This window comes from Camelus ferus, chromosome 23 (genome assembly GCF_009834535.1).
Source record: "Camelus ferus isolate YT-003-E chromosome 23, BCGSAC_Cfer_1.0, whole genome shotgun sequence".
Taxonomy (NCBI): Eukaryota; Metazoa; Chordata; class Mammalia; order Artiodactyla; family Camelidae; genus Camelus; species Camelus ferus.
This window is the reverse complement of record NC_045718.1, coordinates 16,997,574-17,261,850: the sequence shown is the minus strand read 5'-3', so window position 1 is coordinate 17,261,850 and position 264,277 is coordinate 16,997,574. Positions and strand designations below refer to the sequence as shown.

At 44.8% G+C, this 264,277-nt stretch overlaps 9 protein-coding genes, 1 long non-coding RNA gene, 2 other non-coding genes and 1 pseudogene across 24 annotated transcripts; 5 read left to right on the top strand and 8 right to left on the bottom strand.

The window, feature by feature from the left end:
* Window positions 1–26,194: 26,194 nt before the first annotated feature.
* C4BPA (complement component 4 binding protein alpha) lies at window positions 26,195–55,925 on the bottom strand. Of its 2 annotated transcripts, none has more exons than XM_032467082.1 (12): window positions 55,756–55,925; window positions 47,910–48,079; window positions 46,798–46,983; window positions 46,002–46,101; window positions 41,932–42,017; window positions 41,581–41,772; window positions 35,003–35,185; window positions 33,312–33,512; window positions 31,136–31,324; window positions 27,686–27,856; window positions 27,028–27,203; window positions 26,195–26,495 (listed from the first exon to the last, which is right to left on the bottom strand). In XM_032467082.1, the coding sequence occupies exons 2-12, from the start codon at window positions 48,025–48,027 to the stop codon at window positions 26,325–26,327; spliced, it is 1,773 nt and encodes a 590-aa protein (XP_032322973.1). In that variant the 5' UTR covers window positions 48,028–48,079; window positions 55,756–55,925; the 3' UTR covers window positions 26,195–26,324. The 2 variants fall into 2 exon arrangements, with proteins under 2 accessions (XP_032322973.1, XP_014422033.1); XM_014566547.2 differs by having other exon boundaries at window positions 47,910–48,076; window positions 55,756–55,924.
* Window positions 55,926–60,161: 4,236 nt separating this feature from the next.
* On the bottom strand, window positions 60,162–66,742 carry C4BPB (complement component 4 binding protein beta). 2 transcript variants are annotated; one of them, XM_014566557.2, is made up of 6 exons: window positions 66,354–66,742; window positions 65,634–65,804; window positions 64,269–64,445; window positions 62,133–62,226; window positions 61,080–61,206; window positions 60,162–60,380 (listed from the first exon to the last, which is right to left on the bottom strand). In XM_014566557.2, the coding sequence occupies exons 1-6, from the start codon at window positions 66,409–66,411 to the stop codon at window positions 60,228–60,230; spliced, it is 780 nt and encodes a 259-aa protein (XP_014422043.1). In that variant the 5' UTR covers window positions 66,412–66,742; the 3' UTR covers window positions 60,162–60,227. The 2 variants fall into 2 exon arrangements, with proteins under 2 accessions (XP_014422043.1, XP_006193413.2); XM_006193351.3 differs by having other exon boundaries at window positions 65,634–65,807; window positions 66,354–66,739.
* Window positions 66,743–72,650: 5,908 nt separating this feature from the next.
* LOC106730793 lies at window positions 72,651–73,251 on the bottom strand (annotated as a pseudogene).
* Window positions 73,252–73,397: 146 nt separating this feature from the next.
* PFKFB2 (6-phosphofructo-2-kinase/fructose-2,6-biphosphatase 2) lies at window positions 73,398–99,972 on the bottom strand. Of its 9 annotated transcripts, none has more exons than XM_032467075.1 (17): window positions 99,415–99,972; window positions 98,738–99,006; window positions 98,144–98,481; window positions 96,951–97,061; window positions 91,248–91,373; window positions 90,199–90,295; window positions 89,705–89,771; window positions 89,493–89,567; window positions 89,071–89,127; window positions 88,030–88,154; window positions 86,076–86,283; window positions 85,500–85,646; window positions 84,673–84,777; window positions 83,786–83,915; window positions 82,816–82,878; window positions 82,493–82,557; window positions 73,398–75,474 (listed from the first exon to the last, which is right to left on the bottom strand). In XM_032467075.1, the coding sequence occupies exons 4-17, from the start codon at window positions 97,036–97,038 to the stop codon at window positions 75,412–75,414; spliced, it is 1,416 nt and encodes a 471-aa protein (XP_032322966.1). In that variant the 5' UTR covers window positions 97,039–97,061; window positions 98,144–98,481; window positions 98,738–99,006; window positions 99,415–99,972; the 3' UTR covers window positions 73,398–75,411. The 9 variants fall into 9 exon arrangements, with proteins under 9 accessions (XP_032322966.1, XP_032322959.1, XP_032322961.1 ...); XM_032467068.1 differs by lacking the exon at window positions 73,398–75,474 and adding an exon at window positions 76,603–81,880; XM_032467070.1 differs by lacking the exon at window positions 73,398–75,474 and adding an exon at window positions 76,603–81,880 and having other exon boundaries at window positions 98,256–98,481.
* Window positions 99,973–100,057: 85 nt separating this feature from the next.
* Window positions 100,058–136,711, top strand: C23H1orf116 (chromosome 23 C1orf116 homolog). Its single transcript, XM_032467067.1, is given in 5 exon segments — window positions 100,058–100,389; window positions 130,462–130,647; window positions 132,490–132,667; window positions 133,911–134,350; window positions 134,352–136,711. Coding segments are annotated over 5 exon segments (2,082 nt in total). The 5' UTR covers window positions 100,058–100,209; the 3' UTR covers window positions 135,450–136,711.
* Window positions 116,905–116,976, bottom strand: TRNAS-AGA. The gene has a single exon. It is a non-coding gene; the product is annotated as a tRNA-Ser (tRNA).
* A 12,059-nt stretch (window positions 136,712–148,770) lies between the features above and the next one.
* On the top strand, window positions 148,771–148,842 carry TRNAA-CGC. Its single transcript has one exon. It is a non-coding gene; the product is annotated as a tRNA-Ala (tRNA).
* A 27,953-nt stretch (window positions 148,843–176,795) lies between these two features.
* On the top strand, window positions 176,796–188,616 carry FCAMR (Fc fragment of IgA and IgM receptor). Its single transcript, XM_006182312.3, is given in 8 exon segments — window positions 176,796–177,267; window positions 179,725–179,785; window positions 181,190–181,307; window positions 184,044–184,387; window positions 185,347–186,103; window positions 186,738–186,856; window positions 187,494–187,610; window positions 187,613–188,616. Coding segments are annotated over 8 exon segments (1,620 nt in total). The 5' UTR covers window positions 176,796–177,228; the 3' UTR covers window positions 187,678–188,616.
* Window positions 188,617–198,268: 9,652 nt separating this feature from the next.
* On the top strand, window positions 198,269–215,551 carry PIGR (polymeric immunoglobulin receptor). Of its 2 annotated transcripts, XM_032467066.1 has the most exons (13): window positions 198,305–198,423; window positions 199,005–199,111; window positions 199,996–200,109; window positions 205,414–205,512; window positions 206,383–206,727; window positions 207,642–208,295; window positions 209,463–209,795; window positions 210,348–210,671; window positions 211,587–211,761; window positions 212,157–212,278; window positions 212,904–213,035; window positions 213,158–213,216; window positions 214,259–215,551. In XM_032467066.1, exons 4-13 carry the CDS (start codon window positions 205,467–205,469, stop codon window positions 214,352–214,354), a joined length of 2,286 nt encoding a protein of 761 aa, XP_032322957.1. In that variant the 5' UTR covers window positions 198,305–198,423; window positions 199,005–199,111; window positions 199,996–200,109; window positions 205,414–205,466; the 3' UTR covers window positions 214,355–215,551. The 2 variants fall into 2 exon arrangements, with proteins under 2 accessions (XP_006182326.2, XP_032322957.1); XM_006182264.3 differs by lacking the exons at window positions 199,005–199,111; window positions 199,996–200,109 and having other exon boundaries at window positions 198,269–198,423.
* LOC116659416 lies at window positions 209,948–218,898 on the bottom strand. The gene is made up of 3 exons (XR_004314796.1): window positions 218,706–218,898; window positions 212,435–212,508; window positions 209,948–210,077 (listed from the first exon to the last, which is right to left on the bottom strand). It is a non-coding gene; the product is annotated as an uncharacterized LOC116659416 (long non-coding RNA).
* Window positions 218,899–220,910: 2,012 nt separating this feature from the next.
* Window positions 220,911–237,372, top strand: FCMR (Fc fragment of IgM receptor). 2 transcript variants are annotated; one of them, XM_032467063.1, is made up of 8 exons: window positions 220,913–221,084; window positions 227,657–227,992; window positions 228,739–228,870; window positions 229,831–230,053; window positions 231,466–231,602; window positions 231,962–232,120; window positions 232,327–232,385; window positions 234,683–237,372. In XM_032467063.1, exons 1-8 carry the CDS (start codon window positions 221,048–221,050, stop codon window positions 234,857–234,859), a joined length of 1,260 nt encoding a protein of 419 aa, XP_032322954.1. In that variant the 5' UTR covers window positions 220,913–221,047; the 3' UTR covers window positions 234,860–237,372. The 2 variants fall into 2 exon arrangements, with proteins under 2 accessions (XP_032322955.1, XP_032322954.1); XM_032467064.1 differs by lacking the exon at window positions 227,657–227,992 and having other exon boundaries at window positions 220,911–221,084.
* IL24 (interleukin 24) lies at window positions 236,775–240,696 on the bottom strand. Its single transcript, XM_032467065.1, has 5 exons — window positions 240,418–240,696; window positions 239,316–239,378; window positions 238,295–238,453; window positions 237,754–237,828; window positions 236,775–236,858 (listed from the first exon to the last, which is right to left on the bottom strand). The coding sequence occupies exons 1-5, from the start codon at window positions 240,586–240,588 to the stop codon at window positions 236,775–236,777; spliced, it is 552 nt and encodes a 183-aa protein (XP_032322956.1). The 5' UTR covers window positions 240,589–240,696.
* An 18,999-nt stretch (window positions 240,697–259,695) lies between these two features.
* IL20 (interleukin 20) lies at window positions 259,696–263,141 on the bottom strand. Its single transcript, XM_006182315.2, has 5 exons — window positions 262,752–263,141; window positions 262,402–262,467; window positions 262,139–262,291; window positions 261,384–261,458; window positions 259,696–260,315 (listed from the first exon to the last, which is right to left on the bottom strand). Exons 1-5 carry the CDS (start codon window positions 262,980–262,982, stop codon window positions 260,238–260,240), a joined length of 603 nt encoding a protein of 200 aa, XP_006182377.2. The 5' UTR covers window positions 262,983–263,141; the 3' UTR covers window positions 259,696–260,237.
* Between the last annotated feature and the right edge of the window lie 1,136 nt (window positions 263,142–264,277).

Below are 264,277 nucleotides of genomic sequence, written 5' to 3'. Positions count from 1 at the left end.
GGGAACTGTATCCAATACCTTATAATAGCCTATTATGAAAAATAATATGAAAAGGAATATATGTATGTATAACTGAATCACTATGCTCTACACCAGAAATTAACACAGCATTACAAACAGACTACATTTCAATTAAAAAAAAAAAAAAAAGCTGCCCAGAACATTGCCCACAGACAGAAAAAAAGTTCAAGTTCGGTCAGAGGCTGGATATAACACCAATATCCCTCACTCCAACTCAGTCTATAGGAGAATTTGATCATAGACAGAAGGACATAGATCTTTTTTAAAAAGCAAGGCTACCATTTAGTAATCAAAAGAAAATGATTGCTTAGAGGCTGGATTATCTGAATTAAATTAGACTAAAAGACGTGACACTTCCTGTGGACATATTCATCCACTTGGAGTGGATGGAGCAGATCTCAGTGGAGGGGTTATTGACGAGAAACTGCATGGAGCAGGCGCCCCTGGCAGGGTGGAACCCCGTATTATAGTAGAATCGACAGAGTGGTGACCACCCACGAGGGAAATCGGAACCAGCACTGGTGGGTAGTGGTCAGTGAGTAACAACAGGAAAGAAAAACAGCCAAGGAAAACAGTGACACAGGGAAAGTCACCCAGAACCCTCTGTGTGCATCCCCCGCTCTGTCCTGACGGCCATAGTACAGTTCCTGATAGGCCGTGGTTGGAAGCAACGCAAGAGGGAGAGAGAAGGGGTGGGAGGAAAGCAACTTTATGGAGCCAAAAGTTAAAAATATTTGGCCGACTCTTTTCTAGGATCATACTTTCAATCCTCTGTCTCTTCATCTTTTTTTCCCCTGTAATTCATCTGTTTTTAGAGACAAAAGGTATGCATTTTTCTTGAATCATCTACTTGGTCTCTAAGGTACAGCCCCCAGCAGACACGCCGTGACTTCTTGCTGTAGAATGTGGATGCCACAGCTCCACGTCTCTCACTCAACCCGCCCTTGGACAGCCTCCCATCCCGCTTGACGGAGGTGGAATGCGTTCAGTGTAACCCCACTGAATTAATGCCTCCGATTATCCCTGTCTGTAACCATACTCCTGTACGTCAGGCTTAGCGCACATGAACGCATTTCTCTTATTTCCCTTCTCTGTCTTCCTTTTGGACCTTGTCCCTCCGTTATACCCTGTCATTAACTTTCTTAAGTTTAAAACACTCTATGGCCTGAAATCGATTTTTCTTCTTCCTTTTGATATAAAACTCTTCAAGTGTTGCTTTTATTTTTCTTTGTAGACCTAGAATGGAACTGCTTAATCCTAAAAAGGGTGTCTATTTTCCTGATAATGATGCCATTTTCAGGTGATCTTGAAATTCTTTTTTTTTTTTTCTTTTCAGTCTCCCTTTCCCATTTCACTGCCTACAATTCACAATACAAAGTCACTAACCCCATACAGTGGTCACTGAGTTGGTTATTAATTCATGCTTATTTATATCTAGTTATTAGTCACATCAGTTGTCTCATGAACTGTTGAAATAACTTTGTAAGAAGTTTCCTTCCTCCCTTCTGTCTCAAGGAATCATCTTCTAGGCAGGAAGCTAAAGTAATCTTTCTATATTGCATATCCGATCATATTCTTTCTCCTTTTTAAATTAATGATTCTCTGTAACCTAGGGTAAATTCCAAACTTCACACTTATAAAAGAACTTTATTGTGGCATCTTTCCAATTTTATTTTCTGACATGTCCCGCCTGCAAGTTTCACGTTGCTCATTCTATCCTTGTCAGACCTCTTATACATCCATATGCACATCACAGCGCTCTGTGCTCACCGCCTTCTCTTAATGGGACATCTGCTTTGCCCCACCGCCTGCCAGGGTAACTGACAAACCGCCACATATCCATGGGCACATCTGCGAAGCCTGCTTTTCACTTTTTAGAATGCATTAAGTGTTTTCTACTATATATGTCGTGTCACAATAGTTATTCAGTATAATCGTGGCAAGACCAGAGCACACCTGAGGAGGGTTCACCACCTTTCAACTGCACTAGGTACTGGATCTCACCAGGGTGGTGGCTGGACCGTTCTTAGAGCCATGAGTTTTCTGAGCATCCTGGACAGGAGTTTGACATGTTGTGCTTTAATAACTGATACCAGCTTATATTGGTTTTATTTTCATTTCAGTCCAATACTTACTTAGGAAAATGAGGTAAATAATAATAAGAAGAAAATGCATACTTAAATTATGTTAAAATTTATAACACAGGATTCATGAATCATAATTAGCATTCTCATCATCACCATAGCTAACGTTTATTGTTTACAATATATTACACGCTGTGATAAGTACCTTATATCCATTTCATTTCATCCTCAAACTATTTAATTCTACTCTCACTACCTTGTTTTAAGTTACCTCCCACCCACTCCTACCATTTCCAATCACCTTTACCCATTACGCTTCCTCTTCTTTCCCAAAGTAACTTTCACCTTCTAACGTGCTGCACTGTTTTCTTGTTCACTGTGCTTACTGTTCATTTCTGTCTTTTCTTTCCAAAATATAAATTCCACAAGGCAACAACCTTTGTCTATTTTTTATCCCATAAAAGTACAGTATAGGTCTATAAATATTTGTTTGTTTAGTAGCCACAACTTTATGAGGTAAATAATAGTTTTTAAATCCTCATTTTATGAATAAGGAAATTGAGACACAAAGAGTTTAGGACACATAGAAGGTAGATGGAGGACCCACGATTTGAATCGACAGTAGATTCCAGATTCTGCATTGAGAACATCACACTGAATGTAGCATAACAATTTATTTGAAATTCCAGTATCGTTCATTTAAAAATTATCATCAGTCATGCTCACAAAGGCTAGTGGTCAATTTTGGGAACACAGTCATCAAATGGTATTTGAAATATTTTTAGGGTTTTTTTTATTTGTGGCTCTCATGTTCCGAAAGTGTTTTGTCTTTAACATTGTTCATATTCTTCCTTCAGTTTTATTTATTTATTTGCATTATTATTGTTGCTTTCCAAACCAGGGGGTTTCTTTGGAAGTATATATAGGATGCTTAAATTTATATAATAAATTAAATCACTTTTTCCAGGCAATGATAATGTTACATCATGTGTTCTATGGTTTCAATATTCTAACTGCCAAATACAAGGGATTTTCAGCCAGCTGGTTCTTTCTGATGGTTGGCGTCACTGCTTTGAGTTGCATGTATTCACATCTCACAAAAATCCCCGGAGACGTGACACAGCCAGCAAGGGCTGGGAACCTCATTTTTTCCTAGGTAATGTCAGTATATAGATGAGCAGGAATAAGATTAATTTGCATTTTCTTTACTAAAGAAAAACACATTTCTCCTATCTCGCCCCTACTCTCAATACTTCACTACAACACTCCTTCACTTCTGAAACTTCCACACACCAAGCAATGCTGCAACACCGGCTGGATGTCCTACAATGCAACTCGATTCTGACTCTGTCCTCCTGGAGGTAGTATCAGGTCTCATAGTCCTACTAGACTCAGTCTTATTGGCTTCCCCCAACCCTTAGACACCAATCTTCAGACCAATTGGCCATAAATCTAGGGTTCCCTTGACTCCCTCCTCAGTTTCAATTAATTTGCTAGAGTGGCTCACAAAACTCAGGAAAACATTTTACTTACTAGATTACCAGTTTATTATAAAAGGACGTAACTCAGGAACAGCCAGATGGAAAAGATGCACAGGGCATGACATGGGGGAAGGGGCACAGGGCTTCCATGCCCTCTCCCTGCATCTCCATGTATTCACCAACACAGACACGCTCTGATCTCCAACATTTGCGGCTTTTTATGGTGGCTTCATTACATAGGCATGCTTGATTAAGTGACTGGCCATTGTGATGGAACTCAATCTCCAGCCTCCCCTCCCCCTTGGAAGTCAGGGAATGGAGCTAACATTTCAAACCACGTAATCACAAGTTTGGTTCCCCTGGCAACCAGGCCCCATTCTTAGAGAATTTCCAAAAGTCCACCCCACTAACATAAACTCAGATGTGATTGAAAGAGGCTTTTTATAAATAACAAGACTGCCATTTCACCTTTATGGCTCTAAAACCATTTCAGGCATCTGAAGGCAATTGAGCAAATATTGTAGCAAAAGATGCTCCCATCGCTCTTTCTTCGTTTTTAAGTTTTTATTTTTATTTTTATTTTTTGCAGGGGGAGGTAATTAGGTTTACTTATTAATTTTTTTCATGGAGGTTCCCTCTCCCATTGCTCTTATCATTAAGGAAATTCCAAGGGTTTGGGGAGCTGTGAGCCAAGAACTGTGGCTAAAGACCAAAATATGTATTTGCTATAAATCATAATATTGCAATGATGCCATATACTTGAGCAGGAACGAGATTGATTTGCATTTTTCTACAGAGATGTTCAACATGAGGTTTTATGCAATGATTTTTATTTTCAAAAACATTGTGCTGAAATATTATTTGATTATTAAGTTTTTGATGCCCCTTTAAATATTATGCCAAAGATGAGTGCCTCAGTGGCTCGACCAGTGGTCCCAGCCCGTGGCTCTGGGTACTGCAAGATCAGAAGTAGTTGTGTCAACTATTTGGACTCACCACCGTGGCATTTTGCAAATGCACAAGGAGAGGAAATGAGTTTACTGACTTGGTTCCTCCCCTTCAGGTTCTGAGTGACTGAATGAGCATGTTTCATACTTCTCTTGGGCCTTGTGGAGAACGTTCTGAAGGTCTTCCAGAAAGATCTTATCAGGTATTTATAAGAAGCTGAGGTTTTGGTGGTGTTCACTGGTTTGGTGAAGTGTCGATGATGAAAACAGTACTTTATATAAAATGGGTGCTTTCTGAGCGAGAGGATAAAGATGATGTAGAAAAAAAACACACACTGTGCTGGCAAATCGGTATCTAATTACTGCCTGCATTGTGGATAACTGTAAGGAATTATTTATTCCAGGATCCGTTAATATATTTTGTCTGATCCGGTTCAGTAAACACAAATGTGGAGAGCACTGAAGAGAGCTTTTAAAAAGTCAATTTTGAGAGGTGAAAGGTGACATTATGCAAATGGCAGGGTGGCCCCTGGGAGCTGGCTGAACTCTGCCTGGAAAAGCAGAAGTTTGGTTTTAAGTTAGAAGTCTACCACTTTGGAAAGTGCATCTCTAGGGGTACCTCAAAGTTGGCACGAATGCCAACGTCCAAGAATTAAAGCATAAAATGCAGACCAAAGCTTACTCTCAATATCATGGCATGCGTTTGGATGCTATAGGAAACAAAATTAGACATTATACCCGAAACAGTTTAATAGTTATTGTAAATATCTTATGAATATTTAATTTTCCAAATTTTTCAAGTTTGGTATTCTCATGCAGAAACAAGAATTTGTCGGTGCTGCCAGCAGCTGCTTCCTGTGGTTACAAAATTGTTTCTTCGTGACACTTCGTAGATCCTCACCTTCAACTGTCATCAGAAGAAGCACAAGATATTTGGGAGCTGCTTCATTTTTCCTTAATTTCTCCTTTTCTGCATATATCTTATAATAAGTGATTATATTCAGCTTGATGATCATTTATCATGAATGTTACATATGATTTAGAAGGTTCCCCATTTTATCACGTTTGGAGTGGCCAGAGCTGACATTCTCCTGTCCACTCTGCTTTTCTGAGCCCCTTACAGTACTTGCTCTTAGAAATCTAGTGGCCTAAATGAAATGAAATAACTCGATACAGCTATTAAAAGTCATTTTGTTTAACACCATGAGTACCACTATATCAAGTTTTATAAAAATTATCACTTTGATGCAATCTAATCTATCATTCTGCCTTGTGTAATTATTAATAATATTAGATGTTTGTTGGATGAAAAATTATGTTTTCCCTAGAGTTATCTATATAATGACCTCTCAGTATTTATATCAATTGTCAAACTATTTCTCTACTTATTTGAATATTTAAAATAGTTTTTTGTTTATACAATCAATAGCTTTAATAGTCATCATTAATCACAGGGCGTATTTATAATAATACATGGATTTTATATATATATATCTCCTTCAAATGGCTGACAGTCATTTGAATCAATAGAATCTTAATATAAAACACATAAGGAGACTTTTTCACCCGGAGGTACATCTAGAATACCTACCTATATTTAAATGTTCAGTAGTGACTATAAATCCAAACAACATAATTTTTACACATTACCATCACTGTTACTCTGATTAGATGTGATTAGATACGGCTTTCAGGGATGCCAGAAATTACAATAGACATTCAGCTATTTGGCCTTTCAAATGACAAAGTACTGAGGCTACTAGTTCCACCTCTGGTAGCTATACCACTAAAATGGTATGGCAGGGCTGGAGGGGGAGTTGTTCTATTATGAGATCTAGTGCGATGGTTTTCCACATGGGGGGATGCATCGGCAGGGACAGGCGCATGCATTCCTGGCCTAGGTGCGTGTGTCACAAGTGGTGGTGAACGGAAGGATGTCAACTGTACACACATCACCAGAGACCCATTTGCCCCACCCTGCCACCAACTCAGCATTTTGGAAGTGCGCCCTTTTGCTTGGGTTATCCCTAGATAGGTTCTGGGTAAGCAGTCATCAAATATGGTTTACCATGATCCTCTTTACTTTGGTAGAAATTTTTTAAAAAATAGCGTTAGCTAAGACCCCCTTGATTGGAAATGCCCCCAGTATTATTCAGGACCATTCGGTGATGTTTAGGAGCAGATGTTAGGTTCCACGTGGATGACCATTAACTTCCTCCACCTTCTCCACCAGACTGAACACTGAAAACACCATCTCTTCTAATCGTCCCAAGAACCCACATTATTCATAAAAGATAGAAATTGCATCGTAAGCCTTAAAATGACTTTAGATGACTCTGTCATAGAAGTTCTGAAGTTTGGAATAAGAACAGTCCAGGGAAGGCAGGGAGGGCTGTAAAAAGCAGAGCCTGGGAGAGAGGGAAACATCTCCAGTAGAACCTCTACCAATTAGCCCTCAAGGGCTGCTGCCTCCCGGAGGGAGGAGGCCTGATCCTCTCTTGGTGCCCCATTGTGAATAGGCTGTGCCACAAACTAGACCTGGTAAATGGCATGAAAAAGGAAACAGATTCATAGCAAAACATCTGAGCCCTCTTCTTTGGAGGACCTGGAGCAGTGATCTAACAGGCCAGTGATGGAATTTCAGGTCTCAGGAGGCAAGAGCTAAGGCAGAGAACCCTGATCTCCAGAGATCAGGGATCTCATTATTAGAGACCCCACAGGGATTTGGGTGGCAATAAATAGCATATGACCAAGGGACTCTGGAATGCCTAATTATGCTTGCCAAATACGCCTCACCTTCCCTGTCATCACTCTATCCCCATCTCTACTCCCTTGGCCTGGCTTCCAAACTCAGAGATATAAGGTCAGGAAATGCCCACAGTGAGGACCTGGCCTCCTAGTTCCTTGAACTCTGTATCTCCTGTGATAATCTCCTCACTCTGTGACACACAGCATCCTCTCCAATGGCCACCCTAGACTTGGTCATTACTCACAACTGTTTTGCCTAAAGAATAGAAAATTCAGGTACGCCATGCTGTGACGACACTTTTGTCTTTCCAGTTTGTTCATTTTGAATAGTTTCCTGCTATTAAAATCCTCTTTTTTTCCCCCAACATCACCAGCCCCTCTTCAGACCAAGAGTCAGTGGCACACATTCCAATCTTTTATCAGTATATTAAACTCTTTTCCCATGGTCCTTTCATCACGTCCATTTAACAAAACCCAAAGCTTAAATGACTCAGACCTCAGTTCTACGCCATCAGAGCTCTGGGGGGAAGAAATATATAAAAATTAAACAGATTGGTACCACTATAAATTTATGACACCAACTTCACCTGGACCACAACTCAGATCCTCTGGAAATTGTAACTCCCTTCAGTAAGATTTCTACAACATTTTTAATCTTTCTCTAAGTTTCTTAAAATACAAACCTCCCTACTTCTTCCTGTTCTTTGAGGAGGTGCAGTTACTTTTTTTTTTTTAGGTTTTTTTAGGGTTTTTAAAATTGTATATATAAGTTTTTATTGCTGTATAGTCAGTTTATAATGTTGCATCAATTTCTGGTGCACAGCACAATGCTTCAGCCACACATGAACAGACATGTATTCATTTTCATACTTCAGTGGGAAAACAGAAGCTGTAATAAAGGACGCTTTATATACAACCAGACAGCATCCCCACCCATTCTTTCCTTTTATCCGCAGTAAAATGGAGACGTCCATTCTCCAATCTGACGTTTCTTCATCTGAGCCCTGGCCCTCATCTTCTGTGGCTTTATCAGGAAACGCGGGCCACTTTCCCACCCCAGCCTCCTTTATGCCACCTCCATCTGTTGTAGCCAATTCATCTCTTAACCGGACGTCAGCTAACCTGCTTTAGCTACTGCCTTCTCTTTGTCTTTACTTTAGCAGCCAAATATAATTTTTGTTAGTCTTTGAAATTTTAATAACGTTTTAATTTAATAATAATAAAATATAAAATAATAAAAATAATAAATAAAAATAATAACAAAATTTAATAATAATCCGTTACTATTATTATAAGTATAAAAAATAGATTATTATGTTATATATAATCTACATATTATACATGCTCACATTATATGAATATAAAATGTCAAATAAATTCTTTCTCTTCCTAACCATCCCCCAAATACATACCCCAGAGATAATCACTATAAGAGTGTGTGTAAATGTATGTAATATAAATATATATATATATATACACACACATCTGTATAAAAATTTCTTATGCAAATAGGAGCCTAGGATGCATGTTGTCCTACAACATGTTTTTTTCATTTTATACATTTTGGAAATCTTTCCACATGAGTGCATAAAAATACACCTATTCTTTTTAATAGATACATTTAATTTTAATGTTTTTTTAATATTCACTGCTCTATCTTTAGTGCCTAGGACATTGCCTGGCACATAGCAGGCACTCTGAATATTTGATGAATAAGTGAATGAGTAAATTACATTTTTATAAGCACAGTATATTTGAAACCAGTCCTTTATTGATAAACATTTGGATTATTTTCAGTTTATTGCTTTTACAAATAATCTTGACCTGAACAGCAGTTCATACCTTTCCTGTTGAGTTTTCTGGTCCATAAATCTTCCTGACTCCCTCTGCCTCTGCTTCTCTATCTGTTTTTGTGAAAATAGTCTCTGCTTCCTTTGTGATCAGCCAAGAAATTGCCCTTGATTGACATCCATAAAAAACCCCAAAAGAATAAGCCTATATACATTATAGAACTTGCTAGAAATTTCTATATTCCCAGTAAGGTCATTAGTGTAGTTCACCAACGTTTCTGATCTTCTCTTTCCAGATACATAGAAGGGTTGTTCTTCCCTGGTGCCTTTAAAGGTCCCATAAAGTGACTTGCTTCCTCCTCCAGTAAAATGTGCATTCTTAAAGAGCCAGCATGATTGTTCCATTCCTTCCCTCTGCAGCAGATGCTTCTTTTGCATGGGCCCCCAGGCAAAGCCCACTGGGCCAACTCAAGATGGGTATGTGTGATAGCAAGAAATAAACCTTGTTTGTAAAGCCCTTGAGATTTGAGATTTATTTGTTACGTAAGCCAACCTACCTCCTCCCAACCTCCCTGTGGTCCAGAGAAGGACCACATCAAGTTCTTACAGCTTTGTTTCGTTTAAGAATGTTTAAATTAAGTAATAATTAAAATACAATATTATATTAGTTTCAGGTGTGCAACATAGTGATTTGATATTTGTATACATTATGAAATGATTAATAAAATCAGTTACATCTGTTAACACACAGATTTGTCAGAATGTTATTGATTGTATTCCCTAAGTGTACAGTTCAACCCTGTGACATATTTATCTTATAGAAGTTTGTATTTCTCAATTTTCTTTACCTATTTTGTCTAAGGCAAAGAAGGGGCAAATTTCTTTCATCAGCCAGCAAGTTAGCCTGGGCTTATTCACATGGTGGTGGATGGGGGGGATCCTAATGCACAAAGTGATTTGCAAGGCTCTGCTTGCATCATATTTGCTACTTTTTGACCCATTGGACAAAGCAAATGACAAAGCAGCCCACAAGGGATGAGTAAAGCTTCTACAATGGAAGGGATTATTAAAGATGTAGTTACAAGACCAGGAAGCATCTGTGGACATTTTTTGCCATCTGCCATAAGAGGGGAGTCTCCAACCCAGTCTCCTCTGAATAGCTTTCTGATTGGAGGTGGTGAATCCACTCAATTACTCATCCCACTCCCCCCAGGACCCTTCAGAAGCCTGAGCTCCTTCCTACACCATCTCTAGTTCCCCAAATCTGCACTGGTGTCTATAGTACAAAATGGCTGTTCTGTATGGCTTGAGATAAAAGTCTGTCACTTTTGTACACAATTGTAGAAATAGTTTCTAAATCAGAACTCAATATTTTAAGGTTTGGTAACTTACCATTACTATGTGAATCTTCAAGAGCTGGAGGAATTAGAGAATTGAGTTATTTTAATCTCGATTACTCCTTAACTTCCAGTACTAGCATTCCTGTAATATTTCATATCCTACCCATAGATTAAGATCCTCCTGTCTTGTATTTGGCATTGCATTCTCTGCATGTTTCTTCTTTACAGCTTCCCAATTCTCAGGTATACTTTAAAAGGTCAAATACATCCCCAGGATTATGAAAACATAAATATATATATTTTATTTTAATATTTGTTAACATCTGTATCGTGGAAAATCTAGAATTACATTATATAATATGGTAGCCATTAGCCATATGTTGTTTTGAGCACTTCAAATAGGGCTAGTTCAAATTTAGATGTACTGTAAATAAAAATATGCATAACACACTTTGAAGATACGGTATGATGAAAAGAATGTTATCTATTACACTAATAACTTTTATATTGATTACATGTTGAAGTGAGAACATTTTGCAAATTTGGGTTTAATAAATGTATTATTAAAATTAATTTCATGTGTTTATTTTTAACTTTTTAAAATTTAACTATTGAAAAATGACAGATTAGCCACCAATTTTACCTAACTGACTTTTATAGGAAGTGTGACTCAGCAGCTAAGTACACAGTCTTTACCAGAACACATGGAACATTTAGCAAGTGCCACATTCTAAGCCATAAAGCATGTAACAATAAAATTGATAAATCTATGGCAGATTGGCCAGGAAGAAAAAAGAGAGAAGACACAAACTAACAATAGCCAGAGTGAGCATCACTACAGATTCTACAGCTATTCAAAGGAGAATAGGAAGTCACAACTGTAGAAATTAGTAAGGTAAAAAAATGCTGTATTTTGTGTCAGTGTGGCAGGAAAAGAACTCTCCCACACAGTGAAGTATATTGATACTGCAGCTTCTTTCTTGAGCATATATCCAAGTGAAAGCCTCAAGCAATTTTCTCCTTGTTTCTTTCTCGCTCCAGTTTTACAGTCTCCAGAAACAATTTACGTAACTCCCAGGGCGGCCACTTTTGAGTCCTGGGAGCTTGGGACACCCTATAAGAGATTTTGCCTTTCAAGACTATCTTGTAATCCTCAGTGTCTATCTGGAAAAGAAAATCAAAAGGGTGATTTCAGAAAGTGTCCCCATCCTGGTAAATGGTGTGCTCCTTTAGGAAGTCTTGTGGAAGAAGGAAGATTGGAAAATGAAGTATAACCAGGAATGACTGATGGGCAGGAAATCCCAGAAAAGTACTTAGGATCTTAGCAAGATGTTTCCCTGAGATCTGAATCCATATCTGTTCTTAAGTAATAATCAGCGTCAGTTTAAGCAGAGAGGGGGTATAAGCAGCAAGGGTATCTCCCCAAATATCTGGAAGAGCAACTAGCATGTTAATTCTGCTGACCAACCAGAAATGGAGCAAAAGCGCATCGTGTATTGGAGAAAGTACCGAAGCCTAGAGTTCTGGTCAGTAAGATTCTCCTGTTCACATACCTGGGACGGCCTGTTCGAAAATAGATGCATTAAAGAAAACAGCACACAGCGAAGTGATCTATTGGAGAAAATGGGCTATTTGGGGTCAATGAAGGACCTTCAGTAATAAAGCTTAGAGTCAGCAGGGAAGGAGTCTTTTTTTAAACTGAAGTTACTAAAGAAACATTTGTGATAAAGAGACATTGTTCTGTGAAAACTGGTAAGGATTGTGCAAATCCAAAATCCCCAAGCACCTCCTTACACACCAACCCCAAGAGTACTCTGCGTTTTTGAATCTTTTATAGGAAAGAATCTTAGAAAATGTTTTTTAATTACTTAGATAACAAAATAAGATTTAGTCTATATTAAAGTCATTGTATCAAATTTCATAAAACCTTATTGGAGAATTTAACTTAAAAATTTAATACATTGTTAACTACAGATAATTTTTAAAAAGAGATTTTAGGGAAGACATCTTACTGGGACAAGAAAAGTCTTCAGAATTTTGTGTCTTTTGTAAATAAAAGCTTAAAACTGTATAGCAACCCTAGGGTTTTCTCATTGAAACTTTCTTCTGGCTTTTCTCATTGAAAACTGCTGCTCAGAGAGCATTCTCCCATCTTGCCTTGTGTTCCCACATCTCTACTTATGCAGTTTTTCCCTACCATTCCCTTGATCCTCCTTCCCATCTAACGCAATTCCCAGCTTCCCTGTTCTTTTTGATGTTCTTGAACCCAATTTAAGTGGAGAAAGGGGATCCTCACACCTCCAACAAGAGATTCTTCAGACACAAGCTGGGTGTCCTACAATTCAATTCCATTCTGACACTGTCTAGCCAGAAATAGTGTCTGATCCCACAAGTTAAGCCTTACCAGACTGCTGCCCCGGATACCCACTTCAGATGTCAGTCACAAGCCCAGGTTATCACCTCTGCTTCTGACTGATCGACTATAGACTGGAAGTTCCAACAACCTCCTCCTTGAACTTCACGAAGCCACAAGTTCTAACCAACTGGCTTCAAAATAAAGATACTTTCGGATCCTTCGTAGAAATTAATGCAGATTAAAAATCATACAAGAAAAAGGGAGCTTTCTATAAATTAAAAGACACTTAAGAAACATATCAGCCAATTGCAGCATGTAGACCTTATTTGGATTCTATTTGGAACAAATAAACCCTTACAAAAAAAAAAATTATAAGGCAATGAGGAAAATTGGAAGACTAACTAAAATATTTGATATTATAGAATTATTATTGAATTTTAGATATGATAAGGGTTTGTGGTTATGTTTTTTTAAAGGCTTATCTTTTAAAAGTAATACTGAAATATTTAGCAATGAAATAATGTGTCTAAGGTTGCCTTCTAAATAACTTTGAGTGGGCAATATGGGTGTGGATATGGATAAAACAAGAATGGCCAGGAGTTGATAATTGCTGAAGCTGGGTAATAATAAGTATATGGAGCTTTGTATATGTTTTAAATTATCTAAAGGGAAAAAGAAGAAGTCATACTGTCTAATAAAAATTCACCTTTAATGCATAGATATTCATTTATATAAAGCATAATAAAATGCTCAGGTCACATTTCCCATGGAGTCCTACAGGTACTGTCAAATCTTTTCATTCTTATTTCATTTATGAAAATTACCAACTGCAAAAAATAAAACTTTACATTTATGAAATACCTTACTGTTTACAGATAACTTTTGTACACATAACTTATGACTTTAGACTCTAGTTAATTTTCTCAGAATTAGTGATAACAATTACAGTGTCACTCCTGCTTAATAGATGGTAAATGTATGACAATCAGCCAAAAACAAAAATATCACTGAGGATAATAAACTAATGTAAAAATAAAGAAATCATAAGCACATGTGAGTTCCTATTCATATATAGGAAAGTTACTTGCAATTCATTCTTTTTTTTTCATTGAGGCATAATTGACCTACATTATGTTAGTTCCAGAGGTACAACATATTTGATGTTTTTTTACATTTCAAAATGATCACCATGATAAATCTAGCTACCATCTGTCACCGTGCAAAGTTATTACAGTATTATTGGCTATATTTTCCCTGTGTGTTTCATCCCCACAATTCATTATCCATTTACTAGAGCAAAGCCCCAGAAATTTATACCAGATAGCAGTTTTTTTTCTAGTAATGGTAATAGTATAAACCTTAAAGTATTAAAACCTTTGGAAAATATTTTAGAATTCAACTTTTCCATTTCTATAATGGAAATGAATAAATAATTTATTAAACCGTTGATAAAGCAATTTGTTCACTGTCCATAAAAATTAGTATTAATAAAACAAGTATGATACCTCCCACAACGTAGTGTAAATTATTTCAATCTGATCATACGTTTAAATTTCTCATACAGAATGAATACATTTGCAATTGATTAGTCTAAACTACCTTCTGTGTTAATTGACACTTCTCTACTGCTTTCCCGGGGCCCTGAGAACCAGCAACTACTGTTCTCACCCCATAGGCTGGAGGGGCACAGGAGCAAGGCTGGAACCCCAAAGAGATGAACTTCAAGGAGGCGGCACAGAACTTGGGACTTGCTCCCTGGCTTAAGGCTTATGGCAAATGTTGACAACCTTGCACGAACAAAAGCTCCAAGTTCTCAGATTTCACCAGAAAAATGTCTAGAAGAGAGTGCACCAGCAGAAACACTCTCCAAACTAGGGTTCAGCTGCACAACAGTCAGCAAAACCTTAGGGTAACATATAGATCAGTACTGAGCTTTGAGTCACGAAGAAGCTGAGCAGAAGAGGGCAGAATTAGGGCTTCCGGAATCAACTGAATCAAAGGCAACAAGAAACCTCAATTTTATCAAGATCGGATGCCAGGAGCAAGCAGCCTTGTGGAACTCTGAGAGTACCAAGCAGTGTAACCCTAATCTTTTTGTGGTGGGAGTGGGGAAATTGCCATCTAGGAATGTAAATAATTTCTGAGTAACATGATAAACAGGGTTTGTTTGTTTGTTTGTATTTTTGGTTTTTTTAAGCACTTTGGTTCGGAGTGGGAGGTTTCGACAAACCATCCTCAACGTAAAACCTGAGTTAGATCAGGATGAACATTAAGTCCAGGGGAGTTTGGAAATTAATGAGAGAGGAAGCCATTCCTGAGAAGCACTCCCTGTTGGAAGAGTTGCGACTTTCATTATGAGTTTGAACTGCCCACAGTTGGATGAAATTTTAAAACAAACAAAACAAAAACTGATGGAGGGGAGAGGGCATAGCTGATGGTAGAGTGCTTGCTTAGCATGCCCAAGGTCCTGGCTTCAATCTCCAGTCCCTTCATTATAAATAAATAAATAAATAAATAAATAAATAAATAAATAAATAAATAAATAAATAACCTAATTACTACTCCCTCCCCCAAAAAATATTAAAGAAAAAAAAAGCTGATGGAGAAAGTTAAATTTTCTTCCCAAAGTTCTAAAGACTAGTGGGGAAAGTGAAGTTTGAAAAGACTCAGAAATACAAACAGGCCTGGAAAAAATGACTCAGACAATATCTGAAGGGGAGATTCCTTCTTGTTATTCCTGATTGAGGTAAGACACCTAATAGGTCACCCTCTGGTGCCGTTCTATCCGTCAGAAGAGGGGAAAGTGGAGCCTGGAGCGCTGAGACAGCATGCACCATGCACTGACATGGTCGGGAGTGGTGAAATATACAGAGGGGGAGGTTCTGGAAGACTTGAAGAATATTTGGAATATATTCTATACCAAGAGATACTTCCAGTCCTGTGTCACATCTCTGACAAAAGCGGCAAAAGACAATTGTGTACAGGCATAATTTTTACCTTTCATGGGAAGTAATACTTGAAGTTACGTTGATGTTTATTAACAGAAGACAGTGAATCTGGGGGGATATCTGAAGTTGACCTTCCTGCCAAGTTCAGCTGCAGACTGTTATAAGAGTTCAAAATCTGAAGTGATGGCTCTCACTAACTGGGTAAATGATGGTGAAATACTGAGTATAGCATACTCAAATTGCAGCCTCCCAGAGAGGAAGGAAAGCAACTAAATGCACAGTAAATTTGCTTTAATTTAGAAGGAGAATCCAAGATAATACTGAATATTAGTTAGAAAAAAATTCACTAGAAGACAATTTTGAATTATCTATCCTATTAATCACCTACAATGTTCTAAGCACTTTACATAAATATTCTACTTAATCTTACGACAATCTTAAGATCTTTTTATCCTCTTCTCAAAAAATATTAAGTAACACTTGCCAAAAAATTTATAAACAGTAAGTGGCTGGGCCAGGATCTGAACCAGGTATGTGCTATGCACTATAACCTAGTACTTTTTAAATGATGTAAAATAGATAACTAGGTAGGCACAGTGAAGGTATGAAAATGGGGTTAAAGTCTAGAAAGCACTCTCTCCCTCCTCCAATCATGAAAGGGCGTAATCATGAGCTAATAAATAAATGAGTATGGACATTGATACAACCCACAGCCCTTATTCAAATGTTTATATTCATGAGTGAATTTCAATTCTATATAATTTTATCACATATGTAGGCTTGTGTATCCACCACCACAGTCAAGATACAGAACAGAACTGTAAGAATACAGAATAAGAATGCCCTCAGCTCCCAAGGAGCTGATCTAGTGGAATAATCTGGAGAACAATAAACATAAAATCTAATACCCTGGCTATTGTTTCCCGCCCTGGTGAAAATCAGTGAGCCGATAGAGGGAGCCAAAACAGCACAGATGAAACATCTGATCACTGGGACTTAGACGCTGTGTCCTGCAAAACTGGTGGCTTAGTAACCTTAGGGACATCAGGTGTAGCTGTAGGAAGGCCAAAAGTGGCAGGCAATAAAAGCATTGAAAAGATGAATTCTACACGGAGGAAAATTGCAGTTTCTCCAGTATCTGAATGCCTTATTGGAAAAATGTTCTAAGAAAATGGGAAAACCTGCCATTACCGCCCCAGATCACTAGGGTATGAAAGATCACCTCCTTTGCAATTTTTTATTTGATTTATATTAAAATATGTGATACATGAAAAGTACAATTAAGTACAGAGCTAGCTGACTTTTTATATATTGACTCACACGCATGTCACACCATCCAGATGAAGTAACCAAATGTTACCAGAGCCTTCATAGCCCTGCTTATGCCCCGTTCCCAAGAGGGATTGCTCTTCTGACTTTGAACACTGTGGATTACTTTTGCTTGTTTCTGTATATTGCATAAATGAAATAAAGCTGTATGTACTATTCTGTGCCTGGCATCTTTCATTAAATGTTTTATGTTTTGAAATTCATCCATATAATCATACATTCCATTGTTGTGGCATAGTTCATCATGTGATATATTGCAATTAATTTATTCCCTCTCCTGCACATAGCACTTTGGTAGTTTCCAGTTTGGGGCTATTGCAGACAGCACTGCTACCAACATTCTAATATGTGTCCATTGTTGGACAGATGTGTGCGTTTCTGAGGGTTAAAACCTAGGAGTGGGATTGCTAGATCACAGAGTATGCATGTGTTCAGCTTTGGGAGTTACTGCCAAAGAATTTTCCAAGGCAGTTGGACAAATTTACACTTTCACCAGCAATTTTTCAAAGTTATGGCTGCAACACATCCTTGTTAACACTTGGTATTTTGTCATTTTAGCAATTCTGGGTATGGGGCAAAATGACACTGTGGTTTTCACTTTAATTTCCCTGATGACTAAATTAAGTTGATCATCTTTTCATATGTCATCGGCCAGCTGAATATCCCTTTTCGTGAAGGCTCATAGGGTCCATTCTTGTAATGGGTTCATTATACTTTTCTGATTGATTTGTAAGAGTTTCTTACACATTTTGGGTATAAGTTCTTAACTGGACGTACATATGACAAATGTCACTTCCCAGCCTGTGTCCTGCCCTCTCACTCCCTTAACCGCGTCTGTGTTGCTGTGCGAGGGCCGCCGTAACGCAGCACCACAGACTGGGTGGCTTAAACAACAGAGAGTCATTTTCTCGCAGTTCTGGAGACTGAAAATCTGAGATCAAAATGATAGTAGGTTTGGTTTCTTACAAGACCTGGAAAGGAGAATCCGTCCCGGGTCTCCCCGTGGCCTGCAGATGGCCTCCTTCTGGCTGTGTCTCCCCCGGTCACCGCCCTACACTCACGTGTCTGATACCTCTCCGTGTGTCCAGATCGCCTCTTCTGATAAGGATACCAGTCATGTTGAATTAGGTGCTGCCCTAAAGGTCTCATTTTTTAAAACTGAAGTATATTTTATTTACAATATTGTGCTAGTTTCAGTTGAACAGCAAAGTAATTCAGTTATATATATTTTTTCAGAGTATTTTCTATGATATGTTATTACAAGATATTGAACACTGTTCCCTGTGTTATGCAATAAATCCCTTTCACTTATCTATTTTATGGAAAGTAGTTTGTATCTGTTAATTCCATACCCCTAATTTATCTCTCCCCCACTCACTTCCCCCTTTGGTAACTATAAGTTTGTTTTCTATGTCTGTGAGTCTGTTTCTGTTTTGTATAGAGATTAATTTGTACTTTTTTAAGATTCCATATATAAGTGATATAATATGATATTTGTATCTCTCTGTCTGACTTACTTTACTCGTATGAGAATCTCTGGGTCCATCCATGTTGCTGTAAAGGACAGTATTTCATTCTTTTTATGGCTGAGTAATATTCCATGATATACATGTGTGTGTATATATATATATATATATATATATATATATATATATATATCACATCTTCTTAAACCAACTATCTGTTGATGGACGTTTGGGTTATTTCCATGTCTTGGCTATTGTAAATAGTGCTGCTATGAACATTGGGGTTCGTGTATCTTTTTGAACTAGAATTTCATCTTAAAGACCTCACTTTAACTTAATCACCTTTTAAAAGACCTTATCTCCAAACACAGTTAAATTCTGAGGTACTAGAGTAATTCACACTTGAACATATGAATTTGGGGGGACACAATTCAGCTCAATTCAGTAGATTTTTTTGAGACATAATTGACATCTCACAAAATTCATCATTTTAAAGTCTACAGTTCATAAAGTTGTGCAACCATCATCATTGTGTAATTCCAGAATATTTTCATCACCCCGAAAAGAAACCCCATACCCTTTAGCCATCACTATTCACTCCCTGTCTCCCCTACTCCCTGACAACTACTAGCCTACTTTTTGTCTCTGTAGAGTTGCCTGTTCTGGACATTTCACATAAATTAAATCATGCAGTATGTAGTCTTTTGTGTCTGGCTTCTTTCCTTTAGTGTAATATTGCCAAGGTTCGTCCACGTTGGAGCATATGTCAGAGCTTCATTCCTTTTTATGGCTGAATAGTATGCCATGTATGGATAGACCACATTTTGTTTATCCATTCATCAGTTGCGTTGTTTCCACTTTGGGGCTCTTATGAATAACGCTGCTATGAATATTCACGTACACATGTTTTTGAAGATATGCTCTTGGGCACATAGCCGGAAGTGAACGTCCGCACCCTATAAGAGCTCTTACTTTTTGAGGAATTGCCAAACTTTACATTCCTACCAGCAGTGTATGAGTGTTCCAATTTCTCCACATCCTCCCCAACACTTGTAATTTTCCACTAAAAAAATTATAGTCATTCCAGTGGGTGGGAAGTGATTTGTGGGAAGACTAGTAACACTGAGAATCTTTTTATGTGCTGATTACCATTTGTACCTCATCTTTGGGGAAACTTAATGATGTCTTTAAATAAACAGAAATATTTGTTTTGATATTGGACAACATAACTTTTTTATAAAACTTTTTACTTTGCTGTGTATCTGAAGTTTGCCTACTTTAGGATCATAAAGATGTTCTTCCACACACATTACTTATTTATTTTTACCTTTCACATGCAGATCTGTAATCCACTTTGGATTTATTTTGGGTAAATGTAAGGTAGAAGCCAAGATACAATTTTTCCACATAGCCCTACAATTAACCTAGGCAATATGCATTGAAAAAAACATCTTTTCCCACCACACTGAAGAGTTAAATTTTTCCGGTTAAGGTAAATATAAATTATATATAGATTTCTGAATTGTCTATTCAGCTACATAGTTAGCTTGATTCTATTTCTACCAGTGCCACTGTCTTAATTTATATAGCTTTATAATCCCTCTTAAAATCTAGTAGTATTTGTCTTCCAGCTTTGTTCTGTTTCAAGATTATCTTGGCTATTCTTGACTTTTTTATGACTCTGGTGCTCTCCTTATAAACCCAGAAAATAAAGAGATTACATATAATATTTTCAGAGACAGAAAAAATGATATTGAATCCATGATGAAAGAACAGGGTAATACTTAAAAGGAACATATAGGAAACAAGAACAAGTTATTGGAAATTAAAATTTTTTTTACTGAACTTTTGATCCACTGCTTTAGTATCAAAGAGCATCTCATTTAATTCTTTATTTGTGTTATAATATTCACCATGCACTGAGAACCCCTAAGGAAAATACAAATACGAACTTATAGTAGAGGAAGGAAAAACATTCCACATAAAACAGGGAGATGAATGCAATTGCTCTACTTTCTAGGGATAGGAGGATTATTTCAAAAAAGAAAGTAAATACTCAATGTTGACGCTGTAATCCCATTTTACATGGTAAAAATTCAAGTTAATAAAGAAGCAGACAGGAGACTGGAGGATCCTTCTTAGAAGAAATTGGACAGCAGCAGAGAAGACACCAGTAAACCCTGATATTTTGGGATTCCTCTGAATTTGTTAGCATAACATTAGCTGCTGAAACAAAGGCAGGAGTTTATATCTTTTCATGGAACAGTCCAGAGGCAGAGCATATTCAGGATTGTCAGGAGCTCTGTCCAAAGAGGTCATCCAGGGATCAGGTCCCTTCCTCTTTGTTGCTACAACATCTCCAAGGGTATTGTCCTCATCAGCATGGTGAAAGCCAGCTCACCAGCATCCTGTCAGCATTTCAGCCCTCATAGAGTGAAAGAGGAAATGGGAAAAGTGACTGGGAAGCTGCACCCATGGGGAGGTTGGTCAAGGGAGGCTCTTGCTGGGGAGCCATTCACCCTGTGAATACTTAAATGGGTGAAAAGTAGTTCTATTACTTAAAGTGGGTATGGGAAATACATACTAGGAAACAATTAATGGCCTCTTCTATGGCCCAGAACAAGAAAAAAAAAAAAAAAATAGCTCACCTCCTAATCTCCTCCTGCACATAGAACTTAAATCAGCTTCTCTGGGCTTACCTTTGAAAATTAACATAAGACCTAGAATCATCATCAACAGAAATCTGCAGTGAATAGAATTTCCAAAGAAACTATTATTAATATCCTCTGGGGTATTTGAGTAGCCTGCACATCCATAAAGAACAGAATATTTTTTTTAATGATGGGAACATTTTATAAAATTAATAAAATCATTAAAGTACAAATATAAGGAAATATCCTCAGAGAACAGAGGGGAAGAGCAAGTCAGAGTTGATGGTATAAGAAATAGGAGAAAATTTAGAAAATTATAGAATTGACAAAAAGTTCCTAAATCTGACCAGTAGGATATCCATAAATTAAAAAGAAAAAAATAAAGAAGAGAAAATCACTGAAGAAACTACACCAACAAAATGTCTCTGGATAAAAGAATATGTGTTTCCTTGTGGAAGAATAGAGATAAGGAAAAATCCTGTACAATCAGTAGTACAAGTGGCTTCTGACTTCTCCATTACCATATTGGAAACTATCATACAAAGAAGATATGCTTTACAAGTTTGAAAAGAAAATTATTTTTAACCCAGTTTTTAAAATTCAGCAGAAATACCAATCAAGTGTTCAGATAGACAGTTTCAAACTTGCAGGAGCTCAATATTTTACTTTCTATATATCATCTCCTAGGTAGCTCCAGTAAAATGAGAAAATAAATCAAGAAATAGGAGGATCTGAATCCAAGAAGCAAAGACAGGGCAGGAAAACTAGGATAAAGATTTAAGAGCATCCACTTCTGTTGAAGTCTGTAACAGTCACTGTCAAATTCCAGTCAATATCACTAGGGCCCTACTATTTCAGCACACTCTGCGCAATTTCCAAAAACCAGTATCTACTCTGTTTTCCCCAAGCTTTCCCTGAGCCATTGAAGACTACTCTGACAGCTTGCACAGCAGGTCAAAAGTACCAAGTAATTTACACCTCCCAGAAGCAGACTTAATATCCATGAGTGATGGAAGATGGTGTATCAGTACCCCAGCTCCCTTGCCCTCTGAAAGGGAAAACTCTCAGGTGTATGACATTCCCTCATAGTTTCCCTCATAATTTCCCTCATGGGTTTAGATTCCAGTCACCCATAGAGACAAGTGACCTGACAAAGCACCTCTTATTGGCTGCCTTCCCTTCTCTGTCTAACTCAATTTCTTAAATACCCATAAAAATATGTTGAGCTCATATGTAACAATCCACCTACTATTTTGGAATATATAACACTCTTAAAACACCAGTTATCTAATTATCCAACACAGATATGACCTCACAAATGCAGAATGCAAAGGTATAAAACACAAAATATGACAGGTTTTCATTCTGCTCTCAAAAAAAATTTATTCTAATGTAAATGAACAGTGCTTAAGAAATAAAATTGATTCAAATAGCACTTAACAAAGTAAATAAGCAAGAAAGTAATGTTTAAAATTATTATTTAATTATTGAAGACTCTTCTTTTTTCTCTTTTTATTGAAATATAGTTTATTTACAATGTTGTATTAGTTTCTGCTGTACAGCATAGTGATTCATTTATATTCAGATTTTCATATTCTTTTTCATTATAGGTTATTACAAGATATTGAATACAGTTCCCTGTGCTATGAAGTAGGATAATGGTGTTTCTGTATTTTATATATAGTAGTTTGTATCTGCTAATCTGAAACTCCTAATTTATCCCTCCCCCTACATTTTGCCATTGGTAACCATAAATTTGCTTTCTATGTCTGTGAGTCTGTTTCTATTTTGTAAATAAGTTCATTTGTATCATTCTTTAGATTCCACATATAAGTGATATCATGTGATACTTGGCTTTCTCTGTCTGAATTACTTTACTCAATATCATAATCTCTAGGTCCATCTGTATTGCTGCAAATGACATTATTTCATTCTTTTTTATAGTTAAGTAATATTCCATTGTATATATGCACCACATCTACTTTTTCAATCATCTGTCAGTGGACATTTAGGTTGCTTCCATGTTTTAGCTGTTGTAAATAGTGCTGCTATGAACATTGGGGTAAATAGTGCTGCTATGAATATTGGAGTGTATCTTTTCAAGTCAGAGATTTTCCAGATATATGCCCAAGGGTGGGATTACTGGGTCATATGGTAACTTTATTTTCAGTTTTTTAAGGAATATCCATACTGTTTTCCATAGTGGCTGCACCAAATTACATTCCCACTAACAGTGTAGGAGTGTTCCCTTTTCTCCCCACCCTCTCCAGCATTTATTGTTTGTGGACTTTTTAATGATGGCCATTCTGGCCAGTGTGAGTTGATACCTTGTTGTAATTTTGATTTTCATTTCTCCAATAACTAGCGATGTTGAGCATCTTTTCACATGCCTGTTGGCAATCTGTAGAACTTATTTGGAGAAATGCCTATTTAGGACTTTTGTCTATTTTTTTATTGGATTATTTGGTTTTTTTTTTTTTACATCAACTATATGAACTGTATGATCTATATATTCTGGAAACTAAGTCTTTGTCAGTTGCATCATTTGCAAATATTTCCTCCCAGTCCAATCTGTAGGTTACCTTTTTGTTTTGTTTATGGTTTCCTTTGCTGTGCAAAAGCTTGTAAGTTTGGTTGGGTCCCGTTTGTTTATTTCTGATTTTATTTCTATTGCCTTGGGAGACTGACCTAGGAAAACATTTCTATGATTTACATCAGAGAATGTTTGATTGAAGACTTTTCTGAGTGAGGGTTGGTAGCAAGTGGTGACAGTTGGTGGTGGGGGAGACACAGTCACTCTTGCTGGTGGGAGAAGGTGAGTGAGAATTAGTGAGGGCCAGTGAGTGAAACAGTTAGTGCCTGATAGCTGTCCATACCTAACTCTAAGGAACTGGTCCACATCCTCTCCTCCGGGCAATGCAGACCTTGGAAGTGAATATAAGGAACCACTGCAGGAAGCCACAGACGTAAAATGGACATCTGTTGGGTTTCTTTTGCTTACAGTTATAGAGCTCCTGCTAACCTGACTATGTTGATAATTCATTTTCTGTTTCTGTTTTGTTTTTTCATGTGATAAATTTGCCCACCTCCTGATAAGGCAATGCCAATTATTTTTCTATATGTTCTAAAAGTTATTTTTAATATTTATCATAAAGTTACCCATGTTCATTTTCTTCCTCTTCCACCAACAGTCAATGAGCTTCAGGTAGAACCAGTTCCCCTCTTGTAAGTTCTTCTGATGAGGCTTCTCTAGGCTCCTTAGTCTCACCTACATTCTTGACGGTCTCTTCCACTTTCATTCCTTATGTTTTCATTGAATAAAATGGAGACATGACACTGAAAGTGCACAAGACACTTAAACAATGAGAGCAGAAAGGTGATCCTATTGAGAAATGTCTGAAGCACCACAGGAGTTCATGCTACAGCCTCATGCCCTAAGCCAAAAAGGGAAACTCAAGATTTGCTATAATGGATTTTTTACGTATTTGTAAATTTCACATAAGTCATTTTGTAGGCAGGATTAGCAAATACTCAATTTGTGAAAATTCAGATAACAAGAGCTACCATCTTAGGTACAATGTCCAATGGGAGTGGAAAAGCTGAATAATTAACTCTAAGAAAGGAAAGGGAATCGTGCTAGAGCCAACTAAAAGCAAGTGATACAGGGATCTGATAAAGAGAAATGAGACACTTAAACAGAGATAGAAAGTAATAGACAAGAAAAGCATGTCCACGGAGCCATACAGGAAAGGCAACTGTAGAAGAAGACATCTGTGCTCCACCCATACTCCTACCCTGGAGGGTACTGGAGACAATCCCATGGTCCCACCGGCCCCCACCATCTCCGTCCTCAGGAATGTACTCTGCTGGCCCACAGTGTGGGTCAGAAGTCCTGGGAGACAATGCTGCTAGAAGCCTGCCCCAATGAGGGGAGGGGTTGGTGGATAAATATCTCAGGTGCTAATCCTCAAGAGTACATTCTGAGTTGTGTTCCACACACCTTCAGAGGGCAGTCAGCAGAGCTGATCTCCTGTTGGCAGCAATAATAGTCCCTTCAATCATGTTCCCTCTTGAGGCTGTCCTCTCGTCCACATCTTATTACCCACTAGCTCCCAGTGAATTCCTGGGGTCACCTCCCAAGGAAACTATATCCTCATAAATCTTTGACTCAGGGACACTAAAATAAACATCAGCCAAAAGGAATTCCTAGTAGCAGGAGTGGATTATGGTTTTGAAGACCATGGATAGATACTTTCCATGTTAAATAGGTTTCTCTAGCAGTTCAAGCCTCTCTTGTATCTAAGGTTTAGTGGAAGCCTGATACACACCATTGCCTCATGGGAGTCCTTGGGGACATTAAACAAAAGAGGCCAATGTTCCCCACAGAGTTCTGTGTACAAAAGAGAGACAATGAAAGGATCTGAGATATGAATGTGAGAGAGATTTCAGAGGATGCCAGAGCTGGAAAATGTGGTGAGTGGAAGGAATAGAAGCCTCCAGAATACCCCCAAGACAAACGTGATCAATATGGGGTTTCTCCTCCCTTGGGGGTAGCTGCTTGAGCCATTCTACTTTACTATTAAGGAAAATGACAACCAATCAGATCAAAGACTTGGGAGCTCACAGGGGGCTGCCGGCTGGGTTTCCACTCATCAGGCTTTCAGAGTTTGTTCCTAAAGATGGAAGGAGATCAGATGAGACATAGACCCACTTCCTGGGAGGCAAAAGTCAGGAGGTGAGGATTAGTGAGGCCAAGTGCATGCAGGTTAGAAAAGGGCACGACTGCTACAAATGGGGGCCAGTGGACAAGGTTATTTGAGTATGTTGATATTTAATCTAAATCCTGACCACTGAGTGATTTGTGTGTGTAGAACTGTGGAGTAAAGGCAATCCAGGGAAACGTACTGGTGTGAACCCAAGTCCGTATGCCCAAGGTCCCTACACTAAAAAAAAAAAAAAATTCTGTCAACTTTATGTAATAAGTTTGACTAGGACCCTCACTTGATGAGGTTCTAAATGACCATGAAGACAAATTGCTGTGATATATGAAGATTTATTACAATGCATTTTAGTGCCAAAGAGATGGTAAAGTTGATACACTGAAGTGATTCATATTGGATTAAAGGCAGCAAGGCACATTTTTCCTCCCTCTTTTGGGAAGAATTATACTGATGACTCCTGAGTCTTCTTCTCCTTGTCTCTCTGAAGCTTCAGTATTTCAATCTCCAGGGAGAGTTTATACACCTCCAGGGCCAATTTCACCTCCTCTGGATTTGGGAGGCACTGCATGAGATCCCTGGCTACAAGTACCTGCTCACAGCCTTCAGGGTACACCTATGGGAGAAACAGATGGTGAGGTGCTTGAAAGGCTTCTCTCCTAATCGTGAAGGGGGCGGAGGATTCATGCTGACAAAGGCAGGACTACAGGGTCAGGACCAAGACCCACCGCATGACTGGTGGGTGAGCAGTAAAACCTGAAAACACCGTGGGCCCCACCATCATCTTCCTCAGAGAGACACAGCTCTGCTCTGAGACAGCGTCCCAGAAAGCCCCTGCGGGGACAGAGGCAATTTCTGCTGACCATCCAGAAATGGAACAACAGTGTATCATATAGTCTAGGAAAGTAAAGTTAGGAGTCAGTACCCCAGGTCTCTGAGACCCTCCACTCCCAGGGGGCTCTGTTTTCCCTGTTATCAAGTGAGAGCAGAAGACTTGCCACTCTTATCTGACCAGAGGGCTTCAAGGCAAAAATGAGAGTTCCTTTGAAAGACTCAGAAATGAATCCTGGCAAGCAGGACATGCTTTGGGGGAGGCACCCTTTTTAGGGTTTGATAGCTCAGAAACTTCCTTGAATTGTACTGCTTACCCACTCACACTTGGGCACCTCCGGGTACCAGGTTCTGTTCTCTGAGCAAGTGATACTTTCGGAACCAACCAAACCATAGCGGGGGTCACACTGGACCTTGACACTTTCAGGCTCAGTATATCGATCCTTATCCACAGATAACATTCCATGTTCTATCTCTGGTTTCCAACACAGAGCTAGAAAGGAAACATAATTTTAAGCAATCTGCAAATCTAAGAAAAAAGGATATGAGAGACTAAGGTATTAAGAATAAACTAGACTTAAGTGCTGCTGATTGCTTTGCCTTTTCTTTTGAGAATAAAAATAATATTCATTATTCCACATTTCCATGAAAATTTTGCTACAGATCACAGTTACACTCAGATAAAATGGACCACTTCTAGAATATTTCTGGAAATATATAGGAAACTAGGAATAGGGGCTGCCTCAAAGAGGCTGAATTTTGCACCTGGGAGAAAAAAAGTAGGGAAGATTAATGTTTCTGTGTGCCCTCTGAACTTTTTGTTTCAGGTACCATCCGAATATAGTAAGTATTTTAAGTAAATCAAGTCAAGTCAAATGTTTCTTTTCCCATCTCTGGCAGGTAGAAACTGTGCTCTGAACCCTTTCATGAAGTTCCCCCTACTTAGCTGTGCGCTGCGGAGGGAGCTGGAGTTACCTTTACATTGAGGGACTGCAGGGGACCAGACTGCAGCACTGCAGGTGAGTTTGCTCGCTCCAACCAGAGTGTACCCTTCATCACATTCATATACAACATCATCTTTGAAACTGAAGTATGCACTGACTAATTTATAGCGTCCGTGGGCAATGACAGGAGGAGAATCACAACCTTGAGGTGAGACATAAAAGTGAGAGAGCGTGAGGGTGTAGAATGCGTGTAATAACACTCCCCAGAATCTGTGTGGTTCACATGAGGCTCCCTTCTGTCCCCCTGTCTTCTCTGCCCACAGGATCCCTGAGCCAAACCCAAGACCTGTGCTGCCCTCCTGTAGCCCTGAAGCTGGGGAACCGTAGAAACGCCAACGAATGACAAGCACTTAGGATTTGCTTCATTTTATCTACAAGTTCACTAAACTGCACTGTTCAGGAGCCATTTGGGCTGAAGTCCCAGGGTACTAGTGGTCCACTGCACTGATTTCAGGCTAAATGCAGACAGGTACATCTGGGAGAAATTGCAAGGATGCAAAATAAATCCAGTCTCTGACTCATTGCTCTCAATCAAATCTGTCCATCCATCCCCCCAAAAATATACTTACTGCATTTTAAAATATTTTTTAAAAGAGCTGATAGAATGATTAAAAATGATGACTTGCATGTTGAAATAATAGACTTGACACAGTGCTGAGCATCTCTCTGAAAGGGAACACTGACAGGATCCACAAACGGTGCATGAGAAATTTAAATAAATTAATTTAATTTAATTCGCAGGAATGTCAGGGAAAATATGCTGATGGGCCATAGTATCTCTAAGGACAATCCTAAGATGCCTCCTAGAGGCAGGGCAAACAGATGCCCACAGTAAGTGAGATTCAAACGCTGGAGTTGCCATGCCAAGTGGTAGAAGAAGGGGTTAAATGACTCAGAAAAGTGAGCATCTGGAGTGGATACGCCATACACATGTTAGAAACCCCACCAGATGATTCTGTTACCTGGGACAGCCTGAGGATACATTAACAAGGTCATAAGGAATTTCCCAATGAAAGGAGCACATATATCAAAGGCCAGAGCTGATGACAGGAAGGCCATTAAAGAACAACTTTCACACTTAGCAGTAGTAGTCTGAGAGGTGCTAATACTCTTTAAAGGTAAGTACTATAATCATCATGATAAGTGGCAAGTTAGAGAGACAGTTAGAGGTGCCTGAGAGTTTTGGAGGTGGTTCATGGAACGGGACACTCATCAGGGTAAAGAGACACCACCCCATCTGTACCATCAAAAGAAACTGAGGGTGGATGATCAGGAGACTGATGGCATTTGGTCCAATAAGAAGTTACAATCCCTTGCTCAGTGCCTGGACCTGTGCCAGTCGTCAGGTCTGGAGATCACTGACTGAAGAAAAAGACAGTTTCCAGGAGTAGATGCTACAACACCTTGGGAAGTACGCTCAGTACCGAGTGCCACAGTCCCAGAGGACCTATGTCTATTTTTGGAGGTAACTGTGCAGCAGTGAAAGCCACACAGTAATGCAAGTACTGTTGGACAGAGAGCTTGACTTGACACAGCTACCTGGAACCAGCATGGCCTCCCTATTACACCATCTGGTGGCCTGTGTCCATTACCTTTGAAAGTATAAATAGAGTAGACAAAATTGGTAGTTGGCACAACCCCCATTTTTGGTCCTTGGCCTGTGGGGTAAGAGCTGTCATATCCATGAAGGCCAAGAAGAAGCCATTGATATTACCTATACCCCTCCCCCTTGAGGCATAGGGGGTAAATTCCTTAAAATATCATGTACCAGGAGGTAGGAGAAAGGGAGAAATGAGTGCCACTCTTAAAGAACTAAAGGTGCAGGAGTGATCATCATACCCCCATGTGCTTACCAGTGTGTCTACGACAAAAATTGGGATTCTGGAGAATTACAGTGGACTGCTGAAAATCCAGCAGGTTTAGCTCCTATTGTAACCACTGTGCTAGATGTGATATCTTTGCTAGAGCAGATTAGTAAGTCTTCAGATAAATGAGGTTGTTGATTCAACAGAGGCCTTCTTTTCCATCCTTATCAGAAAAGATGGTCACAAATAGTTTGCACACTCATGAAAGGGTCAAAATCTTATATGTGCATGTGTAACCCTTGGTTGTAATAACTTACCTGTCCCTGTCATAATAGAGTCTGAAGACATCATGACCATGTGGACATACACAGAATATCACATTGATCCAGCATATCTATGGCATCATGTTAATTCCACTGAACAAGCAAAAAGTCACTAGCTTAATGATGTTTCAGAATATAAAAGGTAGAGAAGGATGAAAAGAAGCACGTTCAGAAAGGCAGGTTCAAACAGATTTGGACAGATCTGATACTGCAGTTTAAGGCATATGGACCAGAAGGAAGGGAAGAAAAGAGAATAAATGCCAAGAAACAAAAGGAAATAATTGGAAACTCTAGCTTCTCTATTAGATGTGGCCTGTTTTCACTGATTGAGAAAAAGAAAGGACACCAGGAGGGTCAAAAGAATGGGAACGAGCGTTTTTTCATTTTTCCAACTGAATGATGCTGCAGTAAAGGACTTTCACTGCAAATTGATTTGCTACATTCAAATTACACACACAATGTTAGGGGTAAAAAAGTAGAACACATAAAAAACACCAACATCAAACAAAGCATCAGCTTTACACATTTCCTAAACTCTAAATTCTAAAAGCAAATTATGAAAAAAGCATGGTAGAGAACAAACCATGGTATTTTTCTCTTTCTCAACAGAAGGCACGACAGTTAACAATACTTACCTCCCTGAGATGTTCATTGTTCTAACCCACCAGCCCAAGTCTCTTTGACCTAATTTGAAACTTTCCCTTAATAATGTCCATCATTTTGAATGTTCATAGTAGCATTATTTACAATAGCCAAGATATGGAAGGAACCATAAGTGTCAATCAACAGATGAATGCATAAATAAGTTGTGATATATATGAAGTTTTGCCATTTGCAACAACCTGGATGGATCTGGAGAGTATTATGGTTAGTGAAAAAGTCAAACAGAAAGACAAATACTCTATGTTTTCTCTTATACGTAGGATCTAAAAAAATAAAACAAATTAATGAGTATAACAAAGCAGAAAAAGACTCACAGATACAGAGAACGAACTAGTGGTTACCAGTTGGGAAGCTGGGAGGAGCAAGATAAGAGTAGGGGATTAAGAGATACAACCGAGTATGTATAAAGGAAATAAGCTACAGGAATGTACAGTACAACACACAGAATATAGCCGATTGTGTAACTGTGAATGGAGTATCACCTTATGGCCTTTAAAAATTATGAATCTCTAGCTTGTACATCTGAAACTGATATAATATTGCACATCAACTATACTTCAATTGAAAAATAATAATCATCATTTTGATGTGAAGAAACATCTAAAATAGCATGATTCCATAAGCTCTTACTTGGCTCACATGCTGGTGTCTTGGGATTCCATGTGCCCTCCCCTGTGCATCTAGCACTAAATGTACGTTTCCCATGACATGTATATGAAACCGAATCTCCAAAGAAATAGACACAGCCATTGTTGAAGCCACTTGGTCTGCGATGAGTGATTGTGATATCCTTCAGGTCTGGTATTGGGCAACATACCTCTAAAAAATATGAAAGAAGGCTAATGATTAGTAAAATCACCATGAGAAGGCTCCTATGGCTAAAAACCTAAATTCTACTTTTAGAAGATCTCACGAGACACTGAAGAGAGGCTGGGAAAACAGACACATTGAGTCTGCTCTCCCTGGCCCGGATTTGCTGCAAGTACTCCAACTCGGTCATTTCCTCCAACTAAATATTTTCATTAGGATCCTTCCAAAATAAGAAGTTGGATTAGCCTGAATGAGAATGTAAATCTTTCAAAATTGTTTTAGAGCAATGAGAAATAACATCCATCTGCTTATGGCTTCACTAGGGTTACCTCATTATTAAGCTCTCCAATAACTTACACTTCTTCAGTCACAGGAGGAAGAAGATGCACAAAAGTCTGTAGCTGCCTGACACCTAACGCATAAAAATAGATTTAAATTATTGCTTAAGGCCAGGATTTTTCTTTTTTGATGCCCAATTTAAGAGAACTAGCTATTCAAATTCTTTCATTTTTAATACAATAAGAGCTAATACAGGGATATAATTTTTATTCATTAGTAGAAATATTTTCAGATAGAACTTGATAGCATTGGATATAAGTGGAAACATCAGAACAGAATAAAATACTCTTCTCCATACCTGTATCTTGACCAGCATGACAACGGGGTCTTTCAGTCACACTCAAATATTCTCAGCACTCATTTGCTTATGAATTATAATAAAAATACCCAACATTCATGTGGTTTCCAAACAGTAACAATAATTTTTATGTAATGCTTTACATTATAGGAAATACTTTTAAATAGTTAAGTCATGATTCTAAATTCCTATTTAGTCAGATTTTATGATAACTTGGATAAATACTATTTTACTTCTGCCTTTGAAGTGGTTGAAAAGTTCCTTACTAAATAATTAAATCAATAAGACCATAGTGGGTAAAAATAAATATAATTTAAAAGTAGGTGTTTAAACATGTATAAACATTCATTTATACAGAAAAAAATTAAGGTATTAATTGCATGTCATTGTTTTTAGTCATTAAAGAGGATTCTCAAAGGTTTATACTAATCAATACTTTGTCATTTAAGTGGTGGCAATAATTTTTGTTAAACATATTTTTAATTCAGTCATATTGTTAAAACCTTTTATTCTATTTCTCCAAAATGAGTCTGAACAACTGCAATTAAACCTTAAGTCCTAATGTGAAATGAATATTCTCTCATTAGGTAGATCTAAACCACCATTTTTAATTATTTGTGCATTTCACATGTTTTTCAAATTCTAATCTAGGGGATAAAGTTCCCTGTATTCTGGGCCTCCGTGTCTTCACCTCTAAAATGGCAAGGTTCTGATAGATGCGTAGAAAAATGCACGTTGTCAATTCCACTGAGGCCCATAAAATGGCAACCACATGTGTCTCAACCCTTCACTTATTCTCTCAAGTGAGACTGGAGGAAAGGTCTCCTTTCCATCCTACTGGGGCAAGAATACCGGGGCAGAGGGTGAGTCTGCCGTCCGGAGGCAGGTCAACAAGACCCAGCTCTTTCAGAGCAACAGTCCCACTGGCTCAAGAGACATGAGACACAAGTCACCCTGCGGCTGGTTGAGTTCACGACTGTTTCATAGACTTTCCTGCTACCAAGCACCCCAAAGTCTACACTGGGAGGGAAAGGGCTGTGACGAACGGTCTGACTCTAGCAATAAGTGAGCTGTATTCACCATTCTACCTTTATCAGTAATGAAGCTCATACTTAATCTGCATAATCTTTGACTTCCGTGCCTGTGTCTCATTTGATTCTGAACTGGAATAAGATCATAATTTCTCAGCTCCTCAAACTCCCAAGACCTTTCTGGTCCATTCTGGAAAGTTCACTATTGTGTTCAATTAATATAATTTAAAATTTATCTTGAGGAAAAAACTATATTCATTTAAGGTGGAAAATCCTAACACATAGTGGAGATTTAATATACAAAAAGATTTTGAAAACAGAAACTCACCCTCACATCCTTTGCTCGGGGTCCACATCAAATCTTCCTGACAAGTCACCGTTGTAGGCTCATTTGCTGCGGGTTTATAACCAGGTTGGCAGGAATACCTCAACGTCGTCCCAACCTCATACACCTTCTCTTCTGCTCGCATATAGGAGATATATCCTTCCCAGGTGGAATGAGGGATGTCTGGTAAGCCAATGCAACTATCTGGTCATAACAGAAGAACAAGGGAAAAGGACACTTTTACTAGGGATGCACCAGTGATCAGTGAACCTTTCCTATCAAAGGGTGTCATGTGTTCAATCAGCCAGGAGCCAGCCTGCCGTGGCTGACGAGTCAGCCACACCAGGAAACACATGGACATGTGTACACACGTGCACTGCACCAGAGAGGTTCTCACTGACGGCACTAACAAGTGGCTCCTCTGCTGTGCCAACTGTTCAAGTGTTCATTCTTCTTCCTCTTCATTGATTTTAGAACGTTTAGTCTCTAAATCGAAGCATTGGGCTTGCAAGGTAGATATGGCTGGAGAACTGTTGCAGGCAAACAAATCTAACTGCCTTGTTTCTTGATTGATGGGAGAAAATAAACAAGTCACTCCTCTTATTCAGATAAAGTTCAGATTCAGGAACTGAATTTAAGGATTTGGCAAGAATAAACCAAAGACCAAGTGACTTTTGAGCTTAAATCTTGCGTCTTGTCCTCTTTACTCTTTCCTGATGCTACTGGTTCACACGATATGGAAATATAAAACATCTGCCAAGTGGGATGTTTATTACGTTTTCTCTTCAAACATTTAAGATGGCATATAGGGTAAGGTTCTTTTTTAACAGTTTTACTGAGATACAAGTCACATAACATACAATTCACCCATTTAAAATACATAATCCACTGGTTTTTAGTATATTCGCAGAGTTGTACAACCATCACCATTCTCCAATTTTAGGATATTTTTGTATCAACCTGAGAAGAAACTCTGTACTCATTAGCAGTCACTCCCTAGTCTCACCTTCTCCCAGGCCCTGGAAAGCACTAAAATACTTTCTCTCTATATAGATATGCCTATTCTGGGACATTTTAAATAACCTCTGTGAATAGATTTCTTATCGATAAAATGAGGGAAACAATAGGGCCCACAATTCTGGGGAGAATTCATTAAATTGATTCTTATTATGTACCTAGACTAGCACCAAGTTATCATTATTACTACTAAGATAATTTTTAATGATCCACATGAGTTTATAATGTTAGAATGTCAGAATCATAGTCTATACAATACTTCTGTGCAAGTTAGAAAAAAAGGCATTTTTCCCTCAGGACACTTTGCTACTTAGCTTTCAAAGCAATTATTGTAATATAATGATTTTGTTAGAACAAAACAATTTTCTGTCAACTGCAAGAAAAATGTTGAAATAAACATACGAATCCACAATGTCTACAATGCTAATTTCTCTCTTTAGGTTGGAGTATGCACAACCTTCACAACTGCACATGGCAGCCGTTTGCGGTGTCATGTAACCTTGCACAGTGTAATGAAATCACTCTTCTTTCTAGCAAGAAAAAAATAAAGGGATTGATGTCAACTTAAATTTCTACTGTGATTTCAAGTGGCCTCGGGCACAGGAGCATGCTGCCACCAGCGTTTCTGGATATCGTTAAATGCCAAATATTGAAATTCCTTCATGGTCCACACTTACTGAGTTCACAGATGGGAGGAGGAGGATTCCAGTTGTTATCTTCTTCACAATAGATTAAACTGCTGCCTTTGAGGATGAAACCTTTATTGCAGCCAAATACAATAGACTGTTTATGAGTATAGGTGGGTCCAAATCCGGTGATTATTTTCCCATTTGTAACTGCTGGCCGAGAACAAGTGACTTCTAAAGACTCATAAGAAAAGACAAATGGAAATGTTAGCTATCTTGGTTGTGGTGGTGGTTTCACAGGTGTAGACATCTACCAAAACTCATCAAAGTGCACATCTGAAATAGGTGTCGTTTACTGTACTGGAACCAGACCACAATAAAGGTGTGAAAAAAACACAAATGGATTATATACATATGTATTTTTTTTAATTTCAACTTTAATTTCATTCTTTCTCTTTTTTTTTTTATTTCAACTTTTAAAAGTAAAATGAGATCCCATCATGTTGGTTCAATTGTGAGATGCTTATGAGTGGCTCTAACTTCCTTTCTCAAGAAAAATTCACTGTATATAATCCAGGGAAAAAAAATATCTCAAAGTCCTCAAATCCTCCCCTTATAATGACTGACTCTCCTGGATGATTTTGGTGGTGAGTCAGTGGCCAGTGGTCATGATGAAGAAGCAGCCAGGGCAAGAGATATCTGCACCATCACAAGCAAAAAACAAGCTTCCTCTGCCTCCCATCCCCACATCAGTCAGTCATCAAACCCTGACAGTCCTGCCATGTTAGTTCTTCTTTGATTCCTCAACTACTCCCTGGGCCAACTGCCGTGGCTACAGTTGAAGCTACCTTCACTACTTGGCTGGATAGTTGCAACAGGTGACTACGAGTTAAGTTTTATCCCACTTTAAATTGTTGTCCATTCTGCAGCCAGAGTTATCTTTCTAAGATGCAGCACATTTGCTCCCCTAGTTAAACCCTTTCAAGGTCCCCACTTCACCTTCACTCTGAACTCCTGAGAGTTCTTCAGGCATTTGGAACTGTTTGCAGTATCATGCTCGTCTATCCCCTGGTTTGACTGTACCCTGTGAGGACTCAGAATAGTAAGTGATACTCTATAGGTGCTTAGTAGCAAAGGAAGATGCCTTAGATTAGCAAGCTAGCAAAGCCACAATATTTCTTCTGGCTCAATTATTTTTGCTTTGTCCTGTTGAACTTCTGGTGTCTAGTAGGTTTCACTTGCCCTGTAGGCATATGTGATTGACGTGAAAAGTGCTAATCAGTATTCCCAGTTCTGCTTCCTGCACAGACAAAAGATGATATTCCTCAGTTCCCTTAGGGTAGGGAGGGTCTACATGTTACTAGTTTTGGACAAAAGGCTGCAATGCAAAGTGGTATGTCATCACTTTCAGGCCAAAGCTCTTAAAGAAGGGAGATAATTTGCTTTTCTCTCTTCCTCTTCTAAAGAGATTGTGAAAGCACATTTTGATATCAAGACGCCACAAGATCAAGGCAACCTGGATTGCTGAGATGGTTGCTAAATTAACACTTAGACTATAGCTGCCCTAGAGAGTTTCCTGGGCATGCAGCAAACTCAATATAAAAGAGAATCAACTTTAAATTTGCCTGTGGGTTACCCCTCCACCCCAGCCCATGCCCACTCCAACTCCAGCCATCCCACCAGGGTGGCCCTGGTGCAGAGCACCCTCCCACCCATACCCACTCCAGCTTCAGCGGTACCACAAAGGCAGCCCCAATGCAGTGTGTGATAGGACCACCCTCTGCAGCCCGTGCTCATTCTGTTTTGCCTAATTCATAGACACAAACATGGTAAGTCAGACAAAATTAAGAGACAGAGGAATATGTTCCAAGCAAAGGAACAAGAAAAAGCCCTATTTTAAACAACCCTAATGACATGCAGATAAGTAATTTACCTGATAAAAAGTTAAAAATAATTATCATAAAGATGCTTACTAAACTCAGGAGAAGAATGAAGGAACACAGTGAAAACTTCAACAAAGAGTCAGAAAATACATGAAAGAACCAATTAGAGCTGAAGAATACAATAAATAAAATAAAATTAATAATACCCTAGAAGAAATCAATAGCAGATTAGGTGATACACAAGAATGGATAAGTAATCTGGAAGACAGAATAGTAAAAATCACCCAATCAGAATAGCAAAAAGAGGAAAAAATTAATTTTTAATGAGGCTTGTTTAAAAGCAACATCAAGCAAACTAATATTTTCATTCATGGAGCCCCAGAAGGAGAATAGAGAAAGAAAGGGGCAGAAAAATCATTTGAAGAAATAATGGCTGAAAATTTCTCTAACCTGGGAAAGGAAACAGATAGTCAGGTCCAGGGAGTATAGAGAACCCCAAACAAGATGAACCACACCAAGATATATCATAATTAAAATGGCAAAAGTTAAAGATAGAGAGTTTTAAAGGCAGCAAGAGAAAAACAACCAGTCACATACTGGTTGGGAACCCCCCAGTAAAGCTACCAGATAATTTTTCAGCAGAAATTTTGCAGGCCAAAAGGGAGCAGCATGATAAATTTAAAATGCTGAAGGAGGAGGGAGGAACTTACAAGCAATAATACTCCTCAGAGTTGGAGAGAAAAAGAGTTTTACAGACAAGGAAAATCTAAAGGAGTTCATTACTAGTAAACCTGCCTTACAAGAAATGTTCAAGGGTCTTTTGTAAACAGAAAAGAAAAGGCCATACTAGAAATAAGAAAATATATGAAAGAAAAAATTTCACCGTTAAAGGCAAATATATAGCAAAGGCAGCGGATCAACCACTTAAAAAACTAGTATAGAAGCTAAAAGACAAAGGTCACAAAAATCAACCATAGCTATAATAAGTAGTTTAAGGGATACAAAAAATAAAAATATGTAAACTCTGATTCAAAAACATAGAATGGGGGGCATTAAAAATGTAATGCTTTTAGAATTCATTTGAACTTAAGTGGCTATCAGTTTAAAATAAACTGATACATATAACAAATGTTGATATATATAAAAATCATGGTAACTATAAATCAAAAACCTATAGTAAGTATGCAAACATTAAAGAGAAAGGAACCCAAACACATAACACTAGAGAAAATCATCAAATCACAAAGGAAAAGACTAAGAGAAGAAGAAAGGAATAAAAAAAGAACTAGAAAACAATGAACAAAATAGCAGTAAGTACATTCTTATCCATAACTACTTGAAATGTAAATGGACTAAATGTTCCAATAGGGAAGTTGAAAGGATTAAAAAAAAATTTTTTTTGTATACTGCCTAAAAGAGACTCACTTTACAGCTAAACACACACACAGACTGAAGGTGAAGAGATGGGAAAAGATATTCCAGGCAAATGAAAACAAAAGGAAAGCTGGGCTAGCAATACTCATATCAGACCAAACAGACTTTAAAACAAAGACTGTAACAAAATGCTCTAAAGAAGTGTATTACCTAATAATAAAGGGGTCAATCCAAGAAGAGAATATAACACTTATAAATATCTATGCACCCAACATAGAAGCACCTAAATATGTAAAACAAATGTTCACAAACACAAATGGAGAAATTGATACAACAGTGTAAACTCACTATACTTCAATAAAAATTTGTATATTAAAAAAGTACAAAGGGAGAAATTGACAGTAACACAATAATAGTAGGGGACTTTAACATCTCACTTACAGCAATGGATAGACCATCCCAAATGGAACATTAATCAGGAAATACTGATTTTAAATTACACATTAGATCAGATAGTTTTAATAGATATACACAAAACATTCTATCTAAAAACTGCAGAATGCATGTTCTTCTCAAGTGCACATGGAATATTCTCCAGAATACATCACATGTTAGACCACAAAACAAGGTTTCAATAAATTTAACAAAACTGAAGTATTTTTCAACCACAACAATATGAAATTAGAAATTAATTATAAGCAAGAAAAAAATGGAAAAATATATAAACACATGGAGACTAAACAACATGCTAAACATGCTACATTGGATCAATGAAGAAATCAAAAAATACCTTGAGAGAAATAAAAATGGAAACACAACTTTTCAAAATCTACGGGTTGCAACAAAAGCAATTCTAAGAGGGCAGTTCACAGCAATACTAGACCTACCTCAAGAAACAAGTAAAATCTCAAACAAATAATCAAACTTTACACCTAAGGAACCAAAAGAACTAGAACAAACAAATTATAAAGTTAGTAGGAGGAAGGAAATAATAAAAATCAGAGTGAAAATAAATAAAATAGAGACTATAAAAAACAATAGGAAAAAAATTAATGAAGCTAAGAGCTTGTTAGTTTGAAATGATAAACAAAATTGATAAATGTTTAACCAAGTTCCTCAGGAAAAAAAGAGAGAGGGCCCAAATAAATAAAATCAGAAATGAAAGAGAAGTTACAACTAGTATCACAGAAACACAAACAATTTTAAGAGACTAATATGAATAATTATATACCAACAAATTGGACAACCTAGAAGAAATGAGTAAGTTCCTAAAAACACATAATCTTCCAAGACTGACTCAAGAAGAAATAGATAATATGAACAATCTAATTACTAGTAATGAAACTGAATCAGTAATAAAAAAAAAAAAACAACTTCCCAACAAATAAAAGTCCAAGACCAGATGTGAATTCTATCCTTCTCAAACTATTCCAAAAAGTTGAAAAGGAGGAAATGCTTCCAAATTCATTCTACGTGGCCAACATTACCACTGATACCAAAACCAGGCAAAGACACTTCCAAAAAAATACAGGTCAATATTCCTAATGAACATAGGAGGCAAAAATCCTTAACAAAATATTAGCAAGTCAAATTCAACAATACAGTGAAACAATCACACACCATGATCAAGTGGGACTTATTCCAGGGATGAAAGAATGGTTCAATATCCAAAAAATCAATCAACATGGTACACCACATTAAAAAACAAAGTATAAAAATCATATGATCATCTCAGTAGACCCAGAAAAAGTATTTGACAAAATTCAACATCTATTTATGATAAAAACTCTCAACAAAGTGGGCATAGGGGAAACATGCCTCAACATAATAAAGGCCATATATGACAAACCCACAGCTAATATTATATTCAACAATGAAAAGCTGAAACCTGTTCCTCTAAGACGCCCACTCTCATCATTTTTAATCTCCATGATGTTGGAAGTCCTAGCCCACAGCATTCATAGAACAAAAAGAAATAAAAGGCACCCCAGTTGGAAGAGAAGAAGTAAAACTGTCCTTATTTACAGACAGCATGATACTGTACATAGAAAACCCTAAAGACGCCACAAAGAAAACTATTAGAATTAACAAACTAATTCAGTCAAGTTGCAGAATACAAAATTAACATACAGAGACCTATTGCATTTCTATACACTAATTGTAGACTAACAGAAAGAGAAATTAAGAAAACGATCCCATTTATAACTGCACCAAAAAAGAATAAAATATATTGGAATAAATTTAGCCAAGGAGGTGAACAACCTGTACTCTGAAAACTACAAGACACTGATAAAAGAAATCAAAGATGATGCCAAAAAGTGGAAACATATAATGTATTCATGGGTTGGAAAAATTATCATTGTTAAAATGTCCATACTACCCAAAGCAACCTACAGATTTAATGCAATCCCAATCAAAATACTTGTGGCACTTTCCACAAAACTAGAACAAATAATCCTAAAGTTTATATGGAACCACAAAAGACCTCAAATAGCCAAAGCAATCTTGAGAATAAAAGAACAAGGCAAAAGTCGTCACAGTCCCTGATTTCAAACTATACTGCAAAACTTTAGTAATCAAAACAATATGGCACTGGCACAAAAACAGACACACAGATAATCGGAACAGAATTGAGAGTCCAGAAATAAACCCTTATATGGTCAATTATTCTAGGATAAAAGAGGCAAGTGTATACAACGGGGAAAAGACATATAACGGAATATTACTCAGCCATAAAAAAGAACAAAATCTTGCCATTTGTGATAACATGGATGGACCTAGAGGGTATTATGCTAAGTGAAGTGTCAGCAGAGACAGTATCATATGATTTTAATTATGTGTGAAATCTAAAAAACAAAACAAGCAGAAAGACTCATAGATACAGAGAACAAATTGATAGTTGCCAAAAGGAAGGGAAGCAGGGGGTGGGCAAAACAGGTAAAGGAAATTAAGAGGTACAAACTTGCAGTTATAAAATAAATACATTTCAAGGATGTAATGTACAGCATAGAGAATATAGTCACATTGTAATAACTTTGTATGGTGACAGATGGTAACCAAACTTATGATGATCATTTTATACTGTATAAAGATATCAAATCACTATGTATAATACCTGAAACTAATATAATACTGTGAGTCAATTATATTTTAATTTAAAAAAAAGTTTTACTTCGCAAAGCCAGAGAGATGTCAGTGCTGTTTTTTACTAAATACTGGTAGAGCATTCAGTAAGTATCAGTTTGTCAAATAAAGGACTGTGTCATTGCAATAGATATTTTGTCTTTGAATCATTTCATTTCCCCCAGTACATTTACCTTCCTTTGTCTTCCAAACAAAGATTTCAAACCAAAATTCCTCATCATGACTTACTTTTACAGGTAGGAGGGCTTGGACTCCAGACACCTATTGTTTCATTTTCCACTGAGCAAGAAATGGAGGCTTGGCCCAACACTGAGAAGTCGGGGTCACAGTGGTAGGTGACAGAAGAGCCGTATGCGTAATTTTCCTCTCCACCATTGTGCTTCCCATGGCTGATGTCTGGAGGAGGCTCACACTTGATAACTGAGAGGAGTGAGCAAAGAGGAAGAAATAATCAGGGAAGGCATCCTCACAAATCTAACATTCACGATGCAAATTCTAACGGCAGCCAAGACACATAGGAGTTTTATTACCTAACATGGTTTTGACTGATAGTCAAGTCAGACAAAAATCTTTACTTACTTTCACATTTGGGGAGAGGATCACTCCAACCAACTCCTTTATCTTGGATCTCACAGTAACTAGTAGCTGAGCCAAGTAAGACATATCTGAATAAAATATGATCAAAGACTTTAATGGAATTCATGTACTATAAATTAAATTGAATAAAGGGGTCTGAACAAACGGACTTGTTATTCAGTATTAAAAATGAAGAAATAATGTTTTCTCAGATGACACTTCGCATTGAAAACTCCATTTGGTAAAATTCCATCACTGCAATGAGATGTGTATATTTGTTCGTTTGTTCTTTTATTCTGTAATCTATTATTGGACATCTACTAGATGTCAGGCATGAAGTTCATCCAGAGCTCAAGCAGGACAGTGTAGGGTAAAAGACTCATTTGAATGTGTTCTGTAGATTTTTGGGAGATGACAGTACCAGCTAGATTACTGGCCCCAAACTCTCTTGCCCTCTGGTTGGCCGCCCCCTTCTGATTTCTAGATGCTTGCTCTTTACCGTACACAATTAACTTCCTCTTCATGACCCCCATTTCTATAGCTCTTGACAAGTCCTAAGCTTTCTTCAATTTGTCTTACTGCTCCATATGAATTATGGTAACAGAAAAAAAGAAAGCATTGTTAGTATAATTTCAAATTGTGCTATTATCAAGCAATAAACCTACAAAGTGATTGAATACTAATGTAAATGTTACCTTCAGCAATCTAAGAGGCCCTGAAATTTATTGAATAATAACATAAAGAAAAATAAAATTTTAACAAGAAGAATTAAGCATCTCTTTATTTTGAAATTTCTTGAAAATGTAATTTTCTAACCTAGCCAGGAAACCAAGTGAAAAGTATTGTTTCTGGTTATTCCAATAGGAACATTTTGGTGTTCCAACAGCATGTTAGTTCTGAATCTTCTCACTTTCCCTCTTGGGAGCCATACACAATAAGGGAAACAAGATAAACATGAGAAAATCAAACAAAATGAAACAATAATAAAAAAAATTTAGAGAAAAAAATGTTAGCTATAGATGAAAAGCCAAAGAGAATCCATATATACTTAGCTGGACAATCTGGAGAAGGAACAAAAAACACAACAAAATAAAACTGCTTTTAAATGTATTTCAGGTGAATGTTAGAAATAAAATAATACCTTAATTTGCATTTTAAAATTGCACATCACACAGCAACAAAAAATTGAACCAAATGGTCCATATCAAAACAACTAAGAGTAGGATTACTTGATTTCAAAGATTAAAGAATAGTGTCTTTGGACAGTCAAAGATTAAATCCCATAAAAGAGTCAGAAATCCTTATTGGCATCAGGTTTACTTTCCTGACTAGGGTGATTAATCCTGATTATCCGTAAGAAATTGGATCGCTCAAAAGCAACAATGGTGATAATATGCATGTCTGGGAGGCAAGAGGTTCCCTGGGGCATCTCTTTTTACTACTTTCATGCCCTCTAATTAAAGTCAACACAGTCTATACAGGCAGGACTGCAAACAGCCCAGACTCTGCAAGAATATCGGTTCAAGTGATCCCATTAGGCAAAGAACCACAATCAGATGAAGTGGTTGCTGAGGGCAAAGGGAACAGGCAATGAATGACTAATAGAAGCAGGTTGTTATAAATACCAACCACGACCATGTGACCAGTTGTAGAACTAAGGACCAGAATCGTTATAAATACTTCTACTTATTTTCATATGAATAGATTTGCTTTGAATTACATTATTTTCTCTTTACCTTTTTCATCCCTCTACCATCGAAATAAGATGTGTTAATAGTAGTTTACTTTATATCTCAGTGTTTAAATTGCAGGATATTAAAGGGGAAGTATGACTTAGCGCAAAGAGCATCGTCTTTTGGGGAGAGTTAGCATGCTTTCACATGTTGTGAGTTGTATGCTGCATTAGGTAAGCTGGAAGCATAATTTTGCTACTGGTTTTATCTGGAAGTTAAGCTAAGTATGGTTAAAACAACTGCATATAAATTGGGAGTTTGAGATTTACAGATAGTAACTACTACATATAAAATAGATAAACAACAATTTTTCTATGTATAGCACAGGAAATTATTTATATTCAATATCTTGTGGTAAATCTAATGAAAATGAATATGAAACAAATACATGTATGTACACATGTGACAGAAACATTATGCTGTACACCAGAAATTGACACTGTAAACAGACTATACTTTAATTTTTAAAAAGTGCATATGAACACCAAATTTGACAAGGGATGGACTATGATAGATTTGTGTTGTGTCAGCGTCACTAAGCTGAAAATGCTTTTCCTGGAATTTTCTCTTCCATTAATGCCAAGTTAGAATGGCCCAGAAGAGATGGCGGATGTGAATCAGTAGCCGAATTCTTTCTATGCTTGAAAGGTCAGAACAGAGCACAAGATGTGACCTTAGTTTACACATATTGCTGCCTCTCTGTTCTGTCACCTTGTTGGCAGAGGGCACAGCTGGAACTACAGCGAACGCAGCTCCTAGAGGACATGCCCTTCACATACTCCAGCTTCTGATCCAAGTTCATGAGCACTGTGGTCAAGGGCAACAACTTCTCCTACAACACGTTCCCAACTTTTAGGTTGAAGGCTACGAGGCAGTGAAAGAACAATGTGAATTCCAGTCCAGACCTGTGGGTATACCCTAGTCTGTACTGTGACTTCCAATCTGTGCTCCCCTCACCCATGCAGGTCTCATTTTGGTTTTACATCACCCACCTCACACCCAACCTCCTTTTTTCACTGTCTGCCCTGCTGACCTCAGGCCAAGTAGGAAACAGAGAAGAAACAGCCTCCTATATATACTGTTTAACCAGCGGCCACCATTGTATCAAGTTAGGTCCTTGTAAATAAATCCCTGATTAAATAATTATATTTCTCTGGGTGAGTCCTGGAGTAATATAATGGACATAAGTAGACAGGAAAGATAATGGAAAGTAAGAGGTAAAACAATCACTATCTGCAATGCTATGATTGCAAACTGGGGAATCCCAAGAGAATTCACCTGAAAGATTATTATAAATAATAAAAGAATTCAGAAAGTTAGCTTAAATATAAATTTAACATGCAGAAATCAATAGTGTACACATATACATAATGTTAGAATATATAATGAAAAGATGATCCATTTAAAATAGCAAAAATAATATACCCAGGTTTAAATACTTCAAGAAATGCAAAAATCTGTGTGAGGAAAACTTTGAAACACTCCTGAAGAAACAATAGAAAACACTACAATGAACAGGGCAGAATATACCATCCCCAAAGTATGCCACTTCCAGCATCAGGATTATTTTGAGCTAAAGGCACTTGAAAGGCAGCAGATGCAACTTTAAGGGCACTCTGACACACCCCTCCTCTTTCCTTCCTGAAAGCAGAGGAGCAAAATCCCATGCGAAAGATGCCTTTTCTACACCAGGAGGAAAGAATGTTTTTGTCACCAGAGATGAGGTGTTGAGGCCAAGAGAAATCTGTACCAAAAGGCCTTGTTAAAAATAATGCTTATCTTCCTTTAGCGTCAAATTTTCAAGTACATGTACTCTTTGACCCAGGAATGTCACTCTGGGAATTTACCCTACAGATATAACTATGTGTACAAGATAAAGCATTAGAGCACGGTTCAGAACAGCGAAAGATTCATGGTTCCATCAAAGAGATTCTTAATCCATGATACATCACACCATAAAATCCTATGCAGTTGTAAAAGGGAATTAATGAGAGAGAACCTCTCTAAGCACAAACATAGAAATATCTCCTGGATATATTAGTAAGTAAAAAAATAAAGCAAGATTCAAAACTCCTTTTGTAATTGGAAAGGTACAAAATAAAAATATGTATTAATTTCTTAGCTTGTATTTGTATAAAAGGTACATGAATAGCCAGTAAAAGTGGATCCCTGCTTAAGGACAAAAAGGAACGGGGTAGATGGCAATAGAACGGAAATGAGAATTCTCAGTGTATACATTTTTTTTTACATCATTTTTACTTTTGAACATATGAACACATAAGCTAGTTTTAAAAATTAATTTAAAAGGAAAGTGTTCCTTCTAGATTGGCTCACACTCACCCTTTTAAACAGCTGAATTCTATTTCTGATCCGTAAGAGTAATCTGTCTTAACTGTCACTAGCCCGTTAAGTAATTCTCCTGGGTTTCCGCATCGTCTCTCTGAGAGAAATATTAAAATGATGGTTAGTGATTTCACATATTCTTAGATATTCTTAGAAAAGAGGGCCGACTGATCACTGTAGTCATGGAATCTACGACCCAGGATTCAACACCAGGCAGCTAAACGCCATTCTACGTCTCCAGCATGTACTTTGAACTTAAGCCACTCAAAACTGCACATGTCCTTGGTCACAAAAGGAACAACAACAAAAAGGTATAGATTGTACGTGTATACCTTTACTTCTAGAAAAATATCACAGAATTTATTCTCAACAAGAGTGAACCATAGCATCTTCTTTGAAACACAGCAGATATTTTGGGTGAGGTTTCTTTGAAAACCACATTGCTATTTTCTAGCAACATAATTTTTTATAATTTTGTAAAGAGTGAATCTAGTTTTCAATGCATTAAAATTCAATTTGTAGTTCACATCTGGAAAAAAGTACTTATCGAATAGATGTAAAGGATAGACTTATTACTCAATGCAACTAGGTAGCTCCCATCTTTTGTTTTATTCATTTTTTTGCTTATGTTTTTCAAAAAGTGGCACACATGTACACTGAAACCAGTAACTGACAAACTGGATTGTTTCTTAGTGATGAAAAACACCCATTTGCATTCATAAAGCTTAGTGCCTGAGATAACTTTGCAAAGAAGGAAAAAGCACAAATAAGAAAAATAAACGTTCATACTTACTGACACAGAAGACCTTGTAGTTCCAGTCACCTGATGAGGTACAGGTAAGACCATAAGATCTTGAAGAGGTCCTAGTGTAGCCAGGGCGGCAGCTGTATTTCAGAAAAGTTCCAGTTTCAAACTCTGTCTCATTCAACTGATTTATCAGAGAAGCAAACTGTAAATTGGGTGGAGTACCACACTTGCCTGGACACCAAAATGACAAAAGCGCCAAAAGTTATAGCCTGGGACACAGCATCTTAAAGTTTGAGTAGCATTATGTTAGGACAGGAACCATTCTTTTCTTCTCTAATCTAGAAAAATAGTAACTCCTATGATCCCCATTGTTCAATGAATCCAGTGAGTGATTAATAATACATGTTTGTTAATTACTGACAATGACAATAATAATGATAAATGATATGATAAAAGGCAGAAATTTTTTCTTAAAAGGATGGTAGATTTCATCAACCTATCAGATTCCCCATATCTGCTGACTCAGATGTATCTGTGCAAATCCAGAAGTGCTACAATTTTCCTCAACAGTAACGTATTATTTCATTTGAAGTAACATTATGTAACGTTGGTTGCCTCAGGGAACGGAAACTGGGTGGCTGAAAGATGGATAAGAATAACATTTCTAATTGGTACTGTTTTGTACCGTTTGGATGTTGGGTGATAGGAAGGAAGAGACACGGACCCCTAGAAGCATAAAAATATTAATCCTGCCTTGCTTGCAAGAATGAAATATCGGGCCGATCTCCTTTCAGGAGCCACAGTAGAAGTATATACGTCCCCTTTCATTCTGGATCAACCCACAGACAGTGAAGTTTGTTCAATCAAGCTGATAGATAATTTAGATTCGTTTCAAGTCATGGTTGGAGACAGGTTGTTTTGGAACTTCCTGGAGAATAAATTTTAGAGGGAAGAATCTACAGAGCTGCCACTTCTATAGGTAAAAAGCAATTTCCCCCTACATTCCAAATAATTCCAAATCCCAAATAAATTCCGATTTCCTGGTCAAAAAAAAACTCTTTGTTGCTGAAGCAGGGGTTTCTGTTAGTCTTGAAAGTGAACAAGAGGATGATTTTGAATATTTGCTGACAATCTGAACCTGTCTCCCCATTACTCACCGAGAACAGTGGCCAACAGAGCAGCAATCAACATCACCTGGAACAGAGCTGGGTCAGAGACCCCCCACAGCCTAGAGAAGCGCCAGGATGCCATGGCCCCCTTTCTGTGAAGGATCATAATCGGAGCTCTTCAGGGGTGTATGGCCTGATGCTTCTCCGACACGTTTCTGCTGAGAAAACTCAATTTAATAAACAATCATTGACTTCCTACTTGTCATAAAGCACTGGAATGAATGCTAGGAGCTCCATGTCTTCAAGAAATTATAGCCTAGAGTGGAAGAAAAGACATGCGCACAGTTCTCACCACACAAAGCAGTGAGTGTTAGCCTCTGCGGAAGCGCTCTGCTCTCAAGAGAAATCAATTCCATGGAGAGATGGGAGGTGGCAGAACCTGAGTTAGGTATGCTGTGAAAGTTAAGAAGCGGACACAGGGCCAACTGAGGGGGTGGTAGATAATACTCATACAGTTGGAAGGCAAGGTAATGGAGATGAGGAGATGGTTGTTAAGTAGCAGGGCAGCTCACAGATGTGTCTGAATGGGATGTAAGGGCCAAGTTGAGGAATTTATGGACATTACTGGTTGGGGAATAAAGAGCCATTGTGTTTTGTTTTGGATTCTAGTTTTAGCTGGTTTGTTTTTAACATGTCCTTAGGGTGACACATTATTGTGCTTTAAGGTCACCATAGCAGATGTATATCTGACAGATTGAAGTGAACAGAGAGAAGAAACAGTGAGACTGATTAAGAAGACTGTTGATGGGCAAGGTGAGCCACAGAAGTGATCTGACCAAGGAAACGGCAGATGAGTTAGGCAAGAGGCAACAAATGTAAAACAAAACAAAACAAAAAAGCAGGGAAATGATGAGACAGAGAAAGGGAGTTGGATCACTATGTACAACACTGGGGGTTCTTCATGACAACTATCCACAGAGGAAATAAACCATCAAGCAATTTAAAGCTCTGAGGGAAAAAAAAAAAAACATGGTTTTATATAGAGATACAGATATATGTAGGTATATAGAGATATGTAAAGAAAAAGAAGGATTTATGTGACAAATGTCCTTTCATTATTTAATCAGACTATCTGAAGACTTGTTTAAAGCAAAATCATGAAGGACATTTATCTCTTCACCACACTCCTGTTCCCGTTGCAAAAAAAAAAAAAAAAAAAAAAAAAAACACACACACAAAAAAGAATATATCTTAAATTTACATTAGAAACAGTCTTCGTCCTCAAAAGAATATATGAAATTAACTCCCAATAAAATTTTGAATTTCACCTTTTATTCCGATATTTCTGTTAGAGCCAGAGGATGCCACACTCCCCATGTGTCTGTAATTCATACTAATTGCATAGCCATTTAGATAAAGGCAGCCCCCTCAATATTTCCCTCTAAGATGTTCCTGTCGCACATTTAGGGGGAAGAAAGTTCATAACGGCCCTTCACACTACGTGGAGGGGCCTAACCTCTTCACTGAGTAATGACTATCTAATCTTCTCCTTCCGAACTCAGTTCTAATGTTCAGTCCTCCCCCTGCTGTCAGTTGTGGACAACTCCACCCCACACAGTCCTATCTTGTGAGCTCTCTACATGGCCACTAGGACAATTCTGCCAGAAAATAAATTCAACTTGTTGAACAATTTATCAAATGTCTTGGTTACTAAAACAATACGTTTGCGGAATTTGTACTGAATGAATTGAGGTGGCCTAAAGAGGGTGAGAGGAGCCAGGACCATCATTCTGAGCCCCTTTCTTTCTTGCTTCCTCCTCTCTGCCCCGCACCTCCCTCCTGATGCCTAGTCTCTACTCCTTCTGCCCTAGCAACTGGAAGAAACTGGAGACAGCTGGGGGTAGGGCAAGTTCCATATGATGAAAACAGCCCACTAAGTCTTCTGTGAAATTTACAAAATATGATAAATTTCTCCCATCCAGTAAAACCTGTTATAGACTATAAAAACCATAGGAGTCAGTTTCTTTCACTTTTGATATCAGTAGATGTTTTGTTTATTGAATTTCAGTGAAATTAAAGAAAGAGATTTAAAAAATACCACCATGTTAGCAAAATAGAATTCGACTATAAAAAAATCAAGAGGGTAATAGTACACGGGGAAGGTATAGCTCTGTGGCAGAGTGCATCCTTAGCATGCATGAGGTCATGGGTTCAGTCCCAGCACCTCCAGTTATAGTAAAAAAAATTATAATAATAAATCAATAAATAAACCTAATTCCCTCCCTCCCAACAAGAGGGTAATAGTACAAAGTGAAAATTTCCCCTGTGAATTGTTGCAGTTGTCATGATATTCACAAGAAAAATACATACATTGAACAGGATCAGAAAAATATTCATGAGCATATTCATAAAAGCATAGCCTTAGATTAAATCCTTAGCATCAGGAAATTGAGCAAAAATACTTAAAATGCTGCTACAAAGAACATGCTCCTTAGTTATGTTCAAAAAGAACTTTTATAACCATTGAATATATTCAAATTGAATTATTTCTTAGAACGATGTTAAGTAAATTGATAATTTGATAAATTCAGCAAATTGACTTCAGTGAACTGATCCTTCAGGAGCTGGCATTTACTAAACTGGCTTCGGATGACTAACTTTTTAGTATTTTGGTCTGATCCCTCATAATCCAGCCAGTCCAGATAACCTGGATCCCTGACAGCTCCAAACACTTTCTGACCCCCTGTACTTGCCCACATCATCTTCCCTCTCACCCTTTCCCCTTTAATTCCTGCTCATTCTAGCAGCCCCTTCTCCAATGCTCCCTCTTAGCCTCCAGGCCAGTCTCCAAGTTCCAGTTACACTTGAGTGTTTATAACGCTGATTCTCACTTGGTTTCACTGACATCTGAAGTCTGTCTTCGCCACTGGGCCACAAGGTCCTTGAAGTCAGAAGGCGGGTTTGTGTTCATCCCTGCCCTACGTAGTACCCAGCACTGTGCCTCACACAAAGTGCTCAGTTAAATATTTGTTGAATTCACATTCAAAAGCACCTAATGCTCTACTATGTTTTAAAGAAAAAATATGACTGTTCCATGTCCATATCTACTCTTACAGTGTTTTGTCAAGGCCAGATCTGGGCTGATTTTAAAAGCAAGGCACACCTGCTATCTTAACGAGACCAGACCCGTGAGCTTTTACTCTAGTCTGTTCCTCTAGAACCTGAAGTCATCATAACCTCAACCATACAACATAGCACAATAAAGAGAGAAGGAATAAACGAAAATCACAGATTATCACAGGAGCTAATAGGCAGTTACACATACAGACCCTACACTATTTTGAGAGATTTACATCACACAGGCTTGCACCAGGGCTGCAGACACAGTGTGGGGGACACAGCAGGACAGTATGCGGCCAGGCCCTGGGGTCAGACTCAACCCATGTGGGTTCATTCGTGGTTCCACCACATGGGAACTGTGTGTCCATGGGCAAGACGCTCAGCCCTCTAAGCGCCACTAAGCTTCAATTTCCTTTTTCACAAAATAAAAATAACTATTCACGTCTCCCAGAAGAGCTGAGAAGGGTTTTGGTCTGGTGCACGGTCAGCAAGTAGTAAATATTTATAAGAAATGTCAGCGAAGAGAGTGGCAGAATTGGTGTTGGAATGCGATTCTGACAGAACCAGAACTCCTTGAGCAAAAGCATCACCACAATAATGCTATAAAATTATAATGACTGTAACAACGGATGGCTGCAATACCAGGGGACTTTAAGCCCAGGTGCAGAGGAAAGCACGCTGGACTTGGGCCAGAAGCCATCGGTCTGGTCTTCACTGTGGCCCATGGTCATAGTGAGACCCAGTGCCACACACAGAGCAGTGACACTCTCTGTGACAAGCCACGGGGGGCCGGTCCTGGGCTTCTTCCTCCCTTACCTTCACTGTCTTCCTGGGGGAAACTCATCTACCCCAAGACTTTGACCATCACCCACAGACCTCTGGGCCCAACTGCCTCCTGTAGGTGCAAAAACTTACATGCTCTATAAAGTCAACTGTTAATAAGAAATCTAACTCTGCCCTATTACTTCCCATATGTCAGTTTTGAGCCGTTTAGGCTTGCCTTCTTTACTCTTCTTGCGAACTCGTAAAATCCCAGTGCTGAGCCTTAGGACTGCGGACCTTTCTGAAAGTCCATGAAAGCAATCCCAGCAAAATAAGGAGGAAATGCTTTCTCTTCCCCGACAGCTACAGAAAAGCAGGCAGATCCCTGCATCACGACATTGACTTGCAAACGTTCTGTCTAACAAAGGTGATTGTTTCTTTGCCACGTGAACAGAGCCTTTAACCCTGAAAAAGTCTGTAATTCTGGCTGGTTATCTCAGGGAATTACTTTTTGTTTTGGATACTATCTAAATTAACATTTCTGGTTTTGAAAGTTATAAGTACTTGTGAATTTTCTTTGCAAATCCAAAAAGAAAGTATTACACTTTTCCCTTGCAATCCTGGACTTAAACTGAAACTTTTGACTCTTGGATTTGTCTTTTTTTAATTTTAGCTTTATTGAGGTACAAGTGTGTATATGGTAAGACACTTAAAGTGTATATCATGGTGATTTGACAAACATACACTCTAAGAAACGACTTCCATCCCCCATCTAAATAATTAACACATCTATCACCTCACATGTTTATCTTTTTTCCCCAGCTTCATTGAAAAATAATTGATATACATCATTGTATAAGTGTAAGGCATACAGCAGGGTGGCTTGATTTATATATATTGTGAAATGATTACCATAATGGGTCCAGTTAGCAACCATCTTCTCATGCAGATACAATAAAAAGAAAGAAAAAAAAAATTTCTTTGTAATGAGGACTCTCAGGATTAACTCTCAACAACTTTCCTGTATATCATGCAGCAGTGTCAGCAGTAGTCATTGTGTTGTAAATTAGAGCCCCAGCACTTACTTATCTCATAACTGGAAGTTTGTACCTTTTGACCACCTTTCTCCAATTCCTCCTCCCTCCCCCTCCTCTGTAATCACAAATCTAATCTCTTTTTCTATGAGTTTCATTTTTTTGTTTTATTTTTAAGATTCCACATGTAAGTGTACGTTTTTTTCTGGAAATAACATTGAAGTTCTACTCTCTTAGCAAATCACAATTATCCAGTACAGTGTTATCAATTATAGTCACCATGTTTTACATTAAATCCTCAAATTTTCTTCATCTTACAGCTGAAAGCTTATACCCTTTTTATCAAACTCTCCTTATTTCTCCCGTGTTCCCAGGCCCTGGCAACCACTTCTTAGATTTCTGATTTAAACACACAAAAAAATTTTTTTTAATTTTTTATAATAAATCCCAGGGTTCAGATCAGTATTTCCCACTGCTTCATTTGCATCTCCCAGGTACCTTGAATCCAACGTATCCCAAACTAGATGCACTGTCTTCCTTCCAAGGCTGCTTGACCTTTGCTTTCTGTCTCAGCCAAGGGAATAATCTCCACCCAGTCTCCTAGACTAGAAACCTGACTCATCCTAGCCTCCGCTTTCTCGCCACCTTCCATATGCAGAGTCACCAAGCCTTGTCACATTGTCCGCAGCAACACTAGACTCTGTCATTCTCTCCTACGCCCACTTCCATAGCCCAGGCTTAGGTTCTCATAGTTCCCTTCACTCCCACCCTACACCACTGCAAAAGCCGCCAAACAGCTGTAAGCCAGCTTCTACACGGATGCTGTTACAATTCCCAAAAAGCGATTTCCTTAAAAACTCCCCTGGTCCCCAGTTCTCTAAGTCCCAACACTCCCTCTACTTCTGCTCACTTAAAACACTGTGCTTCAACCTCGTGCAAGTGCTTACCTTTCCCAAAACACATCCTGGAACTTTCTAAACACCTGCAAGCATTTGTAGAAGATGACTTTTGGGCAAGAAAGCTGCTACCTCTAATTCCTCCCTGATCAAATCCAGATCAAAGGCCACCTCCTTGGTGAAGAATTGCCCAACCCCACCAAGAAATGTCAGTCCCTTCCATGGTCCCCGAGTACTTCACTGACATTTTCACTGTAACACCACATTGTATTGTAACTATTCACCTCTGCCTCCTGAAATAGATTGCCAGGCCCTTAAAGACAGAGACAAAGTTGTTTATTCAACTTTCCAGTTTCTAACATAATATTAACTGGTATATAATAGTTATCCAGTAAATGGGAAGTAAATGAAACTGAACTTTGTTTTATCTTCAGGATGAGAATGACTACATACCTACTGTGGACCAAATGAAATAATCTGAAGTGTTTCGTAAATTTTGAAGAGATGATTCAGTGATTTGACTTCCCTTACTGGTTCTTGGGACGTGTGGTGACTCAGTGGGCCATGTGTAGCATTTACAGTTCATCCTCACGACTCACTGCGGTCCCTCAGCAGAACCTGCCTGGGACTCAGCCGACCACAGAATATGGAGGTGGAGGCTAGGACTTGTGAGCCGAGGAGCCCTGGATTTGAGCCCCAACAATCCTAGTCTATTTCTGTGATCTTGAAGCAGCTCCTCGGACCTCAGTTTCTCATCCCGAAAATGATGACATTAAACTTGAATCATCTTTCTAGTTCCTACAAAGTCTAGAATTCTGTAACTGCCCACTGAAAAGCTAAGACTTCCCTAGGGAATGCCTTCATATTTCAATAACATCAATTCCTGTAGAACTGAAACCAACTCAAGTCAACTATAGTCAACATGGAGAGTCTCTTGTGGAAAACAGCATGAGCACGTGCCAAGGCTGTACAGTTTGAGAGGCTCTGGGAAAATCCTCAGCCTCCCAATTTCTCCTCCTATTAGAGATTACTTTTTAAGTTAGCGTATTTATGTTGTCTAAACTCCCTTTTTAAAACTTCAGATACCTCTGGAAAGGATAATATTTTCCTCCAGCCTCAGGTGGAGTGTCTCCTGGCTTACACCTGCATTCTCAATCACATCATTTTCAGACTCCAGAAAGAACTTGCTTCCGAGTTGTTCCCTTCCTTCCTAAAATCTCTTTGTCTCTGTATCAGCTGCTTCCTTCTGTGCCCATATTATATTCAACATAATATAACTTAATACAAACCTTCTTTGGTGCCTCTTCCTCTTCCAGGCACTCTACTTTGTATTTATCTTTACTACTACGTTTAGGGAGTCAGCAAACAGAAGAGTGGTTGAAAAACTGAAATGCAAACCAGAGTAGCAGTACTACATTCTGCCCAACCAAGGGAGAAGGGGATTTCAACAAATAAGGCTAATCAGTATTGCCAGATTCAAAAAGGGAGGGAGGGAAAAGAGGTGAGGATGAGTAAGGCTTCTTCTAGCGTCAGAGACTAACTGCAGGCTCATCCATGTTCTCCTTACTATCAGATTTAAAGGTCTTTGCTGTTGATGGTGGAGGAGATGTGGAGGGGATGTGGAGGGGTTAACAGCATCTCCAAAGAGAACTGCACCAATTTTCAGAATGTAGACTGTGAAAACCAGGTCCCTTGTCACTCCCTTTGGGATGTCTGGCTTACCTCCTGCCTCAACTCCCCTATGTAGAAAGATGGTGAAAAAAAATCAACAAACCAACACACCTGACTTTTAAATGCAATAACAAGAGTAACTTCTTCTTTTCTGCTTCAGTTTATTTTATTACTATGCATTATTATTTCCCCATTTACATTTCCCCATTATATATAGAAAACTGAGGCTCAATAGGGGTTAAAAGTACTTTTCAAGGTACACTGCCCCCCCCCCCAGTGCAGTACTCTGGCATAGATTTCTGCTGAAAACACTCCCAAGTTTTTGTCTCTGACTTATCCTTCTAATCTTGCACCCCTTAAAAGGCCAAACCACCAGCCTTTCCCCCAAGGTATCCCAAATAATCCACTGACCTGCAGGTAGCTGAGGAAGAAGACGACGACTCTATCACGGTGCCTTGGGTAGTTTCTTAAGGAAGAAATCTGCTTTGATCTGTCTTAGTTCCTCAGATAAGAGTTTACCAGAATACCCTGAAGGTGGCGAGTGATTGCTTCACCAAAAAGTCCTTGAGTTACAGCCATGTGGTTGGCTGTTCAGGGATAGCCAAAGAGGAATGGATGGGCAGAGACTCTGCTGGCCCAGTGAATGATTAACAGCATAAATAAAACAGAATTGTTTATCTAATCTCCTTCGTGGTCACTAGCCCTCTTTCTTGATAACATGTCGCAATCTTTTTTCTCCTCTGCCAACCATTTCCCCTAAGTGGAAAGATAATATAAATTTGATGCCAGAATTCTTTTTTTTTTTTTTCCCTTTTTACAAACAAAAGAGGGTTATACAAGATGCAATCCAGCTAACCCGGAAACCTTGGGTACTTCAGGGTTCAGACTAGGTCCACAAAACTGATGCTAGGTCCAGCAGGATTTCCTGGGGCTCAGGGACTGGTGACCTGGCCCCGTCCTGGTCTCCATCTCACCCCAAGAAAGCTCAGAAGGTGAGGAGTTTAACATATTTACTGTGTTCCAGCTATGTGCTGAGTTGCTTGGAACATGATCAGTACTCAGTAAATGTTAACTACGACCACCACCACTACTACACACTAGACACCAAATGACCTCCAGAAGCTGGTCTACCATTGAGTGCTGCTCAGAAGGATGCAATGAAGGCGCAGACTGGTTATCACAAGAAGGACCACAAACCCTGACGTTATCCAGTTAAGCCCTTAGTCCTCAGGATTCAGGTTTGTGTGTTCAGGGGATTGCTATTAAAGAGCAATTCTTCCTGATAACGTCACTTTTTTTCTGTAATAAACACCAGAAGTCTGATAAAATTTTCAGGAGAGAGGGAGTTGAACCACAGAAGAAGTTTTAACAGAATATATGAGATTTGACTGGGGCTTTGAATGATGAGCGGAAATTATTAGATGAAAATAAGTAAGATGTTAGAGGTAAAGAGAACATAGAGCAAGTCACAAAGGTGAGAGTGATTTGCTGATTTGACAAGAATGACCATAAAAGAGAATCCCAAATTACGCAGTCTCGAGGACCAACTTGGAACAAATACAATATTTAAAGTTGCGTCTTCAAAATACCATTTCCTAATGTGTTGGAGTCCTTTTCTTTACTTTCCACAGTGAATGTTCCAAATTTTTCTCCCCAGGTCACCAAATTGTCTTACTCTCAGCAGATAATCTTGCCTCCTACTTTACTAAGAAATCATTCTGCATTAGCTTCTATTCGCCTCAAATTTTCTTCCCTATCCACTCCTGTTTCAGAAGAGTTTTGTTCATTTTTTTCCTTTATTTTCAATGTGACTTTCATCCTGAAATGTTCCCTCAATCTTGCCGAAACCTCAAATTCAACTTTCGTTCTGTCGTAAGATGCTGAACAGCTCAAAAGAATCTCCTCTGTCTCCTGCCTGCCCGTCCTCTATGGCCACTCCCCACCGCTCTCATTGTGGTCCTCGGTTTGGCTCCTTCCCACCCTTACTGACACACCTTGTTGAAGCATGCTGTCTCCTAAAAGTTCTTTAACTCATGTCTTGTGGTTTCTCAGCAGCCTCTAGTGCTGCTAATCATGTCCTTCCTGAAACTCTCTTCCCCTTTGACTTCCGTTACCCTAAACTTTCCTGATTTCTCTGTTCTGTAATTGCTTTCTTAGTGGTTGTTACCACAGCTTCCCCTTTTCACCCCTAAATATAGATACATCCTAGGTTCTTCCTTTTAAAGATGTTTCTCTTCACATCTTTATGTTATCTGATCTCATGGCTTTAACTATTTCTTATAAGAAGACTACCCCATAACTACATCTTTGTCTCTCATTACTCTCCTAAACTCAGACTTGACTTTTTTTATTGCCCATTGGACATCTTTTTTTTTCTTTTCTTTTCTTTTTTTTTCCCATTGGACATCTTATAACACCTTTATACTTAGCAAAGGAGAACTTGTCATTTCTTCCCAGAAGCTTTACCTTCTGAGCCCAAAATTTATCCAGACTCCCAGAAATGGAATTTCAGACTCACTTTTAAACCCTTCCTCCCCCTCATCCTCCAACATTCAATCAGTTGACACGTTCTTTTGATTTTGCAATGTCTCTCATGTCTGCTGTTTCTTTTCTGTCTCTAATGTCATCATGGCCTCTCAGGGAGGCTATGGCTGTTGCCCTTCTGTTGGTTTCTCTGACTCATTTCTTTTCCTACTGCATCTATCACTACATACCTCTGTGAGAGAGATCTATGTTCTGTCCTCGTCACTTCCTTGCGTGAAAGTATTCCGTCTCTACTCACTGCCTACCAAATAAAGTTTAAATTCTCTAATGTGCCTTTTTAAATCCTCCATAAACTGGCTCTAACATATCTTTCCAGCCTTCTCTCTCATCACTTCCCATGTGTTATCCAGGTAATCCAGGCTATGTGCTATTCCCTCAACATGCTCTCGATCCTTCCTGCCTCTTTGCAGCACCTTTTAAAAAAATTAATATTAAAAATTTAATTTGAAACGTTAAGGAAGTTGAAGAAAATAAACATCTGTAATTTCACCATCCTAAGACAGCTGCTTCCATCTGTGCCTACTATTGCCTGGTTCTTTTCTCTAAGAGGAAAGGTTTTACACAAATTCAATCATAAGTACTTGTTCTGTATTCTATTTGTACTTAAGATTATATTTTTAAAACTTTCTGTTCGTAATTATCACTGTAAAAGACTGCATTATGTTTGATGTATCACAATTAATTAAAATTTTCATAAGCTTGAACATTTCAAATGCTCTTGTTAGTATAGAAATATAGGCAATAATATAATGAACAGCTTAAAATTAAAAATCATTTTGGTCAAGTTAGATTAATCCCAGGAGTGGATTCAGTTGGTTAAATAGCCTGTGGCTCTCATTTGCAACAATGTGGATGGACCTAGAGGTATTATGCTTAGTGAAATAAGTCAGACAGAGAAAGACAAATACTCTGTTATCACTTATATGTGGAATCTAAAAAAAAATATAAAACAAATGAATGTATATCACAAACTAGACCCACAGGTCTAGAGAACAAACTAGTGGTTTATCAGTGGGGTGAGGGGAGGAGCGAGAGGCAAGATAGGGGTCAGGGATTAAGAAACACAACTATTATGTATAAAATAAATAAGCAACAAGGATATATTGTACAGCACGGGGAAATATAGTCATTGTTTTGTTACAACTTTAAATGGTGTATCATTTGTTAAAAAATTGAATCACTATGTTGCACACCTGAAACTAATATAATATTGTAAGTCAATTATACTTCAATTTAAAAAAAAGCTCATGACTTTCTACTACATTTCTCAAATCGTCTTTCCACTTAGAATGTCCTTCTCCTTCATCTTTGTCTCTACATCCTACTAACTTTCAAAGGCCCCAGTAACTGTGTCATCTTCCTTGACCATTGCCCTGCCTCCTCCTCCCAAGGCAGAAGTCAGCCTCCTCCCACATGGGCTCTCGTAGCACACTTTTCCTGAAAGCTGTTTACTTCATTGCTGAATTAATGATATCTGTATATGTGTCTTGGGTCTATTCATGGGCTACTTGAGAGGCCATTTCTTGCTCCCCCTTGTAACTCCACCTGGAGATATTCCACTATCTCAAGCTCTCTTGTGTGTTTTGTTTGCATTTTACCCAGAGTTCCTATGTGTTCTGAGTAAAGGTCAGCATGCAAGATGGGAGAAGCTCAGCATAAAATTTTGACAGGGAAACCTTACGATGGTTATTTCTTTCACCCTCTAAAAAAGAATAAGAAAATTTATTCACATGTGTTGCAGGGTCTCAAATTGACTATGCAGCGCTGAGTTTCATCCGAAAGGCGGTAAAGCAGTATTACTTGCAGAAGATTTGGAAACCTGGCTTTATAAACAGGATTGTGGGGGATACCCAGGAGACAGTTTGGGTTCTAATTATACTTTTGTCTCGATTGGTCATTTTAAGGATATAACTGTTCTGAGACTATTTTTCCAAAATGAGAGGTTAATTTTTGCCTCATAAGTTTTGGGTAATTTGGGGTTAATTTTTGCATCATTCACGTCTCATATCAAAATGTGAGGCACATACTTTAGCTGTGATCTGAGCTTCCCATCCTCCTTACAGACAGGAAATTAAACCTTCCTCTTCCCATTAATGTGTTGCTAATGCTGGTCTTAGACAACCCCCACACTTAGTCATTCCACATTCTGAGTGCAACACACACACACACACACACACACACACACACACACACACACACATCCCATGCATCGTACAATTGCAGTTGGTTACCATGAAGTTACATTTCAGCCCAAAGAGCGAAAAATCTAAAACTTCCAAACCAAGAGGAAATTTTATTTACAGGTGTCTTTCTATTACCCAGTCTGCTTAGCTATGATGTTAGGGCAACATTTTTGCCTTCAACATTTTTGCCTTAGCTTTCATTATTTCCAGAGAATATTTTATTTCCTCCATGGTTAAGTTATGTTTCTTAAACTTTTGCATAATGTTCTCTATAGTTTGGCGAAGATCCTCCGTCTCCTGAAAGGCAAGCTGAAGAAAGAACATTTTCTTAAGTTATAATTTAAGAACTGAGACCAAGCTCTACACTCTAAAGCTAATGAGTAGTGTTTAGGTCCCCAAGTAGGGGCTCAGAACCAGGCCGTCTTAAGTAGGGATCTGAGTCTTCAGCGTGATGAATCATTTAAATCTGCACGATGGCTTGGGGCTGCCTGGGGTGCCCTCCAGGATGCTGCCAAGTGTCCCTCTCCTCCCTCTGGGCACAGGGATACATTATATATATATTAAGCCTTGAAATTTGGTGTGTCTTTGAAGAGGACACTGTCCCTGGGGTCTTTTTTATTTTCTGAAAACAAAATTTAGTGGCTTAAATTTACTTATTATCCTAGTAATAAATATAGACCAAAAGGTGAGTGTCAGTGAAAATGGACCTGTTCAGTAGTTTTGTTTCTTTTTTTTTTTTTTTTTGTCTCAAACATTTTGAGACTTTTTGCACCAAGTCTAAGACATGAGTTTGTGTGCCTTGTTCTCTAAATGGTGATGGTGGAGAATGGGAACTTGCATATATAAGAAACATGAGCGCATAATTTATGAGCCCCATTCCACAGTCAGGTCAAGACCAAACCATTCAAAACCATCCCAAATTGAGCAGCTATTTCCTGAGCATGTAGGAGCGACACCAGGCCATGGAGGTACAGCTGTGAGGCAGACAGACAAGCGCCCACTACTTACAAACTCCTTCTCAAACTGCTCCTGTGCAGTTAGCTTGGTGGCTTCTTGGATCACCTCACAGACCGGAAGTGCGCTGCTCCAGTCCCCGTCAATGCACTGTTGGCTCTGTGTGCCCACCAGGCAGTACCTGAACAGAAATTAGAATGGCAACATTTACCCTTTCCACCTCTGAATTGGGCAACTAAACCTGGTTTTGTGTAACTGTATTTCAGTATTTCCTGCTGTAATAGCATCTACTTCCCCACCCCAGAGCCTTAATGCATGCTTAAGTTATCTCAATATTACAAAGCAGTCACAAAATAAAACCACTCTTCTGGGAGTGGGGAGGACCTGAGTGATGAGTCAGCCCATAAGACTCGGAGGAGAAAACAATTCTAAACGCGTGTTTTCACACACACAGTTTAAGGGAGAATTGGGGGAGAGAGGAGTCTCTTCACCAATCAGTAACTAAAAAAGCATCTGTCATCCATGCTCTAAAAAGGAGTAGAAAGCTAGAGACAGCCTTCAAATAAATCTGGGTGAATTGGCTAAAAAAAAGAGCCTCAGCTTTTAATCAAAAAAAAGAACAGAGTAGAGAGCAAAACCCATTGGAGGTAAATAATGAGATTGAAATGCCAGTGAGGCCACAGGACTCCGAGTTAATAAGATTAGGCAAAGGAAGGAAGAGGCTAGGAGTTCTGTAAGGGGGTCACCAGGCAGTCTAAATTAAGGTTAGACTTTAATTAGGATGTCTTAAAGATCTTTACTCTAAATAATTCTATTTCTGCACTTCCGATATTCTGGGTGGGTTTCCTTTTTTTCCTGAGAAAAACATACATTTTAAATATTTTATCTTGTCTTAGCTAAGAGAAAAAAAGTAATACTTCAATTAGGATAAGTAAGAGGATAGGTCTGCCTTCTAGGGACTGAGGAGAGCTGGCAGTGGACTAAAGCAGGCCTCAAAATCAGAATGCACTAGGTAATTACGGGACTAGGTTAAGACAAACTTGGGTCATTCTCAAAACAATGCTATCAGTCAATGGGCGAGGTCTTGGATTTGAAAGGCTTACTTACCCTTCTTCACAGTAATAAGTAATAGTAGATCCTGGGGTGAAATCCACTCCTTCAAAATAGCCATGAGTTATATTCTCAGGAGAGTTACAGTTTCCTGAGAGACGGGAGTACAGAAATGACAGTTGTCAAGTCCAGTAATGTGCAATTAACAACCCAGCCCGCTAAGTGCAACTATTTATTCCAGCACTGCCAGAATCTGGGACATGTTCTCCATCCATTTCCTTATGATCAAAATCACATTTGTCGATGGGAAAGACTGTCTCCCCTGGCTCTTTCTCTGAGTCACTGGCAATTTGAGAGTACTTTCTGATTGGCAGGAGCTTGAGGAAAGAAACTTTAAGTTGTAGAGATGCTAATTGTCAGTGCACAAGAAAAGAAAAATTAGACTACAGGTGGAGGTGGAAGAAGTAACTCCCTGAGACAGTAGATAAATAGTGTGGACTCTAATGGAGGTTGACTACCCCTGCGGGAAAGTTGTACGATAGGAGAGCTTCTGGGGGAAAAAAAAAACAAAGAAAGAAGAAGAACAGCACTTGGGGGAAAGATAATGAGTCTGTAAAATTGTGGAAAGAAACTTGGACAAAGTACTAGATGCGTGAGTTTGGGTTTCAGCCCTTCCACTAACCACACAGCACTAAGGAAGCCATTTCATCCTTCCCTGCTTCCTTCTTAATCTATAAAATGAGCAGACTAAATAGTATTATCTCTAATGTCCCTCTCAGCCCTGAGATTGTATGTGTCTAAACGTACCGATGAAGATTAAAGGCTAAATTAAGAATAATTATGTAGGTGTATATACATTGAAACATTAAGGTGTTCAAAGCAAATAGGTCACTAAAAACAGCAAAACATAAAAGAGCATGTATAGCATAATAATACTTTTGTAAAACACAGTCATACAGTGACATAAATGCACAGGAAAAAAAAGTCTGAAAATTACAAATCAAAGTAGTATTATCCCTGGGTAGTAGGTTTGTAGGTAATAAAATGTTCTCTTCTTTTATTGTCTGTATTTTTCTACAACAAAGATGTGTTACTTGAGCTGTTAATAAACAAGTTTTAGAAGATCAAAACCTGAGTTCAAAAGTCATGGGGAAGAAAGGAAAAAGACTTTCAGTGAGTTGATTAAGAAATTTCAGTTGAGACAGGGTTCTCCTGGTGACTTTCAGGAGCACAGTTTTGAACTAAAGGAGATGATAATGGATCTTGGATTTAAACAGAAAAGAATCTGCTTTATTCAGGGACCTAGGAAGCTTCCCCTAGAACTGAGCAAATTTCTTCTGTATGTCACAGGGAACCATATTCAATACCTTGTAATGACCTTTAATGAAAAAGAATATGAAAATGAATATATGTATATACATACACATGACTGGGACATCATGCTGTACACCAGAAATGGACACATTGTAACTGACTATTCATCAATTTAAAAAATAAATTAAAATTAAAAAAAATAAATAAATATAAATAAGTAAATAAATAAATATAAATAAGTAAATAAATAAAGAGCAGGGGGAAGAGCCATACATACTGACCAGGAAAAGATCCCTATGTATGTTGTTATATGGGAAAAAAAGCTATTTTAAAAAATATAGCCAAGTCCCATTTTTGTAGGATATATGTGTGTTGGTATCTATGTGTGTGCATTGATTTAAAATATCTGTGTAAACATAAGAAAACGTCATTAAATAAGCACATCCAGGTAACTACCTCTGAGAGGCATGAATTATAGTGATGAAAGGAGATAATTTCAACTCTTATTTCATATAATTTTGCAACGATGAGTTATGGTCTTTTTTCCTGTTTTTGTGTAACTTTCCCCCTCCAAAAAAAAACTTTGTCATTTAATATTGAAATTTTTTTTTTTTTTTAATTGTAGAATGTTCCAAACTACCCCAGGCTGGACCTAGCAGTCAGGAATTCTACTTGAGGAGACAGTAAAGGATTTGTTTATTGTTTGGATGCTGTTCATGTCATGAATTGAGGCTTGGCTCTTTCTTGGCTGCTTGCAAGATCCCAAACCCTTCCCAGATATAAAAAAAAGAGGACGGCATTGCAGGAATGTGGCAAATACCTAGGCTTTCCCTGAGGATCAGTACCTTAGCGGTTTACACCTTTTTCTTTTATACTTACTGCTTTTGCAGATAGGAAAGGGAGGCACCCAGGTATGGTTCTCCAGGCACCGGCTCCAACTGCTGCCCTTGAGGATGTAATCCTCATTGCACTTAAATGTGACTGTGTCATTCACATCCACAGGCTGCAAGACACTGAACTTGCCATTCTCCAGGAAAGGGTCAGGACAGTGGCCCCCTGAAGAAGAAAGCAGGCAGAGATTTGAAAGAGCTAAGCTGAAGCTCACCACGACAAAGGCTAGACCTCTTCCAGCTTCACTGAGAAAACTAAAAATTAGAACTAAAACGGCATCTTTTACTATATACTGGTATGTGGTACCAAATCCTAGAAAAGAAGGATGAGAAAAAACTGGGTTGCCCTGAGTGTGGTAGAAAAAGTCTGTCACAAGAGTGACAACTGGCATTTGAATTTACTAAAATCAAGCACGTGTAACTGGAAATTACCAATAGCTTGTTCATCATTCTGTTATGTTAAGCACTGCTCAAAATTCTTGAACCTACATTTGAGACAAGTGTTTCCTTCCCTTTCATCCAGTCAAATATGTACATTACTCATCATTTTTTGCTTTGTTTTCTTTTGTTTTCCCCAGGGGGAAAAACAGGAGAATATAGAGGGATGTAAATTTGGTCATATGAAGAAAGGATACACATATAGGTGTTTACTCCAGGTATAAGAACTTCACACTCTAGGAAATAAAGGAGAACTAATCCAGCTATTCCAAAAAACAGTTATTAATAGAGAGATGGTGAACTAATTAGTCTCTGTTTCTACAGACACCACAAATAAGTGTTGTGAACTTGAACAAATCATTTAGACCTCAGTTACCACCTTTGTAAATTGAGAACATAAATTTTCTCCCAGTTCAAAAGTTACACAATGGATGAAATAAAATGATGTGATATATTTACTTCAAGATAATAATAATGTAAAGGAGAATTGTACATGAGAAGAGTCATATGTTAGTCATTATTGAAGCTGGGTGATGAGTATATATGCATTCATTTTACCCTCCTGTCTTTTGTATATGTTTAAAATTTTCCATAACATAAAAATTTTAAATCAGTATAATTTTAAACAAATTATAGCCCCCCCCCCCAAAAAAAAAGTAGGTTTTAATATGTAGAAGAAATTCTTTCCTTCTTGCAGGGGTGATTGAGTCTATTAATTTCAACTAAATAAATACTGACCCGGAGCTGATTATATACCTTCTGAGAAAAGTTCCACCACTACAGTGCTTTAAAAAGGATTCCTAGAAGTTGAAACTTTTTTTCTTATTAAGTCTTAACATGGCCCACTTGGAGGTATGATGTGAGTGAATACAGGAGGGTGACAAGATGGACAAAGAAGCAGGAAGATCAAACTTACACTGGCACTGGGGAGAAGTGGCATTCCACCCTTTAGAGGCATTACAAAAAATGGTTTTCTCTCCTACCAGGTGATAACCCCTGATACACAAGTAAGTCCGCAGAATTTGTTCTCCGTCCTCCTTTGAAACAGATATGCTATTGTCCACTGCAGGAATTTCTGAACAGCTCTCTGCTGGAAGGAAAAAGAAAACAGATTCACTTGACATATGTGCTGTGAGGAAGCAATTATTGGATTTCCCCCATCCAAGTGTCCTGTTGCTGGATTACTAATTCTGACTCCTTGTGCTCTTCCATGTCTGGGTACATCCACATCTCTCCCGTCTCAAGGAGACCCAAAGTTTTGTTTTCAAAAGGATAACAGGAATTTTACTCAAATTCAGCCATAAATTATCCACTCCTAAAAAAAATCCTCTTTCCAAATAGTATTCCTGGATTTTATCATAGATAAGATGGCTCAAGATTTTGAAATTGGTACTTGTTTTGCACCCAGAACAGAAAGGGAAGGTAAACAGGTAAAAACCATAGAGCAAAATCATCATTAAATATTTACAAGCCCCTACTGAGTACAGAATGTTAAGTCAAGTAATTTGAGGATTTTTAAAGAAAGTAAATATATTTCTTAAATTTAAATTTCACTAAAACCATAGGCAGAATGCCTCATAAACCACAAGCTGACATCAAGTGTCTTACAAACTGAGCTTAAGAAAAGCATACGTACCATCTGAGGCAGAAATCGTCCACACAGCCATGAGACAGCACATAAACCAAAAAAGCATTATGTGATCAGTTGTTTGACCCAGGTTGGAAATAATCCAGCCCAGGCACCTGGTTTGGATCAAAATAGGTCTTCTAACACCACTTTGTATCAGATCAACCAGTCTGTTCCTAGAGAAGGAGTTTGACTTCCCTTCCCTGAAAGGAAAAAAGAAAAAATTCTGCAACAAGAAGTTGGTATAAGGCCTGGATTTTGCAAAAACACAAAGGGGTAGTAAAAGTGTTGCCAGTTTTAAATCTCAGTTTCAGAAACTGCCCAGGCTCTGTTTATGCAAATCCAGTTGACCAGTGTCTCTGAACTGCAGGCTGGTCCTTAATCAACAGACGTGGGCCGAATGGTCTTGCCATGACCTTCACTTCTGTCAACATTTTCCCATGTTTACAGTCCACCTTCTGCAACCCTCTCCAGCATTGTGGGTGGAGGTGGTGGGGCAACTGGGGAAGGGGTGTATCCCTGGTGCTTTCCCAAGTGAAACCAACTCTGGGTGCTACCTCCTCCCCCTTTCTCAAATGCCAGATGCCTTAAGGCTGTAAGCAGCACTGAAGACTGAAACCTCAAGGAAGTCAACTTAGCTTCTCTGACCTTCCAGAGTAGATAGCTTCTCAGAAAGGAGCTGGTCCTGGTTGATTCCTAACCTGAGAAGGACTCCAAAGTCCTGCAGCAACACAATGTCTTCATTTGCCAGGTCTGCACCAGGCTTCCCGTTCTGTGGGTCTTCTGGGCAGGATTTGACCGGAGTCGAGTCAACCAAATGAACTAAGAGAGAGAGATAAGGGGAATGCTTTGGTCTCGGGAACTGTAGCATGTAAAATTGCTCTTGGGTTCTCATAGCTTCTTGTTCATGATGATTACAGCAATTAGCCGGTTGTCTGTGCTCCAGTTATGAAATTGGGGTAAAATTCCTACAAAATGTTAGTTTTTAATAAAATAATAAAAACGAAGCATCATAATAAATATAAAGCGTAGGACACAGCAAGATCTCAAACGTTATTCTCAACCCCATCCATCATCATTATTTTGTAACAGTTTGTTCACATCTGTCTCCCACATTAGACTGTGTTTAAAAACAGAATTCAAATTCATGACTTAGGCAGCATCCAGCTGGTAAATGGAAGGGCGCTCTGAGCAGCTGTACAAAATGGAGAATTTTCATAGGAGAGTGGGGCAAGGAAGTTATTAGCAAAAGGAAAAAGGAAGAATTGTTTCAGGGTAGTCACCTTCTTTGGGGGGAAGGAGGAGAGTTTAATCATACAGATTACCACATTAGTGCTGACCGGAAAATTCCAGACTAGCTGATTAAGATTATATATATGTATATTCCTGGTTGAAGGTCGAAATTGTAATTAGGTCAAGTATTAAACTTCAATTGGTATCAGGAACTTTGGCACAAATGACATCATTTGGGACTTGTGGTTCTCTTTTTAAAAAATTTTTTTTTTGTTTTGCTTTTTTTGGGGGGGGGGAGTAATTAGGTTTGTTTATCTATCTATTCATTTATTTATTTGATGGAAGCACTGGGGGATTGAACCCAGGACCTCATGCATGCCAAGTGTGCACTCTGCCACTGAGCTATATCCTACTCCTCGCTTATGGTTCTCTCTTTAACAATTGTTAACAAGTCTAGAACAGGAATTGTGCCTCTTCTGTGTTTTGCATCCCCTTCCTCTGCATTCCATAATGCAGAGCAGCAGCATCTGCTAAATGAACAGAAGCAATGCAGGGGGAATGAAAAGAACACAGTTACCCAGAAACTCTACCACAGCCCCTCACATCCATACTGATAATTTATCACTTATTACATACCGCCTTCATGGTTTTTCCATATCTTTGGTCAACTAATAGGTGAGCCCACTATAAGTGCAAGCATCTTTTAAAAGATAATTTTCTAAAAGTTAACAAAGTGACTTTCATATAAATATAAAATACATACATGTCAAAGTTTACTCAACTCATTAATTAAGGAGGGAACCATGAAGATGCTACAATGAATTTAAAGAAGAATTGAGGAACAGATTTATGTAGTCAGTCAGTCAAAGGCATTCTAAAATGACTTTTCTAATAGATGCGAAACTGGTTATTTACAGGGCAACAAACTAATATTTGGAATCAGCTTTTCCAATTGATGGAAATTAATGCAATCTCTACTGAACAAAATTCATTTGCTTTGCTATGATCAGGAATCATTTGCAATGTTCTCATAAAAGCATCGTTTGCATTCCTATCTATTTTCTACAAATTAACCTCTACCCTTATAGAGATGTAAAAAAGCCTAGTTAATAGAAAGTCAATCAAAATTACACACCCTTATGGAATCAATAATCCCTGGAGAATGTCTGTTAGACAATATTCATTAATCCATTAAGAAACTTCTCCAGTGATCTCTTTTTAGCTAGTTCCAAGTTTTGAGTAACTTTTCTTAACATACCACATATTCTATTTCTTCAGGAATAAGATGTTCCCCAGTATCCAATGTGTATAATGTTTATACAATAAATGATAAAGAAGTGAAAGAAAATTTTGTTTATTCTTATCTAAACATGGGCATAAAATAGAGCATTATTACAGGAAATAATTGTAAATAAGGCTTCATCTCAATGGCTTATTTCAGATTCAGAATTATTAGGACTTTAGAAAGGTACTATATTGCTTATAATATTGTCTTACTAATATTTCTCCATGAAATGTAAAAATATTTACACTAAGTAGGATGTATAAATACTATAAATGTCCTCACAAAGTTCAGGTCAGGTTTTGTGGTCAAATATTAAAAGAAAAATTTGTTTCCAAAGCGTATTGAATTTTGTAATTCCATATAAGGGATTACGTTTTATTACGAGAGTCCAAGTTTGAATAAATTAATAAATGAGAATTAACAGACTCTACTTGACCTTTGAACAATTTGATGTAATCCAGACCTTTTTCTGGAGAACTGGGGTAATAAAGCATGTGCAGACATCATACTCAGACAGGTTTGATTGCTTCTCAAAGGAATGGCAGCTAATAATTAGTGGAAGAGATCAGGAGGTGAGGGTGGAGTAGAAACACAAAAAGTCAGCAATGCTGAGGATGGGGGGAAGAGTTTGGGGGAGTTAGGCAAGGGGAGTACACCCTGTATTGTGAGTGTGAGATTTTAAGACAATTGTGTAAAGGTGATTTTAAGAAGTTCCACAGTATGTTATGAATGGAGTCCCTTTGGTCTTTGTCAAGATAGTTCAGAAAAGATGAAAATTGCTTCTCCAATTAATTTTTCATCTCAAGTTGATGTTTCTTGAATGCCTCACGAAGAAAAACCTGGGCCAAAAAAGTAACCTTTATGCAGACTACCTGAGCATAGAACTAATATAAAATTTTTAAAGGTCAATCATGAAAGATTGTAGAATAAGCTTTGCTTGCGAGTCAGGACAGATGTGCATGACAGCAAGATCAGACTTGATGAATGACAAATAGTGTGTCATTAGGTGATGACAGCGTGACTCTACACTAACTGCTGCTCAACTTGTTATAGCCCCTCAGACTTGTTACAAAGACTCACCTACTGAAACAGATTGCTATTCACTCCCCAAATCCGTGTCATCCCTCTGCTTTAGTAATTAAACCCCAATTTTAGCTGAAACAAAGTTACTTTGAATTTTTTTTTTATTCATTTTCAGCCTGTCTTGCAACTACATATAGCCATTGGACTAAGGCTTGGCCAATGAACTAGAAGTATTGTGTGCAGCATCTGGAACATATCCTCAAAGGAAGTCGGTGTTCTGCTCCCTTTTGCTGACTGTGGAATGTGGGCATGACTCCAGTAGCTTGAGTAGCTCTATTGTACTATGAGGTAGAACCCAACACGTTTTGAGGATGCTGAATTAACATGACAGAAGGGGAGGGAGCATATAGCTCCAGTGGTAGAGCACATGCTTCGTGGGCATGAGGTCCTGGATTCAATCCCCAGCACCTCCACTAAAAATAAATAAACCTAATTACCTCCCCCTGCCCCCCAAAATAATAATAGCCCAATAATAAGTAAACTAAGTAAAAAAATTTTTAAAAAACATGACAGAAGGACCTGCGTCCTTGATTACTGAGGAAGCCCCATGCCAGTCCTTAACTGCTTATCCCCACACTTCATTGTATGTGAGAGTAACCTTCTGTCATATGTAAAATGCTGTTAGTTTGGGTTTGCTGACACCTTCAACTGAAACCAACTCTAATCTGAAACACTGGTGGATGAAAAAAAATAAGGGTCAACTGGTGCTTGAGTGAAATGACCCAGGAATTTAAATTTGGAAAAGAATGTTTTATAGGCCTTATTAAATTGGGCCCAGAGACTGTTTTCCATTCCATGCACAAATTCTGAAAAGGCAGTGGATGAGAGAGAAAACCTAGGAAGTGAAAACTGAATGTAAACAGAAAGGTAAGTGGATGACTGATGAAGAAAACCCAAAATGGATAAACAAGCTATTCTCTGAAAGTAGGCTGCACATTTGGTGATGGGACTTAATACTGTTTGAAGCAAGGCCACATTACATCTGGAATGCTCTTCCTCAAAGTTCCTATGCTTCTGAAATTATTTCATTTAATTGCAAGGAGAAACTCACCTCTAGAATCTGACCTAGTTTTCAAATTAAAGCATCAGATATACAATCAAAAAGGGTATTTAAGTGTTTGGGGGGAATTCAGAAGGGAGTTATTCTGCCTGCAATGACTGAAATAATGGACCTGGCACCGGCTTACTGATGATAGCAGAAGAAAGACTTTGTGCCTTGAAGTTTTTAAGAAAAAGAACATATTTCTCTCCATGATTAGTGATGTTATTTTATTACAATCCATTCAAATTCTTAAGTATTCCACAAGGACCAGTTAAAAAAAAAAGTGAACATTTCAGAATCTCATATAGTCCCCTCCTCTGCTTAAAAAAGTTAATATCAAATAGATATCTCTTGATCTGTTTCATGCTGAAGGAAAGAAAGGGAGAAGGGGTGGGTGAGTACATGTGGAGATTATCATCCACCTCCTGGTTTCCTATCCTGAGGGTCCAGGAATGGATTTCAGGAGGTCATGACTCCCTAAACTGTATGCACAACTTGTGTGTGTGTACCTTTTTCTGGGGATAGACTCCTTAGCTTTTGTTAAATTCTCAGATGAGTTCAAGACAATGCATGTGGGTTGGATGATACAGAATACTCTGAGACCATACAAAATGGGAACAGGTTACTGCCAAACTGCCACAGGAAGTGCCGGGGGGTGTCACCAATGAGGACAAGCTAGTGAATCCAAAGGCTGGCCCTCCCCGTGGTGAGTCCCCAGTAAAGACACTGGAGAGGTTCAAGACATGATGTAACAATTACGGCTACAGAAATTAAGCAAACCATGACCATTACCCAACAGTCATTTTCTAATCCTGACCATCTTGAAGTTTCCAGCTACATGTAAAAGTAGTACGTTAGGTGTTTGTTGGGTCCTCACCATCACAGGTCTTATGCCTTGACAGAAACTCCATCAGTACTGAGGTGAGTTACTCAATAAGGGTGTTCATTCACCTATTTATTTGTAAAATAGGGAGAATGATCCCAGACACTCCCAGTCTTCTACAAGTGGCGGCCTGATTGCTGAATAAGATAACATTTTAAAAAGCGCTTGGAGATCTTTCCCAGGAAATTACACCCTTGACACCCTCGTCGTTGTAACTCGTCCAGATATATTGCTAAAGCTCAGTGTGTTTAGCACCACTTCTCACTTCAAAGGGGGAGAATTCACAAATCATTGCCATGCCATCAGAGCCCTTGGACTTACAGAACTGATAACTGCTTTACTGTTATGAACATTTCGTTTTATGTCTGTTGCTAATTACCCTAGAGAGTGTTCCAAGTTCCTTTACCATAAACACCTACATAACTATTATCTAATAGTGGTTTTGGTCAAGGTCATTCACAGGGGGAAGGCATTCCCAGCAGGGAAGGATGGGTTACAGGTGTGCTGTTAACTGTCTCCTTTCCAATAATAAATTCTAGAAAGAGGACAGAGTCTTTGTTTCAGTCATTACATGGCAACCAATAAGTCATCATTAAGTATTCATTAAATAAATTAATACAGCTCTAGAAGGTTGATAATGTACGGCAGTAATGATCCCACTGGTACCATTTGGAAATGCTGAGGGAACTTGATAAACGCAGGACTCACCAGTTTAAAACCACCAGTTGGAAATATACACACAATCTAATAATTTGAGAATAATTTTTCAGGGGTCTGGGTTTTTTTTTATTCTGTAATGTTTCCAAGACTGTGCCCATTAAATGCAAACAAAAAAGGAAGAAGTCTTGGCAGAACAGGAGAAGTGATGCACACTTGGTGATCGGATCGATTGAAATATTATCCATGGCATAGAGCCGCCCACGCTCTAGCTGTTTCTGTGGCTTGGGCTTCATTGGCCTTCCACTGCTCTGCTACGTCATCACTAATGGGTCATCTGGATTGGCAGCACTTAACGAAGCCTGGATCGACAGCAGAACCAACCGTGCGGATCTGCAGCGCTGGGGACGACTTACCTTTCGAAATATCTAAACATATTCTTCCCAACTTGTCTACGTTAGGATGAAACAATTTGGTCATGAAACATGCTTTAGGGGCTGCCATTGGTATTCTTCTGGAAGGAATAATTCAGGTTTAAAAGTCCCTCCCTAAAAGGGGAAATCCTGGAGGCCAGCAGTGACCACATGAAAATAACAGGCGTTGCTCTCATCTGGTTCTGCGTCAGCTTCGGGAACTGGTTCTGCCAGCAAATGCTGGGTCTCCTTGATAATCCTGCGGGGCAGCCCGGCCATCTTGTCAGATCCCGAGTTCGGCCTCTGGTCTTGTCTCCTGAGAATCATTTTAAAGAAGCTGGTTTCAAACACATTTTGCACGATGTTACTGTTTTGTGTATGTATAAAGTACCCCATATTATTTTGTGTGTGTGATTTTAAAAATTAGCCTCATTTCTTAATTAAAAATAACCTTTATTGTATTTATTACAAAAGCAATACATATTACTCACAAATTTTAGCATGACTTTATTTACCCAGGAGATAAACTTTTCTCTGGAGAATTGTATCTCTTGGTTTATACTTATAATAAAAATCAATGAAAAAAAAGGCCTTCAAAAGAAAGCCACTGTGCCCTAACATAGTTATTATCCTTTTACAGAAGATGGATGCCTACATTCTGGCAATTTAATTTAAGGTAATACTATGGGTGTTAAACTTAAATACTCAAACTACCTAAATTTCTACCAAAAAAAAAAAAAACAAAAACAAAAAAAAACCTGACAACACAAATTACCTTACATTCTGATTAAATACATGCAGACACCAAAACGGGGACTTAAAAATACCTTACGTGGATGAATAAATAACTAAATAAAAACATTATTGGATCAACAAAAGACAGTGCATTCAGATGCAAAAAGAAATCCACGTCACAAGAACAAGATCCGTACAGTACAGCGTGCTGTGAGCAGCCAGATGACAGCTACCTGCTACAGAGCAAAGTCAGGAGCCTTTCGAAGGCAGCTTTGTGCTGCGCGTTTGAAACAAGCTCCCGTGTGCCGGGCGCTGAACTGCCTGCAGCCGGGCGCTGAACTGCCTGCAGCCCAGCGCATCACATCTCAGGTAACAGAGCCCTGTACTGGCCACAGTATAAGAGAACCATTTGGGAAGAGCTGCATTTCATTTACATTTCTGGCTGTTCATCCTCTTGCCCAGCAAGTGGGAGTCTGAATGAAAAGGGAAAAAACATATACAAAGCTAAAAAACTTATTCTTAAAAAAAAAAAAAAGGATTTTGCTTTGGGGCTTCCATGCCCTCCTTCTGGAGCAGTGACATGGGAAAATCACATCTCTTGCCTTTGACAATCATTGATCTAGGAAATAACTACCTGGCTTATCTTTAAGGGAAATCACATGACCAGTGCATTGAGGCCTTGGTTCCCCCACCTCCCCGCTCCCCTAAGGCTTTACATGAGAGCTCAGCAGACCTAGCTAAGTAAGAGGCAGGCATCAGACCGGCTGCTCTTGACATCACAGCCAGTTTTCTTAGAGACCGTAACACGGTAGCAGACCCCACAGAAGAGTATGTCTCCCTGCACCTGTTTGGAAGCCAAAAGAACTCCGATAGAGCTGATTCCCAAGGAACCTTCTTTAGTTCTTCATGGGACCCAAAGGGCACCCTACTTTCCTCTCCGGCCCTCATTCCCAACCACCAGAGAGGAAGACCTTAGCCCTCTTTAGCTATGAGAGGCACACAGAGTCAGACAGAAAATATAGCAGCTGCAAAAGAGAACTCAGAAGATGGGCACCCCTTTGGGGGAGCCCTGCAGTCAGATCCTGCCCTCAAGGGGCCTGAACAAGGAAAACTTCTCTAAATGAAAAGGTTGCTACTGACACTCCTCTTCCATCACTGCAGAAGAGACGTTCTGGGGACTGAATTCCTCAGATATCCTCCATTCACCTGGTGAATCTGTCTCTTGTTTCCAATGTGACAAGCCAGTGACTGCTAACATATGTACTCTGGACTCCAGCTGCTCACCTGGAGTGGAAGCAGAGCCCAGCTCTTACAGCACAGAAAAGGCTGGCTGGGGTTTAGCCCCCTCACTTTGAAACAATGAAACCTGAAGAGGTGCCTCTGCACGTGAGGCAAATGCTGGCCAGCGGGGACACAATCACAGGCGGGATGTTAAATGCCGAAACGGAACAAGGCTGACCAACTTGGGCCGAGCCCAGCAAAGTGATTATAAAACCGAATCGGTTCAGGCTGCTAAACGTTTTGAGGCACAGGGAAGCTAAGTCTTTCAGGGTCACTGATATTCCCATTGGGCATGAGGGGGAGAACCATGGTGAAGCTTTTCCAGGCCTCCTTTCAGTAGCCCCGAATGTCCAGTCCCCACTTCACGTCCTGTTCAGGCCCCTGGAGGGCTGACGGGCCAGGTTCTGCAGCATTGCCCCGTCCCCCGGAGAGGTCTGGCCTCAGCCTCCATGTCATCAGGAGAGCAGCGTGAGGGATGCCGGGCGGGAGGGCCTGTGCACGGCCAGCGAGGTCTCTGCCTAGGAGCCAGGGAGGAAGAGAAACAGAGCCGTTACACCACCACCGAGTGACAGGTGAAGAAGTTGAGCAGGAACCACCCCCCCCCCCGCCCTTCCGCGGCACCCCCACGCCTCACGTCCCCAAATCCACACACATCCCTTTACTCTCGGGGGTCAGACAAACGCATGGCCGAGTCCTGGGCTTCTCTCCCTGAGAAACCGACCTTGTGGCCACGGGGGACCAGGCACTCCCTTCACACCTGGCGCGTAAGCTACACACCCAGGACAGCAGGCAGGGGCGGAAGGGAGCCCTGCGGCGAATAAAAGGAGAGTATGTGGGCTACACTGGCCAGAAGACTAGGCCAAAAAGAAGTGAGACTGCAGGCAGGGCTGTGTGGCTTCTGAGGAGGGTCCCCACCACCGTAGTTATCCCAGTCCAGCCTGCAGTCAGCGCTCAGAGCAGAAATCAACTCCTTGCCGTGAACTGGGATCCAACATTTAACCATGTGAGAAATTATTCCCCTTAGAACAGTGTTTTTCAGATGGTAAATGTGCAGCTGATCGCCCGGTCATCCAGGGAAAGTGAAGACTCTGCTTCAGGAGGCCGGGGACGGGGCCCGAGGGTCTGCATGTCTAACGCCCGCCTGGTCCTTGTGGCGGGAACAAGGAATAAGGCGTGAAAGCGGTGGCGTGACCCCTCCGGCACTTCCTCTCCCAGAAGAAGTGAAACGCCATTTTACCCCATTGGCTGCAACCTCTTTAAAAACAGGCAGGTCATGTTTTTAGAAGGAAGAGCCCCCTAAATTCTAAGAGATCTCCAAAGGTCTTCTTTGCAATAAATAATGAATTCCACGTTGCGAGTGGGAGTCATAGCACAGTGTGGGCAAAGGTAATTTTTTCTCAGTTCTTGTGGAGGCGCCCAAAGTCACGCAACTAAGTTCCAGTGCCCTCCATGATGTCCTTCCCATCTTCCCCAGAAGGTGGTGGAAGAGAGCCATGCCCCGACCAAGGACTCCAGTCACTCTGCAGACCGGCTTTTGCCTGTCTGAGGCCCAGTCACCAAGCAGCCTGAGGCCAAGTTTTAGGGGTAGGGGAGAGGGTGGAGAACACAACCCAAAATACAAAACAAAAAACCCAGAAGCCTTCTGATAGGTTCAAGTTACTCAACAATTTTATTTACCCATTCTACACACACACACACAAAAACACAATTCAAATACAGTTATACACACCTTATGTGGATCTGAGTGGCATATTTTGATATTGATGTCACCAGATTAAATTAGGATGCTGCTGAGGACTTACATTCCTTCTGTCAACAGAGCTGTCTGTGCCTCAGAAACCTACAGGCTAGCTCTATTGCCTGGGTTCCCAATTCAGTTCATGCCATTTAACTCAGTGGTGCTCAGCCTACCCCCAGCCCCCTCAAAGGGCACAGCTGGTGACCAGCCATTTGCTTTTGCCACAGCAAAACTATCACCGTTATCAGAATGAGCGGACCCTGTTACTTCAACACAAGGACAAACTGTACACAAGCAATTCAGATACAAAAAAAAAAAAAATCAAGTAGGTAAATATTGGTCACAGATCCCCAGTGGAAGGCTTACTGAAAAGAATACGTTTGCTGACTCTTAAAATCAATTTTTGAATGCAAAATCTCCTTTGCATTTTTATTAGATTCTGAGTAGGAGCCAAATAGATGGCAGGCTAAGAGCAGCTGCGCGGCCCAACGGCATGCTGCAGGCCAGGAGGGGAAGCTGGGGCACAGAGGGCTCAGAAAGTGAGGTCCTGCCCAGAAGTGGGGCAGCGGATGGGATGCCTTCAAGCAGAGGGAACAATTTCAGGCTCCGAGCAGGCACTTCCTCAGCTGAGTTTACAAACGATCTCACAAGTGATGTTCAACCTTCATTTAACGATCAGAATTTGGCTGCTACTCTTAAAAAAATGTCTATTAAAAAGCATCGTATATAGTACTTCCCCCTAAAGAAAACAGGTGGAGTGGTTACCTCCTTTCTCTGTAGGACATGGGCAGTGGACAGAGAATTGTAACAACACGCACATACTATGAACTGGTAGAATGAGAGAACGGTCAGACTGTCCGCTGACAGGTCTTGGTAGAGTCTGGCAGTTAGTCAGCACAGGGACCTGCCAGAATCTGTCAGGCAGTGTGTGTCCCTGCTGGAGTCTGTTGGGCGGTCGGCATATAGGTATTTCTAGATACAGTCTTCCGGACACGATGAGTCTGCGCTACGTCCCTGGGCATACCTCTGGTCTCTGCGTCACCTCTATGGGACGTCAGAGATCAAGCCTTCCAATGCTGCAACCCGATTTCGTTGTGACATAATTTTTAAATTAAAATATTTTAAAACACAAATAGAAATATGCAATGGAAAACCTGCATAAAATTATCACATTTCTGGAAAACACACAGCATGGCTTCCGGGCTTAGCACAGTCGATGGACTGTGCCTAAGACTGTCTAACCCAGGTACAGTTCTCTCAATTATGGACACTTTCCCCCTCGTCCTTTGGCTGCCCCAAGCATCAGTGAGCTTCTCTGGGTCTCAGATCTCCTACTCACAGAGACACCATAAGATGAATTTATTTCCAAACAGCTGCATCATGTTTCTTCAAAATGCCAGTGCCTCTGAAGATCAACTGCGGATTGCAACGAGGAACACCTAGGTCCTCATAGGAAACATTCAGCTGTTCAGTCTACGAATACACGTATCTTGTGCTTCCAACCCTGATTTCTGGAGGGGAGAAAACCCAAAACAACAGCAACAAAAAACACAACCAGAGGCAATAATACAGGGCAGACCCCTAGTACAATACATGTTTTTAAAAGATTTTCTCATCCTACTTTTCAATTGAATGCAAAACAATCCCCTTGCCAAAGCAAAGCCAAAGACAATACAGACAAGTAAGTAAGAGCTAAATTGCAACTTAAGGATTAAGAAACAGGAAGAGAAGCTAGTTCTCAAATCTGCTTTAGACTCTTCTTTCAAGTCTGTCGCAAAACTCCTCTTTCAACTTTAAGGCAAGAGAAAGATCATCAAATATACCATGACCTTCCTTTCCCTGTTTTAAGTCAATAGATTAAATGCTAGTCTTCGCCGATTTCCCCTACAACAAAGCGGAAAGCATCAGGCAGAAAGTACTCTGGAATCCATCCCTTCTTGGTGGCGTCTGTGTTGTGCACACAGACTTCTCTAAAATTTGGAGCAAGAGCTCTATTCCCTTCTATACTCTCCTGGCTTCTTCCTGCTGAACCCTCTCTGGAGGGATATCGTTCTAAAAACAAAAGGATGCTAAAGTCCTTGGTGCGGTCAAACTCCAACGTCCTGCGTCCTGTCTGAGAGCAACACTCCTTCAGGCTCCTCTTCTGGGGGACGCACATTAGCACGTGGGGAGAGCGAAGCCACACCAGCAGGCTGAGAGCCCGACCACACATCCCAGTGACTGTGCCTAACACTGGGGTTTCTGACAAGGTAACACAACACAGGTTTGTTGGAGATTTCTCCTCTAAGAGTACATGGAGCCCAAATCCAAAGTCGTGGATCAAATTGCTCGTTCTCATGTGTTAGCTCTGAACTGCACGGCAAGAGAAAAGACTGAACGCCCATTTGGGCTAAAGATGCCACCAGCCAAGCAAAGCCAGACAAGGCAACCTTGCAAAAGTGCCACACATACCTCCTCAACCACATCATCCTGGGGGGACATTCCCACCTCCCAACCCTTTTAGTCTCATAGGCAAAGGACAAGAGAAAAGTCTGAACTAATCCGTACTCCACCACGACATCCCCATTTATAGACTCAGTATGTTGCTCTTTTGCAAATGTTCATCTATTAAAAATTATATGCCCTTCCTCTAAAATAACCTTCTTGAGGGCAAGGACTTTTCTTCCGCTTTTGTGTCTCCCTCCTCCACCACACTCCACACCAGCCTGAAGCCCCACAGACAAGGGCACTAAGTACATATCATGTGAAGGCTAAACAGGAATAGGAAGTTACTTTACATCTTGGAGGCAATTTGGAGCAGAACCCAGGCAAGTTTGAAAGCTGGCTGTGATGTCCTGCTCAGGATGCAAAAATGGACTCAAGGTCACAAGCCACTCGCCCGTGATGATAACCTTCATCTTCCTGTAAGTTTTCTCTCAGTACCTCTCTCCAGGGTGCTTAAAATTCCCAGCTATTATCCAAGGACATTTATTTAACATAGTGATTGATTCCACATCACCTTGCAATGTTAAGCATTAAAGCTGGAACTAGAACCCAGAATAACCCTCTAAAACATAGCTGCTGCCTGAAGTAACTTTGCAGGGGTTACTTCATTCAATATTGAGATCTGCTCACATAGCTAACTCTGGGGAACTGTCCTTTCAGAACCATGAGGAATTCAGAATTCTGCGGTTGATGCTTTGTCCAAGGAACTACTATCCCAGTGTTTCTCCACCCAACTTCACAATATGAAGTTCTGGAGAATGGTTCAGAATCATCAGAGAAGCTATTTAAACACATGCATGTCCAGAGTCCAGTCCCACAGACTGAGTTAGAATTAATCCTAAAGTGGACCCAGGCATGCATATGTTTCAAACATTCTGTAAGGGATTCTACTGAGTACTTCCAGGTGAGAACCACAACCAAAGATCTCCTGTTAGCAAACAAAAACACCCCTGGCAAATAGTTAAATTGCTCTCACTGCTCACCTCCAAATGACAGGTTGGTAACTTTAAGGTGGGGAGTCCTCTCTTTTAAAAAATCTCATGAGAACTCTAGACCTGCCTCTCAGAAAAATGCTCATACACATACTCACACATTTTGCATACAAAATTAGGGGGCGGGTGGGAGGAGGATGCACCATGGGCCACCACGGGGCTAAGAACCCCTGCTCTACACATTTCCTGCTTAACCTGCAGGAAAAATGGAACGACACAAGTAAATGGATAAATGGTCTAGAGCTAGACCCTACGGGATCCCAAGACTCCCCTGGACGTCAAGGTGAGATAAAACAGTACCCCAGTGAGGGAGGTTAAATTTATCACCACGCTTTTCCACATTTGGGGGAAAAAAAGATGCTCATGCAAAAGACAGTTTTAACTTAAAGAGGAAAGTGGGCTGGAATCATTGGAAAATAAAACGCAGCTCTAGTGAGCTCTTCTCTGCCATTTCCCGTGAGCAACCCAGACATCAACAGCGACTCCTGAATCCAACTCTGTCCTTCTAAACCGTCCCAGAGGTCACTGGCTTTGGCAGGAGTTCCCATGGTCGGCAAAGAAGCTGGGACCCACCGGAGAAAAGACATGACTGCCCCCCAAGAGCCCTGCAAGACTCAGAGACCATTGTCCTCTCCTGAACCTCACTCCGCTGAGGCCCAAAGACTTATATCTGAAAAACACAAATCAAGGTACTTCCCACCTATTGAGACCCAGCCTCCCCCAGGGCACCGAAGACTCAGGATTGTTTCTCATGAAAGGAGGTGAGAACGCTCACCCTACGTCCACTTCCAGGCTCTAGAGCATCTGTGGATGTTCTGTAGCCCGGGCTGACCCTTGCAGGACCTGACTCCAGAGGAGGGGAGAAGGGAAAAGAAAGGCTCTCCTAAGTCCAGACCCATTTAGACCCACTGCAGAGAGCATCCACTGAGGCCAGATTTCTCTCTCGCCCACCGCCCCTTCCCTCCTAGACGGACACACAACGACAGTGCCATGCATCACATTGGGCAAGCCAAAGGGGACAGGGGAGAAGGGGAAGAAGCAGGCAGGGAAGGTCTGTGAGTAAAGCACACCTTGAAGAGGCAAGGTGGAGGTGGAGGGAGAATGGGCTGCCCTGTCCCCTCCACCCCACACCCCGCCACACCCTTTTACCAACACAAGGACATTAGTAAGTTTAGACGCAGTGGACGGACAAGAACCACAGCATGCTCAGCCTCAGCCCAGCTCTGCCAATCACCCCAGGAGAGCATGTCCCTTTTCATCCTCCTCCAGACCTCCCCAACCGAGGACGTGTCTGTCCTAACACACCCAACTCGCCAGCCTGTCCCTGAGCGGGGAGATGTTTCACGCCGTGGACTAGCTAAGGTGGGTCTGCAAACACATGACCTCACGTTCTCTGTTAAGATTCGTGGTGGGGGGGCCAGGGGAGGGAAGGGTGGGGGTTGGAAGTTAAATGACTCCTTGGTGATTAGTGACAAGGGCAGGAGGCCAGGGCTGGAGGGAAACACACGGTTACACCACCGGAATGCTGACTTGGGTCTTCGGCTGGTCGGCCCCTTCTTGCGTGTCCAGGGCACGGAGAGGGCTGAGGGGCTTGAGGGGCCGGCTCCCAACACTGTAATTTCTTGGACGCCTTATTGTATTCGAACTGGACAGAGGCGTAAAGCTGTTCCTTCTCATCCTTACAGGGGTTTGGTTCTTGGGGAGGTTGTTCTGATTGGAAACGAGGGACACCACACAAATGAAAGGCAAGCCAAAAGCTCACTCGTAAAGGTTAAATAATGCTTGTAACCACAACAGCCTCCTCCACTCCTGCTCCTCTGCAGACAGGGTCTCTCAAAAGACAAGGGCTGTGGCCCGGTCCCCTAGCCCCAGGAAGCTAAGGGGTTGGAGAGCGAGACACTCCGTGAGCATCACACTTCAGAGCAGGCCAAGAGGCCCAAAGAAAGGAAGGGGCTGATTTACGATCACACAGATGACCAGGACAGACCTGGAACAAACTACACCTCCTGACCCCACATACAGGCACCTCTGGATCCTGCTTTTTCTAAAGGGAGCACTTTCTGGGAGAAAAAAATCTGCATTTCACTCCAGCCAAACACTTTCCATATTTCACTGGATTTCCAAGAGCCAATGGTTAAGATTCACAAAAGAGGTATTAATTTTAAAAAATAGCTGTTTCTAAATCTCTTCCTTTTGGAAGTAAAGACTACACAGGACAAAAATGTTTTTGTACATAAAAGAAACCCCAGTCTCCTGATGCCAATGGTTCAAAGACTCGAGGTGGCAGGGAGCCTGCGTGTTCATCTGTGGGAAGACACTTACAGTTGGCTTGTCACGGTGGGTGTTCACAGCCTCCACGTTGAGGTTAATTGTTTCGACTTTGCATCCTGAGAAAACAGAGTTAAGTGAAGAGGCTTTCAGGAAAAAAGCTCAGAGAAAAACTCCTTAGTTGCAATAGGGTAATAAAGGAACACATGTATCCCCAAATATATACATACATCCCTTTAAAAATGGAAGGCGCTGACGGAACTTCCCTGGTACACAGGGGTGAGGAAGTTGAACTTCTAGGCAAACTTCAGAGAAAACTCAAAGATCCTGACCTTCTGCCATCCCCACCGCCTGCCCGGTCCTAAGCGCATAGTTACCATAGGCCACAGGTGTCAGTTTGAAGATGGTATGGAGAGGACACCTCAGGTACGGGAGCTCATCTGAAAGTGGAAAGACCCAGGGAAGGAAGTCTCAGAATTACGGAGCAAGGTCAAGTTAGTGGAAGGGAGAGCCTAAGGAGCTTGTGAGACTCCTTTACCCCAACCTGGGGTCGTTCAACTCCTCTAAACCCCAGACAACGATCAACACAGCCTCCAAGGAAGCCACCCAAGCTACTGAGTGGCTAAGGAAGGAAGGAGGTCTCCTTTAGGTCCTTCCTTGCAGGCAAAACAGGAGTAAGTGTCGTGGCCAGGGCCCCACAGAAGGGAAGACTGAGGTACACCTGGGTACACGTAAGGTCAGTCTGCAGGTATCCCAGCAGCTCAGGGAGATGGTGGGGAGGGGAGGGGAGGGGGAGGGAGAGAGGAGGGGGAGGGGGGAAGGGGGAAGGGAAGGGGAGGGGGAGGAGTAGGGGAGGAGGAGGGGAGGAGGGGGAAGGGAAGGGGAGGAGGAGGAGGAGGGGAGGAGGGGGAGGGGGAGGAGAGGAAAGGAAAGATCAGAAAAGGCAGCAACATTTCCTTACTTCTCTACCCAGATGCTGTCTACCCTGAATCCCAAGGGTGAAGAGGCTTCTGAGATACCTCCCTCCTTGTAGCCAGAGTAACAAGCAGGGAATGTTCAAGCACTTTTCCAATGCTGCCAGGAGTGTCAGCTTGATGCTGGCCCTTTAGCCAAGCAGGATCAAGGGCTCCAGCAGCAGCCGCTCTCCACTGGGGGCTTTTGTACCAGGAGAGTAAATTCAGCAAGATGTTGGCCCAGTGGCTGCTGGGAACCCCACACCGCTGCCTGAAGAATGTACTCCAATTTGAGTGGAAGAGGCAGAGGTCTGGTTGCCAGGGATCCTGGTGCCTCCCCAAGTCCAGCTCCCTCCCCAAGGATGTGTCCCTAGGCCCTTCCCTAGCACGGCACCTGCACCCTTATCCAAGAAGTAGGCCAGGAGGCAGCGCATGACAGCCTGGTGGGAGATGACGAGGACGTTGCCCTGACGCTCCAGCTCCATGATGACAGGCTCCAGCCGCTGCACCAGGTCCTGGTACGACTGTGGGGGAAGGGCAGGCTGGTAGGAGGCCAGGCGCAAGCTGGCAGCCAAGTCGGGGGCTGCGTCCAGAGTTTAACAGGCCACTTCTCCTTTCTCCCCAGCCGGCTTTCCTCCTGGAGGCTCAGCGACTTCGTGTTGTTCGCTAACTGCCCCCAGCCCTGGTATCTCTTGAGAATATTCAGACCTTTCAAGAGCAACATTCAGACTGAGAAAATTGCAGGCCAAGAAGAGAAAATCTGAATACAGCCTGTGTTTATGTCTTCTTCCCACAGAATAGGCATAGGGTATGACCACAAGGCTCCCGGGGATTCCCTAGACCCCTGCCATCCTGTTTAATTTACCTTTGCCTCACACATCCCTAGACCACTTAGACCAGGAAGCAACCTCAAACTCCGAAGATGATAGGAAAAGCATTCAACTCCCATACATTTACCTGGTACCTAGACCTGCTTGGGTCAGGGTGGGACTGAGGAAGTGGAATGGAAAAAAGAAGCAAGAAAGATCACGTTGATTCTACAACATAGCCAACAACAGAAGTATCCTGTCACCCTCTTCCCGGGAGATCTTGACAAATCAACGAGGCATTCGACTGCATGAGCTGAACTGAACACAGCAGGACCCAAAGGTAGGAAGAGAAACTAAAAGATGCCTTCAGTGCCCTTTCTAGGTCCCCAAAATCACTCAATCTTTACCCCAAATTAAAGCAAAACCCCCAGCAAAGGATAGGGCTGTCCCCAACCACGTAGGGGAATCTCACCTCCCCTCCAGGATATCGATACAGGTACTTCTCTTGATCTCGAAGCGCAAACTCATCTGGGTACTGTTTCTCAATCTCCGCGTACGTCATCTCCTCGCACACGCCCTGCAGGAGCCACACAGCCCGAAGAGGTGAACTGACCCACATGGCCCCCCAAGTGCTGAAGGCAACCCTGAGGAATACTAGCTCTCTACTAAGCGCCAGGCACTGGGCTGGCTCCTTTCATGGACTGTATCTTACTGGCGGGCAGGGCGAGGGCCACTGCGGGAGGCAGGGCATCTCTGCTGTGGGGAGCTTTCAGGTCAGGGAAAGTCAGCAGAGTAAAAGAAACAGGAAGCAGGGAAGGAGGGGAAACTGAAGGGCCTGGAGAATTCTTGCAGAAGGCATAAAAGGGTACGGAGGAAGGAAAGGGAAAGAAATGCCTGCTTCTGTGCTCAAGGACAGAGAAAGTTAAGAACAAATTTGGAAAGGACTTTTCCAGACCAAGTGACCTAAGCAGGAATTAACAAAGTGAGTTGCTGCTAGCTACTTCTTGTTCCCAGGAGTACAGATGGAGAAACCAAATGGAGCTCCCCTCTCCCCGGGCGCCAGAAGCTAGGTAGAAACTGGTTTGGGTCCCATCATTGGCACAGGGGTGTCAAGCATTTAGGAGGCCCTGCTTGGGGGCACAATTCCTCCCCAAACTGGCCATAGGTTCAGCTTCCTCAAAGTTTCTACTTGGTGGTTCCAGTTTTCCAGATAAAATGGCCCACATCGTGACTTTGGAGCATCCCTGTCTGAACAGGACACTCTTACTGGCTTTCTGGCCACTGGAGCCTCCTACTCACAGCATCAATCTCATTCAGAATCTTCCACTGCTCGTAGGTCACCCCCAGGGATTCAGCGGTCTGGATCGTCCTCTTCAACTGGCTCGTCCACACTTTGAGGTCTGCGATCTCCTGTTCCTCCAGAAACTTCCTTAGAGCCTGCGCAAACTGGGATGTGAAGTAAAACTTTTAAAAGAGGAGAAAACACACGCACACAGGACTACTAACTCAGCCTGTAAAGGGCAACGTGCCTGACGCTGATCAAACTCTGAAAGGTGATACATGGTTACAATAAACCCAAGAGGAAATGAACTTCACCCGGAGCACCCTGTACTGTGCTAGGCATACAAGCTGTGCCCAATAAACATCTGACGGCTGAATGATCACAGCAGAAACGGTTCCAAGTTATGTACACTTCACTGCAGGGCTGGAGTCGCCGAACAGGAAAACGTCTTTTCACTTGTTGGATGAGTCTCTGAAACCACAGCCTAAGCCCCAGAAGGATTCAGGAAGAAGTAAGGGGATAAAAGAGATGACCCCCACCATGCCCTTCTAACTCTAAGCCTAGGAAATCCAGCCTGCTGGCCAGCTACGCACCTGTTTTCCCCGCACCGAGAGGCCCGAGTCACCCCCAATCTTCCCCAAGAGATTGAACTCGCTCTCTCCGTGCCGGCAAAGGTAGATGGTGCGAGGCTGGACGTGGATGTTCATGAGGTAGTAGACGATCTTGCTCTGGATGTAGTCCTGGACTTTGTTCACTAGGAATCGCTGGCCCACATTTATCACCTTGATGAAAGAAAGATCCCTGGGACAGAGCAGGGGAAAAAAAAAAAATCCTGCGGGTGTGAAAGTCTGAGGGTCACAGGAGGAAGGGAAAGGCTCTGCGTGTTACCTGCAGGCTCCCAGCAGCAGGTGTGCCTCCCCCGCCACACCCCACCCGCACTTAGGGAACCGGATGGTCAGAGATGGATGACTCCTCAGAACCAAGAGGAAGCAAAATTTCCAGACTTTCCCATCAGTCAGCACCACTTCCTCAGTGCCTACGCTGTGCCATGCGATGTGGATGGGTATGGTCAACAGAATCCAGGCTTCCCCCTGGGGGCTCAGCTGAATGACCCGAAGGCTTTGCTAACCCTGATGCTTGGCGAGAAGCACAGCACCATGTACCGTGGTCAGAGTCAGACAGAGTCTGGCAGAGTCAGGGTACCGCGTCCACCAGCACGGAGGGGAGGGGAGGGAGGGGGTGCTAAACCTCAGACAGAGATCTCTGAGCATTCCCTGCGTCTACCTAAATGCAGCCTCTCCCAAGGGCACTGACATAGACTGCTTGCTTTCGGCCATCGGGGAAAATGTCCTAATTATAAAAACAGTAAGTGCTTATTCCAAAAAAAAAAAAAAAATCTTTTTTACAAAAAGGTAGAATGATGCAAATAAATATCACCCACAATCCTACCAACCAGAGGTAACACCTATAAACACACACACGTTCTTCTAGAACGTTTTTCTATGTAGGACTTCGGGCTAACTGAGGAATATACTATTATGCCATATCTAAGGCAGTGGTTTTCAACTTCTGTGTTAAGAACACCTCCAAACACTAATATTCTGGGCACCACACTTGAAGGAACTGAAAGACTCAGAACATTAAGCAGACCACTGAAGCAATTTACCAGTGGGCTCGGCACACTATCTCGCCACTTGCTTGGCTGCAGCGCTGTACTCTTATCTGGACGGAGCTGTTAACAGCTCTGACAGCAGGCTTTTTCAAAGAACCCCCTCCCCCACAGGTATCCTTGCACCCACGTTGTTCTTCAACATAGACTTGACACACACCAAGTTAACCTGTATTCTCTACCACGATGCCGACAGGCACTGCCATAGTAAATAATAGACACAAAAAATACACATATATATATATTACATGCATAAGCACATATGCAAGATATTATGTTTTATAAAATATATAGTTACATATTACATGTTACTTAACATATGAAATATGTGTATAAATATATGTACTACTATATATCTTACTATATATACGTATATATACACACACAATAAACTTTAAAAATTGATCAAAAACTGATGGCACATCTCTAAGGGGTGTCCTACAACACCCTACTTCAAAACTACTGATCTAGAGCAGTGGTTCTCAGCCGGGGGCGATTTTGCCCTCCAGGGAAACAGCTTCAATTGTCACAGCTTGGCAGTGCTGCTGGGATCCAGTGGGCAGAGGCCAGGGAAGCTGCTGAACACCCTGTGGTGCACAAGACAGCCCCCACCGCACAGAATTATCCAGCCAAAATGTCAACCATGCACAGGTTGAGAAGTTGTGCTCTAGAGGACAGACAGAAGAACTTATGGTAAGAAGCACTCCAGTGTTCAAGTATAAAATTCAATCCACGTAGAAGCCACAGATCGGTATCTGGTTTCCCTGTGAACAGAGGCCTGGATTGTCAGAAGGAAGTCTAGGGACAGAGGGAGAAAGACTCTTCCCTCGAACGAGAGCCCTGCCTCAGGCCCTTCAAACCTCGGCCTTCAACCTTACTTGTCATAGTTGTCTGGGTCAAGGGGTTGATAGGTGACTTTGTAGCACTCAATTCTCTTTAGGAAGTCCTCCATCACATTCTCCCTGTTCCTTTCAGGGTAGTCAGGGCTCGACACCTTTACCTCCTGGAATCAGAGGAAGAGCAGGGCCTAGTCAGAGGTCTGCCCTTACCAGCCCTCCTGCAAACAGCCACTGCTAAATAAAGACAAGGAAGGCCACAGAAGTGGCCTTTCTCTGGAGTGTTGGCAATCCCCGTTCATTGAGCACCTCCTCCCTATCCTGTGACCCTGGCAACCAAGAAGGGAAAGACAACTGGGGAGTCATGTGCCTGCCCTTGGCTGAAGGACAGAGGCAGTCACGCAGCCAAGGCTGCTCCCGGGCCCCAATCCCTTTATGGACCATCCTGGGGAAACAGAAAGGATATTCAATTTCTCTCCATGACCACTCAGAATAGGATGCTTGATCTGACACATGGCTGCCTTGGACCAGACACGTCTTCAGCAAGTTCCCACCAGGCTACAACGTGCGAGTGTCTACTCAGCACAGCACAACATGGGTGCTGGCTTCAGCTGTGACCACTCAGGGCCCGGGGCACTGGGCACATCGAAGGCTGACCTGAGTGTTAGACAACTGGTGGGCAGATGACCTTCCTATAAGGTGGCCCTGACGGATCTTGAAGAGTCTGATCTATTCTGAGAATACACCTAGGTCTCAGCACCCAGCTAGTACCTAGAGCACAGGGCCAGGACTCCTACAGTTTAAGTCTGGCCACTATTCAACAGCCAATTCTTCCTTCATTCCTCAAAGCCTGTTTCTTCTCCCAAGGGAAGAGTGTGGACGTACAAAACAGTGTTCTGGCAGATCAAAAAGATCACCCTGTATCGTTAAACGCATCTACTTCTTTCTTTCATTTCCCAGTTGGCGGACTCTCCCCCTCCCCCACCAACACACACACACACACACACACACACACACACACACACACACACACACACAGAGCACAAAGGATAATGAGGTGGTGGTGTGCAGGGGTGCACCTACCAGGATGTTGGCAGCAATGACATAGGGATCATCACAGACAGATTCCACAAAGAAGACCTGGCAGGGAGAGAAGGCAGTGAGCAACGACTCAGTCACGGCCAGGCTGCTCACTAAGAGCATGTGCTCATACCTGCCCCTCCCCGGCCACCACATCCCCTGGGATTTTCTTTCATGAAAGTGGCCTTCAAGGCCTTGTCATTTAAAAATAGCTCTTACCACATCCCCAGGGTCTCATACATACAGGCTAAGGGTCTGAGAAAGGACCTGAAAGAAAACACTCAAGGACTGGGAGTAACGCACCCAGAGGAGAGAATCATATATCCAGTCCTGCCCTCACCCACTGCAGTCACACAGGCCTGCCTGTCCCCCCTAACTGCCCACTCCGCTCACCCCTTACCCTCCCGCTTGGAGTCAGATCCTACCTTGAAGGAATTCTCCTCAGCAAAGTTCAAAATCATGTCCCTCCTCTCTCGAGTGGTATTGGTGGCATCGAACACCTGGGAAGAAAGCCCGCGAGGTTGATGAGCAGGGACCGAGACATGGAATCCCACCGAGGTGGACCCAGGGTGGGGCTGTGCAGCCAAGCTGCTGAAAGGGTGGAGACCAAGGCAGGGAAGAGGCAGGTAAGGCTCACCGCGATCTGCCCACTGTCCTCAGTGAGATACGCCTTAACGTCCTCCAGCGCCACCAGAGCACACTGTCTGCCAGGAGAGCAAGGACGTCAGCAAGGGGCCTGGGGCAAGGCCAGGCTCAGGCACAGCCAGAGACATCAACAGCTGGGTTGCCACAGGAGCCACATCACTTCCTGTTTAGTTTCCCCACTGGTCAAAAATTGTCCCCAACTAGACCCTTCACCTTCCCCACTGAGACCTCACCTTCCTGTATCTCTCCCCTTCCCCGGCCCCAGGTATGTATCTTATCCCCCTGGAGATGTAGCCTCCAAGCATATGTGCAACTTCCTAGCCCGGCTCTTCCACCCACCCCAGCCCAAGGTGACCTGCCCAGCAGATAACTTCCACTTAAAATCCCCACAGCATAGTTACTGCAAGGAAAACCAAGCCCCATCACATCTGGTCCCACGCCAGCCAAGAAAGAGCTGGCCTGGAGGCCAGGCCTAGGACCACTCACCGGCGGATCTTCATGGCCTCCTCGTTGTCATGTCGGAAGAAGTCGTAGGACTTATAGGACTTGACTGCTTGACGCCGATACACCCCCAGGTTAAACACTGCAGGAGACAGCCACAGCATTCGGCAGTGCAACAATACGATGTCCCAAAGGGGACTTCTTGGTCTAATGTCAGAGTGGCCAAGGGGGCAGAAAGCACTGGGGCACGTTGGGAACAACAGCAGACTAAGAACCAAGTTTAAGTTCGAGTTCTGACTTACTAGACTTTGGACAAGCCTTAAATTACCCGAGTTTTTGTTTGGTTGGCTTTTTTAAATCTTATAACAGCTTAATTATTTTTAAACACTTTTACCATGTTACGTATTTTTGAATACTGGGGTCTTAGGTTGACGAATGTCTTCCATTCTAGTGTGCATACAAAGCAGAATGCAGTCCGCTCAGAATTTCATCATCTTTGAAAACTTCTTATTCTGGGCACAGTATGTTACAGGACCTGTGACTTCCTCTCTAAATATTCTGAAGTGCTATTATTTATTTTCCAAATGTCTTCCACATTTGTACTACTGATTGTTTATTGTGAAAGTTTTGATATTCAGATGTTCGAGTGGTTACTAGTCAAAATGTGTGCCTGCACAGCCTCCTGGTTGGTCTACAAAGAAGGCTCATGGGCAACTCTTTCTTTCTTCTTGTTTCTATTCTGCCCACATCTCCATCCTTGCACGAGCTGTTAAGTGGCCTGAGTTTTCATTTCCTCAGCCACTTTGGCTATTCCACAGGGGTACTGCTAGGATTAGAAGAGATGCTGTAGATAAAGGGCTTTGGAAATGCAAAGCCCTATATTCATTTAATTCCTAATACGCTTATCAAAGGCCTTCCCTCAAAACTAGGCCAATCCAGCCAGGCCAAGAGGAACAAGTGTCCGGACAGGGAATAAATCCAGGAAATCAGGAAGCAACCACTACTTGCTGCCAGGAGTACCCCGTAACCCTGATGCCAGGGAGAATAAAGGAGCGGACCACTTCCTTTCCCGGGGAACGAACGGCTGTACCTACCTTTGGTGGGCACCCCAATCCAGTTGAGGTAGCGTGTGAGTTTCTTGGACACGTAGGTTTTGCCCCGGGCTGGTAAACCAATCATAACGATGAGGGTCGGGGAGTTGGTCATGTAGGACGCCCACGCTAGAGAGAAAAGAAATGGAACAGAACTAAAGGACGAGGGGCCGGGTAAGGTTTGTGCACTGGGCTAGGAACCTCATGGTCTGAATCTGGTTTGACCCGCATGAACCTCAGTGAGGCCAGTGTCCAGGAAGGCAAACTGAGGAGATACTGGGTGAACCCTCCTCAAGGAGACTTAAAGAGTCATGTAGACTCCCAGAGAGTAACCAAACCAAGACACATCTCTTCTACTTTTCCAAAGTCTTCACAGAGGTACCCAAGATGGAAAGAGAAAAAAAAAGTGGCAAAGATTAGAAAGACAGTAACCATGAGACAAACAGTAACACAAAAGTGTGTAGCCTTGAAGAAGGGTCTTGTGCCTGGAGACCCCACCAGTGTGGACCTGAGCAGGCTCCTGTAACAGGTCCAACAGAGTTTCTACCCTGAGGATCCCATCTTTTCCTTCAGAGCCACACGCAAGAAGTATTTTCATTAAAAAGAGTCTGGTCTCAATCTGTTTTGACCGTTGCACTCAGACTACGAGTTTCAACCAGAATTCTGAAACCATTTGACTGTGGCAAAGCCTACCTGACACGAGCTGACTAGACCTCAGGGAGCTTCGTGGTAGCTGGCGCATGTGGGCATCATGGCCAGCCTGCCTCAAAGGCCCAAGTAAAAGCAAGTTTAGAAGCAGGAACAGCCGCTGGCCTGCCCTTTCCTTAGGAAACTGACTTCAGGAATGCTCGTTTACAGAGACAGGGCTCACTAGACAGATGGGGTTGACTGGATGCTCAGGACAGGTGACCTCCCTAAGGATACACAATGAGTCATCGGTAGAGCTGGCTCTAGAATCCAGATCTTGTGCTTCCTAGGCAGCTTTTCTCCATAAAAAGGGCCTCTAGTTCCTCATCAGCTTGCTCCCAGGGGCTGGCTCCTCCCTGCCCATCCTGCCCCAGACAAGGGGTGGGACAATGAATGCCCTGCACTGCTGCCAGCCACGTTCCTGAGACCCAAACTGAGCTCATCTGGGAGGGCTCCCACTCTGCTGGACTGCTGTGTGGGAGGCCCTGCATGCCGATGGGATGGGAAAGAACTGCTTTCACCTATGTCTTCCCAGCACTGCCTTCCAGAAGACGCCCCATGAGTAGTCACTGCTTCTCTGCCCTGGCACAAGGTGACCCTGGAAGGCTAAGAAATAGTTCAGCCAAACTGGGGTCCCTGGATGGGAAAGTCATCTTTCATCTTTTGAGAAGGGAATGTGAAATGATCTCAAGGAGGAAGTGAGCAGAGGGATGTGGGTAGAGAACAGACCTCAGAAGGAAGAGAGTTTCCGAGGGGTTTTGGCAAGAAGTACCCAGAAGCCAAAGAGGGGCCCTGGCAGTGACAGAGGGGCGCATGCTCAGACTCGGGACAGAGGGCTTGGGTTTCAGTCCTCTCCCCACTGTGCACGTGGAAAATTCCCAGGCCTGAGCAGGAGCCTCTCCAAGGTAGGTAATGAGCAACAGAAGTGATTTACATCTCTGTCCAAACAGGGAGCACAAAGGCAGGCAAACGCCAGGCTGCAGGCTCAGCTGATGTTACTCCCCAGTCTCTGACCCCTAATATGCAGATCTGCTCTGCCCGGGATCAGCTGCCTCAGGTTTCAGGAGTGAAATCCTCCTGAGTCTTCACTTTCTCCAGCCCAGCACCCCTCTCTTCTCAATCCCCATGGCTTGGCTCATTACCTTCATGTCTAGTCCTGCTCTGTCCACACCTTCCAGCCCATTAGGCACTTCCCCTAGAGGTCCTGTTACCCTCCCTGGAGCTGAAAATGAGCCATCCTTGGGAGATGCTCTGAAGCCAAGCAGGGAACTAGCTGCCCCATGTTTACCAAACTAGACAGAGAGCGCTAAGAACAAAAGAGAACTCGGGGCACGAAGGACGCCTCAGGGTACCCCCCAGCAACACACCTCCCACCTCTGCCCAGAACACATCTGCACCACACCTGCTGCCACCAGGGCTTCTCCTTTTCTTGAGGACAAAACTAAACCATCTTCCTATCTCAAATTGCCACATCAGCAAAACCAGGAACATTCTGTTCTGCCTGTTATAAAACACCGTCACCACCTTAATCTGAACAGTAGGCACTTCACACTGATTAATTTCAGAGACAATGTAACATACCCCTCGACTTACAATGGAAAGCTGTTTCAATCCTGAAACTCTCTCCTACCTTCTTTAAACAAGGTGGAACTCGCTTTCTCAATCTTATTTTCCCTTCATGAACACACTTAGAGGTAATGAGAGTTTGGAAACTTCCCTCCTGCTAGACAGCAAACCTCAAGCCCAGAGAGAAGGGAAGAGCTTGGCCGACAGTTCCCTCAATAGAAAGTCAAGGTCAGGGCTTTGATCAGACTCCTGGTTTCGTGATTGCCCAATCAGTCCCAGTCACCAGCTCTTGTCAGCACCTAAGGAAGGGAGCCATGTGGCCAGCACGACTCTGCTCTCTAATCTAATCCTGAAGGTGGTCTAGAAGACCAGTGGTTCCCGGCTGTCTCCTGACCAAGGTCTTCTTCCACTTTTTGGTCTAAATAGCCCCAACATTTTGAAATGTGCTGCCCTTAAAAGTGTGCTTCAGTGGCAATATCTTCTTTTTATTCCTCAGAAGTCATAAAACTGCTGATTATCCCCTGCTATCTGACTGGTAGTCATAAAACAGCCACATTCTACAGCCAGACACTTCGAATGTTAACGTTTTATGTAACCCGCGCAGCAATAGCTGATAATGCACAATTTCTATCAAGCACTTTGAAATATGAAAACCAGTTAACAATACAGAACTTTTGAGGAATGCTGATCAACAATTCAAACGTGTCTATCTTTTCTCCTATTATTTCTGTAGGAAAACTTGCTAGCACAAACGTGCAAAGATGTATACGCAAGGATGCTCACTACAGCACTGTTTGTGATGGTGGAAAATTGTAAACAACATAAATGTCCATCAGGGAGAGGCTGGCACAGCCATATGACGCAATTCTATGCAGAATGAGGTAAATCTAAATTTACTGATGTGAAAAAAAATGTCCACAATATAGTATGTTAAAAAAAAAAAAAAAGGAAATGGCAGCAGAACAAAATATATACAGTGTGAACCTATTTTCATTAACAGGACACACCAGAATAATATTTGGAAGGAATCAAACTTAACAGGGACAAGAAAAATTGTAAGAGCTTTCTTGCTTTTTCCTTTCTTTCTGTATTGTCTGAATTTTTCATGAACCTGTATTGCTTTTGTAATTAGAGAAAGATTCATACGGAAACTTGTCTGTTCCAGACCTATTCAAAATATCAAAGAATGAAAGAAACAAAGGAAGAAAAGCATGTAGACCTCTGCCCCACTCCCAATTCCTGAAACCGGTCATCTGAGCACCTTAAAGGCACCTCAGCCAGTACCACCCCCCTTCTTCCCATCCCTGGAGCAGCTGAAATTCCGGTAATGCTCCTTTGGAAGTTTTGGCTCCCTCAAGACATTCTTCAGCTGTCCAGCTCAGGCACTTCTCAGCCTTGAAGTCAGCCAACAACAGGTGTTAATTAGCAGCAATAGGATAACGAGTGAGCTATTAATAAAGCAACTGCTGGGTGTGAACACTACGCAGCCAGGAGAGCCTGTTTCAAGATACAGGCAGTAACAGAGACAAAGGAAATAAACTAAAACCTACTCTCATAACGCTGTTTCCCCTGTGACTATGGCCACCAGTCTCACAGTCCAACCATGAGGGGAGGAGAGAGTGGGGTAAATGAATGACAGCAGCTTCAGGACCACCCAGTGCCTCCAGGGAGTAGGGGAGAGGGTGGAACTTGGGAAGGAGAGATCAGAGCCTGTAGGAGGAATTAAGAGCCTAGAGGAAGCCAAGAGTCCTAGGATTACTGCTTCCTCAGTTAATCAAAAACCCTCATAGCAGAAAAACTTCAGAAGAGTTAGGAAGGCAGGTAGGAGATTCCCATGGAGGAGAAAGCTGAACTCAAAGGACTGACACTGGGCATTGCGCAGAGTCAGAGAGCCCCACAGTGATCAACCCCCTCACACCACCACCACCAGCTCTCTGTTCTCTTTTTGGCTCAAGTGTCCTAGTAATACGAGGGCACATCTCTTTAAGATGTGCATCCCATATCACCAAATCTGGGTGACAATGCTGCCAAACAAGAGGAGAAAACATTCTTTACTAAAAACACCATCTTTCATAGGGCTCTTTTAAATAGTGAGCTCCCAGATAAGCATTTAGAGTATAACTCAACGTATATATACTGTTTCAGGAATAAACACAACATGCAAACAGAGTCACCAATGAAACGTGACACATCAACACTCTTCCCAGTGCTGCCCTACAGATTTACTCACTCAATTCTCACATCACTCCAGGGGTGGGGCGGGGGTGGAGGTACTACTAGTATTCCCATTTTATGAACAAGTAAACTGAGGCGTGGAGAGGATAAGCAACTTGTTTAAAAGCATGTGGCTAGGAAGTAGTAAAACCAAGATTCAAGCCCAGGCAGTCTGACTCCGGAGGCTGCACTCAATCGTCGGGCTATACTAGTTACCTTCCCCCGGGGTATTTGTGCTCAGTACCTGGCTTCCTGCCCTGGCAGAGAAAGAAGACCCTGATCATAAAGGTGCACCAACCCCAGTCCCCAGTATCACATCCAAACAAGCTGCCTTTGTTGCAGCCCAAACCCCAGCGAGCCTCATCAGTGCTAGGTGAAAAGAGACGATCATCGTTAATCATGAGACTGACAAGGGCATGACATCAAGGTTGAGACTCTAGGGTAAACTTTGAACATGAGATGATTCCAGGTCTCATGCTAGTTGGCTGTTTCCACCTGCTGATATATATAACCACTGAAGTGAGAAGAACTGACTGACAAGGTTCCAAAGGAACCTGGAAGCAGGGGAAAGAGTTAGCTTGCCTTGAGGTTCCCCCAAACATCTGAGGACCAGTTGCCCAGGACCTTTTGGACCAGGCTATGCAGTCTTGCAGTCCATAGGATGCTTAGGCATGCAGATGCATGGGGACAGGAAAGGGCACTTCATCTCTCTGCAAACCCACCTGCTGCCTCTGTCTAAAAGATTGTCATGGAAATGTTCCCATGAAACCTGTGCCCAGAGAAATGAACCTCCAGGGAAAATAGTTTGCAAAGTGTAAAGGCTAAACCCATGAGCAGCATCCTCAAAAAACTTAACCCAAGAGATAAAGGGAAACTGTTAACAGTATCAGTCCTGAGTAATTTCTGCACCCTACCACTCTGCCTTTCCCACTGCATGTACAATAATGCTTCCTCTAACTTTCAACATCAATCCAGTGTGCAGATACCCCCAGGAGAGAGAGAGATTTGGTTAAAGAAAGCAGTAAGAAAATGCTGGGCTACACCATCTAGCCCCAAGGACAGACATTTCACTGAATCTACATGTTTCAGACAGGAAATTCTCCTGGTAGACTTTGTTTTAAATTCCCTTGTCAAAGAATTACTTCTCACTCCCACCAAGCTGCAAAGTCAAGTATTACAATTATATTCCTGAGATAAAATCCCAGCAGAGAGCAGCCCCTCCTCTTTCTCAGAACTCACAACATTTCTTCTCAGACATTCGGAGATTTGACTTGGTTTCATAGCTGTTGTTGTTCTGTTCTGAGGATAATGCAGAATTCCCAGACATGGCAGCTCTTGTTCAGGGGATGTCTGAAAAAGACAAAAGGGGTGTAAGGAAGGGAAGGAAGGAGACATCCCTCAAAACCCTAAAAAGAGGATCGGCAAGGTATAAGTGAAAGAACCCTAGGCCAAGAGTCAAGTCCAGACCTCTTTCTCCCAGCTAACAGCTACATGCCCTAGGATAAAGTTATGAGTGTCCCTGGCCCTCTGTTTCCCCATCTATAAAGACCTACACCAGAACCTTGCATGTATAATGCTGACATAGGAGTTTACATTCGCATAAATCATCTCCTTCAGTCCTTCCAATAATCCTGTAATAAAACACATTTGGCTACCATTATTACTTCTCCCCATTTCACAGACTGAAAAACTGAGGTTAATCAAATTAAGTTAGTTCCTGACCTCAGATTCCAATTTAAGAATCTGGGGAGAGTGGTGGCAGCAATTAGAGGTAGAGTGGCCTGCGAACAGATCAAGTCCATTATCATCAAGCAACTGCAGTCCAATGGTAGGATTCAGTCCTGACAAAAATGAGAAGTGGGAAAATCTCAAACATGTCTCCTGAAGGAAAAACTGTAACTGAACCGGGAGACAGCCCTATCACGTCATTATTTCTCCACTGGTGCTCTCATTCTCAAGCCCTTGTCCGCACCTTCTCCCCATCTATGCCCTAGGAAGCAGTCTATGGAAGAAACACTGGGGAGGAAAGAGGCGGTAAATAGCTTCCCCAAGGTCACCTGCAGAGTAAGGGATAAGTCCTGACCTGAACTGGGGCAGGAGAGCCCAGAGTCCACTCAGCAAATCCTGACAAGGGACTCGTGAGGAAGGAAGGTCCTACTGTTTCAAGGACCTTGCACGGTTCTTCCACAGACCACACAAATCCTCTAACCGAGACTTCAGCTGCGGCTCCGGGTCTCTAAACGTCCGCACTCTGGGCGATGCCCGGGGGCCCGCACTTCCCCTAAACAACGAGGCTTCATCATCCCCCACCTCATTAGGGTGCACGCAGCCTCCCTCCTCTCTCCCGCCTAGATCCTACAAGGCGCTGTACAGCTGTCGCTCGCCCCAGGATCCCTCCTAAGAGCCCTCCCGGCTGTGGCCCCAGCACCTACTCGATAAAGCGGCAGACGGGAGGCAACCGACTGCGGCCGGGGTCCAGCACACCAGTCCCCGGAGAATCACGTGCCCCTGCCTGGCTCCGCCCACTCCCGCGCTTGTCCTCACCTGGGGAGAATCGTCCACCAATCGAGCGCCCGCGGGCTCCAGGGGGCGGGGCTGAAATCGGAATCGCTGACGCTAGCGCCTAAAGGAGGATGGAGCTGTGGAGGTTGGTTGCGTCGTTGCTTGGCAACTAAAGGGCTGGGGGCGGGGTTTATAGAAAGCGTCACTTTCTCATACTCTCGCGAGAGAGAACTAGTAGCCGTCTTGAGAGGGTGTGACTTTTTGGTAACTGGAAAAAAACGTTGCGGAGATTAACGCTTTCCTCCCTGAATTCCAGCGGGACGTCGTTAGAGCCATAAATTGGAACGTTAAGCGTTAGAAGGTGCTTTGCTAGAGTAAACTATAACAGTACTTAAGCTGGTTACATCTTAGGGTGTTTGCATATTCTTCCCTTAGGTTAGGCACTGTAAACTAAGAAAAACAACTGCTCTCACCACTGAACCAGGAGCTTCCCTAGACCCACGCACATACTGCAGTGGACTTACCACCTTACTTATTCTCCCTCCTACCACCCGCGCTGTCCCGTCTGTTCTGGTCATCTTGAAGAACCAAAGAGGAAAACTGGGCCGGGAGAAAACTGGGTCATGAAAGGTGTGAAAAGACGCAGTTTCCATAGAACTTATTCAGAGGTAGAGGCTTTTACAGTGTAGACGAGTTTGGACGTTTCAAATGAACTGTTCACAGTTGCCCCCAGGCCCGTTTGATGCTTGATTCTGTTGAGGAACCTCCTCTACGCAGGGTAGGCCTTGCTGCTCTAGATACAGGATAGAAAAAGAACAATGAGTATGGATTTCTTGGAAGAAAGAGAAATTTAGAGATATTTTTACTCCTCTTTCACCAGGGGATTAAATTCATCCTTTATAACAACGCAAATAGTATTTCCTCTTTGAAGCTTTTTACAACTCCCAGTATGTTATGGTTGCCCTCTCTGTGCCTGTACAACTGCTTTATCCATTCAGCAAGTATTTACTGAGAATTTATTCGCGAAGCACAGTCCTTCATTCTAGGGATACAGGGCTGAAATCAGTCACATAATCCAGCATTATTACGTTGCTGTGAACTTCAATGGTTATGTGTCCTTTCCACCCCACCCTCTCTCTCGATTACGTAAGTACTTTGCCATACTAAAGGCAGGAATGTAGTCGTCTTGGTATTTGTATACCTAGAGCCTGAACTGGAATCTGGATGACATACGTTAGTCCTCTTCATTCCTCTTCAGTATACTGCCACCACCTCCTGAATGTAGCAGTTGCCCTTGGCCCAGATGCTGACATCATACTGCGCTTTCTGATGTGGCAAATGGAAGTTTTCAAGTTACAGTCTTACGGAGGTGGAAAGGCCAGTCGCCCGGCCCCCTTAACCTCAATGACTCAATGTTTGCTGCAGCGGTGAGTCTAGTCACGAGTATCTGCTTGTTTCTGACAGGTCCTTTGACTCACTGACCATTCTTGGCATTCGTTTGCGTTCCGAACTATGATTCTGTTTCTCCCGGTGTAATTTAGAAGCTTCAATTTAATAATTTCCGACCTAAATGCAAGGTTACATTCCAATGTACTCGATTCAGCAACTCCTTCCCCCGCCTTCTTCCCTTGAGCATATATGCTGCCGACGCAGAGGGCACCTCACTCGCTCTACAGGTAGCAAGACCAGTCGCACTACAGGAATACGAGTAAATCTTCATCCTTTGCCTCCGGAAGCCGAGCGGCTGGGAATTGGTTGTCACTTTAAGACCGTGTTAAGATAGAAACTGCACCAGACTATCGCGAGAACTGTGACAACCAGTGACTTCTCGCGATGTTTGGCCCGGCAAAGGGTGGCCATTTTGGAGTCCGTCCGGCGGCTGGTATCCCCGGCGGCGTATGCCAGCCTGCTGCCGGGACCAAAACTGGCTCCGCGGGTGTCTGGCCTGTGGGCGGCTGGACCGACACGATGTGGCGGCTCCGCTGCAAGGCCAAGGATGGCACCCATGTCTTGCAGGGGTTGTCCAGCCGGACCCGGGTGCGGGAACTCCAGGGCCAAATTGCCGCCATCACCGGGATTGCTCCCGGCTGTCAGCGAATCCTCGTCGGATACCCGCCTGAGTGCCTGGATCTCAACAACGAGGATACAGTTCTGGGGGATTTGCCCATCCAGTCAGGTAAGGGAGCCGAGGCTGGGGCCAGGCAGAGTCCTGGGAGGACGCAGAAGGGCGTGGGGAAGAACAGAGATAGTCGGCGCAAGGTGGCTGTGGGTCGGCTGGGGGCTTTGAGGACAAGGCAGGATAGGTTACAAAACAGAGAACTCTGACGGAGGCCGGGGCGAGTGTCTAGCAACTATTACTTGACTTTATCTACGGTTAGAAGAGACCGGGAGGGCCCAAGTTGTGTGAGAAGCCGAAGGCTTGGGGTCTCCTTTCCTCGGTCCGCTTTTTGGTCTGTTTGGAAAACATCTCATTCATTTTGTTTTCCCTCTGCGTCCACAAAACTATTTTAAAGGAGGGAGGGTCGCTTGTTTTTTCTGTCCTGATGGCTCTTTTCTCCTGTATCAGTGAAAAGAAAACAGCAGTTCTGAAGGATATAGGATACTTTTTTTTTTTTTTTTTTTGCTTTCCTGGTTCATTTTTGCGATCACCCCCATTTATATTTTGACAGATGTTCTTGTTTTAGAGTTTGCTTTAACACACCCACTAAGGCCCTTTGAAGTTCTAAACAACCGCAGTTATTTCTGTCCAGTATTAAAACTTGAACAGCAATACTGGTAATTAAAAGCTTTCTACTGTTGCATCATGGATCTTGTAGACACTAAATAGGGTAGATATGTTAAGTTTCCGAAGGACGAGAACCCCCTAGTGGCCTAGTCTATGATAAACACCTTTTGGAAGATGTGTGCTTTTAAACTGCAGAGAGCAAGCATAAGAAAATTTTGTTCTTGAAATGTATCTTTTTAAGTGTATAACCCAGGCCCTTTTACTGAATTAGGTGCAACCCGAAGCATTTTTCTCTTTGTTCTGTTTCCATCTTTATGAAAATTCAGATGAAAAGCTGTATTTTCCCTAGTAACTCCAGCTTATACTTTAACTCCTTTGGTTTGTATTTTACAGACTTGGTTAGTGAACACTCAGTTTCAACTATAATTTTTCTGCAGTTCTGGATTTGTTTTATTTTTGACAGGCGACATGCTGATCGTTGAAGAAGACCAAACCAGGCCCAAAACGTCACCTACATTTACAAAACTTGGTGCTCCTAGCTACGTCAGGGAAACTTTGCCTGTGCTTACCAGAACGGCGGTCCCAGCAGACAACTCTTGCCTTTTTACCAGTGTGTACTATGTTGTTGAAGGAGGAGTTTTGAATCCAGCTTGTGCCCCTGAGATGAGACGCCTCATAGCACAGATTGTAGCAAGTGATCCAGTCTTGTACAGCGAGGCGATACTGGGAAAAACAAATCAAGAGTACTGTGACTGGATCAAAAGGGATGATACTTGGGGTGGAGCTATTGAGATATCAATTTTGTCTAAATTTTATCAATGCGAAATATGTGTGGTAGATACACAGACAGTAAGAATTGATCGTTTTGGGGAAGATGCAGGATATACCAAAAGGGTCCTGCTTATTTATGATGGAATCCACTATGATCCCCTTCAGCGTGTCTTCCCTGACCCAAACACCCCTCCTCTGACCATTTTCTCCTCTAATGATGATATTGTTCTTGTACAAGCACTGGAATTAGCAGATGAAGCTAGAAGCAGGAGACAGTTTACTGATGTCAACCGCTTCACCCTGAGATGCATGGTATGTCAGAGAGGATTAATTGGACAAGCAGAAGCAAGGGACCATGCCAAGGAGACAGGCCATACCAACTTTGGAGAAGTGTGATCCATGCATGATGAGGATTGAAGCCTACTACCTCACAGATCCAGAAGGCTCTGGGTTTTCCAATAAGCTATTTGTAACCCTAAAGAACAAAAGAACACGATGCTTGAACCATCCTTTTAACCTAAAACCACTAAGAAACTGAATTCCTTGTTAAGATTAAAATTAGTGTGCAAGTTTACAGATGTGTGTCTACAGTGGTGATACATGCCCTCTTTTTGCTGGGGTGACAGAATAGGTGGTCCTTGCTACCTACCTACTGACGCGAACCTGAAGATTGAGTTGTAGTATTATAAACTAGCACCCGGCAGCATTCACTTGGAGAAGAAGGCAGCTTCATATTTTGGGTAATGCAGAAGGCCTTGGGTGAGGCCACTGGACGTAAACCACGGTGTCTCCAGTAATTGAGTCCTTTTAAAAACTCTGAGTTAATAGTCTTTAAATTATGAATGGATTCCTCAAATGAAGATACTCAGAATTGTCAAAGCTGGTTTCATACTGCAGTTTGGTAGACTTTGTGAACGTGTACTTCACCAGCTACAAGTACAGAACAAGCAGTTTTCACAGGGGTGAGTCTAGCCCTTGAGAATGTTACCTAAAAGCAGGAGCTGGCAGCGCCCACATTAGGGCTTCTAGTGTATAAAAGTAGAATGTAAGAGGGAAAAGGTGCCTGAGCAGCTTACTGAAGCTTTAAAAGACCGTTGGCCTCTTGTTTTAATGCAGCTCATGTATTCATCTTTGTCACATTGCATAAAACTTTAAAATTAAGCAGGATATGTTTTTTTCGTTGAAGTTCTTCAAAATTTTAGTGCTCGATTTTTGCCTTTTTACCTGAAGATTCATCTGGAGGTATTTAATTTCCTCAAATTTGTTAAGAGCACTTCCTCCAACTCCCCAGAATTTTCATGTCAAGTGATAACACTATGCTTTGGTTTGGTTTTTGTGAGCTCCTTTGCTTCCCTAAACAGTGTGTGTTTTCATGCGAGCCTTATCCCACACTAATGCTCTTTTAAAAAATTTCATGTTTCTGCAAACTAGCACTTTGCTTATCCACAATCTTTTACTTTGACTTTTGCAGAGTTTTAAAGTAATGGGGATAATAATACTGAATGAATTTGTTTCACTTCCAAAAGATGACAATTTTTAAATCTTGCCTTATTCCGCTTTCTCAGAATTCTGCTTCTTCCTAATACTAGATTCATAGCCATTTGCTTGGTGGGCTAATCCACAAGGCACACCCTCTAAAACTTAGCTTCACTCTGAGATCTTCCAGATAAAAGTTTTCTACCTCTTTTCTTAATTCTTCTGAAGATCAGGGATGCTAAATTATAATGTGTTATGTATCATTTCACATAATGTGAAAAGGCTTAATGTTGTGAAGTTTTGTTATCTTGGTCTCATTTTTTAATTAAGTGTCCTCACTTAGAAAACCAGTGGTGTACTTTAAAGCTCTTACGTCTCTCTTAGCGTACCTTCTTGGCAGGTGTTTTAAAGTTGAAATTCGCTTCTAGCGCTTTCACTTGGTGGAGGCGGCCATGTAAAACTAAGGAACGTGGAACAATTTAGGGGGAAGTATCTTTAAGGAGCAATTCACGAATTATGCTTGAAATCATTAGATAACATTTCCTGAGTACCTTTTGTATGGACAGCTCTTTGCGTTAAGGTGTTATGGTCAGTATAACTCAAAAGTGTTTAATTTTCTATTTTACTGAGCCTTAAAAATAGCATTTGTGAGCTTGTGATACTTAATGTTTGGCAATCATAATATGTACAGAGGAATATGATTGAAAATCTCGTTGTAGCTGTCATCTGGTCTAAAGGATTTTGTATCTCTTATTTCCCCCAGAAAATATTAAATTTAAAGCTGTAAGTTAAGAGTATACCACTGGGTAACACTCATCAATTTGAGCTTTATGCATCATTATTCATAAACCTTGCCTTCCTTTTTTAAGTATTTCAGGGGCCAAACTTGATATTTGCTTACTGGAATTTTAGTGATGTCTATTCATGCAACAAATATTTATTGAGTAATTTATAATGTACCAGGCATATATTGATGTGTTTCCCAACATAAATTTCTGTCACTTTAAAATTGAGAATACTCTATCTACATTTGATTTTAATTTAACAAATGGAAGGAAGTACAATCTGATATTTTATAAAATTAAAACTGTCATTTTAAGTGTTTTTGTTTGCATATTTAAGCTTATGCTGTGATAACAAGTGTCAGACATTTATTCAGGGGATCTTGTTTTATTTCTAATTTACCTATTAACTGGGTTGTGCATTCCTCAGTTAATCACTGATAGATCACTCTCAATAATGACTTTTTAACTTAATCATCTGCTGAAATTCAGCACTAGGATTTTAATGTTTTGATCATGGGAAATTCAAGATGAAGCACTATTTGCAGACCATTTGATTTAATTATTGGGGATTAAAAACCTAAACTTGTACTTACTGTGAACTCAAGCTTCTAAGCCTCAGAAGAACTTAAAGATTTTTTTAATTGCACTTATTATACTCTGGAAATTAATTCATTAGTGTGTGTAAATTCTAATCTTGAGAATTTTGAAAACCTTGCAGCAGGATTAAAATGAATTTTTTCTTAAATTTGCACTTGAGCAGAGTGAAACCCTTCTTCCTATTCATTCAGTTTTTGACTGCCATACAAGAGTTTGTTTTCTTTTTTTAATTAAAATAAGGATTGTTTACATTAGTAGCAGAATGACTGAAGATTGTGCTTTCCGATCCCCTACACTTCCCTTCCCTTACTCTTCTTTCCCTACAAATCCTTTGGATTTGTAGATTAGATACAGGGCTATCAAGATACACTTCTGGATAGAGTGATTTCAGAAGTTCAAATGTATCTCTCTGGGAATTTTGTGATATGATAGCCCTGTGAAGACATCAGTGTGGTACATCTTCTGTGAATGGTTCATGGTTGATTTCTTAATTGATTCCCATGGATGGATAATGAGCACAGTCACGTGGTATCTTGGAAAGTTTGGGGGCTGGTCAGCTTGACCCTGTTGACAAATCTAATATAGTCACGCCACTTAATTATTCCATGAAGTTCAATTCCCAGCAAAGTCATAATCAGGAATGAATTAACGCTATATTACTTACCTATACATGCCTCTAAATACCCAGACCTAACTTGCATATCTAGCTTATTCTTTCCATCTTGTGTAGGCATTAAAACATGAATGTTGCAAGTTATCCTAACTGAACAGTTTTCTATGTCCTTTTTGAAAAAGTTGAATGGGGAGTATACAGAATTAGCAGAGTGATGTTTTTTTTCTTTATGAATCAGGTGGCCTTCCTAAATTTTCATATATTAAGATTTTTATGTTCTTTCGTGTGTTGAGAACATGCGTTTGTTATTGTTTGCAGCACTTTAAAAATATGAAATAAAAGTTTACATGTCAGCCCTCTCCAGGGATCTTATCCAAGATATTAAAATGTAACTCTTGAGTTGCTAACAGTCAGCTCTTCTAAATCAACAGTTACCATCAGTGTATAGTGTATCCAGTGATACAATATGCTGGTGTTTGGTAACAGTAGAACTCGATTTCAGTAACTTAGAAGCACGCTTTGTCCCTAGCTTTCAAAATGTTACTTATTTCTGTAATGTGATTGTTTATTATTCATTGTACAGTGCGGTATTCAGATTTGTCCTTGTAGCACAAAGATGACCACTACAATTTTGAAAAGATTAGATCCTTAAAACTCTTCATTGTTTCTAAGCAAACTTATTTTAATGGAGCTGATTTTTGAGTCAGAGGTTTTAAAAGTATCACGTATACGCAACATCATTTTTAAGTGTAAAGTGAAACACTTGATTTGAATAAGCTAGTTTATTAACTAAAGATGTTTTCTTCTAAGAGTTGAGATATTTCAGCCAACTTAAAAATATTATTAAGACTTCCCTGACTGAAAGGGTGTTTTTTTTTTTCCATCTTCTCCAAAACTTAGCTGACATTTTGTTTACAGTGCTATGAATATTTGACTTTAAAGAAATTATTACATTGACACAGAATTGTGGGGTGCTGATTTGGGTCTTGGTTGATAGAGTTTAGAGATTGATAACCCTCCTGTTTTAGAGTAAAGGGAGATAGGGGCCAGAAAATGAGGTACCACGTAAACAAAAGAGATCCTCAAATGAGTGCATTCCTAATCCTGAATTAGGCTTTTCAGAAAATTTTTTAAGCAATGCCTTTGTGTCACCTTAACCCCCCTCGCCCATTTCTTGGCATAGAATGTAGCAAGGCCACAACTGAAAAGCTTGTCAGTAAAATATAAAACCACAAATATAAGCATTTTGCTATGATGCCTTTTTATACTTGTTTTTAAAATTACAAACCTACATCTAGGAGTTTAGGGATAGTGAAGATATGATTTAGTTAAGCTATAAGTAAATAAATTAACTTAAGAAAGGTTTACAATTTCTACTAAGATTACATGAGTCTGACTTCGTAACTAGTATAGGATACGTGGTTAGCTGTAGCCTATAATTTGCTTAAAAGGACCAGGGCACCTGCTTCTTGTCAGTTTCCCAGTTCACCTTGGTGCCATCATGACATAAGCTGTTTACAGGAAATATAATTTCCTTAGCGAAGAGTAATTTTTTTTCCTTTAAAAGGGTGTTGAATTAAGCTTAAAATATAGCTTGTCAAAAGGAATAGGGGGTAACAATAGTCCTATATTTCCTGTGTTAATGCAATAGAGGTTGAAATTCCTGGAGCAAAAAGAAACCCACCAAACCATCAAATTTAGAGCTTTAAAATATGACTTGAAAAGTAGTAAGGAAGGACAAAACAGAACCAAGTTCTGTTTCTCTTGGCGTAAGAATCTATTTTTTCCTTAATGAAAATGGACAGTGCTTTCTTGTTTTAAAAATATTCCTTTGTTTATTTGCGATCATTTTTTCAAAGTTAGTGCATTGCTGCTACCTGAGAGATGTCTAATTTCATTTTGTACAACTCATGTGATTTTGCCTTTGTCATTAAGATGCATTGATTTTATTTATGAGGTGTATAATTTTAAATACCTAAATGCTATTGTATGAAGTGACTTGTTTTGAAGGAATAAATGAAGTGAAAATATTGTTGTCTGAGCATATTTGGGGAAGGGCAGAGGGCCAGTGAACAGCTGCTACACTTCAAGTTACATATTTATTATCAAAAGCTGATAGACAACCACTTTGACTTGTGTGCCAATTTCTGCCAAGTCTCACGCTGTAGGTGGAAACTTAGTGACTTAGAAAGAAGAAACATTTTAGTTTCTCATGTCAAACACCAGAGGGTATCTGAAATTTCCCTTCTTTGACTCTTAATTTTCTGGTATGCAATCAGCTCCTGAAAGTTGTAATTCAGCGTCTGTTGCTGACAAATTGTCAAAGTGGAAAGGCTGCAAGTTCCCTTTCATTTATAATAGGCTGAGATCTCTGTGAACTTAGATCTGTTTGGAAGCTGCAACATCTCTCTGGGAGAATTTACTTGATAATTAATTGTTGACAATGTCAGCATTTAAACATTTGTTTGAAATGACACTGGGATTGTTGGAATTGGCCAGGTTTCTGCTAACTAAATTGAACTACTTTTATTTCCTTCTCATTGAAAGCTTTAAAAGTATGGAAATGGAACCATAATGCAATCTAATCAATTTGTGCACCAGGACAAAATATGTGTTTGGGAATTGGCATAAATCCACTCAAGCCAAACCTCATATGAAAAGGTTTGTAAGGAGTCTCATGTGGTTGTAGCTTGTTCAACAATTAACTGCACCCATAAAGCAATGCTTCGCAAACTGTTCATCACATTACCTGGCCACTTTTAGAAATGCAGATCGAGACAGAAATCAGAAATAAATGAGGCCAAAAATCTGTTACAACAAGCCCTCAAGGCAATGCTGATGCATGGTGGAAGTCAGAACCACAACTATGACCACAGTTACTTAAACGCATCAGTATCAACTTCCAGAGACCTCTGATGGCTTCTGTCAGCCCTACAGCCTTAGCCTCATGCAGTCTATCTTAACCCACTACTTAAGATAGTTATTAAAATTTACAGATAGTATAAATCCAGAGAGGGCTGATAGTACAATAAATGACAATTCAAAAACCTCAACAGGCTGAAAAACCCTAAAATCAAATACTCATAAATGTGAAGTCCTGCCCTCAAGTTCTAAACCCACTGTGTGAGTCCAGCAAGAATAAAACCTGGTTTCATAGTTGAGTTGACAAAGAAATAGCAATAGTACTTAACTATAATTCTGATCCCAACAGGGTGATGTGACTGGGGCTGAAGAAATAGTTGCATTTTAATTGTTAAATGAGCTTTAAAAAGAAGCAGCAGCAGCAGCAATAGTGTTAATGCATCCTGCTTTAATCACATTGCATAGGAAATATGGATGAGGATTTTGCCTGTAAAACGATGGGAAAACGAAGGTTTGATAGCTGTCATGTTCAGCTGAAGGAACTGTAGAAAGTACCCAGAGAAAAGGGATAACAGATTGATGGTGATGGCCAACTTCACATTTGGAAAAGTGTTATTTGAAAGATGAATTAGATTTATTCTCTGAGGCTCTATAGGAAGGAACTCTGACCAATAAGGGGTGAATATTACAAAGTAAAATTTACCTTAAAAACCTAACATAAATAGAAAAGAGGGTGCTTTTGAGTATTGCAGTGTAACTTCTGCCTTATGAAAAATAGAGCTACAAGTTATTATGCCCCTGACATCTTGAAAATTTTGTTTCAAATGCTAGTTGTGAAATGAATAATTAGAAAAAGAACTTCTTCCCCAGGAAAAAAAAAAAAAGTGAGTTTTTTAATTTTTCTTTTTCTCTTCCATCCATTAGTGTTTGGAAAGAAGTGGCTTGCACTCTTATTTAGTAATATGGTGGAGGCTGCAAAGTAGGGCTTCTATATTTGGGAGTAGTATATACTATGCTTATTTTATTGTATTTCTAAAACTAAAATGAGAGGTTCAAGAATAGAAAAGCCAGCATCTCAAATACTTCCTGTACTTTAAAAGTTTGTTCTGACTTGTCTTTGTCTCTATTGTGTTCATAGCTTTTGAGGGCATTTATCAGATAAAATTAAGTGCCAGGGTATCATGAACATATTTTCCCAAACTCATAAAAACTTTAGTAAGTTCTACATGTGTGATTTAAAAAATAATCAAGAATTCATGAGGAAACAGCTCTGAGAATAAATAGTCCTTTCTCTTTGCTTTAGTACCTGCCTCCCTCTTAACTGTTTCACTGCCTGTCATAAAATTCTTTCCTTACACCAAAAAGAGTTTTCTGAACTTACTATTTCTGTGTATTCAGTTGAAGGCCTTTATTAGTTAAGCTATTAGAGTAGGTGCCACAGTGACTTGGCCTTGCTCTAAAACCCTAATGATGGCCCTCTTAAATAATTGCAGTAGGCTGAAAGCTGTTAACTTGAAGTTGAAGCTTACTCAAGTCAAGTTCAAAATCAATGCTGAGTTTAAATACAAAATATAGAAAAAATTATTCCTGATAAGATCTTAAGTAGCTAATAAAGTAGAATATATAGACATAACTATAACTTAGTAAGTCCGACACAGCTCGTCCCCTCCCCAGTGTCGAGAGGGTTCGTGCTCACTCCTGGGGTGCAGCTCCTTGAGATCCCAACCCACAGTGAGTGTGGTTCACTAGCTCCCAACCATTAGGGATCCTGGACTCCAGTCTCTGATCCCTTGCTTCTGTGGAGCTACCAGAAGCATCCCGTAGCATCTCAGGCAACCATTCTGGAAGAGAGTAATGTCTCCAGAGGAAAAGTGGCCCCAAATGTTGTTTACATCACACCCGACCTCTATCCTCATCCTGATACAGGCCTGGCAATTCTTCAAATTCTTCACCACATTTTCGGCTCCCCACTACTTCTGCAAGGAGGGTTTATCTGAATTACCTAGTCCAGCATTACTGGAAATGGGGGTCCTCAGCAACACCTTTTTTATGATAATCAAGAAACAACTACCAAAAAATTGTTTTTTAAAAAAAAGATATAATCTTGGAAGTGGAAATATGAAGCAAATGATTTAATAACAATTTTATCATCAGCAATGGAGAAGGGGGAATAGTAAGAATTTGTTAGTATTTATTTAAAACTGTCCAGAAGTAAGAAGTACTTTATCAAGTAAGCATGAATGTCTAGCACAGTTCACTTCTATCCTGTTGGATATTTATATTGAATTAAATAGAAACTATGTCCTTTATCATTGAATGAGAATCATTTTTTAGAGTTTATTATGTGAGGTATTTCACAAAATTATCCATCCTAATTGTGTACAGAACTTTACAACTATAGAATTCCAAACTTCCATGATTTAACTACTTTGCATTGGGATTGATAATTAATTCTCTTATTAATTTTATTGGATTAAATTACTTCTCCCAGAGCTTGAATATTATGGAGTAAACCAACCTTTTTTTAAACCTACAAAACTAAGGAACAGACTTCGAATTATGTTGACTTTCTGCCAAAGTGACTCTTCCCATTAGACCCATCCTTTCACATCAAGCCTTATTTTTTTCACTCTTAATCTATAACAATGAAGACTGAGAAAATTATCTTGAATTTGGCTAGAACAGCTTAAGTCAGTTTATCTCAGATAAATTGTTAAGCAGTTTTTAAAAATTCTTGTACGATATGATATCAAATACCTCAGAATTACAAGGATAGTCATTCATTCAATACGCATTTGTGATTGTTAACGTTATTCTAGAAACTACCATGGATGCTGAGAATACATGGGATGGGTGAGGGGAAACAATGCTATAAAGGAACAGAAATAGAGATGCTATGAAGAGAATACTAGGGTTTGGAGAATCTTATCAAAAGTGATTAATCTGGGAAAGCCTTTTTGAGAAAGTGACATTTAAGCTGAAACCTGAAGCATTAATAGGAGTTAGTCCTAACTGATGAGTAAGAAGAACATTCCAAGTATAGGGTGTAACATTTGCAAACACTATGTTGCAGGAGGAAATGAAATATTTTCCAGGCGTTAGTGTGGAAATAGTGTGGTAAACAGGGAAAGAGGAACATGAAATGAAGTTTTTGAAGCAAGTATTCAGATTTACAACATCCATAAGCTATATTAAGCACTTACCCTAATTCATATGTACCACATTTTATTGGCTTTTTTATTTTGTATTTGTGTCCCCAAGTAGTTTGTCCATGAGGGCAGGGACTGGTTCTTTCTTATTACCATTGTATTCTCAGCACCTAATAAAGAATTGGACACATAGTAGGCATTCAATATTTATTTGAATGAATGAACATATAAATGAATGATGTTAATGTGTAATTTAGGAATATCCTAAGAGCATTGGGAGGACATTAAAGCATTTTAAAGAAGACATCAAATTTATGTTTCTCCACGTCATTTCAACTGCCCTGTAGGGAATGGATTAAGGGGTCAAGAATGGAAATGGAGGACCAGTTAGGAGGAGGCTACTGCCTCATATATATATGACATATATAAATGATGATGTAATAATTATGATAGCATCTTTGAGTGCTTACACTGTACATAGCATTTTCATTATGTCATGTAACCCTCACAATAACTCTATGGGATATATATTATTATTATCTTATGTATTTTGTAGATATGGTTACTTGGGATTAGAGAGATTTGATAACTTCTTTAAGGATGAAAAGCTAATAAATGGATGATAGCTTGGACTAGATAAACATTAACAGAAGAGGATAGTTTTAAGATATACTTTGGAGATAGGCTCTCCAGGACTTGGTGACATGAGGAGTAAGAGAGAGGGAAGCATCTAGAATATTTCTCAGGGTTTTTACTCAAGCCCCTGGTGAATGAAAGTGACATTTACTGACCCATGGACAAGGGAGAGGGAGAATATTTGGAAAGAATACAGAAAACAAGACTTTAGACATGTTAGGTTTAAGATGTTTCTGAATCATCTGAAAAGATATCATATAGACAACTATAGACTGGAAGTTCAAAAAATATGTCTAAATATTAAGATCTAAATTTTGGATTTCTTGAGCTATAAATAGTTAAAAGATAGAAGAGTGGAAGGGATCAACTAGAGAGAGTTTGTGAAGAGCAGAAGGCTCAGCACCAAACCACAGAGATAAAGGAAAAAGGACCAGCATTTAGAAGTCAGTTAAAGAAGAGCCACCAAAGATAACTGAGAATTATCAGAGGTGTGTGAGAATTTCATGTCATGAAATCCAAGAGAAAATAGTTATTTGAGAAACAGAACATGGTCAAACAATGTTGGATATTAGTCAGATGATATATGAAGATCAAGTTAGAGGAGGCTTAGAAGAGTCTGTAGAATTTGGCGACCTAGAGCTCACTGATGAACAAGAGCCATTTCAGGGAAATAGTGGAAAAGGAAGCCAGATGGATGTGGGTTGGGTTAAATGGGATGGCTCGTTAAAGATAACAAGTTCAACATACTCATATTCATATTATCATTCATATTCATTATTCATATTCATATTATCATTCCACTAAATGATAATAGAATTTTAAAAGGCATAAACTCCCAAAGATAGAGAGAAGCAAGATGGCGGAGTAGAAGGATGCTCGTAGCTCACCCTCTCCCACAAATACACCAACACTCACATCTACGGACCTACGCAGCCAACCAGAGCACCTGCTGAACTCTGACAGAACATCGCCCTTTTCTAAAGACAAAGATGCCAAAAATCTGGTAGGAAAAAAGAAAGAAGAAAAAGCAAAACAGTGTGGGACCGGTCCCACAGGGAGGGAGCAGCAAAGGAGGACTGGCACTCGTTCACTGGGCACCCTCCCCTCCAATGGAGAGGCCAGCAGGACGGAGGGGGAGCCTCGGAGGCTCAGATCTGTCCCAAGCACACCTTGACTGACAGAACTGAGGTAAACGGGCACAAAGGGTCCCCGCGACACCCAGCCTGAGACGCAAGCCCGCAGCTGGGGCCGAGACGGGCCACCCGAGCCGGGCGGAGAATGGGGGCGGCTGCACTGAGGCAGCCTCGGGGGACTGCAGGGGGCTGTGTGCCATGGCTGGGAGGGGATACAGAGCGGAACAACCTCGGTCCCCCATAAATTGCGAAAAAAGCAAAGCAACATGGCTGGTGTGCCCTGAGGGGCGGGGCGCTGTACCCCTTGTCTCCTCAGACCTTCGCTGCCATTACTGGCGCTTCTCGCGAGAAGAGAGGCGGGGCGCAACTGCAGCCGCCACCTCCTCCTGTGCGAGCGCCCGGGCGGGGGCAGGGCCGAGCCCTGAATCCACACCCGGGGCTCCGCAACCTCCTAGGCAGGACTGAGACTTGTCTACAGCCCAAGGAAGATAGGATCTTTCTGCCCTGGCACCTCAGAGAACTTGTGCCTCCAAGACAAACAAGGAGCTGAGATTTGGCAAGAAGCAGGAGCCAGGCCCTTCTGCGGTCTCCCCAAGCCCACCTTCAGAGCGCCAACCCTAGGCGGAGTGGGCAGCTGCACAGAGCAGCTGAGCAACCAGCACAGGGAAAGGGCGGGCGGCAACCCATCTTCCTGGCAGGAATGCAGCACCTGACCACGGTGCTGGGAGGGAGCACAATCCTCCCACCTGTCTCCCCCTGAGCGCAGCATCCGACCGCAGCATTGGGAGGGGGAGAGACCCGCCCACCCACTGGGTAAGAGCTCAGCTCCTGACCCAGTGTTAGGAGGGGGCGCGATCTGCTAGCCGACAGCCACTGGGAGCAGCACAGATGAGGGCACCAACAGAGGGCCTCTGGAAACAGCAAGCTGAGTAGGTGAAACAGGATGAAGACACAAAGACCTCTCAATAAAATCATTAAGAGCACATCACCTCCAGGAGAACTAGATAACTGATACTCCTTAAGCCACAGTGCCAGAGAGATAAGAGCAATATGAAGAAGCAATTAAAAGATCAAGAGAAATCCCCTGAAAGCACGATCAAGGAAATACATATTGATAGCCTACTAGATCAAGATTTCAAAAAAGGAGTGATCAAAGTACTGAAGGAACTAAAAGAAATAGTGTTTAGAGATATAAAATATGTCAAAAATGAAATAGAAGCTGTAAAGAAGAACCAAGTAGAATTAGTAAACTCATTTGCTGAGATGAGAGCTGACCTAAAGGCTGTGCAAAGCAGACTAGGTAATGCAGAGGAACGAATAAGTGACCAAGAAGACAGGACAACAGAAAGCACCCAATCAGAACAGCTGAGAGAAAAACAAATAAAAAACAATGAAAACAATATTAGGAACCTATGAGATAATATAAAGTGTGCCAATCTACACATAATAGGGATTCCATATGGGGAAGCAAGAACAAAGGGGATTGAAAAGGTTTTGAAGAAATCATGACTGAAAACTTCCCAAACCTAAAGGAATCAGATATCCAAGTAAAGGAGGCTCAGAGGGTTCCAAACAGGAAGAATCCAAACAGACCCACACCAAGACATATCATAATCAAGATGGCCAGAGTCAAGGATAAAGAAATGATCCTAAAGACAGCAAGAGAAAAACAAAGAGTGAGTTACAAGGGAACCCCCATAAGGCTCTCAGCTGATTTCTCTACACAAACACTACAGGCCAGAAGGGAGTGGCAAGATATATTCAAAGTCCTGAAAGGAAAAAAGATGCAGCCTAGGATACTCTATCCAGCAAGGCTATCCTTTAGAATAGGAGAGATAAAGAACTTCACAGACAAGCAAAAATTAAAAGAGTTTAGCAACACTAAACCCATGCTAAAAGAAATATTGACAGGTTTACTCTAAATAGAAAAGAAGCAGCATGCTACAAAAATGAGAAACTCATAACTGGAAAGGAGATAACTGCCATGAATTGCAAAAGAATAAACACAAAATTGTAAAATAAGACATCTAAATCAGTAAGAGTGGGAGAGGGAAGCAAGGAAAGCCACTGTGGAAAACAGTATGGAGATTCCTCAAAAGACTAGGAATAGACTTACCATGTGACCCAGTAATCCCACTCCTAGGCATATATCCAGAAGGAACCCTACTTCAAAATGGCACTGGCACCCCAATATTCATAGCAGCAATATTTACAATAGCCAAGATATGGAAGCAGCCTAGATGTCCATCAACAGATGACTGAATAAATAAGAAGTGGTATATTTATACGATGGAATACTATTCAGCCACAAAAACCGACAACAAAATGCCATTTGCAGCAACATGGATGTTCCTGGAGAATGTCATTCTAAGTGAAGTAAGCAAGAAAGAGAAAGAAAAATACCATATGAGATTGCTCATATGAGGAATCTAAAAAAAAAAAAAAAAAAAGGCATAAATACAAAACAGAAACATACTCATAGACATAGAATACAAACTTATGGTTGCCAAGGGGGTGGGAAGGGACAGACTAGGATTTTAAAATGCAGAATAGATAAACAAGATTATACTGTATAGCACAGGGAAATATAAACAAGATCTTGTGGTAGCTCACAGAGAAAAAAATGTGACAGTGAATATATGCATGTTCATGTATAACTGAAAAATTGTGCTCTACACTGGAATTTGACACAACATTGTGAAATTATTACAAATTAATAAAAAATGTTAAAATAAATAAATAAATAAATAAATAAATAAATAAATAAATAAATAACTCCCTCCCAAGGATAATGAGATGGTAAGGGTAATAATAGCAACAAAATTTTGGAAGCTAGCCAGGAGTTGGATAAGTGATAACCGACCTAGCAGATTTGAAAAAGCTGAATACTAAGCCAGCAACCCCTTTTCTGTGGAGCTCCCCCAAAATTCAAAAACTGGTGGTGTTAATACCTCTGGAAACAGGGATGGAAAAAAACATGAAAATGGAAAATCTGTAGATAAACAACAAATTTATACTGCAAAGCACATGGAACTATATTCAGTATCTTGTAGTAACTTATGGTGAAAAAGAATACGAAAACGAATATATGTATGTTCCTATATGACTGGAGCATTGTGTTGTACACCAGAAATTGACATAACTTGTAAACTGACCATACTTAAATAAAAAAAATTTTTAATGGAAAATCTGGTTAAGAAACAGACCTCTCAGATCTCCCCTCCCTCACTGAGCAACTTAGAGCTTGTTACAACCTCTTTCAGGTGAGGATAGAACAAAGGGTGTCTGTACTGAAACTAAGAGGATAAAGTGATGTTTCATTATTTTTTATGGCTGAGTAGTATTCGTGTGTGTGTGTGTGTGTGTGTGTGTGTGTGTGTGTGTGTGTGTGTGTGTGTGATATATATATATATATCACATCTTCTTTATCCATTTGTCTGTTGATGGACACTTGGGTTGCTTTCATATCTTGGATATTGTAAATGATTGGGGTTCATATATATTTTCAAATTAGTGTTTTTATTTTTTACTGATATATACCCAGGAGTGGAATTGCTGAATCATATGCTCGTGCTATTTTTAGTTCTTTGAGGAACCTCCATACTGTTTTCCATAGTAGCTATACCAATTTGCATTCTCATCAACAGTGTGCAAGGGTTCCATTTTCTCCAAATCCTTGCCAACATTTGTTGTTTGTGGTCCTTTTGATGATAGCCATTCTGACAGGTGTGAGATGACATCTCAGCTGTTTGGATTTGCATTCCTCTAATAAGTAGCAACGCTGAGCATCTTTTCACATGCCTATTAGCCATCTACCTGCATGTCTTCTTTGGAAAAAATGTCTATTCAGGTCTTCCACTCATTTTGTTTCTTTTTAAATTTATTTATTGTTTAACTCTCTTTGTGGAGGAGGTAATGAGGTTTAGTTATTTATTATTTTTCAGTGGAGGTGCTGGGAATTGAACCCAGGACCTCGTGCATTCTAGGCATGCACTCTGCCACTGAGCTATACCCTCCCCCCTTCTGGCCATTTTGTGATTGAGTTGTTTGTATTTATGATATCGAGCTGTATGGGCTGTTTATATGTTTTGGATATTAACTCCTTGCCTGTCATATCATTTGTGAATATTTTCTCCCATTCCCTAGGTTGTCTTTTTGTTTTGTTGATGGTTTCCTGTGCTGTGCAAAAGCTTTTAAGTTTAAAGGAAACAGACAGATACAGAAAACAAACTAGTGGTTATGAGTGGGGAAAGGGAACAGAAGATAGGCAAGATAGGGGTAGGGGATAAAGAGGTACAAACTATTACGTGAAAAATAAATAAACTATGAGGATATATTGTGCAACACAGGGAATATAGCCAGTATTTTATAATAATTATAAGTGGAATTTAACCTTAAAAATATCACAAATCACTATGTTGTACACCTGTAACTTATATAATATTGTACACCAACTATATTTCAATTTTCTAAAAAGCTTTTAAGTTTGAGTACTATTTGTTTATTTTTGCTTTTATTTCGTTTCCCTTAGGAGACAAATCCAAAAAAAAAAAAAATATTGCTACGTTTTATGCCAAGGAGTGTTCTGCCTATGTTCTCTTCTAGGAGTTTTATGGTTTCAGGTCTTACATTTAGGTCTTTAATCCATTTTGAGTTTACTTCTGTATATAGTGTGAGGTAATGTTCTAATCTCATTCTTTTATATGTAGCTGTCCAGTTTTCCCTGCACTACTTATTGGAGAGATCTTTTCTCCATTGTATATTCTGCCTACTTTGTCATAGATTACCTGACTATAGTTGTGTGGGTTTATTTCTGGACTCTCTATCCTGTTTCATTGATCTATGTGTCTCTTATTGTGCCAGTGCCCTGCTGTTTTTATTACTGTAGCTTAGTTGTATAGTCTGAAGTCAGGGAGGGTGATATCTCCAGCTTTGTTCTCTTTTTTCTCAAGATTGCTTTGGCAACTTGGCATCTTTCATGGTTCTATACGGATTTTAGGATTATTTGTTCTAGTTCTGGGAAAATGTCATGGATATTTTGATAGGGATTGCATTAAATCTCTAGTTTAATGGGTACTGTGGACGTTTTAAGAATATCAATTCTTCCAACCCACAGAACACAGACTATCTTTCTATTTCTTTATATTCTCTTCAATTTCCTTCATCAGTGTTTTAGAGTTTTCAAAGTATGAGTCTTTTATCTTCTTGGTTAAGTTATTCCTGGGTATTTTATTCTTTTTGATGTAATTTTAAATGGGATTGGGTTTTTATTTTCTCTTTCTGATATTTCATTATTAGTGTATAGAATCAACAGATTTCTGTATATTAATATTAAATCCTGCAACATTACTGAATTCATTTGTTAGTTCTAATAGCTTTTTGGTGGAGACTTTAGGGTTTTTTATATCTTGTATCATTTCACCTGCAAATATTGACAGTTATACTTCTCTCAATTTGGATGCTTTTTTTTTTTTTTTTTTTTTTTTCTTGTTTGATTGCTGTGGCTAGGACTTCCATTGCTATGTTAAATAGAAGTGGTGTGAATGGGCATCCTTGTATTTTTCCTGAAATTAGAGGAAAGGCTTTCAGCTTTTCACTGTTGAGTATGATGTTAGCTGTGCTTTTGTCCTAAATGGCATTTATAATGTTGAAATATGTTCCCTCTATCTCAACTTTTGATGACAGTTTTTATCATAAATGGATGTTGCATTTTGTCAAACGATTTTCTGCATCTGTTGAGATGATCATGTGATTTTTATTCTTCCTTTTATTAATGTGGTGCATCTCATTGATTGATTTGTGAATACTGAACTATCCTTGTGACCCTGGAATAAATCCCACTTGATCATGGTGTATGACCATTTTTATATATTGTCAGATTTGGTTTGCTAATATTTTGTTGAGGATTTTTGCATCTGTATTCATCAGACATATTGGTCTGTAATTTTCTTTTCTTGTAGTATCTTTGTCTGGTTTTGGTATCAGGCTAATGGTGGCCTTGTAGAATGACTTTGGGAATGTTCCATCCTCTTCAATTTTTTGGAATAGTTTGGAATAGAAGAATAGGTATTAGCTCTTCCTTATATGTTTGGTAGAATTTCCCATGAAGCCATCTGGTCCTGGACATTTGTTTGCTGGGAGTTTTTTTAAATTACAAATTCAGTTTCAGTACTAGTGCTTAGTCTGTTCAAATTGTCTGTTTCTCCTTGATTCAGTCTTGGCATATTGTATGTTTCTAGAAATTTGTCCATTTCTTCTAGGTTGTCCAATTTGTTGGCATATTTGTAGTATTCTCTTATGGTTTTTTATATCTCTGTAGTTGTTATTTTTCCACTTTCCTTTATTATTTAGGTCCTCTCTCTTTTCTTCTTGGTGAGCCTGGCTAGAGGGTTATCAACTTTATCTTTTTAAAAATTCAGCTTTTGGTTTTATTGATTTTTTTTTTTTTGGTCTCTATTTTATTTCCTCTCTGATTTTTATTATTTCCTACCTTCTCTTGAATTTAGGCTCTGCTTGTTCTTCTTGTTCTTCTATTTCTAATTCCTTTAGATAGTAAACTAGGTTGTTTATTTGAGATTTTTCTTGTTTCTTGAGGAAGGTCTGTACTGCTATGAACTTCCTTTTTAGAACAGATTTTGCTGCATCCCAGAGATTTTGGAAAGTTGTTCTTCCATTTTCATTTGTCTCAAGGTATTTTCTGACTCCTCTTTGATATCTCCATTGACCCACTGTTTTTTAGTAGCATGTTGTTTAGTTTCCACGCAATTATTTTTTTTTCTCATTTCTCTTCCTGTAATTGATTTTTAGTTTCATACCAAAGTATGTTTATACTTTGTTTTAAAGTCTGTTTTGTCTGATATGAATATTGCTGTCCCTGCTTTTTTGTCATTTCTGTTTGCATGAAATATTTTTTTCAATCCTCTTTCAGTTGGTGTTTGTCTTTATCTCTGAAATGAGTCTCTAGTAGGCAGCATACAGATGGGTCTTTTTTTTTTAAATCCAATCCACCACCCTATGTCTTTTGATTGAAGCATTTAGCCCACTAATATTTTATTAATAGCTATGTATCTCAACAAGAGATGTTAGTGGTCTGAAGGAATCCAATGATAACAAATCAAAAACAAGAGCAGGAAATGCTGACATGTGGAGCAGAAGGTAAAGTTGACATTTCTGGGAACTGAGACACTAGCAGACAGGAGGGAAATGGTTACAGTCTAATCCATTTGTCTTGCTTATAATTGTTGTCATAGTGTAAGTGTGTATTCCATGGACCTGCGTACTGCCACTAATGAATAAAATAAATATTAATATATTATACTCGTAATATCCTTAATGCAAATTCTATGAAGAGTGTTCCAAGAAATAACAAGTTTGAGAAGCAAAATAAATTCTTATATTAGCAATTTCACCAAAGGATTCTGTGTAGAGCTATTAGCTTGCTGGGAGATCCAAATATTATCCATTAATGTTACCTAGCATTTTCTAGTATTGAATATTTGCTATAAGTTACAGTTTTTTATGAGTACTATTAAACCTGATATTTCTTATTTATTATATAATTTTGACATTGAAATCTATAATGATAAATAAAGAACACAAATGATGTTAGAAGCAGTTTAAGAAAGACAAGGAAATAAGTCAGCCCATTGCCAGATATGTTTTAAATTATTGCAATGTTAGTTTGGGGCCTTCACAGCATCTCAGATATAGATATATATTATATAGATATATATAAATATATTCACAACATCAAAAGGTCAAAAACTTCTGCAAAAACCCTGATGAGACAATGCCTCTTACTTCTAAGAGCAATAAGTAGTTTAATAGTAATGTCAAAGGACAAGATTTAGGGGAAAATAAGCAAAACTGTAGCAGTAGATGGATTGTCTACCAACACTATCTCAAAAAAAAAAATGAGTATTTTAAGACAAGTTTCTTAAGTAAAGGACTTCAGTTTCCCAAAAGTTTATCATCAGTTTTGACATAAATATATAACTACTATAATACAATAGAAGAGTTATACACAGAAAAATCTGATGCCCTTCACAAATTCAAATTTTGTAGGGAGAGAAGGAGGACAGTTACATCCCAGTGGGTTAAATCTACAGATATGTACATTGTGTTGAGATTACAATGAAGCAACATCTAACATCCTGTTCCAAAAGAAGGTGATGCTGGGCTGAACCTTGAAGGAAGGCTAAGAATAAGCCAGGAGGACAGGGTGGGAGTGGGTCCAAGCAAAGGGTACAGCATGTGCAAAGGCCCAGGAGTATGAAAACATGACAATTTCAGAAAAAATTAGATGTGACCATAGTAAATAATATATGATGAATATGTGGCAGGAAAAGCATGCAGGATCAGCTCAGGAAGGTCTTATTATGTTATATTGGGACTTTGAATTTCATCCAGAATGCTATGAAAATGCCTCAAAGTATTTTAAGAGGAATGACAATTCAGATGTGCATTTATAGAGTGAAAGATATGAAATGAGGAATTTCCGAAGTCTCTTCCATCTTTAATGGCTCATGATTCCACAAAGAGTGAAGACCTGATCCAGAGCAGAGAGGGTGAAGAGCTGGAAACAGGAGAGTGAGCTCACAGGAGACATGGGAGGATTGCTGTGAATTACTGAGTCTGAGTGAGGATAGGTGTGATGGTGTAATTAGCTGGCATGGGATGAATCTGAGTGAGGGATGGGTGTGATGGTGTAATTAGCTGGCATGGGATACAGGAGAGAGGACAGGTTTGAGGGGTAGTGGTAAGACCAGTTCAATTTCCAACAGGTTAAGATTTGGCATTTCTTACAAAACTCACTAAGGCTACTAGGTGATCTCATCCCTCAAACTTTCTTTAGCACCAGGAGGGAAAAGACTGCTGAAATCCTCCAAATTCCCATGGAAAGTAGGCCAAAGAAACACTGCTCTCAAAACAGATAGGAAGGAAAATAAGAAGCTACTCCCAGCAACTACTGAACGATTAGGTAATTTCAGAACTCCTTCATCCAAACCCACTTAATTACACCCTTTAGTATCCAATTATTTTAGGCTTAACACTAATAACAGTTTGGTGAGAACTTGGTGATCTATTTGATGTCTTAATCCGGCCTATCAATTCCACGGTTTGTAGCCAAATTATAATCACCCTTATCTGCATTCTTTCCCTTTAAAGCAAGTTCTTGCTACTACTTGAGGAATAAAACCTTCCCTCTCCCCAATACATTCGACATACACTCAGAGACCCAGCATCGAGTGTCATGCCCAATGCCACGAACACAGTGGGTACCCAGTGTGTCCTAGGGTTGCTGATAATACATGTTGGAAATAACTTCACTTCTCCCTTGGAGAGGAAAAGGAGAAAAAAGATGCTGCTAGAATGTGACCGTAATGTGGATAAACAAGTACCGGGAATGGTTAGAATGGAAGTCCACTCTGTTTTGCAGAGACTCCAACTTTGTAAGCAGCCCAAAGAGGACAGGTTGACCAATGACTGTTTTGGTTTTAAGGTGGGGTGTGTGTATGTGTGTGTGTGTGTGTAGGGGAAATGTGATGCCTCAATGGGAAAACTGTACTGAGAAAGGAAATGTTTCTGATAGTCGAGGAGATGACCACACTGCACCAGCACGCAAGGATGGAGATGCAGTGAGGACACAGATGAGTCAGGTGAGCTGGACTGTAATTAGATTCCACAGTCAGATCATCGAATAGGAATTCATATACAAAGAGCAACACACATTCCTCCTCAAATGATGACCTGCATCAGCCAGGGAGGCTTAGTCTGTCAGGTGTTTCTGACTTTAGAAATTCTCTCTTTCCCCTGGTCCAGGTCCCTTTCCCAATTCTCTTGGAATCTTAGACACTTGGTATTTTCCCAAGCCCCAAAACAAAGAAAGCAAAGCAAAAACAAGCAAGATTCCAAGGAAAACATTTAAAGATATGGAGTATGAAAACCAGCAAATTCAGAATAGTGATTTATCTCAGCTGGGGTGTATGTCTGGCTTGAGGAGGCAGGGGGGACAGGGGAACAAAATTTGTAAGCAACTTCAACTGTAATGTTAAAGTCCTTTTTCTTGAACTGGGTGTTAGGTACAGTGATGTTTATTATGCCATGGTATCTGAAATATTTCATAATTTTTAAAAAATGTTAAAAAATGGAAAGAGAGGAACAGAAAGATCACTTTGTCTGTGTCCCTACTCCTACCGGGGAGAAGAGAGAGGCCCATTATTATTATCATTTTATTATAAACTGAAAAACCGTTCATAAAATGCACCTACTCTCATCTTTGAGGCTAATGCTCATAAGTCAATTCATTTTTTAGCAAACGTTCAAATCACACACCTATGAAGCTGGATCAGCTTCAGTGGCTCCATCCATGGGTGTAACTCTAGTTGCACTGAACTTCTGATTTGGAGATGCCCTTCCTGTTGTGTTGGTATTATGACATCATACATGTTTGAATGACACATCAGGAAGAGAGGTCATCATCCTTAGGTGCTCAGTCAGCTCTGTTACTCACTTGCTGCTGCCAGAGTACTGAGTTATCCCAGGCTTCCTTGAACCTCGTTTCTCCTCACTAGTCCTGCCCTACGTCTTCTGTACCTCAGCCCCATGATCGTTGCTCTTCTGCAATGATCATATTGCAGAGATCACAAGAGAAAAGATAAAAGCCATGCGTCATCTTGTTATATAAGACATGAATAGCTACAGGAAAGAAATGAGACAAGAAAGGATGAATCTAGATGCCATCAATAGACTTGCACATTATCTGTGTATTTCATCTTTCCTACTTGGGATTATGTCCAAAATAGAGGCTGACACATCTTACCAATACACGGCAAGCCTGAGGCTGTCCTGTCTGAGTTGAAATCCCTGCTCTGCCACATCCTAGCTACATGATCTTGAGCCAGTTATTTAACCACCTTGTAAATTTTGTGTATTAATAGTGCCCACCTTTTGAAGTTCAAATAAGGATTAAATGAAGTGATGCATGAAAATGCTTAGCACAGCACAATTTACCTAGTGCACAGCAAGGGCTTAATCAACTTTGACAGTTACTACGTGCATTGATTTTAATTTTTCCTCCTGCCCTTTTGGTATCGAGGATAACTTATATCCAGGAAAAACCAGCTTCCAGGCAAAAGGCGTATCTGGTGAAAGTAGCTTCTGTGCCTGGAGGAAGGCTTCCTCTGAAAGCAGTGGGTTCTTTCACATGCTCTTTTCTCCCTACTCTCTTCCAGTTGTTTTAACTACAGGTGCCAAAAATCCGCCCATGGAAGGAGACAGGAGTTGCTAAACTGGTTGGTAGCTTGTTTTGTTTTGATTTCTTAATATGCATTGTTACATTCTATGCACAGCTAAAAGAGACCAGAGACCCAAAGGACAGTGAGCGTGTTCCCTCCTTCCAGGCTGTCCTGTCACTTTTTTCATCAGAAAAGGAATCTCTTGGGGGGGGGGGGAATAATTTTATTTCCCCCAGAAATAAATGAGGCCAAGAAGGTCATTGGCAAACCGTGGCGCATGATGTCTGAGCTTTGGTACCCCTACCCTCAGACGCCTCCCTCCGCAGTCCTGAGTGCAGCTGCTGCTACGAAAAGGCCTGAGGATGAAAGCGCTTCTGGAAGACAAGCAAGTTAGTAGCAACACTGCCCACAAAGCATTTTAACTTGGAGAGTTCAGGGCAATACTTAGTTTCCAGAGGAAGAGAGCCGTTCTAGATAGAAAACCAAGTTTCAAACAGACACCCGGGAAAGCATACTGCCCAGCGGACTGTGTTTCTTCGTATCACGATTTTAAAATAATAATAACTTAAAAAATAATATGTTTTTGCCTACTCCCCCCCCTCTCCCCTCTCCTTTCTCCCAGTCTCAGCCCTCCTCCTTCCAGCCCTCCTGTATTTTTAAGAACTCTTTAATGGCTCTCAAAGAGGGAAGGCGAGGGCAAGAGGAGATTGGCTAAGTGAGAGCAGCGCGGCCCTCCCCCGGCCCCTCCCACGCCCTCCCCGGGGAAACAGCTGGACTGAGAAGGAGAGGGTGGGAGGGAAGGCTGGGATTGGCCGAGAGTCTGTGGCAGGGTGGGGCAAGGCAGCACAGATGAAGCATTTACCTGTCTAGGTAAGTCAGGAAGAGGTCAAAAGAAGAAAGCAGTAAGAGGCAGGTGAAGCGGTCTCTGCCTCTGTCTGTGCCCTTTGAAATATAAGGGTATTTCTTTCTTCTCTTCAGCCCCCCACGCAGTGAAGGTGAGTTAATTACTAACCAACTATTGCTTCTTCTACAGCAAGGGGTCGGGGGAGGCTTTGTGGGAAGTCTGGGTTAGAATTGTGGGGAGCCCTTCATACCCCAGCTCGGAGGCTTTCCTCTCTGTTCCTCAACTCTCTGGAGTCCAGTATGTGATCAGAGTGGGTTGGTAGCTTCCTGAGATTGCAGTGTTTTTGTGGAGAACAGGGCCGAGACACATTTTTTTTTCATCTGCCTATTTAGGTTGGATAAGCATATTGTGTAGGCAACGAGAAAAGAAAACAGGTGTGTTTTAGAAATTTCTGTCTCTGAACTATTGAAACTGAGTTGTGATTTTGGAGGAGAATCGTTGGAATAGAGGGATTCAAAACAGGGGATTGCCCAGAGGAGAAAAGTGCCTTGGTTTTCCATTGCATTTCTAACTGGAAATTTCCCCATGGCTTTATCAACTCAACGTCTATCTCTATTTAAATAAAGGGTGCCGTGTGTGTGTGTGTGTGTGTTCAATAATGGTGATCATAATGGAGCTCTTTGTGGACAGGTGTATAAGGCATGAGCCAGGCTAAGTTGCTTGTAAGGGGGTGTGAGGTTTGGTTATATTGAGAAAACTCTAACTCAGGCTACCCGCTCATCTTTGGAAAACTCACAGATAATGTAGTTGCAAAGTTGAACCTATTTTAGTTGAACTTAATTAATTTTCCAACTTGTGCCTGTTAACAGACGCAGGGACTGGCAAGCAGAAAGCTACTCAGCTGTGCCGGGGCCTCACCCACATGACTATTTCACGGCAGCATGTTGAGTCTAGTAGGAATTCCGAGTGGGGCTCAGGTCAGGGCAGTGTGGCGGAGTCTGGAGAGGAGAACCAGATCAGTGCAGTGGTTCTGCTCTCTGTTCCTTCAGGTGTCCCAGTTGGCAGTGTCCCTGCACAAGGCAGTTGGATGTAGAAGTCAAGTCAGAGCAGCAAGTCAGCTCTCCATCATCCAGCTTGTGAGGGTCAACATGCTGGTCCCTAACTTCACCCCTTTTCCTTCTGCTTCAGAAAAGAGGGAAGACTCACTGTCTGGCTCCCAGGACCTGGCACCCCAGCCCTAAGCGAATATATATTGGGTGTCCAGTCGTGGCAACTGGAGCTTTAGGCTTTAGCTCAGCCCCACACCACAAAACCAGCCCACCAAGCTCACTGACTGAGGGCTGCCGGAGGTGGTGACCTTGTCAGCAACAAAGATAACCTACAGCATCATGCAAAGCTCTTCTGCATAGGGACTATTTCTGCCCACCCTCTCCCTCAAACCCATCGGTAATAGAGGAGATTAGAACATTGCCTAGGTAGGGGGGAGAGTATAACTCAGTCGTAGAATGCGTGCTTAGCATGCAAGAGGTCCTGGGTTCAATCCCCAGTACCTCCATTAAAATAAATAAATGTTTAAAAAATTAAAAAAAAAGAAAAAAGAATGTTGCTTAAACACACATCAAAACTTGCCCATGTGCTCATGGAGAATGATCTGTGTTCCTGACATTTGTCTTAGGATGTCCTCCAGCTCAAGGCACATTTCTGGGTGGTCAGCAAAAAGCAGAGCCATCTGGCCTAAGAGAAACAGGAGACCTCTTTGACCACTGAGGGAGAGAGGCTGAACTCTTGGAAGTTACTGGGGTGGGCTCACGGAAGGAGGGCAACAAGGGAGTCGTGGGTCTGTTCAGAAGGTACAAAGGAGCCACACTGGAGTGGGGCTGGAGCCCTCTCCCCTCCCCACCCTCTCCAGATGCCAGAATGCCACATGTCATGTATTTACTCTCCTCCGAGGCTGGGCTGGTTTCAGTGAGTAGTTAATATTTAATGGGCCTTTGCCTGGGTGGCCTTGATGTAGGCTGCGCACACTTCTTAGCCCATTCCACCCCTCCTCAAGTCGCCTAAAGAGGTCAAAGGTTAAAAGATACCAGACTCTCACCTTGAGTGTTTTGCTCATTGCTCAGGCTTCTTATCAAGTAGAAATGCCTAGGGTTTCGATGGCCGTCCTGAGATAGTCCCCAAGTTTCAAGGTTGTAAAGTCGGTGGAAGGAAATGCAGCATCTATTTCGGGTCCAACAGATGAAGGAATTGGGGAGGGGCAGGTGGGAAGAAGAGAAGACGTTTTCAGGATTCAAACTTTTGAGGTCAGAACACTAGGTATGGAGGTGAGGCATGAGCACCTTAGGGCTCATCCAGCTTCAGTCTCAGATTCAGATTCGTCTCTGCAGCGCTAATGTCCTGCCGATGACACGAGCTTCAGTGGCGTTTGGTGGGATTTCTTTACTCTGTTGAGACAAAAATCTGGCCTGGAAACATAGAGCTGACAGAGAAGGGTGATCTTAGGGCTTTCAGTGTTTAATCAGGGATGGCCAGTGGTCCTTCTTTAGGGACATGGCTGTCTTGCATCCGGACAGTCTCTGAGATGCCCTCTAGAGGGGCCGCGATCCACAGGCTGCCCCGCTGATGCAGTTACAGAGCATTCCCTACTTCCCTTAGGAAGGGGAAGTAGAAAGAGCCCCAGCTTTCTCATCTGTCAAATGGGGAAAATGTCACATCTTGCCTAAGGCATCAGGTTATTTTAAAGACCTAATTAGCATCTCTAAAAGCACATTGTAATCTATACCCTGCTATGTTTTTTGAAGCAACGCTATTCATATTGTTTCTGTCTCTTCCAGCTGCTTTGGGCCATTCTTGGTTCCAAAGCGAGAGTGTGACAGGCTGCCCTGGGAGGAAGGAGAGGCTAGCAAACCATTATAAAGTCGAAGAGTGCTTGGAAAAACAGGGGTAGTCATTTTCTCTAAAAGGAAGAGGCAGAGTCTGCTCGCCCCTTCACAGAGAATGAATATTCTGTTAATTACAGTGAGTCACTTTGAGTATTTACTGCCCCAATTTTACACATAAGAAAACTAGAGCCCAAAAATTACACCCTTGGATCTACACTGATTTCTTGGAAACAATACTTTTGTCTTAATAAAGTTTTGCATTTCCTGTGCCTATTAACTGCTCATAAATGTAAGTGTAACTAACAGCATTGCCCAAACTCCATCAAGCCACATATTCTCCAGGAAATAAAATGTTTAAGAAAGAGCTTACAGGAATAGGGTAGAAGCCAAAAAAGAATACTTGCAACAGCTCAACTCAGTAGACACTAGGATGAATGACAAGTTTATTCATCCAGCATTTTCTGAGTGCCTTCTGTGTACCTGGACGTATGAGAGACGAATCCTCTTTGCTTTAATGAATGGTCTCAACCCCACAGAATGTTAGGAATGAGTTCGTACTTAACAGTCATTAATGGAGAGGATAGCTGAGATAACAGCTTTATCCACTGGACTTTCCATGTTTCTGTTTCTTTGGGGTTCTGGGTAATGGGGAACCAACCTTATGAAGGGACCCCAGGAGCTAGCAACCCAATGTTGATTTATCACTGGGCTTCTTTTGGTACCACTGTCCCCTCTGGTTCCCTCTCTCTCTCCTGAGAGGCTCTGGACCCTTATGAGCTACATGTGTCTGGGTCATAAGGGATCTTCCCACTTCCTTCCCGGTTGTCCTGCCCCTCCCTACCTGCCTCACTTGAGGGCCACCTCCCAAGCAGCAGAGGAGCTCCAGGAGGCCTTGCGCTTGTCAACCCTATGTGGTTGGCATGCTGACTCACCCAGCACAGCCCAGACCTGACTTTGGCACTGGAAGCAGTTATTGACAGAGGCCCGGAGACAACCTGCTCTGGAATCCAAACCTCAAGTCTCAAGATCTCAAATGAAACACAGTTTTCCAGGACATTTTACCTAGTATCTGAAGGGTAGGGTAGATGGTAGAAAATAAAGCATGGCATTATAGGAGAAAATCAGACAAACTATATTCAAATTCTAGCTCTCCCCCAGCTCCCTACTTGACCTTGGAACTGTCTTTTAATCTTAATTCTTCTAGAATTTCATTTTAATGTAGAAGAGTCACCTCTGGCCTTTCCAATTCTGGTGGAGTTTTTCCTGAAAACAGGAGTATGAAAATGCCTGAGGTGGGGAGGGTTATAGCTCAGTGGTAGAGTGTGCGCTTAGCACGGCAAGGTCCTGGGTTCAATCCCCAGTACCTCCATTAAAATAAATAAACCTAATTACCTACACCTAAAAAATAAATAAATAAGTAAAATTTAAAAAGAAAAGAAAATGCCTGGAATTTTTGGAAGAAAGATGGCACTGCCTTCCTTTGCTATTACAATGGGCACCATGAACTTAAAACTTTTCTTTCTCTATGCATTGGAGTTGGGAGAAAACGACCTAGGACATTGCTCTTGTCAGTCATCACAGGCAAGGGAGCCTCTTTGGGAGCAAGTGCAGCATCAGCAGGGGGAGATACACCAGGGGGCAGCTGGGTTTGTGCCCACCATTGGGGTCATGCACATACTTCCCAGCCTAGGGAAATGATGGAGGTGATGCTGGCCATGGTGGTAGCAGTCATTACAATGGTGATGGTGTGGCTAGGACAGCAGCTGGCAATTATAGGGCTGTGCACCACACAAAATGTTCTACATGGAGTATTTCATTTTACGTTGACAACCCTATGAAGTAGGTACTATTACGCACTCTGTTTCTTCTCTCAAGCTCTAGTCTTCCATTTAAGCTGAACCCTTTTATTCTAAATTTTTGTTCCCCTTAAGTCAGTCTCATTTGATCCTAGATGGAACTTGTCTTTTTCTTATTACAAGAACAGTAGTGGTTACTGGTTTATTCCTTCCATGTTTGAGTTTTTACTGCCAACTAAACTGTACTAATTGTCCTCATTTACTCCTCATATTAACCCTCTTTAATGAGCAAGGACAGACTCCAAGAGTAATTTGCCCCCAAGTCACATCACTGTAAATTGTAGAGCTGGGATTTAAGCCCAGATCCAGCCACCTCCAGGACCCAAGCTATTCACCTTGTAATATTTACTGTCTGTAGTGATGAAAATGTAGCTTAAGCTCCCTGGTTCAGGGAGAAAAGTGACTAGGAGGAATGACAGCATCTCCTTTCTGACTCGGCTGCTTCTCCACTGCTAAGTCTGTCTTTCTGCATGTCGGTGAGCCAGCTTGTGTGTTGTTCTGCATCTGGCTTCTGTGTCCCTGTGCGGGCTAGGGTGGGTTGGGTTTGAGTCGTGGCTGTTGATGGCCCCCTCTCGCTCTCTGCTTCCTTGGTGTCCCTGCTGCCCTGCTGCTCCGGGGCCTGGACAGAGTCTCCCCGCCTGAGCCTGGCTCGGCTCACATGTGGCTTTGATTCTTCTCTTTTCAGGCCCAGCTGGGGACATTCTCCGCTTCCCTTGGCTTCCCCTCTGGAAGCCCCTTTCGCCGCCCCTGCACCTTGCTTCGGGCGATGCCCGAGAGGGAGCTGTGGCCAGCGGGGCCTGGCTCGGAACCCGTGACCCGCGTTGGCAGCTGCGACAGCATGATGAGCGTCACTTCCACCCGCTCGGGATCTGTACGTACCCTCTGTCTGCAGCCTGGCCCGCTCTCCGCACCCCTGCCCTGCCCTGCCGTGCCCTGCCCTGCCCACCATCGGCCTCGCTCACTGCTCCTTCTCTTTCATCCTCCTCGCCCAGGAGTGAATCACACCAGTTGGTTTTCTGCCTCTGAGTCACCCCCGGTTCTGTGGAGAATAGGGTGGAACAACCCCAGAGAGTAACAGGACAATTGAGACTTTTCCCGGGTTTTTATTAGGTCGGGCAGTTGAGCTGAGGTGAGACACGGGGTCAGTGATCTGAGGTCATGGTGGAAACTAGAACATAAATCCTTATAGCACGTGGATTCCTGAAGTCCTCTGCAAGGAACAGCATTACTTCCGTCTTTTACAAAGATCAAAGAGCAGGGAGTATTTAAGAGTCTGGGTTCTCTACCTATAAGCTGTATGTCCTTGGACAAATTACTTAATTTCTCTAAGCTTCAGTCTCAGTTTTAAGATGGGGATAATATTAACATGGAATTCATAGGGTTCTTGAAGGGAGTAAATGAAATGCATGTTAAGCACTTAGCACATGCCTCCAGATACACAGGAAAGGGTGTTTCTGTAAGCAGACGTTGCAAATCTTCCAAAGTCACTGTGGTTAACTATTTGTGAGTGGCATGTAATAAACTGTAATTTTCCTGGATATGAATTTGAATCTCAGTTATCATAAGGCTGGTCTTTCCTGGCCATCTGAGTGGGTCTGGAGAATATACACCTCTGAAGGGTCTCAAATATTAGAAAGAGGGGTGGAGATGCCAGGAAGAGACTTCAGCCAAATGTCCTATGTTTCCATTTGCCCTTTTGGTTTTCCCTTCAGCCTTCAACTTTGGAGAGCGACTATTCCCTGGATCTTCCTGGCCTTGAAGAACATGGACAGTAACCATCTAAAAAGGCCTTTCGGTATAGCTCAGTGGTAGAGTGTCTGCTTAGCTTGCATGAGGTCCTGGGTTCAATCCCCAGTACCTTCCTCAACAAAATAAATAAATAAACCTAATTACCTGTCCCCACAAAGAAAAGGGCTATAGCCTTTTCTCCCAAGGACTCATATGTGCTTTCTCATAGTGAAAATTATTTATTTTAATTTCTACCTAATACTAATGCTCAGTTGCTTTCTACTCAACCCCATACCAGTTTATCCACCTTCCTCCCTTAAGTTAATATTTGCTTAAGACATGAATACTTTTTTGAATGTTCGCCAGAGCCAAATGCCATCAAGAAAGTAAATATACAAGGGGAAAAACCCTGTATGGAATGCATTTCAAAGTCAAGTATAAATTATTTAGTAAATTTATCTGTAACTAGTCATGCCCCTGTTCCCACCCGCCTGGCAGCGAGTAGTTGGCTGTGTTTCCTGTTTGTCCTCTTGCTGTCCTTGGCATGCCAGGTCAAGTATGCAGAAGTACTTCAAAAGGTTAAAAGCAATACTATTCAAGTTAAAGGTCAAGTCATTATGTTGCCCACATAATTTAGAACTAAATGGGAGGCACACGGAGTGAAATACTTGACATATGTCAGACAGAAGAATTGGCACTGCTTTCCTCTGGGCCCCAAAGCATTCCACCCTGGATCCAGCAAACAAAAGAGCACTTGCCACCTGCCTGCCCAGCTCTCAGGTGCTGGTGGAACAACAGCCCGACAATCTCTGCTCTCCCTGGTGCCTGCGGTTTTAAGAAGCAGCTCCAGCAGGTTTGCGGCACAGCATGGTGGAGAGGTTTTCCAGCTCTTCAGCATTCCTTTCCCCATGCAGGGTGGTTCTCCAGCCCTGCCAGTTTCTGCAGAACTTCCTGTCACAGCATCCTCTCCCTCTCCTCCCTCCAGAGTGACAGCAGCTACGACTTCCTGTCCGCTGAAGAGAAAGAGTGTCTGCTCTTCCTGGAGGAAACCATTGGCTCCTTGGACACTGAGGCTGACAGCGGACTGTCCACTGACGAGTCTGAGCAAGCTACAAACCCCCGAGGTCCCCGAGCACTGCCCCTAACCCAGCCTGCCCCCCAGGGTAAGAGAGACTGTCTAGCGAAGCCCAGAAAAGCAGTATGTCATTTTGCCCCCTCTTTTCCATCTTGCTTGCCCTCTGCTCCCAGGGTTGCAGGCAGAAGGAAAAACTCTCCTCCCCACTCTCCTGGCTAAAAGAAAGCCTTGTCCCTGGAGGGAAGAAGGGATTGCTGGCACGCCAGCCTCTTGTGTCTTTCTATGAAGCATCAGAGGCCTGGGAGGGAAAAGGGTTTGACCGGCTCCCATCTGCTTATGGAGAAATTCTAAAATGATATGACCACAGAGGTGGAGAGAGAATCAGGGAGGGGTGATTCTGGAGAGCCTGAGCCAGTCTGGGGAGCTAATCTGGGTGACCCAGGGGATGAAGCTGCAGGAGATAAGAAGAGGGAAGGGCTCCCTTAACTTTAGCGGGTGGCCCCTCTCGGGCCCCGAGAGTGTGGAGAGCCAGCAGTGTTGAGGCTCAGTAGACGGGGAACAAGGTGGCACTTGTGTGTGGCCATAAGGGTGGGACCACATGCCCCAGGGCGAGGGCGGCACTTTACTCCTGAGGACAGTCCCATCGGTATCAAGACTACAATCGTTTATTCATTCATTTAGCGAATATGTATTGACAATGTGTCAGACCCTCCATGGAAATGGAGCAGTAAATGGCGACGTGGGGCTTCCTTCCGCTGCTGCCTGGTGCCGATTCCCTGGCCCAGTGGGCCTGATGCATGTGCTTACTGACTGGAAGGAAAGAGCCCACGTCACTCTCTGGTGCAGGGATGGCTGTGGCCATTACAGAATCATCCAGGTGCTTCTAGAAAGTAAAGGTGAGAGAAGGCAGAAGGCTGGCCAAGCCAGAGCACATCACCTGTTGACGCTGCTCATGCTCAATGCTTCCACTGGACTCAGTTACCTGGGAGCCCCGGGACAGCTAGAGGGGCTGTCCCGAATCCCCGCCAACCCTGGTGCGTCTGTAGAGGGTTAGGAAGAGCCTGAGTCAGGGACCCAGAGCTATCTGGGGCTGCCCTTTCCCCAGCCATAAGGAAACACTAGTCCTTGGTTAAAGGGAACCTGCTAGCATTGATCTGTTACTCTAAATGCTATCCAGACAAGAGTGCTGCCCTGTAAGAGCAGAGAAACAACAAAAACCAAAACCCATCCATTGCTAACCAGAGATCAGAGTTTGGAAAGCAGTTTCTTTCCCCCTGGCAGCAGGGTTTTCACTGCCCACTCTTATCCGCCTGTTCTCCCGACCCTCCCAGGACACCCGGAAGAGACGACTGTTCCACAAGGCCCAGAGCCAAGGAGAGGGACTCCGTCCAGCTTGTCTCATCCACCCGCGCCCCAGAGCCTGGGCTCCAAGTCTGGCTCCTACAGCCTCCCCAGAAATATCCACATCGGCAGAAACCAGAACCTCTGGAAAAGCACCACCCAGACTAACAGCCACCTCCCTGGGGGACCCAAGGGGCTGGTCCTAGGGCCTGAGAAAGAGCAGGTCAGCCAGAGCAGAGAGCCCAGCCAGGCGCCCGCCGTCCCCCAGGACGCTGCCCTTGATCTGGACGTGGCGCTCATCCCCCCACCAGAGGCTTTCCGGGACACCCGGCCGCAGCAGCCTGGGCAAGGCAGCCTGCCCAAAGGGCCAGGGGAGCAGAGCCACACGCCCCAGCTCCACACCTCACTCAGCCCCCAGAAGAAAAGGGAGGACTGCTTCGGAGGCCATGTCCCAAAAGGCCAATGGTACAGGCCCGACAGGGGCACCGGGGCAGCCTCGGCCTCCCTGTGCTGGGTCGTCCCAGAATTCAAGAGCTGAAGATGCTCCCGTCCCATCACGGGGGGATCCAAATGCCCAGCTGGCTCCCCTCACAGCCCCTAAGCCCCGGAAGCTGCCGCCAAATATCATTCTGAAGAGCAGCCGAAGCAGTTTCCACAGTGATCCCCAGAACTGGCTGTCCCGCCACTCTGAGGCCGCCCCCGGAGACGCCAGCCTGGCCCCGTCTTCGCTGCAGGAGCAGAGGAAGGCACGCAGGGAAGCGCTGGAGAAGCTGGGGCTGCCCCAGGACCAGGATGAGCCCAGCCCCCACTTGAGCAGGCCCTCATTCAGACTGAAGGAGACTCGGGCTCAGGCCCCCTCCCCGGCCGGGCCTGCAGCTCCAGCTCCGGTCTCGGCAGCCGCACCTGCGGCGGGAAAGGCGCCTGCGCCTGCGCAGGGACCTTCTCCGCTGAAAGCTCCGGCTCCGGCTCAGCGGTCTTCTCCCGGCAAGGTTTCCGTTTCTGCCCAGGAACCCACTCCAGGGAAAGCCCCAGCAGTCCAATCCCTGCCAATTCCTATCCCTAAGGCCTCGAGGGCAAAGAGTCCCCCGACGCAGCCAAAGCCAGACTCAGGGCTGACCCTCCAGGGGAGCAGCACCCCTGGCCTGAGACAGACGAACTTCAAGTCCAACACGCTGGAGCGGTCGGGCGTGGGGCTGAGCAGCTACCTCTCGGCTGAGAAAGCGCCCAGCCCCCAGATCAGCACCTCTCTGGGAAAAGACTCCTTCTTGGACCAGATGTCACCCCACATCTTGCGTAATTCGCGGCCCCGCCCTGCCTCCCTGGGCACCAGGAAGGACTTCGAGGGGATCCAGGTGGGCAAGCTGGCTGACCTGGAGCAGGAGCAGCACTCCAAACACCTGTCTTTCCAAGGACAGAGCAGGGACAAGCTGCCTCGGCCCCTCTGTGTCAGCGTCAAGATCTCGCCAAAAAGCGTATCCGATGAGCACAGAAGGGAGGCCCTGAAGAAGCTGGGCCTGTTGAAGGAGTAGGGCGCCGGCCACCAGCACCGCACCCACAGCCCCCTCCCCGCACCCCGTTGTTCAGGAAGAGACCCGGGGCTGCCACTTAGCCTTCCCGCCTCACAGCTCGGGGGCTGGGCAGGGGTTGTGTTCTCTCCAATGTCCTCTTCTTTCTGAGGGAGAGATTGGAGCATACGTTTATACTCAGTGGTTGTGCCGAGGAGTGCCTGCACGAATCATCCTGAAGATGGTTTCCACAGGATGGTGTGTGTGTGTGTGTGTGTGTGAGACAGGCTGTATATATCACAGAAGCTATTTATAGGACACAGGGGGTCACTGCTCAGAAGTCCGCTCTTGTTGGAAACTTTCTTATATTGGGTAGAGTTCAGCCTAGCCAGAACCAAGTGTAGAGGAGCAGCCAAACCTGAGGAAAAGCAGTCAGATGAGACAGTGGAGGTGCCAGGGACATTAGGCAAATGCAGGTCACAGGGAATGTGGGTCTCCCAGAATCCCTGCCATGGGTGGAGATGGGCTCACACTTTGCAGGATTCCAGTCTCAGTTCTGGACAGGGGCCCGGGGCCAAGAGGAGTTTTTGTTTTGTTACCTCTTCCTCTGCTGTCTTCTCACTGTCCCTAGTCCCAAGAATCGGACACATCCCTATAATTAAGAACTTTCAATTGACAGATGCCAGAAGCACTCCTGTTGGTTTGAGAAGGCCAGATATGTGCCCACGCAGCACACCTTTACCAGGGAGGGCTTTGTCCATGGACTTGTTAAATTCTGTAAATAAACTACGATGGTCCCTGACTCTGATGTTCCCCTGCTTCCGATGGCGGTTTGCACAGGACTGACCCCAAGGCTGGGCCAACAGTGGGATGGGGGCCCAAGCCCAGAGGATTTGTAAATAAATACCAAAGAACTGTTGTAGGCTTTGTCCCCACGATTGCAAGTTGTTTTTTAATTTCCTCTGTTCCTATGGAAAATCAGCATAATACATTCTCTGCCAATTATTCATAGACTGTCAGAGCTGGGAGGGGCCTTAGTGACACCCCAGTGCACCCCGGCTAGGGAAGGGAAGTGACTCATTGTGGTCACTGTGCCGTTTAATAACAGAGTTGGGGTTCCTGATTCCCCTCCCATGCTGCACGCCCCTCCCCTCAAACAGTGCCTTTGCCCACCCACACAGCCCCCTAAGCTGTGGGAGTCATTAACCAGGATGCAGCCCTAAAGCTCTCCAAGACCCTAAAGTGTCTTCTGAAACATCAGAGATTAAATGTTTTTCAGGATCATATTTAATGTTGTGGTTTTTAAATTTAATTTGGGAACGTAGCAGCATAACAACTTATTATTACTCCAAAATTCCCTGACCAAATGGTGCAACTTGAGAACTTTCCAGAAGATGGTATTATGGGAAGGTGGTGTGGGCTTGTGAGTACAAGCTTGGAGGTCAGACATGGCTGGGCACGACCTCTGCTTCCCCTTAGGAAATATGTGTTACTCAGAGATGCGAGCTGGCTGGAGTCCAAGATGCCCAGATGTGAGGGGCAGATCAAAGAAACCATGCTGGAAAAGTGCCCTTTAGGTCTGTTGAATGTCTCTGGGCCGTGTCCTTAGGGACCCAGCATACGGAGGCTCTGTATTTCTGAAGATGATGAGAAGGTTAAGGTAAGGACACGGGATGGCTCCACCCTGTTGTGGCATGTGGGGCAGGGGTGTGACAGTTTCTAGGTACTCGCTCACACACACGCCCAAAAGCCTGGTGCCTCCTCCTTGGCCCTGGGCGAGGACCTGGCCTGTCGCAGCTGACAGGGTCTCCCACGACTGGCCGAAACCATGTCTTATCACAGACTCCCCCGGAGAGAGAAGGCCCTCCCAGAGGACTGGCCCCACAGGCTGTGTTTGGTTAAACTGCTTCTCGTATGCATCTCAAGAACCAACTTGAGGAATGATCACTTTATTTTTCATTAATTTCCCTGACAAATAGAGAAGCTTGGGGCCAGCTATGAAGTAAGATGTGGTAGGAATCTGGGGCCCTGACATTCACATAAGGCTGACTAACAGATTGGTCAGGAGTACCTCCTCTGAAATCACACTCCCTGGTAAAGGCAATTTCTCTCCCTGACAAAACAGAGGTATACACAGCCTGCCCTTCCACTGAATCCTCATCCTGCCCATTTCCCCAGTTCTCCCAATTCGAGATACTCCCTTCCCTTGTTATTTAAAGATGCCATGTTTCCCCATGTCCTCACCCTTCAAAGAGCATGTTTTGCTCTAACGATGGTCTTTGAGATTCAAGAATAGGATGATAAAGCTAAACCCAGTTGTCTTCATTGTAAAGAAGGTCAAGGGGACCCAGTGAGGGAGGACGTCCACCATCCTGAATTGTACCCATCCTCTTGCATCCAAACACAGTTGCTCTTTGTTCAACTTGAACTGACTAGGGGAGAGGTGAAGGTGGGGTCAGTGTGGTTCTTAGCCCTTTTGGAGGAATTTCAGGCAGAGGTTTGTAAAGGCCATTCATTTGACTTTAAAAAGCACAGTGACAGCCCTACTTCCATGTGGACTCATGTCCCTGCTATACCCTGCCTGCTGCAGTCTTGCTGCAGGGAAGAACAAACCATCTCCCAAATAGAGGAATGGCCCCTCCCCAGCCTGGCGCGGTGGGGTCTCTGCCCTCAGATGCATTGGCAGCCACTCCTCTGAATCACCACTCGTATGCCACCCTGGGAGTTCTACAGGCCTACACGCTACCTTACATGGAGGTTGGGGGATGGGCCCAGTCACCCCTTGGGGGCCCCCCTCCATAGTGGGAAGTGTGGTCTGGCAGATGCCACCCTACAGGCACATAGGTGTGCAAAAGTTAGTGCTTATTCCATGGAAGTCAGGGCAGGTGAAGGACTGGAGAGCAGGCCCTACTTGATGTTATGAGTTAAAGCTAGCGGTGGAGATTTAAATATGTGTAAATATATGAGATGAACCACATCGTCCTCTGATCCATGATTGTGTGTGTAGGAAGAAAAGGATGACACTGTCAGAATATGATGCTGTAGGTTCACAGACTAGAGGAGGAGGAGACCCGGGGATGGGCATGAGAAAGCACGTCCACCTCAATCAGAATCTAAGGAGGGATGCAGATATGGTGCCCCCGTGCCCTGTTCTTCCTGTGAGTGACTGTGGACCTTATAGATCTGGGCTTAATCCATCCTCCGCTTACCAACCAGGGAACCCTGGGGATGTCAGCTTTAACTTTTGAACCTCAGAGTCCTCATCTGTAAAATGGGAATAATAATACCATCCTTTTGAGATTGTTGTGATGAACAAGTGATATATTTAAAGCTTGGTCCTGGACTTAACATAGATATTCGATCAATGAGAGCATTATTCCTTCTGGGTCTCAATTCGTCCTTCTCAAAGGGAGCCAGTGTAGACAGGGTTGGAAGCCAAGAGCTCACCCAGTTCAGCTCTGAGGGGAAATGGGAGAGACCTTGCTGCAGATGAAAGTCCAAAGTAAGAAGTAGGCTTTGGCATGCTCTCCGAGTGACTCAACTTCACCCACACCATGATTCCCAGAATCTGGAAACACAGGGATCTGAGGGAAGATGGCGTTTCTATCTCGATGAAGGCTGAGCCAGCTATTTCCAGCTTGTCTATCCCCAAACCCAGCTTCCCACTCATCATCAATTTCTTGTTGCCCATAACCAGATAGTTTACTTCTTTTTGCTTCATTTACCTTCCCTTTGCTGTGGTTCAAGGAACTATATGCTGCTCTATAGCTATTTGTTTTTAACATGGAGAAAAAGAATAAACTTACATAACAGGAAGGAACTTTGTCTAAAATCAGGAAGAGGCAGAGGCTAAAAAAGGTTTCAGGAATTCTAGGGCATTTTCTAAAATAAGGTAAGCATCTTTCAGGAATGAATCAAGCGTTAGTCAGCAGGAGCAAGAATGTATATTGGATGATCTTTCCGAATCCCTTCTGATATGAGAGCCCGTGAATTGCAGGAGTCACCACCACCACCGTCATCATCACTGACTCGGCATACAAGTGAGGCACAAACAGGTGATGTTCGAAATCCCAGCCGCCATTCTCTCTTGCTCATTGCCTTTCTAGAGTGTTGTCTTTATTCGCCATTTGCCATGTATCCAGATTATTTTGAAAAAGCTCTGGAGCAAGTGAGCTTTAGTGAGTCACTTCATCTCATTCATAAAATGAGGGACTTCAACTGGACTGTCCCCTAGATCCATGCCAGCTCTGAAACGTATGTTTAAATAAGTCCAAGCTACTGAATCAGGAAGACCAACACCCTGCGAAAAACAATCACCCCATAGTCTAAGCTAAAACGTGTGTCATAGTACCCGAGAGCTGGAAGGAAGGAAATACTTAAGTTATGTAATCCAGCCTCCCACATAAAGAGGAATTGTGCCTATAAGTAGATATAAATAGAGAGGGATGGGTGGACGGGTGGATGCATGGAAGGAGGGGAGGGGGTAAGAGAGGACATCCAGTGCCCAAGAGCACAGACTAGGAGTCAGGCTCTCTGCACCTCAACTTCCTTTTCAGTCTATTTCACTTTGATTCCTTTAACTTCCTTTGTTGTGCTGTTCAAGGAACTATATGCTGTCCTGCAGTTACTTAGTATAAAAATGGAGTTTAAAAAAGTGAACTTACAACAGGAACGAACCCCACAGAAGCAATAACAATACTTCCCTGTTGCAGTTGTCACGAGAATAGAATCAAATGAGATAATACATATTAAAAAACACTTACATTCGATCAAAATGAAAACATAATTCTAAAAGATGCATGCACCCCAATGGGCACAGCAGCAGTATTTGCAGTTGCCAAGGCATGGTACCAACCTAACAGTCCATCAACAGAAGAATGGATAGAGAAGATGTGGTATATATAATGGAAAACCTCTCGGTCATAAAAATAAGAATGAAATTTTGCCATTTGCAACAACATGGATGGACTTGGAGGGCATTGTGCTAAGTGAAATAAGCCAGAGAAAGACAAGGACTGTATGAGATCACTTATTTTGTGGAATCTAAAAAGTACAACAAGCTAGTGAGTGTAACAAAAAAAGAAGCAGACACAGATACCCAGAACTAGTGGTTACCAGTGGGGAGGGAGGGAATGGAAACGGGGCAACACACAGGTAGGGGAAAAGGGTTATTAGGGGATTGTATGAGATCATGCACATGAAACTTTTAGAACTTGTAAAGCACTATAGAATTTAAAGAATCTTTCATTCAATTAAAAACAAAAACAAACCCACTTGACACATTGTTCAATAAATGCAATCTATTAATGTTACTATGTAATTACATATTATATAATGTAATTCAGATGCCAATGGGTCCCCCTTGAGGACTGGATTAATCCTAGCCTGCACCTAAATTCCTCAGCCTGAAACAGCCAAAAGCCCTCATCCAGTTTCCAGAACCTCCTGCAGCCAACCTCCCTCCTGTGTCCCCTCGCATCTATGGTGCCACTTCATGGTCCCCCATACCTGCCCGTCCCATGGCCCCCTCGCTGTCCCCACTCCTATCAGTCCAGGCTCAAAGCCCAGGCCTCTAACTGACCCCCACGGGAAATCAAGTTTAAGCATTTCATTGTTTTTTCAGTTTTTAACTGAAGATCAGGCATGTCCTGACAAAAGGCATGCAGCCTGCCACAACCTCCGTGTCACCCTCTCTCTCCTCTCTCTCTTCTCTCTCCCTCCTGGTGAGTCACAGCACACCCAGGAAATCCTCACCTCCACCCATACTCTGGGCCCCTCATGACCTGAGTATCTGCCCCAAGAGATTTTTAAAGAAAATTTCTTCTCCATGAACAAGGGTGTCTCACTGAGCTCTGGAGTGTTCTCTGCCTCCTTACCTTTGCGCCTGAAAGTGTGAGGGGAGTTGGGGGGGGGGGACAACAACACAAGATGGCTGTGACCACTACACTTCTGACTCACACCGACTCTTGCCAAGGGGTTGGGCAGGGCCTTCTTTGCATTGCTCCTGGCTCTGCAAGGGGAGAAGCTTAGTCTCCTTTCCCAGTGACACCCCAACCTAATGCTTCAGGTGGGAGCTCCTCTGTTATCAATCAAGGCACCAAGTAAGTAGGTCTTGTGAACTGTGGGCATAGAGTTTAGTTGAAGTTAGTTCAAATACGACATTATTAGCATTTTAGGATGACCTGAAGTCAGACACAATGCTAGCCTCATCTTCTGCCACCCCACCTCACTACCCTGTACCTCTGACCTCATCCGCTGGGAAGGCGTATCCTCTGGGGACATCGTGCCTCCTGCAAAAAGAGGTTGGGGTAACTATCAAGGCTTTATGTTTTTGTTCTCCTGCATGGGACTCGAATATCTCCCTGTGACATATAATTAGAAATATATGTTTGGTCTTCAGCCCTGTTTCTGGCACAGAACTCCTAAAAACCCTTGAAATTTCATGTGATGAAAGCAATAAAGCTGTCCTTTGTTGCATTAATGGGGTGACTTTTGGAAAGCCCCTACATAACCTAAGAAGGAGGGGTTGTTCACCAGGGGAGCCAACCACGTGATTAGAGAGTTGGAACTTTCAGTACCATCCGCTCTGCTCCCCCTGCACCCCGACCCTGACCTCTGGGGAGAGGAGAGCTCAGCCATCAATGGCCAATGATTTAATCAATCGTGCCTGTGCCATGAAGTCCCCATAAAGACTCAAAAGAGTGGGGCTCAGAGAGCTTCCGGGCTGGGGAATCACAATGCTTCCGCGTGCCACCGTGTCAGGCACCAGACTCCGTGAGGACAGAAGCTCCTTTGCTCAGAACCTCACCCAGTGTATCTCTTCACTTGGCTGTTGATTCATATCCCTTAATATCCCTTGTAATAAACCAGTAATCTAGTGAGTAAACCGGTTTCCTGCAAGCCACTTAGCAAATTAGTTGAACCTAAGGAGGAGGTTGTGGGAACCTCTGATTTGTAATCAGGGGATCAGAAGCAAGGGTGATAACCTGGGCTTGCAATCGGCATCAGAAGTGAGGGGCGGTTGTGCCAAACTGAGCCTTTGACCTGTGGAATCTGATGTCGTCTCAGGATGGGGAGTATCAGGATTGACATGAATTGTAAGACACCCTGCTGGCACCACACTGGAATTGGGTACCGGATCCGACTCCCCATGCTGCTACACTCATTTCCTGACCTCAGGGTCTAGAAGATTGGGCAGAATTCACAGCTTGAGAAATTACACTTCATACCTCCTGTCTGCGCTTTATGCCTCAACTGCCTACTCTCCCTCCACTTCTAACTCAACTTGTTCAAACACAGATGCGTGTGGAGCATCCCCCACTAAATCTGCCCCTTTTACAATGTTCTTGAGCTCAGTGAGCGACACTAGCATCCAACCACTCAGCAAAGCCAGAGACCAAAACATCGTCCATAACATCACTCTCAGTCATCAGTTACCAAGTTATGACAATATCACCTCCAAAAATCATTCAGATCTGTTGTCTTCTCTTCTTTCTTGCTGCCACCGCAGCCGCACCAGTGCCCCACATCTCTCTGGACCACAGAGGCAGCTTTCCAAGTGTTCTTTTCACATCGACTCAAGCCTCCCTCCAGCCCCTCTCCACCCAGCAACAGGATGGTCTTCCCATCTGTGGTGCATCACCCTTCATGTAAGAGAAAAGAAACCCTAAGAAAGCATACACGTATCTGCACATTTGTGCAAAAGGGAATACAGGAAGGGCAAACCAAAACCTAACACGACTGAGTCCCTACAGAGGGGTCGGTGGGAGAGCTGGGGAAGACTATGGGAGTGGGAACAGCGCTCCCTCCGGGGGTGCCGCTCGGCTGAGTATTTTACTCCATATTTGGCTCTTGAGGGACCCTTTACTTTAACTCTTTTGTCCTTTGGACAGGCCTCTACCATTTTTTTGAGTACTTCCTCATTTTTTTTTTTTTCTTTTCACCAGCACAAGGTGTATTGGGCCCATCTCTTCTTTCCCGGTCCTCACTCCAGAATTCTCCACCAAGGACCAATGGATCCTTTTCTTGGAAGATGATATTTAGAAACTAAGACCTGGGTGTGAGACATGCTCGTTGCTTCTAGGCCCTCTCAGCAGACAGAACCAGGAAATATACGTGTGAATAGACACACATGTCTGTATCTTTGACTAGATTCACCTAACTGTATATATATTGAAAAGTCATGAGTTCATACTGATACCTCCAATTCCAATCCAATATTGCAGGTTCATTCTTCCTCATTTTCTTTTCTTTTTTTTTTTTAATTGACATATAGTGAATTGACAATGTCGTGTTAATTGTCTTAACTTTTTAAAATAAATGTGAAAGGGACAAAAGAGCCAATGTAAAGAGTGTCTCAATAGCCAAGTATGAAATAAGTTGAGCATCAAAATAAGTGATACTGATGACTATAACTCATAGAATGAAATACATATGCATGATTCCATACTGATATAAAGTTTGAAAATTGAATAAGTAAGTGGATGTTAAGGAACAATTCTTTGTTACAGTACAATTCCAAACAGTAAGCGTGGAAAGAATGACAGAAACAGAAAAATGATAATTTGGTAGACACCGCAGTAATCATTGTTGCAGGTAAGAATCATTAATGGATGCTAAAATTGGTGAGAGTCCGATGAGAAATAGTCTCCAAGTATCCTCCTACAAAATACTTAACCATTGAAAAGAGAGAAACAGTAGCTGAGCAATCAAAGTTAGCATCACCAGTTATGACACACATTGACATCAGGGTCCTCCTGTCGCACTGCACTGAGAAGGACACACCATCACAGCTGTGGTGTTCTTGCCAGGAAGGCACAACCTGAACTTAAATGAGGAAACATCAGATGGACACAAATTGAGAGACATTCTACAAAATAATCGGCCAGTACTCTTTAAGAGTACAGTGGTCTTAAGAGATAAAGAAAGACTGAAAGCCTGTCTCATGTTGGAGGAGTTTAAAGAGAAATGGCAAATAAATACCGTGTAGGAGCCTAGTGTCGATCCTGCAGCAGAAAAGCACATCCCAATTTGCTGTCAGTAAGTGCCAGGGAAGATGTGAACATTCGGGGAAGATGGGTGAAGAATATATGGGAACTGTTTGTACTATTTTTGCAACTTTTTTAAAGTCTAAAATTCTTTTAAAATAAAAAGTTTCAAGAAAGAAATTTTTTCAAAATAGAAAGCTCAAGCAGACATGATCGGGCTTCCCTACTGCTCTTAGGACACAGATCTGAACACCAAGTCCCCCATGGAGCACCACTCTTAGACATGAACTTCAAGATCTCCAAGTTCCATCCTAGGCAGCCCTAGGTCATCCCAGCCTCCCCTGCACTTTCTCTGAGCGGCAGTCGCTCCTTCAGTTCATGGAATTAGTTACCTCTTCCCCAAAGAGCATTTGCACACAACTATTTCACTAATGTCCGCTCCTCCATTAGACTAAGAGCCACAGGATCAAAGACCATGCCTCTTTTTGGTCACCCTTGTATGTGCAGCCCATTGCACAGTTCCCAGCATGTGGTAAGCACTCAGTAACTACTGGTTGAATGAATGAAGGAAGGAAGGATGAACTAGGAAGCAGGGTGCCACAAGGACCCACCATTCCTGCAGCTCAGACAAAAGGTGAGACAGTTCTGATTCACCAAGTCTCAAGTACGCCTTTTTAATTTTTCCAAATATGCCCCAGTCACACTGAGACCTGCCAGGTATTAGGTAACCAGGTGGTCCTAATGGGCCGCAAGGTAGTTAGGCTTGACTAGCAAGTGTGTGGACTTTGTCTCTACTCAGAGCCTTGATTGTACTGGGGAACTTCTAAACAGAGAAAAAGAACCCTTAGGGGGAGGGTATAGCTCAGTGGTAGAGCACATGTTCAGCATGCACGAAGTCCTGGGTTCAATTCCCAGTACCTCTGTTAAAAAAAAAAGAAGTAAATAAATGAGCCTAATTACCTCCCCTGCCTCCCAAAAGGACAATGTAAAATAAATAAATAAATTCTAAAAAAAGAAGAACCTCTTCCCAGCTCGCGTGCCTTGAGAGGCAGCAAAGATCAGGTTGAGAGGGCAAACTCTCATGTCAGACCTTGGGGTTCATCTTGAGAATTGTAATGACAGGTAACATCGACTGCAGTTAATCTAGACAGGATAACCGAGGTAGGCAGTTTACCCACATCATTCTTTTTAATCCTCCCAACAACCCTAGTATTATTGCCATTTTGTGGAAGAGGAAACTGAGGTATGAAGAGGGTAAAAGATTTGCCCCTAGTCACACAGCTAACAGATTGTGTCAAGCCTCAAACTCTGGCTCTTGTACAAACTTCCTAAAATTGTTTCTTTTCCATCATTCTCTCAATGAATGTGAAAACTGTCCAACCTCAGTCAATGTTCCAGTAAGAAAGGTCTCTTAAGAGACCACTCCCGTGGCCTCCATCCTGATGGCTTGTTTGTCATATCAGGTTGGGATTATGCACTTTTAACAGCATCTGGGGACTTCATCCTGACGGTTGAGCTTTTCTGGCGGGTGCCTGCCTGGCAGGAATTTGGGCCCAGAAAGATTGGCAGTGTGGTCAGAAGAGAACCTTCTGGATGGGGACCTGAGTTGCGTGGTGGCAGATAGCCGATCCCATCCCTGGCTCCAGTTCCTTTCCTGGAGATCATCTCAAAGAAGTGACTGTCAGCTGCGTGACACTTGAGGCTGATTTTGAAAAACAAGACTTCCAACTCTCCAGCTGCCTGCTCACCCATGCATTTTATAAAGGTTTTCTTTCCCAGAAACTCTTCAACAGACTTTACTTTAGGTCCATGAGACAAGCCTCCCCTAGTTGTGTGGGTCCCTTCCCCATCCTCACTAATGGAAGCCAGCCTGGGAGAAGGGGGTGGGTATCAGAATTCTGTTGACAACCCACAGTGTCCCCAGAAGTCCAAGTGAAAGTTTAAATAAGTGAGTGAAGATGGAGAGGAGAGAGTGAATTGTATGGATGTTCACGAATCTAACTAGCTGCTTAGTGACTGACAAAATACAAAGAATGAAGGGAAACAAGAGTTTAAAATGATGCCCACGTCACTGGCCTGGGCTGAGACCCTTCCTCGGTGCCATCAGTGTTGAGCTCGTCTGAGGTCTGTACTGCATAACACAGGCTGGGAGAAAATTCTTCCCTCTGAAATTTTCACTTCTCAGTTATGGAAGTTGTGGTGTCAGGGTGGGGAGGAGGTGATTACTTTAAAAACCCTCACCCCTTACTGAGACAGGCTTTCAAGGCTTGGAGGAATCTAATGAAACTCATCATCAAGGCAGTAACTTATTGAAGGGTGGGGGGTGGTTGATCTACATGAAATAACACACAGCTCAAGTCTAATCCTGAGACAGAAGGAGAGAGAGAGAGAGTCTGTTCCTGCACAGACCTTTCAAACACTGTCCTTGGGAGAGGGGTGGCTAGAATCCACATTTAACGAACATTTAAAGAACATGATGTGTTGTGTTCAGGCTTTGAGTTGGAAAGAAGGGGGCTCCCTGTCTAATGGGGAAGGCATGGATTCTGCCCTCGGAGAGTATTCCAATGTGGGAGGCAGAGCACACAGATGAACAGAGCCACAGAAAGAGGAGGCAAATGAGCCCAGGACAGAGGGGGCGCATCACCACCGAGGGACATGGAACAGAGTGTCGGTGGAGCTGATCAGAGGAAGCTGACTGAAAGCAAGGATGTTGGGCTCCAGTTTGGAAGGATGAAGAGCTTAATCTGAGAAGCCAGAGGAAAAGAATTATTTAATGGGCTTGAGTTTAGGAGGAAGGAAGGAAAAAAATGTTAGAACTCCTCGTCCTGAAGAAAGAAAGGTAACTGTGTGTCCGATCGGCCAGCTGAACCCCAGTCATCCCCAGAGAGGAAGCCCTGGGCAAGCTCATCACATCTGCTTGACCCAGGGTTTTCTCTTGCCTGGAGCTGGGGCACTCTCTTCCTCCTGCTCCACTGCATTCAGAGCCACAAAGTGAAACTGGAGGCTCTGGGTGGCCTCCCACCTCTGGAAGGATCCAGGCAGGAAGGTAACAATGAGCCAATGTTTGGCTCAGGAGACAAAGGTCCTTTGATAGGACCTTGGCCTTGGCAGACTCTTCCTCTCTGTCTGCAAATAAACCTGGATTCCATTCAGGGAAAGCAGGAGCAGGAAGCAGCAATTAGAGAGGAACCCCTTGTCCTTGTAGACGTGTGTGGCTGTAGCATGGGGTGCAGTTTGGACCCTGGCCTGGATATCAAGTTTCTGCTGATGCCCTCTGATAAGGTCCTCCTCACACCTGGGGAGTTTGGTACCCGCTCTGAGAGAGATAGGGCTGGGGCCAGGAAACCACGGGGAGAGAGACCAGGACCTCCGTCTGCTCTGGGCGTCCTAAAGCACAGTGCCGGGGTCTGGACCTGTCCTCGGGTTAGAGGCCCTGAGCTTGCATTTCTAGAGGCCCGTCTCCCTCTGTGAAGTGTCGGTTCCTTGGCAAATCTCAGTGAATTTCAGCTAATCAGCTTTCCAAGGCAAAAGATGGAAGAGAAAACCAAGCAGATGTGTGGATCTACAGGGAAACGGAGTACTGAGCAAGGGAAGTTGGCTTGAGAGGTGGGACCCAATGTGCTGGGGTGAAGAGAGGAGCCAGCCACCCCAGGGGCGGGATATGGTGATGAAGGAAGCTGAGAAAGGGCTCCGGGGCCAGCCCCTGGGGGTGGTGCCTGCCAGACCCACCACATACTCTTTTGGAATCACCCTCCCTGACACACTCTTTCAAATCCTTCCATAAACATCAGAACGATCTTCCTTCCTCTCTCCTCTAGTTACCCATCCCCCTCTTCCCGGAAGTTGTGCTTGGGTTAAACAGAAGACCCTTTGCCAGACTGTGTCAATTTATCATAAGGAGTGCATTGCAAAAGGAGATTCTCCCGAGGACCATTAGCATCCACCTTCACGCCCTTCTAACTTGGGGAGGGAGAGTGGAAGGTTTTACAGGGCTTCCGCAGGAGATGGGTCAGCCGAAGTTCAGCTAGTTTCAGGAACTGTTGATCAAGAATGGTTCTCAGAAGAAGGAGGAACTGTTCTCACGGAGTAGCACCCAGTATTTGGGCCATTTGGATTTTATCAAGAGGGCTGGTGTGGAATAGTTAGGGGCTAGTGATAGTCATCCTTTTTTTTTTTAATTGAAGTATAGTTGGTTTACAATGTTTCAGGTACACAGCAAAGTGATTCAGTTATACATACATATATATATTATTTTCCACATTCTTTTCCATTATAGGTTATTACAAGATATTGAATATCGTTCCCTGTGCTATACAGTAAGTCCCTGTGATATTGATTTATAATAAGAAATATGGGGGGTGGGTATAGCTCAGTGGTAGAGCGTGTGCCTCGCATGCAAGAGGTCCTGGGTTCAATCCCCAATACCTCCCTTAAAAAGTATAAATAAATAAATAAACCTAATTACCTCCCCCTACCAAAAAAAAAAAAAAAAAACCTTAAAAAAAAAGAAATATATATTTGGTCTTTGACCCGGAGCCCCCTTCTTGGCAAGGAGCTCCTAAAACCCTTGGATTTCCAAGGTCAGGAGAATGTGGTAAACGTGTCTTTTGTTTTGCTAATGTGGGGACTTTGGGAATGCCCTTAGACCACCTAAAGTTGCAGGCTGATTGTCAGGGGACCCAATCTTGTGATTAGAGGGTTGGAATTTTCAGTCCCAACCCCCCATCCTCTGGGGAGGGGAAAGCGGCTGGAGGATGAGTTTAAACATTAATGGCCAATGAATTAATCAATCGTGACTATGCAATGAAGCCTCCATTTAAAAAAAAAAAAAAAGCTCGGGGTTTGGAGAACTTCCAGGTTGGTGAACACGTGGAAATTAGTGGAGAGTGGTGGCCTGGAGAGAGCACAGAAACTCTGCCCTTCCCTCATAGCTTGCCTTGTGCCTCCCTTCCACCTGGCTGTTCCTGAGCTGTATCCCCCAACCCCCTCTTTTTTTTTTTTTTTTCAAATAAACCAGTAATCTAGTAAGTAAAATGTTTCTCTGGGCCCTGTGAGGTGCTCTGGTAAATTAATCAGAAACCAAGAAAGGGGTTGTCAGAATTTCAAGGAAGGGGTCATTGGAACCTCCAATTTTATAGCTGGCAGGTCAGAAGGACCTGGACTTGTGACTGGCATCTGAAGTGGCAGCTGGGGGACGAGGGCAGTCTGGTAGGACTGAGCCCTTAACCTGTGGGATCTGACTCTATTTCCAGGTAGATAGTGTCAGCATTGAGTTGAATTGTAGGAAACCCAGCTAGTGTCTGAGAACTGCTATGTGGAATGTGGACTCCTGCCCTCGCACCCACTAAACGCTCTCATTGGAATTGAGTGCAGAAAAACAGGGTTAAAATCATGTGTGTTTGGACAAAATAATGTTGCTTTACATTTTAGGAAACAAAGAACTTGCCCACCATCAAGCCATCAACCACTGCAGCCGCTCCGAGCTGCGCCCAGAGGGGAATTCAGGATGGAGGAAAAAAAACAATACTGGCCCCAGAGAGTTAAGATGCACATCAAAGGAATACTTTCAATGAGCCCAGATTTTTGCATCTTCCCATACAGAGAAAAACACTAAAACACTAAAATCATTAACTTGAGATGTCTGCTTTTTTGTGTGATTAGCAGTAATCTTTTAATGTTCAACTACAATGTTTTCGCTTTTTTGGATTTTTTTTTTCCCCAGCAAAAACTCCCATATGGCCTGGCTCCTCCCTTACCTCTTTGGAACAGTTCCCCAGAGCTAAGAGGCTGATTCCCACGCTATCATCCTTGGTAAGGTCCCCGAGTAAAAAGTAACTCTCAACTTGTGGGCTGTGCATTTTTTCTCAGTCAAAATGTGTGCTAGACGGGTTGGGAGGAATAGCTGCTGGGGACAAGGACACAAGACAGCCACCCTGGGAAATTCTCAGCCCACTAAAAGTGAAGAACAAATACACATGCCCCCCACTGACCGCCCCTTTAGTATAAGCAGCAGTCCCCTTCCTTTTGCTCCAGCCCTGCCGGTGCCCCACCTCCCTGGGAACAGAGGAATCTGTACTCAGCTGGGCTGGCACTTGGCACTGGGTATTGGGAGAGGGGCAGTGAGCCCTGGGCTCTGGGGAGAGCAGAAGTAGAAGAACCGGCTGAGCTAGGAGGAAGCATTCTTGTCATTTTCTTCCCAGACTGAGGAGGAGAGGGAGGGTGGAGGGGAGCAGGTGGGGAGAGCTGTGGAAGGGATAAGGAGGGGTCACAAAAGGTTGAGTGCTCTCTGTCCAGAGCCAAAATTGGGTGGTGCTGTGCCTCCTTGATTCCAGCAGGATCTAAAGAAGGCAGGCTGTTGACTGGCCCCACCTTGCAAGGCTGTGTGTGAGGAGGGACCTGTTAAGTTGCCCAAAGGAAGATGGAATTTGATGGGCAGTAGACAGATGGAGCTGGGTGCCACGCACAGCCAGGCCCATCCCTGGTACAAGATGGGAGAGCCTGGTGCTGCCTGGACTAACGCATTTTCTGTGAAAAGTAAAGGCAGAGTGTCCTCCAGTGCCTAGGTTCCCTCGTCCTTACACATGAAATGCATCATGGTTCAAAGTTAACCAGCAGTGAAAAATGCCATGATATCACTCAAATGTAGAAGCTTAAAAAAAAAAGAAAGACACAAGTGAACTTACTTACCAAACAGAAACAGGCTCACAGACATAGAAAACAAACTTATGGTTACCAGTGGGGAAAGAGAGCGAGAGGGATAAATAGCAGGTACACACTACTGTATATAAAATAGACAAACAACCAGGTCCTACTGTACAGCACAGGGAACTATATCCAATATCTTGTAGATATAAAATAGATAAACAGCAAGTTTCTTCTGTATAGCACAGGGAACTATATTCAATATCTTGTAATAAACTTTAATGAAAAAGAATATGAAAATGAATATATGTGTGTATATGCATGACCGAAACATTATGCTGTACCAGAAATTGACACATTGTAAACTGACTGTACGTCAATAAAAATAAATAAATAATAAATAAATAAAACTAACCAGCAATGAAAACTTTTTCCTTTCCTTTCTTTCTACAACTGAATCTGATAAGCTAAACCTTATCATTTATAACACAAATGGTGAACTCATTGGAGAAGGGAGATGGACTGAGGAAAATGTGAACAGAGCCTCTTAATATGTCTCAAGATTTGGGTATGGGCAGTTCACTATTTATTGATTGATTTTTATTCGCTATGGGCATCACAACGGATTTATCCGACTCCCCCCTTTGACACACATCGAAGAAAAGAAGTAGAAGAAGGGTTGTGAGAGGATTGGAGCTAGACTTGCCCAGAACAGTGGTTTAAATAAAATGAGTGCTTAATAAGTGAGCTATGAATTGACTGGAAGTGATGGTCAGGGAGAAGTGGTTGATGACAGACACCCAGTTCATGGCAACTGCTGGGCGAGAGCACCCACCGGGTCCTGGGGGAGGAAATGCTCTCCTTTCAGGCCCTGGGTGAGTCTGCGCATCACCTCCTGATCTCTGATGACAACAAACACGTCTTCTGCCAGCCCAGCATTTCTCAGTAAACCTAACATGCCCCCAGTTACAATCTCATTTGGATCTCAAGACAAGGAAGATGAGGAAGTTGAGGTTTTTCATTTTATTTTACAGATGAGGGTGCTAAGGCTCAAAGAGATTAAGTGACTGACTCAAAGTCCCAAAGTGATGCTTCCAGGACTGGAACTCAGTTATCCCGACTCCCGTGCATGGTACTGAGTAGAACAGACACGTTCCCTGTCCTCATGGAGTATTCAGTCCAGCAAAGGATGAGGTAGACATTAAATAGATAATGACAAGATGGAGTATTATGAAAGCATATAAGGGGACCTTGGGTAGATTTCTCTGAAGAAGATGCTGAGCTCACATCTAAAGGATCTGAACAAGATAAGTGGGAAAAGAGAGGGGAAAGGAGTTAGAGGCAGGGACAATGGACATTCCAGGCAGCAGCAACAGCAAGTGCAAAGGTCCTGAGGAAGGAAAGCAGAGCCCTTCCAGGAACTTGAGCATAGCTTGGTGAGGACAGTGGGACAAGGTGAGGCTGCAGGTGGGCTGTTGTCAGCAAGCAGAGCCTGGTTGGCCATGCTAAGGAATTTGGATGTGATGCACAATGGGGACCACTGGGAGTCCCAGACCGGGGGAGTTCAGTTATGTTCAATTCATTGAGGAACTAGTACTCAAGTTCAGCAAAGACATATCAAGTGTCTACCACTTGTCAGACATGACGCAATTTCAGATACCTTGAGCAAGCTATTTCACATCTGTAAACTCCAGCTTCTTTATCTGTAAAACATGGATGCTAATGCATCCCATTCTGGGTTGTCGACAGGATTAAATGAGATACCTCTGTGAGGGGCCTACTAGGTGCTCAGCAAGAGCTACCTCTTCCTCCTCCCTCCATCTGTCTATCCTTCCTCCATCTCCCTCCTTTCCTATTTGCTACAGTTCATATTGCACGTCACTCCCAGACTGATACTCTATTCGCATGGGGCTGCTCCCTGGGTCAAAAATCTCGGTTCCCATCACCAAGCCCAGTGCCTCTTGTCTGCCGTGGAGGACCCTCGGCTGCTGGCCCCACCTCTCCTCTGCTCTCCATGCTTCAACTCCCACTGCTCGGGAACATGCACAGGCTGGTTGCACGTTTCCCATTCATGCCGATTTGTTCCTCTTGGCCTTTGCTTCCGCTGGCTCACCCTCACGGAATGCCCTTCCTGCCTCTCCAGCCCCGGAGGCATCCCTCACGACTGTCCTGATCCCCTCCTTCTCTGATTTCCAACCTCACTTGCTGCCTGTATCCATTTCTTTGGCACCAAATCACAGAGGCACCGACGCCTTCAGGTGGATTCCTGCGTCCGTACCTTTCTCCTGTCAAGATAGGGACAGACCCAGGGGAGTGAGATGATCAGGTCTGCATTTTTGAAAGATCCCTCTGGCTATTGGAAGAACAGATGAAAAGGCGAGGGTGCATTCAGGAGAGTTGGAATTGGGTTAAAGCAGCACTGATGGCTGGAACACTCCCAGTGAAGTACCCAAAGTGTCTGTGGGCCTGGAAGCAGACTGGAGGGGTCAACGCTCAGAAGAGCAGCAGCATCCTCAGGCCTGAGTGCCCTCTCCTTCCCGAAGCACATTTGTCCCAACTTACTGCCTCTCGTCCTCTCCACGCCCTTCCTTCTTGATGAGACAGCCCGGTTTAGGGTGGGGATGGAAAAAAAGAACAGCCACCACCACCCCCTTCTGAAGTGTGGGCTAAGCCACAAACTGGTTCAAACCTGCCAGTTCAGAGATGTCTGCAAGGCCAAGACCCAGCCGGCTGGGTTCAAAGTGGCTTCACCGCATTCTTGTGCCCAGACTCACCCACAGGAGGCCGGGGACCGCCTCTTCCTACCCAGACAGCGGGCAGCCCTCCAGCCTCCACGTAAATCACCTGAGCCCGGGGCGTTGCTCCATTCTCCTGTGTGGGGCTGGGTGGCTTCTGGAGGTGGGATTAACAGATAGGTTCTGGGTGGGAGATGTAGACATAAGAACGAGTTTCTAGTCCTGGCAACTCTGCCCACTGAGATCCAATGGTCTAAACTTTGGGCGTAACCACAGCTGTCAGCCCAGGCTCTGGTGGGTCCCCTGACACCCGCTGTTCAGTGCTCTTCTTTTCCATTGTGAGAAATGGGAGTGACCACTGCCTGGGGCGCGGGGACTTCTGTTTTAGGGTTCTGCTCTGTCAACAACGTAGGCAGGTAGCCTGACTTCTCTAGGCTTCAGTTTCTTTCACTTCAAAATGGGCAAATGATCGCTCACATTGTGTATACTTCACAGGGGAGAAAAAAGATCGATGTGAAGGTACTTAGAAAAGCGAAAAATATAATACTAAGATAAAAAGTGTTAATAACAATACCAATGTTAGCAACAAAGTCGATGATAGCAACCTTATGTCCATGGAGACCCACGTGGCTGTGCAAGCACTGGGCACCCTTGATCTCGGGCCCCAGAAGTAGTGCTCCGGCCACTGGGCAGAGGTTCTGCAGCCCTGCTTTGCTGCACTAGGTTAGGGAAGCTCCCACACGGCCCTGGGTACCTTGTCTAGACCACCCTCCCTCCCGGCTGGTTCACTTCTCCTGAAACTCTATCACTTCCCAGGGAAGTGGGTGGAGATCATTATCAGTTCAGAAATGGCAGTTGCAACTGCCCAGGGCAAGATTGAAGCTGATGCCTACAACTGAGATAATTCCTGGGAGGATTCAGTGCCCAGTGACTAGAGAAAAGGAGAGTACTGAGGCCAAGCAGAGGATGAAACATAAAGTAGCTATGTATGCCTTCCAAGTCTCAACCTCGCTTCCCCTCAAGAGTGCCGTTCTCTCCCAAGGCTTTCATGAGGTTTCCATTATCTGACCCCTCCCGGGGCTCGGTAGTGTGGGTAAACTCCTAAGTTTATGCCAAAGGAATGAATCTCTAAGAATAAACCTAAGTACAGAGAAGCCTAACCAACCAAGACCACCAGGCACAAATCTGACAAAATCACATTTATTGACTCAATGCAGTGAGAGAGAGTGTTCCAGAAATGTAGAATGAGCCTTGACAATATGGAAGACAGGAAGCATCTTTTATAAGGATTGGGTTCCCGCTACAGAATTTTGAGGACAGTCTTGGGGAATGGGGCTCAGTTCTGACTTGATTGTTGTTTCTGATGCAGGATTCAGATACGTGGATGTTAACTAGGGATTGGGTGTTGTTATGAGTTGAGGGCCATTTAGCAATAGGGTATCCCCAATACTAAACAGAGCAAAGTGAGTCGGGGAACATCACTGGTAAGAAAGAGGTGGTCACTCAAAGAGGAAGGCATTCACTCTTTACAACATTTTACATCTGCTGCGTGACTTTGGGAGAGACAATGTTTTCTGTCAATTTTGCCACTGGTTTTATCTGGTCCGTCCTCACCACCCGATGAAGGGCAGGGCTGCTTTTTGATTTTTCTTTCTGAGATGATTTTGATTATAGGGGCTTCGGGTTGGGTAGCTATCTATCATGTATGTATCATATCTGTACATATATGTCACATGATGGTTAGGGATACAGCTCCTTGAGTCAGACTGCCTGTATCCACAACCCTGTTCTATGATTTGCTTATCCCTGGGATCCTTAGCGAGTTATTTACCATCTCTGTCTCTCAATGTCCTCATCTGTAAAGCAGGAAAAAAATCCGAGCTCTTACCTCATAGGGTTATTGTGAAGATTAAGAAAATAATACATGTGGAGTTCTTAGACCAGCTGTCTGGCCCTCAGCTAGTGTTCAATAAATATTAGTTCTTTTTCTTCTTTTTTTTTTATTTTAAAAGTAACCTAACTTCTGATTAAAGGTGCCAGACCTACCACACATGTTTTCTTCTCTCTCATCAAAGACTCCTCTAAGTAATAATTAAATTGCAAAACAAACAAACAAACAAACAAACAAACAAACAAAACCTCTGAGCAATGAAGAGACTCAGGAGAGCAGTGACACCCCAGGACAGCTGTGCGGCAGGTCTTGTGAGCGAACGATACCCACCGTGGAGCAGGACGCCCGAGGGCTGCAGGAGGAAGGTGTTGAGCAAAAAGCACGATTCAAGAGGCGTAATACCATCCACGAGACTGGGAAACTTTGACTCAGGACAAATGTCTCTCTACTGATATCCCAAAGCCAGAATTCATTAGAGCTGGGGACTGGGAGTTGATCAGGGTATCGAGAGCGCAAGGTCAAGTCTGCCTGGGTTTGCCCTGGAGGGGCTGGAGCAGGCGGAGAATGTGTGGACTGTGGGGGAGCTAACAGTCATCGCTCTGTAACCAGAGTAGAAGTCACACCGATAAATGCTGGCCTCTCTAACCTCATCAAGGGCACTTTTCAATCTCTAAAGTGAACATAGGAAGCACAGGAAGTACCATCGGGGTGTAGGAGAAACTATCCAAACTTCCATTCATTTCTTTTTATTTCTTTGTGTGTGTATCCATTCTGATGTACATAATAAATTACCAAAGGAGGAAATGTACAAGTATGTGTGTATATATGGATGCACATACACACACACAGCACATGCGCACGCAGACATTTTACCTGATGGGGTGGATAGTTATTATTACTTGGAGACCCCTGATAAACAACAGCCATGTAGGGGAGAGTCACTTAGATCCTCGAAGTCAGACAGAGTAACAATGATCGCAACTATTGCTGCACAGAATTGCAGCTATTGTATGTCAGGTGCTTTGCAGGATGATTTTCATTTGATTCTTTCAGTTAATCCTCAAAGCAAAGCTTTCAAAATGAATCCTAATTTTCTTATTGTACAGGTGAGAAAACTGAGGCTCGGAGAAGTTAAGCAACTTGCTTCAAGTCACATAATAAATCCAGAATTCCAACCCCAAGTGTAAATCTCCAGAGTACATGCCATTTGCCACTGGCCTCAGCAGCCTCCCTTACCTGAATGGTCCCTTTACAAACTTCACTGTAGCTACTTGTTATGAGTTGAATTGTGAGCCCACCCCCTACCACCCCAGAATTCATATGTTTGAGTCCTAGTCTCCAATATCTCAGAATGTGACCTTGACTTGGAAATAGGGTCATTGCAGGGTGAGGTTGGAACCGTGCCCCACAGGATTAACAGAAACTGGTGACTAACAGAAATTCCTGAGCATGTCTTACAGCTTACTAAAAACCCCTCTGCCTGCACTCTGCCTTCACTACGCAAGCTCGCCTTTACTATTATTTTTTTTGCAAATTGCATATCCTCCATGCTTCAAGTAGCCTGAACAATAAGATGTTTGCCCCAGTTGTTTTCCAGGAACTTGAAGCCAGCTGTGTCTAGTTCAAGCCTGAGCCAGCTAAGACTGTTTGGGACCCACCAACCCTAAACTGGGCCTGGGCAGGTGTCTGATGAATAACTTTTTGACGTCAGAAGGCCAAAAATTCCTCCCTCAGATCATGCTAAGTGCCTCTATTTTTGAACATACATCCCATGAAAAAGTGTGTAACTCAGATGCACCCGAGCAGAATACCAAGTACCTCACCTTTTCCCCACTTCCAATCACTGTTCCCCACACCTCAGACCAGCCGGCTGCTGCTTCTTTTTTTTTTTTAATTGGAGTATAGTCAGTTACAATGTGTCAGTTTCTGGTGTACAGCAGTGTCCCAGTCATGTGTGTGTATATATATATATATATATATTCATTTTCATATTCTTTTTCATTAAAGGTTATTACAAGATATTGAATATAGTTCCCTGTACTATACAGAAGAAATTTGTTTTTTATCTATTTTTATATATAGTGGTTAACGTTTGCAAATCTCAGACTCCCAAATTTATCCCTTCCTACTCCCTTTTCCCCACTAACCATAAGATTGTTTACTATGTCTGTGAGTCTATTTCTGTTTTGTAGATGAGTTCATTAGTGTCCTCTTTTTTCTTTTTCCTTTTTTTAGATTCCACATATGAGTGATATCATCGGTATTTTTCTTTCTCTTTCTGGCAACCTAAATGTCCAACAACAGATGACTGGATAAAGAAGCTGTGGTATATTTATACAATTGAATACTACTCAGTGATTAAAAAAAAAAAAGAATAAAATTATGCCATTTGCAGCAACATGGATGGACCTGGAGATCGTCATTCTAAGTGAAATAATCCACCCTGCTTCTTTATCCCATAAATATCTCAAGCTCCTTGCCTTTGGGGAGACAGATTTGAGATTTGTTCTCCCACTTCTTTGATTGGCTGCCTTGGAGATAAAGCCTCTCTTTGCTGCAAACCTGCACGTCTCGGCATTTTGGCTTGCTGAGTGTCAGGCAAGATGAATTTGGTTCAGTTGCAAGGTCATTAGTTAAGAGGAGGTCATACTGGAATAGTGTGGATTCCTAATCTAATATGACTGGTGTCCTATGAAAAAACAAAACAAAATAAAATAAAACACTTATCTCCATTCCAGGCACAGAGTTCTTAATCCTTATACAGCCCTAAGTCATAAGAAAACTTAGGATCATCTTTTATTCTAACAGGGGGACTCTGGGTGGGCTCCTAGATGGATCCTGGATGGGGGCTGGTCACCAGAAAGATCAAGCCATGATTAGGAGCTTGGAATTTTCAGCCCCACTCTTCAATCTCCAAAGAGGGGAGAGGTGCTAGAAATGGAGTTAATAAGTGATCCTGCTTCTGTGATGAAGCCTCCATAGAAATCCCCAAAGCACAGGATTTCAGAGAGTTTCTGGGTTGGTGAACACGTAGGGGTGCTGGGAGAGTGGAGTACCCCAAGAGGACATGGAAGCTTCATGCCCCTTCCCACAAACCTTGCCCTGGGCGTCTCTTCCATCTGGATATTCATCTTCACTCTTTATCATATTTTATAATTAACTGATAAACAGTAAGTAAACTTTTTTCTTGAGTCCTGTGAACCACTCTAGCAAATTAATCCAACCCAAGGAAAGTGTTGTGGGAACCTCCAATTTATAGCCAACTGGCCAGAAGCACAAGTAACAAACTGGGCTTGTGATTGGCATGGGTGGTGGCGGGGTGGCATGGGCATTCTTGTGGGACGGAGCCCTTACTTGTGGGAGCTGATGTCATCTCCCCGTAAACAGTATCAGAACTGAGTTAAAGTGTAGGACACTCAGCTGGTGCCACAGAATTGCTCACTGTGTGAACATCCCACATGCATTTGGTGACCAGAAGTGTCCGAAGTGAAGTGTTCTGTGTAGAAGTAAAGGAGACACAGAGGAGGACTGCAGGTTGTTTTAACACAAAGTGGAATTTAACTTCTCATCAGTGTATTTTTAAAAGCAAGTGACGTGTTGGACAATGATTCTCTAGGCTTCTTTCAAAACACCCCAAGTATATCACTAATTCTTCTGAAAGACTCACAAAATAAAGGCTGGTCTCACAAGATGACATAAATGATGGGAAGTGAATTATTCTATTCACTAAACTATAAAACCACTTCAAACTATACACTGTGGCAACTAAGAACCTTTCCTTCAGAATCTGATAACCTGGACCCACCCTCCTCTAATGCTGCGGGAAACGTCACATCCGAGGAGCCAAGCAGCAGACCTTACAGCTAAGGCTGTCACCGGCCTCGAGAGTGAACAAGAGGTCACAGCTGAGCAGGACAAATCACACTGTGTTCAGCTAGGGAAAAAATCTCAAATTCTATTTAAGCATGGTGGAATAGATACAATATGTTATCTCCACTTTGTCCCCAAATCCCATGAACATGGTAAAGAATAAAAACCGTAAAAATCCTCAAAGACAAAGGAAAGAGAAGAGGAGATGATAACGGAAGATGAAAAGCAGGTAGGAGAGGGGACCTGGCACGGAGGGGCAGAGAGGGGGAATCCCCAGGCCTGCAGAGATGGGAAGCCGCCCAGAGAAGCAGCCTTTTGTGCTGAAGACATAAATATCTCAGGAATTAGAGGAATGTGATACTCAGAAGGTGTGTGTGTGGAGGAATTCAGCTAAAAATAAGAGAATTTATACCAGGTAACTCTGAACTCAGAAACATCAGGCATATCTGAGAACTGGGGGATTAATTGGCTGTCTACTCTGAAGAGCTGAAACCCCCAGGCTTTCTCCATTTGGTTCAAAAATGCCATCAGAGGCGTATACCCCCCACTCCCATCCCTGCCCCTGCTCCTCCACTCCCCCATCACACCCCACCCAGCACAAAATTGGAAGATTCTCTGGGGAAACCAATCAGTCCAAGAGAAAGATGACCACTGCAACTGAATTTGGAGCTTCTGCCAATGAAATGACCTACAATGAAACTTGACAAGACTATCGACAAGCTCCAAAAATACGCAGTCAGATCTGTGTGTCTGCCTCAGTCTTAAGTATGAACCCAGGGACCACTAGATATTTGAGGGAAGCCTCTAAAATCAGAGCCAGAGACCAAAATAAACAAACAGGGAGAAGGAACGTGGAGACAACAGACACAATGCAGGGATAAAAGAAAATTAACAAACCTTTTTTTAAAAAAGAATTAGTCTTTGGAATCATAAGGGGATAGTGCAACCATATATCAAAAAATTATATATATTTTAAAAGAAGGATTCTGAAAATAGAAGGTTCTTGTAAAGTACATGATGATAACAGAAATACATACATGATCAAGTTATAGAAAATCTTCTTCAGCTCTGACCCGCCTGTTTCCCTCTTTCATCTTATAAGGACAATTGTGATTACATTGGGACAGCCAAAGAGTCCAGGATAATTTCTGCAGGCCAAGATCCTTAATTTAATCCTGTCTACAAAGCCCCTTTGTCCAGGTAACGTAACATCCACAAGTTCTAAGGATTAGGATGCAGACATCTTTGTGGGACCATTACTCTGCCTGCTACAGGAGGTGGGATTTCAAACTGGCTACAGTCCATTTCTCATTCCTGGATGGGCCACCTCCACCTCTGGTCCACAGGAAGCTCATTCTTGGCCTGGATAGAAGCTGAGCAACTCTTCTTGGCTTGCTCCACTCCCACAGCAGGTAGCCGGCCTGCCTCACCTCTCCCCTGGATTCCACGGCCAGGAGTCAGTCTTTGCCCTGACGGCAGGGAGCACCGCATGGTCAACGGAAGCCCGTGTCATTAGACTGGAGGCACAGGACAAGCACCACCATGTCCTTCCCTGAGGTAGGGAGGTCAGTTTCAGCACGGCTTCCTGCGGGGACATCTGCTTCACTGCCCCTCAAGCTCCACTCCCAACCCTCTCATATCCTCAGTACAGGGCGTTACCTCACTGGCATTTCTTGGTGGAATTTTCTGCAGGTCAGCCTCTCATCTCAGTCTGGAATCATTTATCTCTTACATCGTAGTGATTCATTTGGAGTATCTTACTTAATCTGCTGTTATAAAAAGAGTAAGGAGAAAACTGGGCCATAATCCAACCACAAAAATAAGTAAATACAAATAATTCATACTCACTTAAAACTCATTTTCCTAATGATGAAATATGTTCAAGTTAAAACAAAATGCCATCTCCACTGATGAGACGATAACACCCTGGGAGGAGCTGCGTGGACCTTTTATACACTGCAGAGGGGAACGCGAACATTTTGGTTGGTGATATTTCAATATGCGTCAATGTCTTTAAAGTGTATGTTTGATCAACATTGGAAGGTGTACAGAGATGACTAAGGATACTCACTGAACCATTGATATTAACAAAAGTGATTGATGACTAATCATTAAAGGGTTGGTTAAATAACTCATCGCCTCTATATATGATGTAAAGCTTTGTAACGCCCTGAAGTGATGTTATAGAGGATTAAGTGACATCAGTAAGTAAGTCTGGATAAGTCTGGATATATTGACAAATGAACACACATGACTTGAAAAACAGCATTTACAGAAAAATGTTGTGGGATAAAGCATATGGGAGATTAAACATTCAGATGTTAAAACTGGGTACCTTAATGTGGTTGGATTATGAGTAAATTCTAATTTTCTTCTTTGATTTTCCTATAATTTTTTAACCATAAAACTATAAAACTGTATTTATTATAACTTTTACAATAAAATCAATTTTAAAAATAGTAAGTAGTTGTTTTTGTTTTTGTTTTTTTCCCATCTCCTCAGCACAGTTGTCTTTGAGAATTGGTTCTGATGTAGGCGGAGCCTGTCGGGGTGTTTTGGGAGGCACTGTCTCTGTAAGGGGGAGCAGGACCCTGGGAAACGGCCAGCAGGGACAGGGCGAGACAGGCCACATCAGAACTCGCAAAGGTGGGGAAGCAGCTGGATCAGGCAGGTGTCTAAAGCCAGTGCGCTATTAATAGACAGTGTGCTTGCCCCTTGGGAGCCCCAATCAGCAGACATTGGTTCTGTGCCCATGAAGGAGAAAGAGAATATTCTGTTTGAGCTTCAAAGGGCTGGTTAAGGAGGGAAAAAAAATGTATGAAATGATTACAAAGGTATGCAGCAGTATGTTTACAATAATACAGATATATTTATTTTGATATATAAATAATACAGATATATTTATTTTGACTATTTTGATATATTGGCTGGATTATGTAAGTGGTAGGGGTGGTACACAGTAAATAAGTAGAGTTTTGATTTGTTGAGAAAAGGTAGGTGAAATACATGAATAATTATATTAGTTCCAGCCAAAAAACACCTTAAGGAGAAGCTCATGCTTATTATGCAAGCATGTCTTCATTCAGTGTTTTGGAAGGAAAAAAGAAAGAAAGGGGGAAGGGAAGGGAAGCGGGGAGCGAAGAAAAAAGAAGAGACATTTCCGGTGGGAAGCATGGCTAAGCCAGCGGTTCTCAAAGTGGGGTCCCTGAACCAGCTGTATCAACATCGCCTGGAATTGGTTAGACACACAAATCCTCAGGCCCCGCCCAGACTCAGCCCCTCTGGGGGTGGGGCCCAGCAGACTGTGTTTTAACAAGTCTTCCAAGGAATTCTGAGATGGCTAAAGTTTGATAAACACGGGCCTAAGCAGAGACATCAAAGCTGGCACGAGCAGGTGTGGGTGCAGAGACTGGCTTTACTGGAATGAAGAAGTCATAGCGGAGCATTGGAGACCAGGTGGGAAATACAGGACCCGGGAAGGCTCTGTATTACAGGACATAACACAATTTAATTTTTGTCACGAGCAATAAGACTGGTATTTACATATGGCTAATAGGAAGGAAACGTGTTAAAGAAAAAAATCACCCGTGCTCTCTCCTCACCAACACATCAGTTAGCTTAATATTTCCCCTGTTGCGCTGCAGTGTTTGCACGTATGCATAGATAATGTTGACCCTGTTATAATGAAGTCATGTGTGCAGTTCTGGAGTTTTGTTTACCTGCTTTACTATTTGGTAGCTCGCAACACTGTGATACATTAATCAGCGAGTTTAAAATTTGTGATTTTCTTATTCAACATAGTATTGGAAGTCCTAGCTGAAGCGATTAGGCAAGAAAGAAATAAAAGCCATCTAACTTGGAAAGGATGAAGTGAAACAGTCACCATTTGTGGCTGACATAATTTTATGTATAGAAAACCCTGAAGACTCCACCAAAAAAAAACTGTTAGAAATAATGTAATATCTCTTGCTTTTTATATGTACTGGAAATATTTTCCAAATCTTGCTTTTCTTTTTATTTATTTATATTGACATTTGGGGAATGGGGGGGTAGATTTTTTCAAGTACAATTAAATTTCTCTTTTCCTATACTGTTTTTTCTAAGACTTTAAAGCTTAGAAAATCACTCCTTTAGATTTATGATAAATATTCATTTCTATTTTCTGCTAGTTTTTTTTTTTGAGTGATTTTATTTTTCTTCAGGTGTTCAATTGATTAATCCATCTGGAATTTATGTCAGCAATTAATCAGAGCAATCTATTTTCTAAATTGCTCATTAAGACTATTCTTCCTTTATTTATTATTCAGGGACACTTACCAAATGTAAAATTTTCACTGTAATAGGACAGCCAGGGGCTATCTGAGCAAAGTCACTGCACCAAGACACCATCCTGAGAAGCAGCAGAGGGGCCCCTTCATGTTCTTAGGAATCCGAGCTTTGAAGTGAGTGCTTCACCTAAAAATGTGCTCAAGGTGGAAGAGGTTAAGTTAGCATTAATCATCAGGGGGAAGACTCTTGCCAATGCCACGTCATCCTTGCTAGCAATAGAACTTAGCATCTAGAATGAAATGCGATTTTAATAATAAATGATGAATGAAATAAATAGAAATAAAATAAATAAAATAATAAAAATTATACTTTCATATTTATGAATTTTGAAACTACCACCACACACACACACACACACACACACACACACATACACACAAACACACATACACGCATTTGAGGCCCTTTCTGGGCTTCTGTTCCTTCACTGGTTCAAAATGTATCTTTTGGAGTCAGAACAAAGCTTTAAATGTGATTGGGCACTTTGTGCCCCCATAGGCAATGTAGAAAGAGATCTATCTCTTTTTTCCTTTTCTTTTTTAACAGGCATAGTTGCGATTTCTTTACCCTTTGCATCTAGGGGCTCAGAACTCTCTGATGTACTGTTAACCTTGTATGAGGTGGCTGATGGCCACGTGGGCAGCTGTAGGAAACTTCATACTGGGAGTAAACACAGGAGAGTGGGACAATTTGGAAGATGTTGCCAGATTTGCCTCCAGAGAATCCCTGCACATCCTCTTGTTCCCCTATATCCCATGAGTCTCCATGTGTCTGGCATAGCCCTGATTTACACCTGTTCGTCCCAACACAATGGTTGAAAGCCCCCTTTCACTTTGAGAAGTGTCCTAGTCTGAGTAATAAATGACACGGTCACCCTAGCTATGAAGCCTTTTGGTCACAAGGTGGCAGCATCTGCCCACAGTTGAAAAAGGACTGCAGCGTGAGTGTGGCTCCACCATCCGTGGTGGAGAAAGTGGCCCCTTCATTAACCCAGGACAGAGCCAGAAACACAGCACCAGACCAAGGAAATGAGGGTACCTGAGTATGCAAGGACTTGTCAGGGCGTCATCTTGTCTATCCCCAGACCTGGCAGCTGTCCTCAGGCTGGGGACTCTCAGCCTGTGAAATTAGACCTCGGTACCTGATCCCCAGGGCAGGGCTTGTCCAGCAGCAGATTCTGAGACCCTGACCGCCCGACACCAGTCCTTGCACTGACGGTGCACACTACTTAGGTGTGTCCCACTGGCCCATGAAGAAGGTATTTGTTTTCAGATGACACTTTGTCAAGTCTCTTCTTCTGTTTTTTTTTCCCTTGTTACTGGGTTGAATTTCATCCTCCAAAAAGACAGATTGAAGTCCTAACACCCAGGGCCTCAGAATAGCATTATTTGAAAATAATGTTGTTACCAAAGGCAAGTTCGTGTGCCCGCCGCACCATGAGGCCAAACAAACTGAAACACTGAAGTTTGGAGCAGAGGAAGTTTTACTGCAGGGCCAAGCAAGGAGGACAGGGTGGCTTATGCCCAAGAAAAGCCGGAACTCCCTGAAGGGTTTCAGCAAAGTATATTTAAAGGCCAGGTAAGGGAGTGGGACCACAGGGTCCGTGATCAGCTCGTGCACAATTCTCTGACTGGTTGACACTGAGGTAACAGGGTGTCAACACTATCAACTTGTAGGCGCCAGAAGGTCTGGGGGCCACGCCGATCATCCGGTAGTTAATTTCTTCCCTTTGGTGGTGGTTTGAAGCATCTGAAAAACTCAGAAAATATGCATGAGATACTGTTATCTGGGTACTTCAGAGAGGAGCTGCAGCAGAGGACAGTGGGGAGGGGTCTGATCCTAGAAGGCCCCCCAGGGTCCTGCTAGTTTACAATGTCATTAAAAATGCAATTAGTTAAAATAAGGCCCTACAGAGAAGAGTTGGCCCTTCACTCAAAGCTTCTGGCGTCTGTGTAAGAAGAGGAGAGAAGGAGATTGAAGTGATGCTGCTGCCCCAGGTCAGGGGACACCTGGGTACACCAGCAGCTGGAAGAGGTAAGGATGAATCTTTCCTAGAGGATTCAGAGCGATCATGGCCCCCCAACACCTTGATTTTGGACTTCTAGCTTCTGTGACTGTGAGAGAAGAAATTTCTGTTATTTTCAGCACCCAGTTTGTAATACATCATTGCAGTAGGCCCAGAAAACTTTTTCACTTCACACTTTTACCTATTAGCATCTATTGCTGCATAACATTGCTCCCACACAGTCAGCAGATAAAACAACACATCTTTATTATCTCATGGTTTTTTGGGCTGAGAGTCCCAGCACAGCTTAGCTGAGTTCTCTGCAAGGTTGCAATCAAGATGTCGGCCAAGGCCCGGTTCTCATCTGAGAGCTCAGTTGGGGAAGAATCCATCTCCAAATTCACATGGTTCTTGGGAGGATTCAGGTCCTTGTGGGCTCCTGGACTGAGAGCCTCTGGTTCTTTCCGGCTGCCGGTCAAAGGCTGCCTTCACTTCCCTGCCACGTGGCCCCCTCCACAGAGCAGCTCACAACATTGCAGCTGGTTTTAGAAAAGCCAGCGGGGGAAAGAGTCCCCTTGCAATCTTATGCATCTGAATCGTGAAAGAGACCTCTCCCCACCTGTGCTGAGTGCCACCGGTTTAGACTCACGTACCACACATACCACACTCACGTACGAGAAAAAGCATGAACACCAACCAGGAGGCAGGGATCACGGGGGCCACGCTCTATCAGGAGGGTGAGCAAACAATTAGCTGGGGATCAGGTTTCCAGGCTGACCTTCCGGACGCACAAGGCTCTGCCTGGTCACTGTCTCCCCAACGCATCCAAATGATAAAAATTATTTTTTCCTCCCCGTCCCCAAATTGAAAGCTAGTCTCACTAGTCTGTGGGATGACTCCCTCCCTAGACTTCCTCCTCCCTCTCTGCTGCCCATTGGACATGACACAGAAGGAAGCCCCTAACTCCTGGGACGGGGCAGAGAGTGAGAGCTAAGGACAGGCTGGTCCGGGTCAAAGACAGGCTGCTTTCTCCCAGAATCAGGGGGAATGTCATCCTCCTTCAGGGATGAATGAGCCCTACTCGTGCTCACTCACTGTTCCCTTGCCTTGCTGCTGGGCCTGGGGCCAGTCCCACTTTATGGCAGGGACGACACTCTCCCATGATCCACGTGCCTACACTTTCCCCATCCTTCTTTGTGGTTAGGTTGGGGCCATGTGACCAGTGAGGCCAAGTGTTGAGAGGGCAGTGGCACAGGATGGAGGGGGCTTGGTTCCCAAGAGGTGGCCCTCCCTGGGGAAGAGCCCCTGCCAACCCACATGGAGTGTTGCTTGATTGAGGAATAAGGCTCACCGTGTTAAACCGCTTAGATTTTAGGATTTGCCTGTTGCATCCACCGTGCGATAAGCATCCTCACTGATCGCCTCCCTTTGGGTTTCTTTATCAGCCCCCAGGCAAAAACACTGCAAAGAGAAGCTCAGCCAAGCACATCTGAAGCAACCTGAACCTGTGCTGGGACCAAGCACTTTGCCAGGGCCACCAGAAGGGTGACACTGACCATGGTTATGTTCTGTGCCATCTACGAGCCATGTGACCTTGGGCAAATTCTTAATGACTGTGCCTCAGTTTCCACACCTGTAAAATAGGGCTTTGCTCATAGAGCTTTTGCGAAGAGTAAATGAATAAACATGCAGAGCAGTGGAAGGGTTTCAGGCTCATTATCTGTTTTACTGGCTGGGATGCAGGTATGTGCTCTGGGGTACCAGACGGTGCTTAGCTTAAACCTTAACCTGTCAGCACAGGTCCCTGGGGACTTCTTCTTGACCTAAGGAAAGGACTGGGCCACCCAGCTCCAAAACAAGGCCCTCCTTAAACTCTTTCTTCCTTCCCCAGCTCCCTCTTTCAGGCGCTTACCTTCCCTGCCTTGACACTAGAGGGCGCTGCTCGACTGGCACCATCCAAATCTCCAGTTCATGATTCTCAGCCAGGCAGTAGCTCGCAGGGGCTGGGCAGGGGGCTGAACTTACCACTTTGAATGAGGAGATGAGCTTCTCACCATTCCGAACGGCAAGCCACCCTGAGTGTTGCCAGCACCGTGCCTCTCCAGACCTGTCCTTGACGACTTTCTTACAGCCCTGTTCTTTCCCTCCTTAATAGTCACTAGTATTTGTACTTGCTTCTACGCTGATGGGGTCATGCCCCCTCCTCCCTCAGACCCTCAGCTCCATGAAGGGAGGGACATACCTGTTTTATTCACTGTCCATTTCTAGCCCCAGTATAGTGTCTTGCCAGGCTATCTATTACACTGTTTATTCTTTGTTGTGGTGGTGGTTGTGGTTTTTAACAGAGGTACCGGGTATTGAACCCAGGACCTCATACATGCTAAGCATGTGCTCTACCACTGAACTATACCCTCCACCCTGGTGTATATTTTTTAATTTTTTTAAAGTACTGTCAATTACAGTGTATCAATTTCTGGTGCACAGCAGTCATGCATATCCATGCATATATTCGGATTTATTCTTGATAAGTACTTGAGGACTCATCAGATTAACTCCCCTCTCCTCCCCCTCCCTCTGCTTACCTCCCCCCACCCTACTGGGTACCAGCCTGACTCGATGCTACCCACCACTACCAACCCAATGTCATCGCCTTTGGTTATCGTCAGAATTTCCTAACAGGTTTTCTCAAAAGTTTGCTGTCTAATACACTTTGTCCACTCCTCTACCCTGCTCAAAAAACCATTACTCACAGGTTCAATTTCCAACTGCTTTCGAGACATACTGGCAAGTTCATCTAGAAGTGAGCAGTTTAGATGGTGGGGGATGAGGAGTGTTGAACGTCCCTGAGTATAAAACTTCTTATCTCTGCAGCGAGGAGAGTCATGCTGGCTTAGGGGTTGTTTCAAAGCTTAAATGACATCGCAGCAGGCACAGGAAGCAGCAGAAAACAGACATTCGGTAAATGATGCATATTTGCATCAATAATATTCTATGATTTTAGTGCAAAGGAATAGGGATTGTTCAGGTAAGCAAACAGAAAACTCTAGTGGACTAGTTCAAACACTGCTGAGGGAGAAGGGAGTAGATTTAATCTGATAGTTCTCTTTCCAGAAGATAGAAGCATTACGAACAGGTAGGAATGAAAAGCAGTTAGATTTTTTTTCTCAATTAAAATTTCCTAAACCTTAGAGGTGTTTGAAAATGGGATGGCTTTATGTGAGTTCCCTTTCACTGGAGGTAATCAAACTGAGGTGGAATGCCTCCTTTTAAAAGAAGTCTTTATTACACGACATCACTTCTATGTGGAACCTTGAAAAAATGAGACAAACGTATTTACAAAACAGAAACAGACTCACAGACATAGAAAACAACCTTATGGTTACTAAAAGGGAAAGAGTGAGGGAGGGGTAAATTGGGGGCTGGGAATTAGCATAAATAAACTACTATATATAAAACAGATAAACAACAAGGTCCTACTGTGTAGCACAGGGAACTATATTCAATATCTTGTAACAACCTATAATGAAAAAGAATATGAAAAAGAATATACATTTATTTGTATGATGGAATCACTATGCTGTGCACCAGAAACTAACACGACATTGTAAATCAACTATACAATAAAGATGCTAATATTTAAAGACGTCTTTGAAGGTATCGTGCCTCAAGGAGAGATTTGGTCACTTCTAAGATCCCTTACACTTTATGATTCTATGATAATTCATGATTCTATGGTTCCTTTTCTAACTTCTTTGGCTCATTGAATTCTCTCACTCTTTTGAGGTCTTATTTTTGGGAATATAAGTTTGTATTGATATTTGAGTTTTCATGTTCTTTCCACAATTAGGTAGTACTTTTCTTGAGGACCATACTTTATATTTATGCCTTATTGCCCTCTCCCTAAGGCATCCAGCATCGTTCCGTATGGTCTTTTGAGTTCTCAACAAAGAGTGATCAGGAAGGAAGGGAAGATCCAGCCCAGTCCTGATTTTAGAGAGCAGAGCTCCCATGATGAACGATGAACGTGGGGATGTAGGATTCCAGTCCCTTCTCTCCTTCAAGATAAACCTCAGCTTCATAAATAGAACAGTCAGGAAGGAGATAACCCTTGGAATATTGAGAATCTTATGCATCAGGTTTTGAAATGCAAAGTGAGGCTTCAGCATTCCCTTAGGCATCTTTGTGTAGAACCATAAAAAAAAAAATGAGTGAATGAAGGAAGAATTAGGGGTAATGATCTTTGAAGATATTTTGCCTTCAATTAAGTAACTTTTTCACTGTAGAGCTTAAAAGATGATAGTGTGAACAAACAGGCTTTACTTAGAACTTAAAGGGGAATCAGATTCCCCATCATTGTGACACCTTTCCCGTTGCTGCAAGTCTGGAGACTAACTGCATCCATCTGCTTGTTTCAGTATTCGGTGGGGAAATGGCCCGTGAGAGCCTCCTAATATCAGCTCCTGTGAGATTTCAGGAAAGTTGGGCAAGTAACATAACATCCTCTCAATAAAGGAAAGTTGAACTTGCCTTTTCTATTTCATACACGTACCCAGGCTTAACACCAAAGAGAATGGAGATATCTTGGGGGGGTGGGTGGCGTGCAATGGGACCCAGGGACTTGGGATGGGACATCTGGTGCATGACCTCTCCAAATTTTTAAGACCCAGCTTTTTCTGCAGAATTGGCTCATCTCTCCCGATTAAGAACAAGCACCACTTTCCCTACCATCCCAAACTCCAATACCCCCACGTTGCTTGAAGACACTAGAGACCCCTCCCCACCATCTACCCTCCTAGTAACTAGGCTTGTAACTAGAGAGAAGTCCCAGCTGGGACGTGCTGGGCCTGATAGCGGAAGAAAGGGAACAGATCCAGGATGAGCTGCAAGTCCTAGCCTGCGTGGATCAGCAGGAGACAGGAGTTTTCTGTGGAGCTGGATTCGGAAGGTGCTGGACAAAGGGGGCTGAAACACTACGTGGGGTAGGGAAGAGTTTATTGTTTGGGGTGCACTCCCCAGGGATACAAGATTTAACACCCTGGCACAGACTTCGGAATGTATGACCTCCCCATTCAGATGGCTCCTAGAAATATGCAAAAACTGATGACCCACACTAGATGCAGCTGAAATGGCAGTGCTGCCCTGGCAGGCAGTAGAGGAAGAAGTGCAAAGGCTCAGGAAGGGAGCATGCTGGAGTGGATATACCGCAAGGCTGGAAGACCTACCAGAAGATTCTGTCCCGTGGGAAGGCCCAGGGAATACACCATGCACAAAAGCTAAAAGAAATGAGCTACTGAGAGGACACCATGATCACCAAAAAGGTTGACCAGGGCTATCCTCTATAAGCCAGGCTATGGTGGGATACCAACAGTGATGAGGTGCCAGGACCAAAGAAGTCCAAGTGGATACAGTTATTATGATGAGCAACAGGGTTGGCGTGGCAGCCAAAGGGGCCTGACCCCAGAGAGTTACGGAGATGATTTAAAAAACATGGTACCCTAAAGGCGAAATACTCAGCCAACAAGGGTGTTGCCTGGCTTGTGCGGTTAAGAGAAGTCAAGGAGGGATGACAAGGAGTCTAAGGGCAATAACCCCCATAAAGTGTCAGACTCAGACTCAGCCAGGTCCCCCAGAGGAAAAGCAACCCCGCAGCACCACAGCAAACACACACAGTCATGATTCCGTAAGTCCTTCTCCAAGGGACGCACACTCATTTAATCGGGCACCTCTGCATTGGGGAAAGAGGGCCCCCAAGTGTGCTGAGGACTATTGGACACGGGATCCAAGCTGACACGATTCCCGGAGAACCAAAGAGCCCTCGTGCCCCCCTGTTCTCAATAATGGGGCACATGGGGGGCCAGGTAATAACTAAAGTCCCGGCCAAGGTTTGGCTTACACTGTGCCCACCAGGTCTGCAGATGTACCCGGGGTCAGCCCCTCAGCCCCTGAATGTGTAACTGGGGTTGACATGCTTGTAGTTGGATCATTGGGTCTTAGGCTTGTGGGATATGCGCCGTCAGAGCGGGAACCAAGTGGAAGCCTAAGAATCTGCCCAGTCCTCAGCCAAGAAAATAAATACAAAACCATGTGGCATGACAGGGAGGAACTGTTGCTATTGGTACCACTTTTAAGGATCTTAAGGATGCGGACTATCAGTTCCCAAAATATCTCTGTTAATTCAATTTTTGACCCCTGCAGAGGCCCTGGAGGATGACAACAAACTAATGCAAACTCAACCAACTGCTAGCCCCAGTTTCAGCCACTGTATCTGTTTATCTACTCCAGCAGATTTGACGTGGCCTCGGGCCCGTGGTAGGAAGCCTTGATTTGGGGAAGCATTATTTGCTAGTCCCTCCGGAGGAGAGAATTAGAGACCATTTGCATTTAGAAGGTGAATAACAACATATATTTACAATGCTGTCCCAAGGCCATGTTAACTCCTGTGCCCTCTGTCATAATATAGCCCGAAGGGATCTGGACCATCTGGACATCCTGAAGAATGTCACATCCATCTATTATTTATTGACAATATTATGCTAATCGGGCCATGTAAACAAGAAGTGGCTACCAAGCTGGAGGCCTCGTAAGGTGCACACGCCTCAGAGAATAGGACAGAAACACTAGGGAGATTCCAGGGGACTGCCACATCGGCAAGATGTTTAGGGGTCCAGTGATCAGAGGCCTGCCAGGAGTCCTCATCCCAAGTGGAAGACAAGGTCCATCCTGCACCTCCACCCACAATGAAGGAAGCAGCAAACATGTCAGGAAAATGCTGACACCGGAAGTGCTGCTTTAGCCCATACACCACGTGGCATGAAATGCTTCTGTCTTAGAGCGGGGCCCAGATCAGGAGAGGGTTCTGCAGCAGGTCCAGGCTGAGATGGAAGCGGTCCTGCCTCTTAGTGGTAAAGGCTGGGAAAAGATGCCAGGTGGAGTTTATGGCAAGCGCCAGTGGGGGAATCACAACCTCGTCACATAGTCCCCAGTGCATCTCTTGCAAGGCCATGCCATCTGCAAGGGAGAATGGTGCATGTCTGTTGGCGTGATACTGGGCCCTGGGAGAGACATAACACCTGAACACGGGCACCAGAGAGTGTGCACCTGGAACTGAGAGCTGTTACACTCACCGAGTCACAAGGGTCCCGTAGGCCAGCAGCAGGCCATAAGTGAGAAGCGGTGCAGCTGGGACCAAGCACGAATAAGGACTTGAGGTCACAAGCCAGTTGCATGAATAAGCAGCCTAGCCCCTCATCTTGACTTCCCCTGGGCCCCGCTGCCCCTTCCTCAGCTCCCAAGGGGCCGCATAGAAGCACACCTTATAACCAAGTGGCAGAGGAAACAAAACCCAGACTTCTTTTGTGCATGAGTTGGTTCAAGTTGAAAGTGAGCAGTAGATGTGTTGTGAGAAGTGCCCTTGAACAATAATGACAAGAGAAAGTTCTTCCAATTAACAGAGCCTTGGGCAGTGCACCTGGCCAGCTACTTTGTGCAATAGGAAAAATGGCCTGATGTTAGAATACACATAGACAGCTGGAAATGGAAAGATTGGAAGATTGATGAGATGCATGTGGATGGACACGGGAGCGGGATGAAGCGTGAAGCTCTTTGTATCACAGACTAACGCCCACCAGAGTGTACCCACCATGAAAGAGATATCAAATTACCAAGCAGACAGAATGACTTGACCATTTGACATCAGCCAACTCTAGGCATTGGCCACCATGGTGCTGGCACAATGGACACCAGAGGGAAGTAGTCACAGAGGGATGGACTATGGGCTCCCACAAGCAGGCTGGGTTCCCACTAACCAAGGCTGAGGTTAGCCCTGCTGCCAAGGAGCCTCCAACCTGCCAGCAACAGAGCTGAACACTGAGCACCCCAGTGAAGCACCACTCCTCGCAGGGGCCAGCTGCCTTCCCCATGGTCATCTGGGGCCCCTTCCATCCTGCAAGGGCCAGTGATTCATTATCAAGGATGATGTCTATTCCAAATAGCATCATAAACAAATAATCGCACCCAGTAAGAAATGTATTTGTTTCAATCCCCACACTCAAGTCACTGTAGAAAGTTTATGCTAAGAGCTGTTGGTCACGTTTTCCCGCAGCCATCTGCATCGACATCCTGAGATGATTACAGCTAAAGTCTCAGGCACCATGTGTACTCCTGTGATCTAGGGAGTAGTTCCCCTGGGAGTCTTTTCTCTGTGCTTCTACCAGCAGCGCGTACAGGAACTTACACCGTTTCCGCACTCTCCTGGCTGCCTTTAGAATGTCTTCTGTTTGGAGGGTGTGCAATATTGCTGGATGGTAATTCCTGCTATCAGCCAAATGATGGTTGAGATTGTAGATGCCTGCTACTGCCATTGTAAAATCATTATTTGTGCTGTACAAATACTTTTATTCTGTTATCATTTGGAGGAGTGACAAGTCTCATAGTTCACCTTCCTTTATGAGTTTCTCAGTAAGTGATAAAGCACTTGTAGTAATCCAAGTGTTTTTAAACAACATTTTTTTTTTTTTGCAGCAACGTTCAGTGTTCTAACCAGACCTAGGGGAGGGGAGGAGGGGGAGGGGGCATCTCTCCCACAAAAAACAAGGTTAGAAAAAAGCTCATGTGTGTGGTTAGAGTAAGCAGAAAACTTTGCAATGATATATAACGAGGAAGATCAGCGTTGACCACCTCATAGGGACGCGTAAGGCATCCTTATACATCGCTCTTCATTATGCATTAGAATACATGTGTTAGAGAGGAAAGAGATCAATACAGATGGTTTTACAGCACAAATGGTTCTCCTCTGGCATTGCTTAGCATTCTATCTGCGGATTTTTCACTCTTGTGTGTTTATTTGCCAAATAAAACCCTTTGCTAAAACTGGGATTGAGGGTTGGAGGTGAGGGGTCAGGGAATGGGTAAAGCTCTTCCCAAATCTGACATGTGGTGTAAGGATTATGTAGCCTTTTTCCAGAGTCTGGGTCCTATAATTAGAAGGTCATAGTATCATGAACCTATGGGAAGAAGCCACTTGTGGCTTTGTGTTGAGCAAGAGAATTCAATTATTCTCCCAAGAGAAGTAGCCAGCACTCCGTTTTCTCCCCCATAAAGCTTCGGAGAGGGAACCACCTTGGCTCCGGATCAGTGCTCTGAAAACTGGCCCATGCTTCACAACTAATCAGACTTTACTATAATTTATATTTTTACAATCAAAGAGTCTTCAAAATGTTCAAAAGTAGACAGAATAGAAAAAGATACCCTTAAGAACGTAAAATGACTGTATAGCTTATAAAATAATGAAACTTTAACAAATGTTTGTTGTTAAATACAAGATCCATCCAGACATGTCCTTACACAAGTTGATTTCTCTTTAATCTTTCCAATACCAAAATGATCAAATGCCGAAAGAATAACAAAGTGGCAGGCCTCTGAACAGATGAAAACCTTCAAAAAGGACTTCTTGGGGAGGGTTTGGTCATTGTGAGACACCTGCTCCTTGTTGCGGTCAGCTAAGCTGTTAATATCACCAGTTAATATTTACTGAGAATTTATTGCACGTTAGGCACTTTGAGTTGATTTGCATAGTAACTTTATGAAGCAAGTGCTATTATCCTCCTGTTTTACAGATTACGAAAATGAAGTTTAAAGAAGATAAGTAATCTGACTCATACCGCTTTCCCAACAAAAAGTAGGACCGGGATATTCATTTGGCGGGAGTCTTGACTCCAACGTCTGTGTGATCAACCATGAGGCTACACTGCTCTCTGAGGAGCTGGGAGGGGAGAATTTAGCCAGGCATTAACCCTCTCTACCACCTGCACGAGGATCATTCAGGTTCTGGGGATAAGCCTCTGCAGGCAGGGCCACCATGAACAGTTCTTCAGGTTGTGGACTGCTCAAGCATGCCACAACTAGGGGGAATGCCATTTGCACAGTAGATGGGTTCTAACTTACACTGGAGGCTCTAGGCGTTTGTGAAGACCTGGAGCTCCAGGGCTGGCAGCTTGTGACCAAGTCCTGGGATGGCTGTGCACAGTCACTGACACACAGGTGTGCACAAGACTATCTTGTCCCAGCCACACTCCAGGCATCCCATAGAGTTGTTTCTTCTCCTCTCCTATTGCTTTCAGTGGCTCAGTTCTTACCCCTGCCCTGTCTTCAGACCTGGAAGGGGAAATGCATAGGTCAAACATGCTGCCCCTGTGGTTATCCAATGTGGGACAATACACCAGCTGAATTTCTGTTTCTTGAGGAAGAAGTACCCTTTCTAATTGGCCCAAGGGTGCTACATAGTCTATCAGGGGTCCTGCTGAGAGTCTTTAACAATAGTCTGCAGCACTTATCCCCTAGAGCCCCTTCGTTGTTGAGTGCTTGGGTTCCACCAGCCATTTTAATGTCAGTTTGAAGCAAGGAGGAGGGTATATAGCTCAGTGGTAGAGCACATGCTTAGCATGCACGAGGTCCTGGGTTCAATCCCCAGTATTTCCATTAAAAATAAATAAATTAAAATAAACCTAACTACCTCTCCTCCCCCCACCAAAATGTAAAAAATTACAAAGGTATCCTTTAAATTTTTTTTTAAATATTAAAAAATAAAATAAATAAAACCAACAAAGGCAGGCAGATCACATCTTCTACAGGGATTAAAAAAACCAACTCATGAAATATTTTCCCAAGGGAAATATTGGGGTATTTTTGAAGTGTGTCATCCTTCTGGATAAGCCACACTTGTCAGTGTTCCCTCTCCATGGAGATCATCTCATTTACCGTCATGTGCTTTGTCCAGGGCATGAGTTGTTAACCACCAGGCATGCGGCTGGAGTTGGGGACTCAAACTGCCTCCCCCTGGGAGTTGAAGGGGCCAGGTCAGCTTGGAGGCAGCAGCTGCCAGCCAGACAGCAGGGGAATTCCTCTCCTGAATTTTCTCTCCTGCCCACTGTTGTTACATCACTTACCCCGAGTGGGCCAGCTGAGCTGGGGCATCCTGAAAAGCTGGGACCCTGGGCTGCAGGGGCAATGAGAGGTCGAAGGATGTGGGTCACTGTGTTTTCCTCAGAGCTACTGTCACCACCTCTGGAAAAGTTCTGTAGGAATAAGTGACAGTGAGAACAAGAGACCAGGACAGGGCTCCTTCTTCTAAGAAGTAAAAACCAAGGTCCAGCTGTGAAGTGACTTGATGGGAGTTGTGGAGCCGTGAGTGGCAGGGCTACTCCCCATACATCCATCTTCCAGTGCTAACCCCTGTCTGCCGACCCAGTCTCAAGGTTTAAAGAAAAGAAACTAGAAGACATCCAATCACCAGCATCTCAAAAAAGGGAAAAAGAAAAGTCCAAGTGGATTTTCTTTCTGGACTAAGATGGATGGAAAAGCCCCAACTAAGCCTGGAGAACAAAAGGTGAGGTGAAGCTTTCTCCCGGAGGCTGGGGCTTGTCTCCGAATGTGGACCGTGACTGGCAGCAGGAACTGTCCAGCATGTGCCTGAGTGCCCTTCCCAGAGAAGAGCTGGCCTGGCTCCTGGGGGGACCCAGGGGAGGATTCTGGAGTTTAGGCCAGCAGTCTCCTTCCTCCCTCCCTACTCTCTCCCACCAGAGTGCATGACTCTTTAACAGGCCCCTGAATGCTTTAGAGCCACATTAGAAGGAAAGGAAGCATGGCTCTTGTGTTGCAGTGGAGAGGAAAGATGCATTGCCCAAGGTCACGGGCAACACGGAACCTCCTGAATCCTGGTTCTGTGCTTCTCCCTCTGCAGCACACTGGCTCCTTCCTTTCTCGTGTGCCACCCCAGGGGTGGGGGATAAGAGAAGAGAAGTGGGGCTCAGGGCTGGGGGTGGGCACTAGGGATCTGGGGAGTCGTACACCAGTCTTGGCTGGAGATGGATGAGGGTCAATCCCTCCCAGGCAGGACTGAGGGACAAGAGAGTCGCCCAATGTGGCCTCGTACTCTTAAATGCTGTGCAAGGTAACAGAGACCCGTGGCCCCAAGCTACTGAGATGGGGCTCCCGGTCTTCTGGAGAGAGGTTTTTCTGAAGGTCATTGACAGGTGGGTGACTTGGAGACTTTCCGTTGACTGTTATCCTTGCCGCCTCCAATCAAGGCTGATAACTCCTTGGAGGCATTTTATCTCACACCCTGTGCTTCCTCATTGCCCCTCAGAGGCGGCTTTTGCTCCTGAAGCCGAGATAGCAGCACTCACTTGTGCAGACTTCAGAGGAACTGGGTGGTGTGGCCGAGGGACTTTGGCCCCAGCATGGGCTACATCAGTACTTCGAGCTTTAGAAAAGCTTACCCTCGGGGAACGCGGGCAGCAGCCTCAGAATTAGCCCGGACTTGGTGAACATTAATCAAACAACAGATAAGGGGCAGGCACACCCCGGAGAACCTCCAGGCTCTCCAGGTGAGGGCAGGAAGCCAGCAGCTCTGGAAGGCAGGGAAGGCCTCAGGCTGCCATGACAATCCCAAGGCAGGGGAGATGCTAAAAAGAAGAGGGCACCGGAGGCAGAGGAGCCCTGGGCTTTTCCAAATCTGACCACTGACCGTCAGAGCCTGTTCTTAACCTCTGTGAGATATGTGTTAGTGTAGGAAGGAAAAAACCCCAGCTAACTTAAGTTTGCTTTCTTTAGAAAAAAATCTATAGGTCCCCAGAACCATGGACTGTAGATAGATTCAAGGAACAGATTTTTAATCACTCAAAAAGCCTCCATGAAATCCCCCTGGAGACTACAAAAGAAGTGTAGCATACAATTCCTGTCTTTTCTTTTTAATCTTTTAAAAATTTTTTAATTGAAGTATAGTCAGTTACAACGTGTCAATTTCTAGTGTACAGTATAATGTCCCAGTCATGCTTATATGTACATATATTCGTTTTCTTATTCTTTTTCGTTAAAGGTTATTAATCAGCAAGCCACAAAAGGCCTCTAAGTAATGGTCAGTAAGGTATCTGTCAAAATAGTGGGCGGTTCTCATTCACAATAGCAGCACGTTGGGCACCTGCACAGAGCTGGATTCTTTTCAGAGCCTGGAGGCTCGAAGCCCTACCCTCTAGGAGCTGCCCAGGCCCGTGGGAGAGACCGGAGCAGCGGGAGGAGCAGCGTGGCCTGGGGGCCAGAAAGGGCTTCCTAGAAGCTGTGGAGAAGAATCAGAATAGGACCCTCGGGCAGGCAACTGCTGGCCTGAGAGTTAATTTTTAACTCCTGTCAGTGGCTGGAGGCACACTGCCAGTGAGACAGAAAGCTCCCCTTGAAGGAAGCAATTCTCCTTTTGCAAAAGAGAAGGGGTGAGGAGAGAGGGGGGAAGTGAGCAACTCTGACCCAGGCCCACTGTCGCTCAACCATCTCATCTGGGCGGCACAACAGCCCCAACAGAGTCTCCCATTACCCTGGAGAGGAAGGCGATCGCCAAGGCTGAGTAGTCTTTCTAAGGTTCCTCAATTCCAGCTAAGGTTTAAACTTGAAGCTTGGAGTCTTTCCACTGCACGACGCACCCCCAAAACCAGAGCTCCATGCCAGCAAGTGGGTGCAGGGGCTGGTATCCCATAGAGGGTGTTGCACCCCTCTGCACGCAGAAACCTCCAGAGTAGGGGACGTTCTAGCCTTTGTGGCGATGACCCCAGCCAAATGTGCATGCTACTGCTGGACGGGGCGGGGAGCGGGGTGCCTGGGGAGCGAGTGGGAGGATGGAGCTTCTCTCAGAGGGCAGTTTCTGTCCTGCTCTTAGATGGAGCTGGTCCAGTCCCAGCACCGAGCAAACTGAGATCCCAGAGGGAGAAGAGGCTCGCCTGGACCCCCGGGGCTGCCCACCCAGCTGAGAGAACTCGCCTCCCCTCAGGCCTCTTCACCGGGTGTTTTTTTGCAGGTCACCAACCAGAGGGCAGGATGGAAAACGCCCGTCCTCCTCATGCTGTGCCTGCTGCAGGGTGAGACCCAAACTCAGCCCAGATTCAGAACTCGCACATTCCGGGCTGCAGACGTGCCTGGCGGGCATCTCAGTGGCACCCAGCACCCCCTCTGTAGTTTGGGTATCCCCATGGCTTGCTCCCCTGGGATCCAAGGCCAGGCCGTGGATCTGGGGAGTGATCAATCTGGGCCCAGAAGGACGGAGGGAGACAAGAGCTTACATGAGAGGGCATATGCCTGACTTGACAACTTCTGGAATATTCAGTTATGATATGTCCCTGCTGTCTTTCATTCAAGTTGATAACTGAAAGTTGGCTGCATTTGCAAGATATGGGTTCCCGGGCATACAATAGACAGAGGTAGCCCTGCTTTATTACCGCTCATTCTAAAAACACCAAGTGCCAGGCCCAATACTGGGGACATAAAGATGAAAACACTGCTCTCCTTAAAAGAGTGTAGATTCTGCAAAGAAACCAGATGCGTGAATGTGAATCACATCTACACATTTACATATTTGGTCAGCACACACTTATGGAGGACCTAACATGTGCCAGGCACTAGGGACAGATGGATGGAAGACAGGATCCCTGCCCTATAGGTCCTGGCAGGCTGGTGTGATGATCAGGCCCACGTGACCAATGGCCCCCTCTCTGTGTTGTGGTGTCTGGTTTTATTTTGATGGTAATGGGGAGCCATTGAGGAATATAGTGAGTGTATGTCTAGAGTGTCTGGTACCTAGAACGTAGCCCCAAGTAGATGCTCTAACAAATGTAATTGCTGAAAGAAAACAAAAATGAATGAATAAATGTTATAATACCCCCAAAAAACACATTGTGTTTGGCTTATAAACAAATCAAAATTGTAATGAATCAAAAGTAGCTAATATTTGAGCAAGAGCTCTTTGTGATATAATCACACCACCTCTTTGTCTGAATCTCCATGGCTCCCTTTAAAATATTTCAGTAAGAGTAGGTTTCCCTGCTCCTAAATGAAAAGTCAGGCAAGCTCACGATTTTTCTTCTAAAGTACAGGTGATAGTCCTAACTTAGTTCCTTTAAGGTTCTAAATTTGATCATGTTAAGTGTCCAGCTAAATATTTTAGTTAGCAGTTTAATCTTCATTCAAAGATATGCCCCCCTCGCCAGCCTAGGTCTGCAGTCAGGAAGGCACGAAGGGGTGTAGGGCCGCCTTCTCCCCTCCCCCGCTCTTTCTCCTCCAGGTGGAAGCAGCCGGCATTTGGGATCCCCGCAGGGTCACAGCGGGGCGGGAGGGAGCAGAGGCAGGAGGCAGGCAGGTCTCACTTGATGGGATGATCTGGAGCTCTCTGGCCTGGCGGGGGGTCTAGGGCTCACTCTTCCTCTGTTGAGTTTCTTTGTGGACCCTTAGATGGCCCCCTGATGGCTCATTTCCTCTCTGTGCCCCAGGTTCTGCTTTGGCCCCTCCAGGCAAAAGACCCCATCTCAGATGGCTGCAGGCTGGCTCTCTCCCCAGGGAAACACGGACACCTTCCTCCCACCTCTGCTGGTGGGAGGAGCGCTCCATCTCAGGGGCAACCTCTGCTCTCCCTGCTCCTACCGCAGGCCCTTTGCACTTCTCTGACCAAGTCAGGCTCCAGTCCCCCCGAGGCAGGCCCAATCTGATTGGAGCCATACAATGGATAACAGCCGGGAGGTGACTGGTGAAGGAGAATAGGGGCACCACCATCACCGAAGGGACCCTTTGAGGGGAACATCACTGGTCCTAAAATGCCAGCCTTTCTTTAATTCTCCTAGACACCTAGTAGAAAATTCCAAAAACCTTTATTACATACAAGTAAGAGCTACTCATCCCCCAAATGAGTTCTTGAGGGTAAGTGCAATTTGGTATTAATAAAAGAAAGAAAATGTTCTTTGCGAGAGTTGCAATCCCTAATCAGCTTTCAGTTGCAAAGTCGGAACTATCTGTCCTGCTGACAAATAGGGTGCATTAATCCTCCCGCCCAAACCACGTGTAAATCACACACAGATTCCTGAAATCTGGGGTGTGAACCCTTTAATGGGGCACCATCAGTGTCATCCTGAGATGGTTTCTTGTTGGTAATTATAAATATTTTTGCTTTTTAACAGTAAGTTGCTATTTAACTCTATCAATAGTGGCATCCTTGTCATGGGTCATTTAATTAAACCTACAGTGATTACTGATTTATCCATAACATTTGTGGCTTTGACTCTTCCTATGATGAGACTTTAAGACAAAAGCAACAGGCAGGGCCAGCGTTCTGGGCATGTGCCCCGTGTGACTGCAGAAGAGAGTCAGTGGAGAAGGTGCTCGGTTTAATGCTCTGCTATTGCCATAGTGAGATCCTGAACAGCTTTTGAACATCGGGTCCTGCATTTGTATTTTGTCCCAGGGCCCTGCAGATTATGTAGCCAGTCCTGGCAACAGGCTTGAACTTTCTCAGGTTCAGAGGTGCTAAAGACATAGAACAAATTGATAGATGTCAGGCACCCACATTCAAAAGCAAGATGTTGAGAGAGATGGCGAAGCTGGTTGTTCCGGCGAGAGCCCAGCACGGAGTCACCTGAAGAGCCGTCGGAGAGCAGGAGAGCTGTTTTGGAGAGCGGTCAGTGTGTCATGCTCTCTGCCACCTGCCCCTGGAGAACAAGAGTGATCACCTCCCCCTCCCCCCACTTGAAGCCAAGTAAGAGAAGGAACTTCTAGGAAGACACTCAGTGAGCTTGCCATGTGTCCCAGGTCTCTCCTGACAGCAGGACAAAGCTGTGCTTCCTAGGGCCACATGTGGGTCCCACAGAAAGGAGCTGGCCTGGGACCTCCACCAAGAGGACCCTCCAGAGAGGAGTGGGGCCCAAAGTCATAGGGTTGGTGGTGATGGAGGAGGCCAGCAGGAGAGGGGACCTGGGAGGCAAGAGAGGACTCAGCTCAGGACGTCGGCTGTGCCCTGAGCAGCACAAGACAATCACAACTGCCCACACACGCCTCTCCCCTTCCCTCCTCACTCAATCCTAGAGGGGATCCAAACAGCACTTCTGAGTAGAGGAAGGGGCCGAATGGAGCAAGAGACCCCGACCTGCCCCCCGCTTCCACACCAGGCCTCCGAGCGTAGCTGGGAGAAAGGAAAAGGCTTGAACTGGGTAAGAGATTGGAGATGCAACAGTCATTGGACTGGAAAGCTACTGTTCTTGAAATTATGCCTGAGATTTCATCAAGGAGCCGAGGAGTCCACAGAGGGAGTTTGAAGACGCAGTGAGAGAGAGAATAAACTGTGTCTCTGCTTGCATCCGGTCAAATTTAAGGTATTCAGTAAAAGGGCCATATACTGTGCTTCGACTGTGATTTAAGCCTACTACCAAAGCAGGCAAAGTCACAATACTGCTTTTCTGTGCCTTGACGGTGGCACTTGCTTGTTTCCATTTCTAGAAAAAAGTGGCCAGAATGAACATCTCCGCAAGCGCTGGTCTGGGGATGTACCCACCAAGCAGACCAGGATTCTTGTACCTCCGGGCACTGTCTCCTTTCAGCAGAAAGCACACTCATCTGTTTTTATTATTTCACATCTCTCTTTTACATTCCATGCAAACAAACCACAGCCCTTCCATCAGAGGTTGCCCTGGCCCTCTCACAGGTGCAGAGGGCAGCTTTTTAAACATCTGCATGGGAGCCCAGTGGAATGAGCCCAGGCTCTGGACATACGTGCACAAAATCCCCTGGCACATGAGAAGCTAAACAGTGGTTAGCTAAGTAGTGGGTAATATTATTCTCCCATCTCTCTGATGGGAACTTGGACACAGCTCTGTCCATATCTTGGGGCTACTCCTGACCTAATGTCTAAACTCTGACATTTCTATATTGATTCTTTGTTTTTATTATTAAAGTATAGTCAATTTACAATGTGTTAATTTCAGGCATACAGCATAGTGATTCAGATATATATATATATATTCCTTTTCATATTCTGTTTCATTATAGGCTATTACAAGGTATTGAATATAGTTCTCTGTGCTATACGGTAGACCCACAGACAGAAAACAAACCTGTGGTTAACAGAGGGGGAAAGGGGTGGGGAGGGATAAATTGGGAGTCTGGGATTTGCAGATACTAACTACTAGATATAAAAAAATTATACAACAAGGTCTGTATTGATTCTTTTTAGCTTCACTTTCACAGAGGTTATTTTCTGAACTGCCCCTTAATTCTGGCCAAGTTTGGAGCTCAGATCTCCCCAAACAGTGACAAATTCAGTGTTCCTTCCCCTTGGACTTTATTTTTTTCTCCTCTGCCTGCAGCTGCAAATGCGTTGAAGGGCCCGAGGCTGGTGTCTGGGGAGCTTGGGGGATCTGTCACCATCCAGTGCCGTTACGCCCCCTTGCTCATCAACAGCCACCAGAGGAAGTACTGGTGCCGCCTGAGCCCCCGGCCGTGGCTCTGCCACACTGTCGTTTCCACCAACCACTACACTCAGCGGCGCTACCGCGGCCGCGTGTCTCTAACAGACTTCCCGCAAAAAGGCTTTTTTGTGGTGAGGCTGTCCCAGCTGTCCCCAGAGGATGTGGGGCGCTACCGCTGTGGCATTGGAAACTCAAACGACATGCTGTTCTTCAGCATGAACCTGACCGTCTCTGCAGGTATGGGCTGCTGGCCGGCGGGGCAAGTTTGGTGAAATGAATGCTGGGGGTGGGGGGCAACAGAAGACACTGAGGTCCAAGGGGGCTTTAAACACGAAGGAAGTGATGATGACAAGCTGGGGAAGGGAAAGGGTTTTAATATGTAGGCTTTCATTTCAGAAGGAAACCCTCTTCAGAGGGAAGATAGGTGTTAGGGAAGACCTCCCTGCTGAATGCACGTAAGCTGTTCTACCCAATTCCCTCCAAACGCTGAGGCATATATATTTGAAGAGAGTTCCATGAAGGTGGTGAATTGCATAATGTGGCTTCTTATGGTCATGATGTCTGTTCAGACCTGCAGGGCAGGTAAGATGGGCAGGACAGAAGAACGAGGACTGGGCTCTTCCTGAGACTGAGCTCCTCAGCAGACATCCGACAGCTACCAGGTCCACGCCCTGGGTGGCCAGTACCACAGAGATGGTCCCCAGTCAGGTGCCCAGAGTGTGAAGACACGCAGGGCATCCAGGCTGTGAAAGGCCAGTCTGCCAGAGAGATGGTGCGGGCAGGCACGAGAGCACCGGAGGGTGGGCTTGTTTGGCTAGTTGTTGCAATCTAACCATGTGCTGTGACTGCCCGCTCTAATGCAACTAAAATTCTTTTTTTTCTTATTTGAAGAGAAATTCATGGTTGGCTGTGGGCTTCTGGGAAAGGGGACAGCATGGGGTCCTGGGGCAAGTGGAGAGAGAGCATGTGGGCATAAAAGAAGGAGATAGGAACATAAAGTGTCAATATTTGCAACAGAGTGGAGGATAAATCTGGTTTTCCCAATTTTTTATTTTGTCCAACGTATTGGCCAAAGATTGCATTGCTCAGTGAGGTCCCATTCCACATAGTAAAGACCTCAAGACTGGCATCATTGCTAAGTCCTATAGGCAACCCGGATAGCTTTCTCATTTGGTTTTCCTTTGCTGTTCACACAGGTCTTTCCAGAACCATCCCCACAGCCACTCTGGCTGCTGGTGAGCCCAACATGGGGTCCTCTGGAACAGCATCACCAGCAGCCAACAGATGGACACCAGGAACCATCCAGACTATAGAAAGACAGGGGACAGGATGGGACAGTGTTGCTCTGACTCTAGACACTAGCAAAACAACGGCTTTAGCTAAGGGAAGGCAAACCCCAGAAGCAACTGCGACCATAGCTCCAGGGACAGGCGGCCAGGTAGGGGGTCCCATCTGGGCAACGGTCCCCACTCCATTGAGTCCAGCTTCAACAATCAAAAGTGTGTCCACTAGTACAGAAGCTGCTCAGGTGTGGGGTACCAGAAGCTCAGACGCAAACAGGACCAGGGCCAGCAGAAGAGAGAGGGCGACAACGACTGGGGCGGATGGGCAAAGAGGGGAAACACAGAGGGTCAGTACGGCCCTGCACACAGCTGGGAAGGTCATAGGGACCATTAGGCCGTCAAACTGGGTCTTAGAAAAATGGATGTGGACAACCCTCCACGATGAAACGTTGGTTTCTAAGCCACAAGCCCTGGGCTCCATTGAAGGAACTACACCAGCTGCAGTTGTGTGGACCTCGGGGCCGACCAGCACGGAGATGGCCTCTGCCGAGGGAAGCGGCGCAGGGGACCTAGACAACCCTGCTGGAGATGGTGGTCCCCAAGCAACGCCGAGCCAGGCCCTGGCAGCAGGGCCCCTCAGGCCCCCAGGCAAGGACCCCTCCATGAAGAGGTAAACCCCAAGGACCCCCTCTTGGTTGCCCCATCCCTTTCCAGGCCCCTTCAGTGAGCTGACCCATGTGCCCCTCTCCATCTGCTCTCTCCTCTCCCTTTTGTAACTACAAGACAGTAAAAAAGCAAGGGATGCAAAGTCAGAATCCTCCCTCATTCAAGGGTCCTTGCTGGGAGAATGCCATCTGGGTATTTTCATGTGGTTTTCAAGGAAAAATCTCAACAATAAAATAACAGAATATTTCGGTGGGATCTTTGGAACTTTTTTTTTTTAAGATCAGGAAACAAAGCTCCAGCAGGGGAGGTGACTCAGTGAACCACAAGGAAAGATTGTGGCAGAGCCCAGTGCCAAGCTTAGATTCCCTGACCTCACTCAGTTCTCTTTTGCATGGTGGCCCATCAGTGGGGCCCATGCACAGGCAGTGGAGTAGGGAAAAGGAGGCAGGGCCTGGGACCCTGAAGACAGGGGTCTGGTCCCAGCTCTGTAGCCAGCACTCCATGGGAGTGAGGACAGCCGGCTTGCTTCTCCCCTGTAGAATGAGAGACGAGGGCTGAAGGGTCTTCAGACCCCTGCCCAGCTCCAACGTCCCCTCTCCCGTGCTTTCCCATCCCCACTCCTGCTACTTCCGCTCCAGTGTGTCTCTGGAAGGGACAAGCATCTCTCGGGTCCTGGCTCCACCCTCCACCATGCTGTTCCTGCTGACACTGGCGGCTCTTGTTCTGTTGCAAAGGAAGCTCCAGAGAAAGAGGAACTGTGAGTGGAGTTGAAAGTCGCCCCCAAGGCTGGGGAGGGGAGTGCTTGTTTCCACCTGACACTCTTAGGTCTGGGTGGGGTCAGACTTGGTGCCAGGACTCCTAGATGTAGAAATGTTGAGCCATTTTGTCGAGCTGGGCCTTCCTTGGTTTCTTTATCAATCAGATGAGAAAAGCATCCACTGCATTTAGGTCTCAGTGGCATCCCAGAGCTTAAGGAGAAGTTCTTCGGAGGATGGCAAGAAGTGGTCAACCATAGGTGTATGAACTACACAAGCAGCCCTGGCTGCAGGCAGCAGGAGTGCAGGGCCCAGATGTGGAACCAAACTACATTTGCCCTTTCTGCACGGCCCAGCTGAAAGTCTCTTACAGCAACGGGCCCAGGTTTACACACTCCTAAAGGGAGTGTTCCATGGTGTTTAGACCTGGTGAAGGAAGGGTGAGATGTTCTGGGAGCAAGTGGAAGGGGCTAAGATTATTAGACCCAGGGCCCTGAAGGCCTGGCCCAATCCTGGTGGATCTCAGTTCCAAGTTTTCTGTGTCAGGAAGTTCTTGAAGACTTGTGGTGGGAGCAGGGGATTCTCAGGAAATTGAATTCAGCACCCAGGGCCCTCACAGTGTCCTCTGTGTCTGTGCAGCTCAGGAGATAAAGAAGTCATCGAAGGTCACCTTGATTCAGATGACACAGTCCCCAGAGCTGAGCATCCAGCCCGACCTGCTGGCCCAGGTGGGAAGGAAGCTGCTCCAGGATGACCCTCCCCATCTCCATGCAGCCTGACTGCCCCAGAGAGGGACCCTGGACCCCAAGGAGTAGAAGGATGAGCTCCTCAGTCACTGTAGAAGGAAGACCAGGACCAAACACCATGACCCCAGCCTCTTCTCCTTCCCCCGCCTGTACGAAGGGAAGCTGGGGGAGCTGGGACCCCATCTGGGGAAGCAAAGCCTGACCATCACTGGGCCGAGCATCTTCCACAGCCAAAGGTGACGGTGTGACTCCAAGAAGCCTGCAAGAAAGGATTTGTTAATTACTGGTGGAGGTCAGTGAACCTGGAAAAGTGCAATTTCCATTCCTGGAATTTTGAAAATATGAGAGGCTTCCTGTCAGCCATCACTCCTAGCCCTTGGTAGGTCCCCCGCCACCCGACTTTCTGACATCTGTTCACGCTCAGCCTGCTGCACACACTGAATTATATTCTTTACAGGTAGATTCTAAGCTTTTAGGGCAGTAACTGTGTTTTATCCAGCTCACTGTGTCCCCAGAGAACTTCAACTTCATAGGGCCTCCAATAAATATTTGTGACTGAAAGGACCCTGCCCACAAAGATGCTCTGAATCCCTTTTGGGATTTTGGAGTCTCCTAGATGACCCCATAGGTCCCAATATAGGGACCAAAAAGAAGAGCACTGGCAAAGGGGAGGGTCTAGCTCAGTGGCAGAGCGCATGCTTAGCATGCACTAGGTCCTGGGTTCAATCCCCAGTCCCTCCATTAAATAAATAAATAAATAAACCTAATTACCTACTCCCTGCTCCCCCCTAAAAAAGGGAAGAACACTTGTCCCTAATTCATCCCTCCCCATTTGGCCCCATACTTATCACACTGTCAATCTTTTGACCCAGTCAAGATTTTCTGGGATTTTCCTAAATTCATGGAAGAGGAGGGATTTTCAGTAGGTCTGCATCTTCTTCATAAAGCTCTTCTTATTCAACTGCTTATAAATCTGTGCTATCAAAGAAAAATAAATAAATCCGTGATATCAAGGACCATTGATGAAGCTGGAAAATGGCTGTGGTCAGAGGGGCAGATAAGAGAGAAGGTGGCAAAGAGGAATTTGATGTGGATTCTGCTTCATCGTCAGTTTACCTCATGCCTGTTGGGGGAATTTTGCTCCAGTCTTAGGCCCACTGTCTTTTCAGGGCCCACATCTATGCTTTTGTTTTGCTGGATCTGTCAACGGGCTGTCTGAACTGCATGTTTGGACAGAGCAGCCCTTGAGCAATGGGAGAGAAGAGAAGGCAAGCCTGGAAAAGCTAGCCTATCAAGTCAAGAATCGTCAGGTAGACATTCCCAGAAGGCTCAGCCCTGCCTCCTAAGCTGTCAGCAGCACCAGAAATCCTTCTTTAGCTACCTCCTCGTAGCTGGGGCTGACCGCAGACGCGCTCCGGTCCAATCAACGCGATGCGGTCTGCAAGGTTCAGGAGAGAAAGAGCTGCTGGGGTGAGTAGGGAAGTTGCCTGCCAGAACCAAACGGAAGCACAGAATTTCAGAGCTAGGAGACCCTCAGAGATTAACCAGTCTAAAACCGGTAGCCCAGGGTGAAGGAACTCAGGCCCCATGGGGAAAGTGACTTGTTGAAAGTCCCTCAATTAACCCAGTTAGGAATAGCAGAGGGAGGGCTAGAAAAGGGAATTCACAACCTTGACCTCGTGCCTTCCCCACTCCGCCTTTGCTAAACAAGATATCGGAGCAAAACTCATCATCAACAGTCAAGGACCCCAGAGTCCTAGCTCCTGACCCTTGTCGTGCACACGATCTCAGTGACCTGCCTGAACCGCCTGTAAGAGAGAGAGGACAGCCATGGTTATCCCATCCAGCCAATGAGGAAGCAGGCCCTACAGGTGTATAATTCAGCCACGGTCACTCAGCTCATCAGAGCAGGGATTGGGGAGATCCCAGCCTGTGTTGGGTCATTCCACCTACCTAGTGTGTTCCAGGGGCATCACAGAACACTAGCTTCTGAGGACTGTTAAGACGCGTCCCGAGAAAAAGGTTTTGTAGACCAGAGAAGTTTGGGAAATGTGGGTTAGACAACAAACAGGTTTTGTGCAGGATTTTGTGAGCACTCTAATACACCAAGGTGCATTGTGAATAGTCCTGGAAGGGCAGGGATATTATCAGCGTTTCTCTGGATTTGGGGCTATTGTGTTTTGGTGAAGCAACCTCACAAGACTGTGTTCATCAAATCTCTCCTTGTTTGGGAAGCTTGATGCACCAAACCAGGGGTTAGCAATGCTTTTGTGTCAAGGACTGGATTGTAAATGCTGTAGACTGCAAGCTGTCCAGTCTCTGCTGCAAAGACTCTGTTCTGCCCTGGCGGCACAGAAGCAGCCAGGACGATCCATAAACGAATGACTTTGGCTGTGTTCCAACAAAACTTGATTTACGGAAGCAGGTGGCAAGCTGCATCTGGTCCAAGAGCCATAACTTGCTAATCCCTGCGCTGAACCATAAAACCACACAAGACTCTCCTGTTCCTGCTCTGAGAGGAAGGAGCAGACCCCAACCCTCCCGCAAAGCTTCCCTTGACCCCTTTCCTGGTTTTGACCCCCACCTCCTCCTCCCTCCCATCTCCTGTGATCCTGTCTGGAATTCAGCAGCTGGGGCATCCTGCCTGACCACCCCATCTAGGGAAGTAGGGGATAAGGCGAGGTGTGTTGGCTAAGGGACTGGAGTCAGAGGCAGCTTCTAGAAGTGGGGAAGGCTGCCAGATCAGGGTGTTCTAGGGAAAGCCGAGGTCCACCAGCCGGAGGAGCCAGTGCATGTTCAAAGGGATGGAACAGAGCCAAGATCAAAGTCCTTGGAGCTGAGCAGAGATAAGATCTGAATGAAATCTGCGCCAGGAAGGAAGTGGGGCAGCCCCGAATGCTTACAGCTCTCCTTTATGGGCTAACGGTTGCCTGGAGAGGGGCAGGAGCCTGGACTTAAAGGGCCAGAGGCCAAGCAGGCTGAGCAGATCAAGTCCACCACTGGGTATTGTCAGTGCTTTGGCTTTTAATCTCATACCCCCAGCCAGCATGACACCCACATCTGTGGGATGAGGGTCAGTGAGACACTCCAGCCCTGAAGCTGGAATCAGGGAATTGTCCATGGAGGGTTCTAATCCAAGATACAGAGAAGCATTGACTTTCCTATGATCTGGCAGTTTCTCTGCATTAGGGGGCAAAAAAAACCTCTCCAGTTCTCGCCTCGCTACTTATTAATGCTGCTACTGCTCCTTAAGTATCTCTACATAGCAGGCACGCCCCTAGCAGCTTTAACATTCCATGTTGCATTTGATGCAACATTTCTGTAAGGCTAGTATGACGAGTCCCATTTTACAGATGAGAAGACTGAGGCCAGAGACAGGAATTAGCTACACTCATGGGGACTGAATGCAGAGCGGCCGCAGCCTAGATCCCTGATCACGATGCAGCACCTCCGTGCTTAGACTTACAGCCTGCATATCTGGTCAGGCTCTTCCCTGTTTAAGGTTTTAGAGCCTTCTTTGTTTTCCTCCTTCAGGCCTGCGTGTAAAATGTTTCATAACCATTTCCAATAATTCGTTATTTTCAGTCACTGAGCTGGCTTATTCCTGTCCTGGCTAAGTGAAGTGGAAAAGTTCAGGGAGCTGGAACCAAAAGCAAAAAATTCACTCAGGGCCCTGAGGTCCTCCCCAGCATTCGTACAAATAGAGCTCAGGTCCAAAGCACCTGCAGGGGTGTCCCTCTCTCCCAGTAACTCAGGGCGAACACCTGACCCCACAGCTGACTTCTCATGTTCTTCGCTAAGATTTTGGGGGTTTCTTCCCCTCCTCCAGGAGCCAGTGGGGTCTGGGAAATACAGAATCCATTTAATAATAGTTCCAGTTGCATCCAAAGAGAGAAGGACTTACACTTCACTTCAGCCAAGTAGACACAGATTATGTGATTATTTTCCATTGGTGCAGTTAATCCGGGGCTAAGAGCCTGACAAACACTGAATGGAGAATGGAGATCCTGCACAAAAGGAAACGTATTCTCTGTAGGTGGCCCCGTGTGCAGGGTCCGGTGCCAACAAGCCTTCCATTTCTCATTAAGTACAGGTAGCACTGGCCCTTCCAGGCCAAACTGCTCTGGTCACTGTCCGCAAGGATGTGAGCTGTCACCCTAGGGCCCACTCTCCAAGGGGTCAGCTGAAACCCAGGGGGCAGCAGAGAGGAGCCAGTTACAGGGGGGACCCTGCATTACACTTCCAGAAACCTGTAGAAATCATGAGCATTGAGGCCCTGGGTCAGGAGGCCCCTGTTTGCCTCCTGGTCCCATTTTGTGGAGGAGGCACCTTCCCTGATTAGCATCTAGAGTCTTCTTGCTCTGCCTCATCCAACCTCTGGCCGAGTTCCTACCCCTCGCTTGTCTGCTGCCTTGATCTAGTTCTACCAGTTTGGCTCTGAGAGTAGAGGGCCACCATGGGCTACTTCCTTCCCTAAAGTGACACATGCTGGCTCCCCAACCCTGGGTATCTTAGATAGGAGGAAGAGAGCCAGGAAGATCAAGACCAAAGACACTTTTCAAATTTTCCCACAGTTTGTCTGAAGATGTTGCACTGCACTCCAGACAGGAGATCAGGATGAAAGCATTGGGGAGCTGGCTTCTTTAGAGCCTGACATGGGCAAGGCGGGCCGGCTAGGAGACCCAGCTTGTCGAAACTCTTCCATTTGCCCACACTCTCCTCCACTTGAGCAGCGCCGGCAACTGAAAATTAATTAAAGTATCCGTGGCCAGAGAGAAGCCAATTGCACGCCATCGTACAGTGGGACTGTTGAGGCTCGGATGGGCACAGGCTGCCGGGGACCACAGGGGATATCTCTCCAATGGCTGCCCGCCAAGCAAACCTCGGGCTAAAGGCCAGGCTCAGACCAGGAACAAGGAAGCAGCAAGTCTTCAGGGGGACCCCAGTGGCTTATGAGAGGGGCTGGGCCCTGTCACCTGACACCCCACCTGTTGACTTTGGATGTCCACTCTGAAAATCTTCCTTCTTCCGCCCCTCCCTGGCCACGGCATGGAGGCAGTAGAGGGCAAGAGAGTGGTTTGGTAACCTCAGAAAAACGTTTGCTCCTTTGTTCCTGCCTCTCAGAACCAGAGAATCAAAGCTCTTTAGGGGCCCGGAACTGACCCAGGGGGAATTGAGGGAGCCTTGGGACCAAGGCCAAATTTACATTTCCAAGCTCTTTCCTGTTCAGTTTCAGCGCTCCTCGCCATCTCAGGGCAAGACACAGCCAAGCGCGGGGACCCACCACAGTCCCTGCATTCAGGCCTCCACCAGCCCCCATTATAAAGAGCATAGACAAGCCCCCCACCACGAGGGCCCAGAGGAAATGTTGTTTTACTCTCTGATTGGGAGCCAACAGAGCTAGGAAAACAGGTGAGGGGCTGGCCTTCTGGGCGGGGACACAGGGAGGCAGGTCGTCAGGGAGAAGGAGGTGACTCAGTGGGTTCATGTAGAAAAAAGAAAAGGTTTGCAGCTCAGGCACACACCGTGGTGAGTAAGTCACCCTCTTCAACACTGTCCAGTGATCAGAGCTGCTAATCTGGTCACAGACACTTCCCTCTTTCACATGCCCCCATGCCCACCACCCAGCGGGCCAGTCTGACTTTTCCCTCATTAAGGTTGCTCTTGGTGTGGATGCAGTGCTGCCAGACCGTGGATGCTGTGTTCCAAGCTCCGTAAGAAGGGCCCTGGGGAGGCCCATGAAATCATCCAATAACCAGGCAATCACGGAGTGTTTAAACCAAGTTTCCTCCTACCTCCTCCCTAACAGGGAGACCCACCAGGAGGCCTCTGAACGTTAAGTCTGGGCTCGGAAACTCCCAAAAAGCTTGGCCAAGTAAGTCCAGCCAACCGGACTGTTCCAGTCTGGGATTCCAGGCAGCGACCACGCGAGGGGCCACATTGCCAGGCAGCACGCTCAGCTGCACAGAAGGGCAGTCGTCCCCATCCCCTGCCCTCTCCCCAGCCCAAAAGGTGAAATTAGAACAGGAAGGGTACACACTGCACTCCTGCCAGCGGATGACAGCTGGGATCGGGAAATATTAGGTTATTATTTGCCAATGGCGAGGGCAGGCTACTTGGGCATAAATAATTCCAGTCAACACCTTTAAAAAAAGTGGGGAAGGAGGCTTGCTATTTTGCTTTGGTAGATTCACTGTCATAATTCTGTTTTTTAGGGATTGAGACTAAAATGCTGCGTATTATCAGCTTACCAAGGAATGCTGAATTTCAGGGCTGGCTGGCCTGGGATTAAACATTGACTCCAGACAGGGGTTAAACATTGACTCAGCCAAAGGTCTGCACATGGGAGCAGAGAGCTGGCAGTAAACAGCAGCAATAAGCATTTCACCCGTCCACTCTCATCCCACTCATCCGGCACAAACCCCGTGCATGAGTGACGCCGGAAGGGCAGTGGCGATCCGGGGGGCACTGTGTGGCGTAGGTCTCCCCATCTCTGTTGGTGGCTGGATCAGCCCAGGGTCTGGGAGCATCACACCAGTGGTACCAACCTGGAGGGCAGGCCCTGAGGAGGCCTTTGTCCCTGGCCTTCTCCAGTCTTCCCCTGATCGATCAAAAGAGTAAATGAGAGCCCTGTGCTGCCTGTGGAAATACAATTCAAAAGAACCTGGAGAGTAAAGGCTTTGAGAAGCGGAGGGAAATGCCCAGGGCTGGGAGACCTTGGTTCACGGTGCTTCCATGCCATCACCTCACCGTGTGAACTTCGGCACGTCATTCCACGTCCCTGCCCTTGGATCCTCATTGATCAGTGGGGAATCCCTCTGTTCTGAAATCCTATGCTGTCCCTTGCTTTTGACACTGTTATAAGCACCTTTTAGCTGCCAGCCACTGTCCACATCATACTGTCTTCATACCATACTTACGGGGTGAGTATAATTAGCACCATTTTATAAGTGAGAAAAGCGAGATCCAGAGACATTAAATACCTTATCAAGGGCCGCCCAGCTAGCAGGTGGCAGGGCTTAGATGTGAACCCAGGGCATTCTGGGTCTGGAGCGTGGGAACGTTCTGCTGTTGCTCCTTGGCAGTAGCGTGTGGAGGTGATGACCCCTCAGTTAGCCCATATGCCCTTGGGGAACAGGGATGGCCATTCCTGCATGCCTTAAGTCGCCCTGGACCTGGAACTGGTCATAGGCGTAGTAGACGCTTGGGGTAGGCTGAAAAATGGTCCCCCAAAGACATGTCCACCCCCTGAAGCCTGGAATCTGCAAATGTTACTTTCTTTGGGAAAAGGATCTTTGCAAGTATAATTCAGTTCAGGATCTTGAGATTGAGATCATCCTGGATGATGTGGGTGGACCTAAATGCCATCACAAGTGCCCCTGTAAGAGAGGCAGAGAGACATTTGAGACACACACAGAAGACAATGTGAGGAGAAGAGCCGAGAGTTGGGTGATGTAACTGCAAGCCGAAGGCGCCAGCAGCAACCAGGATCCAGAAGCGGCAAGGATCGGATTTTTCCCTAGAGCCTCCAGAGGGAGCATGGTGTCCACACCCTGACTTCAGACTTCTGGCCTCCAGAACCAAGAGAGAATACATCTCTATTGTTTTAAGCCACCAAGGTTGTGGTACTATTTTATGGCAGCCACAGGAAAGTAATTCAGAGCTCCATCAAAAACACAGACTCCTAGAGCTGGGAGAGCCTTGGAGACACTTTGCCACAGCCCTCCCATTTAACAGATGAAATGACTGCAGCCCTAAAGGAGGAAGTGATTTGGCAAAAGTTGCTCAGCACGTTGGAGGCAGAGCCGGAGCCAGGACACAGGTGTTCTGACCCCAGACCAGGGCTCCCTGCTTCCCCACCCTGACTCATGCCGAGTCCCAGGGTCTTGAAAATCAAGCGAGAAGCTGTTCTTATATTCTGCTCATCTCATATTATCATTTTAAGAGGGAAGGGGAGCTTTTAAGCAGATGAAGTGATGTCAGTTTGGGGGGTATAATTCCTGCTGTTACCATCATTACTATCGAAGTGGGCAGGTAGACCCCCTTGGCCAGTCTCTCCTCCCCCAGGACTAGGAGGAAGAAGCTGTGTTTTAGGGCTAATGGGCTCCAGGTAGGGAAACCGCAGTGAGAGAGAGGAAGCTGGTTGGCCCCAGTCACACACACCACTGGAGTGTGGCTGAGCCCAAAATAGGATGCAGGGTTGTAACTACCCAGCTCTTTCCTGGGTTCCACTTCTTACTTTCCCCTTTCACTAAGCTGGATTGCCAGGCCATGCGGGCTTTGGGTGAGTGTGTGTGTGTGTATGTCTGTGTCTGGCTCAGTCTGCTAAGATAGTCTGGGGGACTTCTGGGAACACACGCCAAGACGTGATCTAGGAAAGTTGCCAGGATCACAGAACAAGGGAATGGGGGAGGAGATCGGGGGCTCCCACGGCAGCGCGAGGTGCACCTGTTTCATGGATGTGTTTCCCTCCCTCCCCACAGGCCTGCACTCATCAAGGTTCTGTCCCAGTGCTTGGTGGGCCTCCCTTAACCCTGACTCCAGCCCAGCTATCCCTGCTTTGGGGGAAGTGGGTTAATGAGAATAAGAAAACAAGACCAACAAATACCTTGATGATTGAGTTCTAAAGGAGGGAGAGATAAGAACGAAACCCTCTGGAAGGAGCTATACTCTGGCAGAACCAGGACTGTCCCACCATTGTCCCCGAACCAGGTCCACCTCCCCTCCCATCCGCCCACTGGATATCCACCCTGGAACTGGGGAAGAGAAGGATTGCTGAGAGGGATGAGAGATGGCTTAGCTGCCGCTGCGTCTTTGTGCCCTCCCACCCACCACTCAAGGGGCTTAGTCCAGGGCTGCAGTCGAGAGAGGAGACTGACAGTGATGGAGAGACCCAGAAGGGTTTGGAGATGCCAGTGCCGAGGGGGCCTGCCCCTTGCCGGCCCTGTGGGGAACTCTGGTGGTCAGCAGTCTCGCCCATGTCCATTGCAGCCCCAGTTACCTGGCAACAGATGAGCACAGATGGCTAGGAGGTGAGGGGAGAAGTTGGCTCTGTTGTGCAGGCTCCCCCAAAGGCCCCGGGAAGATGCAGACGAGCCAGACTAGTCCTGCTCCCACAAGAAGGGCAGGAGAGGGTGGAGGGGGCCCGGAAGTCCTGCTGGAAGAAGCCCCCAAGTGGGGACAGGGAGAGAGCACAGGTGGACCGCAGACCTCTCAGGATGGGCAGGGATAAAGGCCACCAACCAGCGGGACGGGTTACACCTCAATGGACAGAACCATTTCCTTCTAGAGCATGAGGCTAACACAGAACCATGACAAAGCAAGACCCAAACCGCAGGACCCTCCTTCTCACTGCCTCGTTAGTGCCACTGGCAGAAGCCACCCCCTCCCCATGCTCACTCACCTCAGGCGTCACATAAACACCCGAGGACAGAGGGAGGCAAAAAGAAGGAAAAGCCAGAAGGAGACTAAGTTTTCAATCAGGAGTAAAGTGACCGAGTTGTCATCGACTTGGACACGATTTGCCTGGAAGTGGCGAGGTAAATTCACTCTTGCATCAGTCAGACTGTGGGTTTAGAGTCTGAAATTAAGCTCCATCATAGAAAATACTTTTTTTTCTTGCCATCCAAACCCATGATTGCAGGTTGATAGCCCCTCTCCACCCTACCGCTGTGAGTGAGTGGTTGGCTAAACTAAGACCCAGGGCTCTGATGTCTTGCGTTTTTCCAGGACTCTGCTTCCCCTTCCCTCCTTCCCCTAATGGGGTTTGCCCTGTGGGACGCTGTAGGGAGAGCCTGGGCCAGGCCTGCACAGATAGGACGGGGCAGGATTTGGGGAAGCGGGCACCCGTGGGGAGGGATGGGAGATGCACGTGTGTGCTAGGGAGTGAGCTTCACTTGTGGGACACAGGGCTGCTAAGATCGTTGGGGGAACTCCTGGGAGCCCTAACCAGGTCAGGTCTGGGAGACCACCAAGGACTAACTGACATAGGGAAGGAGATTTCTACCCCAGCTCGACGGGTCAGCGCCCTCTTGGCTGTGGCACCGAGCCCGGGTCCCAGCAGGGCTCCGAGGTCTACCATTCTCGGCAGGGGGTGCGGAGGTGCTGAGGGGCGGCCAGAGCTTCCACTTCCCCTAACGAGTGAGGAGGGGAGTGCATGGTCCCCCGGTTCCTGGGACCTCTGGGGCTAGAAAAGGGAGCTCTGCAGAAGATGTGTAAATTGTGGGCTTCATCCAGGCTTAGTATCCTAGGGAGTGGGGGGACATATTCCCCGGGGAGTGGGGCTGTGGGGCCAAGGACTAAAAGCCGTTCCTGTCACCTGTGCCCCATCGAATTCGTGTCAACTGCACACCACACTCTGGGCCAGATGTTTCGCATCTACTATCTGGCTACGTCACTCTCCCCACTTTCCAGGTGAAAAGAAATGTGAAGGTCTGACTTTCCTAGGATCTTGGAGCTGGGAAGCCACAGGGCAGACTCTTCATGCTTGATACCATGTCTCGCATCTCGCAGCTGCAAAGATGGAGGATTCCCAAGTATCAGAGTCCCCAAGGTCAAGGGGAGGCAAATGGAGCCAGCCAGGAAAGCCAAAAGGAAAGGAAAGCAAGGGATCTGTGGAGTCACGTGCCGCTGGCCAGCCGCCATGCCCCTGGGAGAGTGTCCCTTTAAGAGCCCAGGTGTGGGTCAAGCACTGCACACAGTTTCAGTTTTGGCAGCAGCATCCAGTGTCCTGCTGGTGGCTTCTAGAAAGGCAGGGGTTGCGGACTGGCCAGCAGGCTGTGCCCCTGAAACTGAGTCGACGGGATAGAAGGAAGTAACTAACAGTAAGTGTGGCTGCTCTGGGGTCCCCGACAGGATGCCATCTGGGAAGGGCCCGGGATGGTGACTCAGGCAATGCCCTCTGCATGCACGACTCCCAGCCTACAGACAGTGGGGAGAGGCGGACATGGCTGTTGCCCGTGCCCCCGAGCATGGGGGGCACATCCCGGAGAGATGAGTAAGGACGCCCGTGGGAAAGATCAGCCGGTGGGAAGAAGGCATGTCTGGGGTCAGCAGGTGTAGTTCTGCTCTTGTTAGGTCTCTGAATTCCCGACTAACTCCTCCATACTCTAACTGTGACCTTAGGCGGGTCACCTCCTAGCTCCCTGCGCCTCAGTTTCCTAATGTGTAAAATGGGGAGAAAAAAATCGCCTATCACTTAAGATTGATGTGAGATTCAAATGAGAAAATCTATGTGAAATTGGTTTGAAAGCTCTAGAGCTGAATAACAATTGTTTGGTGTTTTTCAACTCAGTTCAATTACTTCAGGACTTACTGAGCACCAGACAGACCCGGATAAGGTAACGCATATGCGGTGCCTGGCGCGTGGCAGGCACTCTCAGTCCTTGACTCTTTCCACCTCCAGCTTTCTGTGAGGACACCTGCAGCCCCTTGTTCTGGGCTTCGAAGAGACTCTGAGATCCTTTCTAATTTCAACCCAGCTTTGGTCCTGCAGATTCCTGCCACACCAAGGTAAAATGTGTGTCACTGTATCATCCTGTGCCCTGCTAAGGTATTGAGGTCCTTCCTGGAAAAGTGAGGTGGGCAGAGCCCCCTCCCAGGCACAGACTGCATTCCACAGTCCTGACGCTCCTCCCGGCTCTGCACCCAGGAGGCCTCAGATATCAGCTTTCCCCTGGTTCATCCTGACAGCATCCCCAGGATAGCCCTGGGGCTCTCCCTCGCAAGCGCAGCAGCTAGGCAAGCTCCATCCTCACTGCTCCCACTTCCCTCTCTGCAGCTGCCCACCTAAGCTACTGGCGATGTTTTGCACCATAGCTTTTGCCATCACTCTCCCCCTTCACTAGGGGAATTACAGGTCCCTGAACATCTGGAGAGGTAATGTGCCAATTCATGCTTTAGGGTAGAAGGCAGCTATCTGGTCTGCCCGGAGCCAGCACTGAAACTCTCCATCCATCCTTCTCCCTGGCCTTGGACGTGGCGATGTAGCAGAGAGAGCAATGAGCCCAGGAGCCAGGAGAGCAACCAGCTCTGTGATCATTGCCTGTCTCTTAGCACCTCTGGACTCTGTGGCTTTATTTTATAAATAGTGTGATGGTAGCGGCTTTCCGGGGCTTTCACGGCTTCATCTCCTTCCCACCTGAAACAAACCCAGGAGCTACTCAGGGTAGGCATCGTAATCCCATTTTACAGTTGAGGAAACAAAGACTCTGTGAGTTAATGTGAGTGGTGTAGGTCACCCAGCAAGTACAAACGATGACATTTTGGTACAGCCATTTTGATGGGGACATGTTGACATCACCTGAAAAGCAAAATCCCCACCTTTTGTAAAGGTAGCACTATGCATGCATGTGCTCAGCAGAAACCCCCCTCATCTATGTCTTGACCCCTCTCAGGGTGGACTGGGGCCGGGATCCCAAAGTCTATGGCACTGACACAGTGATGGAGCAGAAGGTTTTGGAGGCCATGTGTCTGGTTACAGGAAGTGAATGTAACATGCCGTACACATGGTAAGTGCTAAATAAATAGCAGCCTTTGTTATTTTTCAGGAAGAAATTTCTCTGTTGGCACCTACCTCTGAGTTTAAGTAGAGTCTCTTCACAGGAACTACCTTTCCTGTGAAAAGCGGAGAGGAAAGAATGGACTAACTTCTCCTCTAAGGTTGGATGTCCCATTCCTTCCCCTCTTGGTGGCTTCTTCTCAACTTTTAGACCCTCTGCAGTGCAGCATAGTGACTAAGAGCATGTAGTCTTGATCCAGAGTACCTGAATTGGAATCCTATCCCAGTCACTTACCAGCTGTGTGACTTCGGGCAAATTTCTTACTTCTCTGGGCCTCAATTGTCTCATCTGTAAAATGGGTTTGCCCATTTTTTAAATTTTTAGGGTGGCTGCAAAGATTAAATGAGTTAACACATGTAAAGCACTCAAACATAACTCAGTATGTGCTAGCTACAATTATAATCCCTCAATTCCTAACCTAATCCATAGCGAGTCTCCTCTTTCAGGCCACGTTGGTCCAAACTGAACAGCTCAGCCCCTACTTTGAAGGATGCTCAGCAAACAGACTTCTGTTCTCCTCTCACTCTAGGACAGGAAAAAGAGGAGACTGTGCTGATTTCAGAGAGGATATGGACAAGAAACTAACTTTTTAAAAGCCGAACACCCTACTAAGGACTTTACACATGTTTCATCATTTAATTCTTACGGCAACTCTCTATTACCTGTTATTCGCTGGTCCAATTATCTCTGGCCTACAGATGAGGACTTGGGGTTCAATGACATTAAACAGCTTGCCCCAAATCACACAGCCCCCAAGTGAGAGAGCTGATAGCCAAGTGAGGAGTCCATGCTCTGTGCTTCTCTCCAAGTGCATGGTAACTGTGAAAGTCAAGTGCACGGTCCTCCACCTTCCTGTGCTTAGGAGTAATTGTAACCTCTCATGGTGGAAGAGCACTTGATATGCTCCCACATGCGTTGTTCCAGCAGCCCCTCCCCCATGTTCCCCCATCCCACGGTAGCCCTTCAGCCTAGAAGAGTCAGGAGCCACAGTGCTCATTGTACAGGTGAGAGACTCGAGCCAGCTTATTTTGGCCACATGGTAGAGCTCTTCTGGTAGCTTGTGACAGAGCAGGACTCTGGACCTCTGGGTTCTCTTCCATCCTCCAGGTGCCTCTTCACACGACTGTCCCTTGAGTGCCCAGAACCAAGGAGGCACTGGGCAAAGTAAGAGAAATCAGCCCTGACTTTGCCCTTTTCAGAGAGGAAATAAGGATGTAACCAACCACTCTCAGTCCGATCGATCTTTGCTGAGCAGCTGGTCCTCGCCAGGCAGCGATTGATCTCAGTTGGCCCTGCCTTCCAGGAGCTTGCCATCTGGTAGAGCAGATGAGATAAACACTTATACGTTGGGGTAGAATGGGATGGACTCCACAACAGAGGTCCTAAGTCTTCGTGGAAAATCTACGAGGCTTATTCCCAGAGCTTCATGGAACTCATACGCCAAATGCTTAATTTCTGCTTCAGTCCTGCGTGAATAGCAGGCCACTTTTGACGGGGATGGGACCAGAACGTCTTGGATCTTTCTGGCTCACACATTCTTTGGACCCCTGTGGCTGCCCTTCCTCCATCTCCCAGTCTTTTGGAGAGTCCCTTTCTCCAACATTGCCTTTACCTGGAGACTCTCCCACATTCCAGGGCTTGCACAAACTGCATAACCTCTCCGAACCTCCCACAAGTCCGAGGCCCTTCCGAACCAGGCAGGCTGCTCCCCTCCCCTAGTGACACTGAGGTTTCCTGACTCGCTCTGGTCTGTGCTCAGGCCCCTCACCCATGGGGCGTGAGAGTCCCATGTGGACCCAGTCAGTGCCTCTCCTGGCCGGCCAGTCCAAGCCAAGGAAAGCCCCTTCCCCAGCCAGACCAGCCGCTCCCCACTCCTCTGAGTTCCAACCCTTCTGCTCCCCCAAGTTCACACTCACAGGATGTTGTCAGAGACTGCCAAATTGACTTAGAGCCCCTACAGTGCCTGCTTTCTGTCCCCTCGGAAACCCAGGGACTGTGAGAGCCCCTAGCTGACCCTCTACTGTGTACCAAATGGATGGAGCATTCAGAGTTGCTGCAGGCCATGTGCTCAGCAGCAACCAAGCCAGGACCTGGTCCACGAGGTCCTGCTCCCTCTGAAGAAAAGAGAAAACCTACAATTAGAGGGACAGGGGTTTGACTCCAAGCCACAAGAGCTGACGACCAGTCACGCTAACTGAAGGGGAGCTAGCTAGATTAATTTCATAAGGAGATCACCTCTATTCTTCGGCACAGCTTACACCCCACCTCAATCCACAGTTGTGTAGACACACATTATGAATATATCAAGGGCAGTAACTTGGTAAAATGAGAATGACCTAGGATATCACTACCTCCCTACTAAAATTACAGCTCCTATTTTAAGGACCAGAAAAGGTGCTTCATGCATGACATACTAGCCTACGTGTATCCCAAAGGAACAGGATCCTCTGTTCATCCAAGCAGTGATAATAGGGTGGTGATCCGGCCCCCTTCTGCTGTGAAGTCTTGGGGCCAAGAATCTCTCCAACCCTTAGATTTCCCATCTGCACTGTGAAGCTGTTGTCTATCTCTTGGGTTGCTGTGATGTTGGATGAAGTTAGATAAGAAGCTAACAGAGCATCTTGAGCACAGTAGATACCCAATAAATATTATGCTCTTTCTTTCCTTCCTTAAGCAAATCCTTTGACTCCAGCTTCAGCCACCGTGAAACTGGGGCCTCCCTGAGACCTGAATCTCCCAGGTTTGGGAGACAGTCTGGTTTTGAGAGGAAGGGATCACCGAAGATTCTCAAAGCCCAGGGTCCTTTCAGCTGCTAGCAGAGAAATTTTTCAAGTTTAGCTTTGAGCAAAGATTTTCTGTTTTTGAGAGTGTAGGAGCGCAGGAAGGGTCCAGTCTTCCTGGGGACTGGACTGTGTGCCTCCCTCCCAAGGTCAGTTTCTGCTAGATTTGCCCTCCAGGCAGGCTCTCTGCCTGCCTGCTGCTCTCAACCCTGGTGTGAGGCCATGCAAAGGGTAATGGGTCCGTGCGTGCATCTCCCCCACCCCCTGCCACATGGACCTTCACAGCTGTCCAAGCTTGTCACAAATGAGAGGAGCCTGGGCTGGAAGTTGGGACCCCCACTTTGGAAAACCTGGCATCTGACTCTCTGTACCCCAGGGCCAAAGGCTTTTACCAATCCAGAGGGGGGGCTGCATCCCCCAGCTCAGCCTATGGGAACACCCGCTCCGGTCTTACAGAAATAGTAGGAAGCTTGCTGATTTACAGGTGAGAACAGGGACCAGGATCAAAGAGAGCTGCTACGCGTTTGGGTTCCTCAAAGCACGAGGCGTTGTGTCCTCCTGCCAGCCACTGCACCCTAGGCCAGCGCAAACAGCAGGGGGAGCGGCCCTGAAACTCTGCAGTGAGCATTCCAGAAGAGAGAGACTCCCCTGTTCCCACCTGGGAGTCAATCCCATGGCCCCTGTGGTGCCCAGTCAAGTGGTCCTCCAGACAGCATCCCCCGATCGCATCCGGGCTGGGGCGGCTGATGCTGGCATTTGGCTAAGGCCCCAAACCCAGAAGTTAATCATTGGCCTGGTGTGAAAATTCCAGGACGATTAACCGGAATTAAGAGAGCCTCGAGCTGCCACCTGACACCCACATCTGTCCCCACCTCCCCTAACCCGCTCCCTTTACCCTTCCAAAGAACTGGAGAAACAGAATACCTTTATCTCCACAAGGAAATAAAAAGGGTTCCTGCTGGGAATTCCCCCACGGAAGGGAAATAACCAAGATAAACAGCTCTATTGTCTTTGGCTTAAGCTGGCAAAGGGCGTCTCTGGGAGCAGAAGCAGGGCCAAGGCAGAAAGGGGAGACTAAGAGATGGTTCCCCGAGCTCTCTGCCGCTTAGAGCTTCCTTATCTTCACGGGCTCTCGTTCCTGCCTAGCGCTTGTGAACACAGTTTTCTCCTTTCACACTCGCAACATCAAGTCCGTTCCAAAGTTGAAAACCTGCCAAAGTCCGCAGGAAAGTGGGGACTCCTGTCTCTTCTCTCCTCCTCTAGGCTACAGTCTGGGTCCTGCGGTCAGGCTGGGCCCTGGGGCGCTCATAGACTCTGGACTATGGCCACAGATGTGACCAAGTCCACATGCGCTGCACCCTCCGAGTGGCCTTACCTTGGATTCTCCATCTTCGCCTGCCCAGCCTCTGCCTGGCAGAATGAAAGAGGCCATAACACCTGCAGTTTTGACCCTGGCCCCGTAACTGAGTCTCTGGGAAATCATAGGCATATCGCTCAGAGTCTCAAGACCTTGATTTTCTTATCCATGAAATGGTTGTAATTATAACTGTTCTGCCTCATCTAAAGGGAATTTAGGAAGCTCCGGGGAAATAGCATAAATGACAATGGTTTGAAATAGTGTAAACAGCAATGCTTTGATAAGCAGAGGGGGCTCTAGAAATAACAGATATGGGCACGAGCAGTGAGCATCCCACTGAATTTGAGGGGCAGTCCTGTGCAGTGAGAGAGGCTAAGGGCTCGGACTTTGGGGTCAGGCAAAGCTGGGCTCAGGTCTTGCCCACCTTCTCCACCCCCACCCCACCTATCCCCACACTTTATCCCTGCATGACCTTGAGCACAGCACTTGGCCTTTAAGCTTTCACTTCCTCCTACATAAAATGTGGATAAGAATACCCACTTCCTAGGGGCGATGTCAAGTTTAAACAGACAATACACATACACTATTTGACACAGTGCCTGGAACAAGGTAGGGGAATCGTCGGTGGTGATTACGACCATCATCATTAAATTTACAACTTTAATCCTTACTAGGCCTCCTCGGTAAGTCTCAGTTTACTCATATGATGCATTGTAAAATACACCCCACGGACACAGGGAGGGCAGTCAAAACAGAGAGATGCAGCTGCTTCTTGGAAGTAACCGATTATCCGGCCAGCTGCTCCTGAGAACAGATCTGTCCCAGGCCCGTGTCTCCCGGACAGGGATACAGAGGAAATGACACCTGTGTTCCTATCCCAAAGGAGCTTGCAGCTTAGTTAAGAAGGTAAAACTCTACTTATAACTAACAAGGAACAAAGATCCCTATGGGAAGCTGGGACTTTGAACTGTAATGGGAAAGGCGGAGCCATTCATTCTTCAACAGGTTTTATGTCCGTTACTGGAGATACAAAATCAAACAGGTATTACAGGAACTCCAAGGTCCACAGTCTTGGAAAACACAGGAGTTTCACAACCTCGTGCTACTGTCTTTCAGCAACTGTGCAGGAGCTTGATCTGAGTGACACAGCCCTGCGGGAGCCACCAGCGATGACACGCTTCTTCATCTTCGTCTGCCTGCTGGTTGTCTTCCCAGGTGCGTCGGCCAGGTCCCAGCCCACCCCCATGCAAGACCCAGTTCTCTGGGGACCCTGAAATCAGGCCCATCCCCTGGGGACGTCCCTTGTAAAGCTTGCCCTGTCTTGAGGAGGAGCCACAGAGACAATGCAGAAAGGCCACCTCCGCAAATGGACTGGTGAAAGAGAACTGAGCATCAGGAATGGAAATGGCACTTCCTGATTTCAAAGCCAGGGGTCCGGTGAAGGGACTTCACTGGCAATAAAGAAAAAGGTGGGGAGGGTGTAGCTCAGTGGTAGAGCACACGCTTAGCATGTGGGAGGTCCTGGGTTCAATCCCTAGTCCCTCCATATAAATAATATATAAATAAACCTAAATTATCTCCCCCTTGAAAATTTTTTTTAATTAAAAAATAAATAAAGACCTTGACCTTGAACTAGGCATCACTATGAGTTGCTTTGGGGTCTGGGGAAAATGCCCTGCCCCTGTGGCTCTCAATATTTTTATCTGGAAAAAAAGAAAGTAATTGATAAAGCGTTTTTAGAAAAACAAGGAAATGACAGATAACAAATGCAACAGTGTAGCACCCCATGGTGGGGGGGGGCTTTTTTAATATAGATACACAAAGGATATCATTAAATAAGTTGGCCATTCCGTTGCCCTTAAAGTGGTTATCGCTAATGAATTGTGACTAGGATTTAGTAGATGTTTAATAACTGCAATTTATCAATTGTCAAGCAGCAACTGTCTAGCTGTATCACATAGTAAGTTATCCACAGAAGGTGTGTGTTAGGAGGAAAGATTCATCTTCTTGGTGTGGGCTGTCTGGATCCTCTCAGCAGGTTGGACCTCCCACAGCCTCAGAAAGCCTCTGTCTGTGTCCCCACAGTGGTCTCCATGAAGAGTCCCATATTCGGCCCCCGGGAGGTGAGCAGGGTGGAAGGCGACTCGGTGTCCATCAGGTGCTTCTACCCATCCACCTCCGTCAACCGGCATTCTCGAAAATACTGGTGCCGGCAGGAGGCCAAGGGCCGCTGCACAACCCTCATCTCCTCGGGGGGGTATGTCTCCGACGACTACAAGGGCAGAGCCAACCTCACCAACTTTCCGGAGAATGGCACGTTCGTGATAGATGTCGTCCAGCTCACCCAGAATGACTCCGGGCGCTACAAGTGTGGTCTGGGCATTAGCAGCCGAGGCCTGTCCTTCGATGTGAGCCTGGAGGTCAGCCGAGGTGAGAGTCCAGGCTTCTTAGACCCCGGGGCCAAGTGAGAGGGAATCATCTCAGGGGCAACAGAAGGGCTCGAAGGGTAGAATCTCCCAAGAGGGAAGGGCATCCTGGCATGGGCTGAGGAAGGCCGTGGGTCCATGTGGTGTGGAGGACGTTGCATAATAGAATATGATAACGAGGCAGATAGGTCTGCTGAGGGGAGGGGAGGGGAGGGCGGCTGGATCTAGGTTTTCAGGGCCTAAAATATTGTCAGGTTTTACTAAGGCTGTATCTTGGAGGATCATCAGGAGGACAGCTTCTCTCGTTCCATTTGTTGCGGGCGAGACAAGAGGCTGGTGAGCAGGGAGAGACTCAGAGGGAGCCTTAAATCCCTGCTATTAGAGCATCCTTCAGATGAAGACCTTGGGTCACCACAAAACTTCTTTTAAGATGCATTTTCTTACCTGAGATCCGTTAGTCCATCAAAACTGTCAGCATAGCGGGGAGGGTATAGCTCAGCAGTAGAGTGCATGCTTAGCATGCACGAGGACCTGGGTTCAATCCCCAGTCCCTCCATTAAAGAAAGAAAGAAAGAAACCTAGTTACCTTCCCCTCCAAGAAAATTAAAATAAAAAAATTTTAATTAACAAAAAACTCTCATCATAAATTAAATGATTGATTCTTGCCCAAAGACCACAGGATTGGATGTAATGAGTGACACAGGGTAAGTAAGTTTCAACGGGGAACAGGAGAGGGAGAGATGAGTGCCAGCTTGGGAAGGCTTCTTGGAGGAGGCAGCTGAGCCTTGGAAGACAGCATCCCTTGGGGGAAGAGGGCACTCCTGGTGACAGGCACACCCAGCCCCTCACTGGCAACACTGAGCAGTCCTATGTGGCAAGAAAAAAATCACAACTGGCCCCCCGCCCCTCATCCCACAGGTCCTGGGCAGATAAATGATGTCCAAGTCTACACAGCAGATCTGGGCAGAACAGTGACCATCAGCTGCCCTTTCAAGGCTGCAAATTTGCAGAAGAAGAAATCGGTGTGCAAGATGATGAGCCAGAGCTGTGTCCTCATCGCCGACACCAACAACTATATGAACCCCAGCTATGAGGGCAGAGCACATATTAGTATTCAGGGTACCAGCCAATTAGTGTTCAGCTTTGTCATCAACCAAATCCAGCTCAGCGATGCTGGGATGTACGTCTGCCAGGCGGGGGAGGATTCCAGCGCCGATAAGAGCAATGCTGACCTCCAAGTGCTGAAGCCCGATCCTGAGCTGATTTATGGAGACCTAAGGGGCTCAGTGACCATTGACTGTGACCTGGGCCCCGAGGTGAAGAGTGTGCCCAAATTTCTGTGCCGGCTGAAAAATGAGGAAGCCTGTGATGTGGTCATCAACACACTGAAGACGAAGTCTCCTGACTTTGAGGGCAGGATTCTGCTCACTACCGGCAACAACGGCCGCTTTACTGTGCACATCACCGGCCTGAAGAAAGAGGATGCAGGGCTCTACCTGTGCGGAGCTGACTCTGACGGCGTGCCCCAGAAAGGCTCGTCTACCCAGGCTTGGCAACTCTTCGTCAACGAAGGTGAGACCTGAGACGGGGAGAGGGAAGGGGTGGGCAGTCCGGCAGATGAGAGCCTCGCTCACTCCCTGTGAACCTATCTGATATTCCTCTGTCAGTTGACAATGTCTGCTCGCTGATCAACCCTGGACCGGATGCTCCGTGGGCAGCTGTATGCGAGAGCCAGAAAACATAGCCTCTGTCTTGTGTGATCTCCTAACTCTTCTTCTCTGTTATCAAAAGGCCTTGGACGGCTGTCCTTGATCAATAAGAATGAGGGAGTGAAGCCCCTGATTGAGACCAGACCTGTAGATTGTCTGGGTTTCAGAGAGCCACGGGGAGGACCTAACACAGGATCTCCCTGACCCTCGAGCAGGACAGCATCTCATCTTTCACACTCAGGTGGAAGAAAGATTGGCTTCTGTGGGTCTCACAGCTTTGCCAGAAAGCCAATGCCCCAGCTTCTAAATTCTCCCCTCCAACATCCTTTAGGTTCATTTGTTATTCAGCACGATCTGGCTAAATGCCTGCTCCTTCTCAACCTGGAGTGCTCTGCATAGAGTCACCCTCATGAGAAGCAGCAAACCAGCACCTGTGGTTCAAGGTCACTGCCCTTGTGACTTTCCCGTGGGGCCCACGCCCCCTGTGCACTGTTTCTCCATCCAGATCAGCCCTCACCACGCCCCTCAGCATCTTCTGTCACCCCAGGTTCTCATGGAAGCTCAGCTTCTCTCCTGGGAGGATGGCCATGGTTCTCTTGGAGATGGCCCTTGGCGTCCTCTACAATTAAACTTACCTCTGCTACACATTTCAAATCCTACTATTATAAATATATTTTCTTAATTTGGAGAAAAACCATCTGGCCATTTTTGTGGGACAGGCTCAGAAACAGACAAAAACGTCCCCGGGGGGAGATTTGGTAAGAAGCCCGAGGAGAAAGGCTGATCATTGCTCTTTAACCTCCTTCCCGTCTCTGCTCAGAATTGGAGGGGATAGGGAATGAGGCACTTCATTCAGTGAAGTGGTGAAGGTCCCTGGAGTCTGGTCACATGGCTCCAGCTGTGAACTCTGTGACACTGGGCAAGTCCCTTTCATTTTCTGCGGAGGGTGATAAGATGGGTCTAAGCCCCACTCTCCACCCTGGCTTAGCCACGCTGTGTTCTTCCATCCCACCTCTGTCTGTGCTTCCAGAGACCCAGATTCCCCAAAGCCGCTCGGTGGTGAAGGGTGTGGTGGGATCCTCCGTGGTCGTGTCCTGCCCCTACAACCCTAAGGAGAAAGATAGCCTGAAGTACTGGTGTCGCTGGGAAGAGACTCAGAACGGCCGCTGCCGGCAGCTGGTGGAGAGCAACGGGCTGGTTGATGAGCAGTACGAGGGCAGGCTCATGCTGTATGAGGAGCCGGGCAACGGCGTCTACACTGTCATACTCAACCAGCTCACCACCCAGGACGCCGGCTTCTACTGGTGTTTGACCAACGGCGATATTAGCTGGAGGTCCGTGGTGGAGCTCAAGATTGTTGAAGGTAAGAGCTGAGCTGGGGCAGGAGGGAAGGGAGGCAGCCCCAGGATGCCTCCAGTCGGCTGCAGCATCATGCCCCAGTCACTCTTCCTCCCACCTCCATGCTGGTGAGACGGGCCTCAGGAGAGCGCCCACCTGTCGAGAGGTCACATTTTCACACCTCTAACAAGCATCATCCCTTACCTCACATGCTTCAAGCTACCACACGTAACACCTCCTATTATCGAGAACATTGGCCTCTTTATCTGCGGCATCAGCTGGGGTAGAGCGCAGCTCTGTATTGAGTCTAGGAGAGAAGATGACAGCAGGGAAAGTGAACGCAAGTCCCTGGCAGGGTCTATGTTCTGTGATAGACTGGGCTGATCACGGCGGTCCTCGCTGATCTACCACATAGGCACACAATTGCAGTGCTTAAGTGTTCAGGGAAGTGTATTCAGTCACCACACTGTCCAAAGAGGATGTGGACTGTGGACAAAGGTGCCCCCGCACAGTCACTTCCCTGTGGCATCACCAGTGCCAACTTCTGTGCCTATCTCTCCCTATCTCCCTGCTCCAGGAGAACCAAGCCTCAAGGTATCCAAGAACGTCACTGCCTGGCTGGGAGAGCCTTTCAAGCTGCCCTGCCACTTCCCATGCAAATTCTACTCCTCCGAGAAGTACTGGTGCAAATGGAGCAACACCGGGTGCAGGACACTGCCCAGCCAGGACCAGGGCGCCAGCCAAGCCTTCGTGAACTGCAGCCAGCAGAGCCAGATCACCTCCCTGAACCTGAACCCCGTCACCAAGGAGGACGAAGGCTGGTACTGGTGCGGGGTGAAGGACGGCCTCCAGTACGGAGAGACCGCGGCTGTCTACGTGGCGGTGGAGACGAGGGTAAAGGGTGAGTGTCCAAGGGCCAGGCCCACATCCCCCTGAGACCCCAGCGAAAGACTCCCGCCTAAGAGTGTCTCCATCAAGGGTGGTCCCTGGGTTTGGCTATAAAAAGTGGGGGCAAGGGAGAGATTTCAGCCCCCACATAGTCTCTTTAGGCCTCCCAAAAGAGCATCCCCCAAAACATACAAACTAATTAAAAATAGTGGATCTGCCATTTAACTTCAGTTTCAAGACAAGCCCCATGGTTGCCCTTTCAGGCCACTTTGAAGCCCTTTCTCTATGTAGATCTCTCCTTCTATATACAGAAATGTCAAAGTCACAATTATATGTCTCTTAGTCTGCCAAAGCCTGCTCAAAGAGACTCAGATCACCACGGTCTGATTCAAGGTCTGATAAAGAAAATTAGGGCAACCTCTGCTGGCAAGTTTGCATTTTAAGCCTCTTTTAAAAATATCACATGAAATGTTTTATCCCTAGTGAGGGTATTTTTAGTCCCTCTAGAAATCCTACCATGTCAGCATCCTGGCTCACTGACGAGGGAACCCTAGCCACGCTACCACCAGGGGGCAGCACTATGGTGCCCAGCCCTGCAGTCAGGAGGCCTTGGCAGGGTTTCAAAGCTGTGGGAAAAAAATCTCCCTGTCCGCGAATGACGGGTCAGCCCTTACGCATAGCCGGATCTGTAATTCGGAGCCTTGTAGCTTGTAGGAAATGAATTTGGTCTTAATGGGACAGAGATCATCCGTGACAAATTAGAGAAGACCACCACCCCTTGGTGCCCTCCGGGACCCTATCCCAGCCACCTTGAGATCTCACCCTGGCCTGGGATTCCTGATGAGGTCCCGCTTCTCTGACTCCCTGGCCTCAAGGGCAGAAAACACAGAGAAAAGACCGTAACCCAGCCCCACTCTGCTCTCTCCAGGGACCCAGGATGCCCGCCAAGCGAGTGCTGCTGGTGAGGAGGTTGCCATAGAGCCACGGGCCAGGGACGTTGAGAACAAAGTTCTTCTGGGTCCCAGCCTTTCTGCGGAGGAAAGGGCAGTGAAGAAAGTTGAAGACCCAGCTGGTGGGAGCGGAGTACTTGCAGACTCCAGCAGGTAAGGAGGGATCTGGGGCTTCCCACCTAAAGAACATTCCAGACACCAGAGGCCTGGGGCTGGGCCACCAGGTCCGAGGAGGAGAGCCTGCCCACCTCTGGACAATGGCGGCAGCCCTCACTGCCTCGGCTTGTGCTCCGCCCTTCTTCTGGGGCTGGGGCAGCGATCACCATTCAGCTCAGTTTCCCAGGCCTGGGTGGGATGCAGGGAAGGCCCCGTCTTTGCCTTTGTCATGTCTGGGAGGGCTTCTTAGAAGAATGGAGCTCAGAGGCTGTGGCAGGAGGAAGGGGAGCAGATTGACCTGGGAGGAAGAACTAGCCGGAGCCAACCTGCCAGCACCTCCTGGGACCCCCGGTTTCCCTCACAGCGACTGGCTAACGTAATCCTTCCTCCAGCTCTGCAGCACAAGGCAGGAGCTCCAAAGTGCTGGTCTCCGTCCTGGTGCCCGTGGCCCTGGTGCTGGCGCTGGGAGTTGTGGTGATTGGGGTGCTCAGGGCGCGGCACAGGAAGAACGTCGGTGAGTCCCTGTCCCCCACCTCCAGCCCCAAACCCTCCATCCTGGCTCAGCAGCCCTTCAGGGAGCTGTCATGGTCCTTTCTCTTTCATAGGCTCAAAGCAAGGGTCTGGGAAAGTGAGATGGGGAAAGATAAACCCACAGGTGCCCAAAACTTACATTAGGTGCCGCTGTCCAAATGCTGTCTCTGGAAGCCCGGGTCCATTGCTCAGGGTCTAAGTTTGGAGACAGAGCTGCTGGGAAGAGGAGGGAAAGATGCTGGGAGACCTGGGCTGTGTGACACCGGGTGTCCCCATTTCATACCTCGGGTTCCTCAGGGCTCAAGACAGGGGTAATAATAACCACCTTTGAGGGCTCACATGAGGACAAAACAAGATGCTGTGCACTGAAAGGTCACAGACTGATAAACGATGGCCAGGGATTGTTGAGTCTAGATTGTCTGTGAAAAGGGGACTGGGGAGGAGACTTGGGTCGTTCCATTCTGCCTTGGGTCCTAGTCAGAGACAAGCGGCAGAGACCTGGCCCCACTTCAGCTCTCCTGTGGGTTGCCCCAGGGACGAGCAGCACGCCCTGTCCTGGCCCATCCCCGGCCCCTATCCCTACACCAACTCCTCTTTCTCCTGGACAGACCGGATTTCAATCAGAAGTTACAGGACGGACATCAGCATGTCGGACTTTGAGAACTCCAGGGACTTTGGAGCCCACGATAACACGGCAGCCTCTCCAGACACTCAGGAGACGAGTCTTGGAGGAAAAGATGGTACGAGCTTCACTCAAAGGCATGCCCATGCCCTGGGGAGCAAGAATTAGCCCTGACTCTGCGTCCGGGGCAGGAATGGGAGGCAGGGAGGGCTGACCCACCCATTCCTGCTTTTCACACAGAGTCGGCCCCCACTATTGAGGACACCACGGAGACCAAAGAACCCAAGAAGGCAAAAAGGGTAAGGGCGAGGAGGGAGAAGGAGGCCTCGTGTGGGTGATGAGGAAATGCAGCAGGAGGGACTGCAGTTAGACATCAGAAAGCACTGTCTCAGGAGTTGGGAGCTGGGGCCAGAGTAGGGGAGCATTCAGGAGGACTTTTCAAGGGCAAGGTGTATACCTTTCCTGTTGTGGTGTTGATGTGGCTGAAATACAGGCAGGAGGTGAGCCATGCTTATAGGCTGTAAACAGGCAGGAGGGAGGGAGACGACGGGGGCGGGGGGCGGGTGATGAGGAAGGCAAAGGCATTAAAGATTCAGCCGCAGGGTCAGCAGTTCAGTGTCAAACACTGGGGGTTAGGTGGGTGTTCTTTCCGGGCCGTGGGACCCAGGTCATCACCCTCGCTAGAGGGTTTGTGGGGGCAGCTTGTCCCCAGGCCTGGAGGACATTTGCTCGTGGGGTGGGGGAGGTGCTGTTATAGTCACTAGGTGCCCCTCTCCGCCCCAACCAAGTGCTGGGTCACGTGAGATCCTACCAGAGGCGACCCCTGCCATTGGGTCATATGTCACCCCCTCCCGGTGCCTCCCTGACCCCCGGGCACCCGTGCTTGTTATCCATCCTCTCTGCCTGGCAGCAGCAGAGACCCCAGCATTTGGAACAATTAGGGGAACCAGCCCTCCCCCTCAGCCTTGTGTTGTGTCTCTGAGCTGGTAGAGAAAGAAGAGTGTAAACCTCTGTGGCTAACACCAGCCCAGGCCGCCCTGGCCGTGACTGTGGGCAGGGCTTCCGGGGACAGGCCCAGGCAACAGAGGTGGTTCCACTCCATGTGTTGGAAGGAGGTAGTGAGACAGAGGGTGATATTTTTAGAAGCTGCAACTTTCCGTTTCTCAAAATTAGGCCTTCCTGGTGAGCACGGTGGCTGGAATAAGAACAATGGGTCAACACGGGCGTGGGATGCTTGGGCCAAGATTAGGAATTTAGGATACTTCGTGCGTCCTCTCCCTCCTACCCCCCCCCTCACGGAGCCAACGCCCCAAACACTGACTCCTCTCCTGTCGCCCCCAGTCATCCAAAGAGGAAGCCGACGCGGCCTTCACCGCCTTCCTGCTCCAGGCCAACAACATGGCCGCTGGCGCCCAGGACGGCCCCAGAGAAGCCTAGGCAGCGCCCGGGCTGCCCCTCCCTCCGCACACGACAATCACCTTCAGAATCACGTTGATTCTCAGGGCCCTCAGCTCCGGGGGCTCCACTGCCTGCACTCACCCCCACCTAGGCTTTTCCTCCCTGTCCTCAGAGGGTGTGTCGGTCCCTTCTCGGTGGTCCAAGCCTGGCTTACTTGTTCCTGTTGGGGGTGAGGTGACATGAGGAGTTCCCACCGGCAGCTGAGTCCTAACAACAGAACTAAGGTGTGGAAGGAGATTTAAGATCCTGGAGGGGCCTCTCAGAAAGAAACGAGACCAGAAGGGGTGGGGAGATGACTTCAGAAAGGAGGGCCGTTCGGGGCTTCTCTGCACCTTTAGTTTGGGATGTCAGTGATGGGCTCTCCCTTCTACCATCCCTGTGTCTCTCCATCCCACCTTCCCTTCCATCTTCTCTTCTTCTTTCTTTCATTAAAAATACGTATTTGGATACTCACTAGAACCCAGGTGCTCTGCTAGACACTGCGCCACAAACCCAACCGGCAGCCTTTCTGTAAACATCACTGAATTCTTGGAAGCCACAGCATCTCTGTGTACTCACCATGGTCTGAAATCCTCACCAGATACACTCACTTCCGCCTGCATTGGGAGGAGTCCTAAGGCCTTAGGGCTCATGTAACACGCACATACATACAAGGAGCCGTAAACACACGTTCTTAGCATTTAACATTTGACGTGAGAAAATTGAGATCCTCAGAGGTGAAGTGGTTTGCTCAAGGGCAGCATGTGAGACACACGAGTGTTGAAGCTAGATTTAGCATCTCCTATCTCTCTACAAGAGCCTCTGCTCTCCTGGGGAAGACAGAATTCTACAGTAAGGAGGAGGAAGAAGAGAAAATGTACATGGGGACTGGTCTTTCACAAGCCCCACCTCAGGGGAGACAGTCCTTCCCCTTTCTGTCACTCACAGAGACCTAAGAGGGTATGAGGGTCGTCAGATTCTCCCAGCCCCTCTATCTGAAGAGTTCTGAGTGGAAGGGGAGGAAAAAGGCAGTTTGATGGTGCCAGGGAGGGGCTGATCTCCAGAGAGCTAAGGTTTTGTTTGTTTGTTTGTTTTTCCCTCTAAGCTCTGTACTTCAACTAGCACCTACAAGCTGGCACTTGCTAACAAATCAAAAATGTGAATTAATGAATAATTAAAGACTGTGATTGCCACCGAGGAGGCTCAGACCACATTTGTCCCCATACCGTCTGTTTCCCAGACAACCCTTTCCAGGCAGTTTGCTTTGGTTGCACTTTTAGGTACCCCAGGACATGTGTCTAAACCGGACTTTCCCCTACCTCCAATGCTGGGCTAAGAGGGGCAAGGAGACTGCCTGCTAGTGGGACCAAGATGATCTTCCATGAAAGAACAGGTTGGGGTCGACACCAATGGCCAAGACCCCCATGCTCTGTGTTATAAAACGTAATTAAGACTATTCATGATGGAATAAACTGAAAGCAGGTATAACCAGTGCTTCCCTTAGGCATTAACCAAAATGTTGGTAAAGCATCTGTGGAATACTTGACCTTGAATCTCACACCTGCCTGGGGTAACCTTGAAGATCAAGATGCTGTGAATCAAAACTCAATTAATCAAATGAATAAACTCCCTTCATAGGACTACCAGCTGGAGACTAGTTAAATGATGACTTAGGTTTTAGAATGGTGGACCCAAAGTCTCTTGGGGGACAGTGATTAGATAAAGGACCCCTTTGTCTACTGAGGCCATTGCTAGGTTCTGGTACTAAACCTTGCCGTATCCTATAAGCCCCCAACACCACCCCAGACTCTCCCTCGGGGTGTCTGTGTGTGGGCAGCTCTCTCTGGGGAAGAGCTCTTCCCAGCCTTCAGTCCTGCCTGATATGGGGCAGAACCTTTGCATCTACCCAGGCCTTGAACACAATGCTTTCCAGGCCGCGTGCTCCCCCAGTCTGCCCTCCACAGTCCTCCTGCGTCTCCCCTTCAGCCCCACCAAGTGCCGTGCCCACTCCTGGTTCTGGAGCCTGGATCAGAGGACCAGAGCCTTGGGCTCCTCTCCAGCCAGGAGACGTGGTCGTCAGCAATGTTCAGGTCTCTGTTCTCTATGATGGGGATGACTATCTAGCTGCTTCTGCAGTGAGAGCAAACCATTCCAGGAGAACCACAATTACAAGGTAGGTCAGAACCTATCACCCTCTGCCCCCCCAGGAAGCTGCTCTCTGACCCACCAAAGAGTCATGTCTGGGGCTGAAGGATTAAGGTATGGCTTCTGTATTAATGCATAACCTGCAAGCCTGTCCTGAGCTCAGGCAGTTTATCCAGGTTCCTAGAATCAAAGGCCAAGAAATGTCACTAAAACTGCAACCTTCTATTGTTCTTAACTGATGTTGTCAATCGGTGACAGTAAGCATAATATGTCCCACCCCAAATCCACCTGCTCCCCATGCAGCACACTGGACAGAGAAACCCTTCTCTGAAGAAGGAAGCTGGTCTGTAGCCTGAATGGGGTAACTAACAAATTAAAAGTCATCCATTTAGGAGGGGTATTAATTTCCCAGGGCTTCTGTGACAAAGTGCCACAAACCAGGTGGCCTAAAATGACTGGAATTTATTCTTTCACCATTCTGGAGGCTAGAAGTCTGAAATCAAGATGTTGGCAGGGTCGGGTCCTTCTGGAGGCTCTGAGCAGAAATCCGTTCCCGTCTCTCTCCCAGCCTGTGGCGGCTGCCAGCATCCTTGGCATTCCTTGGCTTGTAGTTGCATCCCCCCAGTCTGCCTGCATCATCTCGCAGCATCCTCCGTGGGTGTCCCCCTGCGCCTTCACGTGACCTTCTTGCAAGGACAACCGTCATTGGATGGAGGGCCTACCCTAATCCAGCCTGATCTCATCTTAACAAATTACATCTGCAAAGTTCCTGCTTCTAAATCAGGTCATATTCTGAGGTTCCAGGCAGAGACGAATTTTGGAGGCACACTATGCAGCCCGGGACAGGAGAGTAACGATCAACTGTGGGGCTGTTGATGATAAACCAGATAACCATGCTCAGTGTCCAGCAACCATTGGGAACTACTTAAATATTTCCAATGATAAGAAAACCTTCCCCAGGTTCTTGAATTATCTTGATTTTTTTTCTTTTTAAAAATCCATATGTAATAATGATTACACTTTACTAAGACCCAGTCGCGGTTGAGAATCTGTTTACAGCAGCTGATTTTGGTTTGCCATGTATGTGTGTATACATATATATATATATATATATATATATATATATATGACTTGTTCCAAGACTTTCCCAAGACTCAGGACAGGACATCTCTCCTCAGAACAGCAGACAGCAGAGAGGAGCTGACTCTGTTATGGTCTGTCCCCAAGGCAGAGACAGAGTTCCCCACCCCTAAGCTTCTTAGGAATAACAAACTCCACTAAGGAGCTCATGCAATAAAAATAATAAGAGATTATCTCAGAAAGACTGGGTATCTAAGCAGACAGGGGCGCACGGAGAGAGAAGCTGCAAGCCTGAGAGAGACGGCCTCCAGCTGGCCAGAGCTGAAGCAGGAAGGGAAGGGACATAGCTGAGGTGTGAAATTCAAGGAGTTCTAGAAGCTTGCAAACCTCTCCTAAGGTCGATAAAGAAATGGATGGCCAATCCACCCTCCCGAGAGTCAAAAGTCTTTGTTTATCTGTGTGGAGGCAAATAATCTAAAATCCTGGTCTTTGCTAATAAATCACATTAACATTCGTCGTAAATTTCCACATATGTGGGTTCTAGCCTTAGAATGCCAACAGGAATGTGACAGTATTCAGGAAAGAAATCTTACCAAAACTCCACCATTTCTGGTAGCAGAAAGTCTAGTTACTGTAAAGGGTAACTTTCCTCAAAGCCCTGCTCTTACGGAGTGGCTCCCTCTCGGACAGGCCAGACTGTGGTCCGAGTTCTCAGCAAGAGGGAACAGGATGTCTGAGGCTGGTGCCTCTAACTGGGCAGGCTCCCTGGTGAGTGCAGGGGACCAGGGATTCTCATGGGCTGTCTTCGCGGGGAGCAGTGTTGGGTCACAGGGAGGGGCACCTGAGCATCTCGGCCCTCCATCTGGAAAACCCAGGAGATGGTCCTTTGGCGCCTGGCCACATGGGAGGTCAAAGCTGGGTGATGTGATGATGGAGCCGAGCGCATGGGGACAACTTCCACCCCGACGACAAGGGCTGGTCTCCTCCGCGCTCACACCGCATTCCAGCCCTCTGTAGTAGTGCCTGCCTCGTGCGCCCCTCACAAGAACCTTATGAGAAATGTTCTTCCCACCCCACAGAGGGAGGATAAGAAAACCTCAGTTACCATGGAGGGTAAGCGACTTACCTGAAGGACTTAGCGCGGCCCCCGGTCTGCCTGGTGTTACTCATTCCCTCCCACTGCCATTTTCCCCTCGGGTTCCCTCTTTCTGGTCAAGCACTGGCCCCAGAGGACACGAGCTCCAGGGTCCCCTGCCTGTCCGTGGGCTGCCGCTCCTCACAGCTTCTCCTGGGGGCAGGAGCACCGGGGCCGCACGGCAGCCCCGTCGGTCAGAAAGGAGAAGTGAAATGCAGACGAGGTAAAAAGAGAGGTGGACTGTGACCTTCTCCCACTTGGCGTTTCAGCCAGGGGCCATCCTTGCCCTGGGGCCCTGACCCCCGAGGCCCCGGGCCAACACCTGAAGGTACCCACTGGCCGGGCCCAGGTCTGCGAGTCTGGTTCCCCAGACGCCAAACACTCACATCCTGCCGGGCAGTCCTTGGCCCCCTAGTCCTGCTCTGAGCAACCCAGTGTGAGGTTTCTGAGGGTTTTATTTGGGCCACACGTGCTGTGAAATCTCTCCCGCACACTCTGACCCCACACGTCCCTGCACTGCCTGGCGGGCCCGGCCACAGCGCAGCCCACCCTCATCTACACAGACACACACGTCACACACACACAGCACGTTCACAACCACAGCACACTCAGCCGCACGCCACACACTCACACACTCACAACCACACACTCACAACCATACACTACACATCACACCACACAACCACACACACACCCCACACACACTCACATGCTTTCACGCCCACAGTCACACACGCACATTGCACTAGTTCGTTCATTCTCTCTCCCTCCGAGGCACCCCAGGCCTCAAGCCCAGCTGTGGCAGCAGCAGGGCATTGGGAAGAGGCCACTGAGCAGGGAAGGACAGAGGCTGATGGGGGCCACAGCCACCCACTCAAACCAGAGCCCCGAGGCTGCCCTCAGACACCGCGCCGGTGGGTGGAGGGGCTGGAGGAAGTCACACGTGCAGCCGCTCGGGGCTGGCGGAGACCCAGGAAGGGGGGCGGGCGGCTGCCCACCCGACACACGCTTCCTCTGCACCTGCTCGGGGCCTCGCTCACCCTCTGCTGCGGATGTCTTTGTTTGTGCTGTGGGAGCGTGTGACAGAGCTGGGGTGTGGGACCAGTGGGGATCACGGAAGAGCCTCCCAGAGAGGCGTGGGAACAGCCTGAGCCCCCGACCCCCCCACCGTGGGCTGCAGCACCTGGAGGTGGGGCCAGGAAGCCGGCCTCCGTGTAGCATCCCGGAGCAAAGCCCCAGGAGTCCTCCGGCCAGTAACAGCCCCCATGTCTCCACCAGGGGCTCTGCACACACTGGCATGGCCGTGGTTTCTGGGTGGACCTCAGGATCGCTTTGGGAGGGGGCGGGGTGGGCACCACCCCCAGTTTATCCGTGAGAGAACTGAGGCCCACGCTAGGCAGTGCCAGGTCAGGACCAGAACCCGGATTCGGACTGGAACACAAAGCCCTTTCCGTGAAACTGTGCAGCTGGCTGCTTCAGTGTCTGGGTCACTGGACCTCGCCCTCGGGCCGTCCGGGTCCCAAAGGATGGCTTTGCTAGGCTGCTGTGACTTTAGGCTGACCCCTCTTGGCATCGCCCCTGTGGTCACCGGACAGTGGCCTGGGCCCCTGCCGGAGGGCAGCACCGTAGGGAGAACATCGGGGGAGATGAGGTGGGGTGAGCCGTGGTGAAGGCCCCAGGAATGATGTTCTGCAGGAGGGAACACCAGGGATCCTCCAGTCCCACCCTCATTTTCTAGATAAATAAATCAAGGCTCAGAGAAAGGTGGTCGTGACTTGCTCAAAATCCATAGTGTCCTCACAGAGCAGGTGCTCAGAGGCATTTGTCAGGGGAGTTCAAGGGCTACAGCCAGCAGCTTCTGACTTTGGGCCCAAGCTCTGTCCACACAGCACCCCTCAGACGGAGAAAATCCGTGAAGAGTCTCTTCCATCCTGAAGATGGGAATAAAGCGGGTAATGACTGGCTCAAAAGTCAATAAATGTGAATAAAGCATGGAAGTGCCCTCCAAGGCAAAGAAATAGCAGCCTGGTCATTCCTAATAGTCTTTAGGAGCTGCCTCGAGGCCCTGTGGCCCCTGGTGACCCATTCTCACTCAACACAATATGTTTTCTCAGTTTCTGACTTCCGCTGTGGTTTACGGATGTTCACTTTTTTTTGGTCTAACACTATAAGCAAACAAGACCAGTTGTCATTTCCTCATTTTCAAGCCCTACTCCTCGTGGGGGCCAGAAATCTCTTTCAAGCTTCAAATTGTGAAGGGTTCCTGGGGGAGCAGAGGGTCTCGGTCTCCCTCTCCGGGGGCTCTTGGATGGGACCTTGCTCTGGAAGAAGCCATGGACCTCTGGCTTTGGTCACTTTACTTCCTGCCGGGTAAGTGTTTGGGGAAACACCTCAGATGCCTTTGAGGGTTGAATTGGCCACAGGCAGGGGAGTTGCTTGATGTTTTTGGATGGACTTAGTTGTAAACTGGTACTTAGGGCAGGACAAGGATGAAGGCCATAGGCTGCATTGGAGGCCCCCCCTACTCCCAGCTAGAGCCCCTCTCTGCTCTCCAGACACACCTCCTGTTTGGCTCAGGGATTGACTCGTAAGAGCCGAAGTGTCACCTTTCCCAGACATATTAGCCTGGTAATATGGGATCTCAAAGTAAATGCCTCCAAAATTCCTTCTTCTTACTGCTACATCCTCTTTCTTTGGATCTCTTTCACTGCTGAATTTTCAAAGTTCAAATCTAAATGAAGATTCTCTAATCCATCTGGTAGCCCTAATCCATTGCCCAAGCTCCATATCCCAATTTCCAGCGGCCTCCTGGGCACCCCAACTTCCCTATCCCATCAAGGTCAGAAATGCAACAAGCCTAACGCTCAGCCTCACATTCCTCACTGGTCACCACCCAAATCAGCTACTCGATCTGTCTTAACTATCTCTGACATCAGCTGCAAAATGCCAAAGTAGCTCTTCACCACCTCTTCCCTATTATCTCCAAACAGACTTTGACCCCAGCAATGGCCAATTCATGTAGTTTCTACAGTCGTATGTACCAGGATGGGAAGCAGTGGCAGCCCCAACTAGAGGCGTAACCGAGGGAGCACAGGACCACCTCTTAACTAGCTCTTCCACTTCCTCGGCTGGACCTGCCTGTAGCGCCACATCTACCTTCCTTGATCTTGACTCTAACCTTATGATCATCCTTCCCAACAGTCTTCAGTGGCTCCCACTGTCTACTGAATCAAACTCCTTAAACGCAAACTCCTCCCTCAGACTCCCCTCTTACACGATGAGCTTACCACGCTCCCCTGAACTGTCCTAACCTCCAGCCAACGGGCGTCCTCCTTGAACACGAATGTGCTAGACTCCTGCCACCATACCTTTGTTCCTGCCATTCCTTCTGCCAGGAATATCCTTCCTCTTACCTCCACCATTTATGGGTCCTTCAAAATCCATCTCAACCTCCACCTCCTTCTCATACACTCTCTAGAGCCTCCTCTTCTGAATCCCAACAGCTGACCCCCTTCTGCCTTGTACTGTGGGTCGGGGTGTGTCCACCACATTTTATTGAATCAATGATAAGCATTTTGAGGGTCAAAATGGTTTTTTATTCATATTTGCTATCTGTGCGATGGCTGGAGCATAGAGGAAAGTCAGATGTTGGTTGAGTCGAAGATTGGAAAGCCCTAAAAGCCCAAGGGAATGGAGATTTAATGAAATAGACTCTGTGAGAAGTAGTAAGACATATGTGAGCACAGTGGATGGTTAACTTAGACCTGAGAGGGAAGAGGTATTGGTTGAAAGTGGAAGATCTCTAGGAGAACGGAATCTAAATTGTACCACCACTGTCTGTCCTGAGCAATATCACCATTCTAGCTGAGCCAGAGAGAGCCGTGCCCTGGGACTGGTCCTTCTCCATTTGTGCCCATCCCCACAGGATGGGGAGTTCAAGGTGCAAAAGGATGTGCCCACCCTAAGCCCACACCCACACCCACACCCCCTCCTCTAGACCTCAAATTCCCTGTCCAAATGACTCTGGGCCCGCTGTCAACAACTGTGTGAGTCTCTATCCTGGGTCTTCTATCCTAGGGTGACCCCTTGGCCTATAAAAGGGTAACTACAGGTAGCTGTTTGGGAAGGTGACAGATGGAGCTTGTACATGCAATCTGGGTAACCCACCATGTGAATGCCAGGACCCTTGCAGTGTGGGCAGGAGCCAGGGATGAGAACAGAAGGGAGAGAGGCCAGAGACTGGAGACAGACTTCGGGCCATTTTTTCTTGCATTGCCATGTTTTAGACTGGACATCCAAGGAATGTGTAAATTTGTCAAGATAGGGGGGTAGAACATACTTTATTCAACAGTTTCTTAGCCTGATTTATAACTTTAAAATACTTAGACATATGATATTTGGGTCTTATTTGTATTCCTGTCCCAGGTCCTGCAAATGTTGGGATGGTCCTGGTCTCAGAGCCCGGTGCATGAGGCACATTTCCTAGAGCCCTCAGTGGAGTTTCGTAACAAAGCAAGGCAGCTGCACATAGTGTAGGCTTTCAAACCTTTTCACTTTGACCCACAATAATGATACATACACTTGATGGTGTGACCTAGTGTACACACACCTAAAATTTCTTCTTTTTTTACGTTGGAGTCTAGTCACTTTCAATGTGTCCATTTCTGGTGTACAGCATAATGTCCCAGTCATGCATATATATACACATATATATTTGTTTTCATATCTTTTTCATTAAAGGTTATTACAAGATATTAAATATAGTTTCCCTGTGCTATACAGAAAAAAAAACTTGTTCTCTATCTATTTTTATGTATATGGGTTATCATTTGCAAAATTTATTCTTGATTCTTCAATCTGGGAATGACTTCAGGGCTTTAGCATTTGGATGGATGTCAGTATTGTTTTTCTGAGTTGGGAAGAGCTTGTGAAGGAACAGGTTTTGGAGGAAAAATAGAAGTTTTGTTTGTTTGTTTGTTTGTTTCCGTTATAAATTTGAAATAGATCTTAGACGTTTGAGTGAAGTCCAGGTAGAGGTGTCCAAGCCGAGACTGGAGATCCATGTTTCCATGAGATCTCTGTAGGGTCGGCATTAAAAGCCATGGGAGTAGATGAGCTTGGGGTGGGGAGGGTGGAGCAAAGGAGGACAGAGAAGAGAACTGGCCCCAACACCAGCCCCTGCCTCAGCCCAGCACTGTTAGAGAAGAAGAAAGCGCGAACAAACAAGGAAATGCACATAAGGAGATTGAAAAGGAATAGCCACTGAGAGCGGGGTGTCAGGGAAGAGGAGAAAGCATTCCAAGGTGGGAAGGCTCAGTTCCACCAAATGCTGCCAAGAAGTTGAGAAAAACAAGACAAAGAAGTGACCACCCAACCGCGCAACAAAGGAAAATTTTGGTGACCGTGACAAGAGCCGTTTCAGTGGAATATCGGAGATAAAATTCTGACAGATGTAGGTGGAAGAGGAATTGGGAGATGTGGAAGTGGATTTAGTGACTTTGAGGAAGAAAACAGAAGTGGGGCGGGGGGGGGGTAGATGAAGGGGAGCTGAAAAGTCGACTGAGGGGTTTTCCAATGTGGGCGCCATCAGGGCGCATACGCGTGTCACCCGCGGCGGTGCCGGAGGACGAGAACCAGCGAGGCAGGTAGGGGAAGGGGCTCATTACGGAAGAGAGGCGCTAAAGGAGGTGACAGGTGAGGGGAAGGGGACAGTCCATTCACAGCGACAGGACCAAGGGCAGACCGCAGGCTGGACACACACAGGTCGGTGTTGGCAGAAGTGGGAAGGAGCAGAGGATGTTTTGCATCCTTTAAAAAAACAAATCCATGCTCCGTCTGATAAACAGAAACCTCTCAGGCTAGCGCCTTTCTTCCAGAGATTCGGCTGTGAGGAGTCTAGACGGTCCTCATCACCACTCCCACCTGGAAAATCATGGATACAGGGAATCCGAAGTCTGAGCCCAGAGCAATGCCACCAGCCAAGGGTTTGGGGCCCTTTACCTCTTATGCATTATAAAAATGACACTTTTTTACCATGTTCCAAACACATATTTATATCCAATTATATATTGAGAGTGAGTTTTTGAACTACATATAACCCTCTCCCCTACTATCAACACTGAAAATCAAGTCACCCCTTTCGAGATTAATGACACTTAGCAGCCGCTGTAATTATAGGTATTAAACAGGTTGGTGTCATTGGATGCCTTCTTCCACTGCTCCCCTACAAATCATTTGGAAATGCAGTCACAGAGCCCAGAACTGCAGAAATTCAAGGGCACCTGGGATGCTTATTTAAGAATGCAGATTCATAGGCTCCATCCTAGACAGATGCAGTCACCGTGCCTAAGGGTGGGACAGGGTCATCTGCATCCTAGCAAGTTTCCCCACAGGGGGACAGTAGTACACACTGTGCCTAAGCTCCAAGTTTGGAAAATCCACAAATCTATGCCTGGGGTATAGCTGAGAAGGTACTATGAACTCCAGGGAGAGCTGGGGTCTGGACATTTTCACCTCTCCAATGACTGCTTCCTTGGGACTGGAGCTCATGTGCCCCAACGCTTTCCTTGTGCTGCTTCTGCCCAGTGTTTGCACAATGAGGATGCCTTAGTCAACTCAAGCTGTTGTAACAAAATACCATAGACTGTGTTATTTAAACAACAGATGTTTATTTCTCACAGTGCCAGAAAGAAGTCCTAGATCAAGGTGCCAGCAGATCTGGTTCTCCGTGAGGGCCCTCTTCCTGCCCTGCAGATGGCCACCATCTTCCTGTGTGCTCACATGGTCTCTTCTTGGGTGCACAGAGGGAATAAGGACCCTAATGCCATGATGAGGGCTCCACCCTCATGGCCTCCTCTAATGCTCTTACTTTCCAAAGGCCTCACCTCCTAATACCATCATTTTGGGACTGGGGCTTCAACACAAGCATTTTGGGGAGACACAAACATACAGTCCATAACAGGGGATCTGGGCAAGCTGGGGTTTACCAGAAGCTCATCCTTGAGCGGAGTGAAGCCACTGGGGTGTCTTGTCTGCAGTTGTAGACTGAACCTGTTACTTTATGATCCTGTCCTTTCCTTATTTCCCCAGAACCCTTCCTTCCTCCTGCTCTGTCTTACCCCTGCCCATTTTACAGCATCCCCGCCTTGAGAAAGCAACAGGCACGCCCCTTTCTGGCTGGGTGGGTCCAAAAATGCTTGCATGCTCACTCTTGGGTGCTGGGCTTTACACACAGGTGTGGCCCCTCTGGACATATGGGGGATTCCCCTACCCCCTTGATTTGGGTCCTTGTCCTTTGAATGGGCCACTCTTCCATTGGCGTGTTCCAGTCACAAGGCTACCTCATGTGTCTGTTTCCAGCGGATTTAAAGCAGTGTGGGTTATTCGTGTGAAGGTTTCCATGTCAGAGCATGCATGTCTGCCGGCCCCTCTGCTTTTCCCTACCACGGTAACCAGCTACACCTTCCGATCTTAACATGCCTGTGAATGCTCCAGGTCGAGCCACTCTCTCACCTCCTCTACCCCCCATCTCATGCTCCCATGGCTGTTTCCACCTCTTTACTATTGCTCACATTCTCGCCTCTCCCCAGAACGTCCTCCTCAGGTCTCTCTGCCTACCCAGAATCCTCCATCCCTGCTTCTTTCCTTGACTTTCTTCATTTTGCTAAATTCCTTGGGTCTATTCTTAATGTGTGGTCTGTAGATGAATTTCAGGAAGTTTGTGACTGTTCCTCCCCACCATGAACGTTCCATGGTCTCTCTCCTGTCCCAGCCTTTATGGGGGCTGTTCTCACTCTCTGGAAGGTTCTCTCTTCCACCGAAGTCCCCCAGCCCCACACCAACACACACACTTCACCCTCTGAATCATCTTCCCAGAAATATACAGACATTTATGGGGACTCCCTTTGTTGACAATTAATTATACTTTGTTTTACCCTCTCTCAGCCAATGCATAAGCTTTTTGATGGCAGGGACTCAGGAACCTCCCCTTTTATTCCTCCCTGCTCCACACCCTCCCCAATGCACATACTTCGTGCACACACATCAAATCCAGCCTTGCCTTCCCTCTGCGTTCCCTTCTGCAGTGAGATGGCCATCATTCCCTCAGTTGCCCTCCACACCCAGCCCTTCAGGTTACAACACAGACATCATTTCTTCTGGAAAGCCTTCCTCAAATTACATCATCTTCCGGGACGGCCTGGACCAGGCGCCCCTGTTGGCTGCTTCCGCGGAGCCCTGCGGCTCTCTGCCTGTGGAACGTGCCGTGCTGCCCTGCTGTGCTTTGGCTGTCCATCTGCGCCTCCCAAGACGTGGTTCCTTCTGTGAGGGGAGGGAAGCCAGCCGTATTACCGTCATAGGAAATGCATTCAATAGATAGCTGTTGAATGCTTGATGAAAAGAACTGGAGGTGAATGGTTGTTTTGGTTGGATGGTGCCGAGCAAAACAAAACTGGACTGGAAAACCTGTTGCAGCAAATCTTACCATTTCTCCCAACATCACACTGAAGTCACTTGAGGGTCAAGGTGCTGGCTGGGGCACCGTGGCATATCCTCTCCCCCTGGAGTGAGACAGCAGTTTTGACTGTATTCTCAGGAGTTTGGTGCCTGGACCTGTATGGGTTTGGGTTTGGTGATGAGTTCGAGGATTACATTAAGGCTGGGGCTGGGGAGAGGCTCAGCCTTGGGCTTAGGGCTGGGGGGTGAATACAGAGCTGGACTGAGGATGTAAATAGGGTTGGGAGGAGGCGGAGGATGAGGCTAGGGCTGCAGATCAGGACAGGGCAGAGGCTGAGGGCTGGCTGAGGCTCAGGCTGGTAACAGGGAGGGGGTTGGCTCTAGGGATGAGGGTGAGGCTGGGCTGGGGCCTCGGTGGGAAACAGGGCTGGAATTGGAGGTGGGGCTGGGGGTGGGGCTTCCTCTACATTAATTCCCTCTCCCTGCAGTATCTGGGGCTCTGAAGGTCATTCCAGAAGTCAAGCTGGAGGGACTGCTGGGAGGATCTGTTATCATCGAGTGCCCACTTCCTGAAAGGGATGTGAGGCTCTATCTGTGCCGGAAGGTGGCCCAGTCTGGAATATGCAGCACCGTGGTGTCCAACAGGAACTTCGTCAGTGAGGAATACAAACACAGAGTCACTCTGGAGCTGTGTCCAGACAGGCACCTGTTCCTGGTGGAGGTGACAGAGCTGACCAGGAGCGACAGCGGGGTCTATGCCTGTGGGGTGGGCATGAACACAGACCGAGGCAAGACCCAGCAGGTCACCCTGATTGTTCACAGTGGTAGGTGCTCCCCCAACTGGAGGCTCAGGCCACCCAGAAAACATTTCCTCTCCAAAAGGCTGGAGCAACCATCACATCATAGCAGTCCCCAGACTCTTTAACCATTGCCATGTTAGCCAGTCCCGTGGGAATTGGGATTTGTATAGTTGAAACCTCATAGAGTCAGTGAACTTCATGGTCCACTGAATTTTCTGTCCAAACTGTGTGAAAGGAACAGGATGCTCTCCTCGGGTGGTGTTGTACCCATCCTGTCCAGGGCAAGAGGGGAGGTGGGGGATGAGACTGAGGAGGGGCTGAGACTGGAGGAAACTGGAAGCAAAAGGATGTACTTGGCCGCATAATCATCCCATGAGAAATAACAGGGATAAATACAGAGGAAAGACAGGCATATTTCAAGCCACAGTTGTAGACCAAACCTGTTACTTTATGATCCCAGTCCTTTCCTTATTTCTCCAGAACCCTTCCTTCCTCCTGTTCTCCTCTGCCTTCTTCAGACACACACAGCACTAACTCAACAACATAGACTCCCAGCTGCCTCAGGGAATGCTGACTGGGTTAGGGTGAAAAAATATCTCTCTCAGGGAAGTCCCACCCAGCTCTCTCTTCTGCTCCTCTTGGTGTGCCCTGCCCTCATCCCCTCGCTGCCATCTGACTGACTGAGTCAGCTTCAATTCATACCAGCAGACCCCTCCCCAGGCCTGGGTCTCATCCTAGAGGCCACCAATGGATTCCTCTTGCCTCCATAGATTACGAGCCATTCTGGGAAGAAGAGCCAATACCTGAGCCTCCAGCATGGTTTAATAGATTCCTACAATTGCACATGCTTCCCTGGTTCCAGATGCCTGCACATGCCAGCCCTTTACAATTCATATCCAAAGGTCAGTTCACCAAAGCTAGGGTGGTGGGTGGGGGAGATTTTATGGCTTTGTGAAAACAGAGAAGAGGGTATGTGTTCAGTTCAGAGTCACTGGCAGAGAACAGCTGAGTCTAGGTGTGTATTTCCCTGCCTTAGGAGAGGGTACCTCCCTGAGATCGAAGTTCTATGTCCTTCAAGCCCATCCTTCAGTCTGGAAGCTTGGCACTAGTTGCAGAACTTACATATTACCACCAGGTGGCGCCATAAGGAATGAAGTTTGTGCTCCATTCACAAAGTCTAGCTCTTTTATGAATGACTGTGGCAATCAAGCCTTGGGCAGACGTTTCTCAGCCAGAGGCCCTCACGCCTCCTGCTCCCCATAGGGCTGTCTTCCACTTGCTGGCATACAGTGATTTAACAGCTCTATTTTGCAATAAAAAGATTAATAAGGATTTACTACTTATACTTTTATGTTTCTATCATTTTCGTGTCTCAAATGCATTTTGACATGCAATATTTGTATCACATCCTCACATCTTCCCCATGAGATAGATACATTAATTGAATACTGTTACACTAGAGGACTCTGCTGGCTACCCAGAGGGGGATGGTGTAACTGAGTTCACTGTATACACAAGGCTGTGACTGACAGGTGTGGGCTGGGGGAGACTAGACAAGCACATAGGTATAGCACAAGGCAGGCTGGGAATTGAACCACAGACAAGGTTTTCTCCATGCTCAGAAGCAGGCAAGCTCTTCTGCCTTGGAAGTCAGGAAACGCTTCCAGTAGGAAAAGGAGTTTGAAGATATTTACTAGGTGTAGATGGCATGCTCAGAAGGCATTTCAGGCTATGAGAAGTGCAGGAAAAAGGCAGTCTAGATAAAAGGGAAGAATGTGTTCAGGAAAGAAATGGTTGACACAATGCTGTTGGAGATGAGGGTGTGTATATGGAAGGTCACTTTTCCCTGCTGTTTCCTGCAGCAACCACAACAGCTCAAAGGACGGAGGCCCCTCCAACACACCATCCCTCCCCCCCCATCTCAATCACCCACCGCCCTCGAGTTTCCAGGGTATCTTCAATAGCAACTCCTGAGCCCACAACCCTCCTGCCATCCACCAAAACCTCAAAAATCTCAGCTCAGGAGGAACTGCTCAGGCCCCAGACAGCCAGCTACAACCACCAAACCCGGCTTCACAGGCAGAGGTAAGGAGCCTCCACCATCTCGAATGGGCTAAAACCAGCAAAGTAATGTAGAGTTAGGAGATCCACTGAAATCTTCCCGAAGTGTCTATTAACAGAGACCTTTCTTGACTTAGTCTCTAGAAGCCACTGTGAAATATACCACCTATGAGTATAACACATTAACTTATTAGTTCTCTGAACAAGAACACATTTAGTGCCCCAGCAGGAGATCTTGTAGGAGATCTAAATCTTTCAGTCTCTCAGCATTTATTCAGATCTATTTGGATGGGGAAGAACTAAAGGAGTATAAAATTAGCTACTAAACTATTGACTATTAAAATTAATTTCACGTGTTTCCTTTTACTTTTTCAATGTGGCTACTAGGAAATGTAAAATTAGATATATGGGTCACATAACATCTCTGTTGGACAGCATTGGTCTTAAGGCAGGGGTACAACCCAGGAAAGTGCTGCAACGGACCACTAGGGGGCATTGCATCCTCCAAAGAAAACCTGTAATACTAACTGAAATTATTTTTGCCTAAGCAAAGACACTCACGTTAGTAAAGAAAAGGACCTCCAACATCATTTGGGTCATAGAGATAGGAGACTGAGCCCATGAGAACTGAGCCGTAGTTCTATTTGAAGCCAGAACCAGGATTCCTGATTCCTAGTTCGGTAAACTATACCAGCCTACTAGTAGAGAAGAATTCAAGTCAGCTCAACCAACATTTTCTCAAATCTCTATGTGCCAGGCATTGTACTATGTCCTGAAGATGTAAAAAAGTTGCAAACATGAGATATCCAGGTCTTAGATTATTAACTAATGCAGTATGACTATGATAAAGGGTTGTAACTGGTTGAAGTGGTGACACAGAGGGAAAAAAAAAAAAAAGGATTCTGATTTCAGCATGATTGGAGAAGAAAAGAGGACTTAGGCACTGGGCCTTTAAAGAAAGTAAGATTTCAATATGTAGGGAAAAAATGGAGGGAGGACCTTCTAGGCAGAGAGAATACCACGAGAAAAACATTCTTTTTTCCACAGTTATAAGAAACTAACTCATTTAATATTAGCAATGATCTCGTGAGGAAGCAGATGCAGAAAGTTGGAAGTGGAACTGACATTTGTTGGCTGCTGTTTAGACCAGGTCCATTAAATTTTTTACATTCACTATTTTCTTTCATCCTTAAACCAATCTGGTCAACACATTTTCCGACACCCATTTACTGGGAAATGAGGCTCAGAGAAGTTAGGAAACTAATTAAAGATCACACAGCCAGAAAAAGCTGAACCTGATTTTGAATCCAGGTTTCCTGACTCCAGAGACAGGCTCTTTTGGGGGTCTCCATAAAAGTTGGCTACTTGGGTGCTGCCTTAAACCCCACCTCCCTTCCTGACCTCTACTGTCTCTCTCCCCCTCCTTTCCTGTTCAGAGCCTTCAACCACAGCCCAGGACGGATGTCTGCGATGGAAGACCAAGGATTCCACATCCTGATCCCCACCATCCTGAGTCTCATCCTGCTGGCATTTATGGGACTGTTGGCAAAAAGGGTCATTCAAAGGAGGAAAGGTGAGGGGGTCGGGCTCCGTTAGGGAGCGCTGAGCTGTCCAAAGGGCCCAGAGCACTCAGACCACTCCGATCTCCCGGGAACACTCAGTTACTTTAGATGAGCAGCCTAGGATATGGGGAACGTGGGAGGGGCTCACTTGTCTGGAAATGGGGACGGGGAAGAGCGCGGCCTGGACCCTTTGGTCTTCTGCAGAGGGCAAGGCTGTGCCTCTTACATTACATTCTGAGCATCTACAGTCAGACGTTGCCAGACACCGGGGAGGAAGACAGCCTTCAGTTTCCTAAAACTTGGGGCGGGGAGGGGGTGGCCATGGGCCTCTGACGCTTTTTTCCTCTCTCCCCGTGGTTTTGCCCCGAAGCTCTCTCCAGGCGGGTCCGCCGACTGGCTGTGAGGATGCGCGCCCTGGAGGCCTCCCAGAGGCCCGTGTCGCAGCGGCCCCGCGTGTCGCAGAGGCCGCGCACCCAAAACAACATCTACAGCGCCTGCCCTCGGCGCCCTCGGGGGACGGACGCTGCTGGTGAGAGCGCGGGCAGGTGTGGGGAGAGCGGGGCGGGACGGGGCGGGAGCCGGAGCTGCAGCAGCAGAAACCCGCGGCGCGGAGGGTGAGCCGGAAGGGCAGCGCCTGGGGGGCGGCAGGATCGGCCCCTGGTCCCCAGGGCAGAGCTGGGGGTGGGGCTGGACCCTTAGCCCCGCCCTCATCTCGGCCCTCCCCGTTCCCCCTAGGTGTGGGGACCACACCTCTCCCGGGCCCCGGGGCGTCGGCGCCGCCCGCCAGGCCACAGGTAAGCTCCGCCCCGCCCCGCCCCGCCCCGCCCCGCCCATGATTGGCAGCTGCGGCCCGAATGGGCGGCCCCAGGCCTGGGCGTGGACCAGCACGCAGTCACTCCAGCTTGGCTTGGCTGGAGGGCGCGGGCTTTCCCAGCGGCTCCCGCGCGAGTCGGGAAGAAGGATAGGTTTCCTCCTTAAACCGTGTCAGTAGACGACTACCCGACAATTGTGGTAGATTTAGTTGCGTGGCTTTTAGCCAAGCGTTTCTCGTGGGATAAATGGGAGCTTAGCGAATGATAGATGGTAACTCTCCAAACGCATGAAAGGCTTTCCTCCGTGTGGAAGAGATTCGATTTCTAGGAGGTCTTAAGTAGGTGGAAGTTACCCAGTTTCACATTAATATGAGGAAAAGTACTTGCTAGTAAACCCTATAAAATGAGAGGATACAGTTTACCCATCACTGAAGGCAGCTAAGCCTGGCCTAGAGGATGACTTGGCAGATGAAAAGATGTAGACAAGGATTCAGCACTTTGGGTGAGGAAGACTCCTCCTGAAGTCCAGGAACGGGCATAGAGAACTCATCTTTCTGTCGATGGCCATCGGCAGAAGGAGGGTGAAAAACCTTTAAACCATCCATTCATCTTTGTTTTCCCAAGTTAAGAAAGGGAAACATTTAATTCTCTAAAGTAGCCCACAGTAGCTAAAACATGATTACTCCAGTAACCAGGAAAAACTAAATGGGGCAAATGTCCCCGTTTTAATTAGGGTGTAGACTAAGCTGCTGAGGCAAGCACTCAACCACCATACTCAGAGGATAGAAGCCTGTCTTCCTCTTAAGGCAGGGGGCCAGGAAGAGGTGGCCTGGGCCACGGGGTCATCCAGGGACTCAAATGCCTTCTGTCTGTTGCTCCACTGTCCTGTGGAGTCTTACCTCGTCTATGGTCGACGCTCAATCACCAGCACTGTATCTGCATCCCAGCCCATAGGAGAGGGAAAGGGAACGATGCTTCTTTAAGACCGTAAGCCTGTAGTTTCACATATCACTTCCGTTGGCATCCCATTGGCCATAATTTAATCATGTAGACACATCTGCCTTCAAGGGAGGCCGAGAAATGTATTCCTGGCTCAGCAAACTTGCAGTGTTTTGATAAAGGGGAGAGTGATGTCAGCCAGCAAGCAACAGCTCTGCCCTGGTCATGTCCGGCTGCTTAACCGTTGCCCTTACCCATCCCTGCCAGAGAAGGTTCACAGTAGCTTCGGTAGATCTAGCGGTGCCCATCTGCTCTCCCCTTACCCCAGCCCTTTTCTCTTAAACTGCTCTGTGACCACACACGCCCTCACCTGTGCCTGAACCTTGCTCAAATTTCACCCTTCCTCCCTGCTTGAAACTCACAGTTCTGCTATCAGAGACCAAAGTTTTGATGGAACAAGTTCACAACAAGGTTCATATGATGAATGACTGAATATTTTAACCTTGATAAGGAATGGCTTTAAAAATGTTTAAGCTCAATAAATGAATCTCAAATGACGAACTGTAACAGGTAGTGGGAGATATATTTTGGAAGCAAGCTGCTCATTCCCTCTCTGGTCCAGTATGAAACATAATAGCTCCTTTCAGTGAGCTCTTACTCAGTGCCTCCTATGTTCAGGGGGGCTGGCCTCTTAGTTCTCGGCACTTGGTTACAATATGTGACTGTCCCTACTGCAGCCTTTTTGGGTAGATGTTACAATAATTGTGCCATGTTGAGGTCATGGGACAGCTCTGCCCTCTGAGAACTGACCCATCCTGAAGGCAGATGGTCCTGAAGTTTCTGCCCAAGGGAGAGGAGCTCCGCATGGCCTGCCACCTTCCTCCCCTTCACCAGCCGGCTTCTTCCTAGAACATACTGTCGTGTCACCTCACAGCATCTCCATGGAATAAAAGCCCTATGGAGGTGCAAGGGATAACTCAGCCTACTTCCGAATTCCTCCCTAAGAAGATGCATATTTATTCCACAAGTCACATCATCTAATTCTATAGAGTGGAAACTCTTCCAGACCCTGGTTCTCCTTCAGACCTGTGCTCAGTCACATGATTTTTGTCTGAGCCCTATTGACGTCACTTCCTGCTACATTAGATCAAAGAGCTTTCCAGTTATCTAGGGTGAGACACCATGCGGAAAATCCCCAAGGCTGAGCCACTTGATGGAACTCAGCCACCTCTGTGTCTTGCCTTCTAGGGGTCAGCAACCATGCCCATGGCCCCACTGCCCACTGTGGATACTACAATCACCTTACCCAAATCCAGTGATGCTTCTTTGGTTGTCCCCAGGTGTCTGAAACTCCCTGGCTCCATGCCCCGTCTCTGAAGGTCAACTGTGAATATGTGAGCTTCTACCACCAGCCTGCTGCCAAGATGGAGGACTCTGATTCCAATGACTACATCAACATACCCTGCCTGACTCAACTCTCCAGCCATCCCCCGGGGCCCAGACCTGGGTGCCAATGAGTCTGGTCTGCCTGCTGGTTTCCGACACCTGCTCCGTCTGTTTTTGGAACCCTCCCCCCACCACGCCACCTGGAGTCTCATCCCTGTCCGTTAGCTCTGAGATAACTTAGCACCCTCAGCCCCATCCCTTACTCTTCTTGAACACTTTTGAAGCCCTCTTCCACTTTCCGGTGGGCTCTGGGGATGCAGAACTTCTGTCCCAATGCCACCTGCTTCCTTTCCAAGCCATGCGACAGGCACTAGGATTTGCAGAGTGTCTTTGATCACAGGGTCTTTGCCACTCTGGCCCTAGACCACATGACGTTAGGCTGGAGTGCAGATCTCACTGTTACTTCGGAAGCTTTTCTCAGGCTTGGGCTTCACACCGATAGAAGATGCCTGGAATGCTTTGTGACCACGTGCATCAGCCCTAAGCTAGGAAGGGGCCCTTGGTATGAAACGCCCCAGACAACATCTTTGCCCTGATCTTAAGGCTGGCACTTACTAGTGAGTTTCTATTCATCTGGAGTCCTATGGTGCAGACAATTTATTTTGATATGATGAAGGGTTGTAAATTTTCAGAACCATGCTTGTCCTCATGATATATGTATACGTCCTGTTCACTCTGAGTCTTCCTCCCTTGATGTACATAGGTACCCCCACTCCAGCGTTTTCTCTTTTTTGGAAATAGAATCATTTTTGTCATCTATTTATCCTTCTTCCAGAGCCGAGCACTGATATTTGTGCCCTTCTCTTAACCTTGGTCTATTTTAGCTACCCAAAACCGTTACACCTCTCTGCTTTCAGAAATTCACCTCACCTCTTTGCCAGTCCAGGTAACTTATAGCCGGTGGAGGAGGAGGAGAGGAAGGTGACCTGGGATTCCCGGAGGGCCAGGTGCTCTGCGATAGCATTCACATCACGGGAGAATAGACATCCCACCTCTTGTGCGTACTCATTCTGGTAAATGCACTGAACAAAGGCATAGGTAGGCAGACATTATGTCTTTGGATGGAAGTCAACTATAAAGTTCAGCCAGAGCCTGAGACTAGAGAATGCCCAGTTTTGCTTTTAGGAATAAGGTCTTTCCCAGACACACAACTCAGCCTCACCGGACACGTGTCCAGTAATAGAAAGAACAGGCTCCCCGACGCGAGGTCCCTGCCTTTTATTAGCAGGGAATGTCACCACAGATGGGACAGTGCATCCAGGGACAATGACACCATCTACACTATCAGCTTGACCCTGGCCCCCGCCCAGGTGGCAGATAAGGGAAGAGTGAATGGGATAAAAAGGAGCACACCGAAGGGCCGGAGAAGGTGGGCATGGGGGGCAGTGCAGGCAAGGAGCGCAGTGCTCAGGGAGAGCCTGCTTTGTGCCAGGCACGCCTCTACATTGTCTTTTATCATGTACATTTCAAACCAGCGCCCCTCACCCGAATGCTCTGTTCCTGCAGATGTCATGGTAATACGATGTCCTGAAGTTCAACTTAATATCCCAACATTTCTCATTGTTCCTCAACAATTCAAAGACAAGTTTTGGGGGGCTTTTTAAATCCAGTTTATTAAGCATTTATGGAGCATCCATCACTGCCCCACATGGTGGCAAGGGTTGTGAAGGGTAAGAGAGGAGCAGTGGGGCACTGTCCTTGCTGCCTTCACAGAACTTTCAGTCTGATAAATAAATATGGCATCAGTTAAAACACTGATAGGAGTTAAATAGAGTTGTAATAAATACAGGAATATGCTTTGTGGAATATTTACAGCGTCTGAGGGAACCTCCTGTAACTTAAAGGATGAAGTCTTTGAGGATAAGCCTGGGCCAGGAACGGAATGGGATTCATGGTCAAGGGTGTAGGGTGCCCAGCGAAAATCACAGAAAGGGACGCTCGTTTGAAATGGCACGGAGGCCAAGGAGGGTATCCTGGTGGAGGCGTTCAGAGCTGTTGGAATTTCTCCATCCAGGTCAAAAGAATGTCCACTTCTCCAAAGGCTTTGGTCACAGCAGCTTCTCTGTCCAACTGAAGGGAAAAGATAGTTGAAGATCTGTCATGTTAGCCACAAGAATAGGTTTCCATCCAACCCCTGAACCCTGCCTGACTCCAAATCGTGGGCTGCATCCCCTATGGGATGGCCTCTGATGACATCACCTACCCATCGATTGTTCCCTGTCTATGCGTGTTGTCTGCTTCGTTTGAAGTGTCGAGGGATGATGACAAATGGGCCAGTGAGTAGCAGCAGATAATGAACTACGGGAAAAGTATCTGGAGTCCCTGACAACAGGAATAACCGAACCCCAGCATCGGGTGGATCTGGTCTACCTCCTGAATCCACCATGCAGATGAGGAAACTGAGGCCCAGGTGGCCCCCTTCCCTTGTATGTCACTGCTCTTCACAATTTATTTATAAGCTGGTGATCAAAAAACCGATCAAAATTGTGTATGTTTTGGGGGGATCTGAGGATGAAATTTGGATTTTTTTGTTGTCTCAATTTGGGAAAAGGACAATATAATTCCCACAATTCTTTTTCACAAACTAGACCGTTTGAGCATTATGAAAAATACTGCAGATGTCTGTCGTCGTTGGGGTGGGGGGTCTCCCTTCTTTTTTGCTCTCTTCTGACTGCCTTTGCCTACCCTCAATGTCCCTGCTAGTGAAACCATCATGTAGGGAAATATGAGAGCGTTTTAATCTGAAACTGGCAGGAGGCTAGGCCACGTCATTTGTGGTGTTTACGCAAACTATATGCCAATTTGTGCAGATGTAGCTGCCCTCCTGCTACGTCAGGTGGCTCTGGGGCAGGCCAGGTGGTGTCACCTGTATTGAATTCTGCATTAGGTCCCTGAGGCAGTCTCAGGTGACAATTCAAGCTAATGTCCTTCTGGCTGGGCAGCTCTCAGTCCAGGCCTTGATTACCTGTTTAAATGCTCGCTGGAACAGCAGAAACCTCTTGCGTGCACTTTCCCTGGTGGAAAACATCTTATTTTCCTGCTGGATAACAGAAAAAAAAAATTGTCCCAAGTGTTGGCTGGGAGCAGAGGCAAGCCCTCTCCCACTCCTTCCTAGTGATGCCAGAGGGCATCCCACAGCCTAAGAGGACAGCTGTAAACCCCACATCCTCAAGGCAGCCAATGCTCACCTCCCACCGTCTGGCAGGGACTGCCTCCTTTAATTCTCACAGCAATCTTGCCAGGTAGGGGTGATCATCTGCATTTTATAGATAAGAAAACTTCAGCCCAGGGAGGTGTCCCCCCACCCCTTGCAAAGGGACACCCACCCAGTTGGTTAGAAAAAGACCTGGACTTGAACCCAGAACTGCTGACGTCCAGAGCCTGTGCTCCTTTCCAGGACAGCTGCAGCCCCTTGTCATGGAATAAAAGCCAGGACAGATAAGGGAGGAGTTTTCTGAAAACACAGTGTTTCCTGTGGGCCCCGGTCCCAGCTTTGTTCTACTCACACTGAGTTGCAGTTTTGACACGATGACAATAAAATTGTTGGCCAGAGTAGACAATGACCTCAGGATCCTGAACTCTGCTGCCTTACGGCGGTAGTTTCGAAAGACGGTGTCCAAGTAGAACTTCAGCAGGGCGTGGATGAGGTAGCAGCTTTCAGCCTCCTGGGGAGGGGTGGGGTCACTGCGGAGCCCAGGCCACTGCCCACCCCAGCCCTGCTTTGAACAACCCACAAGCCATGCCAAAGCAAGATATCCACAGCGGGGCAGGGATCTTCTAGGAAATGCTGAAAAACGTTAGATCTGAAGGAGCCTTCAGGTGCTTTTGTTTGCCAGGAGGACTCAGCCCCAGAGGGGAGGGACAGGCCCAGGGTCCCATGGCTGGTCAGTGGCAGACACAAGCCCAGCTCCCAGCACTCCTGCCTCCCCATCTGGTCCATATTCTTCCTTCTGCACTACACGGCCTCTCTCATAGCTGTGGGAGCTGATGAAAAGCACTAGAACTTGGTGGTTGAGAGCTGGCAGGGACAGGACCTGGGGGGAAAAGAAAACCTCCTGGAGCACGGGGATTGCACACTGGCCCCCTGGGGTGCTGCAGAGGGAAGTTCAGCATCTCTAAGGGATGAGGGCTCAGTCGTTTGTGCTCACCGACTACCTAGATGGGTGAGGAGGGACGGGTGAGAAAAAAGGAGGGGCATGGAAGAGGCCTAACAGACGCCCACTGGGCTGACACAGGCCAAAGAGAAGGCAAATTTGATGACAACTGTCTGCTAAATGGAGATAGATGTTTACAAGCCTTAATCCCTGCCCTTCTCCCTGTGCCATACACTCATGTAACCACGTGGCCCAGATACTGTGCTGATGACTCCAGACATCACTTCTCTGGCTCACTACCCAGCCCCGTCCTGCGTGGGCTCAGCCCAGGGTGGAAGTGAAATTTTCTGTCAACCTAGACAACCCCTCAGCCTCACCCAAAGAAGACCAGCCACCCAGAGAGAGGCATCCTCCTTCCCCAGAGTCTGATTACCGAGACGTTCTGCAGAACCTCCTTCCGCAGCAGCCGGACACTCGTGATGTTATCCTGAGCTTGCTTCAGGAACAGAAGGAAAAGATGTCTCCAGGTTAGGGGGTCACCATAGAAACCAGCCTTGCAACTTCATGCTGCTTCCCCAGACCACTAAATCTATCCAGCTTGTGAGATCCCTGAGGCCAGACAGAGGACCTAGGAAGGGTCGTGCTGAGCTGCCCCCTGGGGTGGGGGTACAAGTTTCCAGCCACAGAAAATCACTATTCTTGGCCTCTGGGGGCAAATGGAATCCTAGGAGTTCTTAGAGCTTTGCTGAGGGATCTGTTTGATTCCTTTGGTCATTTGCGGCAGGAAGAAATAAGCCCATTGGGTTTAAGAATGACTCAGGACAGGATTTTACCTCCATATTCCATGAGGGGTGGTGGAGGCTGGCCCTTGGGGCTGCCAGCCACTCATCCCAGTGTTTGGATTTCGAGTCAAAGAATCCTTGAGAGGAAGGAACTTCAGAACTCATTTGTCCCACCTCCTCATGGTGCAAATAAGGATGGGGGCGGGGGTGGGGTTCCTATACTAGTTGGTTTCAAGGTCAGGATCACGGGTAGATGTCCGGTCCCCAGTGCAGCACTCCCCTCTCTCCCCAGGCTGCCCTGTCAAGCTCCCTCTTTCTGCCGTGCATCTGGATTGTCCTTTAAGGAGTACGTGTCCCAATCTGCATTAACCATTCTCCCGACCTTTAGCCAAGGCAGGTGGGAAGACACTAGCAGGGGCAGGCAAAGCAGTAGGTACAAACTCCAGCGGGTCTCCAAGGATTTCCTATGACTTCCCACTGGTGGAGTCTCGTGTCCTGCTGGGACGTAGATGATGCTCAGATGAATCAAGCTCACTTCCTTATTCCCCGTGGGCTGTGTTTACTTCCTAGAGACTGCCCACACCCTCTAAGCCTCAGTTTCCTCATGTGCAGGAAATGTGGGCTTGTGATATCTCTGACTACACAATGTTCTTAGATAGAAAAATGATTTGCAAGCTGTGAAGGGCTCCTTAAAATGGTACCTGCCACCCACAATCACCCCCACGGCTGGATCCAGGACAGCACTTCACTCACCACAATGTCCTTCACGGCCCGGAAGGCCTCCCACAGTTTCTGGAGAACTACCCCTTCCACTCGACAGGGCCCAAACTGCAATTCTTGGCTCTGGCCCCCGGGCCCGCAGCTCCAGAGAAGCAGGATCAGACTCAGGCGGGGAAGGGCAGCCACGTGCACCGGGAAGCCCATGTGCTGCAAAGGAGGGACCAGCACGATCCTGCTGGGAGACAGGGAGGCATCCCACTGAGGCAAGCTCTCTGCCCCAGGAGGGGTACTTTGCCTCGTCCAGCCTCGGGGACACAGGATGGGAAACCTGAGACTAGGGTGGGTTCCCAGTGTTAGAATGTCACAAACGCATGGCCTGACTGGGGTGCTCTGGGGTGGGGCAAGGGTCTTTCTGCCCCTCAATCTCATACCTACCAATCTGGCTAACTCACTCTCTGCCCCCATCGCCCCCACCCACACCCAGCCACGCCACACACACACCCTGCATCTCCTTCCTTGCTCCAGGACACTTGTCTATAGCCAACAACTTGCTAGTCAGAATTTGACCAAAAAGAGTGAAGAAATGGGGACTCATCACATGCCAAAGAACACACAGACAGAGCCCCAAACTCCGGAGAATAGAGAGCTTAACGAGCATTTGCTTGTCTGAGTCCTGCCCTTAAGTCACAGGGCACAAGTGGGCAGGTCTTGTCCCCTCCCCCAGGAGAAGGCCACCTCTGACTCCTCCTCAGAAGCGAGCCACGGGATTAATCCTGGCGCCCGGAGAAGGGTGCAGCTGGCAGGTTCTGGTCATACACTCCCTCTGCCACCTCAACTGACCGACTCACTCTTGACTCTAAGTGCTAACCTTTCAGGTAGCTGAGCAAGAGGAGAAATCAGATTTCTGGATGAATCACCTTGAAAACCTTCCTCTGAATGACTGTGTGAGGAGCCCCAAGCTAGGGGAGAGCAAGCCTGCTGTCAGTCCGTCTGCCTGCATGGCTGTGGGCAGATTCCTTCTCCCTGACTTCTTGCCCTTTGCTTTTCTTGCTTCCTTCTTGCCTACCCTCCCCCCCCCGGCCCCCCCCCCCCCCCCCCCCGCTCTCTGCCTCCCTTTCTTCTTCCAGGAACTGGTCTCACACCTGAAGACGCTCAGGCTTCCTTCCACCCTTAGACTGGGCGGGAAGCTGGGAGCAGGCGTGTCTCTGGAGCGCCTGCCAACACCCGGGCCAGAGAAGCGGGCCCCGGGCCAGCACCCGCTGTCCTGTCTTGCAGCTCTGGGCTCAGCATCTCCCTTGGTGTTTCCGTTCTCTTCTTTCAAACCCCACACTCGGGCTTTGCAGCCTCTCCTACAAACTCATCTCTGGGTCTCATGATCTTCCTGGCCTTCCTCTCATCCAGTCTAAGTCCTTCTTGGTGTTAAACCCGAGAAAGCAGCATCTCTTCCATAGTATAGCTCACCCTTCCATAAACACTCGGAAAAGGTGACTTCTGCCACCCCCAGCCCCCATTCCCCCTAAGGCAGTGGACGGTCTAATGCTTCAAAGCCAAGTACTCAGGAATCTCCCATCACTCACCTCAGCTCCCTGAAGTGATGCTGGGGGTTTACTGTTTGGAGGTGCCTGGCTCCTGCTGTGGGGGAAGAAGGTTGGGCAGGCACCCACACCATTCACCGATCAGAGGTGTACCTGTGGACAGAAGGTTCCTGTTCCAGCCACAGAAGCTGTTTCAAGGATAACGGTGCGCAGGCAAGCAAGGCTTTGTGGAGATTCATTTATACGGGGGCTGCAGGAGAGGGGCGGAGGGAGAAGAGGGAGGTGGAGCAAGGGAAATTTGTCATGCTTTCCTAGAGAATTACTTCACCCCTTCATTCCGAGACAATGGGGCAATGGGGAGAGAAAGCAGCCCCTGACAGGAGATGAGACTTGGCTCTGAGTTCTAGCTCTGTCGCTGGTGGTGTGACTAGGGGCAGTTTTCCTGAACCTCAGTTTCTGCATCTTCCAAAGTAAGACAAGCAAGCAAACAGCAGACTGTCCCACCACCCCCGGAGGACAGGTGTAAGGAACAAATGGGAAAACGACGCATAGGTGCTTTGTAAGCTCTGTAAGCTCTCACACATCAATTGCTGCTGTGCACAGCTCGCTAGTCTCCCTCCTGCCTAAATCACTCAATAATTAAGCGCTACTAATGATGCAACAGTAACCAAGAGGCCGAGGATAGCTGAGAAATGCTTCTCCTATTTAATGCATCAGGGACAAGAATCTGGGGAGTGTTTCCTGACCTGCAGCCACACAGGCGTATAATCACTTAACCGAGACGTGCCCCTTCTTGGGTTGGGGAAGAAAGAGGAAAGTAGTGAGCGTGGCCAGGAAAGCTGGCAGCTCCGGGCTGCTGGTGGCCTCACCTCGGCTGCTGCTGCTCTACCAGGAATCGCCCAGGGATGCGGGGCTGTGGCATTTCAGGAGCATCAGTGCCATCAAGAGACGAGGCCATGAGTTCAGCTAGCAAGACACTCAGGCTTCAGGTTTTCCGTGTGTAAAATGAGGGGCAGACTGGAGCAGTGTTCCCAGAGCATGTCCCACAGAATCTAGGAATCTAAGAGTGTCTGCAAGACAGTGCGTGCAACAAAGGATTTCCTGGTCAGTCAATCAGAGAAGCCTGGCACGTTCTAGCCTCTTTTGGAAACTCAGAGTGCCCTGGGGGGGTGGGGGGAGTCAACATGTGTTTAACTTTCTTTAGCCCAGCCTTTCCCACCAGTATTTGACCACATCCTTGGGAAACATGTTTTGAGAAACCCTGGACTCTGGATGAGGAATTAGCAAACTATAAGCCAAGAATACGCTAAGAATGGCTTGGCCTGGTGGCTGAAAAACAGTCTTAACCTTTTTTAATGATTGAAAAGAAAAATCAAAAGAAGAACTTGTGTTTCATGATTCATGAGAGTATGGGAATTAAAATTGCAGTGTCCATAATAGCATTTTCATACGGACACAGCCACATCCGTTTGTTTACACGTGGTCTATGGCTGCGTTTGTGTTATACTGACGGGGATGAGCAGTTGTGACAGGGACCATTTGGCCCACAAGGTCGAAAATACTTACTATCTGGCCCCTTGCAGAGCCCGGCTCTAAATTACCTTCTTGCCCAAACTTTCTAAGAGTTTCCTTAAACCTGGGTCCAGGCAAAGAGATGGGCTTAGAAATATGATGTGAGGGGCGGGGTAACTTTCTCCCACTCGGTGGAGGAGGAAGATCAGGGGACCCTGGGAGGAACAGCCCTTTCCAGTCTCTCCAGTCGGCAGACCCTGAATCCCTCTGGCACCAGCACCCTTTGCCCCCATCACACACACAGTGCTGTTTGTTTTCTTTAGCGAGTCAAACACCTGTTGTCATCCCTGTCTGGCAGGCTGGCCTGCTGCCACTGCCACTACGGAGATCAAGCTTGAGCCGTTTGCTCCTGGAAGACTTGAGTCTTGTCCTCTAGTTCAAAGCAGGGGCCCGCATCACACCCACCTTTTCCCTTCAGGGTCTAGATCATTACTAACAATCCCTAACTACTACGGGAAGAAGATGCCAAGAGGTATGAGTGAGAGAGAAGACAAAGAGTGCTAGGGAGGCGGGGAAGGACTGGAGAGACTAGACAGCTAAGGCAGGAAACGGGAAGGAAAAAATGAGTCCCTAGGTTGGGTGTAATCCTGGCCAGCTGTCTGCTGATCAGCAGGGGGGCGGAGGGATGAGCTGTTAGCAGGGCAGGCTAGGGCAGAGGCCTGAGGTCATGGATATAGCTTGGGAGGTTCCGGGATATCCACCTGGGATCCCGAGCAGCTCATTCTGTTTAAGGGAGACATAATATAATATGGAGATTCCAGGCAAATACGGGCCTGAGTCTCAGGCTTGGCTGAGCTCATTGTAGCAAGATTTCCCTGGAAGCCAGGGCAAGGAGAGAACTCCAGGGCCTTGGCCCAATATAAAACGAGATCGCTGGTTATGAGTAGGAGCTTCGCATGGAGGCAGACCTGGGGCCAAAACATGGTGAGCCTCTCTGAGCTCAGCTTCCTCATCTGTAAAACCAAATCCTTGCAGGGCCACAAGGACACAATGACATAGATCCTTGCCACTCAAAGTGTGGTCTGCACCAGCAGATCAGGTACAGGGTATAGGGTATCGGGGAGCATGTTAGAAATGCAAGACCCCAAACCCTTCTCCCAAAACTACTGAACCAGCATGTGCATTATAAAAACTTCCAAGGTGACTTTTGTGTGTATTAAAATTTGAGAAGCATTTTCATAAAACACATGAAGGACAACCTAGTGTCTTCCACCTGGTAAAGGCTTCAAGTGAAGAAGAGACTATAGCAGTGATTCTCAGTGGGGCAGTTTTGCCCCCAGGGGACATCTGACAGTGTCTGGAGAACTTTTAAGTTGTCATAATTGGGGAGGTGAGCGACGGGAGGTGGAAGTGCTACTGACAGGTAGTGGAATGGGCCACGGATGCTGCTAAACATCCTGCAGTACACAGGACAGCCCCCCATCGCAAAGGATCATATGACCCCTAAACGCCAACAGTGCTGAGGCTAAGAAATCACGGGCTGGAGGAAAGCAGTGGCTGTGGGGGAAAGAGCTGAAATAGGAGCAGAGAAGATAAGAAGGTGACCCTTCTCGGGAAAGGCAGGGGAGTGGGGAGCAGTGGACTGATGAAATGGTCAGGAGAAGGAAAAAGCAAGATGGCAACTAGGAAGGCAGTGCCAAAAGCCTCCTGGTGGGAGCAGATGGGCGAGGCCTGGCTCACTGGCTCACCACCCCTTCCCCCAGGGGAAGCTCCAAGTCTCAGACTTTGGGAGGTTGGAGAAAGTGGGGCTGGTCCTTTAGTCCAAATTCATGTGTTTTCATCCAAACTCCATCCTGGAGCAGATTAAGACCAGAGGCTCTCCTAATCTCTATAATCTCCGTGCTCTCTGGAACTTGGAGAATTTCCTTTACAAAAATATTGGGTGGGAGAAAAGGTCCTCTGAGGATAAACTTTGATTTACAAGGCTACTTTCCCCACTAAATACTGTTTATTAGACGTAGGGGGTTTATTCTGTTACTCTCATGCTGTCTCTGTCGTGTATGTATGTATGCATGTGTGTATATCATGTTATTTCTGCAAAGTTTGAATCTTACATTTGAGAAGTATATCTATTCCCACCCACATCCCCTACAAATTGTCCTAAACCTATACACATAGAGAGAAAAGCACTGAACCAGGATGGAGAAGAGTGAGGCAGTAAAGAGCTCACCCTGAAATCTGAATACTCCCTCCCTCCTTCCGACTGATGGAAATGCCCTGCAGGAAAGAAGTGATGAAAATGCTAATTAGGATTTCCTGAACTCCAAGCGATAAAAGAAAGTTACATCATCATTTGTCTTCCTGTGAATTGATTAAATCCTTACTCTGAGTGAGATTGTTATCTCCCTGCTTGGCTAGGAGACTTAGGCAGTGACAGATGTGGGATTCCTGGGCTTTTGTTGGTTCTTCTCCCTGTCTTAGTTGCAGTCGTTCCAAGAGCAGAGATGAGGGGAGGGTGTCCGCAGATTGGCCCCCTTAGCCAGGCGCCCTGCCATTCCACCTTGCTTCTGTCACTGGTGTAATAAATGATCTATTATTACAGGCACTTCAAAGGATGAGTAAAAACAAACACTGCTTATTCTTACATGTGTACAGCATGCTCACATATACAAAATACCTCCAGGTGAATTTCCTCATTTGATATGCACCATAACCTTTTGAGATACACAGGATAGATATTATTAGCTGTCCTTTGCAGATTAGAAAGCTAAGAGTCAGAAAAGTCAAACAATTTTCCCTAGGTCACATAAATACATGACAGAATCAGAACGAGAGTGCAGGTCTTCTGGTTCTCAGTCCAGTATTCTTTCTCCTCTACCATCCTTCCTCCACTTCTCAGTCTCGCATGTGTTCATCCATTTACTGACCAAATATTTTCTAAGCACCTACTGAGTGTCAGAAAAGGCTATACAAAAAATAAATGACTATGGTAACATTTAAAATATGTAACATGTAAAATATCCAGAACAGACACATCTACAGAGACAAAAAATAATAATAATAGAGCTCTGGTTACCTATGGCTTGGAGTTAGGGACCGGGTGGGTAGAAGGAATTGGGAGTGACTGCTAATGAGTACAGGGTTTCTTTGGGGGATAAGGAAAATGTTCAACAATTATAGGGACCCATTCTATGAATATACTAAAAACTATTGAATTGCACACTTTAAAACAGTGAACTCTATGGTGTGTAAATTATATCTCAGTAAAGTTGTTAAAAGATGAATGAAGTCCTTGTGCTCTACTGAGTCGGTGGAGTGGATACACTTGCAAGCAGATATACTGCAACACCAAGTCATGGGACTGTGTTAACATCACTAACAGAAAGATTGAGCCTACGGAAGCATCAAGGTGAGGCAGAATCTTGGTGAGGCAGAGTCTTGGATGGTGCTGGAAGGGATGGAGAAGCTTTCCAGTGGAGGTGACATTTGAGCTGAGGCTTGAAGCCCGAACAGGAGTTTGCCAGCAAATGTAAAGGGAGGGTACCTGCTGGAGACCCCTGTGACCTCCACTAATTCTATGGCCACACAGCTACTGTAGAAGACCAAGGAGAAGAAAGTTCTGGAGGCTGCTAGAAGAGGGAGGGTCACTGATTATTATTTGCTTGATGACTGATAGAAATCCATGGGGAACAACAATTTAAATACAGCTGCAGGGAGCGGTAGAGCGTGTGCTTGGCATGCACGAGGTCCTGGGCTCAATCCCCAGTACCTCCATTAAAAAAATTAAAATAAATAAACCTAATTAACTCCCCACCAAAAAAAAAAAAAAAAGAGTTTAAAACATTAAAAAAATAAATAAACAAATACAGCTGCAGGGCAAGTAAGAGGACCTAGGGTGCTACTGACCCCTGGGAGCTACCGACAGGAATGGAGCAGTGGGTCCCAGATTTCTAAGCAAAGACTTTGGCCAGTCACCATCCAGGATCTTGGGAGGGCAAAGGCACAGATACATCCTTTTCTTTCCCTCACACTGCTCAGCACAGCAGAGTAGGTTATCGAATAAGTAAACAAGTAGTGAGTAAGGTACTCGATGTGGAATGTATTCAGAATGGTTCGAAGTCTGCATTCTGGTGGGCTCATCTCATCACATGAACAAGGAATTTTGAACCCCTGAAAGTACTCTCAGTGGGCTATGCACTTGAAAGTACAGTGGGCCTTGTGGTTGCTCCTTCCCTTCAGTTTCCCTCTCCTTGGAACACAGGAAAATTGCACTTCCCTGCCCCCACTGAAGCCCAGCAAGGCCACGTGACTATTTTGACCAATGAAATGTAAGTGGAAGAATCATGCCTTACTTTAGGTGGAAGCACTTAAAAGCCAGTGCACAGTTCTGTATGCTCTCTCACATCCTGCTTGTGCTGAGATGCCAGCATTATAGGGTGGAAGCCTGTAGCCTGGGTCCCTGAGTATCTGTGATGAGCAGATTCCCCATACTAACCTGTACTGGATGCATAATATAAATGAGAAATAATTTTGTCCCAATAAGCCACTGAGAAAGATTAAGGTGTTCTTTGCTACTGCAGCATAACTTAGCCTAGCCTGACTAATACAGAAGGAATGTTAGAGGGGAGAGGGATTTAAACACTTTGAAAATCCCTTTCAACTCTCAGAAAATGAATGTAGACGCTGCTGTGGGCAAAACTGTTATGCTATATGCTAGTTAGACAACTCATTATAAGTCACAGTGATTCTCAAAAGCCTTTGATGGAAGTTACTGCTTTCTTCTTGGACACAATGTAAACTATGCATTCAGCGGGATGAGGTCACGTTATGGCATGATGCTGCCCACTTTGGGATCCAGCCACTGGCTGCTCAGTCATTCAGGAGTCACATAAAGGGGAACAGCTCTGGAATGGAGCGTGGATGGAAGCCTAAAAGCCTATGGGCAGGAGAGAGCCCTATGCTCTCAGCAGGGGTGATGGAGAGGCCCCTTTTCCTTGAAGGTACCTATAAAAAGTCTTGGACGAGCCAACAGACACACACACATGCACACACACACACACACACACACACACACACCACACATACTCATTTACTACATGGATTTTAAAACTTGTAAAGAAAGAAAGGCTAAGACCCAGCACGTCTGAACTTGCCCCAGAATATGAGAAAGTAGAGATTGTGTCCCTGAAAAAGCTTCCATATGATACTTGATGCAAAATGACTCGGGTTTTTAAACCAATAGTTTTTTTTTTTCCTTTGCTCCTTATCACCAGCCTTTGCCCACAGGCAATTGATCAAACCCATCAAAAGTCAAAGGACTTGGTGAAGAGGAGAAGCTGCTTCCAGCAAGAGTGGGTAGGCCTCTCTTCACTCAGACTCTGATTTGAACTTCCAAAAAATGTCCTCTTGGAAAATGTGTTACTCATGAAAATAAAGACATGGTGCTTCCCCTGTGGAGTATTTCCTGCCTTGAAAATTGACCGTGCCTCTTTCCAGGCCAGAGAGATGGCCCCACAAGAAAGTAGATCTAATGGATCTGATTTCTTGATACTGGTTGAATTAATTCTGCTTTCTCACAATAAAATAAGAATAAAGATAACCTGGAATAGCAGAGCCTGAATGTCTTGGTTTCATTAACCGGGGATGAAAAATTAGAAGTTAAAAATCTCAAAGTGCTATGGTCCCAAATCCTGATGTAGAGCTAGCCGGCTCCAGTTCTCCCACTCTCTGGCGTGTTTTGAGAACTCTCATAAGGGGGTTTCTCATAGGCTTGTCCATGAACCATCTGTGCCATCAGGGCGGGCCAGGCTGGGGACTGCAAGCTCCAAATGCTGCCCCAGAGGTGGTGAGAACCGGGATCTCCTCACCAGGTTCTCAGTGCCAATTTGCTCCAGCCAAAAAAAATGTTGCCAGGTCACGTTCACCCCTAATGGGGTGTTTGGGCCCAAAGTATCACAGAGTCCAGTGAAGCCGCTTTCCCAGTTTACACTCAGAGCCCTTCTTGGCCCCAGGATGTCCACACACCTCCAGAGCGCTTTGTCTGGGGCAGCTTCTGGTAGCACCGGACAGGAATTCATCATTTCTTGGAGGTGGGTGTGGTGGGGAGGGTGGCTAGGGATAGTTCTCAGCCCTAGTTTTTACCAAATTATTCCAAATACCGCCACAATTTGATAGTCACAAAACCCCCGTGAAGCAGAGCGTGTATCATTAGCTCCGCGTTATTCATTAGAAAGCCCGCACAAGAAAGAAAATGTCACTAGACAGTGATTTGCCTAAGCTCACGGAGCTGGAGAACAGAGCTCCCTAGACCTGGCCGCAGGTCTCGGACTCCAAGCCTCGGGGGGTGGGGGGTAGGGGGCATCGCTGTGCGGGGGGGGGGGGGGGCGGCGCGGTGCGCGGCGCGGTGCGGCGGGGGGGGGCGCGCAGCCGCGCTTCGCTGCGCTTCCGTGTCCGCGGCTCTGTGACTTCCTAGCCGTGTGACTTCGGGTAAGTCACTTGATTCCTCTGTGCTTCGGTTCCCGCATCTGGAAAGGGAGAATAATCATACTACCCACCTCAGAGGCATCTGTGAGGATTCAATGAGAAAATACATGCAAAGCACATAGAAGACAGCCTGACACATAAATCAGCATGCGCAAGAGGTAGCTATTATTAAAGTACTACTGCTATCATTTTTATATATTACCATGGCACACTTAGTGCCTTTTGTCAATGAGAAGAGCTTGGGAAAGCTACACACAACTTTCACCCTTTAACTCTATGATCTTCTGTTTAGGAAAAAATACTTTAATGGCTCATAATAGCATCCCATATAGAAACAGGAGAATATACTGTGGCTGATCCCAGCGTTTATCAGTCTGTTTAGGGAACCTGCAAAGTTGCTTTAAAATTATAATAGGGGGATGGGAGAAATAGACAAAGGGGATTAGGAGGTATAAACTTCCAGTTATAAATTAAACAAATCGTGACGATGTCATGTACAGTACAGAGAATATAGTCAACAATATTGTAATAACTTTGTAAAGTGACAGAAGGTAACAAGGCTTATTGTGGGGCCATCTCATAATGTATATAAATATTAAATCACTGTGTTGTACACCTGAATCTAATATAATATTGTATGTCAATTATACTTCAATAAAAAAGGGGGAAATTTAGGATACTTAAAAAATTAGTAGTCCGGCCCCAAGAGAAGTCATATGAGAATATGATATGAAAGCTTCAGGACCAGAATTCATTGAGTGGGCTCTTTTTGGATTAACAATTGTAATTAAAGTAAATGAGGACGGAATCATTCCCTGACAAGCCAAATCATTTTGTCCTAAAATCATTGTACCTTAACCATTTCTACTTTCCTCTAAAGCTCGTTGATCTGAGTATGTTTTCATTTCATCTTTATTTTTTAAATAATAGCTTTATTGAAATATAATTCGCCTTTTTAAAGTGTACAACTCAGTGGTTTTTGGTATATTCACAGAGTTGGGCAACCAGCAACATTATCTAATTTCAGAAGATTTTCATTACCCCCCAAAAAGAAACCTCACACTCATTAGCACCACATCCCTCTCCTCTGTCCTCTTAGTCCCAGGAAACCCCTGGTTTACTTTCTGCCCCTATGGCTTCACCTATTCTGAATGTTTCCGAGCATTGCATTCGAAAAGTTATAAAGCTAATTTCAAGTTTAGAATATCATCTTCCTCTGAGGTGAATTTATATTTGCTTCTGGAAGGAGGGCAGAGGATTGGTAATTCCATGTTAGTTTCATCCAGTCATAGACTGAGATGATTAAAAGCTGATTTTCTGTCTGTGCTCGGGGCAGGCTACTTGTGGGTTACCATGATGCCTAAGGGGACAGCACTTTGGGATCTCAGCTGGGAGCTTGGCAGGGAGGTTACCAGGGCCCCTCAACAGCAGGCTCCTATCACCTCTTGTTGTGGCCCCAATCCTGTAAATTTGTGATAAGCTCCGGACATCTTCTCAGTCTCCCACCCTCTAATCAACTTTTCTCAATTTAGATGACTTCCCCCAAGGAAAAGCAGTCCCCAGTGAGGACTCAGCTCGGCTCACTGTTCTGGATTTCCCTCTTGCAGATCTTAGCCCTGGAATTATGCCTGTCTTGTTATGTCTCCAAAACGATCAAACAGTTTTTTTGTTTGTTTGTTTTTGTATTTCCTGGTTTTTCCAACTTTTCTTGAATTCTCCTCAATGAGAAGGCTCCTCTAAAAGCCAACAGGTTTTTCCTCCTTCAGGCAGAACAGACCAAGAGGAAGATAGTCCCACATACTCACCAGCTCCCCAACAGCTTTCAGAAAAACCTCTGTACATCTGCTGGGCAGGGCCTGGGAGGACTGAATGAGAGAACCCAAAGTGCTTAGTGAGTTTTGTAATAATCATGTTTCCTCCTTTGTTCCAGCTTTGATAAAGCTTGGAGCCAAATTTTGATCTTTCTAGCAAGTTATGATTCAGAACATTATGACATGTCCTTTGTGGAACAATCTTGGCTCAACTTTATTTTATTATCTGTGTTACAAGTGTTTTCATCCACTGTCCTTAAATCTTGCTGTGTTGTATGTATCATTTCTTTCCATTTTTTTATTAAACTATAGTCAGTTTACAATGTTGTGTCAATTTCTGGTGTACAGCACAGTGATTCAGTTATACATATACATACATATATTCCTTTTCATATTATTTTTCCTTATAGGTTACTACAAGATATTGAATATTGTTCCCTGTGCTATATGGTAGATCTTTGCTGTTTATCTGTGTTGTATATAGTAGTTAGTATCTGCATATCTTGAACTCTCAATTTGTCCCTTCCCACCTCCATTCCCCCCTGGTAACCAAAAGGTTTGTTTTCTATGTCTGTGAGTCTGTTCTGTTTTGTAAATAAGTCCATATGTGTCATTTTTTCACATTCCACATATAAGTGATATCATATGGTATTTTTCTTTCTCTTTCTGGCTTACCTCACTTAGAATGACGATCTCCAGGTTCATCCATTGTGCTGCAAATGGTATTATTTTATTATTTTTTGTGGCTGAGTAGTATTCCATTGTATACGTATACCACAACTTCTTTATCCAGTCATCTATAGATGGACATTTAAATTATTTCCATGTCTCGGCTATTGTAAATAGTGCTGCTATGAACACTAAGCAAGCATCTTTCTCCAGATATATGCCCAGGAGTGGGATTGTTGGATCATAGGGTAAGTCTATTTTTAGTTTTTTAAGGAATCTTTATACTGTTCTCCATAATGGCTGCACCAAACTACATTCCCATCAACAATGTAGGATGGTTCTCTTTTCTCCACAGCATTTATCATTTGTGGGCTTTTTAATGATGGCCATTCTGACTGGTGTGAGGTGATACTTCATTGTAGTTTTGATTTGCATTTCTCTGATAATTAGCAATATTGAGCATTTTAAATAAAGGTGCTTTGAATTGCCATATGCTATAGGTCTGATGGGGAATATTGATATTAGCCCAAGATGGAACCACTTCCCTGGGGTATGAGGACTTCAAGGTCCTTTGTCTTTTTATGCCACTCACTGAAATCCTTGCTCATCCTTCAAGGTCTAATCCAAGGATCTCTCCTTCAGAAAGCCTTCCCTTGCCTCTCCACATGGATATCTTTCCTTAATCACATTGAGTTTATATTGCTGGCAATGACTTTTCCTATCAGCCTCACTCTCTTTATATGCCTCCAACCTCCACAATGCCTCGAAAGAGAAATTACCTTGAATTGAATTATGTTAAAAGAGTTTTACTGGTATGTAATTGGCATGCAAGAAACTGCACATATTTAAAACGTGCAATTTGATAAGCTTTGGCATATTTATGCATCTGGAAAACCATCACCGCCATCAAAATAATGAACATATTCATCACAATTTAACCATTCATTTGTTGGTAGACAGGTAGGTTGATTCAAAGGTGGGGCTATTAAAAATAAAGCTCCCATGAGCATTCATGTACAAGGCTTTGCATGAACGTATGTTTTTTTCCTCTTGATTAAATACCTAGGAGTGAAATGGCTGGGTCACATGGCAGCTGTTTGTTTAACTTTTTAAGAAACTGCCAAACTGTTTTCAAAGTGATTGCATGATTTCACATTCCCACCAGCAGTATATGAGTTTCAGTTCCTCCACATCTTCCACCAGCACCTGGTATTGTCAATGTTTTTATTTTTAGCCATTCTAATAGGCATCACATGGTATCTCACTGTGGTTTTAATTTGCATCACTTAAAGGCAAATGAGGTTGAGCATCTTCTCATGTGCTTCTTTTCTCCCATGTGTTTATCTTCTTTGGTGTCTGTTCAAATCTCTTGCTCATTTTTTATTGGATTGTTTTCTGATAATTGAGTTTTGAGTATTCTTTTTATTTTCTGGACACACACCCCTAATTATATCCAGGATCTGCAAATACTTACTCCCAGATTATCAGCGGTCTTCATTTTCTTATTTGTCTTTTAAAGAGCAGAAGTGTTTAATTTTAATGAAGTTCAACTTATCAACTTGCTTTTTTTTTAATGGATTCTGCTTTTGGTGTTGGATCTAAGAAATCTTCGGCTAATCCAGAGTCACAAAGGATTTTTCTCAGGTTTTCTTTGAGAAGTTTTATAGTTGTAGACTGTACATTTAGATCAATAATCCATTTTGAGTTTATATATATATATATATATATATATATATATATATATATATATATACACACACACACACACACACACACACACACACACACACACATACACACATAACTTGTATGTATAGATCCAAGTTCATTCTTTTCTATACAATATCCAATGATTTTAGCACCATTTCTTGAAAATGTTATTCTTTCTCCACTGATTAACTTTGTACTGTTGTTGAAAATCAATTGTCCCTTGATGTGTGGGTCTTTTTCTGGACTTTCCATTCTGACTCATTGATCTATTTGTTTTTACATCTGTACCACACTGTCTTGATTGTCATAGCTTTATATGTCTTGAAATCAAATAATATTAATCCTCCAATTTTGTTCTTTTCAAAGTTATTTTGTCTATTTTAGAATCTGTTGAATTTTAGTAAGAGTTTTAAAGTGAATTTGTCAATTTCTACCTTTAACAAGGCTGCTGATATTTTTATTGTAATTGCATTGAATTTTTAGATCAGTTTTGAGGAAGGGAGTAATCAACAGCTTTAATAATATTGAGACTTCTGACCAATGAATATGGTATATCTCTCCATTATTTAGATTATCTTTCAATTCTCTCAGCAATGGTTTGCAGTTTTCAGTGAAGAGATCTTTTACATCTTTTGCTTTTGATTTATCCCCAAGGATTTCAAATTTTTTTGATGCTATTGTAAATAGTATTTTTTTTTAATTTCAAGTTCCAATGGTGTGTTGCTGGTATATGGAAATACAATCTATCTTTGTATATTGATCTTGCATTCTGCAAATAAAACTTTATATTAGTTTTAGTAGCTTTTTGTAAATTCCATTGGCTAGAACTACCTAGATAGGCGTGTCATCTCTGAATAAAGACTGTTTTACTTCTTCATTTCCAATCTGGGTGACTTATTTCTTCTTGAATTGAACTGAGATGTAGTGGTCCTGGAAGTACAAGGACCTGAATTTCAATACCTACTCTACTATAACTCACTGTGGAAACTTTGACAAGTCCCTTTTGATCTTTGAAGCCCAGTTACCTGTAAAGTGATCTGTAAATTCTCCCTGAACTCTAACATTCAGTGAGACAAAGGATGTACTCTGAAAGGTATTAGCACTCTGGTTGTAATCCACAGCTTCCTGCCTCCGGGCCTCTGAGTCCTACCCTCTTCCCGTTATGCAGCTGACTCATTGTGCCCATGACAGTTGGGTTGAACCAGAGAGTGTCACTTATTCTCCTCCCAACTGTCCAGTGAAATAGGGGAGTGGCCCATTTGGTTCATTCTTTCACCAATTGTTCTGCTGCCTCCTGTTGGCAAGACCCAGCCTGCAGGGCAAAGGCTGAAGTCTTTAATTCACGAAAAAATTAGCTGAGGGCCACATTCATAGAAAAAGAAACTTCATTTTTTTTTTGTTTTCATTTTAAACACATTCCATTTTCCTGCTTTTGAATTCAGTCCTTATCAATAATGTAATGTTATACTGTGCTGAGATAAGGTAGAATAAAAAGCTGAATTGGGAGTTCAAGATTTGCAACTACAAACTACTATATATAAAACAAACAACAAGTTTATACTATATGGCACAGGAAACAATACTCAATATCTTGTGGTAACCTATAATGAAAAGGAATGTGAAAATGAATATATGTATGTTCATGTATGACTGAAATATTATGCTGTACATCAGAAATTGATACAACGTTGTAAACTGACTATTCTTCAATTAAAAAGAATTCAGATTTTAAAAAAAACTGAAAAGACACAGTCCTGTCCTGAAGGAACTTGAGTCCAGCAGGGGAATGGTCCACCTGCTCTCCATTTGTATGGGAGAGGAACAGGCAGACAGAATTGCACTGGACTATGTTGGAGAAGTTCTGAATCTTGGAAAGTAGGGAACTGGGCAATTCCAAGGCATGGTGAGAATGTGAAGTATAGCAGATTTTAAAAGTTCTTTTGAGTCTCTCTGTATCTGGATCTTATTCCTAGATTTGAGAGATGCTCTTCCTTCTGAGAAGGAGCCCACCTCCCACCAGAGGGAAGGCTTGTACAGCCTCCCTGACATCCAGGGCATCACCTAAGTCTTTCCAATTGGATGTCCTCACCTCAAATTCTGAATCCAAAGCTGGTGATACAGGAACCACGCAAACCCCTTCGGGTAATGGAAGGCAGCAGTGGCTACATCTGACTCCCCCACACAGTGGTAGTATATTCAGTTTCTAGAATTCAGAATCATCTTCTCCAACTCTTTCATTTTACAAATGCAATGTGGACTAGATGAAAACCAATCAAATAGGGGCAGGCAGAGGCTGTTTATTCACAGCTTGTTGCAGCTAGGGAGTCAGCCACCATCACATGTTCTGGCAGAGACTCAAAGGCCTGCAGGAGTGGGAAAGCTTTACAAGAGAAACCAAAGAAGCCTTCATGTAGGCCTTGATGGGAGGCTGTTGGCATGGGGAAGCTGTCAGTGGACTAGCTAGAAGCAGGGCATCTTATGTGATTGGTTAGGGGTGCATTATTTGTTGTTTTCTGGTTCATGCTAGGTTCCAACCAATTCGAGGGACCAAATTTAGGGAAGCTCTTGGTTTTTAATCAAGTCTTGGCCATTTGGCTGTCTTGGCTTCCTGGGCAGGTTCCTAGAGACAGTGGTCCTACTTTATACAAGTCTGACTTACAGACAGCAGATTGATTATGCAAATCATGGGTTGGTTTCCTTAGCTTTTTGCTGCAGATGGTGGATCAGAGTTCTGTTTTTATGCATGATCTAGTCCACTTATATATTCAGTCTCTCAGCAGAAACCGAGACCTGGAGAAACAGAGTGGTCTAAGATTCTTATCCAAGATCTAAGAGCTAAGAGTAACCAGAACTGAAAGGTTGACCTGAGATTTAGTGTGTTTATCCTGTTCCCTTCAAAGGAACTTGTTCTGCTCGCAGAGGAGACAAGGTTTCAACCCATGGAAATAATTACTTTCCATACAGATGTCATAGAGATAAGTTGCACAAGGAAATTAATAGTTAGTGCTACAGTTTGGCAGGAAGCCTCATCACTTTCATTTTTAGACAGAACTCCCTGCTGTAACCTCTGCTGATCAAGTGCTCTCTGTGTCCTGGGCAACCCAACCAGCCAGCAAGACGAAGTGGTTAAATGTGTGATTCTCCAGGCTGCCTACTCTGTTCATATTTTACTGTCACCACTGTTAGCTGTGTGAACTTGAACAAGATACTTTGGCTTTCTAGCCTTCAGTTTCCTCATCTGTGAGATAGGAATGGCAATGGTGCCTATTTCATCATGCTCTTGTGCAAATTAAATGAACGGACACTTGCAACACACTGATACTTAATACGTGCTTGTACACGTTAGCTGTGACCATCCCGTTCAGTCTTCGCGTCAGCCCAGCGTGGTAAGTGGTAGGGTCCCTACTTTGCAGGTGAAGAAACTAAGGATGGTTATGTCATTTGTCCAAGGTCGTGAGTGTCAGAGTCAGGATATTCACTCATGTCTCTACGAAGCCCAAACTCATTATTCTTTCTCTCTGTGCTTCTGAACACGGGATGTCACAGCTGGGAAAGAAGACAGCAGACAGGGGAAGCATATAGGGCTGTGGTATCAGTGTGTCTAAATTCAACTCTTGGTTCTGCCCTTGCACAAATTACTTACCATCTCTGAGCACATTTTCACTTGCAAACTGGTAATAATGCTATCTACCTCATGGGGTTGTTTTAAGGATTAAATAACATAGTGTATGTGAAGTTCCCAGTACGGTGCCTGGCATGTGACAAGTACGTAGTAAATGACAACAATCCTTTGAATTATTGGAATTGGAAGTGACGATTGTAAACTATTCTTTAGAGTCTGTCCCTCAGTGGGCCCACTTCCATGAAGTTTTGCCTTAGTCCCCATACTGGCTTGACCCTCCACTGCTAGATTCCCCATTATTGGTGCTATGGTAGGACAAGCAGAGATGAGACAAATGACTTGGAGGGGAAGATGGGTCCTGTAGGGGAGAGGAATAGACAGGCAAAGAGGTAACAAGTCAGTGATTACATGGGAACGTGGAGTTCCAAAAAACCAAGGCTTCCCATGGCCAAGGCTTTCAGAAGAGCTAGAAATTCTTCCTAGGAAGCAAATAGATGAGTTTCACCCTCAGGTCTGTGGGTCAACCTGAGACATGTTCATCTGAAAGACACACTTGGCAGGGAAGACCAGCCTCCTCTTTGCCATCCAGTGTCTCTTGGACATATTGGTTCTAATCTTAACACCGAGTTCAGTGAAGTTGGCTTCTCAACTATTCCTTGAGAATCAAAGCTGAGTTGTTTGTCAGACTGGTCAGAGGAAACCAGGATATGTGCAATGGGAAGATCTGATAGAAGAAGAGTGATAATAATGTGGCATATGAAAGCAGAAAATGCCTTGTTTCAAGGAACACGGAAGACTATCTCTTCCATCACCCTGGAAATAGATGTCATTATCTTGTTTTCTCAGAGGAAGAAATTAAATCCCAAGTACGTTAAGTTTTACAGCCCAAATCACTCAGATAATAAGAGTTGAATTGTGATTTGAATCCAAAAAAAAAAAAAAATCTGGAAAGAATACACCTAAATATTTCAGAGTGGTTGTCTGTGGGTGATCAGATTATGCGTGATTCTGATTTTGTTCTTTATATTTCTTTGTATTTTTGAAATTTTCTCTATCAGGCAGTTGTTATTGAATAATGTGAAAAGAGAAATCTAAGTGATTTGAACTCCATCGGGGCCCGGGGTGAGGACTGGGAGCACAAACTGGAAACAGCAAGGACAGCTCACTGTGGGAGCATCGGTCTGCTATTCCCGAAATTGAGAAAACTAAACTGTTAAGCTGAGGTGCAGTTCAGAGCAAGATGGGGAGGAAGGAGGCAAGCAGCCCAGGCCAGAATTCTGGCTCCTTAGAGCCCAGGGAAGCTTGGCATGAAAAGAGCCTGGAAAGAGAACACTGATTTCACAGTTGGTCCTAAACACAAAGACTTGATCCAAGAACAACCTAGACATGGGGGTTGGCCAGAATCCAAAATGGGAGGGCCTCGAAAGAGGGCTCATGCCCCAACTCAGGCAAGGCTCAGGGCCTTTGCACCTGTGTGTTCTTAACTCTTAACATAGAACCTCCTCTATTTGCAGCCCTTTGTAATTTGTGTTGCAGTCAAGGCCTCTGACACAAAAGGATGAGAGCTTGAAATAAGAAAGAAAACAGCCTGCAGAGGAGACGGTGCTCATGCCAGTGAGGCTGGAGCAGGGAGGGCCGATGCCCCTCACCTGGTCACAGGCCTTGAATGTGGAGAGCAGAGCCGTGGGACCAGAGCTGTGAGTGTGTGAGGAGGTGGAGCTGGGAACGCATCTGGCAGAGGACAGAAGGCCCAGGTTCCCGCTTGCATCTTCCTTCCCCAAAGAAGCAAGAGGCCCCCAGGTAATACGAGATTCAAGTTCATCCCCATCATTGCTTCTGCTCCTCAAGCATTTTCAAACTCCAAGCAGATATTGTGCAAAAAAAAACAAAAACCTTTATTTGTAAAATTACATTTTTTGCCACACAGGATTCCATAGCTGAAAAATAACACAAGTATGGGGTTGGGGAGTGGATTGGGGTTGGTCAGTAATTTTAAAACAAGTCTGTGATTTCACTTCAGAATTTCTTCCACAATCCACACTTCAGCGTCATTGGCTCAGTTTTAAATATTTCAGAGAGCCTAGGCAGTCAGGAAACATGTCCTAGTCTCGCCCCGCCACTCCCCCAGATTTAGAGGGTTTGTTCACTATATGAAAACCTGTTTTCATACCTATTCTAGTCAGGGTTTAAATATAATCCATGAATTGCTTTTAAAAGTCTTCTCTTCAAATGCAAAAATAAATAAGTTAAATAGTAAAAATAAATAAAAATATTAACTAATAAATATACCCAACAGTAGAAAAGATGTTACTAAAATCTTAGAAGGCTGTGGTCTAGATTAAGAGCAGGAACATATAAAGATAACCACAATAAGGGAACAAATAATGTATAAATAATATACACAGTGGCCAGCACTAAATTCTGTAACGAAGGGATGGAGGTTAGGGGCCATGCCTCCTGAGGACTAGGGGTTTGGCCCGGAGCCCTCTCAGCAGCAGCATCACTGTCCTCCTAGTCAATCGCCTCTATCCATCGCAGGAGAATGTCCAGCTCCCCCAAAGCCTTCACCACCGCTGCCTGAGGCTGAAGCTGGAAGACACAAGGTGCAGTGGTGAGCAGGTCATAGAGAGACAGCACATCCTCCAACAGTAATCCTCTCCTTCCACTGGTAGGACTGTTGGGGATAGTAAGCAGGGCTTTTTTTTTTTTTTTTTTTCCTAAGATGAAGAGCTTGAAAGACATTATGGAACCTCAAGATCTCACAAAAGGAAGAAGAATCACTGAGTCCGTCACCCTAGTCCTACACGGGGAAACTAAAGAAGACCAGGGTGGGTAGCAGAATTGGGACCACAACCCAAGACTCTTGAATCACAGAGATTAAAGTAATTAGGCTTTTTTTTTTTTTAAATAAAGACGTGTGTCTGTGTGAGTGTGTGTGCGTGGATGTTTGTGTCTAGGGGTTGCCTATTGTGCATACTTCAGTTGGAACAAATGTTTATCGTGCTGAGCATTGGGCTGACTGGGGATTCAGGGATGAATGGCACAGTCACGACCCACGGGGAATTCACAGTCGAGTGAGGGAGACAGGCAGAAGCAGGCAATGAAAATGTAGTGAGGTAGGTAGATGATGGAGTCCACACAGGACGGCAGGGAGACACCTAACTCTGAGAGATACAGCCAGTACCTTCCAGGAGGTGATGCCTCAGCTGGCCCGGAGGATGAGAGGAATTAGTGAGTGAGGAGTGGACTCTGGCTTTCCTGGCAGATGTGCAAATGCATTGAGGTGAGAAACAGCATGGCATGGGCATGTGTGAAATTGTGAGTGACTGTTTTTGAAGGTGAGTATAAGTGTGTGAACGGCAGAAAACTATTGCCTCTCATTTGTGTAGCTGGAAGATCCAGATGTCTCTGGAGTGACTTGAAGGAATCATGGCTATTCCTCCTTGATTCCCAGAGCATCTTCTGGAGGCAGCACCCTTCTAGAGCCTGACTGGGTATCCCCGGGTTAAAGCAGAAGGGTAGATAGTCCATATGACCATACAGAGCCATTAGCCTGAAGGCTATAGGATTTTTTTGAGTATGAGTACCCATCCCATCCACCTATGATCTCAGTTCTAAGAACACATTCATCCCAACCAAGGCCAAAATGACATATACCTCTTCGAAGTGACTCAGAATCTGGCTGTATTTTTCCATTGCTTCCTCTCCACAAGGGCATGTCAAATGGGCATGCTGAAAAGAATACCAAAGAATGACAGATTTTATTAAAGAGTCTGATTTTCAGCCTTTGCCAGTTAAAAGAAGTGCGATTCTTCCACCCACAGAAAAGTCTTTTCAGACTCATCACTGGGAATTGCTAAACTCGTCATCAGCTGGAAGAGGAAGCCAGCTTTTTAGGCTCAAATAGGAGCACCTTGCTTCTTTTCAGAAACAGGTGGCATTGAAGGAGTCTGTGATCACGGGATCCCGTCTGGCTTGTACTCCTCACCCCAGCTCTCCCTGACTCCCTCCCAGAGATCCTCCATGGGAAGAGAGAATTGGACAGATCCTATGTTGACCCTATCTTGAGATTGAGTCTAGTGGTTTGCTGATTGGCTCTCTGGACACAGGATGCACCAGTACACCGTAGGATAACTCACCTACAGAAAAAGTACAATTTCGTGGATAATAGACAATTATCAGCAACATCAAATAGCTAGTGCTTTAGAGTTCTTTAGACATTTTGCATAGAGCATATGTCCAAAAGTCAATATAACCGAGTTCTTATTACCTAGTTACATGGCTCAGTGCAGGTTGTTAGAACTCTTGACTCAGTTTTTCCATTTGTTAAATGGGGGTAAGAAAGAACGTGATTGCTGAGTCATCGAAGCTATGTGCTGAAACGGATCCTTTTACCCAAGACTCTTACTCACACAGAGCCGGAGGTCCTTCTTGATGGCAAGAAACGAGTTGGCGAGACTGCTGACCTTCCGGAGCACATGGTGGTCAGGGGTCTGGTAGTTTTTGAACACCCTGTCCAGGTAGAGTCTCAGTATGTGGCGGAGGAGGCAGCACTGATATGCAGGCTACAAAGCAGACGAGTATGTTGGTGGGGGAAGGGTGTCCAGGGACGAGCGTGATGGAGATGCCCCCAATTCTTATTTCCTCCCAGAACTCATACAGACCAAGCACATACCGTTGTGTCTTGCAAAGAGTGAGTCTTCTTCAAGATTCTGATGTCAAGGATTTCATCTTTGGTTTGCTAAACAGAAGGAGGCAAGGCAAGGCAAGAAAGTCCAGGTCAGTGACTGCTGCCAGGGTCTTAGACTTTAAGACCGCTCATCCCCTCCCTGACACGGTCCCATGGGCAATGTCCCTCTCCAAAACACTTTTAAGTTATGAACTACAGATATTTCCTGGGAATGCATCCTCCTGATAAGGGGTCCCCAGCTTGTCTTTTTTGTGATCATACTGCTGAAAGACAAACAGAGAAGGGGAGAGGCGACATGGTCACCAAGAGAAGGGTGGGGTGCCTCCCTTACATACCACAGTGCTCTGTATCTCCGCAAATCCACTTCGAATTCCCTGAAGGTTTGTGGTGATCACACAGCTTCCCAAATGGAGTGTCTTTAGACTGGCAGAAGGTGCCCAGGAGAGAGAAAACACAGCAGAGAGAAGGCAGAGGGGAAGACCAGAGCCTCTCATTTTGTGCCAGAATCTGGAGACCACAAGAGCTAGGAATTCAAAGGAAAGAGCATGACTTACTGATTTCTCCATCTCATGCCTTAAGAAGCCAATCCAGTCGCCGGGGACATGCCTCCCCACCCTCAGCGTCCCTGGTGAAACTTAATTGCTTTTTCTGACTTTGAATGGTCTGGCCCATTCATCTAACTTACTAAGAAAAACTGCCGCACCTCCTGGAAGAGAAGCCTTCTAGTGCTCGTTCAGGGTTCTAAGTATGAGTTGGTGCTGCAGGTCCTGGCTGCTTTATCCTGTCCCCATCCTAGCCGCATCATCATTGCCCAACAAGTAAGGCCTGGAGCAGTAGGCACTTGCCATGAGTAGACAGAGGATGACATTTCAGGGGAAATGTCAAAACTTGTTTTGGCGAATTGACGTATATAGTCTTCCCCTCCAGAATGCCTGTGGAGCTCACCCTTCTGGTCCCCGCAGACCCACAGGGGTACTGGGGGAAAGCAACCTCATAGAAGCTGTTGCTGAGCCACCAAAAACACTCGGAGGAAACTGTCTGGATTTTATGGCCACCCCCGGGGCAGAAGAGCTTAGCTCTATTTGGCATTTATCTGACATCAGATCAGTTATTTGAGGATAACAGATTTATTTCAGCCCCAAAGGCAAATAGAAAGTCAGTGATATCATAGCACCCTATTGCCAGGGAAAGGCAAGTTCTGATGGGCAATCAGCCTATTTCCACCCAGCACTTCTCCTCCCTCCTGAGGTATCTGGACTCCTCAGTGCCCTCTGCAGGAGGACTGTAGTCAGGTACACCTGGCATGAATCCATGAGTAAGCTGTTTTCCTAGACCTGTCACTCAGGCCATCAAGTAAGTGATCCTAAAAGAAAGAGGAGAAAGGTGGGAGGGAACCCATTTCTTCTTGGGTGAGGCTTGCTCTGTAAGAGGGCACTTTATGGTGTCTGCTGAGTTTTAAGATAAAAGTGATAATGGGCTGGGATTAGGGTGAGGAGAGTGAAGCACTCTCTTTAGGCACAAAATTTAAGGAGGAAAAAAGTTTCTACTGTAGAGCACAGGGAACTATATTCAGTATCTTGCAGTAACCTATAATGAAAAAGAATATGAAAACGAATATATGTACGTATGTGTATAAGTGAAATATTATACTGTACATCAGAAATTGACACATTGTAAACTGACTATGTGTCAGTAAAAAAAATAATAAAAATGAATAAATAAATATTTAAGGGGAAAAAGTCTCAGTAATCAAGTTAAATAATATTTTAATGTGATATCAAAATTAATGGGAAAATCCATGACGAACAAAGTGGCCATCATTTAAAAAGACAGAATCTGAAAATGCCATGCTGAGCCAAGA

Excerpts from the sequence above, each read along its gene's own strand:
- C4BPA (XM_032467082.1), bottom strand. The coding sequence starts at position 48,027 with ATGATCCTTCACAGAAAGGGGGCCATGGCATCCTGGCGCTTCTCTAGG. Across the intron at positions 46,984-47,909 it reads TCTGTTGGCCACTGTTCTCG|GCAAGTGTGGTACTCCACCC; the intron begins GTGAGTAATGGG and ends TTTGGTGTCCAG. Across the intron at positions 27,204-27,685 it reads TGCAGTCCCTCAATGTAAAG|CTCTGTGTTGGAAACCAGAG; the intron begins GTAACTCCAGCT and ends TTTCCTTTCTAG.
- IL20 (XM_006182315.2), bottom strand. The coding sequence starts at position 262,982 with ATGGAGAAATCAGTAAGTCATGCTCTTTCCTTTGAATTCCTAGCTCTT. Across the intron at positions 262,292-262,401 it reads ACTCTTTGCAAGACACAACG|CCTGCATATCAGTGCTGCCT; the intron begins GTATGTGCTTGG and ends TCTGCTTTGTAG. Across the intron at positions 260,316-261,383 it reads TTCTGAGTCACTTCGAAGAG|CTTCAGCCTCAGGCAGCGGT; the intron begins GTATATGTCATT and ends TGTGTCTTCCAG.
- PIGR (XM_006182264.3), top strand. The coding sequence starts at position 205,467 with ATGACACGCTTCTTCATCTTCGTCTGCCTGCTGGTTGTCTTCCCAG. Across the intron at positions 208,296-209,462 it reads GCAACTCTTCGTCAACGAAG|AGACCCAGATTCCCCAAAGC; the intron begins GTGAGACCTGAG and ends CTGTGCTTCCAG. Across the intron at positions 209,796-210,347 it reads GGAGCTCAAGATTGTTGAAG|GAGAACCAAGCCTCAAGGTA; the intron begins GTAAGAGCTGAG and ends TCCCTGCTCCAG.
- C4BPB (XM_006193351.3), bottom strand. The coding sequence starts at position 66,411 with ATGCTTTTTTGGTTTATGTGCTGTCTCATGGCTGTGTGGACGATTTCT. Across the intron at positions 64,446-65,633 it reads CACTTCTCCCCAGTGCCAGT|GGGGCCACTGTCCTGACCCT; the intron begins GTAAGTTTGATC and ends TTTCTTCTTCAG. Across the intron at positions 62,227-64,268 it reads CTTTCCTATCTGCAAAAGCA|GAAACTGTAACTCTCCTGAG; the intron begins GTAAGTATAAAA and ends CCCGTCTCTCAG.
- FCMR (XM_032467063.1), top strand. The coding sequence starts at position 221,048 with ATGGACCTCTGGCTTTGGTCACTTTACTTCCTGCCGG. Across the intron at positions 228,871-229,830 it reads TTTACAATTCATATCCAAAG|CAACCACAACAGCTCAAAGG; the intron begins GTCAGTTCACCA and ends TGTTTCCTGCAG. Across the intron at positions 232,386-234,682 it reads CGCCGCCCGCCAGGCCACAG|GTGTCTGAAACTCCCTGGCT; the intron begins GTAAGCTCCGCC and ends GGTTGTCCCCAG.
- IL24 (XM_032467065.1), bottom strand. The coding sequence starts at position 240,588 with ATGGGCTTCCCGGTGCACGTGGCTGCCCTTCCCCGCCTGAGTCTGATC. Across the intron at positions 238,454-239,315 it reads AGGTTCTGCAGAACGTCTCG|GAGGCTGAAAGCTGCTACCT; the intron begins GTAATCAGACTC and ends ACCCCTCCCCAG. Across the intron at positions 237,829-238,294 it reads TGTCAAAACTGCAACTCAGT|CAGGAAAATAAGATGTTTTC; the intron begins GTGAGTAGAACA and ends TCTGTTATCCAG.
- PFKFB2 (XM_032467068.1), bottom strand. The coding sequence starts at position 97,038 with ATGTCTGGGAATTCTGCATTATCCTCAGAACAGAACAACAACAGCTAT. Across the intron at positions 86,284-88,029 it reads GACCCAGACAACTATGACAA|GGATCTTTCTTTCATCAAGG; the intron begins GTAAGGTTGAAG and ends GCTCTGTCCCAG. Across the intron at positions 81,881-82,492 it reads CCCACCGTGACAAGCCAACT|AACAACCTCCCCAAGAACCA; the intron begins GTAAGTGTCTTC and ends GTTTCCAATCAG.